This window comes from Desmodus rotundus, chromosome 9 (assembly GCF_022682495.2).
Source record: "Desmodus rotundus isolate HL8 chromosome 9, HLdesRot8A.1, whole genome shotgun sequence".
NCBI lineage: Eukaryota > Metazoa > Chordata > Mammalia > Chiroptera > Phyllostomidae > Desmodus > Desmodus rotundus.
In genome coordinates, this window is record NC_071395.1 from 56637923 (window position 1) to 56884684 (window position 246762).

The 246762-nt window shown below is 48.2% G+C and overlaps 8 protein-coding genes, 1 non-coding gene and 2 pseudogenes across 21 annotated transcripts; 6 read left to right on the forward strand and 5 right to left on the reverse strand.

Annotated features, from left to right (window-relative positions):
• The first annotated feature begins 88568 nt into the window (after positions 1–88568).
• Positions 88569–117271, forward strand: CERS4 (ceramide synthase 4). Of its 3 annotated transcripts, none has more exons than XM_053911342.2 (12): positions 88569–88737; positions 88909–89237; positions 110023–110196; positions 112098–112215; positions 112951–113069; positions 113151–113208; positions 113578–113628; positions 113966–114058; positions 114250–114378; positions 114785–114891; positions 116545–116701; positions 116792–117271. In XM_053911342.2, exons 3-12 carry the CDS (start codon positions 110024–110026, stop codon positions 116966–116968), a joined length of 1182 nt encoding a protein of 393 aa, XP_053767317.1. In that variant the 5' UTR covers positions 88569–88737; positions 88909–89237; position 110023; the 3' UTR covers positions 116969–117271. The 3 variants fall into 3 exon arrangements, with proteins under 3 accessions (XP_053767317.1, XP_053767319.1, XP_053767318.1); XM_053911344.2 differs by having other exon boundaries at positions 88909–89171; XM_053911343.2 differs by lacking the exon at positions 88909–89237 and having other exon boundaries at positions 88570–88737.
• Positions 117272–121876: 4605 nt separating this feature from the next.
• LOC112305279 (U6 spliceosomal RNA) lies at positions 121877–121978 on the forward strand. The gene has a single exon (XR_002974808.1). It is a non-coding gene; the product is annotated as a U6 spliceosomal RNA (small nuclear RNA).
• Positions 121979–132197: 10219 nt separating this feature from the next.
• LOC123479744 (four and a half LIM domains protein 1 pseudogene) lies at positions 132198–144882 on the reverse strand (annotated as a pseudogene).
• Positions 144883–145443: 561 nt separating this feature from the next.
• On the reverse strand, positions 145444–151757 carry CD320 (CD320 molecule). The gene is made up of 6 exons (XM_045195708.2): positions 150093–151757; positions 149858–149993; positions 146976–147101; positions 146467–146685; positions 146007–146153; positions 145444–145879 (listed from the first exon to the last, which is right to left on the reverse strand). Exons 2-6 carry the CDS (start codon positions 149958–149960, stop codon positions 145764–145766), a joined length of 711 nt encoding a protein of 236 aa, XP_045051643.2. The 5' UTR covers positions 149961–149993; positions 150093–151757; the 3' UTR covers positions 145444–145763.
• A 506-nt stretch (positions 151758–152263) lies between these two features.
• On the reverse strand, positions 152264–155961 carry NDUFA7 (NADH:ubiquinone oxidoreductase subunit A7). Its single transcript, XM_024560866.2, has 4 exons — positions 155819–155961; positions 155352–155401; positions 153155–153304; positions 152264–152470 (listed from the first exon to the last, which is right to left on the reverse strand). Exons 1-4 carry the CDS (start codon positions 155867–155869, stop codon positions 152380–152382), a joined length of 342 nt encoding a protein of 113 aa, XP_024416634.1. The 5' UTR covers positions 155870–155961; the 3' UTR covers positions 152264–152379.
• RPS28 (ribosomal protein S28) lies at positions 155954–157066 on the forward strand. The gene is made up of 4 exons (XM_024560867.3): positions 155954–156066; positions 156154–156201; positions 156666–156799; positions 156987–157066. Exons 1-3 carry the CDS (start codon positions 156028–156030, stop codon positions 156786–156788), a joined length of 210 nt encoding a protein of 69 aa, XP_024416635.1. The 5' UTR covers positions 155954–156027; the 3' UTR covers positions 156789–156799; positions 156987–157066.
• A 136-nt stretch (positions 157067–157202) lies between these two features.
• KANK3 (KN motif and ankyrin repeat domains 3) lies at positions 157203–167825 on the reverse strand. 7 transcript variants are annotated; one of them, XM_045195706.3, is made up of 11 exons: positions 167768–167825; positions 164371–164432; positions 162329–163567; positions 162150–162249; positions 161750–161947; positions 161563–161647; positions 160794–161010; positions 158562–158701; positions 158242–158442; positions 158062–158160; positions 157203–157426 (listed from the first exon to the last, which is right to left on the reverse strand). In XM_045195706.3, the coding sequence occupies exons 2-11, from the start codon at positions 164402–164404 to the stop codon at positions 157349–157351; spliced, it is 2391 nt and encodes a 796-aa protein (XP_045051641.2). In that variant the 5' UTR covers positions 164405–164432; positions 167768–167825; the 3' UTR covers positions 157203–157348. The 7 variants fall into 7 exon arrangements, with proteins under 7 accessions (XP_045051641.2, XP_053766847.1, XP_053766846.1 ...); XM_053910872.2 differs by having other exon boundaries at positions 157203–157450; XM_053910871.2 differs by having other exon boundaries at positions 157203–157450; positions 160794–161013.
• A 19503-nt stretch (positions 167826–187328) lies between these two features.
• Positions 187329–189080, reverse strand: LOC112304989 (small ribosomal subunit protein uS15m-like; annotated as a pseudogene).
• Positions 189081–197360: 8280 nt separating this feature from the next.
• Positions 197361–202856, forward strand: ANGPTL4 (angiopoietin like 4). The gene is made up of 7 exons (XM_024560957.4): positions 197361–197926; positions 198140–198250; positions 198353–198470; positions 200639–200752; positions 201055–201150; positions 201237–201518; positions 202206–202856. Exons 1-7 carry the CDS (start codon positions 197591–197593, stop codon positions 202385–202387), a joined length of 1239 nt encoding a protein of 412 aa, XP_024416725.1. The 5' UTR covers positions 197361–197590; the 3' UTR covers positions 202388–202856.
• Positions 202857–209158: 6302 nt separating this feature from the next.
• Positions 209159–225450, forward strand: RAB11B (RAB11B, member RAS oncogene family). Its single transcript, XM_024560762.4, has 5 exons — positions 209159–209337; positions 216989–217184; positions 218037–218230; positions 218550–218630; positions 219219–225450. The coding sequence occupies exons 1-5, from the start codon at positions 209298–209300 to the stop codon at positions 219362–219364; spliced, it is 657 nt and encodes a 218-aa protein (XP_024416530.1). The 5' UTR covers positions 209159–209297; the 3' UTR covers positions 219365–225450.
• Positions 225451–226860: 1410 nt separating this feature from the next.
• MARCHF2 (membrane associated ring-CH-type finger 2) lies at positions 226861–243427 on the forward strand. Of its 5 annotated transcripts, none has more exons than XM_053930603.1 (5): positions 226861–227017; positions 231142–231369; positions 238932–239127; positions 240502–240711; positions 242470–243403. In XM_053930603.1, the coding sequence occupies exons 2-5, from the start codon at positions 231188–231190 to the stop codon at positions 242626–242628; spliced, it is 747 nt and encodes a 248-aa protein (XP_053786578.1). In that variant the 5' UTR covers positions 226861–227017; positions 231142–231187; the 3' UTR covers positions 242629–243403. The 5 variants fall into 5 exon arrangements, with proteins under 5 accessions (XP_053786578.1, XP_053786583.1, XP_053786579.1 ...); XM_053930604.1 differs by lacking the exon at positions 226861–227017 and adding an exon at positions 227049–227362 and having other exon boundaries at positions 242470–243409; XM_053930607.1 differs by lacking the exon at positions 226861–227017 and adding an exon at positions 227049–227304 and having other exon boundaries at positions 242470–243409.
• The last annotated feature ends 3335 nt before the right edge of the window (positions 243428–246762 follow it).

Below are 246762 nucleotides of genomic sequence, written 5' to 3' on the forward strand. Positions count from 1 at the left end.
TTTATGCAATTATTGGTTGATTCTTGTATGTGCCCTCACCAGGGGTTCAACCTGCAAACTTGGTGTCTTGGGACAATGCTCTAACCAACTGAGCTAGCCAGCCAGGGCCTGATCCCATTACCATCAGGAAAAAATATGACCTGAGCCCATGAGTTAATTATATCATCACCAAGAGTATAGCAAACATGTGCTTCCTAATGTAATACAACAGGAAGCAAGAGACCCATGAATAAAGTATTCTTGTGTCAAAAAAACAATATAATCAGATCCACATTAAACTGGAGCTGGAGCTGCCATCCCAAAGGGGATGCAAAGCTGCCTTGCAAGTCTTATGCCTCAAACCTTGGAAGGTGAAAATAGGGCAAAGTAACCTTTGGGCTGGGCCTGAAGCAATCTTGTGTCCAAAGACCTGTTTGTAAAGACAACAAGAAAGCAAACATGATGACTACTGGCCTGAAAATTAAAAACATTGTTTAGAATTAGCATCACTATGTTAGCTTATCTGCACCTCTACCTTCCATCTACAGAGTGAACTGTGCCGTTTCTTGTTCTCCTAAATACCCCTCGTCTTTGTCTCCTCTTTGGAACACTGTTGGGGCTTCTGCCTGAATCCTAAATACCTTTTCTTTTTTATCTCAAATAAGTGCTTGTTGCTTCTCACTTTGGAAGGCCTTTTATTTCTAGGTTATCCACATTTAAAAAAGAAAAAGTTGATTCTCAATCTGATTAATCCTCTAGTCCAGAAGCAGCAAACATTTTCTGTGAAGGGTAGATATTAAGTTATTTTCAGTTTCATGAGTCAAGCGATGGTCTTGGACATAGCCATTCCCTCTGCACTGCAGTGTGAAGGCAACCACAGACAATAGGTCAACAGATTAGCATGTCTGGGCTCCAATGGAACTTGATGTGTGGACACCAAAATGGGAATTTCATGTAATTTTCATGTGTCATGAAATATTATTCTTCTTTTGATTTTTTCCAACCATTAAAAAATGATTCTTAGTCAGTGGGCTGAACAAAAACAGATGTGGGAATATTAGCAGCCTAGGGATATCACCAAAGTAGCTGAGCAGGGACACCAGATCTCTGTTTATCTACAAAAACAACCAGTGAACTGGCAAAGAAATGACAACCAACGTTTGCAGGACTCTGTGATCTAGTCAAAACTTACTACAATCAGGGGATCCAATATATAGGAAATCCTAAAGAATCCACAAAATAAAAGCTATTAGAGCTAATAAATGAGGCCAACATAATTGCAGAATATGAGAGCAACACAAAAAGATCACTTGTATTTCTATATACTACCAATAAATTCAACCAAAGAGGTGAAAGACTTATACGCTGAAAAGTACAAAACATTACTGAAAAAGATTAGAGAAGAGCTACATAAATGGACAGACACCTTGTGTACCAGATTGGAAGACTTATTGCTGAGTTGGCAGTACTTTCCAAAGCGATTTAAAGATTCAGTGCCATTGCCCTAAAAGTCCAAATGACTTCTTTTTTTTTTTTTTTTTTTGAGAAATGGAAAAGCTGATCCTACAATTCATATGAAAATGCAAGGGATGCCAAATAGCCAAAACAATGTAGGGAAAAAGAAAAACAAAGTTATAGGACTTACACTTTCCAATTTCAAAATTTACAAAGCCACAGTAAGCAAAACAGTGGGGTACTGGCATAAGGACAGACCTATAAATCAATGGGAAAAAAATTAGAGTTCAGAAACAAACTCATATTCCTATAGTCAACTGATCTCCAACAAGTCAATTCAATGGGAAAAGAAGAGTCTCTTCAACAAATGGCCCTGGGACAACTGGATTTCCACATGCAAAAGAATGACATTGTACCCCTACCTCACACCACATCGTACCATATACAAAAATCAACTCAACATAGGTAGAACTAAATGTAAGAGCTAAAACAACAAAACCCTTAAAAGAAAACACAGGGGTAAACCTTAAAGACCTTGTATTTAGCAATGCATTTTTAGATATGACTCCAAAAGCAGAAGCTAAGAAAAACAAACAAACACAAACCAGATAAATTGGACTTCATCAAAATTAAAAACCTGCATGAATCAAAGGACACTATTAAGAAAGTGAAAAGACAAACAGAATGGGAGAAATCATTTGTAAATCATATATCTGACAAAAGTCTTACATCCAGAATACATATATAAAACACTCAGAAATCAACACCAAAAGCAAACAACCCTATTTAAAAATGGGCGAAAGCCCTGACCAGTGTGGCTCAGTTGGTTGGGCATCATTTTGCAAAGTGAAAGGCCACCGGTTTGATTCCTGATCAGGGTACATGCCTGGGCTGCGGATTTGGTCCCTAGTCGGGCTCCATATGAGAGGCAACCAATTGATGTTTTTCTCTCAGTTCGATGTTCCTCTCCTCTCGTTCATCCTCTCTTCCCCTCCCTCTAAAAATAAATAAATAAAATATTTTTAAAAATAAAATAAAATAATAAAAATGGGCATTATTCAATGCTTGAATAAACATTTCACCAAAAGATATGCAAATGGCTAGTAGGCATATAAAAATGTTCAACTTCATTAGTCATTAGGGAACTGCAAATAAAAGCTACAATGAGATACCACTTTGTACCCACTAGGATGATATAACTGTAAACAATGGAAAATAAGTGTGGACCAGGATATGGAGAAACTGGAACCTTTGTGTGTTGCTGGTGGGAATGTAAAATGGTTCAGTCACAGCAGAACACAATTTGGCAGTTCCTCAAAAAGTCAAACATAAAATGAGCACCCTGGCTGGGTATCTCAGTTAGTTACAGCATTGTCCCGATATGCCAAGCTTTCAGGTTCAATTTCTGGTCAAGGCACATACAAGAAACAACCAATGAGTGCATAATAAGTGGAACAGCAAATCATTTCTCTCTCTCTCCCTCCCTTTCTCTAAAAATCAATAAATTTAAAACAATTAAAAATTTTTTTAAACCCCATTCAATTAGCATATGACCCAGTGATTCCAGGAGTGAGACAAACTATTTGATGAGAATTGACAATGGAATTTGCTCAGTGAAAAAATGACCAGGACTTCCTTGTTCAAAACAAAAAAATTTCAAGATAGCGACAGCAGAGTATTAAAACAAGCTGGGGGCGCTTCAGAGTACAGAGCCCTGGTGTCTAACTGCTGGGAAGGGCTGCAAGGACTGCAGCCTTCAATTGCACAAACTGGCCCTACAAGGTTACACGTCCAAGGTCAACATTCATGTTAAAGTCTCCCCACCCTGAGACAGTCAAGAAACTCAGCACACCACATTTGTTGATGGTGATTTTCTTTTTCCCTCGATATTCTACGGAATAGGGGAGTGATGAAATATTTTTCAAGCATTTTGGGTTCTGATTTGGGGTTGACAGCTCCCACCACCACGTACAGAGGAAATCAGTCTTTTGATCTTAAATCTCTCCCTTCACCATTTCTTTGAGTTTCCAAACAGTGCTGCCCAGAACAAAAGGTATGCTGTCCTTGAGTGCTACCATTGGTGTCTGGCTGGGTGCACATGCTCAGTTAATATTGCTGAAAGAAAAAAAAAAGAATGGATTGCTGGATTGATGGATGGATGGATGAATGAATGACTGAATGAATGAATGAATTTGGTACACTGCATAGAATGAGTTCAGGCTCAAAAATCAGAATATCTGGGCTCAAAGCCAGTTTCTATCATTCATTAGGTGGCACCTCTCGACAAGTCCCTTAACCTCCTGAGCCCAGGTTGCTACTTCTGAGAAAGGGGAGCTTCAGAGAAACAGCTACTTCATGGGGCTGTTGGGATGGGCAAGTGAATAACAACTACAGATGCTCACAACAGTGGCGAGGCACCATCGCCGGCACCTCTACACTGCTGGTAGTTACTATGATGCTCAAATGAGAGTAAGGTGAGTGAAGCGATGCTTGAAGGACAGGTGGGGCTGTTACTTCTGTCTTTGCCTTCTCACTGTGAGCTCTCCGCCTCCGGCAGTTTTTTCCCAGAGGGAGAAGAGCAGCACTGCTATGGGAAAGCCAGGTCGTTTCTGAGTGGGAAGAACCCCAGAGGCTGGGCCACTGGGAGCAAGAGGCAGCAGAGCAGAGCACAGATGGGTGTTCTGGGGCAGCCTGTCCACCCTGCCACTGGGCTCCAGCAGCAAGGCAGGTGAGCAGGCTCTCAGGGCATCTCAGGCACCAGTGCCTGAGGAGGAGGTGAGGCTATACGTGAAAGTAAGGTAGGCAGGGAGGGCACAGGCTCACCCTCACAGATGGGGGGGGCCATCCTGGAGGTGGTAGCCAGGGGGGCTCTTGCACTGAAAGCTGCAGAATGCATTGACACAGTTGCTTCCCCAGCAGAGCCCTGGCAGGTCCTGGCACTCATCAATATTTGTCAGGAAGTGAGAAGGCCGAGCTTGGAAGCTAAACCCAAGCAGAGGACTCGGGGATGCCCATGCCCTGGGCTGGGGACCCCAGGGCCCAGGAGGAGCCTGTCCTGGTTCTTCAGGACTACCTGGGAGCTGTTAGATACTGGAGACCACACCCAGACCCTGTGGGTCAATGTCACCCTGAATTCATCCCCTTTTCTGTCATCTGATAGTCCATCCATCCATCATGAGGACTTCCCAATGGACTTTGCCAATCTCATCATGCCCTGTGCATAGAAGGATGGATGGATGCATGCAGAATCAGTGGGTGGGTAGACAGAGTGGAAGAGTAGTGGATGAGTGAATGAGCAAGTGGGTCAATGGACAAGAAGGTAGAGTAAACAGATGGGTGGGTGAGTTGACAGGTGTGTAGATGAATGAATAGATGGATAGGTAGGTGAGCGGGTGGATGAATATATGGATGAATGCATATAAATGTACAGATGGATGAATAGAAGGAAGGATGAAGGATGCATGAGGAATGGATGGCCAGATCAACAGGTGAAAGAAGAGATGGCTGAAAGAAAAGACAAAAATTCACCAGAAACTAAAAGCACTGTTTGGTCCCACTGTTGGGCCTCCAGGCAGGACAACCTGGGTCCCCTCCCAACACTGCCCACCCTTTGCTCTGGTGAGGCAGTGATGAAAGAAAGGTAAATCAGTGGTGCGCGATGGATGAAATGCTAAGACCTCACCTTCCAGGATAACAGTGATGGGGTTGGGCCAGAAGCCCTCGCCACCCGGGCATAAGGTCCTATATTCAGCTGCAAGGAAAACAGGCTCTTGTGAGGGGCTGAGGGGGAGGGCACTCTGGCAAAACCCAGGGAGGGGAGGATCGCTAAGACAGGCTCAAGAGGATATCCTGCATCCCTTTACCACACCAACTGCCTCCAACTTTTTACCTCCCCAGCTACTCAGGCCTAGGCAACACTGGCCAGTCCTGGGGGGACCCAGCACTTGTGTGTGTGTGTGTGTGTGTGTAAACACATATCCACATTCAACATGTCAGCAGATGGATAGTGTGGTAGTAGCTGGGGGTGGGGAGTGGGGATTCCTTCTGATCTCAAACCAGACCCCAGCGTGATCTCGTTTCTCCCACAAAAAGACCCTGAACATTCTTTCTCCCTCTCCCTCTCTCACACACAGTCCCCACCCCCTGAATATTAGGTAGGTAGGTAGACAGGTGACTCCCTGTTTCACACTGGAGGCCTTTGCACATTCTGTTCCCCTGTATCTCACACCCTTCTCTCTACTCTGTCTGCAAAACTCCTACTCATTCTCCAAACTTTACTCAAGCCTCTTGCCTTGAGAAACCTTCCCTTACCCCCTTCCTCTCTAGGCTTCCCCTTGAGCCATCATTGTACCTCAAACGGACCCTTACAATGGTTCTATTCTCAGTCCCAGGACCAAGTTCATGGGTGGCGGACACTGTACTGCCACTGTGGCTTATCATTTTCTGGGTCCCCAGTCCCAAAGAACCCCAACACAGAGAAACCCTCAATGTTTGGAGGTAGTAGCCTAATCAACGTTTGCTGACTGTCTGAACCCATGAGTGAATATAAACATACAGAGAAGAATATGCAGGAAGACACCTTGGAGAGAGACCCAGATAATGATCTGCTGAGAATACTCTGTGTAACTCAGGCTCAGCCCCTCCCTTTCTGGTTCCTAGCATCCCTCACTTAGCAGAGATGACTCCCTAATCCCCAGGAAGACCAGGACTGGAGCTAAGCCTCTGTGACTCAGGCCACAGAGCTTTCCTGCCCCCACCCTTTGGGACTCACTGGTATTGGCCATAGGACACAGCTCACAGGGGCTGCCCCAGGCTCGGCCCAGCGAGCAACAGCAGGACGCAAGGAGGATGGCAACCCCGATCTCAGCACTGCAGGAAATACCACTGCCCCCTCAGTAGTGCACATCAAGAAAACAGTTTCCGAGTTGGGTGTCTGAACAGGCAGAAGGGATGGTTAGCAGGTACAGAGGAGAGATGGTGTGTGTGTGTGCAACTGTGTTCATGTGTTTCTCTGCATTGTGCATGTGTGTGTCAGATGTGTATTTCTGAACAAAAAAAAAATCATGGGATGGATGAGCACAGAATCAAAGATATTTTACTATCTGGCCCCTAACTAAAAATGTTTGCTGACCCTGTTTTGTTTAAATCCTCACCTGAGGATACGTTTATTGATTTTAGAGAGAGAGGAAGGGGGAGAAAGCGAGAGAGAAACATTGATGTGACAGAGAAACATGAATTAATTGCCTCTCCTGAGTGTCCTGACCTGGAATCAAACCAGCAACCTTTCTGATGCACAGAACAATGCTTCAACCAACTGAGCCACCCAGCCAGGGTTTTAAACACACAGCTGGGAGGCTACCTGGACAGCTTGGTGGAGGGAGCTCACCTTCATTCATTCACTTACGCATTTATTCAGGGGGTGACAGATGACAATGAAGGTCAATGGGAACAGGAGACAATCAGACAAGGCCTACCCCAGGAAGTTCTAGAAGAGATCTGAGGGCAGTGAGGGAGTGAGCCATGCCCCCTAAGCCTCCTGCATCCCCCACCCACAGCCACGCTGGCCCCACACCCGTGCAGTTGCTGCCACCATGTTCCCGCTCGTATCCCTTATCACAGACGCCACAGAACATTCCAGGCAGGTTTTCACAGCTCCCAAACACACAGAGGTTGCCCAGCATGCACTCATCTACAACTGTGGGGTCAGCCCGCCCGGCCTGGGGGGAACCGCTGCTATGTCCCAGCCCCAGTGGCCCAGGCTTCACCCTGGCAGGCACAGTGGTCCTCCGAGGGGCTGAAGCCCACCTCGCACTCGCAGCAGCAGGGGTGTTGACGCACTGCCCATCCTCACAGCAGCCTGCATCCTCTGCACACTCATCCCTGTCTGTAGGCCCCAGAGGCAGAGGGCTGGGGCTCAGCTAGCCAGGACCCATGCAGAGTGGGCAGATGGCCCTGGTGATTCAGACTCCAACTGGGTAGGCAGGTGACCAACCCAGGGTTGGGGAGCAAGTGCATAGGGGACTGATCCCTGGGATTCCAGCTAAGGGGCAGACAGGGGACCTGCACACACAGGATCCAGGGTGGAGGGTCACTGGGAAGTGAGCAGGTGTTCTTGCTCCCCATTTCCAGAAGGCTCCATGCATTCAGAGCGGGGGGTAGGAAAACTGCCCTAAGTAACTGGGTTTGGCCTGTAGCCCCCCTTGCTGGAGGCACATCTCTAGCACCTACTGAGTCATGGGGGTCCATGTGAGTCAGGAAACCAACTGACTATGGCGGTCACCTCAGAATCCAGCCCCATGGCTGCCCTCTTGGGTCCCTCCTGCCCTCCCCCCTCCCCAGAACTCACCTTCACAGGAGAAGCTGTTCCCAGTGAAGCCCAGGCAGCAGGCACAGCAGTAGGAGCCGGGGGTATTGAGGCAGTCAGCGCCCAGGCCACACAGGTGCTCCTGGAGGGCACACTCGTCTAGGTCTGCAGGACACAGGCCCCCGGCCCACAGTGTGTGCACTGGGGGGCTGCCAGGGCAGACCATACAGCCTCAGCCCTGACCAGACCCCAGAGGCACCCTGAGCCCTGCCCCCACCTCACTCAGTTGTCCTGCCCAGACTGCACTGCTCCAGGCACTTACCACAGCATTCAAAGCTGTCCCCCACCCAGCCAGGCTACACCTACAGCTGAAACTGCCCAGAAGGTTGAGGCAGGAGGTGTGGCTATCACAGCTGCATCGTCCCAGCTCACATTTGTCTACATCTAAGAGGAGAGGGACCCAGTTACAGGGGGGGCAGGACCAGTAGAGGGACCAAGCACCCCCACAAGGCGAGGGCCTCATAGAAACAGGGCTTCAGGTGCAGAGTGGGGAGACCCAGTGTGGGGGGTGGGGAAAGGGTCAGGACCCCTTAGGACATGGCTGAGCTAGGTGGGTATGTCCACCTTCCCCCAGAGCCAAGAGGAAAACCCCCAAACCTGACAGGCATGACTCCCTGCTGCCCTTATAATCTAAAATGGCAGCATGAGAGACTTAAGGTAGACATGAAGAGTGTCCTACACCTGAAACGAATATAATATTGTATATCAACTATAATTAAAAAATGAATTAAAAAAAAACTGGGGGTGTGGGGCTGGGTGGAGGTGGGAAAAGCGAGCACAATAAAAGAGGAGTAAAGGTCCTAAAGTACATGTCCCTTCTAACCCAGGATGCCCTTCTAAACCAGCAATTCTCTCACCTCCACATTCTCTGTAGCGCTCAGACACCACCTAAGCGAGCTCCTATTTACTGGACTTTTCTTCCCACTGCCTCCCATTTTTACTCACATAAGTAGAAAGGCTTATGTCAATACCAAGTCTCTGAGAAGGTCAGGTCATCCTGACCTGACCTTAAAGATAAGGTCATCCTCAGCCAACTCACAGTTATTAACGGCCACACATAAAACAAAAACGAGAGCAAACTAGGCAAACAACTAGAACATAAGGGTTGTCATTAAGGGAGTGGGAGGGGGAGAGGGGGGGAAAGGTACAGAGAATAAGTAGCATAGATGATAGGTGGAAAATAGACAGGGGGAGGGTAAGAATAGTGTAGGAAATGTAGAAGCCAAAGAACTTATAAGTATGACCCATGGACATGAACTATAGTGGGGGAATGTGGGAGGGAGGGGGTGGGCAGGATGGAGTGGAGTGAGGGGGGAAATGAGACAACTGTAATAGCATAATCAATAAATATATTTTTAAAAAAAAGAAAAAAAAAAAGATAAGGTCATCCTGGATGACGGTGGACCCAATGACTGGCGTCCTTTGAAAGGAGGGAAATTTGGAGACAAAGAGAACACCACGTGATGACAGACACAGAGATTGGAGTGATGCATTTACAAGCCAAGGGATGCAAAGGACTGATGGCCACCACCAGAAGCCAGGAGAGGCATGGGACAGATTCTTCCTCTGAGCCCCTATGAAGGAACCAACCCTGCCGACACCTTGACTTCAGACTTCAGAGGCCCCCAGAACTGTCATTCTGGAGAAGGAAGATTCTGGAGGTCCTCAGGCCCCAGGTTTGCAGTAATTGGCTACGGCAGCCTACCCAGTTCAAATAATAGCTTTTGAAGAGCCCAAAGGCTGACTCCTGTACTCCTGAAAATCATCCTATTGTGTGCTTTGAGAAGGGCTGCTATGGGCGCTTGGGGCTCTGGGGCTCCCCTCACTGAGCTGTTTGTTAAGGGGGGTCCCAGGGGCACTCGACTGGGTCCTCCTGCTCCTGCTTGAGCTGGAGCTCCCAGCAGAAATCTCTAAGAATGAGGTCTGTCACACTCTACATCAAGGGACAGGGCAGCCCCCACACCCCCTCAGTTGGCCTCTTGGAGCCCCTCCACCTGCATGCTGACACCCACTCACTGAGAAGCCTGTGGCCCCCTCCCTGACAACATAGCCCAGCTGGCAGTGGCAGACAAAGGAACCCTTTGTGTTCTCACAGTCCCCGTGGAGGCAGATGTGGGGGTTCAGGTCACACTCATTCATGTCTGCAGGGTGATGGGGAAGGAAGCAGATGAGCACAGAGAGGGTGCATCTGCGTTGCCAAGGGTCCTGCCACACAGACACCCTGTGTCGAGGCTCCCTTGGCTGGTCTCTGGGGGTGGGGACCTCCCACCGATTCCAGCGGGCATGTATTTGATGCTGCTGTGTTATATCAGAGTTTTACTGAGCACAGTGGACATGTACTTCCAAAAGGATTTTATAGCCAAATACATTTAGAGAACACAGAGTTAAACAAAGCTAACCAGGTTTGCTCCTGCAGGCCTTCTCAGAGCCTTATGCCAACAAGGATCTGCAGGAAAGGTATGACGTAGGCAGCATTCCCTACATTTCTTTGGTTACAAGGCCCTTTCCTTAAGTGCTTTCTAAAGACTCGTCATCTGGAACCCTCTAAGCTGCAATGGGCTGCACATATCCTCTTGGGAAGCAATTACATTTTTAATTCCTGGAAATTCCCTACTTGGTCCTCAGCTCTGTCCCAGTGGGGCACCAGTGCACATCACCCCCAGCCTAGTAACCTGCAGCCAGAAGAAAAGTGATTGGGGCTCAAAGAACACAATCCTGAGTGTCTTTCCATCTTGCTCCCCAGTCCTCTGCATAAAACCCGTCAGCCAGCCCCAAATGTAAAATATGGCTCTTGGAACAGGGCGTGAACTTCTGATATGTGCCCAGTACACAGTGAATGTTCAACAAACAATACTTCAAAGGAACAAGGTTTGGGGGCTCTGCTGTTATGAATAACCATCCCACAGGTTTTGGCACTGGCTCAGGGCACAGAGAGCCACCAGCAGACTGCCACGCACTGCTGAAAAACCTGCTCGCCCTTGCTGGTGTGACAGGGGTGCAGCCTGGTCTCTATCTTGCCCACCTCATAGAAAGCCTGCTGTGTAAGTTCTGACACTGCCTCCTCCACCCATTGTCCTGGATCCTCACCAACACACGTCCTCACATCCAGCATGGCCATGAAGCTGTCATAGCACAAACAGTGGTGACCCCCGGGGACGTCGGTGCACTGGCTGCCATCACAGATGTCCAGATTCCCTTCACACTCATCCATGTCTGGGGCAGCAGGATAGGGGCTGGGCTGCAGGCAGGCTGAGATGGAGGTGGAGCTCCAGGGACCCTCCCCCAGGGTCAGGGCCTGTGCCTTGTCTAACTGGCTTTGCCTTGGCTCCCCCATCCCAGGCAGTGGGGGTGGAGGTGCTGCACAGGCCCACCTGCACACACCCTCCCATCTGGCATCCGCAAGAAGCCATGTCCACAGCCGCACCAGTAGCCGCCCTCGGTGTTAACGCAGCTCACAGCACACCCTCCGTTGCCAGCAAGGCATTCATTGATGTCTGCGGGGCGTTGGGCAGAGGGGGAGGGACAGGGCCAGGGAAGAGGGTCAAGCACGGAGCTGAACGGGGCTGGGGCTGAGGACAGGGGGTTGAGGTTGGGACCAGGTGCTGGAGGGTGACGTCCATGTGAGGCTGGTGGATGCAGTCTCACCCATGCAGTCCTGGTGGTCAGGTGTGTTCTGGAAGCTGGCATGGCAGGAGCACTGGAAGGCGCTGATGACATTGACGTGCTGGCCGTGGGGACACAGGCCATAAGTCAGGGAGCACTCACCCACGTCTGTTGGGGTAGCAATGGCTGCCTGGGACCCAGCATGTACAGACGGGCGAGGAGCCCTCTCTGTCATCTGCACAGCCCTGAGACACACAGACACACATGCATGCTGACAAGCTCATGCTATAGGCAGCCACACACAAACACCCACCCTTATACAAACACACCCACACCCACAGATATACACACCTACATGCTATTCTCACACAGGCTCACACACAAACACACCTTTACATGCAAACATAATCATCCTCAGTAGACACACAACCAGATACACACATCCACATGCACATTCATGCAGATGCACAAACACACCTCACACCCACTCACAGGCAATTGCCCTTGTGTAAAAATAGATACACTTATGTAGATTCAAAACCACACCTGTATGTACTCACATACAAACATACAGCTCTTATATAGGCGTATTCACTTATACACAGATGCATTTGCAAGGTCCCACACTTACACACAAATCCACACTCCCTCTATCTCACACCCAGTCAGCCACACTTTACACTACACAGACACACACCGACTGAACTAGCACACTTGCTTTTCTACTTTCGCATCCACAGACATATATGTGAATACACACTCCCACTGCCTCATGCATGCAACCACTCAAAGACGTACTGGGACACTTGTGCACACTAACGCAGAACACACACTCATAGATACACATACACACTCCCAATATCCCACTGGCACAGCTCCCACTTGCTCGCCTAGGCACTCGCCTGGTGAGCATGCACCCTCACATGCAGCGCCCTGGCCAACAGTACAAGTCCGGGAGGGCACTGACAGGTGTAGCTCACGTCTGTTGTTGGAGCAGGTACCTCCCCAGCACAGCAGTGGGTTCCGCGCACACTCATCCACGTCTGGGCCCAAGGAAGGAGACGGCAGGTGTAAAGATGCAGACACGGGAGGGTATGACGTGGCTCTCCGAGCTTCTCCCTGTGCCCCAACCCGGCGCCCTGTCACCCCGGCTGAAGCCAGGAGAGCCTGGAGGCATTGGGCCCCGATGACCCAGGGAGAGGAGCTTGAGCAGGAGGAGCAGCAACAGTCACATGGGTTGGGAAGCTGGAGGCTTTGAGAGGCGCCCCCTAGTGGACACAGAAGGAAAGTAAGGCCCAGCCCGCTGGGCTGCAGCAGTGCAGGGAGCACGTGGCCGCCCCCTCACTCGCCTCCCCTGCACCCCAGTCTGACATGCACCTCCTATCCCTCAGGCACACCCAGGGCCTTTGCACATGCTGCTTTTTCCCCAGGCCTCTCTTCTAGACCCTCTTCACTTTGTTTACTTCTACTCTCTCAGCCACAACCTCAAGCCTGCAGAGTGGGATACCCACAGGTCCATGCTCCCACTGCACCATGTGGAGGTTCTGCTTTGCTCTGAGGGTTTGCTTTATTAACGCCTGTCTCTTAATTAAATCATGAGCCCAAGAAAACAGCTCTCTGCTGCCAAATTTTCTGCAGTTCCCAGGGAGAAGAAGCATGTGAAAAAGTGAAGGGAGGACTTCCCGCCAAGATGGAGGTGTAGGTAGGCACACTGCACCTCCTCGCACAACCAAAAGAAGGACAACAACAATTTAAAAACAAAAAACAACCAGAACTGACAGAAAATTGAACCGCACAAAAGTCCGACAACCAAGGAGATAAAAAAAGAAACATTCATCCAGACCGGTAGGAGGGGTGGAGATGGGCAGCCAGGCAGAGAGGACTCACAGCAAGGCACCGCTGGCGGACCCAGCGAGGTGGCAGATTGTGGAGCGGGGTGGGCAAAGCTGCAGCTGGCTGGCAAGGCAGCAACTGGTGGACTGGTAGACCGCCCAACCCAGAGTTCCAGCGCGGGGAAATAAAGCCTCAAACCTCTGATTGAAAACACCTGAGGGGCTTGAGGCAGCAGTGGGAGAAACTCCCAGCCTCACAGGAGAGTTCGTTGGAGAGACCCACAGGATCCTAGAATGTACACGAACCCACCCACTCGGGAAGCAGCACCAGAGGGACCCAATTTGATTGTGGGGAGTGGAGGGAGTGACTGAAATCCAGCAGAAAGTGGAGCGAGCGCCATTGCTTCCTATCGGACCCCTCCCTCAAATACAGCATCACAGCGCAGCAACTAGCGTTACCCGGCTCTGGTGAATACCTAAGGCTCCACCCTTTCACGTAACAGGCACACAAAAACAAAACAAAACAAAAAAATGGCCCAAATGAAAGAACAGATCAAAGCTCCAGGAAACATACAACTAAGCATCAAAGAGATAGCCAACCTATCAGATGCACAGTTCAAAACACTGGTAATCAGGAAGCTCACAGAATTGGTTGAATTTGGTCACAAATCAGATGAAAAAATGAAGGCTATGCTAAGAGAAACAAAGGAAAATGCACAGGGAACCAATAGTGATGCGGAGGAAACTGGGACTCAAGTCAACGGTGTGGACCAGAAGGAAGAAAGAAACATCCAATCAGAAAAGAATGAAGCAACAAGAATTCAAAAAAATGAGGAGAGGCTTAGGAACTTCTAGGACACCTTTAAACGTTCCAACATCCGAATTATAGGGGTGCCAGAAGGAGAAGAGGAAGAGCAAGAAATTGAAAACTTATTTGAATAATGAAGGAGAACTTTGCTAATCTGGCAAAGGAAAGAGACTTCCAGGAAGTCCAGGAAGCTCAGAGAGTCCCAAAGAAGCTGGACCCAAGGAGGAACACACCAAGGCACATCATGATTACATTAGCTAAGATTAAAGATAAAGAGAGAATCTTAGAAGCAGCAAGAGAAAAGGACACAGTTACCTACAAAGGACTTCCCATAAGACTGTCAGCTGATTTCTCCAAAGAGACCTTACAGGCAAGAAGGGAGTGGCAAGAAGTATTCCAAGTCATGAAAGGCAAGGACCTACATCCAAGATTGCTCTATCCAGCAAAGCTATCATTTAGAATGGAAGGGAAGATAAAGTGCTTCTCAGATAAGGTCAACTTCAAGGAGTTCATCATCACCAAGCCCTTATTATATGAAATGTTAAAGGGATTTATCTAAGAAAAAGAAGATAAAAAATATGAACAGTAAAAATGACAAATTCATACTTATTAACAACCACACCTAAAACAAAAACAAAAGCAAAGCAAACAACTAGAACAGGAACAGAACCACAGGAATGGAGATCACATGGAGGGTTACCAACAGGGGAGTGGGAGGGGGAGAGAGGGGAAAAGGTACAGAGAATGAGTGGCTTAAATGGTAGGTAAAAATAGACAGGGGGAGGGTAAGAATAGTATAGGAAATGTAGAAGCCAAAGAACTTACGTGTATGACCCATGGACATGAACTATAGGGGGGCAATGTGGGAGGGAGGGGGTGTGCAGGATGGAGTGGAGTGAAGGGGGGGAGATAGGACAACTGTAATAGCATAATCAATAAAATATATGTTTTAAAAAAGCCTTTGGGAGTGAAAAGAGGGACAAAGACAGCGGGCCAGAGAGGTTAATGGACAGAAGAGGTATAGATAGAGGCTAGAGGGCCAGAGGGGCATAGAGGTGAAAGTTAGAGGGTCAGAGGGGCTTGAGGAGTGGGGGAGAGAAAAGGCCCAGATAGGGGACCAGACAGCTAAAGGGCAGAGGTGGAGGGCCAGCAGGGCTTGCTGGCTAAGGTCCAGAGAGCACAGAGCCTAATGGGTAGGGAGCTGTAACACCAGAAGGAATGGAATCCAGGGTCCAAAATAGACAGGACATAGAGATCAGAGGGCTAGAGGAGCCCGAGGGCTAGCAGAGAGCAAGGGGCTTGCCTCCTACCTGTCCTGTGCCCTCCAGCCCCCTCAGACCCTGGCTTAACCAGACAGCGGGTGCCATCCAGGCTGCTGATGAAACCACGGGGACAGGTGCACATGTAGCTTCCAGCTGTGTTGGCACAGGCACCCCCGTAACAGAGGCCTGGCACACTGAGACACTGATTCACATCTGTGCAGACAGATACCAGTCAGAGTTTGGCCCCCGCCAGCCCTGGGCTCCTCCTCCACCCAGGGGAGACTGAGCGGCCCAAAGCACAGTGTAGGCTTCCCTCCCTGTCACCCACCTTTGCACCTTGCACTGTTCTCACTGACCTGGTGTCCAGGTGGGCAGCAACACTCAAAGGAGCCCACAGTGTTGATGTGGCTGCCCCCTCAGCACAGGCCAGGGAAACCTTGGCACTTACCCACATTGGTAAGATGAGAGGTCCGACAGAGGAAGGAACCAACTGCACGGGTTCTCACTCAGCCCTGGCCCACAAGCCCTCCTTCCCTACTTGCTAACCCACTACTCACCTTGGCAGGCCCCTGTATGGATATTGGGAATGAAGCCACAGTGGCAGGGGTGCAGCTGTGCTGGGCAGAGCTCACACCGAAGGTCCCAGGTGTGGCCCACAGTGGCACAGCAGAGCACCTTCATGCAGATGAGGACTGTCAACTGGTGCTGGCACCCCTTGGGGTCCACTTGGCCAAAGCAAGGCCCTGTCCAGTAGTCTGTAGGACATGGAGGTTGGCAGCTGGCCTCAGGCTGCCCCCAACCCAGAGCTTTCTGCATGTCCATCCCGCAGCCCCAGCTCAGGCTTCTGTTTCTCTCATCTGGGCCACTGCAGCAGCCACCTTTCCCCTTCCCAGCCTCCCTCCATCAACACACCAGGCTTTTTTTTTTAGTTTATTTATTGATTTTTTTTTAAGAGACAGAAAGGAAAGAAGAGAAACATCAATTTGTTCTCAACTTGTGCCACTTATTTATGTATTCATTGGTGTTTTTTTTAAATCCTCACCAGAGGAAATGCTTATTGATTTTAGAAAGGGGGGAAGGGAGGGACAGAGAGAGGGAGAGAAACATTGATGTGAGAGAGAAACATCGATCACTTGCCTCTCATAAGCACCCCATCTCGGGACCAAACCCACAACTTAGGTGTGTGCCCTGACTGGAAATCAAACCTGTGACCTTTCGTTTTATGGGATGATGCTCCAACCGAGCCACACAGGCCAGGGCCCTTGGTGGCTTTTTGTATGTGTCCTGACCCCGAAACCTTGGCATATCAGGACGACGCTCTAACCAAGCAACCAGGCCAGGGCACACCAGACTTTTTCCTGACCACGTCTTCAATCGCACTGTTCCCCTTACTTATCTGATGAGTTACTATTCACCCTTCAAAACACTTTCTCCCCATAGCATTCCCCAACCGACCTCCAAGAGAGAGGCCAGGGCCTCTAAGCCCACAAAGCTTGGGCATGTCTGGAGACCCCCAACAACGCACGCACCCTCCCTCCAGGCCTGGGCGGGGACCCATGGAGGTCTAGCTAGAGGGCCTGTCTTGTCCCTGAGCAAGTCTGGCCTTGCCAAACCTCCCAGACTTTGGGAGGGGTCCAGATGCTCTGGACCCCAATACCACATCCCTGCCCACTGCATCCAGGTCAAGGTGGTCCCCTCATTCCCCCACCACTGTGCACAGGCCTAGGTGGGACTTCTTGGCCCCGTCCTCCACATGGTTCCAATCAAGTAGCTGGCACTGGATCAAGAGAAGCCCTCCCAGAAGAAGCCACAACCAGCCCTTGCCCAGGCTGGAGGAGCTTCACAGAAACCCCTGCTGGTCCTGACTCCCTAGACCAAAACACCATTCCCAAGGTCTCAGCTGACTCACCTACAAGTAGGAACCCCACTTGCCCTTGCCAGGTGCACATCCCTGCCTCTCTCTGGGGCCCTCACTGTCTACCACCCATCCCAGACCTCTCCCCTCTCCCCATCCCCACTGAATTCCAATTCCATTTCTGGTCAAATCCAGTTCCCAAAAGCCCACCCTCAAACCCAGGTGACCCCTCAGCCCCTCCAGTTTCCGAATCATAACTACACCCTCTCCAACTCAGCTTCCGCCAGAGGCACCTCCTCCCCCAAGAGCAACGCCGTTCCACAGTGAGGTCAGTTTGATTGCCCTGCTCATCTTTGCTGTCCTGGGTTCCTTGGCCACACTGGGCACTCTGATGGCTCCTGCATCTGAAAAACTCAGCCTACATACCCCCAAAGCAAGCCCCTCCTGTTCACTTACTCCTCAGCCTCCCATGGGCTCTATTTTTAATCTGTGTCCTTAAATTGCCCTCCCTTCTCTTCCTGCAGGACCTCAACTGTCTACTTGGTTGCAGTACCTTCCCCCACCAGTTTTCAGAGCAGACGTGGGATTTGTGTTTCCCTCCATCCCTCCTCTTACCCCCATGTTCAACTTCTAACAAAACATCCCTATTTCCATTGTCTTAGTTTTGGCAACAGCCTCCCAACAGATGCAGCTACCCACCTTGTCCCAAGGGATCATTCGCTTGTCCATCTTGTGAATGCCAACTTGTTCCTTCTTCCAGGAAGCCCTCCCTGACTCCCTTCCACAGAATAGAGAGTTTCTCTGCCTTTCACAGCAGCAGGGGAGGAAGGATGGAGGCTAGCTGGACCCTCCCAGGCCCTAGCCATGTCTCAGAGGCTGCCAGGAAGCCTCCTTCCCTCCCCCCAGGCCTAGCTTGGTATCTCTCTCACACTGAGGCCCCATGAAGCCGTATACACAGATGCAGTGGTTCAGACCAATGCAGCGGCCCCCATTATGACAGCCATGGTCGCAGATGGCTAAGGAGGGAGAAGGGAGAGTGGCTTGAGGTTCCCCAGTGGCAGAGGGAGCTGGGCCCTGGGCAAGCCCGTCCAGACCCAGGAATTCCCATGATCTGGCCCAGACCCAAGGATAAGACTGTAACAATGAGGGTGTCCAATTCCTGGCCCCAAAAGAATGATCATGGGCAGTGGTCAGGTGACAGCAAAGCCCCCCTCTGGGACCCCTGGCCCAGGCATGCATGCAGGGTACTCACGCTGCCCACACACAGTGCCCATGTAGCCCCTCTGACACAGGCAGGACTCCCCTCGGCAGCTGCCCCCATTCAAACAATTCACACTGCACCCTGACCCTAAGGATGGGGAAAAGGGATGCACATGCAGGGCGGCATGCCGAGGACTTAGCATGCCCAACTGTCTCTGGTCCTCTAGCAAAAGCAGCTGGGGCTCCCAGAGGCCTCCAGGAGCTTCTAACCTCCTCCCACGTCCCAGGGGCTACAGCTGCTCACCTTGGCTAACCCCACAGCTAGGGGCCAGCCTCCCGTCCACACAGGCACACAGGTTGGGTCGGTAGCAGATGGCCTCCCCACAGGTGTGCCTGCAGACAGCTGGCAGGGCAGAGAGGGTGAGAGTTGTGGCCAGGACCCAAACCCTGTGCCATCCTCACCCTGTTGGTGCCAGACTCCGGGGCTCTGCTGGAGCCACCAAAGAGGTGCTCTTTGGGCCAGAACCACTGAGCAGCAAGAAGAGAGGTGGAGGTGCTGGAGTGGGGGTGAGGGGTGCTCTCACAGGGAGTGGAGTCCAATTCTAGAAACTGGGGGACAGACTGGGGAAAGATAGAGGACAGAGTGAAAGACACAGAGAAACACAAGGAGATAAGAGAGAGACAGAGACAGAGAGAAAGAGAGAGATAGATGTAGAGACTGAGAGAGAGAGACAGATAGATTGAGAAAGAAACAGAGATTGAGGAAGAAAAAGACAGACAGACAGACAGACAGAGAGGTGGGCGTGGAGACAGAGAGAAAGAGAAACGGAGACCGAGGGAGACAGGCAAAGAGAAACAGGCAGACAGACGCGGGGTGGTTGTAAAGCCACGCATGTGCACTGGGCACTGTGGCTTAGGAGGAGCCTGGGGACATTGCCAAGCGCCATTTCTTGGGTTTAACCCAAGAAATGTATGGCAGGTTCGGCCATACACCCTCAGCCAAGACCACCTGTACACAGGACTGGACTTGCCAGTAGATAGGAGAGCTGCGCCAGGGTCCCCTGCCTGCCCCTCCACCTCCGCACAGCAGCGGCACTCACGCATGATACACTGGTTCCTGCTAGGCAGCGTCCCCCGGCCAGCGCAGCAGTAGGCGTGGAAGTGGGAACCACACACATTTGGCCTTGGGGAGCACACGGCATGGCTAGTGAATCCCTGCTCGGCTGGATGTACCCTGGGCCTGGTTCTCTCCCACCCAAGGACAGCCCAACCCAGCCCCCACACCCTAGGGCCTCCCAGAATCCTGGGCACCACGCGCCCCTGCAAGATGCCTGGGCTGCCACGCCTATGCACACAACCGGGATCTGCAAGCTTCACAGCCACATCCCAGTGGCCCTGGACACCCACCACACACAACAGGGCCACCCATGCCAGCAGGAGTGGAGCCAGGGGCCCCCAGGCCATGATGAGGGCAGCAGCTCCTCTCCTGGCCAAGCACAGACACTCCAGAACTGCGACGTGTCCCTCAAAGGCTGCGGACAGGAACCAGAGTCAACCTCAGCAGAAGCCCTTGGCCGTGGGGCACCCAGGAGAACCAGGAGCAGTGGGACAGCTGCCTGGAGCCCACAGGAGCCCAACCCTGGGAGGAGTCCAACCCTGACCCAGAAGCAGGTGAAGAGTCACAAAAGGCATCTGCAGGAGGCCTGACAGCTCAGAGAGAGAGAGAGCCGGGAGAAGGGTGTGGGGCAGGGAGTTTTCAGTGAGAGCAGAGGCAAGAAGGGCATGGAGTTGAGTGACAGGGATGAGACAGGGGCCAGTGGGCCATTGTTGCAAGAGTGTTGAGCTGTGTGATAGAACTTCAACGTGTAGGTCAAGGAGGATGGAGAGCCCATGAAGGGCTTTCAGGGGGAGGAACAAGGGCAGAGATGGGCATTCGATGGAGCGTGCTAGGGCTGTAGGGGCCCCTGAGAAAGGGTGTGGGAGAGGAGGCTGGGCAGGTGTCTCTTAGAAGGAGGGCAGAGGAAAGGACCTCAAAAATAATGAGGAGGTGGAACAGGAGCTTAAGGGAGGTGGTAGTCATGGAGGAGACTCTGAGAATTCTGGCTGGGAGGGCCACAGGGGCTGAGAAGTGTTGGTAGTAAGTCTATGGGAGGCAGCTGACCTTCTGAGCAGAAGTGAGGGGCAGAAGTGGGGACTTCCTAGTGTAGAGCACACCCATCCACCCAGCAGGGAAGGGTCAGCTTTTGTGCCCACTTCACAGATGAGCAAACTAAGGTCATCATACAGTTAGTGAGGGACTGAACAGGGGGTGAAGCTCAGGCAGAAGGGAGGGAGGGAAACAGATCAGGGGCACCCCCCTCCCCAAGCGGTGGCTGGCTCTCTCCAGATCCTGAAACAATGGGAAAGATAGGAGGACAGGTCCACTCCTGGTGGAGGCAATGAGTAGGCAAAGGTTTGGAGGACTGAACCTGACTGCTTGCGGGAAAGAAGCCAGATCAGGTGGCCTTGGGGGAGGGGTGTTTTCAGGTCCCACTTTCGGGACCAGAGAAGAGAATGGACCTGGGTGGTGAATGGTTCGAAGTATGCTGGGTGCCCTTGAGCCAGTGGTTGCCCCTCTCTGGGCTTTGGGATGACGCAAGAGCCCAACCAGGTGGACTCAAGGTCCTAGGGAAGAGAAAGCACCTTTTCAACTTTGGCCCGGAGGAGGAGCAGAGTCGCCCAGCTGGGGGGCAGGGGCGCTTCCTCTTGCTTGCAAGCTGTCCGGCCGACGCGCAACTCCAAGGATGCCTTCTCCAGGCAGCCTGCGCCGCCTCCCTCCCCGTCCGGGGTTCCGGCCTGGCCTGACCCGGGTCCGACATCAAATGAATGAGCCGGGATGGCGCTCGAGGCCTGAGCAGGTAGCTGGGCACCGGGAAGCGTGGAGGGGGCGAACGTCCTCGAAGCTTTAGGGCAGCATTCTCTAGAGGGCAGGGCCGAGGAAGCAGACCAGGTGCTGCCACCACGCTCTGCTCATCCCTCACCAGACGATCTGGGTCCGACGTGCACCCCGTGAAGTGTCCCTCCCGCCCGTACGGGTCCCCGAAACCCGTGCGAAGCTTGGAGAGGGGAAGGGGTTGGGCCCCAGCTTTCCGGCTGCAAACAAAGAAATCCCCTCCCCCTCCCTCTCCCCCTCCCCGCCCCAGCCCCCTCCTTCAGCCCCAGCTTCTTCCATCTTGGCTCTCAAGCCCCCAAAACCGCCGCGTGGCTCGCGCTACCCCTATCTGTGAGCCGGCATGCCTGGCGACTGGCACTGAGAACAGACGTGCGGAACTCCGTGAGCCGGGGACCCGGAGCAGGACCACGAAGCCGAGAGGCCGACCCCACTGAGTTCCCAGAGCTGCCACTCTGGGGAAGTTGGGGGGCGGGCGGCTGCTATCCGGTCTGAGGGAGGGGCTGGAGCTAGTGGATGGTCTCGCGCTCCGGGGTAAACTATGAGGAGCTGGAAAAATGCGAAGTAGCACAGAGCCAGGGTGGTGTCTGAAACGTGGGGTGGGGGCTTCCAGACGCGTGGAGCCAGGCGCTGTGGGGACCAGGTTTTCAGAGGGAAGTTGAGTTGGCGGTGGCCCTGTGGTTGCGCTCCGATTTGGGGCAGCCTGTTAGAGAGCCAAACCTAGAGGTCCCTGGTCTCACCCAGGATGCCCTTCCAGGGCCTCCCAAGCCACCTCCTCCTCCCTCCGGCTAGGATAATTCCAAGGGTGACCTTGGAAACTCACCTGGCGCCTGGAACTTGTATTTAAAATCCAAGGGCCCCTAGAAAATGTAGGCAAAACATTAGCAACGGTACGTTTCCTGGAGAAAAGTTCCACATTTTTGTATCTGACTTTCAAAATGAAGGGTTCAAGAATCCAAAAGGAGTTTCTGTACCTCAGTTTCTTCACCTGTCAAAAGGGCCAGACTTCAGAATTTCCGCTTTCTATCTGGAGTCTACATCCTAAACAAAAATGTCCAGCTTTCCTCACCACTTTCCCACCTTTGAGGTCTGATACCACCAGAGACCCTTAACATGGAGACTGGTCAGAAGCTGCTTGTTGGACCTAGAGCTATTATTCCACTCCTGGAATTCCTATGCATCTGGGAAAGCCCAGTTCAAAAATCCCTTCCTCACCCCCAAATTGTTAATTTACCCTATTGTTAGCTAGGACAAAGGTCTCAAGGTCTGGACCATTCTTACTAAATGCTATTCTTGTTAAATGTTAAAATGTAGCAGAGTATATTGCATGCAAGCTATAAACAGAATGAGCTTGACAAGAATCCAACCCAGTAAGTGTAGCCCACTGAAATCAATGTGTAATTGACCAAATTGTGTATATAATCAATGGCTAAGCCTCCCTTTAAGGAGACAGAGCTTTGACAATGAATCCCCTGTCTCTTTTACTTGCTCAAGTAAATAAAACTACCTTGCAAGCAACCTCCACTTGTTTTGGAAAACGGTGACCCCTTTGAATTCCGTAACTGTTGAATTCCCAAAGCTGATTGGCTGGTCATGCCTCCATCATAGCACTGCTGGAATGTACTAAATAAACAGCAAGTAACAATTTGAGCTAATATTTATTGGGTGCTGTGTGCCACACTTGATGCTAAGTATTTTGTACACATTATTTCATTCAGTCACCAAAAAACCTTATGAGGGAGATACTCTTATATTTCACAATGTAGGTTGCAGGAGACAGAGCTGGGCTCTGACTATCCTGGGCCAGAGAGAAGGGATGGGGGGCATTCTACTTGGGGTCTGGAGCCTGAAAAGCTCAGTAGAAGAAAGGAAATCAGAAAAGAGGGAAGCACAGGTGGAGGAAAGGGCACAGGTAAAGGCCCTGGGAGGAGAAAGTGAAGCATGCAGGAACTGAGTGAGGCTGGAGCTTTAGGGGAGGGGAGGAAGGGGAGGCTGGAGAACCCTGGAGCCTTCAGTAGGTGTCCCCGACCTCTGAAGGGAGCCGTGGTGGGCTCCCAGGAAGGGGAGTCACCCCAGGGGTTGCCCTGTGGGGTCTGGGTCTGGGCAGCAGGAAGGGCCCCAGGGCTGGGCTGGGGAGCATGAGGCAGAGGGAACTTCAGGGCACCCTGGCCAAGGGAGGGGCCTGGAGCCCAGGAGAAGGTTCAGAAGTGGAAGGTGGGCTAGGGAAGGAATCCCAGGATCAAGTTCCACAGTGGTGATAGAAGTGTGGCATTCCAGTGTGGGAGGGCCCAGGAGCTGTTTTAGATGGGCCAGTTTCCAGGGACAGACATCTGTCACCCCTTCCCAGGCTCCTTCGCCAAGATCTAGCCTGGTCTGTCTTTCAGCCAACAAGTGTCCCCCACCACGGGTACTGGGATGGGCACCAGGCATCACAGAAGCAGCCCAGTATATGTGCAGAAGGTGGGGAGGGACAGTCCCCATACCAGGGACATAGCCTGACCAATGCTGAGGAAAACTGGTGGATCAGGCAGTGGTTTGGTTCTAGAAGTCTCCCTACCTGCTCCCTAGACGCAGGTAGAGAAGGTGTCCATAGGGCGTGGCACTCATGGAAGTCCCTGCACACAGAGGTTCTCAATGACAGGAGGGAGTGAGTGCTTGTCATTATACCCCCACTGCTGCCCCACTGTCTTGCCTTCCAATGGCACCACTGCAGGGTTGCTTCCATTGCTGCCCGTCCCTGAGTGTTACCTGTGTGGTGTCTCCATACACCGCCTGTCTGGAAGGAGCAGCTAGACTCTCACCCCCCAGTATCCCAGTGCCATCCAGAGCTGTCACAGGGCACAGCATGCCACACAGTCTCCCTGTCAATATTATATCATCACCTAGTTACTATTACAGGGTCACCAGTCACTGTCACCCACTGCTGTGACCCTTTCATTGCCACCTATTAATGGGACACCTTGCTGGATCCTCCACTGTCCTTGACATTCATGTGATCTTCTGTCACCTTTATACCTTCACCTTGTTGCTGTGACCTTGTCACAGGTTACTGACTGTATGTCATCCAAAGCATCAGCACTTTCCCCTCACTGTCCATTGTTACCACATCGCCATCTCCCTGCCAACATCACACCAATCCAGAGAATGCTTTTTAATTAGTGGCATCTGTTGCTGTCACACTGGCTCCTCATTGTCACCTGTTGCTGTCACACTGGCTCTCCATTACCTATTCATTGTCACCTGTCTCTGTCACATTGCCACACCACACCGTTCATGTCTCCCTAAGTACCCCCACACTGCTATCACTGTTAAGGTCATTGCAAATGAACAAATGAACGTCTGAGTCATCCCAGCTTCACTCTTTCTCCCAACAAACCACCCTCCTCTGACTTTTCTGTGACTGTCCCCCTGCACACAGGACTCTGACAGTGTGTGTTTTGAGCCAGGAGACTCTCAATGTCCATTAATGCAGGCCTGAGGGTAGGCAGAGCATGTCTAGGAGCACAGGGTCAGGGCTGGGGACAAAAAGACGTGGGGTGGGGAGAATGACTGCAGCCTGTGGGGGCAGGGGGGGCAAGGGTGCTCCGGGCCTGCCTAGGCTCATGGCAGGGGACAGAGCTCCTTTTGTCTGAGCACAGGAAGAAACTGAACTCTGCTCAGAGGAGGCACGTGGGCAGGGAGTTTGGCCAGATGCCTGAGGAGGAGGCTGGTGGTGGCAGGTCCTAGAGGTCCCAAGAAGTCCCGAGAAGGTCAGGCCCGGTGTGGGAGGGGCAAAGAGAGCAGCTGGACCTTGAGGGCTTCCCTCTCCGGTTTTCCAGGGATGACAGCGATTCACAGAGTGTTCACTGTGTGCCAGGCTGGACACTCCCAACAGATCCCCATTGCAGGCTCTGTGATCTCCCCATTTCACACGTGGGGGAAACTGAGGCATGGAACCCCCATGTCACTCATCCCAGCCCACAGCCGGTAAAGAGCACCAGCAGATCAGAACCCAGGTCATAAAGGTTCAGACCTGTCTCCGGGAAGGGGGAGGTTGCAGAGGCTGGCATCCCTTTGATACATATACATGTATCATTTTTCTTTAACAGTAACCACAGATGTCAGCACTGATATACATTGTATTTTCCTTGCTTTCTTTTGTCTTTGTCAAAATTTCCTTTGTATGGAGAGGACTTGTTCGTTCTTCTTTCAGTTTGTGGAGGACTCCGTTGGTGAGCTGAACTGTAGTTCATTCCCCTAGCACCTTTTTGTGTCCAGACAGTACTGCAGGAACAGCCCAGTCCTGGTGGTCATGCTAAACATCAGCGTCTTTGGAACTCAGGGTTTATAAAAATATTTTTTAAATTTATTTTTAGAGAGGGGAAGGGAAGGAGAAAGAGAGGGAGAGAAACATCAATGTGTGGTTGCCTCTCTCACGCTCAGTACTGGGGACCTGGCCTGCAGACAGGGCATGCGCCCTGTCTGGGAATCGGGCCAGCAACCCTTTGGTTCTCAGGCTGGCACTCAACCCACTGAGCCACACCAGCCAGGACAGAAATAGTTTTGTTATGGAAAATGTGAAATATGAGGAGAGGTAAAGAGAGTGTATAGAGAGTGTGGTGAGAACCAAGATGGTGGCGTAGACAGACACACTGCGCCTCCTCCCACAACCAGAACTGATAGAAAATCGAACGGCAAGGAAGTCCCACACCAAGGAGATAAGAAATAAACGTTCATCCAGACTGGTAGGAGGGGCAGAGACGGGCAGCCGGGGTGGAGAGGACTTGCGTTGCCATGTGGGGACCGAGACTGGCGGAGTGCGGGACGAAGGGCGCTAGTCTGACCACTAGCAGACCCTGCGACCCTACATTCGCACACAGATAAACCGAGAGGGCCGGACTCAGAGTGGCGGAGAACGGGGCAGGCAGAGCGGCAGGTAGCACCCCGCAGCCCCACATTCGCGCACAGATAAACCGGACAAATGGCGGGGATCAAAGCAGACTGCATAACCCAGGGCTCCAGCGCGGGTAAATAAAACCTCAAACCTCTGAGTGAAAACACTTGTGGGCATTGGGGCGGCAGCAGGAGAAACTCCCAGCCTCACAGGGGAGGTCGTTGGAGAGACCCACAGGGGCCTAGGGCGTGCACAAGCCCACCCACTCCGGAACCAGCACCAGAGGGGCCCAATTTGATTGTGGGTAGCAGAGAGAGTGATTGAAATCTGGCAGAGAGTGGAGCGGATGCCATTGCTCCCTCTTGGCCCCTCCCCCATGTACAGCCTCACAGCACAGCGACCAGCATTACCCCGCCCCCAGTGAACACCTAAGGCTCTGCCCCTTTAAGTAATAGAAGCACCAAGACCAAAAAAAATGGCCCAAATGACAGAACACTTCAAAGCTCCAGAAATAATTCAACTAAGCAGCGAACAGATAACCAACCTATCAGATGCACAGTGCAAAACACTGGTAATCGGAGAACCAAGATGGCGGCGTAGGTAGACATACTGCGCCTCCTCGCACAACCAGAACTGACAGAGAATCGAACAGCAAGGGGGACCAACACCAAGGAAATAGAAAATAAACATTCATCCAGACTGGTAGGAGGGGCGGAGACGGGCACCGGGGTGGAGAGGACTCGCGTGGCTGTGGCGGGACTGAGACTGGCGGAGTGTGGGACAAATGGCGCAGGCAGTCTGAGCACTAGCAGACCCTGCGGCCCCACATTTGCACAGATAAACCCAGAGGGCTGGACTCAGAGTGGCAGAGAACAGGGCAGGCAGAGCAGCGGGTAGCACCCCACAGCCCCACATTCGCCCACAGGTAAACCAGACGAATGGCGGGGAGCGAAGCAGACCACGAAACCCAGGGCTCCAGCACGTGGAAATAAAGCCTCAAACCTCTCATTGAAAGCGCCCCTGGGGGTTGGGGCGGCAGAAGGAGAGACTCCCAGCCTCATAGGAGAGGTTGTTGGAGAGACCCACAGGGGCCTAGGGTGTGCACAGGCCCACTTACTTGGGAACCAGCACCAGAGTGGCCCAGTTTGATTGTAGGTAGCGGAGTGAAAGATTGAAAGCCGGAGGAGAGTGAGGCGGGCGCCATTGCTCCCACTCGGCCCCTCCCCCACGTACAGCGTCACAGAGCTGCGACCAGCATTACCCCGCCCTGGGGAACACCTAAGGCTCCGCCCCTTAAATTAACAGACGCGCCAAGACAAACAAACAAACAAACAAACAAAAAAATGGCCCAAATGACAGAACACTTCAAAGCTCCAGAAAAAATACAACTAAGCGACGAAGAGATAGCCAACCTATCGGATGCACAGTTCAAAGCGCTGGTTATCAATATGCTCACAGACTTGGTTGAATCTATTCGAAAAACAGATGAAAAAATGAAGCCTATGCTAAGAGAAACAAAGGAAAATGTACAGGGAACCAATAGTGATGAGAAGGAAACTGGGACTCAAATCAATGGTGTGGACCAGAAGGAAGAAAGAAACATCCAACCAGAAAAGAATGAAGCAACAAGAACTTGGAAAAATGAGGAGAGGCTTAGGAACCTCCAGGACATCTTGAAACGTTCCAACATCCGAATTATAGGGGTGCCAGAAGGAGAAGAGGAAGAACAAAAAATTGAAAACTTATTTGAACAAATAATGAAGGAGAACTTCCCTAATCTGGCCAAGGAAATAGACTTCCAGGAAGTCCAGGAAGCTCAGAGAGTCCCAAAGAAGCTGGACCCAAGGAGGAACACACCAAGGCACATCATAATTACATTACCCAAGATTAAACGCAAGGACCTACATCCAAGATTACTGTATCCAGCAAAGCTATCACTTAGAATGGAAGGGAAGATAAAGTGCTTCTCAGATAAGGTCAAGTTAAAGAAGTTCATCATCACCAAGCCCTTATTATATGAAATGTTAAAGGGAGTTACCTAAGAAAAAGAAGATCAAAAATAGGAACAGTAAAAATGACAGCAAACTCACAGTTATTAACGGCCACACATAAAACAAAAATGAGAGCAAACTAGGCAAACAACTAGAACATGAGGGTTGTCACTAAGGGAGTGGGAGGGGGAGAGGGGGGGAAAGGTACAGAGAATAAGTAGCATAGATGATAGGTGGAAAATAGACAGGGGGAGGGTAAGAATAGTGTAGGAAATGTAGAAGCCAAAGAACTTATAAGTATGACCTATGGACATGAACTATAGGGGGGGAATGTGGGAGGGAGGGGGGTGGGCAGGATGGAGTGGAATGGGGGGGAAATGGGACAACTGTAATAGCATAATCAATAAATATATTTAAAAAAACCCAAAACACTGGTAATCAAGAAGCTCACAGAATTGGTTAAATTTGCTCGAAAACTAGATGAAAAAATGAAGGCTATGCTAAGAGAGACAAAGGAAAATGTACAGGAAACCAATAGTGAGGCAACGGAAACTGGGACTCAAATCAATGGTGTGGACCAGAAGGAAGAAAGAAACATCCAACCAGAAAAGAATGAAGCAACAAGAATTCAAAAAAATGAGGAGAGGCTTAGGAACCTCCAGCACATCTTTAAACGATCCAACATCCAAATTATAGGGGTGCCAGAAGAAGAGGAAGAACAAAAAATTGAAAACCTATTTAAACAAATAATGAAGGAGAACTTCCCTAATCTGGCCAAGGAAATAGACTTCCAGGAAGTCCAGGAAGCTCAGAGAGTCCCAAAGAAGCTGGACCCAAGGAGGAACACACCAAGGCACATCATAATTACATTACCCAAGATTAAACGCAAGGACCTACATCCAAGATTACTGTATCCAGCAAAGCTATCACTTAGAATGGAAGGGAAGATAAAGTGCTTCTCAGATAAGGTCAAGTTAAAGAAGTTCATCATCACCAAGCCCTTATTATATGAAATGTTAAAGGGAGTTACCTAAGAAAAAGAAGATCAAAAATAGGAACAGTAAAAATGACAGCAAACTCACAGTTATTAACGGCCACACATAAAACAAAAATGAGAGCAAACTAGGCAAACAACTAGAACATGAGGGTTGTCACTAAGGGAGTGGGAGGGGGAGAGGGGGGGAAAGGTACAGAGAATAAGTAGCATAGATGATAGGTGGAAAATAGACAGGGGGAGGGTAAGAATAGTGTAGGAAATGTAGAAGCCAAAGAACTTATAAGTATGACCTATGGACATGAACTATAGGGGGGGAATGTGGGAGGGAGGGGGGTGGGCAGGATGGAGTGGAATGGGGGGGAAATGGGACAACTGTAATAGCATAATCAATAAATATATTTAAAAAAACCCAAAACACTGGTAATCAAGAAGCTCACAGAATTGGTTAAATTTGCTCGAAAACTAGATGAAAAAATGAAGGCTATGCTAAGAGAGACAAAGGAAAATGTACAGGAAACCAATAGTGAGGCAACGGAAACTGGGACTCAAATCAATGGTGTGGACCAGAAGGAAGAAAGAAACATCCAACCAGAAAAGAATGAAGCAACAAGAATTCAAAAAAATGAGGAGAGGCTTAGGAACCTCCAGCACATCTTTAAACGATCCAACATCCAAATTATAGGGGTGCCAGAAGAAGAGGAAGAACAAAAAATTGAAAACCTATTTAAACAAATAATGAAGGAGAACTTCCCTAATCTGGCCAAGGAAATAGACTTCCAGGAAGTCCAGGAAGCTCAGAGAGTCCCAAAGAAGCTGGACCCAAGGAGGAACACACCAAGGCACATCATAATTACATTACCCAAGATTAAACGCAAGGACCTACATCCAAGATTACTGTATCCAGCAAAGCTATCACTTAGAATGGAAGGGAAGATAAAGTGCTTCTCAGATAAGGTCAAGTTAAAGAAGTTCATCATCACCAAGCCCTTATTATATGAAATGTTAAAGGGAGTTACCCAAGAAAAAGAAGATCAAAAATAGGAACAGTAAAAATGACAGCAAACTCACAGTTATTAACGGCCACACATAAAACAAAAATGAGAGCAAACTAGGCAAACAACTAGAACATGAGGGTTGTCACTAAGGGAGTGGGAGGGGGAGAGGGGGGGAAAGGTACAGAGAATAAGTAGCATAGATGATAGGTGGAAAATAGACAGGGGGAGGGTAAGAATAGTGTAGGAAATGTAGAAGCCAAAGAACTTATAAGTATGACCTATGGACATGAACTATAGGGGGGGAATGTGGGAGGGAGGGGGGTGGGCAGGATGGAGTGGAATGGGGGGGAAATGGGACAACTGTAATAGCATAATCAATAAATATATTTAAAAAAACCCAAAACACTGGTAATCAAGAAGCTCACAGAATTGGTTAAATTTGCTCGAAAACTAGATGAAAAAATGAAGGCTATGCTAAGAGAGACAAAGGAAAATGTACAGGAAACCAATAGTGAGGCAACGGAAACTGGGACTCAAATCAATGGTGTGGACCAGAAGGAAGAAAGAAACATCCAACCAGAAAAGAATGAAGCAACAAGAATTCAAAAAAATGAGGAGAGGCTTAGGAACCTCCAGCACATCTTTAAACGATCCAACATCCAAATTATAGGGGTGCCAGAAGAAGAGGAAGAACAAAAAATTGAAAACCTATTTAAACAAATAATGAAGGAGAACTTCCCTAATCTGGCAAAGGAAATAAACTTCCAGGAAGTCCAGGAAGCTCAGAGAGTCCCAAAGAAGCTGGACCCAAGGAGGAACACACCAAGGCACATCATAATTACATTACCCAGGATTAAAAATAAGGAGAGAATCTTACAAACAGCAAGAGAAAAGGACACAGTTACCTACAAAGGGGTTCCCATAAGACTGTCAGCTGATTTCTCCAAAGAGACCTTACAGGCAAGAAGGGACTGGCAAGAAGTATTCCAAGTCATGAAAGGCAAGGACCTACATCCAAGATTGCTCTATCCAGCAAAGCTATCATTTCGAATGGAAGGGAAGATAAAGTACTTCCCAGATAAGGTCAAGTTAAAGGAGTTCATCATCACGAAGCCATTATTATATGAAATGTTAAAGGGACTTATCTAAGAAAAAGAAGATAAAAAATATGAACAGTAAGAATGACAGCAAACTCACAGTTATTAACAACCACACCTAAAACCAAAACAAAAGCAAACAACTAGAACAGGAACAGAACCACAGAAATGGAGCTCACATGGAGGGTTGTCAACAGGGGAGTGGGAGGCAGAGAGGGGGGGAAGGTACAGAGAATAAGTAGCATAAATGGTAGGTGGAAAATAGACAGGGGGAGGGTAAGAATAGTGTAGGAAATGTAGAAGCCAAAGAACTTATAAGTATGACCCATGGACATGAACTATAGGGGGGAATGTGGGAGGGAGGGGGTGTGCAGGATGGAGTGGTGTGAGTGGGGGAAATGGGACAACTGTAATAGCATAATCAATAAATATATTTAAAAAAAAAAAGAGAGAGTGTGGTGAACCTCCATGGATCCCTCTTCAGCTTCATAATTACTAATGCACTTTCTCTCCCATCACCTTACCGTACCTGCCCCCCCCATCCCCGCTGCAACCCCAACCTGCAGCCTTTCTGCCAAATGTAAATGGACAAAGTGACCACTCTCAACAGGGTCAGCCACCAGGGAGCACACACCCAGGATGCACCAAGAACAGCTGTCCCAGGTGACTCTTGTGAAGCCAGAGTGACAGGGAGGATGGGAACAGCACTTTTGCAAGAGCGTGGCAAGGAGCTCTGGAGAGAGCAGCAAGAGTCATCTGGGGGCTGCCAATGTGGCTTAGCCTCACATGGTCAAGCTGCCACTCAGTCCAGGAGACAAAAGGATGGTCACTGCGGAGACAAAACTGCGGGCCAGGTCGAAGAAATGCTGCACTTCAAAGATACTTGGAAGTCAAAGGCAGGAGCCTCCAAATAGGGATGCCTTCCCAACACTCCCGGACAGAAAGAGCCATGTGACCACAATGGGCCATCATTTCCTCAGCTAAAGACAGACTTGTGCTTCTAAAGGAAGGGGCCCCAGACTCTCAGCTGCCCCCCAACCACATCCCTGAGCACATCCAGAAGGTCATGAATTGGGGGGTCAAGAGGAAGTTCTGGGAGAGTGAGTACTAGAAGCCAGAGGGCAGCAGAGGACCAGTGTACACTTTTGAGAGGCAAAAAGCTGTGATGGCACGAGGTGCCACTGCTCACCCACTAGGATGACTATGAAGAAGGAGGAGGCGGAGGAGGAGAAATAATAACCAGTTTGATGAGGAAGAGGAGAAACTGGAACCCTAGGTATTGCTGGTGGGAATGTGAAATGGCACAGCTGTTGCGGAAAACAGTATGTTCCCCCAAAAGTTCAACATAGAATTTATCATATGATTTTGTAATCCTACTTCTGGGTACAGATCCCAAAGAAGGGAAATCATATTTGCAAGCCTATGTTCATGCATCATTATTCACAATGGTTAAAAGGTAGAGGCAACCCAAGTGTCTATCAACACCTGAATGGATAAACACAATGTGGTCCATCCATACAATGGAATGTTATTCAGCCTTAAAGAGGACATTATGAGTGAAGTAAACCAGTCACAAAAGGACAACTACTGTATGATTCCCCTTACATGAGGTCCCTAGAGGAGCTAGACCCACAGAGATACAGTAGAGGGTGGGAGCCAGGGGCTGGGGGAGGGGGAGGGGAAGCTAGTGTTCAATGGGGACAGTGTCAGTTCAGGAAGATGAGAAAGTTCTGGAGATGGACGATGGGGATGGTTGCACAGCACTGAGAATGTACTTAATGCCACTAAAATTTACACTTAAAAATTATTAAGTAATCATTTCACAATGTATATGTGTATCAAATCATTGCACTGTACATTTTAAATATATGCAGTTATGTTTGTCAATCATTCCTTGATAAAGTTGGGGGGAAAATTTTTTTAATTTAGTAATTTTTTTGTTATTTAAGATGGTACACTTTGTTATGTGTATTTTTAAATTTTATTTTAATTTATTTTTAGAGAGAGGTGAAAAGAGGGAGAAAGAAAGGGAGAGAAACATTGATCAGTCACCTCTCAAATGTGCCCTGGCGGGAAGCTGAACCCACAACCCAGGCACCTGCCCTGACCAGGAATTGAACCCGCAACATTTAGCTTTCAGGGACAAAGCCCAACCAAGCCACACCAGTCAGGGCTGTTATGTGTATTTTACTACATTTTTTCAAACTGTGGAGATGACAGTCTTACCTCTGGACCGGTCCAAGGCCGGTCTGTGGGTGGCATCCATCCCTACCTGCGGCCTCTGTCACTGGCGGGTCACCTGGACAGGTCTTTTTCCTCATCATTGTTCCCCAGGACAGCCACAGACATGACCTCATGCCCGATTCATTGAGTTCCCAGACTTCTTGGGTTTTGTTTTCTCTCTTGATGGAGAGAAAAGTCTGGATACTTACGCAGCTGTGGGGCACATAGCTGCTGGGTGATGTTTCCCTTTACAGGTCAGGTGTTTCCTGCATGTCTGACAGTTCCGGCATATTTCCAAAGTCCTCATCCTTTCTCCGTTGCTGGGAGACAGCTAGAGTGGTAGTGCTGGTTGTGTCCGGAGCACAGAATTCTGAACGCCAAGGCAGCTGTCACATGGCATCTGCCACATATTTGGCCTGCTGGCCTGCTGGGACCATCCCCTCAGGTTGGAGTGTATGAGTTTCCTGTAGCTATTGTAATAAATGACCACACACTTGATGGCTGAAATATTTGTGCCCCGACCAGTGTGGCTCAGTGAGTTGGCTGTCATCCTACAAAGGAAATGTCACCAGATCGATTCCTGGTCAGGGCACATGCCGGGCTTGTGGGCCTGGTCTGGGGGTAGGGTGCATGCAAGGCAGCCAGCGATGGATGTTTCTTTCTCATGTTAATGTTTCTCTCCCCTTCTTTTGCCCTCCCTTCTCCTCTCTCTAAAAACTAAACAAATAAAATCTTTAAAAAAAATAGCATTTGTGATCTGGCAGTTCTCATGGGCAGAAATATGTCTCACTGGACCAACATCAAGGTGTCAGCAGGGCTGTGTTTCTTCTGGAAGCTCCAGGGAGAATCCATCCCCTGCCTTTGCCAGCTTTAGAGGCTCCTCCTGCCTTCCTTGGCTCTTGGCTCCTTCCTCAACCTCCAAAGACAGCAGCGTACCATCTTCCTATCCTTCCCTGGCCCTCCTGCCGCCTTCTCCTAAGGACCCTCGTGATAGCACTGGGGTCCCAGGTAATCCAGGGTCATCTCATCATCATCTCCAGACCCTTGACTTAACACACCTGCAAATATGTGTGGATGTTAAGTCCTGTCACAGGTGCCAGGGGTGGGGTGTGGGCACCTCTGGGACAGGTGTACACTACTTAGCCTACCATGGTGAGTTTCCTTGATGGAGCAGAAACCTCACCATCTACTCCAGAGGGATGAGCAAGATGTGGGGCTCAAGCTGTGCCTTTCAAACTCCAGACCTCAATTTCCTCACCTTCCAAATACGAAATAAACCCTGTCTTCTGGTCATTTTCCTGGGAAATGAGGTGGAAGCAGGCTGACCAAAATGTACTGTGACCACAATGTAGCCCAAGACACAGATGCTCAGTGACCTGGCCCTGAAGCCATTACCCAGTTCTGCAATAAGCATTATTGATCACCTACTGGGCACCAGGCACTGGGGATAGGAAAGTCAGCAGACAAAGACCTGAGACCTGCTCTCCTGCAGTGTGTCAGTCTAGGGTCTGTTCCTTCAACCGACACTGAGTGCCTACTGTGTACCAGGCACTACTCTAGGTGCAGGTGGGGGGGTGGGGGGGCACAGCAGCGAAGAAGGCAGATAGCCACTGAACCCCATTCTAGTGATGGTAAGTGCCATGGAAGAGAGGTGCCTGGTGCCCAGGGCCTGAGGTCAGCGGATGCTTCTCCAAAGTGATGACACTTATCCTGAGATTGGCCTGGTGAGGAGTTAAACTCAGCATGTGCAAAGGCCCTGAGCATGCTGAGTGATTGGAATACAAGGACCGAAGGGAGAGAGGAGTGAGAAGTGACGCTGGTCAGTCTGGTAAATGTCTCAATATTTTAAGATCAAGAGGGAACCATCAAGGGGGTAATTGCAAGTGGGTTCTGCAAAGACTGGGACCACTAGGCCAGGCATGGATTAGTACTGCTGGGGGAGGAAGGACCTGGCCCCTCCCCCAGCCCTGCCATCACACCCATCTCTCTGGGACTGCAGTATCTGCCCAGCCTGTCTCCCTATGGCCCCATCCATCCCCCAGCTGCTGTCAGAGTTTCCACTTGCTGCTTTCTCCCATGCCCTTCAAACCTTGAGCATGACATTTTTTCAGTCAACACCTATTAGGCACCTATTGTGTGCCAGGTGCTTTACATTCACTATCATGTTGAGTTCCCCTCATAACCCCACAACTAAGGCCTATGGTCAGGTGTAGAGACTGAGGCCCAAGGATACAGTAGGTGAAGTGAACTGTTGCACCCAGAAGCTCAAGCCTCACTAACTCTTAGAATACATGTGTGTGCCAGGGAATATCTTAGGTCCTCAGAGAACACTCAGTGAATCAGTGGATGAATGACTGAATGAACGGATGGTAGGCAAGTCCAGTGTGGCTGGGGGAAGGAGTGAAAATCGCCTTTGGAGAGGTGAGCAGGACTCAGATGGAGAAAAGCCTTGAAAGCCAAACCTGGAAGTGTGGGCATGACCTGGCAGCAACTGGGAGCCATGGAAGGTTCTCGACAGAAAGCCACAGAATCTGATTTATGTCAGTCAGACCAAGTTGCCAAAAGGGAGTCAATGAGTTTGCCGCTAGGGGCACTCAAGTCTTCCTAAAGCTTGTCTTCAGAACTGCACTGTGCAGAGTGGCCACTGGCCACAGGTGGCAGTTGAGCATTTAAAATGTAGCCAGTCCAAACTGAGATACAAGTGTAAAGTACATACTGGATTCCAAAGACTTTGTAAGAGAAAAGGAATGTAACATGACAAAATGATTTGGGGCACATTAGGCTAAATAAATTATTAAAATTTCATCGTTTCACTCTGGGTGGGTAGCTCAGCTGGTTAGATCATTGTCCCGATTACACCAAGGCGGTGGGTTCAATCCCCAGTCAGGGCACATACAAGAATCAACCAATGAATGCATAAATAAGCAAAACAGCAAATTAATGTTTCTCTCTCCTTTCCCCTATCTCTCTAAAATTAATAGATAATTTTTTTCACCTGTTTCTTTTTACATTTTTGCAATGTGGTGAAGATTGTATACATGGATTACATATATTTCTATGGGGCAGTGCTGGCTTAGAGAAAAGTTACTATTTTCGACTATGGTGAGGGGGCAAACTAACATGTTTTTCTCTTACTTCCTCTTAGATTAATCATCCTTCATAGATATTCTCCATGCTCATGAGCACGAGTGCATGCACATAAATAAACAGTGCAGAAATGGAGAGTTGGGCTCATTGTTTCATAAGTGTGGAATTGTATGGGATATGTGTTTTTTACCAATGATATTGTATGGAAACTGCTCAGACTATCTACTAAGGTCCCAATTCACTCTTTTTTTTTTCTTTTTAAAAAATTTTATTGATTAGAATGACATTGGTTAATAAAACTATGTAGGTTTCAGCTATACACTTCTATAATATATAAGAAATCTTTTTTAGCCCTGGCTGGTGTGGCTCAGTGGATTGAACTCCAGCCTGTGAACCATGGGTCACTGGTTCGATTCCCAGTCAGGGTACATGCCTAGGTAGTGGGCCAGGTCCCCAGTAGGGGGCATGCAAGAGGCAATCACTTATTGATGTTTCTCTCCCTCTCTTTCTTCCTCCCTTCCCTTTTCTCAAAAATATATATATATATATTTTTAAAAAGAAATCTTTTAAATTATATTTTATTGTTCATGCTATTACAGTTGTCCAATTTTTCCCCCCTTCCCCCTCTACCCAGACCCCCCCACACACACTTCCTCAAGTCAATCCCCACACCACCGTCCACGTCCAGTGTTCATGCCTATATATTCTTTGGCTACTGTATTCCCTATGCTGTACTTCACATCCCCATGACTATTCTGTACAAACCAAATTGTACTTAATTTGGTTCTGTACAAACCAAAGGTGTACTTTCACCTTTTTTGCCCACCTCCTGACCCCCCTCCCATCTAGCAACCATCAGAACGTTCTCTGTGTCTATGATTCTGTTTCTGTTCTGCTTATTTTGTTTTTTAAAATTCAATTGTTAATAGGTTATTGTTCACATTTTTTATCTTACTCTTAAAAGAGACCCTTTAACATTTCATATAGTATTTCCTTGGTGATGACGAATTCCTTTAGCTTTTTCTTGTCTGGGAAGCTCTTTTAACTGTCTTTCAATTCTAAATGATAACTTTGCTGGATAGAGCAATCTCGGTCATAAGTTCTTGCTTTTCATGGCTTTGAATATGTCTTCCCAGCCAGTCCATTCTAGCCTACAAAGTTTCTTTTGAGAAATCAGTCTTATGGGAGCTCCCCTCTAGGTAACTAACTGCTTTTCTCTTGCTACTTTTAAAATTATCTCTTTCTCTTTAACCTTTTCCATTTTTAATTATGATGTGCCTTGGTGTGGGCCTCTTTTTGAGTTCATCTTGTTTGAGACTCTGTGCTTCCTGGACTTGTATGTCTATTTTCTTCACCAAGTTAGGGAAGTTTTCTGTCATCATTTTTTCAAATAAGTTTTCAATTTCTTGCTCTCTCTCTTCTCCTTCCAGCACCCCCATGGTGCTAATGTTGGTACACTTGAAGTTGTCCCAGAGACTTCTTACACTATCCTCATTTGGGAGGGTGGGGATTCTTTTTTTCTTGTTGTTCTGATTGGGTATGTTTTTCTTCCTTACATTCTAAATCAATGATTTGATTTTCGGCTTCATCCACTCTACTGTTGATTCCCTGTAAATTGTTCTTCGTTTCAGTTAGTGTATCCTTCATTTCTGACTGGTCCTTTTTTATGGTTTCCATACTCTTTTTTAATGCTCTTGAGGTTGTCACTAAGTTCATTGAGCATCTTTATAAGCAGCGTTTTGAACTCTGCATCTAGTAGATTTGTTGTATCCATTTTGTTTAATTCTTTTCCTAGAGTTTTGTTCTGTTCTTTCATTTGGGCCATATTTCTTTGTCTCCTCATTCTAGCAGCCTCCCTGTGTTTGTTTCTATGTATTAGGAAGAGTTGCTATGTCTCCCTGGCTTGGAAGAGTGTCCTAATGTAGGCATTATTAATAATATTATTAATTATTATTAATAATTAGTGGGTACTGTTTCTGTTAGGAATGATTAAAAAGTTCTGGAAATAATGTCAACTATAAAATTTTTTTCTTTAAGTTCTGGAATTAGTGATGATGGCTGCATGACAATGTGAATAGATTGAATGCCTCTGAATTATACACTTCAAATTATTAAAATGGTAAATTATATGTTATATATTTTTTAAGCATTTCTATCTGAATTTTATTTCCTCAGGCATTAATGATTAGAAAAATATCAATTGTTTTTTATAGAACACTCTTCTTAGCTCACATATTATACTGTTATCTTTTTTTTGATATATTTATTGATTATGCTACTACAGTTGTCCCATTCCCCCCCGCCACTCCACTCCTTCCTGCCCACCCCCTCCCTCCCACATTCCCCCCTATAGTTCATGTCCATGAGTCATACTTATAAGTTCTTTGGCTTCTACATTTCCTACACTATTCTTACCCTCCCCCTGTCTATTTTCCACCTATCATTTATGCTACTTATTCTCTGTACCTTTCCCCTCTCTCTCCCCCTCCCAATCCCCTATTGATAACCCTCCATGTGATCTCCATTTCTGTGGTTCTGTTTCTGTTCTAGTTGTTTGCTTAGTTTTCTTTTGTTTTGGTTTTAGGTGTGGTCGTTAATAACTGTCAGTTTGCTGTCATTTTTACTGTTCATATTTTTGATCTTCTTTTTCTTAGATAAGTCCCTTTAACATTTCATATAATAATGGCTTCGTGATGATGAACTCCTTTAACTTGACTTTATCTGAGAAGCGCTTTATCTTCCCTTTCATTCTAAATGATAGCTTTGCTGGATACAGTAATCTTGGATGTAGGCCCTTGCCTTTCATGATTTGGAATACTTCTTGCCAGCCCCATCTTGCCTGTAGGGTCTCTTTGGAGAAATCAGCTGACAGTCTTATGGGAACCCCTTTGTAGGTAACTGTGTCCTTTTCTCTTGCTGCTTCTAAGATTCTCTCCTTCTGTTTCATCTTGGGTAAGGTAATTATGATGTGCCTTGGTGTGTTCCTCCTTGGGTCCAGCTTCTTTGGGACTCTCTGAGCTTCCTGGACTTCCTGGAAGTCTATTTCCTTGGCCAGATTAGGGAAGTTCTCCTTCATTATTTGTTCAAATAAGTTTTCAATTTTTTGTTCTTCCTCCTCTCCTTCTGGCACCCCTATAATTCGGATGTTGGAACGTTTCAAGATGTCCTGGAGGTTCCTAAGCCTCTCCTCATTTTTCCGAGTTCTTGTTTCTTCATTCTTTTCTGGTTGGATGTTTCTTTCTTCCTTCTGGTCCACACCGTTGATTTGAGTCCCAGTTTCCTTCGCATCACTATTGGTTCCCTGTACATTTTCCTTTGTTTCTCTTGGCATAGGCTTCATTTTCTCATCTGGTTTTCGAACAGATTCAACCAATTCTGTGAGCGTCTTGATAACCAGTGTTTTGAACTGTGCATCTGATAGGCTGGCTATCTCTTCCTCGCTTAGTTGTATTTTTTCTGGAGCTTTGAAGTGTCCTGTCATTTGGGCCTTTTTTTTTTTTTTTGTCTTGGCGTGTCTGTTACTTAAAGGGGCGGAGCCTTAGGTGTTCACGGGTCGGGTAGCGCTGGTTGCTGTGCTGCGCTGTGAGGCTGTACGTTGGGGAGGGGCTGAGAGGGAGCAATGGCACCCGCTCCACTCTCCACCAGATTTTAGTCACTCCCTCTGCTACCCACAATCAAATCTGGCCCCTCTGGTGCTGGTTCCCGAGTGGGTGGGCTTGTGCACATTCTAGGCCCCTGTGGGTCTCTCCAACGACCTCTCCTGCGAGGCTGGGAGTCTCTCCTGCTGCCGCCCCAACCCCCACGGGTGCCTTCAATCAGAGGTCTGAGGCGCTTTCAATCAGAGGTCTGAGGCTTTATTTCCCCGCGCTGGAGCCCTGGGTTATGCAGTCTGCTTTGCTCCCCGCCGTTCGTCCCGGTTTCTCTGTGCGCGAATGTGGGGCCGCAGGGTCTGCTAGTGGTCAGACTGCCTGCCCCGTTCGTCCCACACTCCACCAGTCACGGTCCCGCCAAAGCAACGCAAGTCCTCTCTGCCCCGGTGCCTGTCTCCGCCCCTCCTACTGGTCTGGATGTATGTTTCTTTTTTATCTACTTGGTGTCGGACTTCCTTGCCGTTCTATTTTCTGTCAGTTCTGGTTGTGAGAGGTGTGTCTACCTACGCCGCCATCTTGGTTCTCTGTTATATATTTTTAGCAAACAGAAAAGAAAGGATCATAGACCTAGTTTCCTTTAAAAGCAAACTATAAAGCTTCTAGAAGGAAACATAGGAGAAAATCTAGATGGTCTTGGGTTTGGTAATGGGTTTTTAGATACATCAAAAGCATATTCCATGAAATAAAAAATTTGGTGTTGAACTTTAGTAAAATTAAGCACTTCTGCTCTGCAAAAGATGCTGTCGAGGGAATGGAAAGTCAAGTCACAGAGTGGAAGACAATATTTACAAACCACGTATCTAAAAAAGGATTTGTATCTAAAACAGATGTTTCCAGGGTGAAGTGTTCAAACCCTGTCAGAGAGCACATTCCCACCAGCCATGCATAACTGTCCTTTTCCCCACAGCCTCACCAGCAATGAGTATTATCACTTTTTAAAATTTTGACCAGTTTGAGAAGGTGGTATCTCATAGTTACCTCAGTTTGTATTTCCTGACCCCCCAGCTCATTTGATCATCCTTTCATATGGTTTTGGTGACTTGGATTTACTTTTCTGTGTACTGCTTATTCACATTCTTCTTCCCCCCTCTTTTATTTTTTCTTGGATTGTCTTTTCCTTAATTGTACATGCTCTTTGCCATTTAAATTATTGACTTCAAAATTTTGTGGTATCTTGGGTCACTCAGAGCTTCCAGTCTTGCTTAGAAAAGTCTCTTTTGTCCTCGGACTGTATGTGTAGTCACTTAGATTTCCTCTTCCCCTGTTCCACCCATCCCTTCACCTCCATCCCCTCTGGCAACCATCAGTTTGTCCTCTGTATCCATGAGTTTGTTTCTGCTTTGTTTTGCTTGTTTATTTGTTCTGTTTTTTAGATTCCACATATAAGTGAAATATGGTATTTGTCTTTCTCTGCCTGACGTTTTCATTTAACATAATAAGTCCATCCATGTTATCAAAAATTGCAAGATTTAAATTTTTTATGGCTGAGCAATATTCCATTGTATATACTTATCTCTTTTTTATTTTAAAAACAGCATTCTGTTCATGTGTGATTGATCTAATCAATATACTCTATCTTTTGCTATTTCTCTGAAGATAATTGTGGAGTTATGTTGCTTTCTCTTTTTTTTCTTGCATTGTTTTGTTTTCCTGAATTTGTTGGATTTTTTCTCCCCTACGTTTATTCTGATCTCTGCCTTTCATTTGGGAGGTTTCCTCAAAGCTTATATTTAAATGTGTGGTATCAGGTCTGAGAAGATTGAGGGGGTGTCATGTCAGTGGGCAGTTTCATTGAAGATGAACATCCCTGGGGTTGGGATCTCCTGGAATATTTGGTTTCTCCAGAGAAGACACCCAGTCCCCTGAGGTAGAGGCATGGGGGAGGACCCTGGGCTTTCTGGGGACCCAGTAGGGAAGGGGCTAGCAATCTCCCTCCCCAGGATAGAAGATTTCAGTCCAACCTTTTTTTTTCTTTTCTTTTTTTTTTATGGCCTACTTCTTTCACTTAATTTCCCAATGTTGCTTAACATTCCTCATAATCATAATTTTTTTCTGTTCTCCGTTGAATACACCTTTTTTTCAACATGGTGTTTCTTTCTCCCTCCCCGTGCCTCGTAACTCCCAGGTAGGAGCTAATTTCAACAGAGAATCAACTTCCTGCCCATTAGGAAATCCCTACACATTATTTCTTCCAATGCTGCTTCTTTTCCTCAGTAGTCTTTATGGATAATAGCTAGTCATTGAGCACCTACTAAGTAACAAGCTCCATTCTAGATACTGGCAAAATAGCACTGAGCAAATCAGACAATTCATGTCACTTGGAGCTTGCTCCTTCCAGTTCCTTTTGGAACATTCTCTATTGACATTCTAGTTCCTTCTGGAATGTTCTCTAATGGAATACCTAAATTTATCCTTCATGTCCCTTAAATTTTTTTCTCCCATAGTTCCCATCTCTCATTAACTAGCTTTACCTATAATTGGTTCTTTTTCTAATCACCTGTTTTTGTTTCATGATAGTACACATTTTTCCACGTCAATAAATGTAAACCTATCTCATCTTTTATTTTTTACGTGATCATATGGATTTCCATTACATGATTGTAGCATTATATACTTAAGCCATATTCTATTATTGGACATTTAGGCTTCTTCTGATTTCTTTTTATTTTTATAATGTATATATAGTATATAACTATGTATGTGTAGATATTACATATAACTATATATAGCTATATAACTACATTGCAGACATATGTAATATTAATATATAGCTATATATAATATCTTACTATATTGTATGCATATAACATAATATGCTTATATTATTATATAATTTATATACTATATTCTATATTTTATGTATATATATTTATAAATAAAATTGTTAAAACTTTGATTAAGTCTTTAGTTATTTTCTTTTTTTTTAAGATTTTATTTATTTATTCTTAGAGGAGAAGGGAGGGAGAAAGAGAGGGAGAGAAACATCAATGTGTGGCTGCCCCTTGCGCCACCCAGCCCACAACTCAGGCACGTGACCCGACCAGGAATCGAACCAGCAACCCCCCGGCTCACAGGCCCACACTCAACCACTGAGCCACACCAGCCAGGGTTAATTATTTTCTTAGGATTTAATCCTAAAAGTAGAATTTCAGGGTCAAGAACCATTTATTATACTTTTTGGGGGGTTCAAACCCCACCTTTTATTTATTTTTTAAATTAAATTTATTGGAGTGATATTGATTAGTAGGATTATATAGATTTAAAGTGTACATTTCTATGATACATTATATCTATATTGCACTGTTTGCCCACCACCCAAAGTCAAACCATCTTTTGTCACCATATATTAGGCCCTCTCTACTCCCCACCCCCTTATTACTTTGGATACCATTTGTCAATTGTCTTCCAGAAACATTTATTTCCAAATGAGCAAAGTGACCACTCCCCTGGCCTCTTGAAGTCAAATACCATCTTGGGGAGATAAATTAATGAAAAATCACACGCAGCAGCCATGAGAACAGCCCAGGAGCTAGAGACTGTCTGTGGCCCTGGAAAGGAAGGAAGGTGCCTCGACAATTGGCCTGGAAATCTGCCATAGCCTACTGAGGTTGCTGACATGCAGGAGCAGGGCCACAAGGAGCCATCGTCCTGGAACCCAGAAAAGAGCAAAGAACTTTGACTGGAATAGGGGCCCGGCCATGGCCTGCCTTGGAATCTGTTCCAGTGGACTCTGCCCCTTCTTGCACTGTTCACAGACCAGATTCCCGGTTCCCCTCTGGGGCTGGGGCTTTGATTAGGGTGCAGTAGCAGGGCCCTGTGTCTGGGACAGGGGCAGGCTGGAGGAAATGCCTGCCCCATCTCTCTGTAGCTCTAGGCTCTCAGGTTCAAACTCTCTGAGTCTTGAACTCCCATCTGGAAAATAGAAATCATGGTAACTCCTGTCTCCTAGGGTCCCTAGAGGGATTTGAGGTCACACTGAAGCGTGGGACCTCATACAATAACAGCCACAATCATGAACTAAGAGTTAAGAGTCAGAACATGAGACTCCTGTCCAGGTGCTGTCTCCCTTCTTCACAAAGAGTGTCCAGTTCCCACCACTGCCTCACACACCCTGCCATGACTGTTATCATCCCCATTTTTTACAAGAGCAAACTCTGAGCGTTCAAAGAGGTTGAATAACACACCCAAGGCTGCACACTAGGCAGAGCTGGGATTTGAACCCTGCCCTGTTACCACATGGTCTACGGCTCTGATGCCTATGGCCTCCTGCCTCTTGTGACAGGACAGTAAGAAGCTAGAAAAATTCCTGGGCAAGTGGAATGGGAGAACTGAGACAAGAAAATTAAACAAAGCCAAACAGTTTGAGCAACTTACAGCCAACGGATGAATTGCAAGGCCTTATCTACCCTAACTAAGGACACTTAAGAGTGAATGGTTTATACCTCTCCTCCCTGACCAGAGAATACACAGCTTAAATCTCCCTGGTCTGGGAGACAGCCGACAGAGACCTAGTTAATGTCATTTGTGCCAACTGAAACCAAGGACAGGTGAAGTCAGGGGAACAAATAGCAAAAATCCCATTAAAAGCTGGATAAATCCAAGATAAAAATAAAACAGTAAAGCAGACCGAAGAATAATCCCACCTCCCCATACACTCATTTTGATGCATCAGCATATTAAAAAGGCACCTTGAAAGTTTATGTATATTCTGCTGAAACCCTCCCCTAAGATACTCACCCACAGAAGAAAGATAAAAAGCCCTCACGACAAAGACCCAGTGTGGGCTCACTCTAGGGCACGCACATGCCCCTTCCTAGGCATGAACTCTTTACTTCCTCCTACACTCTAAGGGTCCCCAGGAGACTTCCAGCCAGGGGAGCAGTGGGCAGTAGCAGCTCAACCCAGGCTTACTCCTTATCCTGTCTCCAGGGCCCCTTTTCTCTGACTTCCTGGTGAGCTTACAGCAGCCCCACCTTGGCTCACTCCTTTCGTACAAGGTTCCTAGGGAGCCAAAGTAGAGCCCTGCCTAGGCTCTCTCCTGTTGCTTCTTCTACCCTAAGTCCCTTTGCCTCACTGTCCGCAGCCTTAATAAACGTACTCTCAAAACCACCTGGACTCGAGTTGCAAAATCTTTCCTGCATAACGTCAAGGACCCACACACTTCAGCCATCCTGAGATAGACCCCCACCCCTGGGGCTAGATTCCCTAGTCCTGTAACAATGGGAGAAGTACCACTTTTGGCAATTTACACAAAGGCATCCTACGTCATAGCAAGGGGGGGTCCTGCCCCTTTGGGAGAGCTTAAATACTTTGTAACTACAGTTAACCCTTGAACAACACAGACATTAGAGGCGCCAACCTCCCCCTGTAGTTGAAAATCTGCACATAACCTTTGAATCCCTCAAAACCTAAGTACTAATAGCCTACTGTGGACAGGAAGGCTTACCAATAACATAAACAGTCAATAAACACATATTTCACATGTTCTATGTACTATATACTGTATCTTATAATAAAGTAAGGTGGAGAAAACAAAATGTTATTAAGAAAATCATACTAGTAGTCTGCAAGATTTTTTCAGATTGTCCCAAATCTCCACAACCCTTTTCAATATACTTATTGAAAAAAACCCACATGTAAGTGGCCCTGCACCATTCAGGGCTGTTGTCCGAGGGCCAGCTATGCTTATAGATATGACCATGAGCTGCTGCTATGTTGACACCTCCACAGGCCCTGCTGACGTCCACTGTGGGCCCTTACATGTCGGTCTCGGGACATTTCTCTGTTCCCAGAGGTCAGTCTTTCCCCACTCCAGCCCCACCATGCCCACCTGCTCACCTGTGCCTGTGTTTTGTAGTTCAGGGGCAGTTTCCTGGCGAAAATGCTCTTTAATTTGCCCTGGAAGAGAGAAGGCAAGGACAGGAGAGGGGACTTTGCAAGTAACAATGCCCTTCACAGCCTGAACCCTGCCCCAGCCCTGCCCTCTGACCAGGTCACCTTACACCTCCTCTTGGGAAATGCCATCTGCTTTCTTCATTCCTTCACCCTGTTCACAGCTGATTCTCCATGAGACACTGAGGTATCTCTGTCATGGAGAATCTGTGCCCAGAGATAAGAGCCTCTGTGATCTGGGTGCCAGCTGAGTGGCATTGGATCTTGCAAGTCAGCCTCAGCCAACACCACTGATGGGAGATAATGTCATTGGCAAATATTGACTGAGGCTTCCACAGGTGAAGCTGGCAGCAGGGCATGAAGATGCAATTTTATTTTCATTAAAAAAAAAGAAATCTTTTTTAAAAAAAATATTTTATTTATTTATTTTTAGAGAGAGGGGAAGGGAAGGAGAGCGGGAGAGAAAAATCAATGTGTGGTTGCCTCTTGCACACTCCCTACTGACCTGGCCCACAACCCAGGTATCGAACCAGTCTGGGAATCGAACCAGTGACCCTTTGGTTCTCAGGCCAGCACTCAACCCACTAAGCCACACCAGCCGGGGCAAAAAAATGAAATCTTTATTGTATATTTTTCCCATTGCCATTTAATCCCCTTATACCCTCCTCCCCACCCCCACAATCACCACACTATTTTCCATGTCCATGAGTCCTTTTCCCTTTTGCTCAATCCCTCTACTCCCTCACCTGCCCCATGGCTGTCATCTGCTCTCCATCTATGAGCCTGTCCCCATTTGCCTTGTGAGTTCACTTTGTTCATTAGATTCCACATATGAGTGAAATCATATGGTATTTGTCTTTCTCTGACTGGCTTATTTTACTTAGTGTAATGTTCTCCAGGTCCACCCGTGCTGTCACAAAGGGTAAAACTTTCTTCTTTTTCTTAAAGATTTTATCTATTGATTTTTAGAGAGAAGGGAAGGAAGGGAGAAGGAGAGAAACATTGATTTGCAAGAGATATATTGATCGGTTGCCTCTCACACACCCCCAGTTGGGGACCTGGCCCACAACCCAGGCATGTGCCCTGACTGGGAATCAAACCAGCGAACTTTCAGTTTGCAGGCCGGCACTCAGTCCACTGAGCCACATCAGCCAGGGCAAAACTATTTTTCTTTCTTACTGCTAAGTAGTATTCCATTGTGTAAATATCCCGTAGTTGTTTTATCCACTCATCTACTGATGAACACTTGGGCTGCTTCTATATCTTGGCAATTGTAAATAACGCTGCAATGAACATAAAGGTGTATGTGTTCTTTCAAATTAGTGTTTTGGGTTCTTTTGGATATATTCCCAGAAGTGGTATCACTGGGTCAAAAGGAAGCTACATTTTTAAATTTTTGAGGTACCTCCATACTTTCCACAGTGGATGAACCAGTCTGCATCCCCCAACAGTGCATGAGGGTTCCCTTTTCTCCACACCCTCACCAGCATTGTTGTTTGTTGATTTATTAATGATGGCCATTCTGACAGGTCTGAGATGATATCTCATTGGGGTTTTAATTTGCATTTCTCTGATGATTAGTGATGTTGAGCATCTTTTCATATACCTATTGGCCATCTGTATGTCCCCTTTGGAGAAGTGTCTATTCAGGCCCTTTGCCCATTTTTAATTGAGTTTGTTTGTTTTTTGGTGTTGAGTTTTGTAAGTCCTTTATAAATTTTGGATATTAACCCCTTATCAGATGTATCAGCAAATACATTCTGGAAGACACAATTTTTAAGTGTCCAGTTCAGGGACATTAAGTACATTCACAGTGCTGTGCAACCATCCCCACCATGAATCTCCAGAACTTCATCTTCCCGAACTGGAACCCCACCCCCACTAAACACTAATTCCCCCTCCCCCTTCTCCAGCCCCTGGCTCCCACCAAATACTTTCTGTCTCTTAATCTGACTCCTCCAGGAACCTCATTAAGTCCAATCACACAGTATCTATCTTTTAGTGTCTATTTTATTTCACTGAGCATAATGTCCCCAAGGTTCAACCATGTCAGCATCTCCTTCTTTTTGAAGGCTGAATAATCTTCCATCATATGGATGGACCACTGTTGGGGGGCTCCACCCTCAGGGCCCCCCCCCCCCGCCACAGTCCACCACAGATGAGAATAAGTCTACCAAGACATATCTGCTTGGGGAGGAAAGGTTGCCGATCGCTCAAAGGAGAAGGGCCGGGAACCTGTTCCTGAATAGGCTTTGATTGGGTTTAACTTGCATAGGAATACAGGGCCTATATACGTAAAGCTCATCAATCATTGTCAGGCAGAAATGATCAAATAATAGATAACATTCGAAGAACTCTGAGGGCTTATTCTGAGTCAGGGTCAGATAGTTAAAGGGCCATAAAACTTTGGGGAACAAGCTGATTTCATGCATGGACCCTTATCATTTAAATTGAGGGTATTAGCAAAGTAGGTTTCATAGGATTTTATGCATTCTTTCTTAGGCCTGATTGACCTAGGGAACCCACCCTTTTCAGCACAGGGCCACATCCACTTCCAGCATTGTTTCAGGCTTAAGTCAGGGAGGGGAAGTAAGGCAGCCAAGAGATTAGGAGACTTCTTGCATACAGAATGAGGACTCAGGCTATGTCTAAGTCAAGGGGCGAGGGTCTATCACCCCCTTTTTCTATAGCCCCCCAAGTGCTTCCCTGAGGGCCCCTTTGTGACCATGCCTGTCTTAGGTCATCCTTCCTTTGAGGAATCTTACCCGTCATTGGCTAACCGGTCATCTGCCCAGGGCCAAGCAGGATGAGGTGAAAGGGGGCAGAGGCAGAGCCCCTGCCAGGGAAGATAAGCTTTGTCTCCTAAGTGGCTTATGGTCCCAAGGTCTTTTTACTCAACCCTAGCCACAAGGGGTTACAGTTTCTGAAACCAGGCAGGGTGGTTCCCAACAGACCGCATTGTATTTATCCATTCATTAATAAACAGACACTTGGGTTGCTTCTATCTTTAGACAATCCTGAATAATGGTGCAGTGAACATGGGTGTACAAACATCTCTTTTTAAATTGAATTTATCAGGGTAACATTGGTTAATAAAATTATATAGGTTTCAGGTGTAAAATTCTACGATATATCATCTGTATACTGTATTTTGTGTTCACCATCCAAAGTCAAGTCTCCTTCCATCACCATTTATCCCCCATTTACCTTCTACCTCCTTCCCTTCCCTCTGATAATCACCATACTGTTGTCTGTGTCTATGAGTTGGGTTTGCTTGGTTTTTTTCTTAATCCCTTTGCCTTCTCAACCTGCCCTCACTCCTCCCCTCTGACTGTTGCCAGTCTGTTCTCTGTATCTATGAGCCTGTTTCTATTTTGTTTCTTATTTGATTTTTTCATTAGATTATACATATAAGTGAAATCATATAGTACTTGTTTTTCTCTGACTGGCTTATTTCACTTAGCATATAAGCCTTTTACTTTATAATAAACTTTTTATTTTTGAATGATTTTAGGTGTACAGAAAAGTTGCAAAGATAGTATAGAGTTCCTGAATTCTCTCCTCGTAGTTTCAACTAAATGTTAACATTTTACAAAACCATCCCTTGTTTTTGAAATATATGGTGGATGTTGGATAGCTTTCCAAATCAGCCAACAGAGATGTTCTGTCTCAGAAATTGACTGCTCAGATTTAATTCCTGGCTCTGTCCCTTCTCTCTCTGTGACTCTGTTAGTGTAGGTAACTAGCAAAGGGAATCAGACATTATTAAGCGTAATAAACTGGGGAGCATTAGCCTGCTTGCTTTTCCAGGAAGTGACAGCTTCACACACTCCCCAGGGAACCACCTTCCCATTCTCACAGATGACTGGGAGAAGTGATAGAGTAATAAAGGGGGAGGTGAGCACATGACCAGTAGGAGCCAAGATGGTGACCACAGAGGCCTTTCAGTCTAGCCTGGGAAAGGATCAGTTTAAATAAAAGACACAACCTTGGAAGATCTAGAAGATATTGGTAGATTGGTTGGGGGAGGTTAATTGGTTATTTTGAAAAAGCTCCTGGTCCTTCTCAAGCCTGAGGTACTATAATGCCAGGAAACACAGCCCTTCTTTCTCTTGCCCAGTAACATGTGCACCCAGGCAGGTCCAGCAGACATGTGGGCCCATGATGGACCACACGGGTTCCAAAGGACTGAGCTTGAATATGAAACAGAAACTGTGGACACTGGCATTTGTTTTGGCCTCACTGAAGACAGGGTTGGATTTTTTCCATGGAATAACAGATGGAGATGGGACACTGGGAGCCCAGGGACAGCCTTCTGTTTCCACACAAATAAATCTTGCCACACCACAGTTTCCCATGTGTGGGTCCATAAAATACTTTTCTCATGATCCTGTGAAAGAGCCCTACTTCCACCAGGAACAGCTCCAGGCAGGTCATTTAACCCATCAATGCTGACTCAGTTCCCTTCCTCACCCTAAAATGGGGAGAATTACAACACATACTTCCTACATCTAAATGTGATGAGTGTTTCAATCCACATAAAGGAGAAAGCCTACCACAGCACAGTGCTTTCACGAGAGCATCCTGACATGACTTCTTCCCCATGACAGCCATACATTTTGTGGAGGTGTTACAGAACCAAAGTGGGGGTTCTGTTGCCTGCCACCACTGATAGGCAAACTCTAGAGGCAGAGGCTGGTGAGAAAGGAAAGAGGTTTTTATTCAGATACTGCATGATCTGGGAGAATGGCAGACTCTTGTCTCAAAGCCCATTCCCTCCAGGAAACCCGGAGAAAGCCCAGCTGTCCCCAGCCAGACCAAAACCAAAGGCATCATCCAGGGTTCCTTCTCCCATTTAAAGTAGCATCCTTTGGGATCCACAGGCAGCTGCTGAATGGTCATCCAGGTAGATCAGCTTGTTCCCAGCTGCTTTCTGGCTTCAGGCTCCTTACTGGAACCCATGTGTGGGGCAGGCACCACCATGGGCCATGCACTTCTAGGGTCACAAGGTCCCATGAACAAACTGGCCAGTGCGTTCACCAGGTGGGCAAGAGAGCATCCCTTCCTTCCTCTGGGTTTATATTAGTTTAGGGTGTGGGATGGACCAGGTGCTTTCTCAGAATGCCCAATTAACTTCCCAATCATCTGCACATCCCAGGTAGGTCCACCAATGCCTTCTTTTCCATGGACTAGACTGACAGTCCTCTTTGTTCCAGCATCTTCCCCTGCCACCATTCTGACCTCTATGGTGTGGCTGCCTTCCCTGGTACCACCCCCAATCGGGTACCAGAATGGGGTAGGAGGGGTTTTCCCCTATCCAATTATCTTGCTAGCCTTGCACACGCTCAGTGTAATACTTCCTCCTGTCACCATCTTTCCCGGGGGTAGCAGAGACTCTCATGGTGCTCTTTTAACTGTGTACCTGCCATGCCATAGTTCCCACATGCAGTGAGTTGCCCATACTCAATGCCCACTGACAGGATAAAGGGACCCTGGAAACCCCACCCAGCCTCTCAGGCAGTGCCAAGGATGGCCCTAGAGGGAGGGCCAGGGGATCTGCCACCAGAAGCAGGCTGCTCTGAGCTGGGGGCAGAGAAGAGGCCCCTCTTTTGCCCACCTTCAGCCTGCTCCCTGCAGTCCAGAAAGGAGTCTATTTGTTTTGAGGGGCCACTGATTTTATTTAACTGGCCCATGATGGACAGACATTTAGGTTTTGCTACCACAAATAATGCAGCTGAGAATCACATCACATGAATTTCCTTGCATGTGCAAGTTCATCTACGAGATGTGTCTTCCCAAAATTGTATGGCTGAAACAAAGGGAATACCCATTTTACAGTCACACAGGGTTGGCCTCTTGCAAGGCTGTTTCCAGGGCTGGACCACACTTGCAATGACTGTGTGTGGTCTCAAACTTTGATCTTTGCCCATCCAATACCAGAAGGATAAGGAGGGGAATTGACCTTGAGGTAGACAGAGGAGGAGGCACTAGCCTGGGGACAAGTGAGGGTCAGTGTACAGGGGAAGCAGGTGGCCTGCATGTGTGGTGCCTAAGACCACCACCATCATTATTAGGCAAGGAATGAGTGAATCATCCCATAAGCCAGTGAGTTCAGCTCACAAAGGGCTTTGTGTCTCCAGCAAAGATGTGTGAACTCTCTTCAAGGATGTAGGGAAGCCTTGGGACTCTAAGCAGGGATGTTCAATCCCATCCTGCCTGTCTCAGAGCTCTCTCTCTGGCTGCTGGTGACAGGTGAGGATGGGGATAGGGATAGGCACCATGCAGGAAGCTGATTCAAAACTGCAAACTGATGTTGAGTGTCTGGATCCCCAGGGACTGTGTGTTCTCTGGGGCAGGGACTGTGTCTGTCCTAGCCACTGCAGTGGCCCCACAAATGTGACCTAAGGGTTAGTGAATGGAGGGGCTGATAAGCGACAAAATGAATGAAAGCATGCAACACTGGGGGTGGTGCAAGGAGGGGGCTTTTGAGAATTATTAAAGAGGTAACACCATCAGAGCTGGATGGTCAACAGGCTACAGGGGATGAGGGGGGAAGGTGGCAACAGAGATAATACCAAGTCACATGTGGATGGGGGGACGAACTGGCGATCAAGTCTGAGAACACGTCTAGGAAGAGCAGGTGGGCATAGGCTCCCTGAGAAGCCCATGCTACAGATGGAGAGGAGTGGGAGACAGGAGACACAGGATGGATGGGATGGCTCAGGACCAGGGGACTGCCATAGGGGATAGGTGCATCAGTATATGGGACAAGACAAGCAGAGTGCCCAGGCAAAAGACTGTATTAATCCTGCCTTTTGAAGTTGTGTATTTTCTGATGCTTTGCCATCCTGGGACCTTGCTGATCCTGGAGACAGTGCCCTGCCCAGAGTTAGCTAATTCCTAGAGATAGCAAACAGCTCCCTCGGGAGTGTCCCTCTCCTCTGCAAACCAGCCAGTGCAACAGCTCACAACCACAACCACCTCATTTATCAAGCTCTGCACCTGGGTCAATAATGCCTCTGCCCTGCTCACCCCAGGGCCAAGTACTAGGGCAACCTCTGTTCCCCAGAGGTTGTTGAAATTATTCAAAGCCAGTCCTATACTTGGTCCTGTCCTGTCTTGCCTTTCTCATGGAAAATAAAATCAATGCTCTCACCCACTTTTTCCCCCTCATCCCTCCACCTCCTGTCTCATCCTGGTGCTTCCTCTTGTGGCCAGGTGTAGTGAAAGCCTCCTACTTCTGCTTCTAGGGGACTGAACATAAACGTCTTCCTTCCTGACAGTCATTTCTGTGTCCACGTGTCTTGTCATGTTTGGTTCAAGCAAATTCCGGTACATTTGAAGATGAGAGGATTTCCAGCAACACAGATAGATGGTCAACAGGGCCAGATGCCACAGGAGGTTAGGGCAGCCAAGAGTGCTTTGTGGCTGCAGGAATAGAGGGTTCCCCACTGAGATAGATAGGTTGATGGTGGTGTGTGGAGAGCCTGTGTCATCTCTGCCTGGGAAATGAGCCCAAGGTTAATGCTGACAGGAAGGAAACTGTGGACAGCTGAAGGGTACTAGTTTGGAGAAGCATATTGGTTTTGGGTCTGCAGTGGAAGAAATGCTGACAGACTGTGGGAGCATGGTGAGATTTTGGGGGGATACTGGGGTGAGCAAAAGGGAGAGGAGCTGGTTAGGCAGAGGACTGGGGGCTCAGCTGACTCACACTGTGCCCCTTGGAGCAGGCATGGGACAGTTGGCAGCATCAGGCAAGGTGTGGCTAGAAGGGATGGGCAGAAGGGTCAAACGTGGTGGGCAAACAGGGGTCAAAGGTGGACGGGAAAGAGGGGTCATGGGGACACCTGAGATTGGATGGGGAGAGAAGGGTGTGGAGATGGGAGAGCGAAAGCACAAGGGTTGTGGACAGAGAGATAATGACGACCACGATGATGATGATGGTGGTGGTGGTGGCAGTGGCAGTTGTCACGGCAGCTAATGTTTACCAAAGCCCTCTTCTGTGCCAAACCATAAATTTATAATGTCACACAGAACAGCTGCATAATTTGCGGGGCCATTGTAAAAAAAAAAAAAAAAAAAAAAGGAAATACAAAGCTTTTCCTTTTTTTCCCTCATCTCTTTCTCTCAACTGGTATTTTCCGTTTCCTGTGTCGTCATGTAATTCTTTTTTTTTTTTTTTTTTTTTTAAATTTATTTATTGTTATTTAATTACAGTTGTATGCCTTTTCCCCCATCCCTTCACCCCACCCCAGGTGAACCCACTTCCCTCCCCCCTCTCCACCCTCCCCCTTGGATTTGTTCATGTGTCCTTTATAGTAGTTCCTGTAATCCCCTCTACCCACTGTCCCCGCCCCCACCCCCCACCCCCGCCCTTGCTATTGTTACATTGTTCTTAACTTCAATGTCTCTGGTTATATTTTGTTTGCTTTTTCCTTCTATTGCTTATGTTCCAGTTAAAGGTGAGATCATATGGTATTTGTCCCTCACTTCCTGGCTTATTTCACTTAGCATAATGCTCTCCAGTTTCATCCATGCTGTTGCAAAGGGTATAAGCTCCTTCTTTCTCTCTGCTGCGTAGAATTCCATTGTGTAAATATACCATAGTTTTTGGATCCACTCGTTTGCTGATGGGCACTTCGGTTGCTTCCAGTATTTGGCTATTGTAAATTGTGCTGCTATGAACATTGGGGTGCACAGATTCTTTTGGATTGGTGTTTCAGTGTTCTTAGGGTATAATCCCAGCAGCGGAATTACTGGGTCAAAGGGCAGTTCCATTTTTAGTTTTCTGAGGAAATTCCATATTGTTTTCCACAGTGGCCTCACCAGTCTGCATTCCCACCAACAGTGCACGAGGGTTCCCTTTTCTCCGCATCCTCTCCAACATTTGTTTGTGGATTTGTTTATGTTGGCCATTCTGACTGGTGTGAGATGATACCTCATTGTGGTTTTAATTTGCATCTCTCTGATGGCTAGTGATGCTGAGCATCTTTTCATATGTCTCTGGGCCTTCTGTATGTCTTCCTTGGAGAAGTGTCTGTTCAAGTCCTTTGCCCATTTTTTAATTGGGTTGTTTGTCTTCCTGGAGTGGAGTCGTGTGAGTTCTTTATATATTTTGGAGATCAGGCCCTTGTCTGAGGTATCATTGGCAAATATGCTTTCCCATATTGTTGGTTCTCTTTGTAATTTGGTGCTGTTTTCTTTAGCCATGCAGAAGCTTTTTATTTTGATGAGGTCCCATTTGTTTATTCTTTCCTTTATGTCCCTTGCTTTAGGGGATGTGTCTGTGAGGATGTTGCTGCGTGGAATGTCTGAGATTTTCCTGCCAATGTTTTCCTCAAGGACTTTTATGGTGTTACGGCTTATATTTAAGTCTTTTATCCATCTTGAGTTTATTTTCGTGTATGGCGTAAGTTGGTGATCGAGTTTCATTTTTTTGCACGTAGCTGTCCAGATCTCCCAACACCATCTGTTGAAGAGACTGTTTTTGCTCCATTTTATGCTCCTGCCTCCTTTGTCAAATATTAATTGATCGTATAGATTTGAGTTTATTTCTGGGCTCTCTATTCTGTTCCATTGGTCTATGAGCCTGTTTTTATGCCAGTACCAGGCTGTTTTGATTACCGTGGCCTTGTAATACAGTTTGATATCAGGTATTGTGATACCTCCTGCTTTGTCCTTCTTTCTCAAAATTGCTGCTGCTATTCGAGGTCGTTTATGGTTCCATATGAATTTCTGCAATGTTTGTTCTATATCTGTGAAATATGTCATGGGTACTCTAATAGGGATTGCATTGAATCTATAAATTGCTTTGGGTAGTATGGCCATTTTGATGATGTTAATTCTTCCAATCCATGAACATGGTACATGCTTCCATTTGTTTGTATCTTCCTTAATTTCTTTCTTCAGTGTTGTGTAGTTTTCTGAGTACAGGTCTTTTACCTCCTTGGTTAGGTTTATTCCTAGGTACTTTATTTTTCTTGTTGCTATATCGAATGGGATTTTTTTCCTGATTTGTGTTTCTGCAGTTTCGTTGTTGGTGTACAGGAATGCCTTTGATTTCTGGGTATTGACTCTGTATCCAGCTATTTTGCCAAATTCATTTATTAGGTCGAGTAGTTTTTGAGTGGAGTCTATAGGGTTTTCCATGTACACTATCATGTCGTCTGCAAACAGTGACAGTTTCATTTCCTCCTTTCCAATTTGGATGCCTTTTATTGCTTTTTCTTGTCTGATTGCTGTGGCTAGGACTTCCAATACTATGTTGAATAGGAGTGGTGAGAGAGGGCATCCTTGTCTTGTTCCTGATCTTAGTGGGAAAGCTCTAAGTTTTTGTCCATTGAATGTGATGTTGGCTGTAGGTCTCTCATATATGGCCTTAATTATGTTGAGGACTGCTCCCTTTATTCCCACTTTGCTGAGTGTTTTTATCAGAAATGGGTGCTGTATCTTATCGAATGCTTTTTCCGCATCTATTGATATGATCATGTGATTTTTGTCTTTGCTGTTGTTGATGTGATGTATTATGTTTATTGATTTGCGAATATTGTACCATCCTTGCATCCCTGGGATGAATCCCACTTGGTCATGGTGGATGATCTTTTTAATATATTGCTGGATGCGGTTTGCTAATATTTTGTTGAGAATTTTAGCGTCTATGTTCATCAGCGATATTGGCCTGAAGTTTTCTTTCTTCATTGTGTCTTTATCTGGTTTTGGGATTAGGATGATGTTGGCTTCATAAAAAGAGTTTGGGAGTCTTCCATCAGTTTGGATTTTTTCGAATAGTCTGTGAAGGATAGGGGTTAGTTCTTCCTTAAATGCTTTGTAGAAATCTCCTGTGAAACCATCTGGTCCAGGGCTTTTGTGTGATGGGAGTTTCTTGATGACTGCTTCAATTTCCTTTGCTGATATTGGTCTGTTCAGGTTTTCTGCTTCTTCTTCAGTCAGTTTTGGAAGATTATATTTTTCTAGAAATGTGTCCATTTCATCTAGGTTTTCAAATTTCTTAGCATATAGGTCTTCATAGTAATTTCTTACGATCCTTTGTATTTCTGTGGTATCAGTTGTAATCTCTCCACTTTCATTTCTAATTCTGTTTATTTGGATCCTCTCTCTTTTCTTCTTGATAAGCCTACTTAAAGGCTTGTCGATTTTGTTTATCTTTTCAAAGAACCAGCTTCTGGATTCATTGATCCTTACAATTGTGCTTTTAGTCTCTATGTCATTTAGTTCTGCTCTGATCTTGGTTATTTCCTTCCTTCTGCTTGCTCTGGGCTGTCTTTGTTGTTGTTCCTCCAGTTCTTGTAGGCGTAGGGTTAGGTTGTTTGTGTGAACTGTTTCTAACTTCTTAAGGTAGGCCTGTATTGCTATGAACTTCCCTCTCAGGACTGCCTTTGCTGTGTCCCATAGGTTTTGGGTTGTTGTGAGTTCGTTTTCATTTGTTTCCAGGAAGTTTTTGATTTCTTCCCTAATCTCGTTCTTGACCCATTCATTGTTTAATAGCATGCTATTCAGTCTCCATGATTTTGAGTGTTTTGGGTTTTTACCCTTGGGGTTGGTTTCTAGTTTCAGACCCTTGTGGTCAGAGAAGATGCTTGATATGATTTCAATTTTCTTGAATTTGTTGAGGGTTGCTTTGTGTCCTATCATGTGGTCTATCTTTGAAAAAGTTCCATGGACACTTGAAAAGAATGTGTATTTTGCTTCTTTGGGATGAAAAGCTCTGTATATATCAGTTAAGTCCGTTTCCTCTAGGGTATTGTTAAGTGACACAATATCTTTGTTAATCTTTTGTTTGGAAGACCTGTCCATTTTTGATAGTGGGGTGTTAAAATCCCCTACTATAATTGTGTTGCTGTCAATATCTTTCTTGAAATCCTCCAAGATTTTCTTTATGTATTTGGGTGCTCCTATGTTGGGTGCATATATATTTATAATGTTTATGTCTTCTTGGTGGATTCTTCCTTTGAGTATTATGAAGTGACCTTCTGGGTCTCTCTTTATGGCCCTTCTTTGGAAGTCTATTTTGTCTGATATGAGTATTGCTACCCCTGCTTTTTTTTCCTGTCCGTTTGCTTGGAAAATTTGTTTCCAGCCCTTCACTTTCAGTCTGTGTAAGTCTTTTGTCCTGAGATGGGTTTCTTGTAGGCAGCATATGTGTGGGTCATGTTTTCTTATCCATTCAGCTGTTCTATGTCTTTTGATTGGAGCATTTAATCCATTTACATTTAAGGTTATTATCGATAGGTAGTTATTCATTGCCATTATTTCCTACCTGTGTTCCTCTGTCTTTCTCTTTTCCTTCCTTTCCTTAAAGCAGTCCCTTTAGCATCTCTTGCAGAGCTGGTTTGGTGGAGCTGTATTCTTTTAGACTTCTTTTGTCTGGGAAGCTCTTTATTTGGTCTTCTATCTTGATTGAGAGCCTTGCTGGGTAAAGTAGTCTTGGTTGGAGGCCTCTGGTTCTCATTACTTGGAATATTTTCTGCCATTCTCTTCTGGCTTGGAGCGTTTCCATTGAGAAGTCAGTTGCTAACCTTATTGGGGCTCCCTTGTATGTTACTTCCTTTTTCTCCCTTGCTGCCTTTAAGATCCTCTCTTTGTCTTGGAAATTTGCCATTTTAATTATGATGTGTCTTGCAGTGGGTCTCTTTGGGTTCCTCTTGTTTGGGACTCTCTGTGATTCCTGGATTTGGGTGACTTTTTCTCTCCTCAGATTAGGGAAATTTTCCATCATTACTTTTTCAAACAGGTTTTCTATCCCTTGCTCTTCTTCTTCTCCTTCTGGTATTCCTATTATACGGATATTGTTACGTTTCATGTTGTCCTGCATTTCCCTTATTGCCTCTTCATTCTTTCTGAGCCTCTTTTCCTTTTCTTGCTCCTTCTGGGTGTTTTTTTCTACTTTATCCTCCAGCTCGCTGATCCGATCCTCTGCTTCATCAAGTCTGCTTTTAATTCCTTCTACGGTGTTCTTCAATTCAGAAATTGTATTCTTCATTTCCTCTTGGCTCTTGTTGATATTTTCTATTTCCTTTTTCATGTTGATATAGTTTGCAGTGAGTTCATTGTAGTTTCCTTGTAGTTTCTGGTAGTTCTCTTTGAGCTCAGAGAGCTCAGTGAGCTTCCTGATGACCATTGCTTTGAACTCAGTATCTGATAGTTGACTTGCCTCTTTTTCGGTTAGTATTCTTTCTGAGACTTCCTCCTTTCCTTTCATTTGGGAATTGTTTCTTTGTCTTCCCATTGTTTGTGAGGCTCTTCTTGTTGGCCTCTGCTTCTTAAATTGCTTTGTTCTGAATCCCTGGGTTTATGATATGAACTTCTATGGTAGAATGCCAATGGGATTCGGTGGTGCTGTCTCCTTACTCTCCTGTGCTCACTGGTCTTGAGCTGACGTTTATGTGTTTAACACGGTCTAACTCTAGTCTTTTCAGCACTCCAGGTTTTGTTGTCGCACCTGTGGGAAAAATAGAAAGGGGGGGAGAAAGAAAAGGAAAAAACAAACAAACAAACAAACAAACAAACAAAAACCAAAGATGGGAAGGAGGGAAAAAGGAAATAGGAAAGGAGGAAAGGAAGGAAGGAGGGAAGAAGGATTAAAGAAAGATCGGAGGCAAGATAAGAAGGAATTTTAACAAAAATTAAAACATAGAAATAGATAAAAGAAGGCAGGAAGAAGACATAAAAATGGTAAAGGATGGGAGGAAGAAGGAATGAAAGAAAAAAAAGAGAGAGAGAGGAAGAAGGAGTTCAGGGGGAAAGGAAAAGGAAAAAAAAAAAAAAAAGAGGGGGGAAAAAAAAAAATCTTCTGTTGGCTTTAAACCGTTCAGGTTATTTCTGCTGTTGTCCTGTCTGTGCAAAGGGAGGGGGTGGTTGGAAGGATTGGTTTCACTTTTCTTCCTTCCTGGGTCACACTCTTCACTGTTTTGTAGGTGTGGTCCCCGGCAGGCAATCAGGCCGTTGATCAGCCAATCCAGCAGCTTTGTTCTTGGGACTCTCGAGTGGCCGCTCCAGCCGCTTTGGCTCCGGACGCGTGCACGCGCAGCAGGGGAATCCAGCCGCTTAGGGTTTGTGACGTTATTTGGGCTCTGAGCGCGCAGCCGGCCGACCAATCGAGCCGCCCAGGCTAGGGAGGCTGGCGCGCTGCAAGCTGCTGGTGCAACCGCCTTGGTGTTACGACTCTTGCCAGCCCCTTTGTGCTTGGGAAGTGCGCATCCAGCCGGCCCTACGCTTGGTGAGCGCGCAGCCCGCGCCGAGCCAGAGGCTCTACGCTTGGGGGCCCGATCCAGCCGCCCGGGGCTTGAGACTCTCGGGTGGGCGGGGCCGCCCTGGGACCGAATCACGCGGTACTCGGTTCCGAGGTTTTGGGTCTGTGGGTGGAGCAGCTAGTCTCTGCTCCAAAAGATCTCGGAGGTTTCAGGTGTGGGCGCCCCTCCGGGGTTTCATGTATGGGCCCCGTTCGCTAATCTGCGCGCGCGCGACCGCGCGCAACCGGACCTCAGGTGAGCGCCGGTGCAGCTTATCCCGCGTTCCGCGTTCGCAGTCCAGGGGCGGAGTGGGGAGGGGCGCCAGGGGCCGCGGCCACCACCGAGAGTTCTCTAACTAGCCCCTGAGTGTCTCTATTTTCTTTTTCTTTTTGAGAAATTCCTCCTTTTCAAGCCCCCCTGGTCCAATCAAGCACCTGGCTGCTCACAGCGCAGCCTGGCCCTCTCCCAGGACTCCTGCAGCAGCCCCTGCGCCAGGGCTGGCGCCTCTGCAGCCCTTGTACCGCGCGGTCCCGGTTCCCGGGGACCTTATTGTCCTTGAGCACTCTTCTTACCGTCAGATCTTTCAGTGTCCTCTATCTTTGGTCTCTAATCTTCGTATATGCTGGAGTACTGTTGGCTGTTCGCTCTGCTCCTCAGATCAGCTAGGTATTTCCCTGGCGCTGAGGGGAAGTGGATTCCGCTCCCACCTATGTTGCCGCCATCTTCCCCCTTCTCGTCGTCATGTAATTCTAAGTAACGAGGACTTAAAATGTTAAATTCTTAGCATCAATTTTACAATTCATCTTTATATTGTCCAATAACAGTTTTCAATGCAAACATAAGAGCATTTAACTTTCTGGTGAAATCCCCTAACATACACAGTTTGGGTTTCATTGCTCGTGCATGCACATGTGTCTTGTTCTTACCAGAACAGTGGAAATGCAGCACAAAACTTTTGCTTTGATACAAGCACATGTGACCAACACTCTCTACTTTCAGCTTGTTGGTGAGTGAGGAAGGGCTGAAAGGAAAGAGAAGTGTGGGTTGTCATTTCTCACTCCTACTTCTGTGTGGTCTCCTGCATAAGTAGTTGGCTAATACAGGACAGTAACATGAGTGAAAAAAAGATATCAGGGTTTCCTGATCTTTGTTTTTTAGAACACATCTGCTTTCTTTCAGAGTTAGAAGCAAGCTCTGGTTTGTGTGGCAAGTGTGGCTCCTCAAGGCTGTCAGGGTCTTACTCCATTCCAGACAAAGCACCAGGCACTGTACACTCACTCTGAGTCTCACTGGACCTTCATGCATTACAGCTGCACTGACAGTTTGTGCTAGTGGGGCATCATGCTCACTGAACGCAGGTCTTCTCTCATGTGCCTGCTCCATTGTCCCATCAGACTTAACTTACAAAGCACAAGTTGCAAGGTAAAACGATCAAGACTTTCCTGCCGAAGGCATTCTGCCCAGTGAGATAAGTCAGAGCAGGACGAACACTCTATGATCTCACTTGTATGTGGAATCTAAAATAGATAAAATCAAAAACAGAGTAGAATGGCAGTTGCCAGGGGCTGAGGGCTTGGGAAATGAGGAGACATTGGCCAAAGGGTACAAACTTCCAGTTAAAAGATTAACAGGATTGAGGATCTGATGTGCAGCATGGTGGTTGTAGCTAACAATAATGTATGAATGCCTGAATGTTGCTAAGAGGATAGATCTTCAATGTTCTCACCACAAAAAGGAAATGATAACTATGAGATGGGCTGAAGGGGGTAGCTGATGCTCTGGTGGTCATCATTTTGCAATTTATAAATGTATCAAATCAACACACTACATACCTTAAATTTACATGGTTGTATGTCAGTTTTATGTCAATAAAACTGTGGGGGGGGGAGAATTTCTGGGTGACAACTGCAGAGTTAAGACAAGTGCAGGGCCCTTCTGAGTGCTGGGCTCTGGGCAAATGCACAGGTCGAAGGCAGACAAAGCTAGGCCTGGCGCAGTATTTTACTGATGGCAAAACAAGGGAGCAACTTGCCCAAGCATGCCCAACTGGGAATTAGCAAAACCACCAACACCTCTCTCTCATTATTGCACTATTGAACTGCATCTTAGATTTTGGAATGAAGTTCTGTTGTCCCATCCTGTGCATCCTGGCCCCGCTGATAAATCCAATAACCATAGCTCATTCTACTACCACTTGCACTTCCTTTTTGTAAGTCACCTGGTTGGAATTTGTGGAGAGAGAGTGAATGTTGGGATAACCTAGAAGGTTGACTCACATGTGATTTTTTTTCCTGGCAGTTTTTCATAATTAAAGAGAAAATCTTAATGGTATATGAGTAATCTTACTTAAAAAGAAAAAACATGAAGAACTACCAAAAAAAGACTTCTTTGGCTAAGTAGTGACTGGGTTCCATGGCTGGATTCTTTTTTTTTTTTAATCCTCATATAAGGAATTTTTTTTTCCATTGCTTTTAGAGAGAGAGTGACGCTGGCATCGGCAAGTAGTGTCTGCAGTGTTGTGGCTGAGACAAGACAAATTCACAGACTACCGAGTCCTGTGGAGGAAAAGGGACGGCAAGTTTACTCTCTCAAGGGGAGAACGCCCCGACCCTTGCCTTGACAGGCTTTTATTAGCTGAATTTGCATAGGAATACAGGGCATATATGGCAAGCTCATCAATCATTGTCAGGCAGTAATAATCAAGTAGGTAACATTCAAAGAACTCCGAGGGCTTGAGTGAGGGTCAGATAGCTAAAGGACCACAAAACTTTGGGGAAACAAACTTATTTCATACTTGGACTCTTATCATTTAAATTGAGGGTATTAGCAAAGTAGGTTTCATAGGATTTTATGCATTCTTTCTTAGGCCTGATTGACCTAGGGAACCCACCCTTTTCAGCACAAGGCCACATCCACTTCCAGCATTGTTTCAGGCTTAGGTTGAGCAGGGGAAGTAAGGCAGCCAAGAGATTAGGAGTCTAAGTCAAGGGGCGAGGGTCCATCACCCCCTTTTTCTATAGCCCCCCAAGTGCTTCCTTGAGGGCCCCTTTGTGACCATGCCTGTCTTAGGTCATCCCTCCTTTGAGGAATCTTACCCGTCATTGGCTAACCGGTCATCAAGCAGGATGAGGTGAAAGGGGGCAGAGGCAGAGCCCCTGCCAGGGAAGATAAGCTTTGTCTCCTAAGTGGCTTATGGTCCCAAGGTCTTTTTACTCAGCCTTAGCCACCAGGGATTATAGCTTCTGAAACCAGGCAGGGAGGTTGCCAACAAGAGAGGAATGGGGAGAGGGAAACATTGATGTGAGAGACAAACATCAATCGGTTGCCTTCCATAGGCACCCCAACTGGGGATTGAACCTGTAATCCAGGCATATGCCCCAACTGGGAATTGAACCTGCAACATCTCAGTGTATGGGACGATGCTTTAACCAACTGAGCTACACCACTCAGAGCCCATGGCTGGGTTCTATGGTTGGGTTTTGTGATGAATGTCATGGCTTAGTTCCATGATTGGGTTCTGTGGCTGAGCTCCACAGCTGGGTTCTGGGGCTGTGTTCTATGGCTGAATTCCACAGCTGGGTCTGTGTCTTGGTTCTCTGGCTCTGTTCTGTGGCTGAGTTCTGTTGCTGGGTTCCACAGTTGGATTCCCTGGCAGGGTTCTGTGGCTGGGTTCCAGGTTGGGCTCTATGGCTGGGTTCCATAGCTGTGTTCTGTGGCTGGGGTCTGTGGCTGGGTTCCCCAATTGGGTTCTGTGGCTCTGTTCTGTGGCTGTGATCCACAGTTGTGTTCTGTGGTTGTGTTCCACAACTGGGTCCTGTGGCTCTGTTCTGTAGCTGGGTTCCACAGTTGGGTCCTGTGGCTTTGTTCTGTGGCTATGTTCTATGGCTGAGTTCTAAAGCTGGGTTCTGTGCAATAAATCAATGAAAGCACCCACATGCTGGATCATATTTGAATACAGTTAAAAGCCTCTCTTAAGGTGAATGCCTTCACTTCAATGAGGACTCAGGTGCCCTGAGTTTGAGACTGGAGAAGAGGGAATGGCACAGATATCCAGAGAGGTTACCTGGGGTAGAGGTTAGACCAGGATGCCAACTGGTTTTGTTAGTGATCTGGGTACAAAGTGCAGTGTGTTTTGTTGTTCTACCCTCAACCCTGTTTTTCCTCAAATATTTTTGTTATTAAAGGTAATATTTTATTTATATTTAAGATATTTATTGTAATTAACATTCTACTATAATTTAAATTTTATTTATATTATAATGTTTATCAGCATATGAATAATGTTATTTTTAATTTTTACTTTTAAGTATATTTTATTGATTATGCTATTTCAGTTGTCCCATTTTTTCTCCCCTTTATTCCCCTCCACCCTGCACCCCGCACCCACCAGCATTCCACCCCCTGTAGTTCTTGTCCATGGGTCATACATAGTAAGTTCTTTGGCTTCTCCATTTCCTCTGCTGGCTTACCCTCCCCCTCTCTATTTCGTACCTACCATTTATGCTTCTTATTCCCCATACATTTTCCCCCATCCTCCCCCAACCCCTTCCCCACTGATAAAACTCCATGTGATCTCCATTTCTGTGATTCTGTTCCTATTATGGTTATTTGTTTAGTTTATTTTTTTTAGGTTCATTTGTTGATAGTTGTGAATTTATTGTCATTTTACTGTTTATAGTTTTGATCATTTTCTTTTTCTTAGGTAAGTCCCTTTAACATTTCATATAATAAGGGCTTGGTGATGATGAACTCCTTTAACTTGACCTTATCTGGGAAGCACTTTATCTGCCCTTCCATTTTAAAGGATAACTTTGCTGGGCAGAGTAATCTTGGATGTAGGTCCTTGCCTTTCATGACTTCAAATACTTCTTTCCAGTCCCTTCTTGCCTGCAAGGTTTCTTTTGAGAAATCAGCTGACAACCATATGGGAACTCCTTTGTAGGTAACTGTGTCTTTTTCTCTTGCTGCTTTTAAGTTTCTCCCCTTATATTTAATCTTGGGTAAAGTAATTATGATGTGCTTTGGTGTGTGTTTCCTTGGGTTCAACTTCTTTGGGACTCTCTGGGCTTTCTGGAAGTCTATTTCCTTTCTCAGATTGGGGAAATACTGCTTCATTATTTTTTTCTTTTTTAAAAAAATTTTTAAAGATTTTTTTCCTAAATTTTTAGACAGAGGGGGAAGGAGGGCGAAAGAAGGAGAGAAACATCAATGTGTGGTTGTCTTTCATGTGCCCCCACTGGGGACCTGGCCTGCAACCCAGGCATGTGCCCCAACTGTGAATTGAACTGGCGACCCTTTGGTTCATATTCTGGCACTCAATCCACTGAGCCACACCAGCCAGGGCTGCTTCATTATTTTTTCAAATAATTTTTCAATTTCTTGCTCTCCCTCTTCTCCTTCTGGCACCCCTATGATTCGGGTGTTGAAATGTTTAAAGTTGTCCCAGAGGTTCCTAAGCCTCTCCTCATTTTTTTGAATTCTTGTTTCTTCATTCTGTTCCAGTTGAATGTATCTTTCTTCCTTCTGCTCCAAATCATTGATTTGAGTTCGTTTCCTTCCCTTCACTGTTGGTTACCTGTATATTTTTCTTTATTTCACTTTGCATAGCCTTCACTTTTTCCTCTATTTTGCCACCATACTCAACCATTTCTCTGAGCACCCTGAGTACCATTGTTTTGAACTCTGCATCTGATAGGTTGGCTATCTCTTCATCACTTTGTTCTGTTTTTGGAGTTTTGATCTCTTCTTTCGTTTGGTCCATATTTCTTTGTCTTGGAGCTCTTGTTACGTTATAAGGGGCGTAGCCTTAAGTATTCCCCAGTGCGGTGCAACCCATGTCACTCGCTCTGTTATAGCACTGTATATAGCAGGGGTGGGTGCGGGGAATAATGATGCTTGCTCAACTGTCAGCAGGCTTTCAGCCACTTCCCCTGATACCCAAAGCAACTTGGGCCCTTCTGGTGCTAATTCCCAGGTGGGTGGGTTTGTGTCTGTTCTAGGTGCCTGTGGGTCTCTCCAACGAACTCTCCTGTGAGGCCAGGAGTTTCTCCTGCCACCTCAACCCCCAAAGGTTTTTACAGCCAGAGGTTTTGAGGCTCTCTTTTCCCCTGCTGGGATCCTGGTTGCAGGGTCTGTCTTGCTCCCCAGTTATTCCTCCCAGCTTACCCAACTCAAATGTGGGAGCGGCCTATTTGCCACCTCGCCTGCCCAGTCCTCCAGCCACCACCTTGCTGTGTGTCCTCTCTGCCCCAGCTGCTTGTCTCTACCCCTCCTACCAGTCTGAATGAATGTTTCTTCTTTAACTCCTAAGTTGTTGGACTTCCATACAGTTCAATTTTCTGGCAGTTCTGGTTATTTCTTGTTTTTAAATTTGCTGTTCTTCTTTTGGTTGTACAATGAGGCAAAGTGTATCTACCTCCATCTTGACTGGAAGTCAATCTCCTATTATTTTTAGAGTGTGAGTTTTCAGAACACAGGATTGCTCAGGAGCATTGGAATGTTTCCATAGAAGCAGCTGGTGTGCTGAGCACCTACTCTGTGCCAGGTACTGTTGGAGACATAGTACTGAACAACCCAAATGGTGACCCCCCTCATGGAGAGGACACTGCAGTGGGGATAGAGCACATGGTATTCTGCAAAAACAGCTGTAACACTATCCCCTGTCCCACTGTCCCTTCTTCAGTGTGAATTTGACACTCCTGCTCAAGTGCTGGGGTCTAGACCCAGGCAGACCTTTGTGTCCACCGCCTTAACCAATAGGGTTATGTGACATAATGCTATAATAGGTGGAAGTGACATAATGCTATAAGAATAGGCCATAAGTGGTGTGAGGGTCCTTCCTGGCTCCCTCTTGGACCATGCCTCATTAGAACCAGCCATCATCATGGGAGGAAGACCAAACCACATGGAGAAACCACATGCAGGTGTTGCAGTTGACAGCCCCAGCTGAGCTCCCAGTGGACAGAATCACCTGCTAGACAGGGGAGCCTGGAAAGCATTTCAGGCCAGGTCTCTGATCGATATTTCTCTCCCTCTTTCTCCCTCCCTTTCTCTGTCTCTAAAAATCAGTAAATAAAATCTTAAAGAAGAAACTAATGAACAGCAAGGAGGCCAGTTGGAGTAGAGAGAGCAAAGGAGTGGGGAGCAGGGAGCTGATGGGGCCTTGCTGGCTGAGGTCATGAGAGTCGCAGTCTGTGTTTTGTGCTGGGAGGCCGCAGGAGGGTTTTGAGCAGCAGCAGGATGATCCACAATCGCTCTCTCACAGGGTGGGGTGGCAGGTGGAGCTGCTTTAGCAGGCCCTTAGCGCTTTGTTTTCATGGCCCCTACTTCCATTTCAACAAAGTAGTCATATTTCAAACTGCATTGGCATAAAAGTGACTATAATCCAGGCTTGATTCATGATGACATATCAATTACATTTTATTCATTTTTTTCCTTCCAATCTTAAAAGAAATTAAATTCAAAACATTTTCATGGGCCCCTAAAAGTATTGTGGGCCCTGAGCACAGTGCCTGAAGGATGAGTCAGCCAGCAGAGACATTCAGGTGATGCCAGGGCAGTGATGCCAGGGCATGTGCCCTTGGGGAACCCGCAGCAGGACATAGAACTGGGCCTGGTGGGCAGTCAGCCAACAGATCTGCCCCAGTCACACTCTCAGGGGAGCCCCACAATGAATGGACAAATGAAATGATCCAGGCTCAACCTCATGGGGTGAAGCAGACTACCCTCCATCACAACACTGCTGGGAAAGGTTCCAGGGGAATGGGAAGCCCCAACCTCTGTGATGCTCGGAGAGCGGAGAGACCATTGCTGACCCCTGGACTGTCAACCCCAGGAAGGAGGGACTTTCTCATGCCATTCCAGGCTGAATCCCCAGCAGGGCCCCTTGCACAGGACAGCTGCTCAGTAAATATCTATTCATGCATACTCTGACCAGGTGGGTCAGTTGGTGGGAGTGTCGTCCCATAGGCTGAAAGGTTGCGGGTTTGATTCTCAGTCCGGGCACATGCCCAGGTTATGGGTCTGATCTTTGGTCAGGGCAAAGACGTATACTAGAAGGCAACGAAGTGATGTTTCTCTGTCACATCAATGATTCCCGTGCCCGCCCCCCCCCCCCCACTTTCTTTCTCTGTGAAAGCAATGGGGAAAAATGTCCTTGGGTTAGAATTAAAATATACATATGTCTATGTCTATGTCTATCTCTATTTATCTGTTGATGCACTAAATGAATGGACTTGTTGTTACCAAACAGCAGGTGGGGTCCCTCTCCCTGCCGCCACCCTCTAGGCAAAATCCCAGAGGCAAAGGTTTGGGGATAAAGAAAAGGAGTCTTTATTCAAAAGCTTCACAATTTTGAAATAACAGTTTCCACATGAATTTGTCACTTAAGCCCAAGAATTAAGGTACAACTCTTTAACACCTGAGTTCTCTGATCATTCCCCCTGTTAGTTTTAATTATCTTATTTCTATAGGGTTAGTTTACAAACTAAAACAACATAAGCTACAAAAGCTACACAATTTTGGAAGAATGGCAGGATTTTGCCTCACAGCCCGTCCCCTCTAGAACACCCAAAGACGAATAACCCTGCCACCCTCTGCCAGGCCAGTCTGACTCTAAGCTGCACTCAGATTTCCTTCCTACCCAAAATATTGCCTAGTGGGAAACGCAAGCAGCTGCAGCACGATGATCCAGGCATCCTCCAGGAAAAGAGAGCCAGAGAGAGCCAGAGAGCACTTCTTTTATTTCAAATCTTCTCGCCCATAATTCCATGCGTTCTGGAGGTGCTCAACTTCTCAGCCAATCCCGTCCTAGATTATTTACCTGTTGCCTCGGTGAACTCCTGTGGCCAATCCTGACTTCTCCCCAGTGTTCTGATAACATCTCTCTGTATCATTACTGCTTCCTGTTCAGGGCCTTGGACAAAGCTGATGAGAGGGGACAGACTGGTGAGGGGACAACAGACATGTTAGTGATTATAGGTCAGGGCAGTGGGATTCCAGACTTGGGGGAAGCCATCTTCCACTGGGGTCTCTGTAAGGGTGAAGCCCTGGCAATGGCAGCCCCACTGAACAGGTAACTGCTTGGTGGGTCCTGACACTTTCCTCTGCCCAGAAAAATTCTGGATTCCTCTCTGTGGTTGTCTGGGAGTATTGACCACTGCCAGATCTGCCTCAGTTTCCCTCTGGGAAGTCAGAGACGCAACAGTGGAAGGAAGGCATAAAGCAGGGGGCTCTCGGGCACCTCCCTCTGGAAGTTTAGCACCTGCAGGGACTGGCCGAGGCTGTCCAACATCTCTTGAAGTGGTTCAAGGTGAGAAGACTGCCATTGGGACCTACTGACATGACAAAGAGGAGGCAGGATCCTGTCGGAGTTGAAACAGCCCTTGGGAGTTAGGTGTTTAAGTTTGAATCACATCTCTAGTCCTTTATTAGCTTCATGACACTGGGCAACTTAGAGAGCCCTTCTGAGCCTCCTCATCTGTAAAATAGGGGAAATCATAGTACATACTTCCAGCGAGGAGTGTATAAATTAAATGGGACCCTTAGCTTGGGGTCTTGCATGATCCAGGGCTGACTCCGTAAATAGTCTAGAAAATAAAAGCAGGGATAGAAAGCAACAGCTGACCTGAACCAAACAACATAAAAAGGTGTCCTTAACTGCCAGACTCTGACGAAAGATACTCTGGGAGAGAGGTGGGTGGAGGGGCACAAATCAACTGGCAAGTTCACGGAGAAGAATAAAGAGGCGAAGTTAATAGAGGCAAGATAAAAAGGAGAAAGGAGGTCTTACTGGACATGAGAACACATTCTGGAGCTAGAATAATTATTACTCTAGCACTGAGATTGGATACAGAATTTGTAGACCCAAAATCATGTGTGTGCTCGTACATGTGATCTTGTGTAATGAAGATGGTGTCACAGATCAGCAAATGGTGATAAGACAATTAGTTAACTACTTGGGAGTAGGAAAAGATCCTTTTCTCATACTACATTAGAACCCTTTGCGATTGAATTTGGCTATTTACAAAAAAAAAAAAAAAATCTAACAGTGACTGAAACAGGGAGGGAGAAGTTTTGCTATTGCTCATATAACATTGAATCTGGAAATAAAGAGCCTGGGGCAGAGGCTCCACGCTCCCTCCTGGACCTAGTGACATTCCATCTTTATGCATCACCATCCTTAGCCAAGTGGCTTCTGTCCTTGTGGCCTCAATATGGCTGCTGTACTTCCAGGCATCATGATAGTGTTCCAGGCCCCAAGAAAGGGGAAGGATTTTGTGTTAAAAAAAAAATAAATAAAGCAGGGATGGCAGAGTTTCTCCTTCTAATCAGGGAAACAATAGCTTTCAGAAGCCCTACCATCACTTATATCTCATTAGCCACAAATGGATCACATAGCCACTTCTAGCTACAAGAGAATCTGGAGACATTTGTGATTTAAATGGAGCAGATTGCTGCCCCAGACAAAAATCAATGTTCTTAGTAATGAAGAAGGAAAATGAGTATCAGGCAGGCAGCCAAGCATCTTTGCAAAAATACCTGCAAACAAATTTCAGGGGTGGTAGCCAGCCTCCAAGATGGCCCCTGCAATCCTCACCTCCTGGTATTCAAGTCCCCTCCCCTGTGAGGTGGGCTGACTTGTGTGACTAGTGGAATTCTGTAGACAGGCTGTGACCTCTGTGGTGAGGTCAGAAATGGCACTGCAACTTCTGCCTTGATCATGTGCAGGGATTGGCAAGTGTTTTCTGTAAAGAACTAGATAGTAAATATTTTATGCTTCCCAGGGCAGCCATACAATTTGTGCTTCAACGGCTTGACTTGCTGTTTGCAGTGCAAAAGCAGTCACAGGCAACTGGTGAAAAATGGACATGTCTTTCAGTCAGAGTTTCTAAACATAGGCCATGGGCCACATTTGACCCACAGGCTGGGGTTTTCAGCAACTGCATTTTGAGGTAACTTATTACTCAGCAATAGCCAACGAATACAAGGTGACCTGAAGAGGTAAATATCTAAAAATCAAACTACACACCTCCATGTGACTAGAAGGAAATAGAAGTAAATGGATTTCAAATCTTTGAGATTTCAAAGTTCTTTCTAAGCTTACTTAAGAATAGTGGGAGAAATGGGAAAGAAATGTAACTGGGTCATCTCTCTTTAAAACTTAGAGCTAGTATGAATTGATTTCTGTGAACACTGCAACCAAGAGATAGAAAAGCCCATGAATGGAGAAGTCACAAATATCCAGGTGAGAAAAGCAGACCCATAGTGCTGATCCATCTGGGAAAGATGTTCGGCCTCATGGATACTCAAAGATACTAATTGCTAATTTAAAATGAGATGTCTTTTTGTCTAATAGTGACTTTTTTTAAATTACAAAATTTTGCTTTGGCTTGCTGCTTTCAGGATAAATCCCAGCCTTCTGGAGAGCATTGGCACCATGTGCCAAGAATCATAAAATGCTTATCTTTTGCAAGCCAGTATTTCCACTTCTGATAATTCATTCTGAAGAAATACGAGAAGTAGCAAATATGTATACATAACGATAGTCATGATAGCATTATCTTAATATTCAGTTAGCACAAGTTAAGTGCAGTACAATAATATGATCAAAACTATTATGTGGTTATTAAAAATGTTTTTAACATTTTGGATGATGTGGAGGTTTTTCTACCGATACAAAAAGATTTTCTTCAACACTATGGAAAGTGTTTTTATGTAATGTTTTTTTTAAAAAAGCTGTATACAGATGGAACCCAGTTTTTTTTCTTAAAAATCCTGCTGCTAGGGAAGAATGAAAAGGGTAAAGGGGGTCAAGGACGTGGTGATGGAAGGAGACTAGACTTCAGGAGTGAGCTCACGATAGAGTACACAGATGTCATACAATACTGTTGTACAGCTGAAATTTAATTAATGTTATTAACCAATGCTACCCCCAAGAAATTTAATTTTAAAAATTAAATTAAGCCCCAGTCAGGTTGCTCAATTGGTTGGAGCATCATCCCAATGTGCCAAGGCTGAGGGTTCAATTCCTGGTCAGAGAGCATGCAGGAGTCAACCAATGGGTGTGCGGATGGGTGGAGCAACAAATCGATGTTTCTCTCTCTCCCTTCCTCTTTCTCTGAAATAAATCAATAAAAAAATTAAAAACAATAAAGGAAGATAAAATTAATTTTTTAAAAAATTATTTATTTATTTTTAGATGAAGGGAAGGAGGAAGAGGGGAGAAACATTAATGTGTGGTTGCCTCTTGCACACCCCCTACTGGGGACCTGGCCTACAACCCAGGCATGTGCCCTAGACTGGGAATCGAACCGGCGACTCAAACACTGAGCCACTCTGTCACTCCAGGATCCTTTCCCCCAGGAAACCCTCCCGTTACTAGGGAGACTCGAATAAGGGGGTTCCACCTCCTCAGTTCTTGTCTCACTCTCAAGAGATGAATTCAGATGAAAGACAAAGAGTACAGTGGAAAAGTGGTAGCGAGTTTATTTATAAAATACAAGCAGGGCCGTGGCTGGTGTAGCTCAGTGGATTGAACGTGGGGCTGTGAACCAAAGCATTGCTGGTTTGATTCCCAGTCGGGGCGCGTGCCTGGATTGCGGGCCAGGTCCCAAGTGGGGGCACACAAGAGGCAACCACACATTGATACTTCTCTCCATCTCTCTCTCCTTCCTTTCCTCTCTCTCTAAAAATAAATAAATCTTTAAAAATAAAATAAAATAAAATACAAGCAGGCACCCAGCTAGTCTGAGTGCCCCGCCTATTGAAGTTTTAGGGGTTTTATGCTTGTAGCCCGCCTCCAGGCTCCCCCTTCTCCTCCTCTCTCTGGACTTTGGAATTAATACATAGTTTCAAGGCTTCCTTTCCCAGCCAGTAGAACCGATACACAGAGAATCTCAAAGGCTCCCCTCCTCCTGCTTATCACATCTCTCTTGTGAGCTTTGGAACACCTGGCAATCTTATCTGACCGGACTCAGGACTGCTGAATCAATGGGTGAGATATGTCTCCCTCCCCCTCCCCACCTAACATTCCCATCCTTGGAGCCACTCCCAGGCTGGTCTGGGCATAGAAAGAACTGAGAAACCCCATGCCTTGGGCCCAGTGGGGGAGGACCCCAAAGTCCTGAGCTTGAACACAGCCTCTCCACTCTCTTGGCAGCCCCTGCCCATGCCCCCAGCCCCACATTCCCAGGCCCCTCCCCAGCTCTGCTAGTCCTGCCCTGGCTCCCTCCTCCCCCCCCCCCCCTCATTTCCAGACAACTCTCACCCTCTTCCTCCCCAGCCTGCAGCAGTTATGAAAGAGGCATTGGGAGGAAGAGAGGTTCCAGGGAGGTGGGGTCAGGCCAGTCCTACCTCCAGCTCACACCCCAAGCAAGAGTGCAGGAGTCTTCATTCAGGGCCCAGCTTTGCCCAGACAATGGACTCAGTCTGTCCACCGTCTGTCCACCTGCCACTGACTCACCACCAATAGAGTAGAAACACTGTCCAGGGTTTAACTCCCAGCTCAGCCACTGGCCAGCTGTATGACCCTGGGCCAGTACCCTAACCTCTCTACATTTCCATGTCCTCACCTGCAAAAGAAAGATAAGAATACCCACCTCACAGGGCTGTTGAGGGATCAGGTGAGTTTATGTAAAATAGAGTCTGACACAAGAGTGCCTGTGACAATTGTCAACGGTTGTGTTTACTAGGCAAAAGGCTAGAATATGCTCTGTGTTTGGTAAGTGGTCAATAAATGCAACAAATGCTGTTTTCCGCTCCCTGCTCCTCCTTTCTGGTCATCTTCCTGCAGCTCCTGCCCCAGGGTGGTCTAGAGGCCAAGTTCAAGGCCTGAATTACCCTTCAGGTACAGTCCTTCAGCCTCGTCTGTCCAGCAAAGCTGCTCTATGAACTCCTCTGCCTGGATGCCAAAGGTGGCCCATGCAGCTGGCATGAGGGAGCAGAGGGGACAGGTCCCAGCTAGATGCCCCCTCGCAGTTAGGCCCAGCCCCCACACGCCCCCTTGCCCTCGCCACAGAGGCTGTCGCCCATGAGCACTGCATCTCCAGTCCAGACAAACTGGGCTTTCAGCACAAGCTTCCCAGAGCCATCTGGACCTCTCCCATCCAACCTAGTACCTTCCCTCCAAATCTGCTGTTGCCCTGGGCTGCCCCCTTGGCTTCCCAGCCAGAGAGGGGCATCATACTAGGTGCACAGTCCAGCCCTGCCTGTAGGACTTCCCTCCCACCTCACTCTCCTTCCTAACTCCACTCTGCCCCTGGTCCTGCCAGCCACCAAGCGCCCTCACTGTGAAAACAAGGCTCGTGTCCTTCCATGCTTGCCAGGCACCTCTGGCACTGTGGCCCCGTGACCCTGCAGGCTGCAAATCAGAGGGTGACACTGTCCACAAAAACCTGATTGTGGTTCCATGATGTCTGCACCTGGGTCCTGCAGGCCTGAGGATGGACAGTCCCCTTCAGGTTATGTTGGGCTCCTTCTCCCCTAGTGCCCTGATCCACACCCACCTGCCCCCTTCAACTGAGGGACATTCTGTCCTGGAGAAGCTCACCCCTACCGCCTGCCCACACCCTGAACATTCTGTCCCCCACACGCCCCCATCACTCATCCTCCACATTGACTTGGAATGACAAAGGGGTCTCCTCATGACCCTCCAAAACACAGGCACCAAAAACCCAGAGGAGGAAATGAAAGGATTGGTTGGAGGGAACTATATCTTTCAAAAAGTGTCCAAATTATGACAAAGAATTCATTCTACTTTATAGTGAACAAGATGGGGGCTATAACTTAAATTACAGGCTGATAATTCTTGGGGGGAACAAGGAATTAATTCACTGAGGGTGTAGGGGAACTCACTTTAGGTGCAACCTGGCTCCAGCACCAAAGGCACCTGGGAAATGTTGGACTCTTTTTACCTCTCTGCAGCCTCAGGCTTAACTGACACCCAGACAACTGCCCAAAGGTAAACGTCAGGCCCGCAAGACGGAGGTTAATGCAAGTCCAGAGTGTGGTCCCTGCCCAATGCTGCCTGATACTTTAGGGACGCACCACTCTTTCTGGTGGGCGCTGTGACTGCCCACCGCAGAGCTCTGCTGTTAACCCCTATAATAAGGGCCCCCGTCTGGGAGGGGCGTGGATTTTTCTGGGCCGCCACCACCGGGAGCAGCTGCCTCATCACATGTGTAAATTTCTCCTATAAAGCTCTTATGAATTTAAATAAGGCTATGTGCCAATTCTTCAGAATCGATCCTGAATTTAGAATTTTGGGGTTCTCGCCCAACAGGTGGTTTTTGGAAGGGGCATTTTGCTCTCACAAATTTGTATATAATAATTCACATGTAATATTTCGATAGGGTTCTGCCACCACAGAGTCATGGGGAGGGGGGAGGAACAGACCCATACACACAATGAAAACAAAAATAAAAATACTTGGAGGGTATTTTGGATTGAATTATGTCCCCCCAAAATATAAGTTGAAGTCCTGAGCCCCAGCATCTGGAAATGAGATCTTATTTGGAAATACAGCTGGTCCTAGATAAAGTTGTATCGGTCTTTTTGTTATAATGTTACGGGAAAACGATCAGTAAGAGCGCCAGGGAGTCTTCTGGATCAGCTAAGATGGTGGCCGGGGAGGTTTTTCTGAGTGCATGAAAAGCTAGCAAGACAATTGGAGAGAGAAAAAAGCTCCCCTCAACCAGATTGGGGGTGGGACCAGGGGAAGGCAGGCACATGCACCATATAAGACAAAATGGTGCAAGGGGAGGTGCTGAACCAAAGAGGCCTGTCAGTCTAGCCTGGGGAAAGAAGGGTTTGGTTGGGGGCAGACCCACCCAAAAGCATGCGAAAGTTTGAGTAGTTGATCGGTCATTTTGAGAAAGTACCTGCTCCATCCCATACCCAAGCTAATATAACCCCAGGGAAACAAGGAATCCATCTCTCTCTCTCTTTCTCTCTCTTTCTCTTTCTCCCTTTCTCTCTTCCTGCACTCTTTCGGTGCACTTGCCTGTTCTCTCCATGCCATGTGGCCTTAGCACCCACGTGGCCCACAGACTCCAGGAGAGAGGCTCACTCTCTCACCCACCTGGTGATGCTCTCCACCATGTGTTCATGTGCTCTCTTTCCTGGGAGCACACGGCCATGTGGCTCCAGCAACTACATGGCCCATAGCTGTGCGGTCTCCACACACAGGCTCCAGGGGGGAGCCTGAAGTGAACAACAGCCGGGAACAAGCTAAGCCACCTCGATGGGAACTAAGACTGCTTAGCAGCCTCCTGCGGGCTCCAAAGGACTGTACTTTAAAATGGAGCGGGAGCTCTGGACATGGGTTTCTGTCTTAGTCTTGCTGAGGATGGTTGGACTCTTTTCCATGGCAGAAAGAGGAGATGGTCTCTGAGAGGGGAGTCCATCGTTCTCCCAGCTCACACAGAACCCAAATAAAACCTCATTCCTTTTGCACCAGCATCTGCTTCGCAAAATTGGCTTTTGTGACAACAGCCAGCCAAACCTCTGGCTTTGTTCTGTTGTAATAACATATGTCATTTTGCTTAAAGTCATAGAACTTACCACATCAAGTGAGAACTTACTGTAGAGTCTTTGCAGGTATAATCAAGTTAAAACGAGTTCATCCTGGAGTAGAATGGGCCCTGAGTGAATGACTGGTGAACTTATAAGAGGAATTTGGACACACGGAGAAGGAAGAAAGCCATATGGATACGGACCTAGGAATTAGAGTAATCAGTCTTACGAGCCAAAGAATATCAAGGAATGCTGGAAGCACCAGAAGTAAGAAAGAGGCAGGAAAGATTCTTCCCTAGAGACTTTGGAGAGAGTGTGGATCTGCCAATGCCTTGATTTTTAACTTGGAACTTTTAGAACTGTGAGAGAATAAATTTCTGTTGTTAAGCTATCCAATTTGTGGTACTTTGTTCTGGTGCCTAGAAAGCACCTGCTCAATCCCACACCATACACAGGTAGTGTTCTGGCTCATCTGATGTTCTGATCACACCTCCTAGAGCAGCCCATCCTGCCTTCACCAGTGGCCACTTGGGAGGTAGCTCAAGACCGGCCCCCCAATCTGGGTGATACAGAGAGATCTGATCAGATCATTGGGGAGGAGTAGGGAGTGGCCATAGGAAAAGGTTGTCCATGCAATGGTAAGCACTCTAGGACCGGATTGGCTGAGAAGCTGAATATGCAGAGCACCTGGAAATCAAGAGAGCTGGCCCTCTCGGGCTCTCTCAGGATCTCTTTTCCTCTAGGACACCTGAAAGATTGTGCTGCAACAGCCTGGGTTTCCCAACGGGCAGTATTTTGGATGGGAAGAAACTCCGGGTGCAGCCTAGGATCAGGCTGACCTGGCAGAGGGTGGCAGGTTTATTCTTCTTTGGATGTTCTAAAGTGGACCAGCTGTGAGGCAGAATCCTTTCTTCCGAAATTGTGTAGCTTTTGTATCTTACGTTGTTTTAGTTTGTAAACTAACCCTATAGAAATAAGATAACTAAAAACAGGGAGAGATGATAGGAGGATCCTGGTGTTAAGATTTTAGCCTTAATAGACAGGCCTAAGTGACTAATTCTTGTGGAAAGCTGTTATTTCAAAATTGTGAAGCTTTTGAATAAAGACTCCATTCCTTTATCACCGAAACTTTGCCTTTGGAATTTTGCCTAGAAGATGGCAGTGGGCAGCAGGACACCAACTTGCTGTTCAGTAACAAGGGCAGGTGCCTGGGGAGGAGTAGGGAGGAGTCATAGGAAAACATTGTCTGGGCAATGGTAAGTAGTCTAGGGCAGGTTTGGCTGAGAAGCTGAATATGCAGAGCACCTGGAAATAAAATGCCTGGGCGGCAGGCCAGGTCCCCAGTTGGGGGTGTGCAAGAGGCCATCAATCAATGTGTCTCTTGCACATTAATGTTTCTCTCCCTCTCTTCCTCCCTTCCCCTCTCCCTAAAAATAAATAAATAAAAATCTTTCAAAACACTTGGCTTGAACACAGTAAATTGGAGAATTGGATGGCATATGAATATTTCTAAAGCTGTTTCCAAAAAATAAAAGACTCATCCCAACCCCTTTCAAAACAAAACCAAGAGATCTGTGTTAAAGAAAAAAAACTCAGGTCCAAAAGGGTATCACTCATGCTAAAAGACTATGACACTCAACCTAGATTCAATGCCAAACCTAACTGCAATTTCAACCCCTCCCAGAAGTGTGATCTTAATCAACTAGTCTGGACTTCGGTGGTCAGCACCAATGAAATCATCTGTCTTCCTCCCAGAGGAATAAGAAACAGCCTAACATTCCCTCATCTCCTTACCCACCACCCCTGCCAAAGATGTCCTGGTCTAAAAATAATTATTTTCTTTTACTAATAGCTCCCTTTCCCCACCCTTCTTCCTGTAAACACTTCCATTTGGTACAAGCCCTGGGAGCAACCCTCTGCTTGCTCAATGAGATGCTGTCACACTCCTGAATCTTTTAATAAAACCAATTAAATCACCACACTTAGCTGAAATTTTGTTTTTAACACCTCTTTATGTATTGATTTCAAAAATCTCCAGAAGTATTAAGTTAAAAAAAAAGGTTCAGGTACCTTGATAAGTTACACATAGAATTACCAGAGGCTCCAGAACAGGCCCCAAATCGAATAATTTGCCCCTACTACAGCAAACCAAGGCTTACGTTAAATTCAGCCTCTCCCAGGAGTGTGACCTTTAACCAGCCGTTCTGAAATTTCCTGATTAACATAACTAACATCATCTGCATGATAAAAGCCCTGTCTTCCCTCCAGCCTAGAAGAGGACCTGGCCTGAACCAGATCAGTTCTTTTCTTTTGCAAATAGATTCCTCCCCTCCCCTCCCTTGGCCATTAAAACCTTTCCATTTTGTTTGCCGAGGGCCTCTCCAGTCCCTAGAATGTGAACCTTCCTGAAGGCTCAATAAAGCCAATTAGATCTCAAAATGTACTCTATTGAATTTCTGTTCTTTAACCTACCCAAAAGAATGGAAAGCAGGGACTCAACCAGGTTGTTCATGTTCTCTGCAGCATGATTTACAGTCACCCAAAGTGAAAGCACTCATGTCCATTGACAGATGATGGATAAATAAAATGTGGTATGTATGTACCACGGAATGTTTAATCAGCTATAAAAAGAATAAAGTTCTCTACCTGGTACAATACAGATGAACCTTGAAAACATTATGGTGAGTGAAGTAAGCTAGACACAAAAAGGATAAGTACTCTCTGATTCTGTTTATAAGAGGTCCCTAGAGGAGTCAAATTCATAGAAACAGGAAGTATATGGTGAGAGCCAAGGGCTCGGGGAGGGGGCGGAGGAGTTAGTGTTTAATGGGGACAGAGTTTCATTTTGGGGAAGATGAGAAGGTTGGAAGCAAAGTTGGAGGAAGATGGTGGTGATGGTTGCACAACAATGTGAATGTAATGCTATTACAGCAGAAACTCAGTTCTTCTTGCCAAGGCAGTAAAGAATTACAGATCAGCAAGTCTATTAGCATGCAAGCAGGGTTTATTGGTGATATGTTCTCAAGGAGGAGAATGGGCCTTGTCGAGGTGTGGGGAGGGGGTGAAATGCAGAGGTTCAGAGCAAAGTAGGGTAAGGGCAGCCAGAGACTCGGATGGCGAGTGCCAAGTGCCGGGGTGGCCTGATGCTGGGTGCCAGAGAGCCAAGAGAACGAGTCCTTTGTTCTGAGGATGTATATAGTTGGCGGGATGGAGGTGGAAAAGTTACATACTGACTGACAGGTAAAGGTGGTGCCAGTTTTGGGTGTGCATAGGGGTTGTGAACATCCAAAGGTGTTAATGGGCTTCTTCCTTTGGGCACTGTGGGCCCTTTCAGCCTTCTAGGCCTTGGGATGGAAGCACAGTTCCAAAGACTCACTTTCCCAGGTAGTAGGGACAATTCATAGAATTTCAAGGACTGCCCTCCTCCTGTGTCAGCCTGGTGTTTCCTTTGGTGTTGGGACACCTGGCAAGATTACCCAACCAGGCCCAGGACTGTGGAATCAGTGGGCAGAGAGACATGTCTCCCTCCTCCTCCCTGCCTTTGTTTGCTATCTATCCTACCTAACAATGCCACTGAACTAGACACTTAAAAATGGTTAAAATGATGAATTTTGTTATTCATATCTTACTTCTATTTTTTAAAAAAGGTGCAAAGAATGTCTAAGGTACAAGTTTTTGTTTTAAAAGAAAGGATTATAATCTCCTGTTTAAAAAATATTTGTTTTTATCTTCAACTGAGGATGTTATTTCCATTGCTTTTTTAGAGAGAGAGGATGGGAGAGAGGAAGGGAAAGAAAGAAACATCCACTGGATGCCTCCTGTACACACCTGAATCAGGACTGGCACCTGGACCAAGGATCTTATGCATCCAGACCACAGATCATACATGTCCAGAATGGGGTAGGGAGAGGTCACACACCCCCGTGCTTGGACCAGAGATTGGACCTGCAACCGTCTGGTTACAGAATGATGCTCCAACCAACACCAGCCAGGGAAGTTATCACCTGTTTTTAAAACCCCTTTAGAATAGGACTCCTTAAACTTCTTCTAATCAATTATAGGAGAGGCTGTGGTTGGTGTCTTAGATGGGGTAGTGGGGAGGTGGCACGGCAGTTCCTGTCCTAGCTGTATCACTCTAGGCAAGTCACTGCACCTCCCAGTACAATGACCAACCACCACAGTTTGCTTGGAACCTTCCTGGTATTAGCCCTGGAAGTCCTATGTCTCAGACACATGGGAGGGTTGGTCACAGTACCTTTTGGACCAGGGTTTTCATTTGCTGAATTGTGCAGATATGGCAGGGGTTCAGTGAGGATTAGGAGAAATGACGACCTCTCCAGATGCTCTCTGGAGTGGTGGGGCATGAAAGGACAAAAAAGTCCCTTGCAGGCCCTCTTTACCAGAGCTAGCACTCTCTCTCTTTCCTTGAGCCTGTTAAGCATAATTAACTGTTGTTTCTCTGAGTCCCTATTTTCGGGACTGGAGAGATTACTAGAAGCATCTCCAGCGCAGGTGCTTTAAACTTACACAAACAGGACATGCCAGACCTGAGGATTTGGACCCTGAACCCAAAGATAACAGCAGAACAAACTGAAGCCTGCACAATCAGCCTGAAACCTTCTGATTTACAACTAATCACTATGACTACCCAGCTGTATTCCCCTCCCGCTTTATCACCCAATAAAAACTTTTGCTGCTTGTGTACCTCTCCACACTAGTGCCTTTCCCTTCTTGGAAAGTGAATAAAACTTTGCTCTCTGCATTTTCTTCTCTTTGTGAATTCTTTCACAGCTCGCAGCACGGCCACCCTAACAGGGCAGAAGGCAGGAATCAATGAATCAGGGCTTCCTGTGAGTGGGAAGTTAGGGATGGGTGGTGAATGGTAGGTACCCAAGAGCTGTTGGGACCCTTTCCCATCACCCATGTCTCACCTGCATGGGGGCCAGGCCAGCCCTGACCTCCCAGGGAACAGAGATGGTAAGGATGAGGGAAAGTAAGGTATGATCATCCCCCACCCTGGTGCCTCCTCCACTCTGGTGCCCCACCCCCCTACCCAATGCAGCAAATGGAAAGAAAGCTGAGGCTGACAGAGAGCAAGAGGTCAGGCAGAACTCAGTTCAAAGGTGCATGCTCCCTATGCTGTGTGGCTTTGGGCAGCTTGCTTCACCACTCTGGACTTGTGTCTTCATATGTGAAATGGGCATTTGAAGGGCACTTGCTTCACAGACAGGGTTGACCATATTCATCTCTGCCAGACTGTCCACACAGTGCCTGGTAGTAAGTTCTCCCTACCCCAGGTTGGTTGGTGGGCATCACTGACTCACACTAGCCTAGGGGAGCTGGGAGAGCCAGATGGTGGGGAAGGGACGCCAGGTGCTGAGCACCTACTCTGGGCAAGTGAGGACACTGAGGCACAGAGCTGGGAAGGTACCTGGCAGGGGTGGGGTAGGAGGGAGATAAGCAGCAGGACCAGAGACAAGGCAGTGCCAGTCCAGGTAGAGTGGGATCCAACACCCACTTGGTAGGGGAAGTTGAAGCTTCATAGGCACTCCCAGAAACAGAGACACACCCTGAGTCAGACAGACTCACAGACACACAGAAATATACAGACAGGAACATAAGGACACCCCAGAGTTAGACATCTCCATAGACAGACACACGTGCACCTAGATACACACCCAGGCAGACTCACAAAGACACACAAAGAAACACAGAGAAACACACAGAGACCTAGATGAACAGAGAGACACACAGACATACAGACACAGACACTCAGCAAGCCCTCTTTCTGAGCCTTTCTCAGACAAACCCTATTTCTTGTCTGGCCTATCTCATCCTCTCTGCCCCTAGTGGATATTTATGAAGCACCCACCTGTGCAGTAGGCCCTGTTTAGGTGTTAGGGTCACAGAGAGATCAAAGCAGATCCCCCTGCCTTGGTGGGGGGTGGACACTCTCCAGGGGGGACTGCCCATGCACAGGCTCAATACTGAACAAGAGGGAGGAGGACTGGGGGATTGGCATGGGGATGGCAGGATGGAGGAGCAGGGAGGCCTTTGACTGAAGACCCAAGGAAGTGAGTGCGGGGAGCTGCGTGGACGTGAGGGGACTGTATGGACATGCAGGAAGAGCATTCCAGGCAGAGGGCACAGCCAGTACAGAGGCCTTTCCACTCCTCATTTCCCCCTCCAGTCACCTCCTCCAGTCCCTACTCAGGCTATTTGGAGGGGAAAGGGTGGGACAGGAATGTGGGGAGAATGGTCCTTCCAGGTATCAGCCCCCCAGCTAGCCTGGTTATCTTCCATTCCACTGATAGGGACACCACAAGGCTCAGAGAGGCTGTATAACACACCTGAGGTCACACAGCACAAATGGGGACCCAGGTCTCTCTGAATTGGGGGTCTCTGTCTTCAGGGAGAGGAGCTCCCCCATGGAAGGCAGGAATTTTTTTTCAATTATGGATGACATTCCATATCATATTAATTTCAGATGTACCCCACAGTGGTTAGACATTTATATAACTTACAAAGTGGTCCCCCAATAAGTCTAGTACCCACCTGGCACCATAAAGAGTTATTACAATATTATTGACATTACATTCCTATGACTAATTTGTAACTACCAATTTGTACTCCTTTTTTAAAAAATATATTTTATTGATTATGCTATTATAGTTGTCCCATTTTTTTCTCCCTTTCATTCCCCTCTGTCCTGTACCCCCACTCCCATTTCCCTATCTTAGTTCATGTCCATGGGTCATACATATAAGTTCTTTGGCTTCTCTACTTCCTCTACTATTTTTAACCCCCCCCCCCCCCCCGTCTATTTTGTATCTACAATTTATACTTCTTATTGCCTGTAACTTTTCCCTCATTCTTCCCCCTCCTCCTCTCTGGCGATAACCCTCCATGTGATCTCCATTTCTGTGATTCTGTTCCTATTCTAGTTGTTTGCTTAGGTTTTTTTTTTTTTAATTTTATTTATTTTTAGAGAGAGGGAAAGGGAGAAAGAGAGAGAGAGAAACATTACTATGTGATTGCCCCTCCTGCACCCCCTACTGGGGACCTGGCCCCCAGCCCAGGCATCTGCCCTGACCAGGAATCAAACCATCGACCCTTTGCTTCGAAGTCTGGCACTCAGTCCACTGAACCACACCAGACAGGGCTGCTTAGTTGTTTTTGTTGTTGTTGTCGTTGTTGTTTTAGGTTCAGTTGTTGATGTGAGTTTGTTGTCATTTTACTGTTCACATTTTTGATCATCTTCTTCTTCTTAGATAAGTCCCTTTAACATTTCATATAATAAGGGCTTGGTGATGGTGAACTCCTTTAATTTGACCTTATCTGGGAAGCATTTTATCTGCCCTTCCATTCTAAATGATAGCTTTGCTGGATAGAGTAATCTTGGGCATAGGTCCTTGCCTTTCATGACTTGGAATACTTCTTTCCAGTCCCTTCTTGCCTGCAAGGTTTCTTCTGAGAAATCAACTGACAGTCTAATGGGCACTCCTTTGTAAGTAATTCTCTGCTTTTCTCTTGTTGCTTTTAAGATTCTCTCCTTATCCTTAATCTTGGCTAATTTAATTATGATGTGTCTTGGTGTCTTCCTCCTTGGGTCCAGTTTCTTTGGGATTCTCTGAGCTTCCTGGAGTTGCATGTCTATTTCCTTTTCCAGGTTGGAGAAGTTTTCCTTCATTAGTTTTCAAATAAGTTATCAACTTCTTGCTCTTTTATCTCCTTCTGGCACCCTTATGATTTGGATGCTGGGACATTTAAAGTTGTCCCAGAGGTTCCTAAGCCTTTCCTCATTTTTTTAAATTCTTGTTTCTTCATTCTTTTCTGGTTGGATGTTTATTTCTTCCTTCTGCTCCAAACCATTGATTTGAGTCCCAGTTTCCTTCCCTTCACTATTGGTTTCTTGTATATTTTCCTTTATTTCACTTTGCATAGCCTTCACTTTTTCCTCTATTTTGCCACCATACTCAACCATTTCTGTGAGCATCCTGACTGCCATTGTTTTGAACTCTGCATCTGATAGGTTGGCTATCTCTTCATCACTTTGTTCTATTCCTGGAGTTTTGATCTGTTCTTTCATTTGGTCCATATTTCTTTGTCTTGGAGCTCTTGCTACTCTGTAAGGGGCAGAGCCTTATGTATTCACCAGGGCAGGGCATCCCACTTTGATTCGATGTGGCACTGTATGTGGGGCAGGGGTCAGAGAGGAAACAGTGCTGCTTGCTGGGCTCTCGGCAGGCTTTCAGTCACTTCTCCCACTACTCACAAGCAAATTGGGCCCTTCTGGTGCTGATTCCCAGGTGGGTGAGTTTGTGTATGTTCTAGGACCCTGTGGGTATCTCTAACAAACTCTCCCAATTTGTACTCCTTAATTCCTTCACCTTTTTCAGCCAGCCCTCCAGCCCCCTATCCATCTGGTAACCATCAAAATGTTCTCTGTATTTAGAGTTTGTTTCTGTTTTGTTTTTTCCTTTATTTTGTTCTTTAGATTCTGAAAGCAGGAATTTTGATTGGCAAAGATGGGCCAGACAGGACAGTCAGGCCCTGGGACAGCAGACAGCTTCCTGGCATGAGGCACTAGAACGAGAGTCACTTAACAGAATGCTGCAGGGCCCAGAGAGGCAGTGACAGACAGGCAGCCATCCAGGACTGACTTCAGTCCCCAACCCTTGGGAACAGGGAGACCCTGGAGACCACCAGAAGGGGTCAGGTCTTCAGTGGTGGTAATTTGGAAATTGAGTCAACATGGGAGTAGGGGGGGGTCTGACACTGCGAGAAGGACTCCTAATGGGGCACTCAGAGTCTGTGTGAGTCTCCTGTAGCTAGAGTAACAAATCATCACAAAGGTTGTAGCTTAACTAACACACAATTATTATCTGATGGTTCTGGAGATCAGAGGTCCAACATGGGTCTCACTGAGCTAGAATCAAGGTGTCTGAAGAGCTATGGTCCTTCTGGAAGCACTGGGGAGAATATTTCTGTGCTTCTTCCTGCTTCTAGAGGCTGCCTGCAGGCCTTGGCTCGCAGTCCCGTCTTCTACCTTCAGAGTCAGCAGTGTAGCATCTTCAGTCTCTGACCCTCCCACCTCCCTGTGATGACACTGGGCCCACCTGGGTAATCCAGGAACATCTTCCCCTCTCCAGATCCTTAACTTAATCAGACCTGCAAAGTTCCTTTTGCCATGTAAGGCCACATAGTCACAGGTCCCAGGGGTTAGGACATGTGGGCACTACTGCATAGCTATTATTCCACCTATCACAGAGCTCAGGGCCAGGATCCAGCTTTCACGCCTGGCTGTATTGGCCCCAGGGTCTGAAAAAGGCCAGTGTGGCAAGGACCAGCAGACTGGCTAGAGCAGAGCAGTAGGGACAAGGAGATCCTTGGGGAGGCACCTGGATCCAGGCCCATCAGCCTCTTCCATCCTACCTCCTTGTCGCTTAAGTCCTGGAGAGGAGGGGAGGAGGCAAGGAGCTCCTTCTCTCTCCCTCAGGTCTGAGTTCTGGGCTTTCCTAGGGCCCTCCCCCAGATGCCCCACACTGAACTGGCTAGCTTAGAAACAGCTCCCACTCCCCATCCCCATTCACCAATCCATGGCCTCCCGTGATTCCCCTGACCCTGGCCATTTTACTTCTGGAAATCCCCCTGGAGTCCCTTCTTTCACTTGTATCTATAACCCTCACCCCTATCAGGCCCCAGCTGCTCCCCCTAACCACTCATTTTCAATCTGACTATGTCTCATTTTACATCTGGTTGTACCTCTCCAGAAAAAGCTTTTGAGGGCTTTTAGTCACTGACCTCACCCTATTGTCCTCTCCTCATCACCTCCAGACCCTAACTGTGCTTAATCCCTACCCATTCATCTCTCTCAAGTCACCCCCTCCCCCAGGAGCATGCTTATGGATGGGGCTGGGAAGGACCAGGAGGACATGCAGAAGCCAAGCAGCAGTCCAACTGTAGACAGTCCAGCCTGTACCCCTTCCCTCAGGCTGACCCCTTCCTGCAGTTTCCCCACTTTGCCCATGCAGTACCTCCCACCTGAAATGTCTCTCTGGCCCTGGGCCACCCCATCCTTTTTGGAGGGCCTCTTCCTCCATTTCACCAAGGATCTGCCACCTGTCTCTATTCCATGAGGAGTCTCCCTGTTACTATTCATACAAATGGCTGCCCTGTTCTGAGTGGCCCCAGGTACAAGGCATGTGCTACAGAACAGTTCCTAGTGACAACAACTGAAACCAGTTACTTTGTTTTCCTTTTCTGATGTGCAAAAGAACTCTTGGAAGAGGGGTAGAGAATGAGTGCACGTGGAGGGTGGGCAGAGGTGGAGATGGGGGGCTCTTTGGAAGGGACTGAGGGATTTGAAGAGAAAAAATAATGGGGTGGGGTGGGAAGTAAGCAGCAAATGCAAGGCCAGAAGTGTAGTTGGAGGGACAGGTTCTTCCACACTTGCGACCAAGGACTCTGTCCTCTCTACCTTCCTGTGTGTGGAAATCAAATGTCAGTGATGTGAAGCAACTTGCCTAGGGGCCCCAAAGTCCAGAAAACCAGGACTTACCCCACCTTCCTGGGATCTGCTTCAGGGAGAGGCTTATTGTTCAAAGATGACGCCAGATCACACGGGTTAGCCAGCACTCTGGAAACCCCACCCCTTCAACTGATGACAGCTGAACCTTGAGTCCCTGGTGTGCCTCATGTGCACAGAAGACCTCTGCCTGATCCGGGATTGTCCTCCATTCACCATTCACCTATGATTTGGGACCCTGTGCACTACTCATCCGGGTCACTTTCTGTTACAGCCACTATGAGAGAGCCCAGCACCTTCCCCTGTTTGCCTCTCCTATGTGGGCACCGCAGCAGAACCTGGGGCTGCGCCATATTCCAAGCTGCCTGACGCCTGCATCCCACCAAACTGCAGACTTTTTTTTTTCAATCTTAAATTTATTGAGACTTGTTTTGTGTCTTAACATGTGGTCTATCCTAGAAAATGTTCCATGTGCACTTGAAAAGAATATATATTCTGCTGTATTGGGGTGAAACGCTCTGAAGATGTCAACTAAATCCATCTGATCTAGTGTGTCATTGAAGGCTGCTGTTTCCTTGTTGACTTTCTGTCAATGGGGTGGTAAAATCCCCTACTATGACTCCAAACTGCACGCCTCCCTGCTGCTTTCCATGCCTCCCAGCCTCCAGAATGGTCTCCAAGGCCCCCAAAGTTGGGATCAGCCTCTGCGCGCCCCTGGCCCCATGAACCACGAACTGGACCGGTATGGCCTGTGAACTGGGACAGGTCCCTAGACCCGGGGTGCAGGAGGTGGCCTTGGAGGTCAGAAGTGGTGTCCCGGCCTCCTCTGCAACCCCCGGCCTACAGAGAAACAGGGCTTCCCAGTAGTGTTGGCAGATGCGCGGGTCTGAACCAGGCCAGAAGAAGGCACTCCGGAGGGAGCGAGGGGTGGGGAACATGTGGAGAGCGCAGGTGAGGTGGGGACCTGATTGAATGCACAATGTACAGTGGCTATGTTCACAGCCAGAGGTTCAGGCAAGATATCTGCGGCTGGATTGCGGGCCGAGCGCGCCTTGGGGCGGGGCCCGGGGCCCCGGGGCGGGTCGGGGCTGAGGTGGGGCCGGGAGCGGGGACTGAATGCGGCCTGTTGCGGGGAGGGAGCCGAGCGCCACCAGACCCGGCTAATCCCAGGACCCTGCCTCCAGCCGCTGCCCCCAGCCCCGCCCTTCCAGGCCCCGCCCCCGCCCCCGCCCCAGCCTGAGCGGAGCTGGGTACTGATTGTGACTACCCGGCGCTCGCTGCGTGTGGTTCTTTTATTGGCGCCCATACCCCCACCTCCGTCGACCTCCGGTGCACTCGGTCACCCGCTCCCCTCAGGTAAGCCAGTCTCCCCGCGCCCAGAACACCGCCGCCGAAACGCCACCCTTGCGGCCAGCTCCCGCCTCTCCTCCGCAGCCATGGCGGCCCCAGCCGGGCCTCCACACGCAGCTGCTCCGTCCCCCATCTCCACGCCCAGGACGTCATCTCTGGCCTTTCCCTCTGGTCCAGGCCCGGGCTGCCTCCTCGAGAGATCCCCGCTCCCCGGAGAGCCCCGGCGCCGTGCGGGAGGCACTGGGGGCATGCCTGGCATTGTGACCCTGGGGAATCCGGCCGTGTGCACGAGGGGAGCGCCACGGGAGTGTCGGCCCGTCACCAGCAAATCCGTACGGAGCGCCTACTGCTGGGTGCCACCGACGTGCCAGACCTGGGGATGCAGCCGGGGCCCCGAACGCAGAGCCCGCAGTAGCGCAGCCTTGACGGCTAGGAACCGCGTAAGCAGAAACAGATCATTCCAGCCCTTACTAAGTGCAGGGAAGACGACGCATCAGGGCAGTGGGGTAAGTTAGGTCAGGGAAGGCTTCTTGGAGAAAATATCATCCGGGTCTGAGTGGCCAGACAGCGAGGGCTTTTTAGGCCCAGAAAACAGCAAGATTCCGAGGCAGGGCCCACAGCCTGGTGGGTTTGCTGAGCAGAAAAGAGGCCAGCGTGGCTGAAGCGAGGGGGGATTGAAGGTGTCGGGAGAGGTTGGCCCGGGCCTCGAAGATGGATGGCTAGGAGTGTGTGGTTTCCGTTCTCAAGCCTGTGGGAACCACAGGAGGCTTAGAACAAAGTGTGAGAGGGAGTCCCATTGGATCTTAAGAGTATCCAGCAGCTGCTATGGGAAGAAGAGATGGGAAAAGGCTGCTGCTTTGGACTCTACTCCCGGGGACGGTGGACACTAGGTGGACTGAGTGTTCACTTTAGTAGAACATCATCTGTGTCTCCTGCTTGCAGCAGTGGGGCATGAAGGAAAGTATCCAGAGGAGATTGCTGGCATGGGCAGCTGGGAGTGTGGAGGGGCCTTTTATGGCCAGGATGGGGAAACTGAGGGAGAAACATGTCTAGGGTGTGGAGCTTGTGGCTGAGTCTGACTTGCAAAATCTGTGAAATGCCACCTGATGGGCAAGCCCAGGCAAGGCCCCAGCTGGAGCCCCCGCTGGCCCCACTGAGGCAGGCTGGATCTGTTGCGTGGGGCCGTTGCAGAATTAGAAATTCTGGAGCACGGGCTGTGGCATCCCCAGCCTCAACTCAAGAGCAGCTGCTGTGAATAAACTGGGAAGTGCCTGGACCCTCACTCACACACCTAGGCCCCACAGGCCTAGCCAGGCTGTAGGGAGGAAGCTATCGGACCTCCTTTGCCTGCCCTCCAAGCTCACCTGCTCCCAGCAAAGATGTCTGGAGGGAAGAGGCAGTGGAAATAAGCTGGGAGCCTTAGTCCTGCAACTGGCCTTTTGGGCCCAGGGAAAGTTTTCTGAGCCTAAGTTTTCTCATCTGTAAAATGGGTGAGCAATTCCTATCACTGGGAGTGTTGATGGGGTCAGAGGAAGCCTTGGCTAGGAAAGGGCCATCCCAGTAGCAGCCTCATGGCTGGCGGGGAGGGGAGGCCTCCAGTGCCAGTGGGGGTTCACAGCCCCATGAGCCTCCATTTCTTGTTCTGAGAAATGGATGTGAGGGTGCATAACTGCACCCTCCTCCAGAAGACCCAGGGCCATCTGTAGATTGGCTGAGTCAGGCTCGCAAAGTGTTTCTGGTTAGCCCAGAGCCTGGCATGGAGTGAACACTGGCACAGGAGCCACTGGGATGACTGTAGTTGGTGGGGGCCAGGCCTGGGTTCACTCCTCTCACCTCCTACTACCCCTAGGACACCCACAGGAAAGCAGATGTGGGAGGGGAAGGCACAGTCCTTTCTTATCTGGGCACTGCAGGCTGCCCACTTTCCGGCTATGGTTGTGGCTGTGGCTGTCTGGATGTTGCAGCTGACCAGGTCCTGCCAGTTTGAGTTGTTCACTGCCCTGAGGTTAGTGACTTCACCTCCTCCTCCTGTGCTTCAGTTTCTTCCCTGCAAAATGGGAATAATAGCAATCATCACCTCAAAGGTGGGCACAGTGCCCAGCTAGTAATAAGCATCCGGTAAAATGGAGGATGCTTGCGGGAGGGAGCCAGAGGAGTGACCTGATTCAGCCTGGGGAGGGGTCAGGAGAGGCTTCTTGGAGGAGGTGGCTGTTGGACTCATTAGTAAGGATGATTAAGAGATAATAGGCAGGGGGGTGGGGGTGGGAAGAAGAAGAGTTAATGGGCAGAGAGACCAGTGAGCTAGGATGTAGAGGGAAGAAACTGCCCTCCACATGGATTTGGGCACATGGAGTGTACCGGCAGGAACCAGCATAGAGGCAGGTGCACTACCGTGGTCCAGATCAGGGTGGGGCTGGAGCAGGGGAAGGCATGGCTGTGTGAGAAGTGGGTGGGTCCTGGGTAGACTTCCAGTTGAATGGGATGCAGAAACTGCTGATTGGGGAGCGTGTTCACTTACAAGTCAGCAACCTGTTTCCAGCATCTGGAAATAGTGGCACCACTGGAGGCCCAGGTGGTGGTGAGGTGAGGCTAGGTGCTGGGCAAGCTTTAGAGAAGCAAGCCTGGAGCTTGGGAGACATACTCACCTTGGGTGTGAGGATGGGGTTTGGAGAGAGGGTGGAAGGAAACCAAGAGTGAGTGACATGCCAGATGCTAGGGGAGCAAGGGCTTCAAAAAGGAGGAATACGTCAGCCAAGTAACTCAACCCCCTGCTTCTGATCCCTCCCTTTGGCTGCCCTTTCTGCCCCCATCTGCCCCCCAAGTCTTTCAGAATGGACTTTTCACGGCCACCCTTGAATCTGCACCTCAAACCCAACCTGGCTCTGACCTCAGTTGAAGGCAAATAGGAGGCCTTTCTCCTCCCTCAATCTTGACTTTGTACCTTTCTTAATAGTGTACCCTCACACCAGTTCCCCACAATGAACCAGCAGGAGTCTGGCTTTCCTCCCACCCCGTCCTGGGCTTTCAAAACTGTATTTTGCCCAGAGGTCCCACAACTGTGTATGGAGGAGGGGTCAGGCCCCTGCCAACCATGCCCTCAGGACCCCCTCTGCCTGGCTCTGTCTCCCTTCCGTCCCTGCCTGTCATTCATTCATTCAGCATATTCTTAGGAAGTGCCTGCTCTGGGAGACAGTGAGGACTAGCAATGAACAAGATAAAATCCACCCCTTCCCCTGGAGCTGATGTTCTGGGAGCAGGGAGCAGGAAGATGATGAGGTGATGAGACCCAAAGAATGAAAAGGACCCGGCCAGACTGGGGGGTGGGCGGGCATCTGGAGGAAGAACATTCAGGCAGAGGATCTGCTCCTGAGGCAGGGCTGGGCCTGGCATGTTGGAGGTAGAGTAAGGGGGCTGGTGTAGCTAGAGCAGAGTGAACAAGGGGGAGAGTAGAAGGAAGGGCAGATGAAGAGACCATGGCTCTCAGGGCCCCTAGCGCAACAGCAGCGGACCCTGGGAGGGTCCTTGCCTCAGGACTGCTTTGTGGTTTGTGGGGGAGGGGAGATTGCTTTGGTACTTTGTCCCCTGTGTGCATTGGTCATTCTGCCTTGAAGTTCTGGAACCCTGAAGGCAAACCAGGCTGGCAGGAGAAGGGAAGACCACCCTTTTCCCCCTGTACTGGGTGGGTGCTCAGCTGACCTGGGAGACCTCCTGGAGGGACTGGAGGGAGTGGAGGAGAGTAGCCAGGGAGAGCACAGTGATGGGGATATGGGGGTGGGGAGCACAGTGGCACTCCAGGCAGGTTGGCCAGGGCACAGAGCTGGGTGTTGTGGCTGGATGCTCTCAGCAAAGTGATAGGAGCCCTAAGGAACACAGGGGCCTGGCTGGGCCTTCAGGACAGGCAGCAAAAACCTAGGCAGGCGTGTTTTGAGGATGGCCCTGCCACCAGCCGACTGTCACTCCCTTTCCAGGTTGAGGAGAAAAGTATTGGACCCCCTCCACATACCCTGTGAGGACAAGGGTCTGGTCACCCTCCACACCCCCACCACTGGCCCAGGTACACCCCAAACCCCTCTGGCTTCAGAGACTTCGGACACTTGGACCCTGGAACCTTAATCAGAGGTGCTGCTGAGCTAGGAACACCCTGTCCTCCCACCCATCACCCTCCAAAATGGGATTGGGTGCACCTATGGGCAACCCCCTTAGGCCCTGGCTCAGCTATGGCCATGATCCTGGTAGGCACCATGGGACCACAGTTGAAGCAAGGGAGTCAGACTAAACTATTTGGAGATGGTAGGAGACAAGGACCTTGAGTGACAGGAGAGAGCAGGCAGCACAGACTCTGGGCATGTCTGCCTCTGGGTCTCATTTCTCCATCTGAGATATTGGTTAGATGTTGGCTGTCACCACCCTGCCCCACCTCTTCCCACTCCCCTGTTTGTTCCAGCCCCAGAGGCCTCGTTTCTGTGCCTCAAACCCCCACACATGGCCCTGCCTCAGGGCCTTTGCACAGGCTGTTCTCTCTGCCTAGAGTGCTCTATCCCCATGGCTTCCCCCCGGCCTCTTTTGCTCAAATATCACCTTGTCAGAGAGGCCTTCCTCTAAAATTGCAGCCTTCATTCCTTGACTCCTGATCTCTTTTCCTTCCTTGTTTTTCTCAACGACCTGACATCATGAAACAAATTAATAAAATACATGGTATTTGCCACCTCCCACTGCCACCCTCATGGAGTTAAGGTTCTGGATAGGGTGGGAATCCTGTGCTAGTGTGTGCCCTGCTAGGATCCCAGTGTGTAGCCCAGCGCCTGGCACACAGTAAGCACCCAATAAATGTTTGTGAAAGGATGACATTCGTCCCAGGTACTTCTGGCTACAGCCTGAGAGGCTTGGCTTGGAAGGGGAGAGAAAGTGTTGGGGAGGGAACAGAGAGTATCAGGCTCTGGAGAAAAGTGAGTTTAGGTTCAAATCCCAGCTCTCCACTTCCTACTCCGTGCCTCAGTTTCCCCAGCTGCAAAATATGCACGGCAGAAATACCTGGCACTAGCTGCTGTAGCTTCCTGGGGGCTTAGCTGGAGACTAGAAGGAGTTGGGGGCAAGTCAGACCCTGAAACAGGACACTTAGCACATCCCCACATATTCTTAGAATTTTCAAGAAATGCATTGAGCCCTGGCCAGTGTGGCTCAATTGGTTGGGCATCATCTTGCAAAGTGAAAGGTCGCCCTGTTCTTGGTTAGAGCACATGTCTGGATTGTTGCAGGTTGCGTACCCCATCGGGGCGCATGTGAAAGGCAACATATCAGTGCTTCTCTCTCACATTGGTGTTTCTCTCCCTCTCTTCCTCCCTTCCCTTCTCTCTAAAAATAAATGAATAAATACAACCTTTAACAAATTTTTTTAATAAAAAAGAAATGCATTGCGTAAGGGGAGTTACTTTACTTTAGGTGGTCGGAGCCTCCATGTATTTTTTGAATCCTTTGGTTTTGGATGTAAAGAAAACTTTTTTCATAGAGAGTTTGCCAAGGCAAATGCCATGACCCTTTAGGCTGTGGGATTGCAGAAGCATTTTCCAAAGAGCCAATTTCTTTTTTGTTTGTTTGTTTAATTTATTGATTTTTTTTAGAGGGAGAGAGAGAGAGACATTGATCTGTTGTTCCACACATTTATGCACTCATTGATCGATTTTCATATGTGCCCTGACCAGGGATTGAACCTGCAACCTAGGTGTATCAGGGCTATGATGCTCTAACCTGGCAAGCCACTTGGCCAGGGCCCAAATGGCTAATTTGTAACAATAAGTCCAGTTTCCCCTCCAAGTGCCAAGTGCCATGTTTTCTCAGGTATTAAGAGCCTCTGGACAGCAGGTTATAAGGCAGTTCTTAGAGAAGGTGCCTGGCTCTCCACGCATGTGCTTCCATAATGCAGTTCTTCTGTCGCCAAAGCAGCGATTCAGGATTTTGAAACCGTCGCCTTTTTCATACCACAAAATTCACATGACTCCGCAGAAATATTGAGATTGGTGGGACAGAATGTGTTTATTCGATCTAAGAGCCTGTTGAAATAATACAGGGAGCAAGACCTCTGCCTTGCAGCCTGAGTTGTTCCTAGATTCGAGGCTGGCTCTGAGGGTTAAGGGTTTCCAGAACATTCTCCAGGGCACAGCAAGCGTATTGATGCAGTGAAGCAGATGCTTGCCATGATTTCTACACTGAGACAGGGGTGAGCAAGGGCTGGAACTGTTCACCTGTTTCAGCCTTGGACCTTATTCATCCAGGACCCGAGTGAGCAGAGCCAACTGAAATTTTAGAAGTAGGTGAAGTCCAAAAAGTAGAGGAGTCACTTGGCCAAGAATGAATGTAGTGTTTTCACTGTGTTTTATGGACACTGTCTGCACAGGACGCTGAAGCTGGCTTTCTCTTTTGGGGGATGGAGGGCAGCCTAAAAATAAATGTACTTAAGGAAGAAAAGTGAGCCTTTTGAAGGAGACTGGCGGGTGTGTCATCGTGCAGGTGGGACAGGGATGGGGAGGCTCAAGGCTGGAGCTCAGTTGTTTCCGGAGGCCTGGGTGTCCATGGCCAGAATCAGGGTCTCAGCATAGCCTTTCTTTCAGCCATCTTTTGGTGGCGAGCTTCTGGGCACCTGTCCCATGCCAGGTGCTGGGAACATGGAGGGGTCAGGCCCCATCACCAGGCTACTGGGGAGGAGACAAATGTTGCCCCAAAAATTTCTGAGAAAAGGGTAGGGTAGGAGAATCCAAGGGAAGGATCCTGACCTAGTGTATGGACACATGGCAGTCTTCCTGGAGAAACTGTCTGGAGAACAGTGTTGAAGAACCAGAGGGGTCTGGCAGGCAGAAAGGGAGGGCATGGCTGGTGGGGGAGAATACGGGGACAGAGGTATGTTCAAAGGCCTGAGGGTATGCCTGGGTGCATGATGGCGAGGTGGGGGGAAGCACTTGTAGGCTTTCAAGCTGAGGGTCTGGTGTGCATGGATGCTGACGGAGGAAGTGGCCAAGGCAAAATCCACAGGCAGGGGGACCAGGGCAGAGGCCACAATAATTGAGATGGAGAGATGAGGCCACAGTGGAGGGAATCAGCAGAGAAGGGGCTCCTTCAACAGTGACTGGGGAGATGGGTGTCATTGCAGGACTTGATGAGTAGCTAGGTGTCCGGGGGTGTGGAGGGGCCTGGGATGACTCCCAGGTTCCCGTCCCCAGACACAGGATGGACAGTAGGGTCTTGGCCAAGAAGCCTCGGGAGAACAAAAGCGTTTCCTGTGGGTGGAGGACAACTTGAATGTGAACGGCAAAAGTACCCACATGGCTTTTTTTTTTTTTCAAATTTCATTTCATTTTTTGGTTATTTTTTATTTCTTTATTTTTAATATATTTATTGATTATGCTATTACAGTTGCCCCATTCCCCCCCCCCCACTCCACTCCACTCCATCCTGCCCACACCCTCCCTCCCACATTCCTCCCCTATAGTTCATGTCCATGGGTCATACTTATAAGTTCTTTGGCTTCTACATTTCCTACACTATTCTTACCCTCCCCCTGTCTATTTTCCACCTATCATTTATGCTACTTATTCTCTGTACCTTTCCCCCCTCTCTGCCTCCCACTCCCCTGTTGATAACCCTCCATGTGAGCTCCATTTCTGTGGTTCTGTTCCTGTTCTAGTTGTTTGCTTTTGTTTTTGTTTTAGGTGTGGTTGTTAATAACTGTGAGTTTGCTGTCATTCTTACTGTTCATATTTTTTATCTTCTTTTTCTTAGATAAGTCCCTTTAACATTTCATATAATAATGGCTTCGTGATGATGAACTCCTTTAACTTGACCTTATCTGAGAAGCACTTTATCTTCCCTTCCATTCTAAATGATAGCTTTGCTGGATAGAGCAATCTTGGATGTAGGTCCTTGCCTTTCATGACTTGGAATACTTCTTGCCAGCCCCTTCTTGCCTGTAAGGTCTTTTTTGAGAAATCAGCTGACAGTCTTATGGGAACTCCTTTGTAGGTAACTGTGTCCTTTTCTCTTGCTGCTTGTAAGATTCTCTCCTTATTTTTAATCTTGGGTAATGTAATTATGGTGTGCCTTGGTGTGTTCCTCCTTGGGTCCCACTTCTTTGGGACTCTCTGAGCTTCCTGGACTTCCTGGAAGTCTATTTCCTTGGCCAGATTAGGGAAGTTCTCCTTCATTATTTGTTCAAATAAGTTTTCAATTTTTTGTTCTTCCTCTTCTTCTGGCACCCCTATAATTAGGATGTTGGATCGTTTAAAGATGTCCTGGAGGTTCCAAAGCCTCTCCTCATTTTTCCAAATTCTTGTTTCTTCATTCTTTTCTGGTGGGATGTTTCTTTCTTCCTTCTGGTCCACACCATTGATTTGAGTCCCAGTTTTCTTCCCATCACTATTGGTTCCCTGTACATTTTCCTTTGACTCTCTTAGCATAGCCTTCATTTTTTCATCTAGTTTTTGACCAAATTCAACCAATTCTGTGAGCTTCTTGATTACCAGTGTTTTGAACTGTGCATCTGATAGGTTGGCTATCTGTTCGCTGCTTAGTTGAATTATTTCTGGAGCATTGAAGTGTTCTGTCATTTGGGCCATTTTTTTTGGTCTTGGCACGCCTGTTACATAAAGGGGCGGAGCCTTAGGTGTTCCCCTGGGCAGGGTAACGCTGGTCGCTGTGCTGTGAGGCTGTACGTGGGGGAGGGGCCGAGAGGGAGCAATGGCACCTGCTCCACTCTCTGCTGGATTTCAGTTACTCCCTCTGCTACCCACAATCAAATTGGGCCCCTCTGGTGCTGGTTCCTGAGTGGGTGGGCTTGTGCACGCCCTAGGCCCCTGTGGGTCTCTCCAATGACCTCTCCTGTGAAGCTGGGAGTTTCTCCTGCTGCCACCCCAACCCCCACGGGTGTTTTCACTCAGAGGTTTGAGGCTTTATTTCGCTGCGCTGGAGCCCTGGGTTATGTGGTCCACTTCACTCCTGCCATTCGTCCCAGTTTATCTGTGCACAAATGTGGGGCCGCAGGGTCTGCTAGTGGTCAGACTGCCTGCCCTGTTTATCCCACACTCCGCCAGTCTCAGTCCCACCACGGCAACGCGAGTCCTCTCCACCCCGGCTGCCCGTTTCCGCCCCTCCTACCGGTCTGGATGATGGTTTATTTTTTTTATCTCCTTGGTGTCGGACTTCCTTGCCGTTCGATTTTCTATCAGTTCTGGTTTTGCAAGGAGGCGCAGTGTGTCTACCTACGCCGCCATCTTGGCTCTCCCCACATAGCTTTTTATTTCAAATGTATTTTTCAGTTTCAGAATTTCCATTTGGTTCATTTTTATAGTTTTTAGAATTTCCACTCGGTTTGTTTTTACAGTTTCTGCTTCTCTGCTGAGGTGTCATATTTGTTCATTCACTAGGACAACATTTTTTTTCACATCCTTGACCATTTTGAAGCATAACAACTGCTTCAAAGCCCTTATCTGCTCATTCTAGCATCCGGTTACCTTGGGGTCAGTCCCCATTGATTTTCTTCGTCCTTGAGTATGGGTCATGCTTTCCTGTTTCTTCATATGTCAAGTAATTTTGGATTGTATTCTGGGCATTGTGAAAGAGATGTTGCAGACTCTGGAATTTGTTGATGCTCTGAAGAGCATTTTTTTTTTTTTTATCGGGCAACTAACCCATCTGGCCTCATACTCCAAAGTCTATTTCCCGATGGTGGTGACAGGTGAAACTTCAGTCTCTCTTTTCGCCTCAGCTGTGCCGGTTGGTGTCTGCCCTGTACATGCATGGTTTGGTGTTTGCACAGAGTTTTTGTGTAGGATCTGGAGCTGCTTTTTTAGACTCTGTTTTTAACACTCTCCATCCATTGTTGGGCGGTTGTGGTCTCTGTGGGCTCTGTCTTCTCACTTTTCAAGCCAGTTTCTATTTCCAGTAAGTAACAATAAAAAATGGGAAATGCATCCCATGTTGTCTCCTTATTCCAGACATAGGCTCCCAACCAGCTTCTCCGTGTTTTGGTCACTCTTGAGCAGTACTGCTCCATAGTCTTCTGAGCATGATGCTCCCTGTGTGCCCTGCCCAGTACAGTAGCCACAGCAGCTATTGAGTGTAGACATGTGCAGCTGAGGAACTGTATTTTAAATTGTATTTAATTGTAATTACATTAAATCTAAATAGCCGCATATTAGGCTAATGCGCAAGTGGCAAACACAGGGCCCATGGCCCAAATCCGGCCCTCTACCTTGTTTTATCCAGCCAGGCACCTTGTTTCTACTTGGCGGCAGTGCCGAGCTCTTGCTTAACTGTTAAGGAGTAGTTACATTTATACAGTCCTAAAATTACATTTGGCCCTTTGAAGACAACTGCGAGGCTGATGTGGCCCCCGGTGAACATGAGTTTGACACCCATGTTCTACAGCATCTCAGAATGTTATAATGAAATTACATCATTCGACGTTATACATTTAGTACATAGTCCAGAGTTGATGGTCATCACGGAGAGGGCTGGTCTGATGTGGCAGCCCCACCGTGCCCAAGACCAGAGTTCTCCTGGTGGGTTTCCATTTCAAAAACTGCGCTGCAGGCCATTAGTGTCTCTCTGCATTTGCTTTCATTTTTTACCTCAGTGATCCTCCCAAGTTAGTGAACATAGCATTTCCTCTTCCCCCTCTTTTGATAATTTTTAAAATTGTGGTAAAATAGATGTGTCAAAAATTGGCAGTGTTTAAGTGCACAACTTGATATTAAGAATGTTCTCATTGCTGCGCAAAGAATCCCCACAACTCCTTTCCTCCTGCAGAACTAAAGTAAAGCTCTTGCCCGTTAAAGGACAGCGTCCCCCACTCCACTCCCAGCCCTTGGCTTCCATTGTGTACTCTGTCCCTCTGGACCTGACTCCTCAGGGGCCTCCCGTAGTGGAGTCCTGTAGTGTTTGTCTTTCTGTGACTGGCTCATTTCACTGAGCAGACTGTCTTCATGGCTTGTACCTAATGTTTCAGCGAATGGAATCCTGAGGTTCCTGATCTCCAAATGTTGGACACCAAGGTTGCTGCCAGTTTTCACTGGAAGGGCGAGAGGGAGGAGTCCTAAGTCCTCTCTCAGCTTGCTTTCTCAGCTCCACAGGGTCTGGCTGTGGCCAGAGAAAAAGCTCTTAAGAAAGGCTGAGGAGGGTGGGAAGGGTAGAGAAAGGAAGCCTCTTAAGTAGAGAATTTAATCTGATCCAGGTTTTGAAAGGCTAGTAGGAACTGGCCCAGTGAAGAGGGTGGAGACGTTTCTGGCAAAAGGCCGATGCGAAGAGCTGGAGGCTGGGCCCCTGGGGAGGCTCTGGGCCTCTTAGGGCTTGCGTGTGGGGTAGGGCTGGGGCTTGAATGCAGCTGTGCAAGGGAGCAGGGCCAGGCAGCCAGGCCATCATACAGCTGATGGGCAGCTGTAGAGCAATGTTGGTTAATTTGGGGGGTGGGAGACAACCAGGGGAATGGGAGGGGTGGCTTTGGTGAGGAAGGGTGGCCAGTGGGCTGGGAATGCCAGGGTACTTGGCTCAGATCACCCAGGCCCCTGAGCCTTCAGTGTGTGGAGGAGGGGGGGGCAACCCTGGGGAAACCTTGGTGTGCAGAAGCAGGCCTGGGAGGCCCCCCCACCAGGGTCCTGTGAGCACTGATCCCTGACAGCCCCTGGGGAGCTTCCAGCCCTGGCTCTCTCCCTTGCTGGCTGAGTAGCCTAAGGTTGTTCCAGGCCCTGTCTGAGGACTCAGCAGTGACGATAACACCTGTGCCTTCATGAGGCATGTGCCTTGTAGAATAAGGCAGATAAGTAAATAAGTAAACAGATCAACTGAGATGACAGGGCTACAGGAATAGAACATGGAGAAGAGATGGACTAGTACAGTGGCTTCTTCGGAAGTGATCTGAGAAGGCTTCTCTGAGGAGGCAACATGAAGGAGGAGGCAGACCTAAACACTGGGCCGTGGGGGAACCGCACGTGCCAGGGTCCTGGGGCAGAAGTGAGCTTGGTGAGTTGGAAGCCCACCAAGTAATCATTGCAATGAATTGAGCTGCTGGGGAGAGGGGATTGTATCTACAGGACAGGAGTGTGTCAAATAGGGACTGAGACGAGGGGGTACCCTGGACTTGGGGCCCTTCCCGGGGTCTTGGCAGGAAGGAGTGCGGTGGTGTCTCCTGGGCTGAGTGCATCTCTGGTCATTAGCAGCCCACAGGGACCCTGTTCAGAGAGGTTCGGAGTGGAGGGGACAGCCAGGGCCCTGTGCAGGGGCAGCTGTGGTTATCAATAAACAGTCCCCATGCAGTACATCATGCACTCTTTGCCGGGTCCTCCAGCTGCAGGGGCCAGGTGACTCTGGGCAGCAGGCCAGGCTCCAAGGGCCAACTTGGTGTGTGTGTGTCCCTGTGTGTCTACCTGTCCCTGTGCTGGATCTGAACATCTGGAGTCTGAATTGATTTCCTATTTCACAACTCAGGCCAGTCCTGTGTTTCTAGCTAGACTGAAAATAAAACAAATGAACCTATATGCACAGCCCCACTCTGCTGAGACCTTACGGGGTTCAGGGGCGTAACAGGGGCTGGTGGACTCCATCAGAGCCTTGGGGTGGGCCAGGGACCCCATGCTTTCCTGCCCTTCCTCATGTCAGCACAAGCCCTAATCTCTCTCTGTCCCCCAGTCTGGGGGTATTTTTAGCCACTAAGAAGGGTTATCAGAGTCTGGCTCCAGGTGACAGGGGCAGGACTGGGAAAGGGCCAAAGAGGCTTCAAGATGCAGCTGGACTGGGAGGCCCAGGGGCAGGCTGGACAGCAGTGATGGGGATGAAAGCTCAGGCTGGTCAAGCTGGCCCAGCCACCCACATGGTCATTCTCCAAATGACCCCTCTGTGGCCTTGGCTGAGCCCAGCCTGAGCTCATTAGCTACAGCTTTCAGGGAAGGTGCCTTTGCAAAGGCCAGGGGCTGTTCTGGGAAGAACCACCCAGAACCTGCCACAGGCCTGCACCCCTCCTTTCCAGAGTGCCCCAGCCCACCCCTCTCCTCTCTACAGCTAACAATAAGTAACTAGACTTTACCTCATGCCCACTCTGCCTGGGTGTTGTTCCAGCCACCCCACGTGGAAGGGCCTGTCGTGGCTCCATTTTACAGATGAGGAGACGGAGGCACCCAGCTGCCAGGTCAGCAGCCGAGGTCGCACGACTGAAAGGGTGAGACAGGAGTCCAGGCGGTTGCAGTAACAGCATGCAGTGTGTGTGGCAGCAGGAGACCTGACTACCCACTTCTTAGATGGAGCAGCTGATGCCCAGGGAGTCAAGGGTCACAGGGAATGGGTGGAGGAACTAGTATCCAAGAGAGAAAAAAGGAAGGCCGAGAAGGTGTGCCACCCTGAGCCCCATTTCCTCCTGTCCCTCAGGAAGAGGATATCTGGTGGGGGGTCAGGGTGGAAGAGAATGTTGGGCCTTGCTGGCCATGGATGCCCATTTACAGCTGTCCCTGAGCCTACCATGTGTGCCAGGCAACTGTCCCACCAAAGGTGGGAGAAGAAATGGAGGGCCGCGGCTGGGAGGATTGGAGCAGGAACTCTGGCCGGTTTGCTGGGCTCTGGACCCTGCTCTCTTCCCAAACCAGCATCTCTTCTTTATTAAGAGGGCAAAGGGAGTGGAGGAAGGACAGACGTCAGGGTTAGAGAGAGGTAGGACTTCAGGGCCAAGACCTCTGCAGTCAGGGTAGGGTATGTCAGTCTGAAGCCCCCTTGGAGGGCTCTCTGGTTTGGGAAGCACTTTTCCAAAGTGACTTGGGGGCCAGACAGGGCTGGGCCTGCTTTAGCTGAGGGGACTTGGGGTGGAGGCTAGTCAAGTATCCTTCCTTCACCCCTCGCCACCTCTAAAAAGCCTGCCTGGCTGGCTCCCAACCCCAGTGAGTGAGGCAGGCCTGGGGAAGGTGTTTTAGGAGGATCCAAGGGTGGGGCAATCCTCCAGGAGGAAGTGACAACTCAACTTGGTTTTAAAGGATGCATAGGAGTTTGCTAGACAGACAAGAAAGGTGAGTAAACCCTGCAAGGGCAGAGACCTTGCCTGCTTTTTCCCCATTTTGTGTCCTTAGCACCCAGCATGGGGCAATAAATATTATTATGTGGGTGTTCCAGGCAGAGCACAGCCTTTTGCAAAGGCTGGGTATGTGAAATGGTGCCATGTGATGAGGGCAGGGCATCAGGCAATGAATGGTGGGCTTTGAGGCAGGGTGCATCAGTAGAGACCTGAGATTATGAGCTGCCATTGTTCTCATGTGTTCTCCCTTGTCCCTGAAGCTCATGGAGACCTGTAAGCACCATGGCTTCAGTGGACCCCCTTTTGGGCACCCTTGGGTGAGGGAAGAACCTGGAGCTGGGATCCAGACTACCAGCCCACTTCCAAATGCACTTAGTTGGGGGTGTCACTCGGATGGTTGGGACAACCACCAAGGAGAAGACTGCAGATGCCCTGCAGTGGAGGTGTGAGGACAGGAAGCCAGGCTGGGCATGTGCCCACATGCCCCAGTGGGTGCATGGGGTCAAGTCAGCCTTGCTTGTGAGTGAAGGTGGTTTCTTAACTAGAGAGGTGAACCCCCCAGGTAAAAGTCCTCACTTGTACCTTTCCATCTGTCTATTCTGTCTGGGCTGCTTGAGCCCTGTGTGTCGAAACTAGCCACTGCTGGCATCCTTGATCCTTGATCATTTGCCAGGCTACTGCCGCCTGGTGCTCTCCCCCCCCCCCGCCCCCCCGCCCCGAGTGTCCAGTGGCAGGGGCCACTGCCAATCACTTATTAACCCTGAATGCAGGATTCCCCAGTGTGGTGGCGGGGGAGGTAGGATGCTCCTTTATCCATGCTCCCCCAATCTCATCCATCCTGACAGAGTTAAACATGAGTCCTGCCCCCACTGCCCCCCACCCCAGCCTGAGGAGCTCCTGCTTCTTCCCTGTGTCCACAGGGACATGTAAGCCACACCCCCAACCCCCTGCTTGTCTTGTTCAACAATGAGCCCAGCTCCTGCCCCCAAAATCCCTCACCCATCCTGGTTCACCCAGTTCCTCAGACTCTAAGAATTTTTCTTTTTTCAGTATTTGACTTGTGATACTGTGATTTATAATAAGAAATACAAATTTTGCCCTTGTCACCTGTCCTGGCACAGAGCTCCTAAAACTGGGAACTGAGAGGGACAGAGGTATCTTGTTACTTTAACAAGGTGACTTTGGAAAGCCCCTTGGTCACCTAAGGATGAGGGCCAGTTGTCAGGGGACCCAACCATGTGTCAGAGGGTTGGAGCTGTCACACCTGCCCAGGACCTCCTGGGCAGAGAGATGGCTAGAAGGTATTTGCACAGTAGCCAATGAATTCACCCATCAGGCCTGTGTAGTGAAGACTCTGGAGAAACCCAATAGGACAGGGCTCAGAGAGCCTTGGGGTTGTGAACATGTTGGGGTTTGAGGAGAGGGTGCCTGGGCCAGGTGTGGGGGCTCTGTGCCCTTCCCTATACAGGCCCCAAGTACGTCTTCCATCAGGCTGTTCCTGACTGAGACCCTTTATAACAAAGCAGTGACCTAGTAAGTAACATTTCTGAGTTCTGTGGGCTGCTCTAGCAAATTCATCAAACCTGAGAAGTAGACAGTGGGAACCTCTGATTTGTAGCCCATCATGGGTCAGAAGCCCAGTGAATTTGCTGTAGGACAGAGCCCTTAACCTGAGGGATCTGACATTGTCTCCAGATGACGTCAGGATTGAGTCGAAGTGTAGGGTGCCCCACTGCTGTCATAAAATTGCCTGCTGCTGTGGCAAGCAAACCCCCATGCTGGACCTCAGATCATAACCATAGCTTTTAAAAATACAAATGGTTCAATTTGCACAGAGTAAAGGGCCCATGTCATAGATGCACAACTCAGTGACTTTTTTCAACCAGAATAGCCTTAACACCTGATCAGGTGACTGAGCCTTCCAGCCCTCTGCATGGCCCCTCCTGGTGGCCAGCCATGTGGCAGGCAGCATAATGCCCCTTTACAATGTCCATGTCCTAATCCTGGGACCTGGGAACAAAGTACCTCACATGGCAAAGGGGGATTGAGTTTGCAGATGGAATTAAGGTTGCTAACAGGCTAAGCCTGAGATGGGAGATGACCCTGGATTACTTGTGAGGCCCAAAGTAATCTCAGGGGTCCTTATAAGAAGGAGGCAGGAGGGTCAGAGAGACATTTAAAAATGTTATGCTCCTGGCCTTGAAGGAAGAGGAAGGGGCCGTGAGCCAAGGAATACAGGCACCTCTAGGAGCTAGAAAAGGCACAAAAACACATTCTCTCCTGGAACTTCCAGAAGGATTGCGGCCCTGCTGACACGTTAATGTTAGCCCTGCAAGATCCTTTTCAGACTTCTGACCCTCAAAACTGTACAAGAATAAATCTATATTGGGGTTTTTTTTGGTAAGTAATATTTCTTTAATATATTTATTGATTATGCTATTACAGTTGTCCCATTTCCCCCCGCCACTCCACTCCATCCTGCCCACCCCCTCCCTCCCACATTCCCCCCTATAGTTCATGTCCATGGGTCATACTTATAAGTTCTTTGGCTTCTACATTTCCTACACTATTCTTACCCTCCCCCTGTCTATTTTCCACCTATCATCTATGCTACTTATTCTCTGTACCTTTCCCCCCCTCTCCCCCTCCCACTCACCTATTGACAACCCTCCATGTGATCTCCATCTCTATGGTCCTGTTCCTGTTCTAGTTGTTTGCCTAGTTTGCTCTTGTTTTTGTTTTAGGTGTCGTTACTAACTGTCAGTTTGCTGTCATTTTTACTGTTCATATTTTTTATCTTCTTTTTCTTAGGTAACCCCCTTTAATATTTCATATAATAAGGGCTTGGTGATGATGAACTTCTTTTAACTTGACCTTATCTGAGAAGCACTTTATCTTCCCTTCCATTCTAAATGATAGCTTAGCTGGATACAGTAATCTTGGATGTAGGTCCTTGCCTTTCATGACTTGGAATACTTCTTGCCAGCCCCTTCTTTCTTGCCTGTAAGGTCTCTTTGGAGAAATCAGCTGACAGTCTTATGGGAAGTCCTTTGTAGGTAACTATCTCCTTTTCTCTTGCTGCTGCTAAGATTCTCTCCTTATTTTTAATCTTGGGTAATGTAATTATGGTGTGCCTTGGTGTGTTCCTGCTTGGGTCCAGCTTCTTTGGGACTCTCTGAGCTTTCTGGACTTCCTGGAAGTTTATTTCCTTTGCCAGATTAGGGAAGTTCTCCTTCATTATTTGTTCAAATAAGTTTTCAATTTTTTGTTCTTCCTCTTCTCCTTCTGGAACCCCTATAATTCCGATGTTGGAACGTTTCAAGATGTCCTGGAGGTTCCTAAGTCTCCTCATTTTTCCAAATTCTTGTTTCTTCATTCTTTTCTGATTGGATGTTTCTTTCTTCCTTCTGGTCCACACCGTTGATTTGAGTCCCAGTTTCCTTCCCATCACTTTTGGTTCCCTGTACATTTTCCTTTGTTTCTCTTAGCATACGCTTCATTTTTTCATCTGGTTTTCGAACAGATTCAACCAATTCTGTGAGCGTCTTGATAATCAGTGTTTTGAACTGTGCATCTGATAGGTTGGCTATCTCTTCCTCGCTTAGTTGTATTTTTTCTGGAGCTTTGAAGTGTTCTGTCATTTGGGGTTTGTTTGTTTTTTTTGTTTTTGGTTTTTTTTTTTTTTGGTCTTGGCACGTCTGTTACTTTAAAGGGCGGAGCCTTAGGTGTTCCCCGGAGCGGGGTACTGCTGGTCGCTGCGCTGTGACGCTGTACGTGGGGGAGGGGCCAAGAGGGAGCAATGGCGCCCGCTCCACTCTCCACCAGATTTCAGTCTTTCACTCCGCTACCCACAATCAAACTGGGCCCCTCTGGTGCTGGTTCCTGAGTGGGTGGGCTTGTGCACGCCCTAGGCCCCTGTGAGTCTCTCCAACGACCCCTCCCGTGAGGCTGGGAGTCTCTCCTGCTGCCGCCCCAACCCCCACGGGCGTTTTCAATCAGAGGATTGAGGCTTTATTTATCCGAACTGGAGCCCTGGATTGCACGTTCTGCTTCACTCCCCGCCGTTTGTCCGGTTTATCTGTGCGCGAATGTGGGGCCACAGGGTCTGCTAGTGGTCAGACTGCCTGTCCTGTTCGTCCCACACTCCTCCAGTCTTGGTCCCGCCACGGCCACGCGAGTCCTCTCCGCACCGGCTGCCTATCTCCACCCCTCCTACCGGTCTGGATGAATGTTTCTTTTTTATCTCCTTGGTGTCGGACTTCCTTGCCGTTGGATTTTCTGTCAGTTCTGGTTGTGCGAGGAGGCGCAGTGTGTCACCTACGCCGCCATCTTGGTTCTCAATCTATATTGTTTTAAGCCACATAATTCAGCAGTCACAGGAAACCAATATAAGCCTCATAGATTGGTTTTGCCTGGCGTCAAACTTGACATAAATGGAGTTATACATGCCTGCTTCTCTTCTGGCTTCTTTCTTGAGGGATCTCTGTTCAACTTTTGGGGTCTCTGACTCCAAAATGTCTCTGGAAATGTCCACCCACTTACCCCATCTGGACAGGCCACAGCACCGCCTTCTGGTCTCCTCCAGGCCACTTCCTACATGGCATCCCATAGCCCGTGGCTTGCCATCTCACCCAGAATGTAATGAGGAGCTACAGAACCCCCAGACTACACAGGCAGGAGTGTAAAATGGTGCATCCACCTGGAAAACAGTTTGGCAGCTGCTTATAAAGTTAAACACATGACTGTCCCATGACCCAGCAATTCCATTCCTCAGACCGACCCAGGAGACATGCAAACTTCTGTTCACACAAGACTAGGATATGAATGTTTATAACAGCTTTGCTCATGATTACCCCAAACTAGAAGCATCCCAAATGCCCCTCAACAAGTGACTAATAACTGATTGTGTTATATGCCTGCAGTACGTGCAGTTCCATGTTTAAAAGGAAAACCACTATGGCAGATGTAACAACATGGATGGTCTCAAAAACATGATACAGAGGGAAAACAGCAGGCATAAAGATGGAGTCTGCAGTTCCATTTATGTGAAGTTCTGGAACAGATAAAAGAGCTTCCTTCTCATAGGCCCTCTTATTCATCTGAGAGGCACCCTCACCCCAGTGCAAATTAGAAAAAAAAATTGGCACAGCCCTGACCTGTGTGGCTCAGTGGGTTGTGTGTCATCCTGCAAACCAAAAAGTCTGGTTCGATTCCTGGTCAGGGCCCATGCCTGGGTTGCTGGCCAGGTCCCCAGTAGCAGGCGAGTGAGAGGCAACTTATCGATGTTTCTCTTGCACATCAACGTTTCTTTCCCTCTCTTTCATCCTCCCTTCCCCTCTCTGAAAATAAATAAATAAAATATTTTTTTGAAATTGGCACAGAGGTGTCCTTTGGACGGCAGAGACAGAGATTGACTGGGAAAGGATACGAGAGATCTTGGTGGAAAAGCAAGAATGTTTGTGGTAGGAGACTGGGTTACACAGGTACATGCATTTGCCAAAACTGGGTGACTCGACACTGAAGATTGATGCATGTTGCTCTAAATAAAATTAACCTTGAAGGAAAAAAAAAACATGAGCAAATATTGAACTCTAGTTATTACTTGCATGCTGAAATATTCAGGGGTAATTTGGCTTGTGTCTGCTGCTGCTTCTGAAAGACATCCAGAAAAATCAGATGGGCTGCTGAGTGGATAGAGAGATGGATGGAAGCATGGGCAGGTGTGTGAGGAAGCAAACAGGGCAAAGTGAATGGTAGAACCTAGCAGTGGGTATGTGGGTGTTCACTGTAAACTCTTTTTTCTGTTGGGGCAATCACCTAACTCTTTCTCACAGCCCACAGGCCCTGCCTGACCTGCCCTGCCTGGTGCCCTTCCTGCTTTCACCTCCCCATCCTCTCCCTTGCTCACTCTGCTCCCGTCACACAGGCCTCTTTACTGATCCTCCAGCACTCTAAGCTGAGTCCTGTCTCGGGGCCTTTGCACATGCTGCTGCTTTCTCTGGAAAGCCCCTCTGTACCACCACTATCTTCCTCCACATAAACTCAGGCCTTCCTCATCTTTAGGTCTCAGCTCAGATGGTTTCTCCTCAGGGAGACCTCCCTTGGGCACCTCATTTAAAGTCAATGCCACCCTGTTTATTTTCCACTAGTCCTCATCACACTGTGTTATTTCATTTATTATGAATCTATTTATTTGCATATCGGTTGCCTCTCCTGCTGACCTGGGAGCTCCCTGGAGACAGGAATGTGTCTGCTTTGTTCCTGGCTGTGCCCTCAGCACCCAGCCCAGGTTGGCGTATACAAGTCACTCAGAGAACACTTTATGGGTGGGTGGGTGGGTGGATTGATGGGCCAAACAAATGGATGGATGGGTAGATGGACTAATTTGTATATGGATGGATAGACAGATGGATGGGTGGATGGACAGGTGAATGGAAGGGTGGGTGGGTGAACTAAACTAACAGGTAGATATAAAGATGGATGGATGGATGGACAGACAAATGAACAATGAGTGAACAAACATTCCAAGTGGGGATTGGTGTGAGGCTCTGGACACTTGTCTTAAAATCTTGAGGAAGGGAGAAGCTGTGTGGGCCACTCAGGATGGCTGGGCTCTGCAGACAGGGCTGGTCCCTGGCAGCTCTTGGTGGAAAGCTGGCTCACCTCAGTTACTGCTCTGTTATCCCAAGAGTTCGGTCCTGCTGTTGGTTCTCCTACGCAGCTGCTGCCTGCCCGTTGTCTGGGATAGTGAGCAAAGCAGCTGATACTCAAACCTCCTGGGGAGTCCACCTGGGGAGGGGTGTCTAGGGAGGGAATTACAGATTTCCTTAAATTCTTCATCTTTGGGCTGTATCCGAGGCACCTTCCCACAATGGCAGGAAACCTTCCTGGACATTTGAGAACTCAAGGTCATGACCCTATCCAGCCTCCCCCTTGACTTCTAGCCATCATTTTCTTGTCTGACTAATAATTGTGCAGAATAATAACTACTGTCATAAGCTGTGCTGTTAAGGGTTAACAGGCACCAGGCTGAGCTGAGAAGTGGATATGCACTGTCCCTGGTTTGTAGATGATCTTGAGGTTCAGAGAGATCAAGTCATTTGCCTAAAGACACACAGCCCAAGTTGAGCCTTAACCCCCACTGTAATAAACTCCAGGTTGCTGGGCATCAGGGGAACGAGGGCCAGGCAATGGGCCCTCCAGTGTCACCCAGCCTGCAGGCTGAGCTCACCCTTAACTGGACCATCTGTCCACAGGATGTGGTCCAGTCTGAACGAGTGGCTGTGGCAGGACAGGTTCTGGCTACCACCTAATAGCTCTTGGGCTGACCTGGAGGACCGGGATGGCCTGGTCTATGCCCACCCCCAGGACATGCTGGCAGCCCTGCCCCTGGCACTGGCCCTGGTGGTCGTGCGCTTCACCTTTGAGAGGTGAGTGTCCCTTGTGGCTGGTGTTGCAGTGCTGGCCTATGCTGCAGCTTTTGTGTGGTTTTGTCCTAGCTTTGAACCAAATTGCCCCCTCCTCCACCCCGCCCCCAGCTGCTGCCACTCACACTCCTCTGGGCTCTGAGGGCTGGTTTATAGGAACACTGGCTGCAGCTCTGGTCTGGCTATGCAGCCTCTTCAGAACACAGGTGGGGACCTGGAGGGTATGTGCCCACTTTGCTGGCCAAGGACAGGTAGGCAGGGGCCAGTCAGTCAGTGAGCAGAGAAACTCCTGCCCCACCACCCCTCCACTCCCACTCCCCCCACCACCTTCCCTGAGAGGCTGCTCCTTCTATCACCTTCCCTCCTACCACCCTTTGTAGCTAAGGAAGGAGCACAGGCCCTCTAGCCTCCTCTGTGGGGCCCTCTCCACTCAGCCTCAGCCTCAGCCTCCTGCAGCCTGGCACCAGCCCTGAGTATATGCCACCTATCCCCCTGGCAACCCCCAGTTGCTAAACCCTGTGGATTTCCAGGCCTTTCTCAGGTGACCCAGATGCTGATCAGAACTGGGTTTCTCCCTTTCCCTGGGTGTTGTTCTCCTGGGCGTTGGCTTCTCTCCTGGGGTCCCTCCCCTGTATCCCAGGGAGCCCCACCCTTTCCCCTCTGACCAGAGCTGTGGTCAGAGCTCCTAGACCTACCTTGCCAGGCCCCTATCCTCCCAGCCTCCCCACTGTCCGTCCCCCCCCCCCCCCCCCCCCCCCCCCCGCCAAATGTTTCCTGTGATGCTGAGGGCCCCTTCCCTTTCTCCACACACACTTCCTCCTCCACTCCTCACACCCATTCCTGGTTTGCCATCTTTGCTGCCACCTGGCCTTTGCACACACTCCTTTGTAGCCCCTTTAAGACTGAGTTCCAGGGAAGTCTGTCCTGCCTCCTCCCCCCACAGAGCCCTTAACCCCTCCAGCCATTTGGGTCTCCCCTTGACCACAGGGACATGGAAGCAGTCTGCATCTTGCTTTGTTTGTGTCTCCCACTCCTAAGGAGCTCCCTGGTGTTGGCTCCCTGGACATGGGGGATGCAGGGGATGTCCCCTGACATTTATTTAACAGGCACCCTTTGAGCACTTATCTGTGCCAGCCACTGCTCACAGTAGCTAAGTGTCTTCACCCACTTTGTGCTATTATCTCCCCTATCTTACAGAAGAGGAAATGGAGGCACAGAGAGGTCAAATGACCTGCTCGGTGTCACACAGTGCATAGGCCAGCAGGGTCTGAGACTTTGCCTGAGGGATTCTGAGAGGCCCCATTGGCCAGGCCCTGATGGGTGGGTCTGCTTTCCCACAGGGTGGGGAGTAGGGGTCCAGGCCTGCCCAGGTTCACTACTGGAGCCCAGAGCAAGATTTGCATGTTTAACTGATGGCCCCAACTGAGGTGGGAGTGTTACCCCAAAGGCATCAGGTGGAAGGATGGAGATGAAATTCCCCTGGCGTTGGGAGCTCCCTTGTGGGCAATGTGGTGATTGATCGGAGTCCAGCTCCTCCAGATGTCCCCCCTGAGAGGGTGAGGCTGGGAGAGGGGAGACCTGAGTGGGAGCCCCAGCATGGTCAGGGCCAGACCAGGATCCTAGGCCACCAGGGCATAGGCAGTGAGGGGACTCTGGCCACTAGTTTGGGATTAGATTGAATGACAGTGATTTGGTACCCCAAAAGTTGACCTTCACGCCCCCATTCTGCAGGCCAGCCTAGCCCAGCTGCCTTTCTTACACTCAGTCTAATGCTAATGCAGCAGCCAGGCTCTCCTCCAGGGTCCCAGGACATGACCTGGCCCTGCCCAGCCTCAGTGTCACCACCTGTAGCATGTATGTCCCTCCTCATATGGACTGATGAGCCCTGTGTCCCCTGCACCCAGACGCATCGGCCTGCCCCTAAGCCGGTGGCTGGGTGTGCGGGATAGAGCCAGGAGGCCAGTGCAACCCAACGCCACACTGGAGAAACACTTCCTGGTGGAAGGACGGAGACTCACTGAGGTGAGGGCCCTACCACCCTCCTTCATCCCCATCTGCCCACATGGCTGCTGTGTGGATAGGGCCTGGGGGTGGCATCCGACCCACTTGTTGGGGACAGAGAAAGCTCAGGGCACCTATGTTCCCCCATGACCAGACCCCAATCAGTGAGCCCAGCTGACCAATGGGCAGCTCCTGGGCCTGGAGAGGGTCTGGGGAGCTGGTGTCTCTCCTGCCCTGGGGAAGAATATTCAGATACTCTGGGGGTTCTGCAGTCTTATGCTCCTCCCTCAGGCCCCATCCGTGGTATATTGCCTGGTGGGCAGGGTCTGGCCTGGGTCCTCAGGAAGAGGAAGGGAGAGGTCTTCCTACCCTGGGCGCAGGGGGCAGCTCCTGCAGAATACAGAGCCTTGTGATCCCTGTCTCTTAGCCCCTCTGCAGGCATGCATGGGGAACAAGGTGTCAATTGCCTACCTGGAGCAGGGGTGAGACTGCACTGTTCTGGAGGGATGCAGGGAAACCTCTATGGGGAGCTGTTCCCGGCCCCCATCAGTCATCAGTCTGTCCTGTGAGCAGGGCTGGGTTTTCATTAAGGCCTGACTGTTTGGGGGTCTCTACCCCATACCTCCCTACTTCCCTATCTTCACAGGTAGAGAGCCCCACAGGTGAGGTCTGGGGCTAAGGGGATGGGTCCCACCTGTCCTGGGATGGGAGTGGGAAGCCACCTCTGTGACGCTGGTCCTCATCCCCCCTCCCCAGCCTCAGATGGTTATCCTGGCCACCCAGTGTGGCCTCACACTGAGGCAGACCCAACGCTGGTTCCGAAGACGGTGGAACCAGGACCAGCCTTGCTTGACCAAGAAGTTCTGTGAGGCCAGGTCAGCCCCTGGTGGGGTTGGGGAGGGAGGAGGGGTGTGCTATGTCAGCAGCTGCCTCATGGGCTTCCTCCCTGTCTGCAGCTGGAGGTTTGTCTTCTATCTGTTCTCCTTCTTTGGTGGCCTTTTGGTCCTCTACCACGTGAGTGTTCTTGACTGCTCCCTGGCCCTCCACCTGCCCCACAAGCACCCGCTATGTGCCAGGCCCAGCTTGGGGTTGGAGGTGGGGAGGTGTGTGGGCAAAGGGGAAGGAAGCATGTGCACAGAGAAGGGAGCGAGAACTGGGCAAAGTCCTGGGGTAGCCTGTTGGGACCTCCTGTGGGTGGGGCTGGGGTTAGGTAGTGAGTGAGCTCCTTGTCTGCAGTGAGAACAGAGATGTAACCAGGGGGGATGCAGCAGAGCTGAGTGACAGCAGTATCAAGGGCCAGGGGAGCCCCAAGGAGGCCCTGGGCCCAGGGTGGAGGGCTGGGGTCTGACCTTCAGGCAGCCTCAGATGTCTGTGTCCTCATAGGAGTCATGGCTGTGGAGGCCAGCAATGTGCTGGGACAATTACCCAAATCAGGTGAGTGACAGGGGATGCCTGGAGCTGGAGGGGGGATTGAGGTGGTCAGAGTTCATATGGCCAAAGGCAGCAGGGCCAGACCTGGACATAACACTGTAATCCCCTCCAAGTCCTGCTGTCTGTTTCAGCCTCCCCTGGAGAATGGAGAGGGGCCAGGAGTCAGGAAATTTGGAGCAGGAGTAGACACAAAGCCACTACCCTTGATTACCCCCTGGGATAGGGAGCTCACACCTTATTGGCTCACTGGGATTCCAGTGTCCTGGTTTTGAGCACACTGAGGAGGGCCCTGAGGGAGTTTCCACCCCTCAGTTAACCCTGCGTCACTGCCCTGCCACAGACCCTGAAGCCGGCCCTGTACTACTGGTACCTCCTGGAGCTGAGTTTCTACATTTCCCTGCTGATCACTCTGCCCTTCGACATCAGGCGCAAGGTGAGGCCCCGCCAAGAGTCCAGCTGGGGAAATGATGCGCTGTGGAGTCAGGGTCCAGTTCCAGTTGGGGAGGGATGGCCTCACCGACACCTGGAGATCCCCAGGCACAAAGCGTGGTGCCAACCAAGCCCCTGAGAGGGCCCCTCCGGCTACCCGGCTGTGTGCCTGCAGTGACCCACTGTCTCTCGCAGGATTTCAAGGAGCAGGTAGTGCACCACCTCGTGACCATCACCCTCATCACCTTCTCCTACAGCACGAACCTGCTGCGCATTGGCTCTCTAGTGCTGCTACTGCATGACTCTGCGGACTACCTGCTGGAGGTGGGCCCAGCCCCCTTCTCAGAGGTCTTATCCTGCCTCTCAGGGCCCCTGGAGAAGAGGCCCTGCCCCTCTCAGGCTTCTAGTAAAGTGAGGCTCCCCCCACTCAGGTTTCCAGGGAGAGCAGACTTCACCCTAGTCAGTCTTCCCAGCAGATGAGTCCCAGCCCCTCTCTGTCTTTCTGAGAGGTGAGGCCCTGCCCCCTGCGATTTCTGGAAAATGAGACTCCGCCCTTCCAGGGAATTGAAGCTTCTCAGAGACCCACTTTGTACCTTTGTAGGCAGTTTCCGGAGATAAGGCTCTGCCCCATGGTGCCTTTTCCTGGGGAAGAGGCCCTGCTCCTTCCCACCTGGTCCCCCACTGCCACCACCACCCACCCAAATCCTTCCCTCTCTGCTGTCTTCCCCAGGCCTGTAAGATGTTCAACTATGCACAACAGTGGCGCGTGTGCAACTCACTCTTCATCGTCTTCTCCTTGGTCTTCTTCTACACTCGCCTTGTGCTCTTCCCCACCCAGTGAGTCAGCCTTCCAGTAGGCATTGGGCAGATGGGTGGGCACAGCTGGATCCAGGCCAGTCTCACCCTCAGTTCCAGACCCAGGGAGCAGAGGGTGTTGGTTGTGAGACTTTCAGGAGGAGGCACAGTAGGGTGTTATGTTCCCAACCCAGGGCATATCATGAGCCCAGAGGTGAAAGGGACAGAAAATGGCTCAGTCCTCATTCTCCTGTGTGCCTGGAACATGGAATGGATGGCAGGGCTGGTGGCCAGCTCACTGAGCCTTTGCCCAGTGTATTTATTAGCTGAGCCTCACCCAGCAAAGGGAGCAATATGATCTCTGCTCACGTGGAGCTGACACTGGGGGATTAAATAAATAAGGCAAATAAGTAGAATATAGAGCACACGATGGAGTGGTAATCATGTTAACGAGAAAATAGGTCCAGGAAGTGTGTGAGTAATTTGAATTACAGGGACAGCCAAGAAAGGCGTCTCTGATAGTGTTCATGCAGAGACTGGAGTGAGGTGAGGAGGGGGCAGTGCTGATCAGAGAAGAGGCTTCCAGGCAGTGGGAACAGCACAAGCAAAAGCCCTGAGCCTGGACTGTTCCTGGTTTGTTGGAAGAACAGCAAGACCATATGGCAGGAGCAGAGTGAGCTAGGAAAACAAAGGGGACCAGACAAGTTGTGTAGGGCCTGGAGGACTTGGGTTTTCATCCCAAACTAAGTGGAGGATTCTGAGTCCAAGAGGGAGGGGACCTGATTTGGGTGCTCGTCCGCACCCTCTGGTGGCTACAGAGAGAACAGCTGGTGAGAGGCCCCACCCCCCAGCCAGGAGCTGGGGGACCAGGACAGAGGCCACTGTGCTGGTCCAAGTGAGCTGTGATGGGACTGGGCCAGTGAAGGTGACAGAAGTGGGTGGACTCGGGAAACACTCAAGTCGTGATGTCATTTTGAGCTCAGAGTTGTTCCTTGAGGATCAGGAGCTCAGCTTTGAGTGTGTTGGGTTTGAGGGGCCTGCAGGCTACCAAGAAAAGTCACAGAGGATACAGTGGGCACACCAGCATGGAGAGATGTGAATGTTCGGTGTTTGCAGCCACGAGACCATACAGGTCATGCAGGGACCAGGTGTGGACAGAAATGTGTGCCAGTCAGGGGGAGGCTGCAGGGGAGGCAAGAGGGAGTGCCCATGACCTGAGGAGGCGGGAGTGTGGGCCCCTAAAGGCACACAAGGGAAGGGCCTCAGGGAGGAGGGAGGACCATCTGGGCGCCTGCTGCCTGAGCCAAGCAGGTCACTGGTGACCTTACAGCTGATTTGGGTGAGAGTGGCTGGGGGAAAGCCTGCTGAATGACAGGGGAAAGGCAGCCTGAGAAGAGAAGGAAAAATGTGAAAGGAACACCCAGGGGAACAACTGGAATACTAAGTGCCCTGTTGGGGTTCATGGTTGTGCACGATTAGTAAGCTGTGTGATCTTGCTTAACATGTAACCAAGTGAGGGGGGCACTTAAATGCCCAGCTGAAGAGCATAGGTATTACTCTGGGGACAACAGGGAACCACCAGAAGTCCTGGAGCAGGGAAGGCCACACACGTTAGAGCTTCCTAGGACTGGGGGCTAGAGCTGCTGGTGAAGCCCACCTCTCCCTCCTGCCTGCCCGCCCACCCACCTGCCTCAGGATCCTCTATACCACATACTACGAGTCCATCGCCAACTCGGCCCCCTTCTTCGGCTATTACTTCTTCAACTTGCTTCTGGTGATGTTGCAACTGCTGCATGTGTTCTGGTCTTGCCTCATCCTTCGTATGATCCACAGCTTCACAAAGAAAGGCCAGGTAGGGCCAGGCAAGGGTGGGCTCCCATGCGCTGTCCAGGAGACCCGGCCCAGCCCCACCCCAGCCTTGTACCTGCGCTCTATTTCCCAGATGGAGAAGGACATTCGTAGTGACATGGAGGAGTCAGACTCAAGTGAAGGGGAAGAAGCCCAGGAGCATCTGGAGCTCAAGAATGGGGCAGCTCGGGGACCTGGGGTGGCCTCTACTGATGGCCCTCGGAGCCGGGCAGCTGGGCGGCTGGCCAATGGGCACATGTTGGCCACATAGCTAACCAAGGATTGACTGTGCTCCTCCCAGTGCCTTGGATTTGTGGGGTGGCTGCACTGGTGGCTCTTGGGCCAGCTCTGTGGAGACAGGGAGGGCCCCACCCCAGGGTGGGGGAAGGGCTCATGACCTGTCTCCAGCCCCTTCCTTCTGCATACCCTTGCTCCCCTTGGAGCACTAGACAGAGCTGGGCAGTGGGCAGCAGCAGGGTGCTGCAGCCCACCAGAGGCACCACGAGGCTGCAGTCCGGGGACTGTGAAGAGCCCCAGTGTGAAAGGAGTCCAATAAAACTTGAATGGAGCCAAATCCTCTGCCTGAATTTGTGTCCTTCTCATAGCTCCTCGGAGGCCCCAAGGAAGCCAGGACTCTGTTTACATACCCACTGACAGGGACACTCACTGCCACCCCAAGACACACGCTTGGTCCTAGGGTACCCAGATAGCAAGCAGTCCTTAGAGATTCCCCCAGGCAAGTTCCTGAGTCACAGCCAATGGCTTAGCCAAGCCACCCCCTCCCACCTCAGGGCAGCCTTCAGCCAGCTACTCACAGACCCAGATTACACATGACTTTGCCTGTGGTCACAGGGGCTGGAGGCCAAGCAGAAGGGCAAAAGGGAGGCTCATGCCTAGCCTTGCAGCCCTTTCTCAGTGCTCTCTGGGCCTCCCTGGAGAGAGGGAGATAAGGCCCACAAGTGGGGACTCCCATGGCTTCCCAAGGGTAAGCCTGGGTAAGGTCACTTTCTGTTCTAGAGCTCTGCAGGAAGGTGTCCCTTCCCCAGCTGAGACAGGCTGAGGGACAGTGTCCCATACACCAGAAATCACAGCCACAAGGCCCCATGCAGGGCCAGAACATCCTGCTTTCAGGAGAATGACAGAAAGGTGAGTTGCAGAAAAAAAGAAGTAGGAGATGGCAGAGGAAGGGCACTGTGTAGGGATAAGGGGGAGGGCAACTGTTTTAGAGATAGAGGACAGATCATTGAGAAAGGAAAAAACAGGATCAAAGAGTAGCAGATCTGAGAAGAAATGGTGAGGAGAAATAGCAGTGAAAGAAGGAAAGGAGGTCAGGGGGGACAGGAGAGGCAAGAGAAGATAGCTAATCAAGACTAGACTGAGGGCCCTGCCTGATGTGGCTCAGTGGATTGAGTGCCAGCCTGCAAACCAAAAGGTTGCTGGTTCAGTTCCCCATTGGGGCACATGCCTAGGTTGCAGGTTCTGTGCAACTGATCAGTGTTTCTCTCCCTCTCTACCCCTCTCTAAAATAAATATTTTTCAAAAGAGAGAAAAATGTTTGAGAAACTGGAAAGAGGGACTAGAAAGGGGAGAGGGAAGAACAGATAGCAGCAGAGAGGTGAGTGGCAGATGGCACAGGAACAAGAAGCAAACAGGAAAAAAGAAAGAAGGGAAGGAAAGAAGCACTGAAGAGAAAACAGCAAAGAGCAGACCCAGAGCTTTGAGAGAAGATGAGGTGTTAGAAGGACTTGTGAGAAGGTGGAAGGACCACGAGGAAGAAAGTGGGAGAGAAGATTGAGAAATGGCAAAAGAGACAGAAGAGAGAAAAAAGAGGCATAAAAGGGTTATCAAATAGAAATGTAAAGGAGTAAATATTGAAAGAGAAAAGCAGATCCGGAGATAAGGGAGACGTGGGATGAACAGGTTGCTCAGAGGGAAAGATTCAATTGGCCTTGAAACAAATCAAAAAGATGCTCGACATTGCCCTGGCTGGTGTGGCTCAGTTGGTTGGAGCATCCCACAGTAAGAGAAAGGCTGCAGTCTGATCCTGGGGCTAGGCGAGGGGCACGTACAACCCCTCTCCACCCCCACCCTCATACAGACCTTGCAATCACTTGTCTGAGCAAGTATGGGAGGCAACCAATGATGCTTCTCTCTCCCATCAATGTTTCTCTCTCGTCCTTCCACGTTCTGTAAAAGCAATCGAAAAAAAAAAAAATGTCCTCTGGCCCTGGCTGTTGTGGCTCAATGATTGAGTGCCCATCTGTGAACTAAAGGGTAACCGGTTAGATTCCCAGTCAGGGTTGTGGGCCAGGTCCCCAGTAGGGGGCGCGTGAGAGGCAACCACACACAGATGTCTCTCCCTCTCTTTCTCCCTTCCCCGCTCTAAAAATAAATAAATAAATAAATAAATCTTTTTTAAATGTCCTTTGGTGAGGGTAAAAAAAAATAAACAATTTAAAGATGTTCAACATTAAAAAAGTGCAAACTAAAGCGACAATGAAATTTCGTTTCTTGCCAGCTATCCTGACAAAAGTGACAGTGACAGTGCCCTCTGGTGGTGAGATTTGCAGGGACCATGAAGCTGCTCTGGCACACCCCAAGGAGGGGAACTGGGCAGTACCCTGGGAAGACAAATGCATTTCCTCTTTATCCCTGAAGAAACGTCTAGATCTCCCAGGTATGCCTACAAATCAATAAGAAAAGAATAACCAACCTAAAAATAAAATGAGAAAAAAGACACAATGCATATTTGTAGAAGAGAAGACATGGCCAATAAACACACGAAGATATGCTTGCTCATCTCATTCATAATCAGGAAAATGCCAAGCAAGACTCAGACACCATTTTAGACCCATTCAATTGGCAAAAATTAAGAAATTGGACAAAGCCAGTGTTGGAGAAGATGGGGGTCAATAAGAATCACAGACATTACTGGGGAGAGTGGACGCCAGCACAATTACTTGGAAAGCCATTCAGCATCATGTAAAATTGTTGGCTGTTTTCTACAGTTCAAAAGCAACTCAAACAAAATAATGTATTGTTTAGGCGTAAATGTCTAGTAGAACTATTAGTATCCTTCCTTATCCAAGATCCCCAGCAGATGCCTAAAACCACAGATTGTACCAAATCATATATATGTATTATTATTTTTTAAGATTTTATTTGTTTTTAGAGAGAGGGAAGGAGGGGGAAAGGAAGAGAAACAAACATTGATCAGCTGCCTCTCTCACGCCCCCAACCAGGGACCTAGCCTGCAACCTAGGCATGTGCCCTGACCAGGAATTAAACCAGTGACCTTTCAGTTTGCAGGACGATGCCCAGCCTACTGAGCCACAACAGTTGAGGTGTACTATGCTGTTTATTTTTGGAATTTTTCATTTAATATTTTTGTGCCAGAGTTGACCACAGGTACCTAAGGCCACAGAGAGCAAAACCTCAGGTAAGTGGATACTACCGTATTTCTTTAATAAAATATAAACAAAATTCAAAATACTGTTACATTACCTTTGATCTGGGGAAGGATGGGAATGGGATTCAGGTTGGTATAAATTACTATCACTGTCCTAGCTTTTGAAGTTGTGAGGTATGGTGACAGATATATTATTAAATACAATTTAAAAGGGATATGTATCAAGAACCATATGACTGCACTTATGGAATAATATAAAACTGAAAGCAACAGCTCAGTTGGTTGGAGCATCGTCCTGTAAACCAAAAGGTCACGGGTTCGGTTCACGGTCAGGGCACATGCCTGGGTTGCAAGTTCAGTCCCTGGTTGGGGTTTATCCGAGACACAGCCAATTAATGTTTCTCTCTCACATCTACCTTTCTTTCCCTCCCTCCCCCTCTTAAGTTCAGTAAGCATGTCCTCAGATGAAGATGAATATATATATATTTATATATTTGAGTGTATGGTGACAGAAGGAGACTTGACTTTGAGTGGTGGACACAATTCAACATACAGATAATGTATCATAGAATTGTACACTTGAAACCTATATAATTTTATTAACCAATGTCACCTCAATAAATTTAATTTTTAAAAAGTTAAAGGAGGGGATATGTGAAAAGACAAAGTATTTGCAAGCCATTTATCTGAAAAGGGCCTAATATGCAGAGTATGTAAAGAACTCTTACAACTCAACAACTGAAAAAAAACAAAACCCAATTAAAGGATGGGCAAAGGACTTGAATTGTTTCTCCAAAGAAGATATACAAATAGCTAACAAGCACATTAAAAGATGTTCAACAAATCAGTCCTGGCCAGTGTAGCTCCCAGTCAGGGCACATGCCTGGGTTGTGGGCCAGGTCCCCAGTGGGGGCCACATGAGAGACAATCACAGATTGACGTTTCTCTCCCTCTCTTCCTCCCCTCCCTTCCCCTCTCTCTATAAATAGAAATCTTTACCACTGTTGGTGAAGATGTGGAACAATTTGCCCTGGCTACTCAGTGGATTGAGCAACAAGGGCCTATAAACCAAGGGTTGACCAAGGGTCTCTGGTTTGATTCCCAGTCAGGGCACATGCCTGGGTTGTGGGCCAGGTCCCTAGTAGGAGGCACATGAGAGGCAACCACACATTGATGTTTCCCTCTCTCCTTCCCTTCCTTTCTCTCTAAAAATAAATAAATAAATATACTTTTAAAAAACTTCTGAAGAAAAGATGTGGAACAACTGGCACAACACTCATACATTGTTGGTATTATAAAATGGTTAATCATTGTGGAACACAATTTGGCAATTCCTCAAAAAGTTAAACTGAGTTACCATATGATCCAGTTGAAAACAAGGGACTCATACAAAATCTTGTACGAGAATGTTCACAGCAGCCCTATTTACAATAGCCAAAAGATGGAAACCACTCAAACATCTATGAACAGGTGAATGGATAAATTGTTGTTCATCCATACAATGGAATATTACTCAGCCTTAAGAAAGAAATATACATGCTACAACATGGATAAACCTCAAAAACATTACACGAAGTGAAAGAAGCCAGACAAAAAAAAGGTCACACCTTTTACGATTCTTTTTAAATAAAATATCCAGAATAGCTAAACCTATAAAAACAGAATAGAGATTGATAGTTGCTGGGGGCAAGGAGGAGAGGTGGGGAGAAAAAGAATAACTGTTTAATGGGTAGATTTTTTTTTTGGAGTGAACCTTAATAAAGAACTCCCATGCTCACTTTGGCAGCACATATACTAAAATTGGGATACAGAGAAGATTAGCATGGTCTGCACAAACATGACACGCAAATTTGTAAAACATTCCATTAAAAAAATTCCCAAATATCAGTAAGAAAAAGAGCTACCCAGAAGTAAAGGGGCAAACAGGATATGAATAGGCAAGTCACAGGAGTGTATGGACCCTAAGAAAGAAGATGCCTGCTAAAAAGGTCACTCAGTGGTGACCTGGGCTCAAACTAAAAACAAACAAAAACCAGAGCCTAGCAGCCATTTCTGCTTCTACACAGGGGCCTCTCATGCAAACCATTTCAGGGAGAAGCCTGCACTGAACTGCCTGCTTGCACTATTTCTGCCCTCTGAGCTAGCCCTTATAAAACAGTTCCTGGAATCCTACTTCAACCAATGGAACTGAGGCTTTCCCCATCCAATCTGAGCTGGGCAACTATAAATCCTGATCAGCTTCTTCAGCAACCAATCAGAGTGGCTCCATTTTGACCAATCAGGGCAGTGTCTTTTGGACCAATCAAACTTCGGTGATTTGGAGTATTTATTTACATGAAGATGGACCAATCAAGGACCATAGGCAGGGACTTCCTCTGGCTTGGGGAGTGCACTTTCCCTTTCCACCAAAGACTGAGTTTCTCTGGCTGAGCAAAAACACTGAAAAACGTCTCACCACAGCAGACTAGTATAGGCCAGAGCAGACTGGCACAGAGCAGAGCAGGGAAGAGCTGTTTAGCTGGAGAGGGGCAAGGCTACCGGCCACCTGACCCCAGGACTGGTTTACAGCTGTGCTGTATCACGATTGAGCGGTTTTCCCCTGAATAAAGTTTCCTTCTTCACCACACCCCAAACTGGGGATTCCAGTTGGCATTGAATTGGCCAACAGGTTGACAATGGAATTTTTAAAACGTGGTTAAATACAATGGAATTATTCAGTCTTAAAAAGGAAGGAAATTCTGATGCATGCTATGACATAGATAAACTTTGAGGACATTGTGCTAAATGAAATAAGCCGGACACAAAAAGACAAACACTGTGTGATTCCACTTATATGAGGTCCCTAGAGGTGTCAACTTTGTAGAGAAAGAAAATAGAATGGTGGGTGCCAGGAGCTAGACAAAGGAGAAATGGAGAGTTACTTAATGGGTACAGAGCTTCAGTTTTGCAAGATGAAAAGAGTTCTAAAGATTGACCACACAACAATGTGAATATACTTAATGATCTTGAAATGTACACTTAAAAATAGTTAAGATGGTAATTTTTATGTTATGCTACAATTTTTAAAAACACAGGAAAAGTCAGTAAATTAGGAATAGAGGAAAACTTACTCAACTTGATAAAGAACAATTTACCCAAAAGTCTCTACAACTAGCATCATACTTAATGGTGAGAAACTCAAAGCTCTCCCACTAGATCAGGAACAAGCAAGGGTGTCCCCTCTCACCACTCCTTTTGAACCCCTACTGGAAGGTCTAGCTAATGCAGTAAGACAGGAAAAGGAAAGGGATACAGATTGGGAAGGAAGAAGTAATACTTTGTTCATATATGATATGATCACCTATGTAGAAATTTTTTTTAATCCACTAAAAACATCTCTGAAACTAAGCCATTATAGCAATGTTGCAAGACACAAGGTTAATATACAAAAGTCAGTCACTTTCCTATGTACCATCAATTAAAAAGTGGAATTTGAAATTAAAACACAATACCATTTACATAAGCCTCCCCCCCAATTAAATACTTTGGTATAAATCTAACAAAACATGTAGTTCTATAGGAGGAAAACTACAAACTCTAATGAAAGAAATCAAAGAACTAAAATGGAGAAATATTCCATGTTCGTGGATAGGAAGAGTTAATACTGATAAGATGTTAATTTTTCCCAACTTGATCTACAGCTATAATGCAATTCCAATCAAAATCCCAGAAACTTATTTGGTGGATATTAACAAATTGATCCTCAAGTTTATAAGGAGAGGCAAAGACCCAAAATAGATAACACTATGTTAAAGAACAAGAAAAAGTTGGACTCACACTACCTAAGTTCAAGACTCACTATAAAGCTACAGTAATCAAGACAGTGTGGTAGAGGCACATGCACAGACAAAGAGATCAATGAAATAGAGCTCCAAGAAACAGACCCACACAATTCCAGTCAACTGATCTTTGACAAAGGATCAAAGGCAACACAATGGGGGAAAATAATCTTTTCAACAAATAGTACTGGAACAACTGCACATTCACAAGCAAAAAAAAAAAAAAAAGTATCTAGATACAGACTTTACACCCTTCACAAATTAACTCAAAATGGACCAACAGACCTAAATGTAAAATGCAAAACTTTGTAACTCCAAAAAGATAACAGAGGAAAAAATCTATGGACTTGAGTTTGGCAATGACTTTTTAGATGTAACACCAAAGGCATGATCCAAGAAAGAAAGAATTGATAAGCTGGACTTAACTAAAATAAAAAAATTCTGCTCTGTGAAAGACATTACCCAGAGAGAAAGAAAGAAGACAGTTTCAGACTGGGAGAAAAATTTGCAAAAGACATCTGATAAAGGATGTTATCTGAACTCTTAAAACTCAACAATAAGAAAACAAACAACCCAATTAGTAAATGGATCTGCTCCGGCAGGTATGGCTCAATGGATTGAGTGCTGGCCTGAAAACCAAAAGGTCGCCAGTTCAATTCCCAGTCAGGGCACATGCCTGTGTTGTGGGCCAGGTCCCTGATTGGGGGCATGGGAGAGGCAACTGATTGACAACCGACTGATGTATCTCTCACACATCAATGTTTCTCTCCTTCTCTTTTTCCCTCCCTTTCCCTCTCTCTAAAAATAAATAAATAAAGTCTTAAAACAAAAAGGAAAGAAAATGGACCAAAGATCATTAAAGAAGATATGCAGATTGCAAACAAGCATATAAAAACATGTGCCATCACACATCATATGCCATCAAGGAAATCAATGTTAATTGAAACCGCAACGAGTCCTGGCCAGGTAGCTTGGTGGGTTGGAGCATCCTCCCAACGGGTTCAACACCTGGTCTGGACACATGTAAGAGGCACCCAGTGGATGAATGGATGGGTGGAACAGTAAACCAATGTTTGTCTCTCTCAAATCAATAAATTAAAAAAAAATTTTAACTCAGTGAGATATCACTACACACCTATCAGAATGGCCCAAAATCTAGAATACTGACAATACCAAATGCTGGCAAGACTGTGGAGCAGCAGGAACTGTCAGTCAAATGCATAATGGCACAGCCTCTTTGGGAGCTAGTTTGGCAATTTCTTACAGACTAAACTCATACTCATACCATACAATCTAGCAACTGTGCTCCTTGGTACTTACCCAAAGGAGTAGAAAACTTATCACTAGAAAAGATCCTACATAGAACATTTATGACAACTTTACTCATAATTTTTAAAACTTGGAAACCACCAAGATGTTCAGTGGGTGAATGGATAAACAAACTGATACACCCAGAGAATGGAATGTCCTTATTCATTGAAAAAAAAGAAATGAGCTATCTAGTCATGAAAAGACACAAAGGAAAGTGAAACGCATATTACTTAGTGAAAGAAGCCAATCTAAAAAGCCTACCTAATGAATGGTTTCCACTGTACGGAATTCTGGAAAAGGCAAAACTATGGAGATAATAAAAAGATCCATGATTTACAGGAGTTGGATAGAGCAAGAGATTTTGAGGGCAGTGAAACTACTCTGTGTGATACTGTAATGATAGATATGTGTCACGCTGAAACTGAAGAAGTCAGCCTTCGTGCTGCCTGTCACTACCAGAACCAATAAGTAGAAACAAGGATTGAATCTTTATGGGTGCTTTATTCAGGTGGCTAGTGATTTGAGAAGACAGTATGCATCCTCAAAATCATCTTAAGACTTCTGGCCAAGATGGAGGTGTAGGTAGATACACTTTGCCAGCTCGTACAACCAAAAGAAGGGCAACAGAAATTTAAAAACAAAAAATAACCAGAACTGCCAGAAAATCAAATTGTACGGAAGTCTGAGAACCAAGGATTTAAAGAAGAAACATTCATCCAGACCAGTAGGAAGGATGGAGATGGGCAGCTGGGGCAGAGAGGACACGTGGAAAGGAGGCAGCTGAAGGCCTGGGTGGGTAAGGCAGCACCTGGTGGTCTCACATTTGCATGCACATAACTGGGAAGAACAGCTGGGGAGTGAGACAGACCACACAATCCAAGGTTCCAGCATGAGGAAATAAAGCCTCAAAATCTCTGATGGTAAAAACCTGTGGGGACTGCAGCTGGAGAAATACCCAACTTCACAGGACAGTTCGTTGGAGAGACCCACAGGGTCAGAGAATGTAACAAACCCACCCACCTGGGAATCAGCAACAGAAGGGCCCAATTTGCTTGTGGGTAGTTGGGGGAGTGGCTGAAAGCCTGTCAAGAGCCAAGCAAGCCACATTGTTCCCTCTCTGACCCCTCCCCCACATAAAGCACTATAACGCAGCAACGTGGGTTGCCCTACCCTGGTGAATACCTAAGGCTCTGCCCCTTACATCATAACAGCTGAGCCAAGACAAAAAAATATGGCCCTAATGAAAGAAAAAATCAAAGCTCCAAAAATAGAACTAAGCAATGAAGAGATAGCCAACCTATCAGATGCAGAGTTCAAAACACTGGTAATCAGGATGCTCACAGAAATGGTTGAGTATGGTTGCAAAATGGAGGGAAAAGTGAAGGCTATGCAAAAAACCAACAGTGAAGGGAAGGAAACCGGGACTCAAATCAACAGTTTGGAGCAGAAGGAAGAAATACACATTCAACCAGAACAGAATGAAGAAACAAGAATTCAAAAAAATGAGGAACCTCTAGGTCATCTTTAAATATTCCAACATCTGAATCATAGGGGTGCCAGAAGGAGAAGAGGAAGGGCAAGAAATGGAAAACTTATTTGAAAAAATAATGAAGGAGAACTTCCCCAATCTGGCAAAGGAAATAGACTTCCAGGAAGTCCAGAAAGCCTGGGGAGTCCAAAAGAAACTGGACCCAAGAAAGCACGCACCTAGGCACATCACAATTGCATTACCCAAGATTAAAGATAAGGAAAGAATCTTAAAAGCAGCAAGAGAAAAGGAGACAGTTACCTACAAAGGAGTTCCCCATAAGGCTATCAGCTGATTTCTCAGAACAAACTTTGCAGGCAAGACGGGGCTGGAAAGAAGTATTTGAAGTCATAAAAAGCGGACCTACATCCAAGATTACTCTGTCCAGCAAAGTTATCATTTAGAATGAAAGGGCAGATAAAGTGCTTCCCAGATAAGGTGAAGTTAAAGGAATTCATCATCACCAAGCCCTTATTATATGAAATGTTAAAGGGACTTGTCTAAGAAAAAGAAGATGATCAAAAATATGAACAGTAAAACGACAAACAAAAACAAACTAAGCAAACAACTAGAATAGGAAGAGAATCACAGAAATGAGATCACCTGGAAGGTGAAAATGGGAGGGGAAAATGGGGGAAAAGGCACAGGGAATAAGAAGCATAAATGGTAGACACAAAATAGACAGGGTGAGGTTAAGAACAGTATAGGAAATGGAGAAGCCAAAGAACTTACATGCAAAACCCATGGACATGAACTAAGGGTGGGGTGGGGGAGGGGATATGGGTGGGAAGTGGGGTGAGGGCAGAGGGGGAAAAAGGTGGGGGAATGGGACAACTGTAATAGCATTATCAATAAATACATATTTTTATAAAACCACCTTAAAATCTCATCTCAAGCTGACATTTTTTATAGGGAGAAGTATAGGGTAGATAAGGGGTTTGGGAAAAAAACCCGTTAATCAGATTGTTGGGACCAGTTCTGCCTGGTTTCAGAAGCTGTAACCCTGCTGACAGGCAAAAAGGCCCCAGGGCTAGGGGACCTTGGGACCATGAGCCACTAATGAGACAAAACTTGGATCCTCCAGACAGGGGCACAGCCTCTGTCCCCTTTACTTCACCCTTCTTGGTCCCTGGAGGATGGCTGGATAGTCAATGACAGATAAGATTCTTCAAGGAAAGAACAACCTAAGAGAGGCACAGTTGTGAAGGGGCCATCAGGGAAGGCCTTAGGGGATTGTGGAGGAGGGACAAAAGATGCTTACTCCTCAGCTTCATCATAGCCTGAGTCCTCATTCTCTCTGTAAAAAGCCTCCTAATCTCTTGGCTGCCTTGCTTCCCCTGCCTGATAGAGGCCTGAAACAATGGTGAAGAGCCCTGTGCCAGAACCAGTGGTTCCGGGCAGTAGGGTGCATTGGCGATCAGGCCTAAGAAAGAACGCATTAAATTCTGTGAAACCTGCTTTGCTAAGAATGTCCTCAATTTAAATGTTAAGGGCCCAAGCACAAAATAAGTTTGTTTCCCAAGGTTTTATAGCTGATTGGTGTCACCCTGTCCACCAGACCCTGACTCAAACGGACCCTGTGATCCCAGAAATGTTATCTGTAAACCATACCTCCTTTCTTTGATATGCATCCCTATGCAAGCTAAACTCAATAAAAACCTATTGAGAGAGAGGCTCAAGACCTCTCCCCTCTGAGACTGGTCAGCCTTTTCTCTCCAAGCAGGTCATGTCTTGGTAGATTTATTCTCATCTTAGGTGACAGGGAGAGCTCTGCTGGACAAAGCTCCCCACATCAGATAAGAGTTGCAGTCCTGTTGTGATTTTCCTAGTACTTCTTTATCTGTCAATCAACAATTCTTTATCTGCATTCCCTCCCCGAAACAAAACAGCTCACATACCATCTCCATCCCTAACAGACCCCCTGGGGCACAAAGGTTGAACTGCTTGTCAACCTCCAGGAGTCAGGTGGTCACGCACTCCAGTTCCTGGAATAAGTTTTCCACATGTATTAATCACTTAAGCCTATCAACTATAGCTAAGCATACATTTTTTAACTCTTGACTTCCCCTATCAATGTTACATTTGTGCAAACCCACAGGATGTCCAACAACAAGAGTGAGCCAGTGAAATCTATGCTCTCTGTGTGATGTGATGTGTCCATGTAGGTTCATCTATTGCTGGGGAGGCTGTGCACGTTGTTGGGGCTGGGGAAACACCAGGACTCTCTGTACCTTCTACTAAATTTGCTGTGAACCTAAAATTGCTCTAGAAAATAAAATCTATTTAACATTTTATTATTTTTTTAAAGATTTGTTTATTTTTAGAGAGAGGGGAAGGGAAGGAGGAGGAGAGCGAGAAAAACATCAATGTGTGGTTGCCTCTCATACACCCCCCCACTGGGGTCCCAGCCTGCAACCCAGGCACATGCCCCGACTGGGAATCGAACCAGCAACCCTTTGGTTTGCAGTCCCACACTCAATCCATTGAGCCATACCAGCCAGGGCCTATTTAACATTTTTTAAAAAATATATTTATTGATTATGCTATTACAGTTGTCCCATTCCCCCATCCCTCACTCCACTCCATCCTACCCACCCCCTCCCTCCCACATTCCCCCCCTATAGTTCATGCCCATGGGTCATACTTATAAGTTCTTTGGCTTCTACATTTCCTACACTATTCTTACCCTCCCCCTGTCTATTTTCCACCTATCACCTATGCTACTTATTCTCTGTACCTTTCCCCCCCTCTCCCCCTCCCACTCCCCTGTTGACAACCCTCCATGTGATCTCCATCTCTATGGTCCTGTTCCTGTTCTAGTTGTTTGCCTAGTTTGCTCTCGTTTTTGTTTTATGTGTGGTCGTTAATAACTGTGAGTTTGCTGTCATTTTTACTGTTCATATTTTTTGTCTTCTTTTTCTTTAACATTTCATATAATAAGGGCTTGGTGATGATGAACTTCTTTAACTTGACCTTATCTGAGAAGCACTTTATCTTCCCTTCCATTCTAAATGATAGCTTTGCTGGATACAGTAATCTTGGATGTAGGTCCTTGCGTTTAATCTTGGGTAATGTAATTATGATGTGCCTTGGTGTGTCCCTCCTTAGGTCCAGCTTCTTTGGGACTCTCTGAGCTTCCTGGACTTCCTGGAAGTCTATTTCCTTTGCCAGATGAGGGAAGTTCTCCTTCATTATTTGTTCAAATAAGTTTTCAATTTTTTGTTCCTCCTCTTCTCCTTCTGGCACCCCTATAATTGGGATGTTGGAACGTTTCAAGATGTCCTGGAGGTTCCTAAGCCTCTCCTCATTTTTCCGAATTCTTGTTTCTTCATTCTTTTCTGGTGGGATGTTTCTTTCTTCCTTCTGGTCCACACCATTGATTTGAGTCCCAGTTTCCTTCGCATCACTATTGGTTCCCTGTACATTTTCCTTTGTTTCTCTTGGCATAGCCTTCATTTTTTCATCTGGTTTTCGAACAAATTCAACCAATTCTGTGAGCGTCTTGATAACCAGTGTTTTGAACTGTGCATCTGATAGGTTGGCTATCTCTTCCTCGCTTAGTTGTATTTTTTCTGGAGCTTTGAAGTGTTCTTTCATTTGGGCATTTTTTTTTTTTTTTTGGTCTTGGCAGGTCTGTTACTCTAAAGGGCGGAGCCTTAGGTGTTCCCCGGAGCGGGGTAGCGCTGGTGGCTGCGCTGTGACGCTGTACGTGGGGGAGGGGCCAAGAGGGAGCAATGGCGCCCGCTCCACTCTCCTCCGGATTTCAATCTTTCACTCCGCTACCCACAATCAAACTGGGCCCCTCTGGTGCTGGTTCCCGAGTGGGTGGGCTTGTGCATACTCTAGGCACCTGTGGGTCTCTCCAACAACCTCCCCTGTGAGGCTGGGAGTCTCTCCTGCTGCTGCCCCAACCCCCACAGGCGTTTTCAATCAGAGGTCTGAGGCTTTATTTCCCCCCGCTGGAGCCCTGGGTTGCGAGGTCTGCTTCACTCCCCGCCGTTCATCCCGGTTTATCTGTGCACGAATGTGGGGCCGCAGGGCCTGCTAGTGGTCAGACTGCCTGCCCCGTTTGTCCCACACTCCGCCAGTCTCAGTCCTGCCACGGCCACACAAGTCCTCTCCGCCCTGGTGCCCATCTCCACCCCTCCTACCGGTCTGGATGAATGTTTATTTTTTATTTCCTTGGTGTCGGACTTCCTTGCCGTTCGATTTTCTGTCAGTTCTGGTTGTGCGAGGAGGTGCAGTGTGTCTACCTACACCGCCATCTTGGTTCTCCCCTATTTAACATTTTAAAAAGAGAGCTTCTCTAGTAATTAAGAAAATGTCCACTGATACAGTCACAAAATTTATATTCTAACCATAAGGTTAGGAAAAAAATTTAAGTTTGATAACATCAAAAGTTAATGAGATTGTGGGGAAAATGGTATTCTCCTGGAGGCATGGATACAAGTTGTTTTGGAAGACAATAGACACTAAGAAGAAAAAAAGAAAGGAAAAACCACACTGACCCCACACACCAGCACAGCCTGAGGATGCAGAGGCGTGACTTAGTGGGAAAAAAAGGGTAAATTAGCCAAATTAGCCAAAAAGCCAGTAACATGCAAATGTACTAATAAAATGCACATGTTTCAATACTACATATCACTATGAATGACAGTCATATTATCAACATGAATAGATAACAAAAACATTATTGAGTAAAAAAATTTTTAATGAGATAGAAAGAATGGGGGAATATACCAATCCTTAAAGGACAAAACCTACAGGATTTAACAATCAAGTTTTGTCAGCATCTCAAGTAGAAGATAATTCCCATCTTATCCAGGTTGACTCCAAGAATAGGAAAAAAAAAAAAAAAGGAATGAGAGGGGGAGAACACCCAACTTCTTTGAAGAGGATAGACAGTATCTAACCTACAAACCAAAACCAGACAGGGCTACAACATGGATGAGCCTGAAAAGAAGCCAGACACACAAGGCCACACAGTGTAGGACTCTGTTTATAGGAAATGTCTGGAACAGGAAAATCCACAGGCAGGAAGCTGGTTAAGGGTTACCAGGGCTGGAGGAGGTGGAGGAAGCCGGTAATAGGAACAATGCTTAATGAGTCTGGGGGTTTCCTTTAGGAGTGAAGAAATGTTTTGGAATGAGCGGGCGGTGGTAGTTGCATAGCACTGTGAATGTACTAAATGGCACTGAATCATTCCCTTTCAAATGGTTCATTTCATTATGTAAATTTCACCTCAACGAAAACAAAACCAGTTAACCGAACATGGAGCTAGATAGGAAAATTCAGGCCAATTTGCAAAAATTTCCATGGAAGCAAAAGTCCCAAATCCTGCAGCATTCAGGGATTCTGTCACAACCAAGTATGACTTGACCAGAAATGCACAGAGGAGTCAACCTCAGAAAATCAGGGCAATTTATGTCTGTGCGCTGATGGGCTTGCTGCTGACACAGGCACTTGTTTTCACCTCAAGAGTATGTGTGTGTTTTATGCAGTCAGACCTGGGAGGGGCTCATACACACACAGCAGGCGCAGCCACTCAGAACCCTGGCAGTCTGCAAGCAGAACACTGACCACACAGGAAGGAGCTTTGGAAAATACTAGCACATTTCTCACAGGTGCAAAGAAATGAAGACAGGTATAGGAATTCACCTTTACAAACAGATTCAGCCTAGAACAATACACATGCCATAGTCACCCACTTAAAATGTAAGAGTCAATGGTTTTTAGTATATTCACAGATAAGTACAATGGTCACCATGATCGACGTTAGAGGGTTTCCATCACCACAAAGAGAAACCCACCCATACCCTTTAGCTATTACCTTGTATTCTGCTACTTTCCCAGGACCTAAGCAACCACTAATCTTTCTCTTTCTACAAATGTACATTCTGGACATTTTATACACATGAAATCATATAGTACTGACCTTTGCTTCTTTCATTTAGCATAATGTTTTCAAGTCTCACCCACATTGTAGCAGGTATCAGACCATCTCTCCTTTTTATGGCTGATTAATATTTTTAGTGTATGGATGGACCATATTTTGTGTATTCATTCATCCCATTGAAGGACCTTCGGGTTGGTTCTACCCTTTGGCCATTACAATTGTGCTGCCCTGAATGTTTGTGTGCAACAAATATATATTTTTTAAGATTTTATTTCTTTATTTTTAGAGAGAGGGGAAGGGAGAGAGAAAGAGAGGGAGAGAAACATCACTGTACAAGAGAAACATTGATCAGTTACCTCTCACATGCCCCCAACTGGAGACTTGGCCTGCAGCAACCCAGGCTTGTGCCCTGACTGGGAATCAAACCAGGGACCTTTCAGTTTGCGGGACGATGACCAACCCACTAAGCCATACCAGCCTGGGCACAACAAATACATTTCGAAGAAATAAAGAATCTTTCATAACCCAAAGAACTGCATAAAAGTGGAAATTCCCCACTGTGACAAAACAGTAGAAGAAAGTCCCTTTTTTCCAAGTTTTAAAAAATTTATATGCTGCTTTATTTCTGTAAGGATACACTGAAACATTAGATGATACTAGCTAATGAAAAAATGTAGAAATGGGGCATCCACTTCTCTAACCACAGCCACAAGACTGTTAACATGTATTGTCATTACATGTTCACTTTCAGATTGTCTCATTGTACCATGTAAATAAGAAAGGGGCTAGAAATCAGTAAGTAGGTAATCCTGCCTCTCAGTAAGCACTACCTACCTGGACATCTGTTTGTGAGGACGATAACCACCCTGCTCCCCCAGATGCAGCTAAGCTCTTGAGGACCAGTCCTAGCAACCACAAGAGAAGGGGTGCTGCTGGGCCTCTTTAACACAGGGACAAAGAGCAGACAACTATAACAGGGGTGTCCAACCCGTGGCCTGCTGGCCACATGCAGCCCAGGATGGCTGTGAATGTGTACCAACACAAAATCATAAAATTACTTAAAAGATGAGTTTTTTGTGTGATTACGTGTCACAATGCCACGTAAAATAAAAATATGTATGCTTGCGGTATTTGTACATGCACGGCTTCATGGTGTGTGGCTTCCAGTGTGTTATCATCCAAGCGCAGGCAGTAGGCCTGACACCATCAGACGTTACATGTGCTCTCGGTGACTTAGTGAGGCAGTAATTATCAATATTTCAACCTACCATTGCAATGTTATGGATTTAATGTTATTTAGAAGTCAGGTAAGCATTATTTAATTATTAAAGGTATTTCCACACCTCAGCGGCACCTCACACATCACGCACAGCACCTTACTATCAGTGGTCCCCCTCGCCCTACATCGGCAGCCTACAGGGCTGTGGAAGGGCCCAAACCTTGCTTTCTATTTTCCTGTCAATTCGTTTTCATAATAAAAGTAAATAAAGTCCCTTACCTATTATTGTTTTTTTAATTCCAGCATGGTTTCTACAATATCTCAAAAGGAAAAAAGAACTCCAAAAAAGAAAAATTACGGATGAAAGAAGATTGTTCAATGAAAAGTGGACAGATGAGCACTTTTTTGTCAAGGCAAATAGTAAGGCAGTCTGCTTAATTTGTAGGGAATTTGTGCAAATTTTCAAAGACCATGATTTGAAAAGGCATTATATGCAAAAACATGCTGCCAAATTCACTGTGTATGAAGGATTGTGTCATAAGGACAAAATAGCAGAACTGAAAAAAGTCTGTCTTCTCAACAAAAATTTTTTCAAAAGTTACAACTCAGGTGGATTCTACTGTAAAAGCTAGTTATGTGGCAGCATATTTAATAGCAAAAAACAATCAAAATCATTTACTGATGGTGAGTTTATGAAACAATGTATAGAAAGTGTGGCAGATATCATTTGCTCTGAGAAGAAGGGGGGTATTTCTAAAATCAGCTTGTCTTACAAGACTACAGCCAGGTGAATTGAAGAAATTGGAAAATCTATCAAAAGAAGTTTGGAGAGTATAGCTGCTGATTTTAAATTTTATGCTTTGGTGATGGTTGATAGCACTGATGCTACAGATACGGCTCAACTTGCCATTTTTATTAGACTTATTGATGACGACTATGATGTCACTGAAGAAATGACTTCTTTAGTGCCATTAAAAGACACAACTGAATCAAGAGATTTATATGAAGCAATAAAAAATATGTTGAAGCGATTTTCTTTGTCCATTGCCAGCATATCTGGTACAGTTACTGATGGTGCCTAGCAATGATAAAGGAAAAAGAGAGACTGGTAAAAGTAACAGAAGACAGTGCAATTGCCACCCCCAAACTCATGTTTGATGAAGTATCATTGCATAGTACACCATGAAAATTTATGCACAAAATCTTTAAAAATGGATAACGTCATGCAAATCATCATCAAGACTATGAATTTCATAAGACCCAGGGGACTGAATCATAGCCAGTTCCAGGAACTCCTTAAAAGTACTGAGGCTGACTATGGCAACATCATTTACTTTTCAGAAGATGGCTAAGTCCAGGCCAAATGTTGAAAAGATTCTATGATTTGTGACATGCTATCAAGTTGCTTATGGTATCAAAAAACAAATTTGTGCTAGAATTGACAATGAAAACTGGCTCATAGATTTAGCATTTTCAGTGGATGTAACTGCTCATTTAAATGAGTTAAACATGCGTCTTCACAAACACAAGGTGAAAACCAACTTATCAACAATACCTTGTTTCAAACCACAGCAGCATTCCAAATGAAACTGAAACTATGGCAAGCTCAAATGAAGGCAAACAATTTTATTCATTTGGACATGTTAGCTAAACACAGTCCTGTGAAGAGCGAAAAATATGCAGCCTTGCCTTTTGATTTGATACAAGAATTTGAAAACAGATTTCAAGATTTCTGGGAAAATAATCAGTATTTTGCTACATATGCGAGTCCATTTTCAGTCGACATAAATATGTTATCCGCTAATTTTCAAATGGAATGCACAGAGGTGCAATCTGACATTCAACTTAAAAAATTTGATTGTGTCTCTACTGGACTTTTATAGGTCCTATCTTCCCGGAGACAAATATCCCTTGCTTCACAGTCACACCTTATTCAGGTCATCACTATTTGGCAACACCTACATTTGCCAGCAACTATTTTCAAGAATAAAACATGTTAAGAGTAAAATTAGAACCAAAATATCTGATGAGCAAGCACCTTGAGAACTGAGAACTGCAACTACTCCTATCAAACCAGATACTGGTGTGCTATTTTCTCAAATACAATGTCAAACATCCCACTAGTTTGATGTTGCCTTCTTTTCTTTTATGTTTATAATTTTTTTAAAAATTAAAAAAATCAGTGACGTTTTATTACTTAGATATGTACATTTTCTATGTTAGTGATCACAAACGTGGGACGTGCTCAACAATTTTAAAAGATTATGAAAAGGGCTGCTGCATAGTTAGGGTTATGATGTGAGGATTTTATTGCTTATCTGTAGTGGCGGATATCACAAAAATTATGCACAGACCTTTTTTCGCTCATCAGCATTTGTTAGTGTTTGTGTATTTAATGTGTGGCCCAAGACAACTCTTCTTCTTCCAGTGTGGCCCAGAGATGCCAAAAGGTTGGACACTCCTGAACTACAATGTTTGTTACAAGGGATTCAACTAGCCACATCCATGCCAGTCACAGCCCTGGTGCCTGCTCAGCTACCCCTCCAGAGTTCTATGGTTACTTTTGTGGGATGATGTCAGAACCCAAGGAACCTGTGAGGGGGCTAAAATATTGCCATGCAAAGTCTCCACCCATAAACTATGCTGCTATTGATTAAAACAAAATATTAGTAATTAAAAAAAGAAATGACAGCTGGGTTAGTTTTAAGCTTCCAGAAGTATTCACAGTGACAATATTTATCTGAAACAGACTCGTTCTCTCAGATCTGCCTGCACTTTCCAAGTCACCTGCGTGTTCTGTGCTTGAAAGTAGGGAGGTTCAGAAAACACAGCTAAGTTCAAATGTTAATTTTCTCTGAAATTTGTATTAGTCGATTGAAAGCGCCAAAGAACAGAAGGGAGGTTTTGATGAGGGAAGTCAGACCATGCATTTTGGTAAGTTCTCCTGTACACAGAACAGGGCGAGCAGCAAGTTGGAGCAGTCACTGCAACTCTGTGTTGGGTGATGACAGTGGGGCCCAGTTGAGTCCCAAAGGGCATCTCAGTGGGCACTCTATCTCTTAGGCTTCTTGCTTACATCACTAAGCAGCTATCAGTAAATGGTTAGCACTTTTCTGCTCTACGGTGAACATGCAGTAAAGTCAATCTATCTAAATGTTCACATTTTAACTGCAACGATCACAAAATTAACTTTGCTGCGGAGTTGCTTTTTGCTAAATCCTAGTACAATCGCTATGCACCCTTATTTGAGTAATACTGTAAAATGGCAGAAAGACAGAAGGGCTGTGGCTGGGCAACTCAGTTGGTTAGAGTGTCGTCCTGATACGCCAATGTTAGGGGTTCCATCCCTGGTTGGAGTACATTTGGGAGGCGAGGCAACTGATCAATGTTTCCCTCTCACATTAATGTTTCCCTCTCCCTCTCTCTTCCACACTCTCTAAAATCAATAAATATATCCTCAGGTGAGGATCAAAAAGATAAAAAAAGACAGAAGGAACAACTTTGAAGAGGTGAAAGGCCACTCTTTCCCTAAGGATGGTGCAGGGCAGAGGGTGAGAACATGAAGAACAAGACTCAATCCCATTTTACAGGACAGAAGCCCTGTCATTTTACAGCTTTCTGGCACAGTCAGGGCAGTAGACTCATGCCTGATGGAAAACAAAGCGCTTCTTGGCAGGTGCATAGAGCATTTTTTGCAGTGGAAGCAGTAGCTGTGCCAAGATTGTCCTTCATGGGCCACCACCAACCAGTGATGGGGTTCTTGCACCCAGCACACTGCTTGGCAAAAAGTCTTGGAGCCATCCACACAGTAACACTGGTCCTCCACAGCAGTGACACCTGCCCGACAGCTTCTCAGAGTAGGTGACACACACAAAGCACTCTGCATGCCGGGGCTGATCCCAGTACATGATTCTTCCCAATGTGTTGACTTTTCACCCAATGCTTGGCAAATCTGGCCTCATGGCAAGTCACACAGAGGAAGTCCTCCCCTTTAAGAAAGAAGCTTCCAGTCTAGGTGACTTGCCTGCAGTTGCTGCAGGTGAAGGTGTCTTTGTGCCAGATGGCCCCCTTGTACTACCCATCTGATCTCCTGCCACAATGGGCTTGAAGCAGCCTTTGCACTCCAGAGAGTCCTCCCACATGGCACACTTGTTGCCCAGAATCTTGTTGGACTGAGACACAAAGGTCTCGTGGGGCAAGGGGTGCTGGCACTTGGCACAGCGGGAGCAGGTGTCATGCCAGTAGCAGTTCCTACAGTGCACCAGCTTGGAGTCAGCACCAAAGGGCTCATGGCATCCACATAGTTATTGGCGCAGAACTTGTCAAAGCACGCAAGGCAGCAGCAGTGGCCATCCTTCTCCGCATACCTCTTCCCCTACAGGCTGTCCCTGTGGTGGTGGCAGTCAAACTTCTCAGCCATGGGGCCCACCTTGTACCTAGAAGAATCTCACACTGGATGTGTGGACAATGGGATGTGTTGGCAAGGGCTGGATATAGTCGTCAGTAACTTCAATGTGCTGCCTGGGGACGTTGGCAGCGCAGGGGTGTGGGCGGCAGCTGCTGCCTGCACTGACATCCAGGCATGGTGGCGGCAGACTGCCCAGGTATATTTTTTTCCACAGAGGAAGAATGAACCAGTTCCCAGTTCTGTAAGAATACAAACTAGCATATTGTTTCAGAATAAAATGCACCTATGCACTGCTGCTATTAAACCAAGTTAGTGTAAAACACTAACTTATTTAAGCCAGAAGCTTTCAATTCAATAAATCATTTTTTTTTTCTCCCCAGGCATGTGCCCTGACCAGAATCCAACTGGCGACCTTTCAGTTTGCAGGAGGACGCCCAACTGACTGAGCCACACCAGCCAGGGCTCAATAAATTGCTTCTTTAAAAAGGGATTTTCTTTAAAAAAAAAGAAAAGAAAAGAAAGAAAGAAAAAGGCGGGGGGATTTTCTTATTGTAGAAAGACACTTTAAAACCTAAGACAGTGCATGGCCATCTCTGCTCAAAACCTAAAGGTACACAGCTTCCTACATACCCTGTGTCCACCCCCATCTCTGACATCAGATCTCACAGCCACCCCGACCCCACTCCCTCCAGACTTCCTAGTTCTGGATCACATGTCTGCCTCAGGCCCTTAGTAGTTGCTATTCCCTCCTCCTAGAATGTTTGCTCACCTGCATACCTGTACAGCTCACCCACCTTCCTTCTTTCAGGTCTCTACCCAAATGTCTCCCGAACTCGAGGCCTCTTTTGACTACCTAATATAAGAAGAGTGACTCATCCTTGCCCCAACCCAGCATGCTCTTCCCTCCTACCCTGTTCTGAGTCCCCCAAATTTAGCACCACCTGACTGGTTATGAGCCAGGTGTTTGTCCCCTTGCCCCTCCACATCACGGGGGAAAGGCCTCTGCTTTCTTCAAGGCACCTGTCTCCAGCACATACAGCTTCATGGTTGTTCTCCTTCACAAATTAACTTACAAGGGCACTGCAATCCCAAAGGCCCAGCTTGATCTGTGAAATGCAACAAACCCATGAAAAGATTCCTGTACTGCTAGAGGTGGGGGTTGCATATTATAAATATGCAAATACCACTAAACTGTCATTTTAAAATAATTGATTTTCTGTTATGTGAATTCCACTTAAAAAAGAATACAGTGTAATACTGCACACTTATTAGAATAACTAAAATTACAAAGACTGCCCTGACCATTGTAGCTCAGTTGGTTGGGTTCCGTCCCACAAACTGAGAGGTCGCTGGTTTGATTTCCGATCAGGGCAAATGCCTGGGTTGCGAGTTCAGCCCTCAGTCGGGGCACACACAGGAGAACACGTGGATGTTTCCCTCCTTTTCTCCCTCCGTTCCCCCCTCTCTAAAAATAAATAAATAAATAAATAATCTTAAATTAAAAACAAAATCATGAAGTCTGACCCCAGCAGGCGACGGCTGGCTGTGTGAGAATGAGAACATATAGAATGCTGGGAGAGGGCAAGAGCACAGCCACTTTGGAAAGCGTTTTGAAAGTTCTTTAAAATTAAATACATACCTCCTATATGAGGCAACCATTCCACCCCTGGGAAGTCGCCCAAAAGAAATAAAAGCATATGAACAGACTTACACATAAATGTTCATAGCAGCTCTATCTGTGATAATCAAAAACTGGGAATAACGCAAATATCCATCAACAAACTGGGTAAATGGACTGTGGGCTAGCTGTACAAGGGATTACAGCTCAGCAATGAAAATGCATTACCTTTTAAGGTAGGCAACACTGTGGATATGTCTTAAAATAATTGTGTCAGGTAAAAATCGCCAGACAAAAAAGGGTATGTATTATATGATTCTAGAAAAGCAAAGAGTCTGTAGTATCAGATGCTAATCAGTGGTTAACTGGGTAAGGGGGGAATGGAATAAAATGAAATGAGGAAACTCTGGGGGAAAACCTTGGAAATGTGAGCTCAGTGACAGATGCCAGACACAAGGCTGCATAGTACGTGACTCCACTTCTGTGAACTGTCCAGAACGGGCAACTCCACAGAGATGGGATATGGATTAGTGCTTGTGGGGAGGGGGGTGGAGAAGGGTAGTGACTGCTGATGCGGACAGCGTTTCCTTTCGGGGAGATGAAGATGCCTTGGAACTAGATGGAGGTGGGGGTTGTACACATGGCGTGTGTACTAAATGCCAGTGAACTGTATACTTTAAAATGGTTAATGTTATGTTCTGTGAATTTTCCTTGATAAAAAAATGAAAGAATGGTGAGAGTTGGACAGGATAAATACATACGCTGCCCACCCCCAACTTTAACACTACAGTCCCTGGCTAATTCCACCCCAGCCCCTCTGGGCCAGCTTCTCTGACCCACCGGAATTTCACCAAGTCATGGCACCTGCACCCGCCCTGTCGACATCCTCCTCCTAGTAAGCCCCCAAACAAGTCTCCCTTTTACACCTGGATCCTCCCTGTAAGTGACTCACTGGGCTTGCTGCACAGGACAGAATGGGTGGCTGACAGAATGAGCACTGCTTGAGGGAACAAAGAGCTGACACCTGGCGTCCACACCGGGGGCAGACTGTGTGACTGCACTGGCATGCAGATGACAAAGCTATAACTGAGAAAGCAAAGCTACCTGCCAACAGTTCATCAGCTAGCTCAGTGGCATGGGAGCCCCTACCCCGGGTCTGCCCCTTTGTGGCAGCTGGTCTGCAAGGAGGGTCCCATGCACTGGGTCCCCCAGTATTCATACCCCCCACCCCTGCACACAGGTCCGGGCTAACGTGGGACTCCACCGAACCAACAGAATGCAGCAGAAATGATGCTGACCCAGTTCCTGGAGGGCCTGAGCTTTAGAAGGTCCGGCAGTTTTAGCTCTGCCCTTAGGGGAGCCATGAGTTACAATGGAAGGAAAGTGGCCATCCCATTCAGGTGACCACATAGAAAGGCTCTCTGGAGAGGCCACACGGAAAGGGGAAAGGCCCATCATCCCAGTTGTCCCTTGAAGGCACCAAACATGACAGAGACATTCTGGACGGCAGTGTCCAACTAGCCCAACCCCCAGAGGACAGCAGCCAACATCAGGTGGAACAAAAGAGCCAGTAGCCACACCAGCATAAGAAAAGACACATAGATCAGTGGAATAGAATAGAGAGCCCAGAAATACACCCACACCTCTGTGGTCAATTGACTGAAGATACCAATAAGTGGTGTTGGAAAAACAACAGATAATATGTAAAAAATTGAAACTAGACCACTTTCTTACACCATACACAAGAATAAACTCAAAATGGATTAAAGACTTAAATGTAAGACCTGGAATCATAAAACTCCTAAAAGATAGTAAACTCTCTAACACCGCTCTTAGTAATATTTTTTTGGGGGGGGGATATGTGTCCTCTGGCAATGAAAACAAAAGAAAAAAAATAAACAAATGGGACTAACGCCAAACTAAAACATTTTTGCACAGCAAGGAAACCATCAACAAAATGAAAGGTAATATACTGAATGAGAGAAGATATTCACCAATGATACATCCAATAAAGGGTTAATGTCCAAAATATATAAAAAACTCATACAACCTAACACCAAAAAATCAAGCAATCTGATTTAAAAATGGGCCCTGGCTGGTATGGCTCAGTGGATTGAGTGCAGGCCTACAAACCAAGGGGTTGTCAGTTTGATTCCCAGGCTGGGCACATGCCTGGGTTGTGAGCCAGATCTCCAGTGGGGGATGTGCAGGAGGCAAGCACACATTCATGTTTCTCTCCCTCTCTTTCTCCTTCCCTCCCCCTCTCTAAAACAAACAAACAAACAAAAACCAAGCAGAGGACCTGAATATATTTCAAGGTCCTTTATGTCCAAGGAAGACATAAAGATGGCCAATAGACATATGAAAAGATGCTCGACATCACTTATTATCAGGAAAATACAAATTAAAACCACAATGAGATACCACCTCACATCTGTCAGAATGGCTGTCACCCATAAATCAACAAACAACAAGTGTTGGCAAGGTTGTGGAGAAAAGGGAACCTTCATGCACTGTTGGTGGGAATGCAGACTGGTGCAGCCACTGTGGAAAACACTGTGAAGGGTCCTCAAAAAATAAAAAATAGATCTGCCTATGACTCAGCAATTCCACTTCTGGGTATTTATCTGAGGAAAACAAAAACACCAATTTAAAAAGATATATGCCCTATGTTCACTGCAGCATTTGTATACAATAGCCAAGATATGGAAGTAACCCAGGTGCCCATTGAAGACGAGTGGGTAAAAAGCTGTGGTACATTTACACAATGGAGCATTACTTGGCCATAAGAAGGAATGAAGCTTTGCCATTTGTGAGAACATGGATGATACTATGCTCAGTGAAATAAGTCAGGCAGAAAAAGACAAATACCATATGATTTCACCTATATGTGGAATCTAAAAAAAACAAGCACAAACAAAACAAAAACAAACTCAGAGATAGAACAAACTGAGGGTTACCAGATAGGAAGGGGGTTTGGGACTAGGTGGAAAAGGGGAAAGAGATTAAGAAGTAAAAATTGCAGTTACAAAGTAATCACAGGGATGTAAGTACAGCATAGGGAACACAGTCAATAATATTGCAATAATTATGTATGGTATCAGATGGGTACCAGACTTATGGTGGGGATCACTTCATAAGTTATATAAATATCTGACTACTCTGCACACCTGAAACTAATATTGAATGTCAACTGTAAGTGAAAAAAAATAAAATGATAGTAACATTAAAGAAAGGGGGATAGCCACCAGCCAGCCCGGAGAACTAGGACAGTATATTGATGATTGTTGGGAGCTTCTGGGTGTGCGGTGATTGGCTCCTCCGATAACTGAGAACCCATGACACCCCAGAAATATCCAAATCCTAGGCCTCTGCTTAGGTGGTGTGTGACATCTGCAGCTAGCCTCATAGCCCCTGGTCCACTGTAGCTAACCATGCCCAGGCAAAGGAGGAAAACCCAAACACCTAGAAACAAGAAAACCCTGCTCTCTGAGATAACTCCTTCCTGTCAGCTGTTAGAAGCCCACCATGCCTCTTTGGCAGGATGTCTTGGCCAGCTCAGAGTGCACCCAGAGGGTAGAGAGGGAAGGCCTGTACCCCAGAAGGTGGGACACCCCCTGCTCCACTGTCAGTCAAGTCCCCTATCCTGGCTGCAGCCCACCTCCCAAACCTCCCTCCCTCTGCCCCACAGATAACTTAGCCCCCAGCACATTGTCCCAGGCCCAGACTCCCAAACCCTCTTCAAACAGCTTCCCCCATGGGGAGCAGGGTCCCAAAATTAAACTTTACCACCTCTAGGAAGCCCTCCTGGTGCCCCCCACCTGCTCTTTCCCCTCCTAGTATTATGTATCAGGGATAAGCTCCCTGCCGGCCAGGCCTGGGAGCCCCAAGACCCTTCGTGGGACGCTGGGTGTCCCCCAGCACTGGACTGCGTGCTAGCGGATGACAGATATCCAGTCCACCTCCAAGAATGTCAGTGAGGTCGCTGTCCCACAAGGAGGCTCCCAGGGCCCTGGCCAACCCATTCAGTGAGGAGGAGGAAATGGAGGGGCACAGCAGAGCCTCACCTTCTCACCCAGAAGTCAGGGTATATACGAGTACATTAACTGTATTTTCCGTATTCTTGATGCTCTGGCAGCTGATGTCTTCCTAACCAGGGAGGGACAGTCCATAGGGGTTAGCTACTTCCTAAAGATAAAAAACAAATCACTTTTCATGGGCAAACCAGCCAATCCAGAGCCACTATCCTTGTGCCCTGATCACCTGAGGGGCCAGGTGCTAACTAGGGACAATTGGTGTAAGCCTGACAATAAGCTTTTTGCTTGCTGAAGCATCCATTTCAAAAGACATTCCTCTTTTAATTTTATTTACTTTTAGAGAGAGGGGGAGGAAGAGAGGGAAAAAAACATCAGTGTGTGGTTGCCTCTCATGTGCCCCCCACTGGGGACCTGGCCTGCAACCCAGGCATGTGCCCTGACTGGGAATCGAACTGGCGACCCTTTGGTTCCAGGCCGGCACTCAGTCTATTGAGCCACACCAGAGAGGGCCATTACTCTTGAACAAACACAATGCCAGTCTAATGCTGTAGCTACTGGGCAAGACAACCAGATAAGGAATCAGGCTGCTCTCACACATAAAAGACCCTCTTTCAGAAAGCACCGGGTGACTAGATAACCCATAATTTGTGTGACCTTGCTTCTCCCTTCCCACACCCTAATTCCTGCTCTTATGCTTTAAATTCATCAATAGAGAACCCAGACAACCCTAGATGACTCACCCTCAATCCCCAGGTCCGTGGGTGCGCCCCACGGCCAGTTTAACCACGCCCTGTGGTCCAGAGCCTGCCATGTTAACTCCAGGACCCGTGAGTAATAAAAGTCTTGTTCCTTGAAGTCCCTGATGGCTGCTGAGGTGCATCCTGGGATCACACTCAGAACCACCAAGCTGGTGCAGCACTAAGCCTGGCTCTGGTCAGGAAATGCCTGTGGGCAGCAGGAGTAACAAGGACCTGGGTGAGTGTCTCCAGCCCTCCTAGCTGAGGGTGTCCCTGCCAACAGGCTGACACTTACACAACAGACGGTGCCCACACCAAGCCCACTGAAACTGTCTGCACTAGCAACCCACGCCCGCTCACCCTGCTGTGTCTACTCCTTCTGGTGGAAACCACAATCGACGCTCTGGCCATTGTTCCTCCCCCACCCTCTGCCTGCAGACTGCCCGAGAGCTTCCTCGAGTGGCGCCCACTCCTTGTGAGGTGCAAGGTGCCTTTTCAATGGCAGTCTTCCCTGAGCTGTTGCCCTCAACATGCCTGACGGCCACACTGGGCAGGGAGCTCCCCCGAACTCCAGAAGGCAACGGCCAAGCTCTGCTCTCCTTGGAGAACCTGTGAGTAATGCAGACCCCTCTGCTGCCTCTGCTCAGGGTCCCAGGAAGCAGGGTGGCTGACGGGGCGCCCAGGGCTGGGTGCTACACGCAGAGGAGGCTGTGGCCCAGAGCCCAGGCTGCCCCAGCAGAGACAGAGGCCCAGAGGCAGGCAGAGTTACATGAAATAACTTTAATCACCACCCGCAGATAGGGTGGGGCAGCGGCAGTGTCCAAACAAGGGCCACCCCCACCCTGGAGTGGCCAGGGGACAACCCCTTGGTTCCAGCTGGCACATGTTCTCTATCCAGGCCCCCCACATTCAGGGGGAGGGTCAGGCACCTCCAATCTCCAGGATCACCTCTTCAGGAGCTCAGGTCTGCAGTGCTGTGTGGCCAGAAGAACACATGTCTGAGGGCTGCTGTGTCAGCAGCCACATGTGTGTCCCCACAGCTGCCACACTCAGGGCCCCGGCGATGTGACAACAAGAGCTCATCCTCAGAAGGGTGAAGTCTTCCTCTCTAACATCAGCTTCAGTGGGCTTAGGAGCCCCTTAGCACAGAGCTGGGACAGCACAAACAGGGCGGCGGCCACCAGACCCACACTGAGCACCACTGTGGGAGACAGAGAGATGGGAATGGGTGAGGGAGTGGGAGGAGCCCCACTCCCAATGCATAGGGACTGGGGTCTGCAGCCTGTCCCCTCCCCAGGGAGTGGGAGTGGGGAGCCTGTTCATCATACCGGCAGCTGCGAGAACCCCGTAGGCACTTCGACTTCTGGACTGGACTGAGTCCTGGACCCTGCCAAAGGTGGTATTCCTGAGATAAGTGACACTCCCTGGGGTCACAGGGGTCCCCACAGACGTGCTTTCCTGGAGGGTCTCAGTTCCTGCAATAAGTTCAGGCATTCATTAGCTTAGGAGGGGACACCCAGGGCACAGGAGTTGGGGGGGGCAGGAGATGAACAGGCTTTCAGGTGCCTAAGGGGGACCTTGAGGCTCATCTTCCATCCCAGATGGGGTGAAGTTGGTGAGCACAGACACCGGAAGTGACCTCTCATTGCCCCCAAGGGAATGCAGACAAGAGCAGACACACATGTCCACATTCCAAGCCTGGTCACACACCGGAAGGTGTCAGACATCCTTATCTAACAACCAGCCCTCCCCACCATTACTGCTATGATGAAGTCCCTGGGCTCGTACCACAGCCAAGCTCATCGCTGGAGTCAACACAGTCTGGGTGGCCATCACACAACCACGTGGGTGGGATGCAGGTGCCGCCCAGTGGGCAGCGGAGCTCCCCTGCCCGGCATGGCTGGCTGCTGCAGTTGGGGAGGTTCTTGCAGCCATCAATGCTGTCACAGGAGCAGGGGCTGTCCATGGGTGGCGGGCAATGCCTGTCTTGGCTGCATGGCTTCCCATCTGGAGTGCAGGGTGAGTCAGGTCCCAAATGCCCCCATGACAGGTCCCAGGTACTCCCCACACCCCACTCCCTTGCAAGCCTCCCATTCCAAGACCACACTAACTCCACCTGCATATAAAGCCACCTCCTCTGAGGTGGTGATGCCAGAGACACAGACTTCCCTCCTTACAAGCCCCGTCCACCCTCAGGCCCTGCCCCACGGTGCCCTCTGAAAGCCACATCCCTTCCACAAGCACTGCCTCCCATGGCCCCACCCTTGCAAGTTCCACCCCAGAAAGTGGCCACTCACTGCACTCCTCCTCATCGCTGCCATCGGGGCAGTCCCAGTCACCATCGCACTGCCAGGTGAGGGGCATGCAGTAGCCTGTGATGCGGCACTGGAAGTGGGTGGGCGGGCATGAACCTGGGCTGGGACCTGTGAGATGTACACAAGTGAGGGCTGGGAGGCCCGAGTCTGGATCCTCTCCAGAAGTTCAGTGGTCACAGGCAAGGTCCCAGGGTGCTGGAACTACAGTGGTGGCCACCCTTCGCTGAGGACCTACTAAGTGTGGGGCTTAGAGTCAGAGTTCACAGTCTCACCATGCAGCCTACTGGGCAGATTCTACTGTCATTCCCAGTCCACAGAAAACACTACAGAGAAGTAAGGCCAGAGGCAGCAGGACCACTGGTTGACTCAGGGTTCGAACCCACATCTCACTGATCCCAGAATCATCACCAGGCTCCAAATGGCCACATGGTCTCCCCAGGAGTCTCTCCTAGCTTCACGGTTAAACAGGCTTGGGGAGGGGCCTTCTCTGAACCTGCACAGGATCAGGACCATGGTCAGGATCAGCAGGACCCATTACATTCCACCTACTTAACAAAGGGGAAACCGAGGCCCTGGGTAAAGGACCTGCTTCATCACAAAGCTTTGTTGACTGAGCTCCCAAATTACTCCCAGATCTGACCACTGCCCTGAATGTGCCACCTCCTCACCAGGTCCCCATCCCTATCTCCATTCGAATACTGGGACCTCTCAGAGTCACATCATTTGTCACCCACTCTCACCTGCCCTCTGCTCAAAGCCGGCTCCTGATCCCCCAAACCCCCCACAATAAAATCCTACCTCCTCCACGTGACCTGCAAGGCCTAGCCCAGCCCTGAACCCTTCCTGGAACCTCATCTCCCCCCCCACATTCTCCTCCTTGCCAAGCTTCCTCTGTTCTGGCTGCCTCCCTACTTCTCCAAGGGCTGGGCTTGTTCCAGACCAGGCCTTTGTCAGTGCTGCTCCCTGACACTCTTCTCCCTTCTGTTCCCAGGGATTTCCTCCTCAGATCTCAATCTATTTCCTGGGAGGGGCCTCATGCCCCTCTCAGAGACCCCTGAGGCTCTGCTTCCCACTTATATATAACAATGATAACTGATACAGAATAGACTGGACACTCAATGTGTCAGGACCATGACCCTGTGACTGAAAGTCCAGGGTGGTGCCTGACAATAAATGGACACAGATCACACTGGGATAAGATCTAAGCCTTCCTGGACACCCCCCACAGCGAGGCTCAGACTGTATGCTGATCTGGAGCACAGAAGGAACTGGAACCTGAGGCAGCAGGCAGGAATTTGAGGGGCAGAGCAAGGGAGTGATTTTTAGGCTTCCTCTTGGGTGCAGCAAGACAGGTAGCCAACACCTGGTTTGGCCCCAGCCTAGTCCCATTCCATTTGGTGCTGGTCCGCTTGCCCCTTCCACTTTAACTCACAGGGGCCTGAGCCTCCAAAAACCCCATTCTCCACAGCTGGCCCCTCCTCAGACCCCCAGGCCCAGCTGCAGCTATAGGCCACACAGTCCTTGAGCTCAGTAGAGCCCAGAAGAGCTGTAGACAACCTGGAGCCGGCTTCCTTCCCTGACCATAGGGGAATAGCAGCCTCAAGGCTTGGCTTGCTTCCCAGGCCTAGCCAGTCTTGGCCTGGATGAGGAGTGACCTCTCTCCCTGGCCTGCTGGAGTGTGTGTCCCTATGTAAAGTGGGCAGCAGAGTTGATCCCGCCTGGTAAATCCGGGGGTGCCAGACAGCTGAAGTAACTAGTGACTTCCTCTCTCGGCCTGTTTTCTCATCTGTAAATGGGGCAGTTAGGAGTCCTTACCTCAGGATCCTGAGGAGACTGCTTTTGTACAGAGTCTGTTACTTGGTTAACATGAGTCCTGCCTTCCTTGAAGGAACACTTAACCTGAAAAAGGCAGGGACTGGCGCGCTCTCCCTCTCAGGAGCACACCCGCTCCTTTCCCTTCCATCACTTCTTCCCCACAGGTGCCTTACCTTCCCTTTTTTTTCTCTTAAGCTCCAAGAGCCCCTCTTGTGTTTCTGTAACTTGTTTGCTGAGCCTACGCAGCCCAGTTGGCTCCCTTCCACTACCTCTGTAATCTTCTAAATAAACTTTCCTTTATAATTAAGAAGAAAGAAAAAGAAAAGAGAGAAAGAAAGAAAGGAAAGGAAAGGGAGAAAGAAAGAAAAGGAAAGGACTTTGGGGTGAGGTAGGGGACCAGATAAGAGGGGAACCCACGGAGGAGCGAGTTAAGTGAGTGAACCTGAGCTCACACCTAAAAGTCAGGAGCACTTGTGCGCACAGGGGGGCCACTCTAACCCTCCCAGCTGCCTCTGGTAACCTCAGAGACAGCCGCCGACATCACAGAGGCCAGGGGCCACGAGAAGGGAGCCCTTTCTAAGGGCGAAGGAGCTTGTAAATGCAGATTTGGAAGGAGGTAGGGGGGATGGCTGCACAGGAAACAGCCACATGACCTCAGCTCAGGCAGGAGGGTTTGGAAGGCAGGCTGCTGCGGGAGGTACCAGGTACCAGATGACCGACCCTGCAGTGTTGGAGGTCGGACAACCAGAGCCTGCAGAGACCCTTCCGGCCCATGGTGGGCTGAAGGGCGGCTTGGAGGTGAACACAACAACAAAGCAGAGCAAGTGCGGGGTGTGAGCAAGGCCAAGCAGGGTAGTTAAAGGCAGGCAGTGGATTCCTCCATTGGTGAAGGCTTGCACAGCCCTCCGGCTAAGGAGTCAACAGCCACATGCGGGAGAAGTGTCCGCGACAGACTAGCTGCGCAGAGAATGGGGAGGCGGTGCCGGCGCATGGGGATGAAGCCAGGCTCCCCGCAGGGCGGACGCGTGGGCTGCGTAGACCTTACTCACCTAGGGGTTGGGTCGGTGCAGCCTCCAGGCCCAGCCCCAAGCCGAGCAGCAGCTGCAGCACCAGGCCCAGAACCGTGGTCTGCCGGCGTCCTCTCAGCGCCATCCAGCCACTCAATGCGCCTCCCTAGCCCAGCGCCTGCGGAGCGCAGTCCCAACCGCGCGTTAATCCAGCGCGCACGCTGGCGTACAGGCCGGGGGCGGGGCCGGGGCGGGGAGGGCTTGCGGGTAAGCCTACCGTAAATGCCAGAATAGGAGATCCGTGATTTGAGGTTCTTCCTCTTTTTCCAGTGACACGGTGTAGCGAAAGGTAAGGAGGAAGGAGAATGGAAACAAACTTGTCGGTGTCTGCTTACATTTAATGTTCTCTGTGCACCCTGCAGCAAATGTACTGCCTAATTATTTAACACGGCAGCCACTCCCCCCAGGCACGTCCCATCCCCGCCTTCCCACTGCTTCTTTTCTGCACCCTACACAATATGTATTTTATTAATTGTTCTGGTCTAGTGTCGGATTCTCCACTGAAATGACACGCCCAGGAGGGTAAGAATGCTGTTTTTGTGTCTGCAGTGCCTAGGACAGTAGTAGGCTCTTAATATAGACGTCCAATTCTTGGCTTCCATCCTCGGTCCTGTCCCTGACACCTGGATGCGCTCACCCACGCTTGCTGCCTCCCTTAGTCCACATGTACCCCCCCTCAATAGGGAAGTATTAGTCTTCACTTTGGGAACAAGATATGTGAAGACAACCCTTGGTGTTCCCCCCTCTCACACTCATCCAGGAAGCATGTAAAATAACAAACCAGCAGGCTTTTTAGCCAATTTGGCTGCTGAGTTTTCTTGAAAATATTTACCTACAGTTCTACCTTCAGAAGCAGCACATGCAACTGCCAGCAAGACCCCGTGGAGCCAAGTCACTGTCTTTCAGCGTTAGAATGGATGTGGAAGTATTCACCACCCCCCAAATTTCCTGGGAAACTACACTAAAGCATACAGGTTTTTGCAGAAGGGGCTCTACTTGCAGGTGGATGGCACACTCCACTATCTGAAAATGTTGGAGGTTATAGCTGCTTTTGGAGTATTATATTTTCTGAAAATAATCTCCCAGTTTACCAGGCGACATGGAGTAAGAAGCAAAAGTGCAGAGGCAGGTGGGAAGGGTGCAAATAGGACTATAGGGTGGGGGTAGGGGGAACCCAGCTTTAGAGACTCAGCATCTTGGTAAGGGAACAGCTGGTGTCCAGGGAGAAAAGCTAAATCTGTTCCTCGACTCTCCACGCCTCAGTTCTACTGTGGAAGTCTGACAGAAGCACTGACCTCAAGCACTGAAGGAGCTGAGATCCTGGATAGAAGCATTCAGAACAGCACCTGGCACACAGAAGAGCTCAGGTGTCAGCCCTTTCCTCTATTCCCTCGCAGAACTTCAAGTCTGGGTCATAAACTATTCTGAAACCTTCAATGGCTCACCCAGGGTCTTATGAAGCCCTCTAGGGTTGCCCTCCTTGTGGTTTCCACACACCCTGCTCAACCTTCCGTATCTTCCTGAATTGATTCATTTGCCCCAGTCAGAACCCCAACTCCTCCAGGAAGTCTCCCAGGGGCTTGAGCCTATGGAGCTCTCTTCCTCTGATGAGCTTTGAGCTTTTAGTATTTGAAATGCCCACTCTGGGATACTTACACCTCCTGCCTGGGGCTATGACCTTTTCTTGCCCTGCCTTGCTCCCCACTTCCCTCTCCTGGCACACAGCTGATCTCCCCCTACTAAAGGCTGCGGATTCTCTCATGGGGCAGCCACGACACACATCCCCACTGGAGGTCACTTACTTTTGGCTTTCACTCTCTTGCTCATTCCTCCAAGTCACAGGCCCTTTCCTTTCCTTTCCTTTCCTTGGCTGACACTGCCTCACCACCCCTCCCCCACACCCCAGGTCCTTCAGGCCCTGAGCATAAAGGTTTCTGGCTCAGGGAGGCCTCTCCTTACCCACCCTAGGTGAGCCTTACTGGTGAGCCACCTTGCTGTCCTCTTGCCTTCCCTGCTGAGCTGCAGGGTGGTCAAAGTCAGACAGGAGCCACAGTGGGAGGGTACTGGCCAATGTCCATATGAGCAACGGTTGGAAAAGCTCTTGAGAGAGAGAAGTGAGCAGTGTGTTTGGCCTCACTGTCCTTCACAGTCAGAGACTCCCAAACCTCCTGGACCCCAACCCATCACTCTCAGGGATAGACTCAGGCCCTTGGGCAAGGGACGGAGACATCTCTGGGCCTCCTGCACATGTCATCCATCTCTGTGACACGTTACCCGGGAACCCAAGAACCACTCACTACCCCTCTCTGACCCTGGAGCGCTTGGCACCAACTTCGCCTCAAAATCCAAGTAAACCCAGTGTCGCCATAGAAGTAAAAATATAAGTGATACTGGAGAGCACAATATATTTGTCGTAAGTTAGGTCACATTCTCCCGGGAGGGGAGACAAGGAGGGGAAGCACTCAGGTGGCTCTGAGGGCACAGCCAGGTGGTCCAGAGCAGTGTCACAGGTAAGGCTGGTCTTGGGACAGCTCCCACCTTTGTAGGGGAGGAGCTGGTGTCACTGCCTTCTTCTCAGTGGCTGCCACAGCTGAGCTGAAAGAGGAATAAAATCTTACCATTTGCAACATTGATGGGCCCAGAAGGTGTTATGCTCGGTGAAATATTATGCTCAGAGAAAGATAAGTACCTTATGATCTCACTTATATGTGGAATCTAAACAAACAAAAAGCAAAAAACCCAACAAGTTTACAGATACAGAGAACAGACTGGTGGTTGCCAGGGGTGGAGAGTGGTAGGTAGACAAAAGGGGTTAAAAGGTACGAATTTATATTTATAAAATAAATAAGCCCTGAGGATGTAATATACAGATTGGTGACTACAGTTAGTAATACTGAATTGTGTATTTGAAAGTTGCTGAGAGAGTAGATGTTAAAGAGTTCTTATCAAGAAAAAGTAATGAACATTAACTAGACTTACTGTGGTGATCACTCTGCAATATATAGATATCAAGTCATTAAGTTGTACACCTGAAACTAATGTAATGTTTTATGTCAATTATACCTCAATTTTTAAAGAAAGAATACAAACTTACAAAACAACAGTGCCTAGGATTTTCCCAGGCCCTAATTCTGCACTCAGCTAGGTGGGGAGCAAATGAGTTTGCAGATGAAAGAAAAGCCTCTGTCCCTACCACAGCTGATGCTCAACAAATGGGACCTTGAAAAGAAGAAGCAAGAGAAAAGCCTGTCTGCAGGAGTGGGGGTATGGTGTCCTCACCTCTCTGCTGGCTTGCCTGACTCCAGGGCCTTCTGTGAGGACATGACAACCGAGGGTGGCGTGGCTTCCCGGCGGCCATCACGAGTGCAGTAGTAATTGTTGGAGAGCTTGTGGCTGGGGCCCACAGGAAGTCTGGGAGGAGGCTGAGTTCTGAGGGAAAGGGCATGGGCATTAAAGCAAAAGCTGTACATGTTCTCACTGCCTGGCTGAGAAAGGCCAGTCACCTGAGTCACTGTGACAGACTGCAGACCAGGAGTATCCCTTGGTTTGGAGGGACATGCGTAGAGGGTCCAGAGCCTAGAAGCAGGTGGCAGCCCAAGCTTTGGATGTGAACCTACTGAACGGTGATGTCTGGGCCTGCCCCACTGCAGGTCCCCTACCTGCCCCAAATGCGGTGGGTAGGGAGGACGACCTTTTGTGAAACCCATGGAAGGGGCAGGCCCAGACTGAACACCTGGGCCTGTTCCCACCCCACCATGACCCAGAGCTTGGCAACTGGCCTCACTTCTACCTGCAGATGCTCAGGAAATGAAGAAGCCAGGCTCTGCCCACCACCTATCCAGTAGTCAGTCAGTAAATGCTTAGGCAACACGCACCATAGTTCATTCTGCAGGGATTCCTCCCCAAAGGCCGACTACAGAACTCCTGGGTTTCCTGTTATCTCAGGAACTCTCTGGAGAACCCTGGGATCAAGGCTTGTTACTCAAAGAACACTCTGTACCCTAAACCTCCCAGGCCTCTGTATTTCCTGCTACCTCATGGTGGCTGCAGCCAGAGAGGGAGTGAACAGAGCTCTGTCCTGGCCTACGGTAAACCCTGGGTGAATTTAAGAAAACAAACTTTATATCTGATAATATTTTTGCCAGGATTTAAGTTTTTCTTAAAACAAGTGATAGTCATATACTTTTAAAAAAAGAAATAGAGATAAAAATGAATAAAAAATTTAACATTCCAAGCAATATCCTGTGTGGAAGTTATAATTCACTTAACCCCTGGAGTGCAGAGATGACCTCTGTAGGAATGGCCACAGCTTTCAGCAAGTAGCACAGAAAAGGTATAAAGAACCAGTGTCGAGCTTTTGCGAAGTGAGATATAATAACCAGTGAGGTTTATGCCAAGCGTAATTGTTGCTAATTTGGAGAGAAAAAACAACAAAACCCAGCACCCAACAGAAAGGCCCCAATAATCACTAGCGGGTGCCATTATCCTAAAGCAGCTGAAGTTTACAAAACCCTTTCAATGGGCCTAAACCGTGGATAGAAAAGCAATTAAAAACTTTTGATATTGGGAATTAGTCACACCATGTAAGCATTCACATAAATTTGGCTATTTTAATGCTATTTCTGTTCCTTTCCTGCCAACTCTCCCAGGCCACCTTACCTTTGCCAGGCACTGACTTCGTATATACTGCTATCCCCCTTTCCTCCACCTGTTTCAGCCATGGGGGCCTCCTTCCTACTCCTGGCTCTGCATGGCCTTACAGCTTTGTGATTACTGTTCCCTCTGCCCAGAATGTCTTTTCAATAATTATCCTTTGTCTCCTCATCGTTCAGGTGAATCAAATCTCAATTCCTTAAGAGAATTTTCCTGACCACATGACCAGAGGTAGCCACCCTCCAGATTACTCATTGATTTTGCCTTCAGAGTATTCCAGAAAGTCTTTTGCCCACTGTGTCTTTTTATTTCCCTACTATGTTTGTCTCTCCCAAGGATATGAAGGAATGAGGTCAAGAACTTTGCACTGGTATCCCCAAGGCTGTGGAATGACACGGGCTTGTAAATATCAAGCATTTGGGGACATAAATGAGTGTGAAATCAAGACACTTCAGGGTTCAAGTCCCAGCTGTCACTTTCTAGCTTGAGTGGCTTTAAGGAAATAATTTAGTCTCCACACTTCAATTTTTTTTCATCAGTAGTTTAGAGATGATAACACTAACTGGCAAGGCCGCACTGAACAGTGCAAATCACAATGAAGTTTCCCAAACAGAATTCACACCCAGTCTGGCTGTTTCCAAGAACAGCAGTCTACATCAGAGTCCAGCAAAATTGAAGGCAAATCCGCCTGCGCAGCCTGCCAGAAAGCTGGCGGCAAGATTTTCGCCCAGGTTTCAGGGGTCTAAAAAAGCACGGGTTCTGTTTTTGGTGGAAGAAGGGTTGGACAGGGCGAGGGTTTGAGCAGCGAGCGGGGCCTGCTCACCGCTTGGCGATCTCCTGGTAACGCAGCTGCAGCTTCGCCTGCAAGTCTCGCTGTGGGAGGAGGAAAGGAAAGTCAGCCAACAGGGAACCCCAGGAGAGGAGAGGGACTGACCAGGGTAGAAAAACGAGGGGAAGGAGAGGGACGGGCCTTTAAAGACAGGGATATGGGCCCTGTGAAGAGCAAAGTCGGGGTCCGGGGCCATCAGATCCCAGGCTATAATTAGGTCTGGAACTAGGAAGATGCCAGATCTGGTGCCAGGTTTCCGGCCAAAGCCTGGGGGTGGAGGCGGGTGTGACCCTGGCTGAAGAGGTCAAGAGTTGGGGGTCCCGGCCTGAGCCAGGGGTCCTGGCCAAGAGGGATCTCGGTTCTAAGGCCCTCAGACCCCGGGTGCAGGAGGGAGTAAAAAAGCGGGTCCCGAACGCACGGGGCTCGCAGCCCCATAGCGCGGCCCTTCCAACCCCGCGCACCCCGGAGGCCCAGTTCCGAAGCCTCTGGATAAGCCGAGTAGCGGACGCCATCGCCAGTCTGCGCTGAAGGGCGCCGGCAACGTCACTACTGCGAGGGCTTGGAAAGTGCGTGAGTTGTCTCGCGAGAGCGGGGAGGGCGGGGCTAGGACGTGCTATAAAAGATCGCTTCAGAACACGTGACTTCTCTCCGCCGAACCGCTGCCGCCATCATGGACACGAGTCGTGTGCAACCTATCAAGCTAGCCAGGGTGAAGTGGAATGTTGGTCTTGAGGGCTGGAGTGAGGGGGTAGGGGGAACCAGGTGGGCAGGTCTGACTCCAGCTTCTTTCCTCCAGGTCACCAAGGTGCTGGGCAGGACCGGCTCGCAGGGACAGTGCACGCAGGTGAGCGGGTGGGGGCTCCCTGGGGTCCGAACCGGGTCAGTTGGAACCTGAGAACCGATGTTCCCTTTACCCCCGGGTTCCTGGGGGTCTGAACCCTCACCAAGGCCCTGCTAGCTGGGTCTGAGGTAAAGTTCTTTTTCTTGGTTCAGCCCGGCCCCAATGACCACTGTGCTCCCACGTCCTGCCGGGTATGCTCTCGTCCCCACAGGGCCCGGAGCTGCAGTTTTTTCCCGCTGGTGGCTGACTTTGGCGTTCGAGAACTTTGTTCGCCATGTCTCCGCCCTTTTCAGCTTCCCCACCACCCCCCGGCCCAGTCCTACCTGCTAGCCAGCCTCAGGCCCCTTTTTAAGTATCTCTGAGCCAGCCCCTGTATGCCCTTTAAATCCACATCTCCTGCCCTCCCCGTGGTTGTTATCGGTGGCCGGCCCACACTCCTTTCCGTTCCATCTTCGTGGGCCCCGCAGGTGCGCGTGGAATTCATGGACGACACAAGCCGCTCCATCATCCGCAATGTGAAAGGCCCCGTGCGCGAGGGCGACGTGCTCACCCTCCTGGAGTCAGAGCGAGAGGCTCGGAGGCTGCGTTGAGTTGGCGTCTGGTGAGTGGAGGAACTGAGAGTTGGCCTGTTAGCTGGTGGTAGGGAGGCTTTGCCAAGCCCACGGGTGAGGGGCTCTTGGGAGTGGGGTGGGATGTAGAAATTGGCTGCTGAAACTGGCAAAGCAGGGGAGGGAGTTTGCCTGTTTCTGGGAGTCCTGTCAGCATCTCATGCTTGAATTTGTCTACAGGGTCCTGGATGTCTAGGTGGACGACATGGCCCCTGGGGATGACATTCGACTGTTAATAAAGCGTTTGTATCGTATGTGAATTCAGGTTCTTGTCTGGGTTGTCTCTAAGCTTATAAAACCTTCCAATGGGGCACCTAGGTGGTCAATGACCCTTCTGCATTCTGGAAAACTGGGAGAGAGGGGACAACAAAACTCTTTTTGAGGAGAGGGAACCATGTGTTTGTATGTGCTCCTAAAACAAGATACAGGTTTAGCTAAAAATGTTTTATTAGGCAATAAGGTTGGGCCAGGTCTAACAACTGGACAGCAGACCCTGGCTGCTTCTTCACCCCTCCCCATTCAGGTTCACTGTTTGAGGCCACTCATTGAGTCTGGGGGTCTTCTTCATTGTCACTGCCTCCACTTACACCAGGCACGGCAGTGGGAGAGTCCAGGGATGACTGGTGAGAAGGGGTAGGGGAGTCCTGTCACAATCTCTTGTGGGTTTCTGCTCCCTCAGACTCAAGGATACTTAACAGTGGAGGTCTTGTTCTCTCCACTGTGGTCATTTCTAAGGAAAAACTCCACCCTCCACAGTGGAGCCAGGCTGCCTGGGTTTAATTATGTAGATACTGAGAAGAGCCTGGCACTTGGCCTTCTGAGTGTAAGTCTCTACCTCTTGGAGACAAATTTGAGTGTTCCCCTCTTTGCCTGCTGCTGGCAAACTCATTCAGTCTCCAGTTCTGGAGCACTCCCTTGCAGGGCACCTGCATCCTCTTCCCCCCAACAGGCCTAATGCCAGACTCCCTAATTTCTTGGTTATGAGCCTCCTTGGAGGCAGTAACAGGAGTTCATGGACAGAGAAGCTCTAAAAGCTCTCCTCTCTGATCATGGGTCTTTCCCTCTGCAGGCCTCAGGCTCATGACCTATCAAGTAGAGGAGTGTCCCAGCCACATAGGAGATCCATGGTTCCATGATAACTACTCTACTGCTGCCCTGGGGGTACGGAAAGGGAGACCTTCCTAGAGCATACTTTGTAGCCTCCCCCAATGTACAGCTGTAAAGTTTTGTGGCTTGGCGCAGGAACTGCACTCACCAGCGAACCAGGCTGGCCCGAGCTCAGGTGGGCATGCAGCAGAGCGGCCACCTCATCCTGCTCAGCCTCCAGGGCCATGGCCAGGGCACTGGTGCCCTCCTGAAGGATAATAGGGACAATTAGGTCCCTGAACCAAGGCATGGGTGTCTTGCCACCTCCACTGGCCCTACCGTGGCTCACATTATCCAGGAGAGCAGAGTCACAGCCTGGCTGGGCCAGCAACAACTGGACGGTTTCCAGGTGCCCGTACTCACTGGCGCACATCAGCGCTGTGGCCCCATCCACATCTTGCACGTTGACATCTGCCCCACATGCCAACAGGGCCACCACCATGTCCTGTCGGCCATGGCTGATGGCCAGCATGAGGGCTGTCTGCCCTGACTGAGGAGTAAAGAAGAGGACAGGGCTGGGTGGGCTTTAGGCAAAGGGAGGTCAAAGACAGCTGGCTCCTGAAGTGGAAGTGACCTCTGGGCTTGGAGCCAGGGAGGGTGTCCACCCACCTGGCTGGCCTTAGCATTGACATTGCCCATGCGGAAGAGTCTCTGAACCACAGCCATGTCTTTGTGCCCCACAGAGGTGAGTGCAGCCAACATGAGAGCCGAGTAGCCTGCTTGATTCTGGCAGTCAACCTTGCAGACACCTAGGAGAAAGGAAGGGGATCAGTCAACTGAGAAGCACCCATACCCCTAGCCCAGCCTGGTCCACTCACCTCTCTCCCAGTGTCAGTTTCATGGGCGGTTACCATGGGTCATGAATTGACTGTCCCCTTTGCTTGGCTCTCCTACCAAGAACCACATAGCCCCTCCCTTCCCTCACCTTCAGTGTTCTGCCCAAATCTCAGAAGCCCTCCACTCCCTGCTTCAGACTGGTTTGGGGACTTGGTTTTTGTTGCTGTATCCCCCAGTAGGACCATACCTGGTTCATGACTACTACCTACCAAACCACCATCATTGTTCCCCTAGAGAACTGTGCCCTTTGATCCAAATGCCCTAGTTTCCATGCAGCAGTCAGGCAGATCAAAACAAGTTTGGCCCACCTTTTCTGTGGGCCCCATTGCTCCTGGAATACAGGCCATGGGCCACCATGGTCTCTGAGGCTGTTACCTAACTTCTGTTCCTTTCTCAGGGATTCTCCCCTTCCCCGAACCTGCATTATAGATTGAATATCCTCCAAAATACATTCAGGTCTTAACACCCCCTAGAGTAGATGTGACTATTTGGAAAGTGTCTTTGCAGTTGAGATCGTTATGGTGGACCCTAATCCTCTATGACTGGTGTCCAAGGAGATGGGGAGCAATGCATAATGGTCTCATGAAGTCAAGGATTGTTGGGGTTGGGGGATGGGAGGAACAAGCTGACACCTTGGAGAAGTGGAAGTTGAGAAATGGGGTGATGGGGAGTGAGGTTATGGTGGCAGCATAGTTATTACTGACATCAGGGTTTTTAGGTGATCCTCCAAGTATAAGGTTGATGTAGAGGTCAAGGTGAAGGGAGAGGAGCCAGGAGGTTGGAAAGGTGAAAGAGAAAACAGCCCCTATGTGAGTGCATTGAGGGCTGGGGTCCTTGGGAGAGGGAGGACCAGGTTGACATGACATGAAGCAGGTAGGGCCATAGGGGATACTGGTGATGACTCAACCAAAAGGCCTAAAGGAGGGTCTGGGGAGTTGGCTGAAGGGGGTTCAATATAGGGAGTAAAATGGTCCAATGAGGTTTGGGCCTCTTATGAATGACTACCATGCCTGCCTTGCCATCTGCCACAGCCACTCTCTCCCTTAAGGCAGGGGATGCCCAGGAAATAACTCAAATTCATGCATGGCCTCCTCCCAAGCCCCAGTTCCCTGACCAGCCAAGATCTACAGGGATGGGAAGAATCTCTGTTTAGGGATGGAGGAGAGGACAGGGTACTTGTCTCAGCTGCAGTGAGACATGCATCCCAATGGTGGGCCCCAGAGGTTACTGGACCTGAAGGAGGGCACTCAGAAGGACTCTTGGTGGGCAAATTGGTTTGTCTGCTGTCCACTGTCCCCTCTGCTGAGTCCCATGGGAAAAGCAGCTGTATGTGTGGCCCACTCCAGCACTGTACCTGGTACCTAGTAGGCTCTCAGTACATGCCTGAGGGCTTAGCAACACCTGGAACCATGTATCTACTCCAGAGGCTGGGGATAAATATGTGTGAGATGGAACCAGTAGAGGGCAAGGCACAATGCCAGCCCAGGACGGTAGTTACAGCCCTGACCAGTGACTACCTTCTTCCCTCAAGACTGGAGGGGCAGGTTGATGGACACGAGGGCTCAGGGATGAGGTAAGCTTGAGGGCTCGAGATTCAGGTACGGAAGGAGTGGTGACTATTAACTGACCATCTGCATGCCTGACACTGCTCTACATGTTTTGCCACAGCTGCCCAGGGAGGGAGGCAATGCATCACCATTTCACTGCTGAGGGAGCCAGAGGCTGGTGAGATTAAATAATTCCCCTAGATTTAGGTTGACATAATTGGAAGGCCTGTAATTCCCTCCCCCAGAAAAGTGAGTGAAAGGTCAGGAGCCCAGAGCTTGGAGAAGTCAATCCATGATGGATCCTAAAACCTCCAATAAAGGGCTGGCTGATGATGCTATCTGCTTGGCCAGCCCTCTACATGCTTCTCCGGGTTTTCCCACTTGCGACCTGCCTGGGCCTTCCGTTGTGCCCCTTACCCATTACCTGGTACCCTGCCCACCCCTCCTGCATGCTGACCAGTATCCAGCAGCAAGCTGGAAATGGCCAGGTTCCCATGAGAAACGCTGTAGTGCAGGGCTGTGTTTCCGTTGCCGTCTGCCAGGTTCACCACATGCGCCAGCAGCTCTGGTCCCAGGCGTGCCACAGCGCCCAGGACCTGGGCTACAGGCTCCGCCTGCGAACTTCGTTGGCTGGACACTCGAAACCACTCCATGGCCACCAGGTGCGCTGCGCCCTTCTGAGACAGGGAAACGCAATCAGTCATGGTCCCAGCTGGAGGCAGGGAGGATGATCACTGCTCATCTGAGGAGGGCCGTGGGGACCCATGGGGCGGTACCCCTTTGGAGAAGGGAGTACAATGTGGGTCCCACGCTCACAGGAACAGGATTCTGGGGAAGTGCATATGGGAAATCCTGGAGGAAGGCAGTGAGCGCTTGTCTTTGAGGAGTCAGGGAGAGAGCTTGGAACTTGGATCAATGCTTGGGGTGCAACCCTTTTAGGGAACCAGGATCAAAGCTGTCCTTTTCTCCCAAATAACAATTTATCTGATATGTAATAAAGTTTCTGCATCTCTTACTCCCCCTGCCTCCCCCACCCCAAAATGAGTGCTGTCCTGGGGCGGAGATCCCTTTGGAGAGCCTGGGATTGGTGGAGGCCCCTGGCGGTGGGGGACGGAACTCGGGACCCTCCCCCAACTGTAGGCAACCGAGGCGCTTCCCTAAGGATGTCAGGGGAAGACCCTGGTGGGCCCACGACTTCATCTGTGAAGGGTTCTCCTTGCACTCACTCCATCGAAGGCGACTCCGTGCGGCTGGCTCAGCAGTCGCTGCAGCACAATGCATGCCTCCCTCAATCGTGGGCTCAGTTTGCACCTGCTGAAGAAGTAGGGAGAGACTCAGGAGTGGTGGGAGTGGGGATGCGGAAACTGGAAAGAGAACAACCGTCCCCACTCGGATGTCCCTGGCGCTGCTCACCTGCCCTGCGCACCCGGCAGAGGCTCTACCTCTGAGTCCAACTCAGGGTCCCGGGCAACCCTGCCACTGGGAGGGCCTGGGGTGCCAGAGCCGGATCCCTGGCTGCTGTCATCCCCGGAGCCAAAGGAATTTCTCCTCAGGGGCTCAGCAGCATCATCCTCGCTGTCACTGTCTTCCTCGCTGGATGAGCTCTCGGACCTGGGGGCAGGTTGGGAGGAATCTGCTGAGCCTCCCCTGTGGGCTCGTTCTGGAGCCCTGTGAGATGGGAGTGGCTGGCCCTATTTCTCAGATGAGGAAACAGGTTTGCCAAAACGGTGCTGTGAGAGAGGGGCAAAACTGGTTTTCTAATCTCAATCCATATTCCCTCAGATGCTGCCATGGGGAGGGGGAAAATGCTCACTCTCCGTGGGGGACCCCAACAAACTGCAGGCTTTTGGGTCCAGGGCTGGGTTGGGCGCCAGGGGTACCCGCTCTCCTTCTCATGATGGATTTGAGGATGCCTGCCAGGAATCAGATTAAGGCGTTGAGTTCGAGTCCGGTGACCAGCAAGCCAGGCCTCCGCGAGGGGTCGGGACTCACCAGTGGGCACCATGGCCCTGTCTGCGTCCGTGAGTCCAGGGGAGTTCTGAATCAGAGAAGGGGCCTCTGTGGGAGGATCGGTCTGCGTGGCCTTCTCAACACAATACCATGGGGTCTGGGTGGCAGCCTCGTGCGGCTGAGACCCGACCACTGCTTCCTCCAGCTCTCGCAGCCGGCTCCGCAGGAGCTCGCTCACTCCGCACTGGTGCTCCAGGCTGGTGCGCAGTAGCTCGAGCTCGCGCTCAGCGGCTGCGGGCAGCCCCAGCAACGCCTCGGTCACCCACGAGTCCACCTCAAGGGTTTTGGGGGTTGCCTCCACGCTGGCCTCCCGGGTCTCCGGCACTGCCTGGGCTCCCGCCTCTTGGGTCCCCAGCACGGCCTGAGTTCCAGGATCCCGCGTCTGGGTTGCCCTGTCGGGGCTCCCTACCGCGCCGTCGAAGGCCTGGAGTGCATCCTTGCTGCGCCTCCGAGCTTCCTCGTCGGGGCCGTCCACCCGGGGGCTCGTTCTGGCGTGCAGGCTGTGCTCGGAGGTGGCTAGGCGTTCGGTGAGCCGGCGCAGCTGTGCGAGCTTGTCCCGGCGCGCCTCGACCTCTACATTGGGTTCCCGCTGTCTGCGCACATCCAGCAGCCTCACCTTCTCCGCTCGCAACACACGCACCTGCTCCTGCAGCTCCGGTATCGCTCGCGCCTGGTCCTCCAGCTCCCGCAGACGCTGCAACGCTGAGGCCATTTGCTCACGCACGAGCTGCAGTTGCACTGGGCCTGGCGAGGCCAGGGTGGGGTTGGGGGCGGAGCCTGGAACGGGGCTGCAGTGGCCGGACCGACTCGGACTGCGCTCACGGGTCTGCGCTAGCTCCAACCGCCTGCTAGTCTCCAAGAGTGTGTCCTGGACACGTGGGTTGCGCACCGGCGCGCGAGGAGACAGCGGCGGCAGGAACCACGAGGGTGCACTCGGAGAGAGTGAGCCCGACGCTCCCCCGTCATCACTGACCAGGGACTCAGTGGATGTCCAGACCCCAGGGCTGCTCGCGCCCTCAAGGCCGGCCCCGGGCACCTGGAGATAACGTGCCTGCTGGGCTCCTGGTGCATGACGGGCGAAGGGACCGCGCTCCAGATCCTCCACGTATTTAAGGAAGTCCAGGTCCAAGTGGAAGCCATAGGGCGTCTCCACCGCATAGGGCGAGCTCGGGCTGCGGGCCCCCCGTGTCGGGCCAGAGCATAGGCAAGGGCCGCCCAGGTCTGCGAGTATGACAGGGGTGTGAGGGATGTCAGGCCAGGGGTCCCTGGAACAACTGGATAAATGGAGCGCGTCCCCCACCCCATCACAACACTCTGGCAGGGCTCCACTGCACCAAACTCTGCATACCTGCCATTGCACACTTGAAGTTCAAATGCCTATCTGCACCCAAATAGTCACGCAAGCACGCACTTGTTGAGCTCCTACTATATGCCAAGCACTTTCCTAAACGCTGGGACACAGCAGCAAACAGGACAAACATCCCTGCCCTCTTGTAGGAGACAGATACAATCATTACAAATGGCACTTAGGGCAATAATAAGATGAAGCAGAGAATAACCGGAGGACCCATGACTTTGCTCTAGTTGTCAGTGCACGTTTCCTGCGGAGGGGACTTATAAGTTGATTCCTAAGTGATGAGGGGGAATCAGCTGGGGACAGAAGGTTCCTAAAAGAAAACAGCCCATGCAAAGGCCCTGGGGTGGAGTGAACAGGGTGGGCTAGAGTAACAGGGGTGGTGGTGAGAGTGTCCAGAGCAGAGTGATGGAAGATGGGGGAGAGGAGTAGGAGAGGTGAACTGGGGCCAGAGAGAGGGGGCTCCAGGCCATCCTGAGGAGCTGGATTATATTCCACATGTGATAGGGTAGCACAGGAGGGTTTTAAACAGGGCTCAGACATTACCCAAAGGACTGTTAGAAAGGACCCTCTGGCCACCATGCGAAGGAGGCAACTGCAAGGTTGTGTCCACACACCAGCACCAAGTGTGGATCTGTGCACACACACATATCCCATTTTGTACACTTACCAGACAGGTTCTGATTCAGGGCAAACTTGGCCATGTCTCCTGGAGTAGCCACCAGACACACCCTGAAAAAGGCCCCAGAGTGGGTGAGGGTGGAGTCAGGCCCTGACCCTCCAGCTCTGCCTCTAGGGTCAGCCTGGATTCTGAATGAGTAAACAGACTCCAGAGCTCCTCTCCAGCCACGCCCTTCCCACAGTGCCCTTTCCTCCCTCCTCCTTCTAAAGGCCTTGAAACTTTGGAATGGATGAATATGGGGACACCAGGTGCCAGGCCTCAGCCTGCCAGGCAGGAGGAAGCAGGAAGGGCATCAAAAGAAGAGAGGAAAATGACCAAAAAAACAAGAGTAGCTGGGGGTGGGGGGATGGGTGTCATTCCAGACCTCCTGAATTTTTTGTCAATCCCTGGAGAAAATCAGAAATTAATGGTCAAAGGGATGGATTGTGAACCTTCAGAAGAGGAAGGGCAAGAATTGGAAGCACTTCATGGGCTCATTAAGAACTCATGTGGGCCCTGGCTGGTGTGGCTCAGTGGACTGAGCGCTGGCCTGTGAACTAAAGGATTGCTGGTTTGATTCCCAGGCTAGGACACATGCCTGGATTATGGACCAAGTCCCCAGCTGGTAGCATGAGACAGGCAACCACACATTGTTTCTCTCCCTCTTTTTCTCCCTCCTTTCCCCTCTGTCTAAAACTAAATAAATAAAATCTTTACAAAAAAAAAGAACTCATCTGGTTAGACTCTTCAGATTAAAAAATAAACAACAGCCATGGCTGGGTAGCTCAGTTGGTTAGAGAGTCCCAAGGATAACCTAAGGCTGTAGGTTCGATCCCCTATCAGGGCATATACAAGAATCAACCAATGAATGCATAAATAAGTGGAACAACATATTGATGTTTCTCTCTTTCTCAAGTCAATAGATTTAAAAAGAGAAATAAAAAACAAACAACAAAAATACACAATCACTTGAATTTTTTCCTTAGACAAATGCAAACAAGATGCATATGAATTTTTACCAAGGTCATTTGTGAGACCCTTGTAGGAAAGATGGGAGAATTGTGGGCAAATCAGTGGATACCTGTTCCTGTGGAATGTCTAGTGGAGTGCCACAAGGCTCTGCCCCTGGCTTGTAAGAAGAGTTCATAATGGAACCACAGCACCCAGGTTATCAGAGCTGACACTATACCTGGGGCTGGGGGGAGAGTAACTTTCTGGGTGATGTGATGGATGCTGAGAAACTGAGGAGGATTGGGACACATCTAATAATGTGATATTTAACAAAGACAAATATTGAGTCCAGAACTTTGACTCAGAGAGCACAGGGTGAGAAAGATGTGGCTTTGAAGAGCCCATATGAGAAACCTTCAGGGAAGGGCAAGCTGCCTGTACCAAGTGCCTACCGTATGCCCTGCTTGATTAAATGTAACCCCATGCAATCCTGCAAGGTGGATATTATTCACATTTTCCAGATGGGGACACTGAGACACAAAGCAATTAAGTCAATTGCCTGTGGGAACCACCCTCAGACTGGGATCTGCTCATTTTCTAGGGACCCTTGCCTACCAGACCCAATCTGTATTCTCCCTAACCCACTGCTCATCTGGGCTAAACTAACCAGCTGGCAACCTTCCTGGTCACCCCTTCTGGCCTCTTGCACTCCTGATGACCACCTGTGTGCCTGATACTCACCCACCAATCTGTCCACCTGATTCACTGTGCTCCACTGTTGGAGGCACCCTTCCACTTCCCACCTTTGTCCAGACTGGGTCCCTGACTTCCCCCACCCACTCCAGGCCAAGCAGGTCCCCTTCCAGTCCTGAAGCAGCTGTTTCCTGTCCCTTTACACTGGCTGCAAGGGGCAAGCCAGCAGGGCAGCTGGTCATCACAAGGAATATTAAGTGCCTCTCAGGACTTGTTTTTAGGGAACTGCCAGGGAAGAGCTGGGCAATGGGAAAGGCCTGGGTGGGGGATTAGAAGTCTGGGCCTGCCACAGTTGGGGTCAGCCCCCTCCTCCACTGTCCTCGTAACACCAAAATCCGAGGTGTGGGGAACTCAAAGAACAGCTGTGGGCCATCCTGAAGACCCAAACCAGTGGCAGCAGAGGGACGCAGAGGCTGGGCTGAGAAATGGGTGGATGCTCCAAGAACAGTAAATAATAATGAAAACAACATTTTCATATTTTCTATGGGCCAGCATCAATTCTAGGCAATCTGTGGGTATTAATTAAAAATTTTTTAAATCCCAGCTAAACCCTCTGACAGTAAGAAAGAAGTAGGTTTTCTTACTGTCATTCTCTTTTCCTCCATTATACAGATGGCAAAACAGACAAAGGCAGATTAAATGATCCATCCAAGGTCACATACAGGCAAAGGCAGAATTTGAACCCAGGCCGCTTTGCCACTGTTTCTGCATTGGCCTAGCCATGTGATGGCCTTCTAGAAAGAGTCCTCCCCTCCCTGACCCTCCCAGCCTGCACTCCTGCCTGTCCCCGCGTGTGTCTCTGGTGGCGAGGAGCGTGCTCACACCCTGGTGGTTTCGAGGGCTGCAGCCACACCAGATTGGGGGTGTGGGAGCGTACTTCTGCCCTCGTCTCTTCTCCGCTCCCTACCGGAGCTATCACAGCTAGATCTGGATCCTCAGCTTGAGGCCCCCTCATTAGGCCGTCAGGGCCGACGCCAGACGCCCTCACTCCAGCCCCAGGAACTATTTCGGGACTCGGAGCTGGGATCACGAAATACGAAGACCGCGGGCTTCGGGTCCCGGGGAGGGGACTTGTTCCCTGCGTGGTGGCACCCCCTAACATTGGGGCAGAACTCTCACACCCCTGAAGTGGGGGTGGAGCTGATGATGGTGTGAGGGGGAGATACTCAAGTCAGCACCCACCACCCCCTCACCGTCCCCCACGGACGGTCTCGTAGAGACAGAGAGGTTTCCTACAGGAAACACCGCAGGGCGGTTCCATCCGCTGTCCATTGTCTGAGGGCCCGGTGGCCGGCCGTCCCTCCCCCAACACCGTTTCCGTGTCACTCCACACACACCCAGATCCAGCGCAAGGGGCACGACTCGGGTCCTCCAGCTGCCCGGGAGGGACACGCGGGGAGAGGGACACGCGGGGAAAGGGTCTCGGAATCGGTTGGGGAACTAGAGGACGAATAAGTCCCCATTTGGCTCCTGAAGGGCGGGAGGAGGGCAATCTCACGAACCCAGAGCCCCCCCACTCCGCTCGCTGCCCACCTGGGGCTCTCAGCGTGGAAGGGGTCCCAGCGAGAAGACGCGGTGCCCTCCCCGTCGCAGTGCGCTAAGCCCGCAGAGGGGCTGAAGGTGCAGCGCCCCCTCCCGGGGCGTCCCCTGACTCCCCCCACCCCCGTGTTCCGTAACGGTGCCCCACAAGCTGGCGATTTACCTGATGCCGCAACCCCTGCGGTGCCCGCACCCGAGCCCGCCCCTCGACGCTCAAGTACGGGTTATCAATGCTTTGACCCTAACTGACGGTCACTCTAGCCAACCAACGCCCGCCATCCTCTTAACTGCCCAATAACGAGGCGGAGTGGGCGGGCGCTGCGAGTGTAAGGCGTGTTTGGGGGCGGAACCTGGAATGAAGGTTCCTGGGGGCGGATAGGTCAGAGAGCTGCTGGGGAGAGCAGCTTGGTGCGGGGCTCAGGACCCTGGAATTGATCCATTGGCTGTCAGAGAGCCATGGGAAGCCTCTGAGCAGTAGAGTCACGGGGGTATTTGTGCGTTTGAAAGAACCTTTGGGTAGAAGCTGGAAGGACTGATGTTCAGATCCCAGAATCTGGGTGAGGTGCCAGAACCCTGGATATTTCCCACCGCAGGGACTTTGCACATGCTGTCCCACCTTCCTGAACTGTCTTCCCTGCACATGTCCCTCCCACTAGTGTCAGAACCATAACAACAGGGAACTGATTTATTTTGGTCACTGCTTTATCCAGTACCCCTGGCACACAGTAAGTGCTCAATAAATGTTTGTTGAACTTGTGATTTAAAATTACGTTTAACACTTTAACCCACTTGGAATATATTATGATCTAAAGTGACTGTACAGATTGTTTTTTTCCTGACTTTTTAGCATTTTTGGTTGTTTTTTTAAATTTTATTTTTAATATATTTTATTGATTATGCTATTACAGTTGTCCCATTCCCCCCCCCTTCATTCCATCCTGCTCACCCCCTCCCTCCCACATTCCTCCCTATAGTTCATGTCCATATAAGTTCTTTGGCTTCTACATTTCCTATACTATTCTTACCCTCCCCCTGTCTATTTTCTACCTATCATTTATGCTACTTACTCTCTGTACCTTTCCCCCCTCTCTTCCTCTCCCACTCCCCTGTTGGTAACCCTCCATGTGATCTCCATTTCTGTGGTTCTGTTCCTGTTCTAGTTGTTTGCTTAGTTTGCTTTTGGTTTTCTTTTAGGTGTGGTTGTTAATAAGTGCGAGTTTGCTGTCATTTTTACTGTTCATATTTTTTATCTTCTTTTTCTCAGATAAATCCCTTTAACATTTCATATAATAATGGCTTGGTGATGATGAACTCCTTTAACTTGACCTTATCTCAGAAGCACTTTATCTTCCCTTCCTTTCTAAATGAAAGCTTTACTGGATAGAATAATCTTGGATGTAGGTCCTTGCCTTTCATGACTTGGAATACTTCTTGCCAGCCCTTTCTTGCCTGTAAGGTCTCTTTGGAGAAATCAGCTGACAGTCTTATGGGAACCCCTTTGTAGGTAACTGTGTCCTTTCTCTTACTGCTTCTAAGATTCTCTCCTTCTCTTTAATCCTGGGTAATGTAATTATGATGTGCCTTGGTGTGTTCCTCCTTGGGTCCAGCTTCTTTGGGACTCTCTGAGCTTCCTGGACTTCCTGGAAGTCTATTTCCTTGGCCAGATTAAGGAAGTTCTCCATTATTTGTTCAAATAAGTTTTCAATGTTTTGCTCTTCCTCTTCTCCTTCTGGTACCTCTATAACTCGGATGTTGGAACGTTTCAAGATGTCCTGGAGGTTCCTAAGCCTCTCCTCATTTTTTTTGAGTTCTTGTTTCTTCATTCTTTTCTGGTTGGATGTTTCTTTCTTCCTTCTGGTCCTCACCATTGATTTGAGTCCCAGTTTCCTTCCCATCACTATTGGTTCCGTGTACATTTTCCTTTGTTTCCCTTAGCATAGCCTTCATTTTTTCATCTGATTTATGACCAAATTCAACCAATTCTGAGAGCTTCCTGATTACCAGTGTTTTGAACTGTGCATCTGATAGGTTGGCTATCTCTTCATTGCTTAGTTGTATGTTTCCTGGAGCTTTGATCTGTTCTTTCATTTGGGCCTTTTTTTTTTTTTTTTGTCTTGGTGCGCCTGCTAGGGGGCGGGGTAACGCTAGTAGCTGCACTTTGATGCTGTATGTGGGGGAGGGGCCAGATAGGGAGCAATGGCGCTTCCTCCACTCTCTGCTGGTTTTCAGTCACTCCCTCCGCTCCCCACAATCAAATTGGGCCCTTCTGGTGCTGATTACCGGGTGGGTGGGTTTCTGTACATTCTAGGACCCTGTGGGTCTCTCCAATGAACTCTCCTGTGAGGCTGGGAGTTTCTCCCACTGTCACCTCAACCCCCACAGGTATTTTCAATCAGTGGTTTGAGGTTTTATTTCCCCGTGCTGGAATTCTGGGTTGGGCGGTCTGTCACCTGGTCCACCAGTTGCTGCCTTGCCAGCCAGCTGCAGCTTTGCCCACCCTGCTCCACAATCTGCCACCTCGCTTGCCGCAAGTCCTCTGCCTGGCTGCCCGTCTCCACCCCTCCTACCGGTCTGGATGAATGTTTCTTCTTTATCTCCTTGGTTGTCGGACTTTTGTGCAGTTCAATTTTCTGTCAGTTCTGGTTGTTTTTTGTTTTTAAATTGTTTTTGTCCTTCTTTTGGCTGTGTGAAGAGGCACAGTGTGTCTACCTACTCCTCCATTTTGGCCGGAAGTCCACTTTTTAGCATTTTTGAACACCTACTGTGTACCTGACACTGTGTAGGTCCCTAAAGGGTTACAATCCCTGCTACCCTGGACTTCAAAGATGAGAAGCAGAGCCAGATTTTCAAGCTAAATTTTATGGTAAGGGGGTAACAGATGGGGGCTGGAGTGTATGAGAGGAGAAGAGAGGGATAAATTCCTGACCTGGAGGATGTGGAGGCAGCCTGCAAGGGTAACACTTAAGGAAGGATGCTCTAAATAGGCGAAAGTACATGTGCAAAGAAAGAGAAGAAGGAAGCTCCCTATATCAGGGATTTGACTTGGTCAATGTGTTGGTGGGAGGGGAGCTGAAGGGACAGATAGAAACGCACATGTGAAGCTCTTAGACTTTGATCAAATGGAGCCCATCCAGAAGCAAGTTATTTATTCCAGATTACTCTGTTTGTCCCAGTGCTAGTCCACTTTAACTGTATCTTTAGAATGTATTTCAATACCTGATACTCCTCTCTTTACAAAATTCCTGAGCTATTTCTATTGTATTTTCTTCTTGCAGACAAACTGTATGTAGAAATTTGTCAAGTTTCCCCATGAAAACTCCATTGGAATTTTTAAGATATTTAAAAATATATTTATTTATTTTTAGAGAGAGGGGAAAGAAGGGAGAAAGAGAGGGAGAGAAACATTGATGTGTAATACAAATGTCAATAGGTTGCCTCTCATTTGCACTCCATCGGGGGAACAAACCCGCAACCTAGGCATGTGCCCTGACTAGGATTCAAACTGGCAACCTTTCACTTTGCAGTACCAACTGAACCACACTGGTCAGGGCTAAATATTTTTTTCAAAGATTTTATTTATTTTTAGGCAGAGGGGAAGGGAGGAAGAAAGAGACAGAGAGAAACATCCATCTGTGGTTGCCTCTTGAGCGCCCCCTACTGGGGACATGGCCCACAACCCAGGCATGTGCCCTTACTGGGAATCAAACTGGTGACTCTTTGGTTTGCAGGCTGGCACTCAATCTACTGAGCCACACCAGCCAGGGCTAAATATTTTTATTGTAAAATAAAATGCACACACACAGAGCCAAACTTAAGAAACCACATAAAATAAATGTATAGCTTAAGGAGTACTGAAGGGAGGTTCTCAACCAGGGTGATTTTGTCCCTTGGGGGACACATGGCTATATCTGGAGACATTTTTGATTCTCATGATGGAGAAGGGAAAGGGATCTAGCAGGTGGAAGCCAAGGATGCTGCACAGAGCAGCCCCCCACTCCCCCAAACAAAGGATTTTCTGGCCTGAATGTCAGTAGTGCTGAGTTTGAAAAAACCAGCTGGGAAATGAACATAATTATAATATAACCCCTACCCAGGTCCACACATCACCAGCTACCTTAGAAGGCCCTCCATGAGCCACATCTGCATCACAGCTGCCTTCTTATGTCACAAAGTAACCACTGCTGTGACTTTTACAATAATCACTCCCTTGCATTCCTGAAAAGTTTATCACCTGAATATGAATCTCTAGACACTGTAGAGAATGCCCATGGCAAAAGAAAAATGATACGTCTCTTCAATCTGTGTTATTCATAGACCCCCTACATCCCTTTCCTTCCCTTATGATGAATCACTTAAATCACTTGCACAACTCAGGCTATTTGTCTTGACGTGTTTCCCACGGTTGCAGTGTCACTGATTGCACACCCATGCCACAGTCTGGTATGATGCTCTATCCTTCCTATGTCCTGCAAATTGTCAATTTCTGCTAGAACTGGGGATAGACTCAGGTTTGATTCCTTTGGTACAACCATGGGTGGTGATGTGTTTTTTCACCAGGAGGCTTATACTCTGTCTCTCCTTGCATAAGGCCAGCAGCCATTGAGGGTTGCAAAACAATGACCTTCCCCCAGCATTTCTTCCCTGTTTATTAGCTAGAATTATTCATTTGCCAGATGCTTCCTTCCCCTTACTTCCTATGTGGTTACCCAGTGAAGTTCCTATAGGAAAGGCAAGACAAGGGCTGGCTTCTTTCGCTTCACATACCACTGTTCAAAATAATGCATGATTCCCCACAATCCTCTAAGGTGATGAACTAGGCTTTGTTGTTAAATCGTTATGAGCTTATGAAGCCCTGGCTGGGTAGCTCAGTAGAGCATTGTCCTGATAACCCAAGGTTGCAGGTTCAATCTCCAGTAGGGCACATCAAAGAATTAGCCAGTGAATGCGTAAATAAGTGGAAGGGTAAATTGATGTCCCTCCCCTCCTCTCTCTCTCAAATCAATTTTTTAAAAAGTCATTATGAGCTTATGGATTGAAACACTTATCCTCACTGCTGGCCAACCTGTCAGGGGGAACCTCTGTAGGTTGAAACTTTTAGAAGTTACCCTGGTTGTTTTTGATAATGATCTTGCTCTCTTGTAAGACCAGATGTTCCAGGTTCATCTTGGACATATTCTGCCCCCAACCTGGCATCAGTCAGAAACTCTGGTTTCTGTTAGTGGGGAATAAAGTAGTTTGGGTGCTAAGAATGCTTATTTGTTATTGTGTCTAGACTTTTTGATTGAGCAGAGCTAAGCAGGGAGATATATATGTCTACTTATATACATATATAGACACACACATATATACACATGTATGTGTATATATATTGGCTTGGACAAAAAGTTTGTGTGATTTTTTTCCATAAAGTAAAAGACACATTTTTCATTTTCACCAATAACTTTATTGATTTGGATATTTTATTGATTTGAGTTGGCTATCTCCCACATGGTATAACATTGAATGTTCTTAATCAATGTCTTGATTTGGTCGCTATCAACTTCAACTTGTCTACCCGACTGTGGAGCATTGTCCAGCGAGAAATCTCCAGCATGAAACTTTGCAAACCATTTTTGACACATTCGATCAGTCACAGCACCTTTTCCATACACTGCACAAATCTTTTTTTGTGTTTCCATTGCATTTTTACCTCTCTTGAAATAATAAAGTATAATATGCCAAAAATGTTGCTTATTTTCTTCCATTTTCAATATTAAAATGACTACACAAAAATTCACCAATTTTGATAAGTTTTTTTTAAATGCACACTGATATGACAGCTGTCACAATACAGTCTAACAAAATTGTTTCAAATGAAGTTAAAGACAACTAAGTGCTACTAGAGCCATCTTAGGGAAAAAACAAAATGAACTTTTTGGCCAACCCAATATACATTTTGCATCATTTAAAAAAATCCTTACTTGTTTGCTGATTTGTGTGTGTGTGTGTGTGAGAGAGAGAGAGAGATGTGAGAGAGAAACATCAACCAGTTGCTTCCCATAAGCACCCCAACTGGGGATTGAACCTACAACGTAGGTATGTGTCCTGACCGGAAATCGAACTCAGAAACTTTCAGTGTGTGGGATGTGTCAGGATGGGTGGGGTAGGACAAAATGGCAGCTGAACTACAACCCAGAAGAGACGGCTGACATCAAACCAGGGAACCACCAATGATAGATTGCTGCTTTGTTCAAGGAGACCAATCCCTAGCCCCCACGAGGGTAGCCAACCAGAATTTGGTGCATAAAACCCCACCATATTCCCTACTTGGGTGCGACTTCCTCGGCCCGCTCTGTGGACCGGGGAACCTTGCCCAGGTGCACAAACCCCAATAAAGCTCTGTACTGCCTAATTTTGTGGCTGATTGGCATTTCTTCCTCGGCAGAGCCTAAGAAAACCTTTCAGGATGATGCTCCAACCAACTGAGCCACTGGCCAGGGCAATTATATTACCTCATTCATGATTATGACATATATGATGATGACATAATATAATAAAATATAATACATAGTATATATGATATAATAAATAATACCTTTATACAATATATTTATTATTATATGCATTCATGCATTTTAATGTTATATAGCTACTTTATGAGCTCATTTTGATATTTCTAATTCAAGTTCAGGATGACATGATTTTTATTCAACCTCTTGGTAGAAAGAATACCATCCTGCCAAAGATGCCCACATGCTCATCTCTGGAACCTATGAAGATGTTACTTTACATGGCAAAAGAGACTTGCAGATGTGATTATGTTAAGGATCTTGAGATGGGGAGGTGATCCTGGATTATCTGGGTGGGCCCAATGTCACTGTAAATAAAGGTCCCCCTAAGCCTTGCTCGGGGGTCAGAGTCAGGGAAGCAGCTATGACTACCAAAATAGTGGTGGGAGTGCTGTGATTGTTGGAAGGGGCGCCACCAGCCCAGGAGTGCCTATGCCTCCAGCAGCTGGAAAAGGCAAGAAAGTGGATCCCTTCCCTGGAGTGTCTGGAAGAATCACAGCCCTGAAGACATCTTGGTTTTAGTCCAATGAGATCCATGTTGTACTTCTGACCTCAGAACTGGAAGAAAATAAATTTTTGTTCTTTTAAGCCACTAAGATTATGGTAATTTGTTACAGCAGCCATAGGAAACTAATATTAATGCTTCTGCTATCTATTTCTCCGTTCTTCCATAAAAATCTTCATTCTCAAGGACACAGAAGATAAAATTAGAATGTCACATAATTACTTACTTGCTTTAATCAAAATTGCTCACACAATAGTCTCAAAATAACATGCCAATACTACCACCCACATGTGACTAATAACACTTTAGAAGTATCTTTTGCATATATCCTCCCAATTCTCTATCCTTTCTCTGATCGTTGTACTGCATCTATACTGTGAGCACATTTTGCCATTCCATACAGGAATCTTTCCCTTTTATCCCCCTTCAGTCTTAGTTTTACAAGCAACTGCATGTTTCATACTCTCTGCCAATCCTATATTCATGTATTTCTAATCACTGTTCTGAGGTAGAATCTTCAAGATCTCATGGAAATTACAGTCCCTTAAGTTAATACATGTTGATAACATTCTGTATCCTTTACATTTAAAAATCAGTTTTGCTGGATACAAAATCCTTGGCTTACATTTTCTTTCCTAGAACATCTCTAAACATGTTACTCCATTTTCTTCTTGTATAAAGCATTGCTCTCAAAAGTCTGAGAATCTGATTTTTTTAAAATACTTTATTTATTTATTTTTTAGAGAGAAGAGAAGGGAAGGAGAAAGAGAGGGAGAGAAACATCAATGTGTGGTTGCCACTCACGTGCCTCCAGCTGGGAACGCACAACCCAGGCATGTGCCCTGATTGGGAATCAAACCAGCCACCCTTTGATTCGCAGGCCCATGCTCAATCCACTGAGCTACACCAGCCAGGGCATAATTTTCTTTTCCTTATAAATCATTCACTCTTTTTTCCTAGATGCCTGAAGGATTATTCTTTTCTTTTACTAAAATATGTGTTGGTGAAGGTGGTTTTGAGTTGAAGCTTTCAGGTTCCATTAAAATTTTTATTGTGATAAGTAAATGTAACATTAAATTGATCATTTTAGCTCTGGCTGATGTGGCTCAGTGGATTGAGTGCTGGCCTGCGAACCCAAAAGTCGCTGGTTCAGTTCCCACTCAGAGCACACGCCTGGGTTGAGGGCCAGGTCCCCAGGTGAGGGTGTATGAGAGGCAACTGATTGATGTATCTCTCACAAACATCAATGTTTCTCTCTTTCTCCCTCCCTTCTCCTCTCTCTAAAAGTAAATAAAATCTTTACATTGATCATTTTAACCATTTTTATTATATTTAACTTTTTGAAAACCTGCCAAACTATTTTCCACAGTGGCTGTGTCATTTTGCATTCCCACCAGCAGTGCACAGGGTTCTAGTGTGATCATCTTTGTCAACACCTATTTTCCATTTGTAAAATTTTTAGAATTTATTTAAGCCAAACTGACCATTAAAAAAAAAATAGCTATCCTAGTGGATGTGAAGTGATCACTCATTGTGGTTTTGATTTGCATTTCCCTGATGACTAGTGATATTGAGTATCTTTTCATATGCTTATTGGCCATTTGTATGTCTTCTTTGGAGAAATGTCTGTTCAAGTCCTTTGCCCATTTTTGATTTAGGCTGTTTGGATTTTTTGTTGTTGAGTTGTAGGAGTTCTTCATATACTCTGAATATTAATCCCCTTTCAAATATATGATTTGCGAAAATTTTCTCCCATTTTGTGTTTGTCTTTTTTGTAATGGGGTATGGGATGAGGGGAATACAGGGGAAAACCCCCACAAACCCTTGGTTGGGAGACGGAGGGAGTAGATAACATTGCTTAAGATACTTTTCATAACAAAAGCAAGATAATAGCTATGCTACTGTCTCAGGACAAGGTGGGTATAACTTTAAGGGTGTATCCTGACTCATGACAAACCCAGGAAAGGTGGTTACCCCTGGATCATGGAGTCACTCTTGCCCTGACTGGGAATGGCAGCTGAATGAATGTAAACTATATAGGAGAACTGGCAAATGTTGCTCATTGTGGGAGGAGTTGGAGGTGATGTCACCCAGGAGGCTCTGGGTCGGGATTTAAACTAAAGGCGGGCAGTCGTGAAGGATTGGGCTGTGAGTTTTGGAAGGGAGTAGGAGCTGTGAGGGAGGTATGATGTAGCAGCCATGTGAGAGAGAGAGAAGTAAGCAAGCAGCTATGTAGTTTGTAGTCAGGTTCCGACCATGCGGCCTGGTGTAGTAAGGATAGAGATATGTTGCTTCTCTGATTGTGCCTGCTCTAGCTGACTCAGAAGCCCCAGGGGACTTCCTTGCAAGATGCTGACTTGCTGCCTTGCAAACCTGGACCCTATTTGGACTCTCGGGACTTACATCTTTCCTGAACTTCACCACAACCCAGTGCACCATGGCACATGTTTTCCTAGAGTATTACATGGAGGCTGATGACAACATACCCCAGGTCTTGAAGGAGAGAGCTGCTGCATGAGGATGGCGACTTTGGTACCTTCCAGAGAGACTGGAGAACTGTTTGCGCAACTGGCTTAAGATAAGAATATGGGGAATTTGGGGGGCTTTTGGCTTATAGTTTGGTGGGGAGCAAGGGAATGCTGGGGCTCATGGGAAAGGAGGGCTCCGAAACATAAGTGCTCTCAGCCCCCACAAGGTTGGAATGTTTAAATAAAAACCTGTTTCTTCCAGCAATTAATTGTTGGCTCAAGTCACCATGTGGACAGGCCCCAGTTTGTTTGGTTACATTTTCACTCTGTTGATAGTGTCTTGTGATGCATGAAAGTTTTTAATGTTGATGAAGTCCAATTTATCCCTTTTTTCTGTTGTAGCCTCTGTTTTTGGTGTCAAATCTAAGAAATCATTGCCAAATCCAATGTCATAAAGATTTCTTTTATGTTTCTTCTAAGAGTTTTATAGTCTTGGGTCTTAAGTTTAGTTCTTTGATCTATTCTGAGTCCATTGAATTTTTTTTTGCAATAAACACACATTAATTTGGCAAGAATTGTCATTAAAAAATAAGATCAGTCATTTCATCCATAAACATGATATATCTGTTAATTAATCCAAGTCTTATGTTAACCTCTTAATAGTTTTCTTCAAACAGGCTACATCCTTCTTCTTAAGGTTATTCTTTTCTGGGGGAAAGATGGCTGCTTTGGTAGACAGAACTCTGTTTCCTGTCTTTTCCTAACTGTCTATTTTGCCATATTTTAATGCTATTGGTATTATTGTGAATTTGTGTTCATTTGTTGTGTACTACCTGTGAACCCTGAGGAAAAAAGACACCTACTAAGAAGGGCTCCTGGTGGCTAACTGCACTCAAATTAAAAAATAAAAAGAAGTAGAGCTTAGCAGCCATTTCTGTACAGGGACCTCTCACACAAACTGCGCTTCATGGAGAAGCCAGCACTGAACTGTCTGCCTCTGCACTAAACTACCTACCTGCACTGTGTTCTGGCCATCTGAGCCAGCCCTTACATAGGAGTTCCTGGAATCCTATTTGAACCAATAAGATTTTCCCCATCCAATCAGAGCTGTGCAGCTCTGAGCAATCAGAGGAGCTCTATTGTGATCAATCAGGACAGTGCCTTTTGTACAGATCAAACTATGAGGAATTGGAGACCTCATTTGCATAAGGATAGACTAATCAGGGGCCAGGACGGGGACTTCTGTCCATATAAGCCAGCCACCCCCCCTCCTTGTTCTGACAGTACACTTTTCCTCTTCTCTGAAGGCTGTCACCCTATCTTAGCTGAAACACTGAAGGTCTCTCCCCAGCCAGACCAAACCAGACCAGGGCACAGCTGTCTGACCAAAAAGGATTCTGGCTTCAGGGCTTCCTCACAGCTACGCTGTATTCACAGCCAGTCCTGTATCACAATTGAGCTGTTTTGCACTGAATAAAGTTTTCTTCTTCACCACACCCCAAATTGGGGGTGCCTGTTGGCATTGAATTGGCGCCAACAAGCATAGGTTGACATATCTTTTCTAGAAAACCAAATGAGGTGACAATGGGGATACAAGAGAGAAGAGGATAGAAGAGGAGCAAGTTGGAGGTGGAAAAGATAGGGCTTCAGCCTGGGTAAAGGTGTAACCAGTCTCAGAAATGAAGGAGAGACCAGTTTGGGGGCAAAGTCATTGTCCTTTCTCAGTTCGAATCCATTCATGTCTTCCACCTGATTAGTGTAAGATCCAAAATACTTATAGTAGGCTACAAGACCCTTCATGATCTTTACCCCCTCTCTCCTCCCTCATTCTGTTCTACCAGGCGCAGTACTGCCTCAGGGCCTTTGCACCTGCTGCTTCAATGGTCTGAATCCTCTTTCCAAATGGCTCCTTCCTCACCTGTTTTGATCTTTATTCAATTGTCACAATGAGGCTGCCCTGGCCCCCCTTTCCCCTTTCTCCACCCAAGACCACCCTTAGCCGGCACTATTTTCTTCTTTAGTGAAACAGGGTGCAGGGGGAGAGTTCCCCAAGACCCCTATAGCCCATGGTTGGGGGATGGGGGAAGGGAGAGCCAATGATACAGCTTTTAAGACACTTTGCATATCTATGGCAAGCTGGTAGCTATATAATAGCTGGTTAATGGCTGTGCTACCATCTTGGGGCAAAAGGTGTGCACGTGACTTTCAGAATGTGTGTGGTGACTGTGGAACAGTTGGGGTTTGTATAGTGCAGGCCCAAGAGGCAGGGAGGCAGTTCCCCATGCATCATTGACTCACTCTTGCCATGACTAAGGATGGCAGCTGAGAGAAGGTAGAAAATATGGGAGACTGACAAATGTAGCTCATTGTGGTAGGAGTTGGAGACGAGGTCACATAGGAAGGCCCGGGTCAACATTTAAAATTAGGGCAGCCAGTTATGATGGGGTGGCCATGTGGTATGAAAGGGTGTAGGACGGCCCCCACCAGCCTGCCATGAGGTCTAGTATGTAAGGAGGTGCCACGTGGTTTGGGATTAACAGCTGGAGGAAGAAAGAGGAGACCCACTGGGAAACCTGCCTGGGAGAACACAGCAGTGAGGCAGGCAGATGGAATTGCAGGGGACCTGCCTAGCCAAGCATGGATTAATGTGAGATACCTGGAATGCTGAACTGTGACTAGGAATGCTGAGCCGCAGACTTCTGTTTTTCTGAGAGAGGGTACCTCTAACTGGTGTATTCTGAAACTGGCCTGGTTTGGCCAAGGGAGGCAGGACTGTGTGTTTGTGTGTTTGTGGGTGTTTTGAAGGAAGTGGGACTTAACGGCCATTATTCTAAATCTGTATAACTTTTAAATAAAGAATTCCTTTCCTGCCCTGGCTGGTGTGGCTCAGTGGCTTGAGCTCCAGCCTGAGAACCAAAGGGGCACCATTACCAGTCTAGGGCACATGCCTGGGTTGCAGGCCAGGTCCCCAGTAGAGGGCTCGTGAGAGGCAACCACACTTTGATGTTTCACTCCCTCTCTTTCTCCCTCCCCCTCTGTCTAAAAATAAATAAATAAATAATCTTAAAAAGAATTCCTTTCCTTTTCACCAAACTCTGGCTTGGGAGTCATGCTTCGGGCAGTGGGCAATTGGACCCCACACCTGTTCCAAAACAGCATAGGCTGCGATTCTGTAACATTAGCACTTACGATTGACTTGTACACATCTGTCTTTTCCTCACTGGAACGTCAGCCTCACATGGGCAAAACTTTTGTCTTTCTTCTTCATTGCTTTGGTCCCCAGAGCCTTGAATGATGTTTGGCACACAAGAGGTGCTCAATAAATACTTGTTCACTGAATGAAGGGAACGAAAGGTGAACTTGAGCTCCATGAAGACCAAGCATTTCCAAGGAGTCCTGTAAGAGCATCCCAACTTAGCCAGCCAGCATGGGCCAGGGAGAAGGAACTGTATTGGGTGGGCGAGGGCAAGAGATGCAATAATCTCAGACTGCTTAAATAACTTTGTTTTTCCCCCCATTCTTAACACTATTCATGGTAGAAAATGTTACCCTTTTCTGTCTCACTCTCTCCTAGGCTGAGGCTTGAGCCAGAGAAGAGAAGGAGGCTCCTGGCCACTCTAAGACTCCATTGGAGACACTTTCAGACCCTTTGCCATTCAAGGGCCTCCTGGAAACTCTGGAGCAGCCCCACCCTGTCTAGAATGCTCGGCTGCCAACACCCCCAGGGTTGTGCCTGCCCCTCCACACTCACTCACACCCTTGACTCTTCTGGCTGCCTGTCCAGGCAGGGACTTCAAAGGGCAGCCTCTCCTTCCATCCCAGTCCCCATCCACATGCTCCATGTTCTTCCCCAGGCTGCAAACCCAGCTGATCTACATCTCGTCAGTTTCACCACCTGAAACAGCTCAGGAATTCAGCTCTGTCTCCACATTTAGTTAGTCCAAGACCCCATCATTCTAGGCTCTCTGCTGCCCTCCTGCCACCCACTTCCCCCAGCTTTGAACAATGTGTATCTATATCCAGGCCGGGGGCTGGGGGAGAGTTGCACATCCTTCTCTTCTCAGCCTGGTTGAAATGTACACGGATGTGTGTTTTATTGTTACTCTTTACATCTCACACTTATATTTAAAGCAGCCTATTGTCTTAACAAGAGAAAAATTCTGAGACATTCTAAATTACAGCAGCCAGAGAGTGAGGAAAGAGACAAGAATAGTTAACCAGTTAATAGCTGGTGACAAAAGAGCTCACATTCCTGAGTGTATGTTAGAACTCTGACTCAACCACTGGGTGTTTATTAGCCAATAGACGCTACTACATCCTCCTGTGTGTGAATTTTCAAAAGTAGTAAATTTCTTTTCCTTACAGACTGTGTTCCCATCATAGAACTGCCCCCACTTCACTTTGTCCTGCCCCTCCTTATCTGTAAGCAAAGCAAATTCTTTCAGAAAAACTTACATCTTTTCTTCCCCAAACATAATGTGTAAAAGATCCCCTGGACTCCAGGACAGTGGACCAGCTTGTCTTCCTTCCCCACCTAGCCCTGCACCTGGTGGATTAAACCAAATGCCTCAGGTCCTTTTTTCGGGCTAACCTGTGGCTCAGTAAACCCTTTCTTTTAGAAACAATTTTGGCTCTGAATGTGTTTTTGTTTGTTTGTTTATTTAACAGTCCTTATCCAGTATTTATCTAAAACAGCTACTAACAATAACCAATCAGGACAATTGATTCAGGCAAGAATCGTCAATGGATGCTGAAACTAGTGGGTGGAATTTTCATGAGGAACAGCTTATTGGGGTAGCTTCTATGTATGTGCCACATATTAAATACAAAGGGGAAAACAATAACTTCATTATTGTTTTGAGGAGAAACAGGCAGGGCTTTAACCAAGTGGTCAAGGTGAAAATTACCAGGAATGGGGCAAATGACTATCTTGCCCTTCCTGATAGAAGGCACAAAGGAAAACACCTTCACAGTGTGGCGTTCCTCCCGAAGATGCGTAACCTGAATCTAACCATGAGGATAAGTCAGACAAAGCCAAACAAAAACCATTCTACAAAATGACTAGCCTATAACCTTCAAAAATGTCAGTGTCATGAAAGACAAAAAAAGGAGAAAGACTGTTCCAGAGGAAAGCAAGTTTAAAAAAAGCACGATGTCCAAACGTGATACGTGATCCTGGATTGGACCAGGGACCAGAAAATAAAAATCGCTATAAAAGACATCACTGAACAACTGATAAAACTTGAATAAGATGTGTAGTTTAGGTAGCAATGTCCCATCAATATTAGATTTTCTGCTTGTAACCCTTGCACTGTGGTTATATAAGCAATGGTCTTCAACTGGGGACAGTGCTGTCATCCAGGGGACAGTTAGCAATGTCTGAAGACACTTCTGGGTGTGTGTGCTGCTGACATCTAGTGGGTACAGGCCAGAGATGCTAAAAATTGTACCATGCACAAGGCAGCCTTCAACAGCAAAGAATTGTCCAGTCCAAATGTCAACAGTGACAGAGTAGAGAAACCCTCTGTAAGAGAAAGTACTTTCCCTCAGGAAATATAAATTGAAGAATTTAAGAATATGAAAGAGTTATGGGGTTGATTCTCAAAAAACAACAATATCTATTGTATCTATCTACAATAATATCTATTGTACCCCCCTCCTTCCATCTGTTTCTCCTTCTCTCTTTCTCTACACACACACACACACACACGTACATCTTCCTCACCTAAATTTGCAAAACCTATTTTTTTTAAAGATTTTATTTATTTATTTTTAGAGAGAGGGGAAGGAAGGGAAAGAGGAAGAGAAACATCAGTGTGTGGTTGCCTCTTGCACAACCCCTGCTGGGGACCTGGCCTACAACCCAGGCATGTACCCTGACTGGGTTCAACCTTTGGTTCTCAGGCTGGCACTCAGTCCACTGAGTCACACCAGCCAGGGCTTCCAAAATCTTAACATGATGCATTTGCTTGTTATTCTCTCTCTTCCTCTCCCTGCACCCATTGGCAGCCTTAATGTTCCAAACACATTAGGCCCGTCCCTGCCTCACAGCCTTCACACTGGCCATTCACTCTGGCCAGGGAGTTCTTCTCCCAGGTATCTGCCTGACTTACCCATTCACATCCTCCACTTCCCTGATCAAACTCCTCCTTCCCCTTCTCCCTCTCCTTCTTCTTTTGAGAGTTTTTATGAGTTTAGATGAGTCACACTGATTATATATGCCAGGAAAGAAGATCTCGAATGCTCCTCAAACTCCCTCTTCTTCTCCTTTTAAAAAATATTTTATTTATTTTTAGACAAAGAGGAAGGCAGGGAAAAAAGAGAGGGAGAGAAACAAGGACATGAGAGAGAAACATTGTTCTGTTGCTTCTCATACACAGGGACCGATCCCACAACACAGGCCCGTGCCCTGACCAGGAATCCAAGGGGTGACCTTTCTCTGAAGAATGCCACCCAACCAACTGAGCCACACCAGCCAGGGCAAACTCTTTCTTCTTAATGACTCTGTTTCTAAACACTCTATTTAAAATTGCGTGCATCCCCCCTTTGGTATCTCCCTTCTTGGATTTATTTTGCTCCCTAGCACTTATCACCACATAGCACGCTGTGTATTGTCTTTACTTGTTTATTCTGTCTACCTCACACAGTAATTGTGTCAGTTCCACTGGGGCAAGGACTTTTGTCCTCAGTGCTTGGAACAGGGCCTGGCACACAGAAGATGCTCAGTAAATGTTTGATGGAGGAATGAATGAAGTGCTATCAAATGAGATGGACTAAAAAAAAAGGAGGAAGGTGGAGGGAGGAGAAGAGGGAGGGAAAGAGGAGGGGTAGAAGGAAGAGGAAGAAAGTAGTTACTCATCATCTCTACAGTTCCCCTTTGGTTTCTCCTCTGAGCCTCTCATCTTCTAGGACAAGTCCTCCAGGCCGCTATGGGTGCCCCGTCGGCGCTCAGGAGGCGCGCAAAAGGGCGCACAGCCACCAGGAGCATCGTCCCTTCCAGCAGCCCAGGACTGCAGGAAAGGAACGCTCCAGAGCGTTCTCAGATGGGCCACGAGAGGGCGCTTCTCCCCGGGCCAAATCCAGGAGCAGCGCCTGAAGTGGGACATCAGTGAAGGAATGGTCCTGAAAAAGTGACATCTTTAGCTTTTTCTTATTGTTACCTTAAATATCTCTAAACGTAGCATATTAGTTATAGAAATTTAAGACACTAAAAAGAGAATAAAAATCTCTTATAAATAAGAGAATATAATCTCTTTAAATAAAAATCGCTGCATTAGCCCTCCTGGGAACTCAATATTAATTTACCTATATATTTTATTTTTATTAAAATTTTTAAAATCTTTTCTTTTAAGATTTTATTTATTTATTTCTTAGAGAGGGAAAGGGAGGGAGAAAGAAAGGGAGAGAAACATCAATGGGTGGTTGCCTCCTGCGCAGCCCCTGCTGGGGACCTGGCCTGCAACCCAGGCATGTGTCCTGACTGGGAATTGAACTGGTGACCCTTTGGTTCACAGGCTGGCAATCAATTCACTGAGCCACACCAGCCAGGGCTAATTTACCTATATATTTTATTTTGATCACCATTTGCTTATTCACAATTTTTAATATTTAAACGTTTTTTTGATTGATTTGAGAGAGGGAGTGGGGGAGAGAGAGATGGAAACATCCACTAGTTGTTCCACACATTTATGCATTTATTGATTAGTTCTTGTATGTGCTCTGACAAGGAATCCAACCTGCAACCTGGTGTTCTGGGAAGACACTCGAAACAACTGAGCTACCCAGCCAAGGCACGATTTTTATTTAAATCTTTTATTTTTGAGGATTTTAAGCAAAAAAAAGTACAGAAATGTACTTAATACCACTCGAAAATTGTTTTTAAAAAAGAAAATTGGTAAAAACAGTAAATTTTATATGATGAATATTTTTCCAGAACAAAAAAAAGTAGATTGTAAAACATGAACAACTGTCAGCTCAATCCTGTGTCATCTCCTCCTGTGTTCCCACTTCCTGGCTAACTGGATTGTTTTAAAACATTTACTTCAAAGCAGCCAGTTCATCATTTGCAAATATTTGAATATGTATGAATTCTAGGGAATAAGGACTATTTATTTTTAAAATTTCCGTGATAACATTACTATACTTTAAAAACTTAAAATCATAAAATGTCCAGGAAGTGTTCAAGTTTATAATTGTCTTATAAATGTTATAATTTGTTTTGTTTTATTATTTTAGCGATGGATTGAATCAGGATCCCACAATGTCCATACATTGCATTTGGTTGAAATGTTTTTAAAATCTCTTTGATCTAAAAATTTTCTCGCTGTTTTTTCAATTTATTTGTTAAAGAAGACAGATTTGTCTTGTTGCGTCTCCCACAGTTTGGATTTTGCTGACCTCACCCCTGTGGTCTCATTTGTCATAGTCCCCTCTTATTCGTGTTCCCTAAAAATTGGTAGATAGCCCTAGGCCCAGGCTGAAAACAAAAACACTGTGAGCCCGGAATGCGAGTCACTGTATAAGTTTAAATTTTCTAGTAAGCACTTTAAAGAGATTTTTTAAAAGATGAAATTGATTTTAATCATTTAATTTTAACCCAACACATCCAAACAATTTGATTATTTCAACATGCAATCAATATTTTAAAAGTTAGGTAGTTTGCATTCTTTTTTTCAGGTCTTCCAAATCTGGTGTATAGTTTACATTCAGAGCACATCTGAATTTGGACTGGCCCCATTTCAAATGTTCAACAGCTACATGTGACTCATAGCTACTATTTTGGACATTTTTTGGAAACTGGACCTTCCAGACATTTTACCTGATTCAGGTTTGATTCTTTTCAGCAAGGCAACGTCATCAGTGGTGATGTGGACTTCCATTCAGGGATGCATAGTTGCCACTCTTTTGTGATGGAAGCATCAACAAATATCTTCACGAATGAACGAATGTGCCCACAGAAACTCTGCCTGAGATTATTCACCCATTTGTGGGCTTCTCACCAGTCTCATTTCTCATAAACACATGTAGAAAGAAAAATTGGAGTGCCAATGGATACATAACTTGAATGCCTGTATTTCTCATTTAACACACCTATATACTTTCCTGGGTCACTAAGCACGTCCTTAAAACAATTTGTGATTTGGAAGTGCAAAGGAAGAGTACTCTATGGCTTTTTCTTAAAGTTGAACCACTTGGGCTATTTCTAGTGTCACTATTAGAAGTCATTGGTTAGGGAGATGGTATACCTGGTTCATTAAAACATTGTAATTTGAATCAAATAATTAAGCATAAAAATAAAGGCATAGTGGTCTGCAAGAAAAAAAAAAGGAGAATCCCTTTATCAGCTTGCAATGAGGAAGAACTTTTTGTGACTTAAAATGCAGAAGCCATAAAAAAAAAAAGAAAAAGGATATGTTTGCTCTTTCTCTTTCACACACATAAAATTTCTGTATGGCAAAAACATTAACAGCAAAGTCAGGGACAAATGACAAACTGGGGGGAAAAGCTTGTGATTCATATCACAAGAATTTAATTTGCCTTATAAAGAGCTTCTGGGATGGTGAGGAGATTAAGCAAAAATTAATGAGAGAGAGAAGAAAACTCAATGCCATGGACAAACTGTGGTGATTGGGGGAAGGGGAGGGGAGGTATAAAAGGATATGGGGAGATAAATGGTGATAGAAGGAGACTTGACTTGTGGTGAACACACAACACAGTGTACAGATGATGTGTGGTGGAATCGTGTACCTGAACCCTGTATATTCTTAACCAGTGTCACCCCAATAAATAAAAGAAAAAGAAAAAAGAGCTTCTTGAAGACAATCACAAAAAGAACAATATACCAATTTTAAAATTTTATTGATTGACTGATTTGAGAGTGAGAGAGAAACATTGACTCATTGTTCCCCTTATTTTGTGCATTCCACGGTTGCTTCTTGCATGTGCCCTGACTGGGGATTGAACCTGCAACCTTGGCATGTCAGGATGATGCTCTAACCAACTGAGCTACTTGGCCAGGGCCATGCCAATTTTTTCAATTGTATTTCAAAGGAAAAACAAATGGCTATTAAACATTTGGGGAAAAAATCTTAGTACTAAGATGAAAATTAAAACTGTGAAATGGCATTTTTCACCTATCAGATTGACAGGAAATCCAGAAGGTTGTTATTGTTGTTGTTATTTATTTTTAACAAAATTTATTGGTTAGTTTTCCATGATTGCCTCTGGTCCAGGTTTAGAAGGGCTCTCTGGGTTCCTCTGACCTTGTTTCTGGGCTGCTGCTGCAGCTCTTAAGGCCCTGTTTTGCTTCTTCAGCTTTTGAGCCTCCTGGGCTATCCAAATACACAGAGCCTTCTTAGTCACCCAGTGGCAGTGCGTTTCTGGGTAGCACAGAAGGAGAAAGGTGTACTCAATCCCCAGCTCCTTGCACGTCTTCTCGAGGACATTACAGTTGGTCTTACAGGGGATTCTGAGCATCTATGGCTCTGGTTAGTGTTCATCAGCAGGTAGCCTGTGGGCTTTGTCCTTCCGATGATTCTGCTAATTCGTCCTAATTGCAAACCTGACAGTCAAGGCAACAATTCGAGCCTGGAGGGAGCTGGTTTCCTCAGGGATACTTTGTTCATCAACTGCCGTTGCTTGATTTTTAGCTTCTATTTCTGGTTGGCCATTTCCAAAGACAAGTGTCTTTTCACGGCATCATCAGCCTTTTCAGTTCCAGGGATGTTCTGGTAATCTTTAAGTGGTGTGGAAGCAGGTGCGTCATCTTGGCTGGGCTGGCCGGTTTTGGATGCCATACCCTTGGGCAACGGAGGGTGAGACCACAAGGAGGTTATAACAGTGGACAACTGTAATGGTAGGAAATTGTTACCCACCCCACCCTTCTACTGACCTTGTTTTTGTAAGTGCGGGCTCTGACTAATATGTAGCTTGTAGATAAACAGCATGTTTGTATAAAAATTCTAGGAACAACTTCAGCAGATATAGACTCAGACCTATAGGCATCCCAGCTCTGGGAGATTTGCTGACCTTCGACTGTGGAACCAGAATGATGTAGAACCAGGAAGATGTGCCCTGACCACCATGGCTCAGTTGGTTGAACGTTGTCCTGCAAAGCAAAAGGTTGCTGGTTCAATTTCCAGTCAAGGCACATGCCTGGGTTGCTGGCCAGTCTCTGGTTAGGGCGCCTGCAAAAGGCAACCGACTGATGTTTCTCTCCCTCTCTTTCTCCCTCCATACCCCTCTGTCTAAAAATAAATAAATAAAATCTTTAAAAAGAAACAAAACAGCATGATATGAAGCCAGGATGACGCACACTGGACCATCACTTGCGTTATCTGAATGGACCATGCCTGTCTGCGCGTAAAGAGCTTTGCAACCTCTCCCTTGATCTCTTTGTTCTGTTCCCCTCTCCCTCCTTATAAAACCCCATGCTTCCACTGAGAGGGGGAGAAGGACTTTGACACGTGAGTCCCCATCTTCCCAGGAGATGGGCTTTGAGATGTGAGTCCCCATCTTCCAGGTTGCTGGCACCTGAAAATAAACCACTTTCCTTTCAGGGCTGTCCAACCTGAGGCCTGAGGACTGAATGCAGCCCAGGATGTCTGTGAATGCGGCCCAACACAAAGTCATAAAATTTACTTAAATCATTATTTGATTTTTTTGTGTGTGATTACCAGTCGCAATGTATTTAATGTGTGGCTCCAGACAACTCTTCTTCTTCCAGTGTGGCCCAGAGATGCCAAAAACTTGGACACCTCTACGCATCATCACCTGCCTGTTAAGTACTGACTTTCGTAGTGGTAGGCAGCTGGATCTGCTTTCAATTACAAGGTGAGGAAAGGCCCCAATGGTTGGAGGAAAGCCAGGCACACCCCCCACCATTGGCCCAAACACTGGGGCCTGGGTCACTGCCTGGGTCCGAATGGAACTTACCCTCCATATCACCATCAGCATGGTGACTTCTGACCCCTGTGGGCAGTGCTGCCATGCTGGTTCCAAAAATCCAGAAGTTTAATAAGATAATTTATTGGCAATGCTGAGGGGAAATAAATGCTGTCATACACTGTTGGTACCAGTGCATATTGGCCCAACTCCAGAGGCAATTTGGTAACATTTATCAAAATTAACAAATATACATCCTTTTTGATGTAATTCTACTTTGGGAAATTCCTCCTACAGGTATAATTGTACAGGTATAAAATGACAACCTGAAAGATTATTTATTGCTATATGGTTTATAGTAGCAAAAGCTTAGGAACAATGCTTGCAAAGAGCCACCTTCTCTCTGTGTCTTCATGTGGTGAAGAGAGACAGAGTCTCTTTTACTAAGGGCACCAGTTCCATCATGTCCACCAGTTCCACCAGTCCCAACCTCACACCCTAATCACTCCCAAAGGCCCCACCTCCAAATACCATCACACTGGAGGGTTAGCGCTTCAATGTCGGAAGGGGGATACAAATATTCAGTCCAACCATGTTTTGTCGATTCTGGAACCTTTGAAAAAAAAACACATTATTCCACTACAGGGCTCTAGCCTTTCAGAAGTACCTGGTATGTCTCCCAGTGCAAGATTCTTGTTAATGCTTTTGGCTTCTTTCTCTCCTGAATTGCACTTCTTCTCTGCTTTTCCATGCCCCTACAACATTGTAGTGGTACTTATTCTTTTATCCTAAATCCCTGGTCTTCACATAGCGGGTTGTATTTGAACAACAAAGTCCCCATCTTTTCTCTTATGAAATGCATGTCTATTGGGATTGTGGGAAGGAGTATGAAACTTAATTAGAAAGAAACAGGGTTGGGTTGGGTTGGGTTGGGTTGGGTTGGGTTGGGTTTTTAAAATCATTGTAAGGGTAACATTTCCCTGACCATTCTAGAACAAAATTTGCCATTTTAAGATATGTAATTTACCTGAGAGAAAAGTGCTCAATTCCTGCTTTTTTCCTTTTCCCGTATTTCCCAGCACATCATGAACTTATAAGTAAACTGAAAAGTAAAAAAAATGTATCCTAATTAAAAAAAAATTCAGTCCATAACAATTTTTTAAAAGATTTTATTTATTTATTTTTAGGGAGAAGGAGAAAGAGAGGGAGAGAAATGTCGACTGGTTGCCTCTTGCACACCCCCAACCATGGACCTGACCCACAACTCAGGCATGTGTTCTGACTGGGAATTGAACCAACGACCTTTTGGTTACAGGCGATGCTCAATTCACCGAGCCACACCAGCCCAGGCTCAGTCCATAACAATTTTTTAAATGACAATGTTTAAATATACAAAAAACCTCAAAAGTGATTATGAATAAACCTGGATAAACATTCTCAAACAAAGTTTGTGTGGACACATGACCAGGGAAGGGAGACTTCTCCAGCTATGCTGTTTAGGCTTTTTGAGTTTGGGGAAACGGAAAGGCACTGTTCGTTCAAAACTAGAGATTCAGTGATTTAGAACTAGAGAGAACTAGGTTCAAATCTTGGCCCTTGAAAGCTGTGGGTCTTCGACTCAGTGTCTGAATGAATCAGAACCTTAGTTTCCTCATTTCAAAAGGGAAAGGAGTGTTCTCCTGTTCAAGGCCAGTTTGAGAAAGACGTGAGATAGAGCCTGTGCATGCCTGATGGTATAAAGGTGAGTGCTAAATAAATGTGCACACAGCCTTATTATTCTTTCCTTAGCACGCTCACACACACACAGGCTCCCCGGCTGGGAGGGCTGGGAGATTGGGTGCAGATAGGCAGGGCGTCTCAGCAGCACTGGCTATTCCACTCCCTTCTGAAGCCTCAACCCAGAGTCTGAGTCATCAGTGCCCTGAGCCTCTGAAGCTTCTGCCCTAGGGCTGACCTGTCCTGGTGACCACAACGTGACCAGAGACTGGCAGAAAAGGTCATGATGAGCTAGCTGCTGGGGTGGTGGGGCCATGGCCTGGAGAGAGGCCCAGCAGCCTCTCTTGGGGTGCCCACATACATAGCCTCAGTCTCTCGCTGGGCTCATTAGGAAGAAACAGACACATGTCCCAGGCTATAGTGCATTTTTCAGGCTCCTCCCCCAAGCTGGGTCACCCATTCCATACCTCTTTGTCTGGATAACCTTGGCACCACTCAGCCTCAGGGCTCCTGCCCCAGGAAGCCTTACCTGATGGCACTGGTCTCTTGTCTGGGCTCTTCCAGCTCCTGTGCTTCCCCCTGATAGCACTGATCATCCATTATTCATGTTAAGTGATTAAAAGAATCACAATTAGGTCAAAAGAGACCAATTTCCAGTTACAAAATAAATAAGTCATGAGGATGTAACATAAAGGTGATTATATACATATTTTTCTATAATAATACTTACTCTATTGCTTATTTGAAATATACTAAAAGAGTAGATCTTAAAAGCTCTCATCACAAGAAAGAAAATTGTGACTATGAGGTGAAGGATGTTAACTTGACTCATTGTGGTGAGCATTTTACAATATATACAAGTATTGCCCTGGCTGGTGTGGCTCAGTTGGTTGGAGCATCATCCCGCAAAACTGAAATGTCTCAGGTTTGATTCCTGGTCAGCGTACACGACTGGGTTTGGTGTTTGGTCCCAGTTGGGGCACACAGGGCAGGCAACTGATCGATGTTTCTGTCTCACATAGATATTTCTCTTCCTTGCTGTCTCCCTCCCTTCCCCTCTCTCCAAAGTCAATGAGCATGTCCTAGAGTGAGGATAAAAAATATATATACATATATACCTACAAGCATTGAACATTATGTTGTATACCTGACACTAATATAATGTTATATGTCAATTATGCTACAACAAAAAATGAAATTTAAACATCACAGTTAATGGTGTTAGTGAGGGGCAAGCCAATGTTGTGTGCCTCCTGATGTCATTTCCAGAGAAGGACACAGCAGCACTGCCAAACATACACAATCAGGAGAAAATATCAGACAACATCAAGGGAAGGACATTCTACAGATAACTGGTGCGTATACTTCAAAAATGTTGATGTCGTGAAGACCAAAGGAGAAGCATGGAACAGTTCCAAGTTACAAGAGACACAACAATGCAAGGCAACAAGAGGCTCTGGATGGGACCTCGCAGGAAAGTGTGGCTGTGAGGGCATGATGGGCACAGATGAAGGAACTGGAGTAGGGACTGTAGGTTAGAGAACTGTATTATATCAGGGTTGAGTTAGGGTTGAGTTTCCTGTTGCTAACTGTACTGTGGTTGTGTAAGAGAATGTCCTTGTTTTTAAGATTTTATTTATTTATTTACTTACTTATTTATAGACAGAGGGGGAAGGGAGGGAGAAAGAAAGGGAGAGAAACATCAATGAATGGTTGCCTCTCATGTGCCCCTCACTGGGGACCTGGCTGGAACCCCAGGCATGTGTCCTGACTGGGAATCGAACCAGCAACCTTTGGTTCGCAGGCCAGTGCTCAATCCACTGAGCCACACAAGCTGGGCAGAATGTCCTTGTTCTTAGTAAAAGGCAAAGTCACACATAATGTCTGCAACATATGATTCAGAAAAAGTAATGTGTGGGTATTACCTTTCTCTCTCTCTGTATTTTATATATGTGTGTGTGTCTTACGTAGGTGCATATGCATTACACATATGCATATATAATATATATATGTGCAAGAGGAGAGATGGCAGAGGGGGGTTGGCTTCTGTGCAAATTTGAACAGGTGAGAGGATTGTAACTCATGGGAGCAGTACTCATTGTCAGCCCCTGGCAAAATTCAAAATAGACCATGATTGGGGCAGGTTTAAGGCCAACTGTAGTCCTAGCCATCCTGGGGAACTATTGTCCTCATACCTCCTCTCTCAAGCCATGGGATCTCTCTATGCCTCAGTTTCCTCTCTTCTTCAAAATGGAGCTTAAAACAGTACTATCCCAACATTAGATGGTCTGTTAAGTGAATGCATGTACATAAAATATTCAAAATAGTGCCAGGCACAGAGTGAGACTACTGAAGTGTTGGCTATTATATTAGCTATCTATTGTGTCAGCTGCATTACAAGTAGGTTAGAAAAACAACACACATTTGTTATTTCATAGTTTTAATGGTTTAGGACTTTGGGAGAGGCTTAGCTGGGTGGTTGTGGCATGGGGTCTCACAAGGTTAGTAACATGTCAGCTGAGGCTGTGTCATCTGAAAGTGTGACTGGGACTGGAGGATGTGCTTTCAAGAGAGCTCTCTTGAGCCCTGGCTGGTGTAATTCAGTGGACTGAGCACCGACCTGCAACCAAAGGGTTGCCGGTTCCATTCCCAGTCAGGTCACATGCCTGGGTTGCAGACCAGGTCCCCAGTACGGAGCATGTGAGAGGCAAGAATACGTTGATGGTTCTCTCCTTCTTTCCCTCCCTCTCCCTCTCTCTAAAAATAAATAAAATCTTAAAAAAGAAAGAGCGAGCTCTCTTGCATGGATGACATGCTGGCTGTTGAGCAGGGACCTCAGTTTCTCACCATGTGGATCTCTCCAAAGGGTTGCTTGAGCATCCCACAGCATGGCAGCTGGCTTCTCCTGGACTGTGTGATCTAATCAAGACAAGGCAGAAGCCACACACACTCCCTAACCTCAGAAGTCACATACACCATCAGTTTAACAATATGCTCTTGATTATATAATAGAGGGGAAATACACAAGGGCATGAATATCAGAAGGCAAGGCTCACTGGACTATTTTGAATAAAGGTAGCATATTATGGCTGCTAAGAACAGAGCTCTGAGTTATCTAGCCTGGTTTCAAACCCTAGCTCTGTCCAGATAATGGTGAGAACTTGGACAAGTATGTGATCTCTCTTTCACTGTGTTGTCATCTATAAAACAGAATAACTACCTACCTAATTTGGAGTTGTTATTAGTATTAAGTGAATACAGAATCATTTTATTTTTTTAATTTTTTTAAATTAATTAATTTATTTTTATTCAATTACAATTGTCTGCATTTTCTCAGAATCACTTTAGAACACAGTATATTTAGTACACAGTAGGTGTTTGCCTCTACTTTTAAAATTTTATTTATTTATTTTTTAGGGAGGGGGAAGGGAGGAAGAGAGGGAGAGAAACACTGATGTGAGAGAGAAACATTGATTAGTTGCCTCTTGTATATGTGCCCCAACAAAAGGGACCGAACCTGCAACTCAGGCATGTGCCCTGACCTGGTATCAAACCAGTGACCTGTTGCTTTGTGGGACAACACCCAACCAATTGAGCCACACCTGTCAGGGTACCACTATGATGCGGTCACCAGCAAGCAGTGTCTGCAGCGTTGTGGCTGAGATGAGACAAATTCACATGGACTACGAGTCCTGTGGAGGAAAAGGGACAGCATGGCCACTCTCTCAAGAGGAGAGCACCCCGATCCTTGCCTCGACAGGCTTTTATTAGCTTAATTTGCATAGGAATACAGGGCATATATGGAAAGCTCATCAATCATTCTCAGGAAGTAATAATCAAATTCAAAGAACTCTGAGGGCTTATTGTGAGTGAGGGTCAGATAGCTAAAGGACCATAAAACTTTGGGGAAACAAACTCATTTCATGCTTGGACCCTTATCATTTAAATTGAGGGTATTAGCAAAGCAGGTTTCACAGGATTTTATGCATTCTTTCTTAGGCCTGATTGCCCTGGGGAACCCACCCTTTTTAGCCCAGGGCGGTACCCACCTCCAGCATTGTTTCAGGCTTAGGTTGAGCAGGGGAAGTAAGGCAGCCAAAAGATTAGGAGAATTCTTGCCGACAGAATGAGGACTCAAGTCATATCAAAGTCAAGGGGCGAGGGTCCATCACCTCCTTTCTCCATAGCCCCCAAGTCCTTCCCTCAGGGCCCCCTCGTGACCATGCCTGTTTTAGGTTGTCCCTCCCTTGAGGAATCTTACCCATTATTGGCTAACCAATCATGCACTGGCGGCCAGGGAGGGTGAAGTAAAGTGGGCAGAAGTGGTGCTCCTGCCAGGGAGATGAGCTTTGTCTCCTTAGTGGCTTAGGGTCTCAAGGTCTCTCACTCAGCCTTAGCCATGGGGGGTTACAATGTCTGAAACCAGGCAAGGCAGTTCCCAACACCACTACTTTTATTTTTTTAAAGATTTTATTTATTTATTTATTTATTTATTTATTTATTGAAAGGCTTTCTTAGGCTCCGCCAAGGAAGAAATGCCAATCAGCCACAAAATTAGGCAGTACAGAGCTTTACTGAGGTTTGCGCACCCAGGCGAGATTCTCCAGTCCACAGAGCAGGCCCAGGAAGTTTCGCGGAAGCAGAGAATATGGCGGGGTTTTATGCACCAAATTCTGATTGGCTCCCCTTGGGGGCTAGGGATTGGTTTCCTGGAACAAAGCCGCAGTCCATCATTGGTGGTTCCCCTCAGGCTCAGGCTGCCAGGCGGATATACCCGCCCATCCTGACATTTATTTATTTATGTATTTATTTATTTATGTATTTATTTATTTATAGACAGAGAGGAAGGGAGGGAGAAAGAGAGGGAGAAACATCAACGTGTGTTTGCCTCTCACAAGCCCCCTACTGGGGCCTGGCCTGCAACCCAGGCATGTGCCCTGACTGGGAATGGAACCAGCGACCCTTTGGTTCACAGGCCGGCGCTCAACCCACTGAGCCACACCAGCCAAGGTGAGAAGATATTCTCGTGTAGCTTGTTCATGGCCCGTGCCTCTAAGAGAGAGCCTTTTGTGTTTTGTGACCTCTGAAACCTGGTAGCAAGGAAGAAGCCCCTGAGAAATGGATTATGAAGAGGTTATCAGGTTGGGAAAGTAAATGATCAATTATCTCAGCACAGGAAGCCAGGGAGGGAAGAACACACTCTGGGATAGCAATGTCTCCCACTCGGATGGAGGCCAGGGGCTTCAGGGTGGGCAGGCTGGCCCTAGGGCAGATGGTGACTGTCTGGGTCTACTCCTTGTGGAGGTTTTCCTCCCTGTCCTTCCCATCTGCCTGTCATTGCTGCTGGGATCTGCATCTCTGGCAGCTGGCCAGGCCAAATGTATGCGTGGTGACCTGCACATCAGCCTGGGGCACGCAGTTTCATTCCAGAGACTGAGCTGGCTCTGAGCCCTGCTGAGTCAACTCTGTACTTCTTGCCAGAGCTGGAAACCAACCTGCCCCGGGTTCTTCCTGGCAGGCAGATTTTTCTGTGCCAACCTCTCTTTCCTGACAGGGTATAGAGGGAGGACTTTAGCAAAAGTTTGTTAAATAAATGCCTACCCTTGTGGAATAGACTTGGTCTAGCCCCACAGCTGCACTCAGTTCTTTCTTTGTCTCAACCTCGCCCATACCCCAGTCTCAGAGTGTGGGGTCTCTCCACCAGCTTGGGAACTCCACATAGGAGAGCAGACAACTGCCAAATGAATGAATGAATGAATGGGCTGGCATTCCTTCCAGGTATCCCCTGTTTCTGTTAGGAGGTTACGCTTTGATACAGGCAAGACTCAGGCACGGCAGGCCCTGGGGGCAGACAGTGTCATTGGGAAGTGAGGCCCTGAGCTGGAGACTTAACAGGACAAACACAGACCCTGCTACCAGGGCACTAGGTTGTGGGGAAGGGGGATGAGGGACATTAAAGAATCCACAGACATTGCCCCAGCTCAGGAGCTCAGTTGGTTAGAACTATGTCCCAGTAAGCCAAGGTTGTGGTTTGATCCCTGGTCAGGGCACATACAAGAAGCAGCCTATGAATGCATAAACAAGTGGAACAACAAGTTGATCTCCGCCCCTTCCCAAATAAAATAAAATAAACCCACAGACACATATGCCATGACGAATTTTTGAGGAAGGAGCCAGGGAACCCAGAGGCTTTTCCCGGTGGGGTGGTGGTGTTGGTGGGGCAGCCTGGTCTTGGGAGGCTCTCCGAGAAACATCATGAGCTCCCCCCTGGCCCTGCGGCATTCAGTGCACCAGGATCCTGTCTCTCACGTCTCTTTCCCGACCTCTTCCCAGCTTTGGACGTAAGGAGGGCACGAAGAATGTAGCCACCAGCCCAACCTTCGCGTAGTGCCCCTTCCCCATTCAAGTGCTGAGAGCCAGGGTGGGTGGGCGGCTCAGAATTCCGACGCTGGAATAAGGACCACGGAGAGAGGGACAGTCAAGTCTGCTACGGTCAGCAGGGAAGCAACGTCAGGGACAGGTAGGGAGGAGTCAGAGTTTTGCCCTTCTAGGGCGCCCCGCACCCATCCTATTATCTACACAGCCCGGAACACACAGAACTCCACCCCGTGCCCAGCCCCCGACACTCCCCGAGCTCCGCCTTCGAAGTTGCCCCTTTCCCTCTGGCAACCGCCTTATAAAAAAGGGCGTCCCAGGGACACGCCAAACCGAGGATTCGAGGCCTGTATCAGACCCTTGTTCCCTGTGGCTTCTGCACCCGCGAGAGCCTCTGCAAGGGTCCCGGCGTCTCTAGACTCCGAGTCAGCCTTGCTGCCCCGTGCTGCTGCGTCTGAGTCCGTATCCCTGCGCCCAGGCCACCCGGAAGGATGGGCTGTACGCCCACGGCCGGAGCAGCCCTGGTGCTGTGCGCTGCCACCGCTGGGCTGCTGAGCACGCAGGGCAGTCCCTTGCCAGCTGAGCCACAGCCGCGCTTCGCGTCCTGGGATGAGGTGAACGTGCTGGCGCACGGGCTCCTCCAGCTCGGCCATGGGCTGCGGGAACATGTGGAGCGCACCCGGGGGCAGCTGGGCGCCCTGGAGCGGCGTCTGGGCGCATGCGGGGCCACCTGTGAGGAGCCAGGGCGACCCGCCGCGCCCCCGCACGTCCCTGTGAGTCCAGTATCCCGTGACGAGGCCGCCCCCGAGACCCTCCGCAACCTGCAGGTACTTGCGACCGGGGGTAGCTGTCCGCGCTGCTATTGCTCTCTCGCGAGTCTGGAACGGTGTGGACGGAAGGAGGGGGGCGCGACCAGGGCACCCTGAGCTGTCTCGTCTAGGCGTCAAAGAATGGAAAGTTGGAAGGACAGATGGATGGGTGAACGGAGAGCTTGGCGGCAGAAGGCCGGGTCCTCATCAGGGTTTGCACATTCTTCCCAGACTCAGCTCAAGGCTCAGAACAGCAGGATCGAGCTACTCTTCCAGAAGGTGGCCCAGCAGCAGCAGCACCTGGAGAAGCAGCATCTGAGAATCCAGAATCTGCAGAGCCAGGTGCCAGATGCTTGCCTCAGGTGGGGAGGCAGGTCAAAGCTGGACCTATGGTCCTGGATGTGAGCCAGTCATATCTGACACTCTCCTCCCGTCCTTCCCCAGATGGGTCTCCTGGCCCCCATGCAGGTGGGCCACAGGATGGCCAGGCCTGCCAGGAGGAAGAGGCTACCCAAGGTGTCCCAGCTTGTTGGCCACGGTCACAATGTAAGCCATCTGCAGAGTGAGTATCCAGCCCTTTGCTGTCCTCTGGCACCTCTCCCCTCCACACACATACCATCCCTGTACCCCTCCTTGTCATGTCCACCTTACTCAGAAGGAAAGAGGTCCTGGCCCTGGGTCCCTGTGGGCTCTGATGAAGGGCTGATGGGGGCACCTCCCTCCACAGCTCTGCCCCTGACCACCCCAGCCTTCTTCCCAATGGGCCAGTGGGTGTTCCCCAAAGCCTTGCTGGCCACTAATAGAGCAAGGGTTGGGAAAGAGGGTCCATGAGGGACTTGAGTGGCAGGATTGTGGGGAAGGGGGTGGTGCAGCTCAGAGACACCTCCATCTAGGTTGGAACTTTCTAGGAGAGCACAGTGGCGGACAAGAGGGTGCCAGCTAGGGAGTCTGGAGTTCTTATTGGGTGAACAGCAAATGCCTGTCTGGGAGAGGGGTTCTGAGGCTTGGAGTGTATATCTAGAAAGTGGAGCAAGGGCAGGGGACCCCTGTGTCCCTGGTCAGACACATTCACTCTTGCATCTCTGACAAATCTAGGGCTGCTGACCTGAACACCTTGTCCCTCACCCCTCTCTTGGCCCCAAAGTGCCTGATTACCCATGTTTCCCAACCCCCACTACCGTAGGGAGCTAACTGTTGCCATCATCTGGAGTTCTGGGTCCTTTTTGGGTGTATGCCTGGAATTGCCCCAGATTTTCAACCACATGTCTGTGTATGTCAACACAGGCTCCAGCTTCCCATGTCTCTGCCCCATCCTAAGTTCATGGCCCCAATCCAGCAGACTTCCCTATGGTCCTCCTGCCCTGTCACTGGGCCTGGCATTGGTATGTCTGCAGCCAACTGGGTAAAAGTTCAGATTCCCCACCCTTCACACCCTCAGGCAGGTTGCTGGCTTCCAGCCCTCTAGTTTTGAGAGCTCCCCCACTCTACCACTCCCCTGCCACTCCTACCAGAAAGGGTCCAGTACACCCTCCCAAACTGCTGTCCTGAGATGGGGGCTTCTGGGATGGGTCAGCAGGTATAGGTCCAGGCTGAGGGATGTGGAGGGGATTGGAGAAGGAAACTCAAGAGTTTGGGGACTCCCAGACTCCAGCTCAGTCCCGCCAACTAGGGGAAAGTTCAAGCTGGAGAGAGAGACAGCTGGTGCTAATGGAAGCCACATTTGTGGTTTGGCTGGGTTTCTGTCCTGATTGGAAGAGAGGAAAGTAGGGGAAAGGGGAGCGGCCCCAGGGGCCGGAAAGTGTCTTCAGTCACTCTGGGCTGGCCCCCACCCCTGCAGTAGTTAGGACACACTCACCCCTTGTCCTGGGCCTCCCCCTAACCCCCAACAGGCGACCTTTTCCCTACATTTTTGCTGGGCTGGTTGTGGGACTTCCCACTAGCTGTAGCCATCCCTCGTTCCTCACCTTCTCCCTCCTTCCCTCCTCCTTTTCTTTCTCCCTCTCTCCTTTACTCCTCAATCACTCAACTCCCCCTCTGATACCTGTGATCCCGCGCAGGACCTCTGTCCCCCCAAGTCCCACCCAGGCCTGATCCAAATCCCCCACTAGACAAAGCAGAGCCTCTCCAGCTCTTGCCCCGCCCAACATCTAACTCCTGCAATCATTCATTCATTGTGTCTTTATTAAACACCTGCTGTGGACTAGGATCAGCCTGAGCCAAGAACATTTCCTGTCCCTGGCCTCACAGAGGCCTCATTCAATGGAGGGAGTGGAGGAGAGATTACCAGATGGCCCCAGTGATGGGAGTGGGATGTCCTTGATGGCCCTTTCTGGGGGTCTGGCCTGGCCTGGGGGTCAGGGATTCCTTCCATAACCTGGGACCTTTAGAATGAGGCAGAAAAAGGCATGAGGGAACAGCATGTCCAAAGGCCCTGTGGCAGGAGAGTGTGGGGGATAAGGAAGGCTGTGTGTCCAGAGGGTGGGGCATGCAGTGGGGCAGGAGGGTGGATAGGTACAAGGACCTGTCCTGGAGCGCCTTGCAGGCAGTGTTGAGGGAGGTCAGGGGAAGCTGTGGAAGACTTTAGGCAAGTGTTCAGGAGGTGTCGTGAACTAAGGATTGCCTCTTTATACCGCTGTTGCCCATTGACCAGACTCTAGGCACACGTGTTTCCTGGGACCGCTCAGGACTGCTCTCTGCTTCAATCTCCCTGCCCCTCTCTTTGCCCTGTAGGGCTGCCCAGGGACTGCCAAGAGCTTTTTGAAGAGGGAGAGCGGCAAAGTGGACTATTCCAGATTCAGCCTCAGGGGTCCCTGCCTTTCCTGGTTAACTGCAAGATGACCACAGGTAGGAAGTGCTGGCCCACCAGGCACTGTTGTCTTTCTGTCAAATGTAGCCCACCTCCCTCACTCCCACTCTCTCCTTCCCTGCTGGGTTCTAAGGACAGAGACCTAGGCTGAGCCTCTGGCTTGCTGGCCAGCCCACAGTACCCCTTCCTTTGACTACCTTCCTCCACTCCTGCTGGGATGGATGAGGGGAACATTGCCCTCCATGGGTTTGGAGGTAGCTTGGGGTTTGGGAGCCAAATGGAGGAGTTGGAGTCCCCTGTGAGAAGGGTCCTCCTGGTGACTTTGTACCTATCTGGGCAGATGGAGGATGGACTGTAATTCAGAGGCGCCAGGATGGCTCTGTGGACTTCAATCAGCCCTGGGAAGCCTACAAGGCTGGCTTTGGAGATCCCCAAGGTGGGTGTTTCCAGTGGCTGGCAGCACAGGGGGGAGAGGGGGCTGTGGAGGTGGGTCCTGTCTCATAATGGCCTTCCCCACTGTAGGAGAGTTCTGGCTGGGACTGGAGAAGGTGCATCTGATCTTGGGGGACCGTGACAGCCACCTGGCTGTGCAGCTGCAGGACTGGGAGGGCAATGCTGAGTCGCTGCAGTTCCCCGTCCGCCTTGGTGGCGAGGACAGTGCCTACAGCTTGCAGCTAACAGCACCTGTGGCCAGCAAGCTGGGTGCCACCACTGTGACACCCAGTGGACTCTCCCTGCCCTTCTCCACTTGGGACCAGGACCATGACCTCCATGGGGACAAGAACTGTGCCAAGAGCCTCTCTGGTAAGTAAGCTCTGTCCCTCCTTGTCTTGCCTACCTTTCTGCTTCCCTGCCCTTCCTTCAACCCCAGTTCACCCAGTCTGTTCTTTTCCTTACTTGCTGTGTGCCTTTGGGTGACTGACTTAGCCTCTCTCAGTTTCAGTTGTCCCATCTTTAAAGTGGGTATAACCACAGTGCCTCCTCCATGTGATTATTGGGAAAATTCAATGAGATGACACTTGTGGGATGGTAGCTGACATGTGGCAAAGTCATGAAGACAAATTCTGTCATGTTCGAATGAAATCAAAGGCAAAGCCCAGGCCCTGTGAATTGAAACATATCAAACTGCCTTTTGGTGGGTCAAAAATAATGGAATAATGGTAATTTCTTATGGTTCAATCTAATATAAATTGATGAGACAGATAACAATCATAGAAAGTCCTTAATGAATGTTTGCCATGTGTCAGGCACAGAGAAATGACTTGCCACGGTCACAGAAGTGAAAGCTGTGGTATTGAGCTTGGGAGCCCAGAGTCCCTGAGGCTTCTCTGTCACAACCTGGGGTTCTTCAGAACACAATTTGACAACCACTGCCAGATTCCTCCCTCCTAAAGCACATAAAGTCCAATGCCTCACCTCATCTCCATCCCAGCCCCAGTGGAGATCCAAGGACCCCGCCTAAACATGCTCCCTTTTTTCTGACCCCCACAGGTGGCTGGTGGTTTGGGTCCTGTGGCCACTCCAACCTTAATGGCCAGTACTTCCACACCATCCCTCGACAGCGGCAGCAACGTAAGAAGGGCATCTTCTGGAAGACATGGCGCGGCCGCTACTACCCACTGCAGGCTACCACCATGCTGATCCAGCCCACAGCAGCTGAAGCAGCCTCGTAGCCTCCTTAATGGGGCCTGGTCCCAGGCTCCTAGAGGAGAGTGACTGACTCTGGCCCAGCATGTGGCCACTCCCTGCCTGGGCAGGGGCTCTGGGCAGGGGCCATCTGGAGCCTTGTGGACAGAGAAGAAGCCTATGACTGGAGAGGCCCCCTTTCCTAGTGTGGAGCTACAGGTGATACTCTCTGAGAAAGATGGAACTGAAGGGCTACCGGGCACAGGCCACAGAAGTGTGGGACCAATGGGCATTAAGGCCTGCTACTTGCCTACCTGAGGAGTTGGAGGGCGCAGAAGGACCTCTCAGGGGCAATCACAACAGCACTGAAATGCAGATTCAGTCATGTTGACTGGCCAGGGGACCAGGGCGCCCTCACCATGCTGTGGTATGTGGGTGCTGTGGGATGAGCCCGTGCCAGTGGTGTCTGGGCGGAGCTCACTGAATTCTTGGAATAAAAGCAACCTCAGAACATTTCGTTCTTTGTCCCTAGGTTTGTTTTAAAAAGTGGACAGTTTCAAAATCCACATAAACATGTTCTCAGGATGGAGGTGAACACTCCCTGGTCTGTAAGCAACACTGGTTATTCCTACCACCTCTGACAACTGATTTCAATTTCCTTTCCTTATTATTTCATGATGTGTATGTCATTTTTATTTTCAAAATTACAAAACAAAGCCCTCCTTCATTCCTCCTGGAAGCAGGGAAAAGAGAAAATTAGAGTGCCCTCCGGACTGTACTCATGCATGCGAGAGTCACCATCAACCTCTCAGTGCCCCACCGTCTAATAAAGATACGTGAGTCACGTGTTAAAGTTCATTTTTTCTAGCAGTCACATTTTTAAAAAAGTAAAGAGTCCTGGCTGTTGTGGCTCAGTGGATTGAGTGCCCACATGCAAACCGAAGGTTCATTTGTTCAATTCCCAGTCTAGGGCACATGCCTGGGTTGCAGGCCAGGTCCCCAGTAAGGGGTGTGTGAGAGACAACTACACATTGATGTTTCTCTCTTTCTCCCTCCCTGCCCCTCTCTAAAAATAAATAAATAAATAAATAAACAAACAAACTTTTTTTTTAAGTAAAAAGAGAAAAACCAGAAAACAAAAAAATATTTTTAAAAGAAAAAGAAACAAGTAAAGTGAAATTTTAAAAAATATTTTTTGAGTTCAACATATCACAAGTATTACCGTTTCAACATGTGATCAACAGGAAAGTTACTATTTTTTTAGAGAGAGGGGAAGGGAGAGAGAAAAAGAAACATCGATTGGTTGCCTCCCATATGCACCCCAGTGGGGGACCAAACCCACAACTTTTCGGTGTACTGGACAATGCCCAATCAACTGAACTACACACTACACAGGTCAGGGCAACATAAAAGTCACTGAGGAGATATTTCACTTTTTTTTTTTTTTTTTACTGAATCGTTGGAATCCGTTGTGTATTCTATGCTTATGGCACATCTGAGTTGGGATCAACCATATGTCAAGGGCTCAATAGTCATAGAGGCCAAGGGCCATCATATAATGTGCACATTGATGGTATTTGGGGTAAATTCACATTTTATGTCACATCTTCATGTTTCCTTTAAATTGACTTGTAAAGATATAAGTTCGACTAATATTTATCAAACACTGACTATGTGCTAAGCCCTGTACTAAGTGCTTGGGCTACGGGAGTGAAAGAAGAGTCCCGGGGGCACCAAGCCCCTCCCATTACAGGTGGGGTGATCTATATTGATGGTCCAACTGAGACACTTTTTGAGAGAGTAGGGGGTTGTGCTATTAATAATTAAGCCAGATTCTCATGCATATTGGGACTGGCTCAGTTTTTAAAAACATAAACACATATCTCCACCACATGTAGAAAACCAGTATCACCTGACATAAATAGATTAGTAAAACCAAAGTCAATGAAAAGAGAACAATTCCAGCTAGAAAACTGATGCATGATGGAAAACACACACGACACATGAATAGTGGTGGACTTTGTGAGGGTGCAATAAGGACCGACCGGGAGGAGGCAGAAGGGAACTTTTGCTGAGTTAGGGTGATGTCCTGAATCTTGATAGAGCTGGGTTACTCCAGTGTATACCTTTGTCTTAGCGATTGTACACTCAAGACTTGTGCATTTCATTGTATGTTAATTTTATCCCAAAAGAAATTACTAAAAGAGCCATAAACAAATACTGAAGTGTAGTTAATGATATTCATGCTGAAGTGTTTTGAGGTGTTTAGAGGTGTTTGAAGTGTTTAGAAAAAACCAGATGCCTTCATTTTCTGTTTTACTTTTAACTTTTTCCAGCTGAACTGAGATATAATTGACATTTAATATTGGGCAACTTTAAGCTGTACAATGTATTGATCTGATACATTTTTATATTGCCAACATGAGGAGCACCATAGCATTAGCTAACTCCCCATCACATCACATAACTGCCGTTTCTTTTTTGTGGTGAGAACATTTGAGATCTACTCTCAGCAACGTTCAAGTATGCGGTATGCTATTATTAACTATAATCACCATGCTATACATTAGATTCCCCCAAATCTTCAACTTTCTTTGAGATACATCAAAAAATAAGATGGAAGATGGATGAATACAGAGATGGATATGTGATAAAACAAAATGCTGTATTAACAGTGGAATCCAGGTGGTGGGGAATATGAGTACAGAGATATTCTCTGTACAATTCTTTCCATTTTTCTAAATGTTTAAACACTTCACAATAAAATGTGAAGAAGAAAATCCTAGCCAAATCCTGTTGCCTTCTGAAAACTCTCAGTCTGAATCCCAGCTCTATTAAAATAAGAGAGATGAGCCCTGGCCAGATGGCTCAGTTGGTTTGAAGTGGTGTCCTGTACACCAAAATGTTGCAAGTTTGATTCCTGGTCAGAGCACATACCTAGATTGTAGGTTCAGTCCCTGGTTGGGGCACATAAAGGAGGCAACCAATTGATGTTTCCCTCTCACATCCATGTTTCTCTTTCTCTCTCTCCTCTCTCTCCCTCCCTCTCTCTCCCCCCCCAATTTCCCCTCTCTCTAAAATCAATAAGCATATCCTTGGGTGAGTATTAAAAAAAAAAGAGAGATGATGACTGGAATTGTTCAAGAGATATGAGCCAGAGAGAGAGTAGGCCTCTTTTCTTGATAGATAAAAAGAATTTTAAGAATTGAAAGAGGGGCCCTGGCTGGTGTGGCTCAGTGGATTGCAAAGGATCACTGGTTCGATTCCCAGTCAGGGTACATACCTGGATTGCGGGCCAGTAGGGGGCACTCGAGAGGCAGCCACACATTGATATTTCTCTCTCCCTCCCTTCCCCTCTCTCTAAAATAAAATATTTAAAAAAAAGAAAAAAGGTCTCAATATGTGGTTCAATGTTATTTAATGCAACACCTACATTATCACAGAGACCATATGAAATAATGTGATCTCTTGTGTCCAGGACACCTGTTTGAGAAAAACACCTTCTGTCTGTGCTCTGAGTACCACCCCAACATAGCTTCCCTGGGGCCGTGGCTGAGTATGGGCCAAGAAGTCCTCAGCAATGTAGGCCAGACCTTCTCCAGGCTCCTTGTTTGGGGGTGTGTTGTACCAGGCAGGCTTGGAGAATCTCCTTTGAGACCACTGTGATTGGAACTAGTAGAAAGTCCCACCTGTGGAGGTGGAGGGAGGGTTGGCCCAACTGTTTGCTTAATTCCCAAGCTCTTCCAAGAGGGTTCACCTCCCCAAACCTGTCACATCTTCTGTAATTATGACCTCCTCCAACACAGCATTTTCTGCCCCTTCACCCCCAGGAAAAACACAAAAAATAACCGCCATGGTTGGGAACCAAACAAGAGCCAGGATGTGAATCAAGACCTGTCCAATTCCAAAGCTGGAGTGCTTAAGCACGTCCATTTCCTGGGCAACTGGGGACAGGCTCTATGTAAGAGACTGTTCTGCATGGCGTAGGCCCAGCTCTCACTCAGAAAGGCCAGTGGGGAGTGAGGTCCAGCACACAGGACCCACACCCATGGATAGGTTCTCCCGTGGGAAATCAGGCCTGCATTGAACAGGCTTGCTTTTGCTAAAACTTACCCCACCCTGAATTGAGGCAGCAAATGTTTATTGCATATCTTTAAAGTAACTTCCTAAAATCTATGCTAAACCTTCCAAGGATGAGTGTAACCAGCTTAACCACTTTTCCCTTTACATTTGCAAATATCCTTCCTTTTTTATGTAATTAGCAACATCTTCTCCTTTGTTTTCTGTAACCACCTAAATCGAACCTGTGCATGGTAAATGAGGATCATCCTCAATGTAATGTGCCCAGAAAAGCAATAAAAGCCTGTCAAGTCAAAGGTTGAGGCACTCTCCTCTGGAGAGAGTGGCCATCCTGTCCCTTTTCCTCCACAGGTCTCGGTAGTCCTCATCTTAGCCACAACACAGGGATCCCGCAGGCCAGTATCCCCATCAGCACTAAAACTCTGTGGCTTCAGTTCCTGCATCTGGAAAATGGGGATGGTTCTGGTAGTGTACCCTCCTACCCCTCCCACCCCTTCCTGTTTTCCTGATGCTTTGAGGATTTCAGGATTTCATGTAACATTGGGTGGAAAGCACTCAGAAAAATGAGTATCTGGCTCACAGTGAGGACCCAATACAAGTATTACCCATCCTTACTAATACTATTATTACTGAGTCATGCTGAGGGGTGGGGCAGGGAGGGGAGCATGATCTGGACAGGAGAAAAGGCTTCATGAGGTGAACATGGTTTTTGAATCAGTCTTTAAAGGATAAAAATTCTACAAAGATGGTGGGTGGATGGCATTCCAGCAAGAGGGCACTGTGAGGGCAAAAGCCTAGTGGCCTGGTTGGGAAGGGTGGGAGGGGTGCAGCATGGAGCAGAAACTGGGTGGTGAACTGGGGTAGGGTAGGAAAGCAGTTTGGCCTAGATGTGCAGGGTTCTAAGCCAGCTGCCCAAGAGCTAGCTGACAAAGGTAGGAGGGTCTGTGCTGGTTTGGCTTCTAGTCTTGCCTTTCCACCTAATCTCATCTCTGGCCCCTGGAACCCTCTCTCCAGCCACAGTGGCCTCCTGGCTGTTCAGACTCATTGGGCTCTCCCTCACTTGCTTTTGCATATGCCTGAAACATTGTTCCCACCATCTCCTCTGTGACCTGAGGACTTAGGGCAAATGCCACCTTCCTCATAATGCCTCTCTGCCTCCCTAGCTAAGGAGCTCCGCCGTCACATAACCCAGGCTATTCCCTTCATTGCATGTCTCCCTTTCTAAAACTATCTTGTGTGTTGTTTACTTGCTTCTTCTTTGTTGGCCCCCACTAAACTGTCAGCTTCATGAGGATTGGGACTTTGTCTTATTCAATGGTGCACCCCCAGCACCTAGTGTGCTGCCTGGCACTTAGTAGATGCTTAGTAAATGCTTATTAAGGGAAAGACTAAAAGATTTTTGAACAGGGGAGTGAGAAGATCTGACTTATGTTTTAAAAGACTTCCTCTGACTGCTTTGGGAAGAACAGCATGTGCATGTGTGAGCAGAGCAGGGAGATTAGGAAGGTTCAGGGAGTGATTATGGGACAAGAATCAGGGTGGTGGCAGTGGAGGAGAAGTGGAGAAGTGGTCAGAATTTAGGAGGAAGGAAGGACATAAAAAGGTAACTGAAAGAAAGGGAGGCTGGGGCAGAGGAGTAAAAGATGAGAAGGAGAGAAAAACTACATGACCTTTGGTGATGGGGTGGGGTGGGTAGAAGGAAGACACAGGAAGAGGGGGAAAGAGGCCAAAGTTGTGATTAGGATGCCTGATGAACATCGCAGGGATGAGGTCCAGGAAGCAATAATTATTATAGTTACATAAAAATAATTATAGTTATAACTAGAACATGAGCTCTGTGTTTACATTATCCATCATATATCAATATTTACCTAGCACTGGGAACACAACAGTGATTACCACAGACAGTTTCTGCCTTCATGGGGCCGATAATTCTGTTGACTTGGAACAGAAACTAAACAGTTTAATGGATCAAGAAAGAAATACATACTTTGAAGTTAGATATAACAAATCATGGAGTGGGATGTGTGTGTTTGTGTGTGTGGAATAAAACAGGGTAAGAAACAGAGAGGAGAGATTATGTTGTAGTCTGTTGCCCAGAAAGGATTTATAAGTATTTGTTACAGTCTGTCACCCAGAAAGCATTTATAAGCATTTGTTAAAGAGTTAATGACAGAAAGTAGATGGTTGATTTAGTACGTGTTTGGGGAAGTGATCCAGATATCCCCAAACGTTTCCATCGAGGTGAGCTTCTTTCTTGTTATACAGAGGAAGGAAACTGAGGCAGAGGGTTAACGTAATGAGTAGCCAATGTAAGGATGAAAACTGCAACTAGAGAGACTAGACCTCTAGGTGTAAAAGACCTCGCGCAGAAGCCTGAGGAAACGGTTAATGGGGACAGAACAGGTGGTCCCAGACAGCACGTATTGACCTATGACGTCATCGGGACGTTATAGCGTAACATCACCTGGACGTAGCTCCATTTTCCTTCCCGGATAGATCCTGTTAGTCAGGCATGGTCTGAATGAAGCCTCTCACTGGCTATTCGTTCCGTCAATCCGTTTAATTCTTCCAGTCTTCCGCCCCGCCTTCCTGCGCTAGTCTTTGATAGGCTGACGTGACCGTCACTTCAGACAGGACCGCATTCCTTCCGCCTTTCTCTGGGAGTCCGAGGGCGAGGAAGGTGGATCCCAGACGCTGCCCACCCCGGGGGGGCTCTGCTTCTGCCTCTGACTGGCTGCTCTGGGTGTCGGTCGCTACGCCAGCCGGCGCTGATTGGCTATACGGCCTCTGCTCTGCGAGGCGCCGGCCCCGCCCCCCTTCGGGTGTTTGTGGTGGGGCTGCGGAGTCGCGGATCCCGCCGGAAGCGCCAGGACAATGGGGACCCGGGACGACGAGTACGACTACCTATTCAAAGGTACGGCCGGTGGGGCACAAATGCGGGAGGGGATGGCGGCGATGCGGCAGACAGGCGGGCCGAAGTTGTGTCCAGGCCCCTGGGTCGAGGCCGGAGTCCGGGGCTAGAGCCCTACTGGGCAACCAGTCGAGAAGGTCTGAGCAGGCTGGTGTCGATCAGTTTTGGCCTGGGTGTGCGACCGTGTGGACCTGGCGGGCCAGAGGGGCCTGAGGTTCCTTGGCTACTCCGGTACAGGGCCCGAGCCCAGAGGGGGTGGGGCCCAGAGCTGTAGGAGCGGCCGTTGGGGGCGGGGCCTCCCGAGGGGGCGGGACCGCCCAAGCGTTTGGGGCCGGGTGGAAAGCTCCTTTGGGGATGTGGACGGCCCCTTGGGGGCGGGGCTAGGGCGTGGTGGGCGGGCTGAAGAAGTGGGCTGGGCAGGTGGGGGCGGTATTTCTCACTGGGTGGGCGTGGTCAGGTTTGGAGGTAGCACCTTTGGGGGCGGGGCCCAGGAAGGGAGCGGTGAATAATGTAGTTTGAGGTGTGGGTTGGGGGACACTGGTTCCGTGGAAGTGCTCCTGGTGTGTGTGTGTGTGTGTCTGTAGGACTAAGTGTGTTGGCCCCGGCGTGGTGGTTAACAGCAACAGTTATTTTTCTTAACTCTTAGAACTCTTTTTTTTTTTTCCCAAGAAGCTATTACTGTTAAATTGTTGATTGATTACACATGATAATGGATGATTCACAAGCTTCAGTCCCATCTTTAATTTTATCTGGTACGATAAAAATGTGGAATGCTTTATGAATTTGCTCGGGGCCATGCTAATCTTCATATTGTTCCAGTTTTAGTATGTGCACTGCCAAAGCGAGCACACACTTAGAACTCTTAAGAACATTACCCAAGTACTTGAACTTTTCTAAGCTCTTTACAAACGTGAATTCATTGAAATCCTCACCAGAGCTCTGTAAGGTCGATATTATTCAGCCTCTCTTGGAAACTGGGGCCCAGGGAGACAAGGACACAGTGAATAAGTGTTAGAGCAGGATTTTGAACCAGGTCAGCTGTGGACTTTACAGCTTAGGGACTATATCTGGGGGAGCTTGCAGCCAGGATCTGGGACTGTTGTCAGACCACCTCCTTCAACACATACATGATGATGGCTCAGGTCTGGGCCAACTTGCTGGAGGATTTTCCCAGCCAGAGGGACAGAGGGCTTTATGAGCCTCAAGTATGGCCTAGGCAGGTGAGGCAGCCATAGCTGGCCTGGGGCCAGCTGGGGAGCTCCTTCACCTAGCCCCAAGCTGGGGAGACTCGCTACATGTCACTGTAGTCCTTCCTCTCTCAGCTTAGCTGGTTTTGGGGTCACAGGCTTCACAGCACCTTCTGTGCCAAGCTGGACTTTGGCCAGGTTCTCTGCTGTCCGTGCTGGGATCCCTGGCTGATAGTGGCTGCTCTTGAGAGTTAACTCCTTGGCCCAAGCGGGGTGCATTTGCTCTGCTGCCTGCTGTGTGAGAGTCTGCCTCCCATGCCAGCTTTTGGAATCTTCCCCTGTTGGGGGAGTCTGGCCATTCCTGGGAATGTAGTCTGTGCCTGGAGGTGGCCTTGGATGACCATCTGGCATCTTGGGGCTAGGGGCCTGGGGACTTTGGGGATGTAGAGAGTGGGTGGAGCACTTCCTACCTGGGTTTTCCATGTGGTGAAAGGCTACTGGGCAGAGGGTGTGCCCATGCAGAGGCCCAGAGTCTGTCCTCACAGCATCATGGGCTCTGGGAGCTGTCTGCAGGCTGATATGTCACTGGCAAGTGAGGCTGTTTGGTCAGCAGGCATCAGGCCATGGCCCTGGTGCTGACTAAACCTTGTGGTTGGTCTCACCTTAGAGGCAGGGGAAGCTCTGTCAGGGCTTTGGGGACTGCTGACAGGTGGTCTGGACTCCAATTCTGCTGCAACTGGTGCCTATCTCTACTCAGTGTGTCTTTAGGCACCTGGATTAGGGCTGGACGCCTGGCTGGATGTGGCATTTCCAGGGCAGGAGGCACTCCCCCAATCACCCCGTCCAAGTTTCTATGATCATTTGCTTGTTATTTTCAAATATGTGCTATTATAAGTAACCCCACTCCAAGTGTTTGCACAACTCATCTTTTGCCCTTTGGGTTATTTCTTTGAAGTATGTTCCCAGAAGTATAGTTACTGGGTCAGGGGCAGTGGGGTGGCTGTGTGCTCTAGTCCACTTCCTGGAAACACTGATCTGTCTTTTGCAGCAGCTGGCATGGGGGAGGGCAACCTTGCCCTGATGACCTTCTCAGGTTGGGTTGGAAGTGAATATCTAACCCACAAGGTCAGGGTTCCCCAAACTGTGGTTATCTGAGACCTCCCCTTTACACTTACACATTATCAGAGGACCTTCCCTATTATCCTTTAATGTTTGTCTTTAAATTCACTCAGGTTTTCATTCCTTTAAATGGGAAAAGGAAACCCTATTTGGCTCTGGCAAATGGGGAAGGGAGGAAGGAGGCCCACAGGCAACCCTCACGTAACTTACCAGAAATACAGCCATAGACAGAAACATAAAAACCCTGCACTACATCCTCCTCAGCCCCTCCTGAGACCCTGTGGCCTGCAGAGAGTCAGGCATGGGCATGAGAGAGGAGTCCAAGACATGACTGCCCTACAAGGGTTGACCAGGGTTAGCTTTCTCCCTGGCCCTACCACCTGGTGCAGGACACCGTTGATTAGAAAAAGGGGAAGCCATCTTCCCACACCCGACCCTGTGCCCAACCTCCCCCAACCTTTGGTCACCTTCCCTTGGCCCTGTCCTGGGCATGGAGGGGCCACACCTGTCACTCTGGGACACACAGGCTGCCCCCTGTCCAGCCCTCCCACCAGTCTTGTTTGTTTTGGCAGCCACATCACATGTTGGCTCCCCTGACCTCTACCGCCAAGGCCAACAGATCTTCCTGGGTGTTTTTCTCACGTGGTATTTATTTTCTTCGCTGCACATTCCCCCTTCCCCGGGAGTGAGGTTGTTTATTTGTACCCAATTATAGATTCTCACATTTATCCTGCTAACATTTATCCTGTTAGCTGTGGGCCATTTGCCCAGCATGCCGATCTGTCCCTGGGGGCTCCCTGACCTCTCCTCTTATAGACTGGGCTGTGGGGTCTCTATGGTCCACCAAGGCCTTCCCAGAGCCCCTCTCTACTCACCTGGCCCATAAGGTTTATGTGGGAAGCTTCCACAGTGGCCCAGGGCCCTCTCTTCTGGGTTTTGTCCACCCCTACCCCATCTGTGAGTCCTTTGGGGAAAGAGGGTGAGGAGAGAGTGGCAGCCAGCCCTGGTGTTTGTCTCTCTCAGCCAAGTGCTCCTGAGGCTGCCTCTTCACTTTGCAACCTGGGCAGGACCCCACCAGGCCCACTGGTCCGGGAACTGAGCACACCATCTTTTCCCATTGCAAATGGTGGCCCTGCCTGTATGCTAGCATCAGACACCTTGTCTCCGTGCTCAAATTTCCCAGGGAATAGCTCTAACAAGATTACCCCCAAGTGCCAGTCCCTGAAGCCTGAGATGATCAGAGTCTGCTTGCTGGTCGGGGATGGGGGGTTGCTGTTCTGCCTGAAGTAGGGGAGCGTGTCCCCCACCTGAATGGCCACTCAGTCTGCCTGAACATCTGAATGTGGGCCCTGGGGGTGCTACACTGTTGTAGGGCAGGCCAGGGCACCCATGCCTTCAAGAGATGCCAGCTCTTTGTCTTTGCTAACTGGGCTTACCTGCCCTGCCAGCCAAGTGGCGTGTCTAGGGAGGCCATTTCCTGACCAGCATTGCCGTCAGCTTCTGTGGAAATGCTGGGGGTCACGTTCTCAAGGTCCCTTTATTTCCCCAAAACAGTAGCTCGTTTGTGCCTTTGACAGTGCCATTCTCATTCCCACAATATACCCAGAGGCAGCCTGGTCATTGCCCTGCTGGCCATCTCTGCACTGGGCACCTGTGCCAGGGAGCACCTGGGCATCCTGGCTTTTCCACCGTTTATCTGGGCAGTGGCTGGTGGCCCTTGTCCTGTTCTTGCCTCCACTGTTCTTGCTGGGTGACCTTGGACTGGAGGACCTGGTCACTGTGTGTTGAGTGTCCCCTACTGTACAAGGGGAATGATAATGACATTTGTCTCTGGGGTGGCTCCAAGAACTAGATATTATAGCCTTTAGGGCTGGGCCAGGGCAGAATCAACTGGGCTAAGGGGACCCTCACTCTGGGACAAGGCGGGTTAGGGAGTGAGGGGGTCGGAGGGCTCAACACAGGGCTCAGAAGGGACTCTTCCTCATTTTTTCTTCCATTCCTGATGGAGAAATGTGAACAAACCTCCCCAGCCTTGGCCAGGTTCCTGTGGCTGCTGTGGGAAGGAGGTGAGGGGTTGGGGTTTTGGATAGTAGGCCCCACAGTCATCCCAGCCTGCCCTGCATGGTCCCGGAGCCCATTTGGGACCCCACCAGCATGGCTGGGAGCCCTTGGCCCTGGACTGCAGGCCCATGGCTGTCCACCTGCTTTCCACCTTTCTCTGAAGTCAACCTGGCAGTCTCTTGTTGGGTACCCACCACGTCAGGAGGGGACACTGGCTCTGTCATCACAGGTCTTGTGGGCCAGGCCACATAGGTTTGGGGAGGGAGGGAGAGGCCTGATGAAGGGCTTTGAAGGATTTTGAAGGATGAGCAGGAGTTTGCTGGCAACTCCAGGGAATTGGGATGCCCCAGGTGGTACAAGAGGAGGAGGCTGAACTCAGATCCTTGAACTCAGCCCTAGACCCACAAAACCTGGGTTCAAATCCTGCCAGATCACTTTTCAGCAGGTAAGCATGGTTGGGAAGTGGGAGTGGGCCTGCCCAGACCCTTGCCCTGCGTCCTTTTGTCCTTCTGCTCATTGTGTGCCTTGGGCTATCGTTCACCTGTCTGCACCTCAGTTTCCTCATCAGCAAAATGGGTTACATGAGGCTTCTGTGGGACTTTCTCAGCACAGATTCATTAGATTTTCTTCTTTTGCCCTGGCTATGTAGCTCGGTTGGTTGGAGTATTGTCCCAATCAGCCAGATTGAGGGTTCAATCTCCAGTCAGGGCACATATAAGAATTAACCACTGAAGGGGGCAGTGGGATGGGTGGAGATGGAAGAGGGTATAGAGGGGATAAATGGTAATGGAAAAAATACAATAAAAAGTAATGTAAAGCCCTGGCTGGTGTGGCTCAGTGGATTGGGCACTGGCCTGCGAATCAAAGGGTCGCCGGTTCACTCCCCAGCCAGGGCACATGCCTGGCTTGCAGGCCAGGTCCCCGTTTGGGCCACATTCGAGAGGCAGCCAACTGACGTTTCTCTCCCTCTCTTCCTCCCTCCCTTCCCCTCTCTCCAAAAATAAATAAATAAAATCTAAAAAAAAAAAAAAGTAATGTAAAAAATTTAAATTACATTACATTACAAAAAAGAACCAACCAGTGAATACATAAATAAGTGGAACAACAAATTGATATTTCTCTTTCCCTTCTTCTCGCTCTCTAAAATGAAATTTTAAATTATTTTTATTAATTTTTGATTTTTATTTATTGATTTTTATTTTACTGATTGGCTGAGTCTTGTACATACCCTGACCAGGGATTGAACCTGCAACCTTGGTTTATCAGGACTACCGTCTAAGCAACTGAGCCAGGCCTAATTTTTTTTCTTGTTCTTGTTATTGGCTCTGAAGCAGCCATCCCAGAGATGATGTTAGGTCCTGGGGGCTGGGTCATTGGCCCCCTTCTTCCCTATTGCCTGAGGATGGTGGCTTGGAGGCTGTACAACCGCTTTATTGGTTTTTTGTTCACTCTGTTCTGTGTGCGGGGCTCTGTGTGCTTGGTCCTGGGGAGAGAGCAGGGAAATGATACTGTCCAAGATCCTGCCCTTGAGGAAGACTGGCAGAAAACAAATAAGTAAAACTAGGCGAGTCTCAGAGGGTGGTGAGAGCTATGGAGGAAAGGCAGGGGATGGGAGTGGGAGTGTTGGAGGGAGTGAGGTTTTAAGAGGACTGCTGGGCGGGCCTTCTCCTTGATCAAGTGCCATCCAAGGTACCACATGGAGGAGAGGAGGGTGGGAACCAGGTCAGTACTTGAGGAACAACATTCCAGGCAAAAGACAGTGTGCACTTGCATATCTATGAGTCCCAGGGAGAAGGCCCATGTGGCCAGAGTGGAGTAAGCATGCAGGAGAGAGAGGGGGTGAGGGCAGGGAAGGGACAAGGGCAGGTCATGCAGGGCCTTGTGGGTCCTGAGGAGAACTTGGGCTTTTACTGCCCAGAGGCAAGATCCCAGGAGGGCTGTGGGCAGAGGAGGCCCTAACTCAGGCCCTGGCTCGGGAGCTCACAGATATCCCCTGGTGGCTGCAGCGAAGAGAACATTCTGTTGGTTGGGGGTGAGAGAAAGCTCAGAGACACCAGGGACTGGCTGGTATAGCAACCCAGGGAGAGATGGAAGCTGCCTGGAGTAGCTAGGGTTGAGGCCACGATGGTGGTAAGAAGTGGGGGGAATCCTGATGTGCACAAATGACATTTTTTATCATGGCTGAGGATGACCAAGCCTGTAACACCCACAGTTCTGAACTGGGCAGATCCACCCTCAGGTGCCAGAACCCAAGGCTCACACTTGGGGGGAGGACCCATGTGGTTTCCAGGTGGGGCGTCTGGTCAGACTGCTGTGTGTTGTTCCTTCTGTGCTGCACATAAACCCATGCATGTGTGCACACACACACATAGACACAATTCCCCTCCAGTGTGCCCTGGGACTGAGGACAGCCCTCCTGAGCCCAGGACCTTCCTAGACAATCTCAAGTGGCCCACTTCTAATGGGATAGACCCACAGGGCCTGCTCTGCCCTGCTCAGGAGGACTCTTGTCCTGTATGGCCCAGCAGAGCAGTCCAACTCTGGGGGTGGGGTGATGGGAGGGCTAGCAGGCTCTGTTCCCTCTCAGCTACAATCCAGAGGGCACATTCCTGTTTTAAAGGGCAAGTGTGTTGAGCAGAATATTGGTTTGCTTGCATCTGCCTTCCATGAGGAAGTAGCAGGATGGGCATGGGGCTTGAGGCTTCTCATTTCCTGTTACTCAAAACTCCAGAGCCAGATCCTTGTTGGTAGGAACCTGGTGGAACAAGTAACAATTGCTTCCCCACCTGTCTTTCTTAGTGGGCTGGGTGCTACCTGAGTTCTGATCCTGCAAGCTCTTGTTTCCTTTCCTCCAGTGGCTCTTGTTCCTGCTTTTCTTTTCATACCTTTAGAAAAGGCAGCCCAGAGAGGTTAAGTGACTTGCCCAAGGTTGCCCAGCCACAGAGCTTACTTGGGCCACAGGGCTGCAGTAGAAGTTTGGGGTTGATGGATCCCAAGCCTCCTGCCTGCTGGGATACCTGGGTCCCTGTGCCTTAGCTGGGGCAGCCCTGCTCTGAAGAACCAAACACAGGCAGGGTGTTGTGCTATCTACAGTAGCTGTGTTTCTAGAATCCTGGAGCTTCGGCACCAAAAAATGTGATACATCAGGTGAGGGGCTCTAGGACAGCTCTGATTCCACTCTGTTATTGGGTGTCATGGTGAATGTGGGTGGCATGTGGTTCTTGGTTGGGGGGGCTGCCCTGCTCTGACCCATGGAGCTTCACCTATACCCCTCCCTGCCTCTATAGTGGTGCTTATTGGGGACTCGGGTGTGGGAAAGAGCAACCTGCTGTCCCGTTTCACCCGCAACGAGTTCAACCTAGAGAGCAAGAGCACCATTGGCGTGGAGTTTGCCACCCGTAGCATCCAAGTGGACGGCAAGACCATCAAGGCCCAGATCTGGGACACTGCTGGCCAGGAGCGCTACCGCGCCATCACCTCTGCGTGAGTGGCGGTGATGGGGAGCTGTGGGAGACCATGGACAAAGGGCCAGTGGACCCCAAAGGACGGGCAGGAGTTGGGCAGGAGGAGAAGAGGAAAACATAGCCCTGAGGTTAGCCCAGAGTGGAGGGACAAGACCTCCAGGAGCTGTGAGACCCTTGGGGAGACCAGCGCCCACTTTTGACTACACTGTGACCTCATATGGGCATGTCCCATGGCCCTGTGGGCCACTGCCATTTTGCTGGGTGCTGGCTGCACAGGGAGGGCTATTATCTGGGCCTGGAGAGGGCCATTCCACTCTGCCCACCCCAAGTCCTGCCTGCTTGGCCTGCCCTGCCTGGCTGCATGCCCTGTATGCCCAGTCTTCCTCTTCCCTCAGCTCCCCATGGCCACATAGCCATCAGGACCTACTTGAGCCACCTTCTCCCAGACCCTTCCAAACCCCCAGGCCGTTCCCCTGTTAGCCACTCGCTGTCCTCTGAACGCCCTCCACTGAAGCCCGCTTACCTCCCCATCTCCTAACCCCTCGTGGTGGCTGTGTCCATCAGTCTCCTTGGTGGACAGGCCATGACAGGCATTGGAGCTTTTGACCAGCAGCAGCCTTTTCCTTGCACAAGTACTGTTTCCTTCTCCTCTTTTGGTGGGTGTCTTCTGATCTCAGGCCCTATTCCTCCTCCTCAGGCCCCCACAGTCCTGAGCTGAATCGGGGCTGCAGAGCCCTCCCTTGAGGCCATGGTGGCTGCTCCTCAGCTGAGCTCTGCATGGGCCCAGGAGCCAGTGCCCACAGAGCCTTGGGGGCTCCCGTGGGGTGCTGGCGGGCAGCTCATTGGTGGGCCCTGTCCTCTGTCCCCATAGGTACTACCGTGGTGCAGTGGGTGCGCTGCTGGTATATGACATTGCCAAGCACCTGACATATGAGAATGTGGAGCGCTGGCTGAAGGAGCTGCGAGACCATGCTGACAGCAACATCGTCATCATGTTGGTGGGCAACAAAAGCGACCTGCGCCATCTGCGGGCCGTGCCCACTGACGAGGCCCGTGCCTTCGCAGGTGAGCGCCTACTGGTCAGAGCGGGTTTCACTTAGGGTCAGGGCCTCCTGCAGGGGCTAGCTCCTGACAGCTAGGCTGTGACTAAGGCCTCAGAAAAGTCCCTGGAAAGCAGGCAGCCCCTCCAGGTCCTTCCCATTTTCCCTGGCTGTGGGCATGGTTGCAGTGCCATCCTTCCCTCCCTGAGGAGTGGACATCACAGTCCTACCCCCTTGACCCCAGCCTTTCATTTTCTGGGCCAGGTAAGCAGATAGCACATAGGGGCTCCAAGAAGGTACAAGGGAGCCCCCCACTCACCTGGGCAATATTCTGTCTGTTCTAGAGAAGAACAACTTGTCCTTCATTGAGACCTCAGCCTTGGACTCCACCAACGTAGAGGAAGCTTTCAAGAACATTCTCACAGGTGGTCCAGGGCCTGGTGGGGGCCACAGGAACCCCAGCAGGCCCACCAAGCGTGGCGTGGGAAGGGCACCAGCCACACTGGTCACATGCTCCATAATGTAGCCCCTGAACCTTCATTCCTTAAGCCTGCCACTCAGTCCAGACAGGAGGACAGACATGGCATGCTCCATGAGGTCCAGCCAGGTCCCGCCTCATTGGCACTTAGGATCCAGAGACCCCCTGGACCCGGCTTCCTGGGATGGCCCCTGCTATGGCTCCACTAGGGAACAGCTGGACAGCAGGCAGGTGGCCTAGGGCCCAGAGTTCCGAGTCTTCTGGGACTTTATTCTGAGGAAGAGGGGGTTTCTGTTCTTTAAGAAGAACCTTGAGCTTGGGAGGGTATCTCTGTGACCAGATGTGGGTTCTGTTCTTGCTGAGTGCACTGGGGGAACCCTTATGTCAGGGGGTGTGAGTAGACTATAGTGGGGGCCTTTGAGAGGGGCACAGCCTTGGGGATACTCCCTGGAGGAGTATCCAGATGAGTACTGCAGGGGACAGTCATCGCAGGTCAGGGCATGCAAGGTGCTCACTTCACGTTCCCCCATTGCAGAGATCTACCGCATCGTATCACAGAAGCAGATTGCAGACCGCGCAGCCCATGATGAGTCCCCTGGCAACAACGTGGTGGACATCAGCGTGCCACCCACTACGGATGGACAGAAACCAAACAAGCTGCAGTGCTGCCAGAACCTGTGACCGCCCCGTGCCTCGTCCAAGCGTGCGTGCACATCCTCGCCCTTCACCTGCCCCTCACCATGATGTTTTCCCTGACCTGACCGGACCCTCTCTATTCCTCTGTGACTCACTCCCACCTTCCCACTGAGCTCCGCATGGTTAGCTGGGGCTTAGGAAGAACAGGAGTCAAGCAGCACCTCCTGTCACTCCCCTCCACCCCCAGGAAAACTTGAAGCTTGGCTGCTGCATCTGTTTTTCTTGGGTCCCAGTGGGCCTCTGGGTGGGGTGAGCAGGGTGGTAGGATGGACAGGGCCAGCCAAAGGCAAGAAGATGGGCATACCGAACAGGCTTCTTCAGCTTCCCACAGCAGACTCCAAGGAGTGGTTACCTCCTTCCCTCTCTGGCCAGTTGTCTTAGCTGGCCCTGCTCCCCATCTAGAACCCCACACTTGGCTGAAGTCTGAAGAACAAGTGACCAGGGGTAGAGGCTTGGGCAGGCAGAAACAGACTCCTGACACCCCACTCGCCATTCATAGCCAGCACTGGCTCACACCTTTGACCTCGGCTTCTCCCATGTGTGCGCGAATTCAGCTCAGCTCCTGCCGGTAGATTTATGCTGGGAGAAGACCTCCCCCTTCCTTTCTGCACGCAGCGCACTCCCCGCCCTTTCCTATGCCCTTCTCTCTGTCTTGTCTCCCTGTCTGGTCAGGAACCTGTTTGCAAGTGAAGCAATATCTTAGTGTTTTGTATATACAACCGCTCTTGTAGCCTCTGGTTTTTTGTTATTATAGAGAAACACAGATTCTTTATACACTTTGTAAGATTGACGCCAAACCCCGGCTCTCAGATCTCTTATTATCCCTGTGGCCCCTGCTCTGTTGCTCCAATGCCTCATTTCTCTGGCCCATTACTAAAATGTGTAACCTGACTTCCTGGACAGAAACCTGCTGCCGTGCCTTTGTCTTCTTTCTCTCCGCCAGGTGGTCACCCCTGAGACAGGGCCCTTGCTGCACACATCCTGCCAGGGGCTGCACTGCCTGGCTCAGCCTGACAGGGAGCTAGATCAGGCCTGAGCCTCTGCCCAGGACCACACAGAGGCCTCCTGAGCTGACCATGGGGGTCCCAGGGTGGGTAGAGTGGAGTGGACCCTCTCTAGGCTATTATACCTGTGGCAGGGAGGCAGGGAAGGCTGGGGGTTTGACGTTAAACTCCCTGGTCCTAGGACTACCAGCTCTAAGACTTGAGGGTGGCTCTCCAAAGGGGATGGGCTGTGCCCACTGCTTTTACTTCCCTGCCCGGGGGGTTGGACTGCTCACTGGTTCCATCTACTCCCCACCTGGCCGCTACCTGGGGTCCCAGCAAGGACTGGAGAGAGGGGTTATCCCAGATGTTGGTGTTTCTAGTCCCTACCTAGCTCTCTCCATCCCATACTGACCTCTGAGGAGATGCTGATGGCAAAGGTGAGGTGGATGACCTAGGGTTCTTCCTCTTTTCCGACTCTCCCCTTGTCCAGGCAGGTAGGACTAGCCTGGGGGCCAGTTCCCAAAGTGGAGGAGACAGAGGTGCGGCCAGCCCCCTCCATGCACTGACCATGTGACCCATTGTATATTTCCTCACCTGAGTGCCTGGCAGCTGTTCTAGAAGCTCCAGGCTCTGGCTAAAACCACTTCTGCCCTTGACCTCTAGAAGAGCCACCAGAGGGGATTCCAGGCTCTGGCTTCCCTGCCTGGAGGAATGGGTAGACCCACACATCCCTCCAAAAGAGCTCTGAATCATAGGGGCTGTTCTGACAGGAGTTGGGGTAAGCCAGGGTTCATGCACCTGGCTGAGGAGCACCCTGGGCTGGGGATCTGGTGGGGTGTGCAACCCAGGGGCCATTTACATGGACCCTGGGTCCCCTGGGTTTGGTAGGGTAGTCTGTGAAGAAAGCAGAGGGTAAATGGCTTCAGGAGAGCTAGGGGAAACACTGAGGCACCTGGAAGGGTTTCAAGCAGTCAAAGATCAAATCTCTCAGGAACCTCAGATTGGCCAGGCCCCTGGCACATACCAGGGAACAAGACTGATGTGACTCTGTCCCCTTGGGTGTGATAGCCCAGTGATGCTATTTCAGTTACTCTAATTTCAGTGGGTTTTTTTTAAATCTCTGGTTTAATAAGCATAGCCGGTTGGCTTTGTGCCAGGCACTGTTCAGGGCTTTTTGTTTTGTTATTTTGGTAAAATTTACCGTATTAACCACTTTTTAAAAGATTTTATTTATTTACTTTTAGAAAGAGGGGAAAGGAGGGAGAACAAGAGGGAGAGAAACATCGATGTGCAAGAGATAATTGTTTGCCTCTTCACATTGCCCCACCCAGGACCTGGCCCACAACCCAAGCCTATGCCCTGACAGGGAATGGAACTTGCAACCTTTCAATTCGCAGGATGGTGCTCAATCCACTGAGCCACACCAGCCAGGGCCACCCCAATAAATTGAATTAAAAAAAAAAATTAAAGTGAGTGGCTCTGGCTGGTGTGACTCAGTGGGTTGAGCACCCGCTTGTAAACCTAAAGGTCACCGGTTTGATTCTCTGTCGGCATACTCCAGGGTTTCGTGCCAGGTCTCCGGCTGGGGGTGTGTGAGAGGCAACCGATTGGTGTTTCTCTCTCACATGCATATTTCTTTCCTTCTAGTTCTCCTTCCCTTCCCCTCTCTCTAAAAGTAAGTAAATAAAATCGTCAAAAAAAGAAGTTAAGGGGGGGGATATGTGAAAAGACAACACGTAATATGGGAGAAAGAATTTGCAATCCATACTCCTGATAGGAATATTTCACTATGCATCTCTAAAATACAAGGACTTTTTTTGGTAACATAACCTCGATACTATTATTACCCCTAAAGAAATGAGCAGTAATTCCTTAATATTGTCACATATCTAGCTAGTGTTCACATCTCCCTTACTGGTTTAAAATTTTTCGATGATTTGTTTGAATCAGTATCCAAACATGTCCACTGGCTCAAGTGGTTGATGTGTCTCTTCAGTCTTTTAACCTATTGATCCTCCTACTTTGATCTCTCTCTCTCTCTTTGGCCTTTTATTTAAGAAGTGGGTCATTTGAATTGTAGTTTCTCAGTCTGAATTTTGATAATGGCTTCCCTATGGTGTCTTTCTTTTTGCTTTTTTTTTTTAAAAAGGATTTTATTTATTTTTAGAGAGAGGGGAAGGGAGGGAGAAAGACAGTGAAAGAAACATTGCTGTGTGATAGGTACATTGATTGGTTGCCTCTCACACGCTTCCAGCTGGGGACCTTGACCCATAGCCCAGGCATGTGCGCTGACTGGGAATTGAACCAGTGACCTTTCAGTTTGCGAGAGGGTACTCAATTCACTGAGCCATGCCAGCCAGGGCTCTTTTTGCTTTTTAGAAATTTGATATAAAATTCCAGTAACATAAAATTCACCGTTTTAACCATTTAAAAATGTACATTCAGTGGTAGTTAGTATATTCAGAATATTGTGCAATCTTCACTATCTAATCCTGACCCTTTTCATCACTCCAAAAAGAAACCCTAGTACCCATTAAGCAGTAACTCCGATTTCCTTTCCCCTAGTCCTTGGCAACCACTTTCTCTCTATATAGACCTATGGTGTCATTTGACATATCCTTTTGTCACCATCATTTCCTGTAAATTAGTAGATCTAGTGGTTGCTCAGATTAAGGATTGAGCACCTCATAGGTGACGTTGCGCACATATATAGGAGGCAGATGTCAGCATGTTTCTCATTTGTGGTGTTAGCAGCTGCTACAAAGTATCACTTAAATTTATAATCTGCTAGGGGCTACAAAGGGGTGATACTCAAATTCTACCCCCTCTTTATTTCTGAAATACATCAATTAAAAAAATTTTCCCCTCATCTTATATGCTTACCCTGAATTACAGATTGTATAGGTCAGCATAAATGCTTAATTATTTTCTTTGTCCATTTTCAAATTCATAATTTTCAGGATTATGGGTTGGCTTCCAAAGCCTTCAAAGGTAACTATTACTAATTTTCATTTAAAATGTATGGATTTAGCCCCTTTCTTGGGGCCAAGCTTTCAACCACTGTGCCCAATTGGAGTGGAATTGGGTAGGGGCAGTACATCTGGGGCTCACTCTTGCCCAGTGTATCTAGGAGTTTGGTTACACACAGGGTAGGTTGGAGGGTGGAAACATGAGTAAATTCACTGAGGATCATGGGGGCCAGGTTTCTCACTGTCAGAGAAGGAAGTTAGAAACATGTAAAGGGGCTGGAATAATTCTTGATGTTGGATTAGAATAGAGGTATTGGTGTGCATTCATGGTTTTAATGATAGAAAGAGAAGTAAATATGTATGTGTACATACATACATATGAATTACAATGAGAGAACCAAGAATTATTAATACCGTGGTAGCAATGAGCACACCTAGCACTCAGATCTTGGTTTCTAAATATCGTTCATACAAAAAGGAACCAGGACTCCTTGGAGAAATGGTTGATTCTAGAGCTGAGGTAGGAAAATTTTCAAGAAAATTCCACTGTAAAACATCTTGCTAAGCCAGTAAGTACGAAAGTGCTGAAAGTTGAAATTAGAAAAATTATTTAGCAACCATTATATGATAGAAGAGACAGGGATGGGTAATATCCCAGTGCTACTCCCTTCTTTCTGCCTTGATTGAGTGTGTGATGGCTGGAGCTACAGCAACTGTCTTGCTACCAAGAGAAAAAGGCCAAGAGATTTCTCAGTCATTGACCCTACCATCATTTGACCAAACCAGTGCCAGCAGCCATCCTCTTCCAGAATTATTTTCTTCTTCTAAAATTTAAATGTGTATTTTTTATTGATTTTAGAGGGGGAGAGAGAGAGAGATTTGTTCCACTTTGCATTCGGTGGTTGATTCTTGCATGTGCCCTAACCAGGGATTGAACCCACAACCTTGGCATATCAGGAGGATGCTCTAACCAACTGAGCTACCCAGTCAGGGCCTTCCTCCAGAATTCTTGTGAGTAAAAATGAAAAACTCTTGTTGAAGCTAACAGCAAAAATTGGCTCATCAATGGATATTAAATCTGATGTGTAAAGGTTTGTTGAGGAACAAGATATTTAATTGGTTTCAAAGTATTTTCCTGTAAACCAGTTATTAACAAGTACAACAAACTAAGTCATGCTGGAGAAGCCTGGTAGACAATTTTAATCAGGTTAGCATAGTCAGGGATGGGAGAAATCAACATTCGCTGTGCCCTGATACATGTATGCACTGAGAACACCATCACTACTGTTTCCTGTCTCAAATATATAAAGTATGAGGAAATATTAGATAAACACCAGTCCATTACTAGCCTGTAATCTTCCAGAGTATCAAGGTCATGAAAGACAAGGCAAGATTGAGGAACTGTTCTAGACTTAAGGAGACTGAATTAGATATAATGTGGTCCTGGGATGGATTCTGGAGCTTTGAAGGACTTTATTGAAACTGAATAACATTTGTAGATTGCATAGTAATAGTAGACCAATATTGATTTCCTGATTTTTAAGGTTCTACTGAGATTATTTGGAAGAGTGTGCTTATACTTAAGAAAAATACACTGAAGTACTAAGGATTGATGAGATACCATGTGTGTACCTGAAACTCAAAGGTCTGAAATGTTAGCAATTAGGCAAAAGGTTTTCAGGAGCTCTGCATTATTCCTGTAACTTTTATGTAAATTTGACATTATTTTAAGATAAAAAATGAAAAACCCAGTACATAGATTTAAACATTTGATGTGTTTTGATCTGCAATCATTGTCCTTATTGGAGGCCAAGTTGTCCAATTTGTGGCCAGTGGAAGCTTCTTCTGGTTGGCCTCCACTGAAACTACATTAGTAGGTAGTCATTGATTCTTTGATAACTTTTGTGCTTTCTGGTGTGTCATGAGGTATCAGCTTTCTCTTATCTATTGTGGAGAGAGAGAGAGGAAGGGAAAGAGAGAAACATCAACTTCTTTTCCACCACCTATGCATCCGTTGGTTGACTCGTGTGTGCCCTGACTGGGAATGGAACCCACAACCCTGGTGTATTGGGATGATGCTCTAACTGATTGAGCTACTTGACCGGGATCCTTAGTTCTTTGGATTAGAAATGGTGTTTAAGGACCACAAGCTTAAGGAATATTCATTGCAGTGAGATTGGTCTTTTGTTTCTGATCACTTTAATTGACAAAAATAAGAAATGTTTGCCTTTTACAAAAATAAAATACTTCCTGATTCTCCCAATTCAAATTCAAGACTACAGGGGTTTTATTTAACATGATCAATCTTACATATATACCCCCTTCACTCCCTCTGAAAATCCCAGTTCTTGACACCAACACAATTACTCCTTTGCTTTATCTCATACTACACATGCAGCATGCTTAGAACAACAGTTTTAATACCACTTCTACCAATATAGTAGTGGTATGCACAGTCAAATTATTGTATTTTAAAGTCACTTGGAGTTTAACTGTTTTGTCACTAACTGGATACACAAGTTCATTAGTTTTACTTTTGTTTTCAGGGATATCTTTAAATTTTGTTTTATAATTATATAAAGTACTTGCATAGTTGTAAAATTAAATATATAAAAATGCTGTGATTTTATTTTTTCATTAAAAATAATGAAATAAGTTAGTATAACACAACAGAACTTAAGCAGTTCAGCTGATTTATACACGAAATAAAGGAGAGACAGGACAAGAAAGGAGTATTGAGCCTTTTTGCATGTACTTGAACTTTTTGCCTAGGATCCCCCCCTCTTTCCTTCTAGTTAACCTCCACTCACACCTTCCTTGTCATTTTAATTGCTTCTTCACCAAAGACATATTTTAGGATATTCCAAATTATTCCATGATATGCGCTCCCTCACTTGCTACAATTTATTGCCATTGTAATTAATAATAACATAATTGGTTGTTTTAAGCCTGTCTCACTCCCTAGATTGAGGTCCATAAGGGCAGCAATTTCTCTTACTCAACATTGTATCCCCAGAGTCTAGCACAGTGCCCGCTCATAATAGGCTCTCTTATTGATGTTTATATTACATCTAGTGAATGAATCTATTGCATGAATGAATGAATGAATGAATGATGTTGGCTTTCGGCCCTTCTACGGTCTCCTAACCTCTCTAAAGCTTCTATATTCTCTCTGTAAAATGTGACCATACGTTGTCTTCGTCCCTCAGGATTGATGGGAAGCGTAAGGGAGGTGATGAACACTCAAATCACTGCCGGGTGTCAAATTCTATAACGGTTTTATTATTAACAAGCACGGGTCCTCGGCAGGTGGCGCCAATAGTCCCGCTCAGGCCGGGCGCCGGGTTGGGGAGGGGCCAATACTGGGAGCAGGACTGGGGGGGGCGGAGCTAGGGCGCGGCAGGGGCGTAGCTAGAAGCTGCGGCGCTGCGTGGCCTGTGAGGCCCAGAATAACCCTGTCGCCTCCGGCCCCGCCTCCCAGGGCGGGGCGTGCACGGTTATTGGCCAGTATGACAGAGGCTGGTTCACCATTGGGCCGTGGCAATGTCGGGTTAGCGGGCGGTGTCCAGAGGCAGGTGCCAGCCGGAGCTGAGCGAGCGGCGCTGACTGGACCGGCCGGGCCGGGACCCGGGCCGGGGCAAGCGGAGGGTCCTGCGCGGCCTCCCGGCCCGGCCGCGGATCAGGTTGGCGTGGGTGGCTTGCTGGGGTCGGAGGACGTCGGTCCGCGGGTCATCTCCGAGTTCGAGGCCCGAGCCTGGTTCCCTGGCGGGGCGGCCGGGTTCCAACCCTCGGCCTTTGCCTTCCCTGAACGAGGGGATCGCAGTTCCTGGGGCGGCCTCTACAGGGCGGCGGGAGGTGTCCGAGCCTCGGTTTCCCCATCTGTGAAAATGGGTCATCCCAGCGCCAACCTAATGGGGCTGATCCAGGAGGTGGCTGATGAAGAGAGCTTTTGGCACACAGTAGGCGGTTAGTAAGTGGCCAATATCCTTCCTCAACCTCCTCCTCAAAGGGGTTCTGCCTGGAAAACAGTAAGTATAGTGAACCCGGCACCGTATAGCAAGGACTTGCTTAGTAGAATGCCTGTCTGTTAATGAGTGCTCGAAACAGTTTGTATTATTTGTTCATTTAGTCCTGAAGGGCTCATAATAGGTGCAAGTACTAGATATGATCCCTGTTATATAGATGAGGAAATCGAGGCTCAGAGAGATCAAGTTTGTGCTTAGGTCTACAGAGCAAGTAAGAGCAGAGCCGGTATTCGAACCTGACCTCCAATGCAGGGCCAGGGAATTACCTACTGAAGGGCACATAGGAGCCTCTCTCTGGTGAGTGAAGGGGAATGAATGCATTTCACAGGCTCTACATTTATCAAAACAAAACGAAGCAACCCCCTCCCCGCAAAAAAACAGTGAGTATTTATTGAGCAGTTACTGTGTGCCATGCTCTGACTGTGCTTTATCTTATCAAACCCAACAGTTCTGTAAGCTGATGATAATTATAATAAGAGGTAATATTTATTGATTTCTTAATATTTATGTAATTTTGAGCTGGGCATACTTTGACTACCATTTTATAGAAGAGAAAACCAAAGCCAGAGACTGAAGCAGCTGGCTTCAGATCACACTGTGGGGAGTTAGGGTCCTCTGACTTCCTTCAGTTTCCTGCCTTCAATAAAAGGAGACTGGGGCAGTTGTGGAAAGGTTGTGGTGCCATAGCATCACCCAGACAGTCCCAGTCAAGGGCAAGCTTCACTTCATTGGAGAAATTGATTGTGGGGGCTCCTTCTCAGGAAGCCCTTCAGCAGACACAGTCCACCAACTTTACAGAGAAGGATGAGGCCCAGAAAAGCCAAGTGACTTGTCCCAGGACACACAGCATCAGTGACAGAGTCAGGACTTAAAAAAAAACCCACATCACCCTGGCTGGTGTTGCTCAGTGGGTTGGGTATTGTTCCACAAACTGAAAGGTCGCTGGTTCGATTCCTGGTTAGGGCACATGCCTGGGTTACCGGCCAGGTTCCTGGTTGGGGGTGCGCAAGAGGCAACCAATTGATGTTTCTCTCTCATATTGATGTTTGTCTCCCTCTTTTTCTCCCTCCCTTACCCTCTCTCTAAAAATAAATAAATAAAATCTTTAAAAAAAAACCCCAAAACAGTTCTTTTGAGTCCCAGACCCCCTCACTGGGCTAATTTTAAATTTTGGCACTGTCTCTTCTTAGCTGTGTGACCTTGGGGAAGTAACGGCCCCTGTCTGAGCCTTAGTCTCAAGTGGGGGTAATTATTGGACTTACCTCACAGGTTTGTTGTGAAAACTCAGTGAAATCCATCTCCAGGGCACTGGGCCAAGTTTGCCCAGCAGCCCCAGAGATGAGTGCAGACTGTCATTCTAACCTTGTGTCTAGCCTTTTTAAAGATTTTATTATTAGAGGGAGGGGAAGGCAGGGAGAAAGAGAGGGAGAGAAACATTGATTGTTTGCCTCTCACATTCACTCCATCTGCCCTGTCTGGGAACCAGGCTGCAACCCAGGCATGTGCCCTGACTGGGAATCAAACCTACAACTTTTCACTCTGTGGGACGACACCCAGCCAAGACACATGGGTCAGGGTGGGGCCTTGTTCTTAAGAACACAGGTCTGTTCTTATAGAGTAGGGGCTGAGAAATTAATGTAGCCACTCTGTGCCAGACATAGGGCCAGGTGCTGGGGACAATAGGGAACAAGTCCAGCTCTGTCCCTCCTTCACAGAGCTCACTGAAGCATGAAGGACAGACATGGTTATACAAGTAGATGAAAAAATAAGAGCATCTTGGACCAGGGCCCATTCTGTGAAGGCAATAATATGGACAATGAAACTTTAGCTGGGATGGTCAGGGAAGGCCTGTCTGGGGAGGTGACCTTTGAAGGGGACACTTAACCGTTTAGAGTTCAGTGAGCTTAATAAAGTGCCAGTATGCAGTAAGTCCTTAAGAGTAATTACTGTTATTTATTTTTTAAAAGGTTTTATTTATTTATTTATTTATTTATTTATTTATTAGAGGGGGGGGAAGGGAGGAAGAAATAGAGGGAGGGAAACACTGATATGTGAGAGAATTGGTTGCTTATCACACCCCCTCAGCCGGGGATCTGGCCCACAACCGAGGCATGTGCCCTGACCAGGAATCAAACGAGTGACCTTTGGGTTCACAGGCCAGTGCTCAGTCTGCTGAGCCACACCAGCCAGGGCAATTGATGTTATTATTTTGGCCATTTGCAGATCTACCTGTGAGTTTTTCCCTCCCCGATAGTAAAAGAAATGGTAGAGCTAATATACAGGAGCTGTGATGATTCTTATAATGCCCAAATCCTCGCAGGAAGCTTAAAGCTGATCCTTGGAGGGGTAGGAGCATTCCCTTGGGTAGGCCACTGGCTCCTCTGCTGACTTCTGGGCTGGAAATTCTGGTTGCAGGCACATAGAAGGGACAGCAGTGTACACAACATGGCAGGCCGGCCATTGTCCCTCAGTGTTATCTCCATCTGGCACCCTTCCTCCTTGCTTCTCCTTCCTCTGGCTGATACTTGTTTATCTGGCCTTACTGTGGAGGCTCAGAAGGGCATGTTGGGCTACACCACTGCTGGTCGAGCTATTCAGAGGTCACCAATTCTTGTGGTCAATCACTTGTGGTCTCTTGAAGTCAAGGTGGGCTGTACCTGCAGTTCTCAAATTTACTCCTGAGCTCCAGTGCTGAGGCAGCAGCTTGAAAGGCAGACTGTCCTGGTGCAAAATGTTAGTCAATAACTTACTCTGCTGTCCCCCGACTCTGTTTCTTTGGGTCTCAGATTTGAACTGGCAGTAGTTGGTTAAAGCCGACTGTGGGTTACACAGTGAGTATTTCTGAGGTCTTGGCTCAAAGCTCCTGAGATGAAGGGTGAGGTAACTTGGGGACAGGCCCTTAGCCTCAGGGCACCTGCACTGACCTCCATAGGCATCGAGAGGGGCACCTAGTAATTTTATGAAATTCTCAGAGGGAAACATGCACAGTTTCTGTCTGGTTCTGGGAAGGATGAGGAGGTTGACAAGGGTTCCTTCTGGCAGGTCAGACCCCAGAGTGGGGTCCCAAACTCTACTCAAGTCACCCATCCAGAGCTGACTTCAATTGCTGCCTGAGGCTCCAGCTATCTGCCATGGCTTCACCTCCAGGCTTACAGCAGCTGCTGTGGTGGGGACAGGGGCTGCCAAGGTCCTCCCCAGCCTGGGCCACTTCCTTTATGGACTGAAGTGTCAGGGAGTTCACAGCTGTACAAGAGGCCATGAATCAGACTGGTCAAGGTCACTCACCATCCTTGTCTGTGGGGCCAGATTGCTAGGTCTGCTCTGCCTCACACAGAAGCAGGCTAACCTGCACTTAGAAGCAGGCTAACCTGTTCTGAGCTCAGTCCTGGGAATTCAGTCCATGGAGAACAGGTCTCCTCATGGTTGGTGGGCATGGTTCTGGCATTGGAAAGCACCAAGAAGAGGGCCTGCCACACAGCAGGTGCTCAGTAATTGTTAGGTGCTGTTACCATATCTGGAAATGTGAATTTGGGGGTAGCCTGCAAGTTTTGAAGGCTGGACAGGGCTGGCTTTTCTTAGGAGACTTAGAGGTATTATAACAAGTCCCTGTTGTATGCTAGGCCTGGGCTGAGCTGTATGTGTGATCTCTTTGAATCTTCACAGCTCCTACAAAGCCCCATCCTACAGACTGGGCAATTGAGGCTGAGATTGCTGAATTCAAACCCTGCTCTGTGTCTAGCCCAGTAGCCTTGCCCCTCATCTCCCTGTTGGCTTCTCCCCAGGCTCCTGGGACCATGGGTCTAGGGCTCTGAAGTCCCTGTGCTCCCTATGGCCATGACGACGGGTGATTGCTGCCATCTGCCTGGCTCCCTGTGTGACTGCTCCAACAGCCCCTCCTTCTCCAAGGTCGTGGAGGCCACAGGCCTCGGGCCACCCCAATACGTGGCGCAGGTGACTTCAAGGGAAGGCCGGCTCCTTTCAACTGTCATCCGGGCCTTGGACACGCCAAGGTGAGTAGTGACTGAGCAGCTATACTTACCACCACTCATTCTCTGGGCCCAGCGATTTCCTCCCAGTCTGGGGTCAGAAATGTAACCATCTGGATGGGTCAGGGAAATGAGCCCAGGCTAGGCAGGTATGATTCTTCAGGAAAAGCCAAAGCTCCAGGTTGTTATGTACAATCAGAAGATAAAATGTGGTGAACAGCTCATGTTTTGGAGAGCCAGTGTGAGGAAGTGGTTAGAAGTGCAGAGGGTGACTCCCAGCGCCTGGGCTGACATGCTGAGGGCAGCCTTCCCTCCCTGTGTGACCTGGGACAAGTTGCCTCACCCCCATATCTCTAAATTGGAGATACAAAGTGCCCACAAGTGGGTTTGCCACCTTGTTGGCATTCCAGAAATGTGTTTAAACCTCGGCGTTGGCCTTCCAGACCAACCTGTGAGCTAAATCTGCCTGGTTCACCAGTTTGTCATCAGTTCCAAGGACAAGAGTTTTAAAACAAACCCCGCACAAATTTAAATCCATCTGAACTCATTAAAATAGCCACCAATTTTTCAAGTTTAATGTATTGTTTCTTTGCTATGACTTAATTCATAAGTTTTTCTCCTAATTTTTTTGTGTTTAAATACACATAATGTTTACCATCATAACCATTTTAAGTGCACAGTTCAGTGGTACTAAGTACATTCACATTGTTGTGCAGCCATCACTGTCATCTGTCCCTATAATCCTCTTCATCTTGTAAACTGAATCTTTGTCCCTGTTAAACAATAAACCCCCTTCTCCTCCCTAACCCCCCAGCCCCTAGCATCCACATCTACTTTCTTTTTTTTTTCAAGATTTTATTTATTTATTTTTTAAAAAGGGGGAGGGAAAAAGAGGGAGAGAAACATCAATGTGAAATCAGTTGCCTCTCCTACACACCCCAATCGTGCCCTGACCAGGGGCCGAATCTGCAACCCAGCCATGTTCCCTGACTTTGAATAGAATTGGCAACCTTTCACTTTGCAGTACAACACCCAAGCTACTGAGGCACACCAGTCTGGGTCCTCTATGACTTCATATGAGTGGCTTCCCACAGTACTTGTCCTTTTCTGTCTGGCTTATTTCACTGAGCATAATGTCCCTGAGGTTCATTCATATTGTGGCAGGTGTCAGAATTAATTCCTAAGTTTTCATTCAAACATAAAAAAGAAGCAGATGGAAGCGTTGCAGGGCTTTGGAAGCAGCTCACTGCCACTTTGCCTGGTGTCACTTCCTCCAGGAAGTCTTGCTGGAGCCCAAATGAGATTGGGGGTTTTCCTTCCAGACTTCTCCAAGACAGTTTTTTTGTTTGTTTGTTTGTTTCCATGCTTTTATTTATTTATTTTACTTTTTTATGTTACATTTTTTTAATTGTCACCCAAGGATATGTTTATTGATTTTAAAGAGAGAGTGAGGGACTGAGAGAGAGAGAAACATTGATATGAGAGAGAGACATCAATCAGCAGCCTCCTATATGCACTCCTACCAGGGATCAACCTGCACAATGGATTGAGTGCTGGCCTGTGAACCAAAGGGTCACTGGTTGGATTCCCAGTCAGGACACATGCCTGGGTTGCAGGCTGGGTCCCCAGTAGGGGGCGTGCAAGAGGCAACCACACATTGGTGTTTCTCTCCCTTTCTTCCTCCCTTCCCCATTTTCTAAAACTAAATAAATAAAATCTTTAAAAAAAAAGAAGAAGAAAAGAAAAAAAAAAACAAAAACCTGCAACCTGAGTATATGCCCTGACCATGGATCTTACCCATAACCTTTTAGTGTGTGGGACAAGGCTCCGATAAGCTGAGCTACTCAGCCAGGGCTATGTTGTCTTTATTTTAAATTATAGTTGACATACAATATTATATTAGTTTCAGGTGTACAACATCATGATTTTTTTTAACATCGTGATTTAACATTTATATACCGTACACAAAGTGATCAGCACAATAAGTCTAGTAACATGGTCATTACAATATTATTGACTATATTCCCTACGCTATACATTATGTCCCCATGACTTATTTTATAACTGGAAGTTTGTATGTCTTTTTCTTTTTTTTTAAGTTTTTATTTATTTATTTTTAGAGGGAAAGGGAGGGAGAAAGAGAGGGAGAGAAATATCAATCTGTGGTTGCCTCTTGTGTACCCCCTACTGGGGACCTGACCTGCAACCCAGGCGTGTGCCCTGACTGGGAATCAATTGGCTACCCTTTGGTTCACAGGTGGGCCTCAGGCTACTGAGCCGCACCAGCCAGGGTGGAAATTGGTACTTCTTAATTCCCTTATCCTTTTTCACCCATCACTTCACCCTAGTCCCCTCTGGCAACCATCAGTTTGTTCTCTATATTTATGAGTTTGTTTCTGTTTTGTTTTGTTTGTTCATTTATTTTGTTCTTTCAATTCCACATATAAGTGAAATCATATGGTATTTGTCTTTCTCTGACTTCATTTAGCATACCCTCTAGGTCTATTCATGTTGTCACAAATGGTAAGATTTCATTTTTTTAATGGCTGAGTAATATTCTATTATGTATATTTACTCTATCTTCTTTATCCATTTGTCTATTTTTGGATATCTAGATTGTTTCCATGTCTTGTCTACTGTAAGTAATGCTGCAATGAACATAGGGGTGCATGTGTCTTTTTTTTAAATTTTTAAAATATATTTATTGATTATGCTATTACAATTGTCCCATTTTCCCCCCTTCACTCCACTCCATCCTGCACACCCCCTCCCTCCCACATTCCCCCGCTATAGTTCATGTCCATGGGTCATACTTATAAGCTCTTTGGCTTCTACATTTCCTATACTATTCTTACCCTCCCCCTGTCTGTTTTCTACCTACCATTTATGCTACTTACTCTCTGTACCTTTCCCCCCTCTCTCCCCCTCCCCCTCCCACTCCCCTGTTGATAACCCTCCATGTGATCTCCATTTCTGTGGTTCTGTTCCTGTTCTAGTTGTTTGCCTAGTTTGCTTTTGTTTTTGTTTTAGGTGTGGTTGTTAATAACTGTGAGTTTGCTGTCATTTTTACCGTTTATATCTTTTTCTTAGATAAATCCCTTTAACATTTCATATAATAAGGGCTTGGTGATGATGAACTCCTTTAACTTGACCTTATCTGAGAAGCACTTTATCTGCCTTTCCATTCTAAATGATAGCTTTGCTGGATAGAGCAATCTTGGATGTAGGTCCTTGCCTTTCATGACTTGGAATACTTCTTGCCAATCAGCTGACAGTCTTATGGGAACTCCTTTGTAGGTAACTGTGTCCTTTTCTCTTGCTGCTTCTAAGATTCTCTCCTTCTGTTTCATCTTGGGTAATGTAATTACGATGTGCCTTGGCGTATTCCTCCTCGGGTCCAGCTTCTTTGGGACTCTCTGAGCTTCCTGGACTTCCTGGAAGTCTATTTCCTTGGCCAGATTAGGGAAGTTCTCCTTCATTATTTGTTCAAATAAGTTTTCCATTTTTTGTCTTCCTCTTCTCCTTCTGGCACCCCTATAATTCCGATGTTGGAACGTTTCAAGATGTCCTGGAGGTTCCTAAGCCTCTCCTCATTTTTTTGAATTCTTGTGTCTTCATTCTTTTCTGGTTGGATGTTTCTTCCTTCTGGTCCACACCATTGATTTGAGTCCCAGTTTCCTTCCCATCACTATTGGTTCCCTGTACATTTTCCTTTGTCTTTCTTACCATAGCCTTCATTTTTTCATCTAATTTGTTACCAAATTCAACCAATTCTGTGAGCTTCCTGATTACCAGTGTTTTGAACTGTGCATCTGATAGGTTGGCTATCTCTTCGTTGCTTAGTTGTATTTTTTCTGGAGCTTTGATCTGTTCTTTCATTTGGGCCACTTTTTTTGTCTTGGCGCGTCTGTTACTTAAAGGGGTGGAGCCTTAAGTGTTCACTGGGGCGAGGTAATGTTTGTAGCTGCACTGTGATGCTGTATGTGAGGGAGGGGTCCGATAGGGAGCAATGGCGCTTGCTCCACTCTCTGGCAGATTTCAGTCACTCCCTCCACTACCCACAATCAAACTGGGCCCCTCTGGTGCTGATTCCCGAGTGGGTGGGCTTGTGCACGCTCTAGGCCCCTGTGGGTCTCTCCAACAAACTCTCCTGTGGGGCTGGGAGTTTCTCCTGCTGATGCCTCAACCCCCACGGGTGTTTTCAGTCAGAGGTTTGAGGCTTTATTTCCCCCGTGCTGGAGCCCTGCGTTGCGTGGTCTGTTTCGCTCTCCAGTTTAGCTACGTGTGAATGTGGGGCCACGGGGTCTGCTAGCTGCCGCACTGCCTGCCCCGTTCCACAATCCGCCACCTCACTGGGTCCACTGCAAGTCCTCTCTGCCCCAGCAGCCCGTCTCCGCCCTTCCTACCGGTCTGGGAGAATGTTTCTTCTTTATCTCCTTGGTTGTCGGACTTCCATACAGTTCGATTTTCTGTCAGTTCTGGTTGTTTTTTGTTTTTAAAATGTTGTCCTTCTTTTGGTTGTGCGAGGAGGCACAGTGTGTCTACCTACGCCTCCATCTTGGTCGGAAGCTCCTTCTGCATGTCTTTTTGAGTTGGTGTTTTTGATTTTATTAGATAAATGCTCAGAAGTAGAATTGCTGCGTCATATGACAACTTGATTTTTAATTTTTTGAGGAATTTCCATATCGTTTTCTTTAGTGGCTACACAAGTTTACAGGGTGTTGGGTTTCAAGTCTGTATTTCAATCAGATCCCTCGAAGGCAAGACTGTGTTCTGGTTGGGAGTAGGGGACACTTGGCAAGCCCAGGGGCCTCCTAGCCAGAGCTGCCTGGGCAGAGGGGTGGGGAGAAAGCTTACTAAAGCTGGGTTTTCCCAACAAGGGGCCTGTGAGGGACACTGAGTGAGTTGAGCCCACCTTGCCCCACCCTTCCTTTTGATACATGGGGAAACTAAGGCCCAGAGGGAGGCAGACCCCTACCTGCCTGTGTCGCTGAGTAGAACTGAGGTTTGAACCCAGGGCTCCTGTGAGAGTGAGGGAGAAGCAGGGAAGAAGCTCATGGGTCCCACCAGCCTCTCCTGAAGCCCTCAGAGACCCAGGCAAGCAATAGGGGGGCAGAGCATCCCCTCTGCTCGCAAGCTGGTGGCCAGGACCGCCATGCCCTTTGAGACCACCAGGCCCTCCTGATTGGCCCTTGAGCCACTCTGACACAGCTTCTCCTCCCCTCTGCCTCTGATGCAACTCAACCCCAACCTGTCCAGGATGAAGGCCAGGGGAGATTGGCTCTTCCTAGAGAGAAAGCTGCTGTTTTTCCAAAGAGCAGTTATCACATAAAAATATGGCCCTCCAGCCTCCTGGCCAGTCTCCCCAGGAGTAAATGAGGGTCCTCCTGCTGCTGCCAGCAGCTAGTGCAGACTGGTAGAGGCTGTGCAAGCAGGTTATCATTTGCCTGCCCACCCCTTCCCTCTGGAACTCCTCCTAGCCAGCCTCTGCCCTCTGAGAACAGCAGGGTGGGCTCAAAGATGTAATACTCAGTGCCTTCATGATAATCAAGCCTTCCATTTTGCTTCAAAGGAGACCCTGATTCCTGAGGGCTCACGGCAAAGTCTAGGTTGGGTAGAAAGTTTTGGACCCTTAAACCTGCAGAGGCCAAAGAGGAAGGCCCAGGTGGTGTCTCCAGGACCCAGGATAATCCACCAAGGCTCAGGCTTGGAGCAAGCATCTGGGGCCCCTCTGGCCCCTGCACCTTTGGCGTTCCTGACCACTAGTCCGTGAGTGGGCCTAGGCCCTTCTGGAAACTTCCCAGAGCATTTCTGTATCCCCAGCCCTTCCACCTGGTCTTCCCCTACTGCCCCACCCCTACCCCCAGTTTTTATCTCCTGTGATGTGACAACATTCTCCCTTCTCCTCTTGTGCTTGGAGCATTCTCAGGACAGTGCACTGGGGTCTGTGCATGTCACACCCACTCCTTACACCATTTCCTTCCCATCTGTATCATGGGCATTATTTTCCTGCCAGAATTTCCTGAGTGAAGCCCACTTCTCTTTCCCCACCATCTGTGGCAGGCAGCATACGTGTTAGTAGCATAGCGGCCAAGGGTACACAGGTCCTGGAGCAAGATTTCCCAGCTTTGCAGATGACTACCTGTGAGAAATTGCATAATTGAGTTTACCCATTGAAGCCCCCGTTTCCCCATCTCTGAAATGGGGCACCTTCCTCCTAGGCTCCCTGTGAGAATGAGACAAATGAATCCAAGATGTTGAATTTCAAATAGCACTCAGTGCATAAGTACTCAATCACAAATCTGTTTTGTTTTGTTTTTCTCTCTGAACTTGCTCCTCCAAAATAGAATTTTCCAGGACAGACCCCAAACTGACATGGCTCTTCCTCAAGGTTCTTGTCACTTCCACTTCCCAAGACTGGGCTCTGGAGCTGGGTTTTTTTTCCCTGTGAACTTGTTGGGGGAGTGGCTAGTATCAGGGTTCAGGTGAGAATGTAGCCAGGAGTGTGAGAAAGCCACACCCTATGCAGGACTGTAGATAGAAGGCAGATATGAGGGGTCAGCTCAGATCTTTGGTTTCTAAGCAGCCTGGGTCTACCCCTCCAGCAGAACTGCTGAGAAAAGAATGGAAAACAGTTTCCAAGGGGAAACCGGTGTTTTCTGGAAAACTGCTCTCTTGCTCCTCCTCCTTCATATGTTCCACAGTCCTCTCTGGGCAGAAATGTCTGGAAAACAATGACTCATGTGCTAGACAGCCTCTGGGCCCACGAAGGCCACACCCCCAGCCTCCCAAGCTACCCCAGGAAGGACCAGAATCCCCAGGGACTGGCTAGGATTGAGACTTCCCTGAAGGGACTCTGTGATGCTTGATATGTCTATTTTTTGAGCCCCACCGGAGGAGCAGGGGAGCTCTTCTCCCTGGGCATATAGGTTTTTCAGGTAGCATGGTCTTTAGGTATGGCTAGGTCCAGCTCCTCTGATCGATCTCCTAAGGAATCTGTCCTTCCCTGTTTCTTCCTTGGCTCTACTTTCCTCTGTTTTTCTGTTTGGCATCCTTCACAGACTCCACATGGAAACCAGGCTGCCACCACCAGAAGCTTCAGATTTACATCAGTCATGCTGCCTGTAGTTTATGGTGGGGCGGGGGGCAGGGAACAAAGAATTTCAGCAATTAATTCCCTATGGCTCTGATTGCATCACACATGACCTGAGTTGGTCCTGTGGCCAACTGTGTGCAGTGTTTTGATTGGTCAGGCCTGAAGTCATCAGGGGTGTCATCAGTTCTGCCCTAGTCCTTGAAGACCAAGAGTTAAGAGCAGGGCCATTGCCCAGGACAACCAGTGTGGTATTGCAGGAAAAGGAGTGGATGTTGGGCAGACAGGTATAAAAGGGTGCTGCAAGAACCCTGGGGAGAGAGTATATCACTCCATCTGTGGGAGTCTGGAAAGGCTTCTCAAAGGAAAGGACATTTGGAGCTGGGTATTGAAGGACAAATAGGAGTTTGCTAAGTGGCTTGTAATCCAGTGAGTAGTGAAGAAGGCATAGGCAGGAAGCCTGATTGCTCATGTGTCTCATCTTTTTGTCCAGCGATGGTCCCTTCTGCCGGATCTGTCATGAGGGAGCAAATGGGGAGAGCTTGCTGTCTCCGTGTGGCTGCACTGGCACACTGGGCACCGTGCACAAGAGCTGTCTGGAGAGATGGCTTTCCTCATCCAACACCAGCTACTGTGAGCTGTGCCACACAGAGTTTGCAGTGGAGAAGCGGCCCCGGCCCCTCACAGAGGTATGCTTAGCAGCCTTGGTTGGAATGGGCAAAGGGGAGGAAGGCAAGCATGGGTCCAGATGAGAAAACTGCCCTGGAGGATCCTGGTGGGCTACAGAAGCAGCTTCTCTATAACGGTGGGCCTTTTTTCTCTTCCCATCCCCTGGCAGAGTCCACTGATGCGGGTGGCGAACTCAGCCTGAAGTTCTAGGCCCGACAAACAGTGTGCCCCTTCCCCGATTTGGTCACTTCAGGTGACCTCTGAGACCTGAGGAACCCAGGAAGGGCAGCCCTGGCAGAGGGCACGGCAAGTGCAAAGGCCCTGAAACCAGAAAGAGCTTAGTGTTTAGAAAGAGCTTAGACAAAGCCCAATGGCTAGCGTGGACTGAATTAAAGGGTGGGGGTGGTAGCCTGGAAGGAGGCGGCTTTGTGGCCCGTGCCTGGGAAGTCAGACTTCAGCCTGAGTGGGATGTGTCAGGACTGAGACAGGGCATTCCCAGGTGTGGCTGGTATCTTCCTGCTCCCTAGGGCCCTGCTGCCTACCTGGATGCCCTTCAGGCTCCTCCCTGCCCAGCTTGGCAGGGGGTGGCTGAAAGCAGCAGGGTGAGACACTGGGCTGCGACGTGGGCTCCTGGGAAGGGCCCTGGCATACCTGGGAGCTGGGCTCTTAGGAGAACAGTGGGAGGGAGAGCTTGCCCTTTCTGGAGCCCCTTCTCCCTCATGCTCCAGCCACATGGGCCTCTTCCCTGCTGTACTTTGTCCAGGTCACACACTCCCAAGTCAGGGCCTTTGCATCTGCTGTTCTTGCCACCTAGAGTGCTGTCTCCCCCATTCTTCACATGGCTCCTTCCACTCACCTGGTCCTCACTGTTACCTCCTCGGCAAGGCCTTCCCCTCCTTGAACACCCACTCCATTTCGTACCTCACCCCACTAGCATTGGTGCTCCAGGAGGGCAGGGACCCTTTCTGTCCTGCTTACCAGAACTTCGTGAGTGAAGCGCCTTTCTTTTGGCCAGTCATCTGTGGCAGGTGGTGTAGCACAGTGGTCAAGGGCACACAGGCCGTGGGGCGAGACTTCCTGGCTTCCGATCCAGCTTTGTGGGAGATTAGCTGGGCGAGTTGGCACAGATGAGTCAGCCCCTCTGTGCCTCTCAGTTCCCCCTTCTGTAAAGTGGGGCACAGATGCCCAGCAAGGCCTGGCTCAGCATAGGCTTAGTAAGTACTTGTAAGAAGGAAGGAGGGGGTGTGGTGCCAGGCAGGAGGCTGGGCCTACAGGGCCCAGTAGTCATGAGGCGCAGGGTCTGGAGGTCTCGCACCCCATCCCTAGGTTGGGGCTAGCAGGAGGGTGGTATGTAGGCCCTCTCAGCAGCTCCCCCCTTTCCTTACCCCCCACAGTGGCTGAAGGACCCGGGGCCTCGGACAGAGAAGCGGACACTGTGCTGTGACATGGTGTGTTTCCTGTTCATCACGCCTCTGGCCACCATCTCGGGCTGGCTGTGCCTGCGCGGGGCCCAGGACCACCTCCGGCTCCACAGCCGGCTTGAGGCCGTGGGGCTCATTGCCCTCACCATCGCCCTCTTCACCATCTATGTCCTCTGGACGCTGGTGAGTGGCTGTCAGCCGGAGGGCAGGTGTCTAGGAGTCTCCAGCTTGGGGCAGCCAGGCCAGGAGTTTGGTCAGTGGCTTGGGGGGGAATCCTTCTCTGTCTCTCCATGTGGCCCTGGGTGAAACTCTAGATTCCGAGCCTAACCATGGTTTAGGGAAGCCTGAGCTGGGGGTGAGCCTTCTGCTCCAAGGAGACCAGGGTACCAGATCATCAGTGCTGAATGTAGGCCCTGTCATCCACGAGACCACCCAGACTGGGCTGGGCTGGGGGGAAAGGGGAACAGGGAGGGAAGGAGGGAGGCAGGGGGGAGGACAGGATGGAGGCACAGAGAGACTAAGACCAAAAGGCAGAGAGAAAGAGCAGGAGAATGAGAGAGACCAAGAGAGGGGAAGATCAAGAGATGAGAGAAAAAGCAGCTGAAAGAGAGAGGGGGAGACTGAGGCGGAGGAGTTGTTACAGGCCTCTGGCAGGCCTTAGAACCCTTGCTTGGAGAGAAAAGGGCCCGCCAATGTCTCACCCCACTGATATAACCACTGTCGTCTACCAGCTGGGGCATTGTCTCCTCAAAAAATATTTTTCATTGCATCTACCAGCATGTGTGCGTGTATGTGTGTGTATTTTTTAAAATGCAAATAGGATGACATAGGTACTGCTTTGCAGTCTGCTTATTTCCTCTTTGCTAGTGTTCTTTAAAAAGAAGAAGGCAGCCAGCCAGCTGTCATTCATTCTATGGCTGTATAATATTGATTTAACTAATCCCTCATGATAGGATCTGAGGTGCTTTCCAATGTTTGTTTTTCTTCCATTTTTTTCGTACTGTTATGAATAGTGCTTTGGGCACCACCCGTGCAAATGTTTTTTGGAATTTTCTTGGTCAAAGAGTATGAACTATTGACATTTACTTAAAAATAATTTCTATAGACTTTATTTATTAGAGTTCTAATATGTTCTTACACACACATAGTCCCCACCCTGACACCCCACTATCAACATGGCACCAGAGGGTACATTTCTTAGAATTAATGAATCTCCATTGATATATCGTTATCACTCAAAATCCATAGATAACATTGGGGTTCATCCTAATGTGTTGTTCATTCTATGGGTTTGGACAAATGTATCATGACATGTATCTATCATTACAGTATCATATTGAGTAGTTTTACTGCCCTAAAAATCCTCCGTGTCCCACCCAGTCATTCCTCTTTCCCCACCCTCAACTGCTGACAACCACTGATTTTTTTTTACTCTCTCCATACTTTTACCTTTTCCAGAATGTCAGAGTTAGAATTACGCAGTTTGTAGCCTTTTCAGATTGGCTTCTTTCACTTAGTAACATGCATTTAAGATTCCTCCATGTCTTTTCACAGCTGGATAGCTCATTTCTTTTTAGTGCTGAATAATATTTCATTATCTGATGTCCCAAAGTTTATCTATTTACCTACACTTTGGTGGCTTCCAAGTTTTGGTAGTTCCATGATCCATTGACATTTAATCCCTTCCAAGAGGCTGTACCACTTCACTCTCACCCTCTGAGAGACTGTCCCCCTTTGCAGGGCCCTGAATGCTGGTGGGGACTTTCCCCAGGAGAGTGAATGGGGTTGTGTGCACAGTCTGTATGAAAAAGACCTGGTGGCTGTCTCTGCTTCTGGAAGCCTGCGCCCGGCCTTGGGCCAGTGCTTCAGGGGCCCAGTTTTTTTCCCTTGGGGTGGCGGTCTGCTGGCTGGCCTTCCCACCCATCCCTGCCCTGCCCACAGGTCTCCTTCCGCTATCATTGCCAGCTGTACTCTGAGTGGAGAAGGACCAACCAGAAAGTTCACCTGAAGATCCGGGACACAGATGGCTCTGAGGCTACCCAGCACTCCCTGCTGGCTGCTGGATTCCTGAAGAAGGTGGCAGAGGAGACACCTGTGTGAAGGCTGGGCTGGCAGGGCTAGAGGCAGCTGATGATGCCTTGGCATTTGGTAGGATGGAAACTGCCTGACCCTTCCTGCATGGCCAGAACGCTTCTTAGACCAGGAGATGCCAAGTGGAGCTGGTTCTGTGATCCCGTGTGAAGATATTTTCAGATTGTCTTGCACACTGTTGTATATGAGGAGGACAGGTGGAAGTGGTCCTGGCTTCACACGGAACAGGCACCCTGATCTTGTTCGGAGTTCCACTTGGCCCCTTGAGGGCCAACAGCCGTGATCATAGGCTAGTTGAGGGCACCCGTGGACGGGAGATTCCGCAAGCTTCTTGCACTTCTCTGCACCTGGCAGGCTCACTTTCCTGGCACCCTTGACTTTATAAAATTGCACCAAGTTTCAAAACCCCAACCCAAATGAATAAAAGGAGCCCTTACTGGATAAAATAGATTTGTCAATTATATTTCAGAACTGGAGACTCAAAGTGAGGGATATGGGACCAAGGGGAGTCAGGGACTACACAGAGGTTAAAACATGCACTGGGCTGGTTTGAGGGATCTATTGCAAAACACAGCAGAGGAAGCCATGTCTGAGTTTTCAAGTGAGGAGCAGGTAGCAGAGTTAAATAATAATGATTTAAAATAAATACACGTAAGAACAGTTTCTACTTTTCATCATCTGTGGGCCAGATGCCATGCTGAGCCCTTTGCACTCATTAATAACTAATGTTCACACTTACCGAGGGTCACCCTGGAGGAGACTCCATTCAGAACCTTCACAGGCTTCTTCCAACTCTCACTAGCATCCCTGCCAGGAGAAATGGATGTTACCTCCCCTTTATAGATGCAAAGACTGAGGCCCAGAGCAGGGAAGCCTCTGTCTAAGGTCTCACAGTTCTAAGAAGCAGAGTTGGGATTGATCATGGGTCTTCATGGCCCCAGGACTGAGCTTCTTGCTTCCCCTTCCAGGAAGACTCAGGAAAGAGGAGAGGGTCATGCTAATAAGAGCAGCCATTTCCTGACCCTTTCTGAGCCCTTTACATTTGAGGGCTCTCTGTATTAGGCCACATTTAATACTCAGAGCAGCCCTGAAGGGTAGGTGCTGGGGTTGTCTGATTAATTCCACTGGCAGGTGAGCAAAATGGGCTCAGAGCAGTGGGTCACTCACCCAAAGTCATTCATTCCTGATGGGCACAGTTCTGTTGTTTTTCCCATGAATCCCTGTCTGGTTCTGTGCCTTACTCATAGAGGAAGAAAAACCCTTTCTGCCCAGACTAGAAGGGCAAGGGGAGACTAGCCTGGCCATAGAGTGGAGGGAACAGCAAAGAGCAAAGGTCTGGAAACTGGAACCTGCATGGCCTGTAGGAGGAGCAGCACAGCAGACCATGTTGCTAGGGCAATGTGACTGAGGGGCAGAGGGGTAGGAGAGGCAGAAAGACAAGCAAGGCTTTGAATGCCTCTGGTGGTCTGCAGAAGCACAAGGTTAGACTCTTCTCACCTCTGCAGCTGCTCATTCTCAGCCTAGGCCTAACACCCACGTCTCCAGGCCATTTTTGGAGTGTGGTGCCCCTGAGGATGATGCAAAGAGGCCCCAGGATATGCCATCATGAAGAGAGAAAGTTGTTTCCTTTGCAGACCTCTTCTAATGCTTTCAATTGCATCCAGGAGAAAGTTGTAGGTTGGTGCTAGGCTGTCTTTAATGACCCTTAACCCTAGCAAAGAGAGAGCAAGCCTTAGGCTCAGAGACTGGCAGAATGCGTGACTAAATTTATACTTTAATAGCATCATCCTCTTATTTATTTTTACAATAAGCTCTTTATAGCAAATTTACAGCATAGGCTGTGATGTAAAGCACAGCTTTTTAATTGAATTTATTGGGGTGACATAATATAGGTTTCAGGTGTACAATTCCACAATACGTAATCTGTATATTGTATGTTCACCCAAAGTCAATTCTCCTTCTATCACCATTTATCTCCCCTTATACCCTCTTCCACCTCACCCCAACACCTGTCTCCCTCTGGTAATCACTATACTGTTCTCTGGGCTTTTTTTTTTTTCTTCTTTCTTAAATCCCTTCACCTTTTTCACCCAATATCCCAAACCCCATAAAGCACAATTTTAAAACATATGCTTTGGAAAAGAAAGTGTGTCAATGAAAGGAAAGTGTGAGAGAAGATGGCAAAACCCAGGAATCTAGGCAGTGTTAGGTCAAGTCACCAGCCTATAGGAGACCCCAGCCTGGAAGAGAGTGTCTCCTTAGCCAGTGCCTGGTTTATTGCTAATCTCCAGTCACACCCACTCAAGGAGAAAGGATTAAAGAGGTTAGAGGTAGCTTTTGTTGTCTTTGATGCTTTGCGCTTGGAATCTTCTTCCTGATTCTCCTCAAAGATTGCTTCGGTCTTTTCCACCATCTTTGAGCACTGCCGGGCAAGGAAATTCAGAGGTTTGTAAGGCCGCTTCTGCTCCAGAGCCTCCTCCAGTGTAGGAGAAATCTAAGGGGGAGGAAGGTAAACTGAGATAGATTCCAGCAGAGCCATGGGAGGGAGAAGGGTTGGTGTGCACAGTGGTTTTTAGTAGAGATTTCAGGAGGGGATAATGGGAGGAGGGACTTGAAAATGGGTGGAAGAAGGGAATCCTGTGAGACAGGTGAGTTTAGGAAGTATGTAGGAATGGAACTGGAAAGGAAGGGGCATAGCCTCCTTGTTAGGCTGGGCTACCAGATGAATTCATTCTCTGTGACTGGAGTTCTTAACCTGGGTCAGAATCACCAGGCTTAACTATGCAACTGAAAGGATGTGGTAGGCGATATATTCTCCCACAGCCTAATGGAACACAATCATTCTTTGAGAGCGATGGGAAAAAAAAGAAAAACCCTAAAACCTCTTGACTTTTGTGAGCCTAGAGTTTGGTGGTTAGATGGGAACTTCTGCAAGATTCAGTGAAGCATTCAAAGTTCCAAAGAAACCAGAGAGATGGGGAGCTGCTGGGGAAGGAGGCCTGAACCTCTGAACGCTACCATAGGCTCTGTTTTTTTCCCTGGGCTCTGCCCCAAGACAGCCTGTAACAGCCCTGAAAACCTGTTTGGAGTCAGGGACAAGCCCTCAGGGCAGAGGGACCTAGGGTTCAGCAGGAAGAAGCCCCAGTTAAAGTTAATGGGATCTCTTGGCCTGCAGCGCATTTTTCCCATCATAAGTGGCTTCTTATTTATTCATTCAAGGAACATCCATGAACACATACTGAGTCCCCAGCTATGCGTTTTGGCTGTGGGTTCAGTGAAAAAGACTTAGGCTACGAACTCTGCACCCAGGAGCTCCCAGCGTGGTGGGCAGACAACGGACAGAGCCTGATTATTATTGGTGCAGGATGATACTTGGAGACAGCGTTTTGCACACCAGTCCTACAGCCTAGCCCTAGATAACGCCTTTTTATTTTGGTAAACACAACTTTCTCTGCCCCTCTGCTCCAGCTGATTAGAGAAAGCTGGAAGTGACTAGGTCTGGGTGGGGCGTGGGGTGATGCCTCCCCTTATTAGACCTCAAGTGCAGGTGGATGATCCAGTTGGTGTCTGTAAATCGAATTTATTGCAGGAATGAATAACAGCTGTCGGTCCGCGCCTGCGCGGGGAGGGCGTGGCCTGGAGCAGGGGCGTGGCGCAGTACGGGAGGGGACCAGGCCGGAGACGGCCGCAGTATGCGAAGGCGTTACTGGTCGCGCCGGGTCACGTGATCGCGCAGGCGCAGCGTCGTGCAGTCCGCTCCCTCACACAAAGCCCAGACGCGAAGAAAATGGCGGCAGGGGTTGAAGCAGCGGCCGAGGTGGCGGCGACAGAGCCCAAAATGGAGGGGGAAAGCGGTGCGCCAGGCGCGCCGAGCGGCAACGGGGCTCCGGGGCCTAAAGGGTGAGTATCTCGCGTCTCCTTGTTCCGGACTGGCATTTTGCTGCGCCAGCGGCGGCTCCGTTAGGTCTGTTGGGTGCTTGTCCCTGGTGCGGCCTCCGTCTAGGACTTCCCCGAGGGAACTGCGGTGGGTGGGGGCAGCCAAGGCCGTGAGGAGTGCAGTTGGGCGGCCCTGGGAGCGCCTCAAAGACTGCTCTTTTGTCCTCGGGCCTCCATTCTCCCGATTCCTCCAAGCCAGGTCCGACC

What these genes read in the sequence shown, in the direction of transcription:
- CERS4 (XM_053911342.2), top strand. Translation starts at nt 110,024, where the DNA reads ATGTGGTCCAGTCTGAACGAGTGGCTGTGGCAGGACAGGTTCTGGCTA. An exon ending in CCTTCGACATCAGGCGCAAG is followed by an intron (nt 114,059 to 114,249) that starts GTGAGGCCCCGC and finishes TGTCTCTCGCAG; the next exon opens with GATTTCAAGGAGCAGGTAGT. An exon ending in CTGCGGACTACCTGCTGGAG is followed by an intron (nt 114,379 to 114,784) that starts GTGGGCCCAGCC and finishes TGTCTTCCCCAG; the next exon opens with GCCTGTAAGATGTTCAACTA.
- CD320 (XM_045195708.2), bottom strand. Translation starts at nt 149,960, where the DNA reads ATGGCGCTGAGAGGACGCCGGCAGACCACGGTTCTGGGCCTGGTGCTG. An exon ending in CAGCGATGAGGAGGAGTGCA is followed by an intron (nt 146,686 to 146,975) that starts GTGAGTGGCCAC and finishes CCTGCACTCCAG; the next exon opens with ATGGGAAGCCATGCAGCCAA. An exon ending in CAGCGATGAGCTTGGCTGTG is followed by an intron (nt 146,154 to 146,466) that starts GTACGAGCCCAG and finishes AACTTATTGCAG; the next exon opens with GAACTGAGACCCTCCAGGAA.
- NDUFA7 (XM_024560866.2), bottom strand. Translation starts at nt 155,869, where the DNA reads ATGGCGTCCGCTACTCGGCTTATCCAGAGGCTTCGGAACTGGGCCTCC. An exon ending in TTCGGAACTGGGCCTCCGGG is followed by an intron (nt 155,402 to 155,818) that starts GTGCGCGGGGTT and finishes CTCCTCCCACAG; the next exon opens with CGAGACTTGCAGGCGAAGCT. An exon ending in TACCAGGAGATCGCCAAGCG is followed by an intron (nt 153,305 to 155,351) that starts GTGAGCAGGCCC and finishes CCTTTCCCTCAG; the next exon opens with AACTCAGCCTCCTCCCAGAC.
- RPS28 (XM_024560867.3), top strand. Translation starts at nt 156,028, where the DNA reads ATGGACACGAGTCGTGTGCAACCTATCAAGCTAGCCAGG. An exon ending in AACCTATCAAGCTAGCCAGG is followed by an intron (nt 156,067 to 156,153) that starts GTGAAGTGGAAT and finishes TCTTTCCTCCAG; the next exon opens with GTCACCAAGGTGCTGGGCAG. An exon ending in CGCAGGGACAGTGCACGCAG is followed by an intron (nt 156,202 to 156,665) that starts GTGAGCGGGTGG and finishes TGGGCCCCGCAG; the next exon opens with GTGCGCGTGGAATTCATGGA.
- KANK3 (XM_045195704.2), bottom strand. Translation starts at nt 164,404, where the DNA reads ATGGCCAAGTTTGCCCTGAATCAGAACCTGTCTG. An exon ending in GTTGGGGTCCCCCACGGAGA is followed by an intron (nt 161,948 to 162,149) that starts GTGAGCATTTTC and finishes ACCTGCCCCCAG; the next exon opens with GTCCGAGAGCTCATCCAGCG. An exon ending in ACGGAGTCGCCTTCGATGGA is followed by an intron (nt 161,014 to 161,562) that starts GTGAGTGCAAGG and finishes TCCCTGTCTCAG; the next exon opens with AAGGGCGCAGCGCACCTGGT.
- ANGPTL4 (XM_024560957.4), top strand. Translation starts at nt 197,591, where the DNA reads ATGGGCTGTACGCCCACGGCCGGAGCAGCCCTGGTGCTGTGCGCTGCC. An exon ending in TCCAGAATCTGCAGAGCCAG is followed by an intron (nt 198,251 to 198,352) that starts GTGCCAGATGCT and finishes GTCCTTCCCCAG; the next exon opens with ATGGGTCTCCTGGCCCCCAT. An exon ending in CTGTGCCAAGAGCCTCTCTG is followed by an intron (nt 201,519 to 202,205) that starts GTAAGTAAGCTC and finishes TGACCCCCACAG; the next exon opens with GTGGCTGGTGGTTTGGGTCC.
- RAB11B (XM_024560762.4), top strand. Translation starts at nt 209,298, where the DNA reads ATGGGGACCCGGGACGACGAGTACGACTACCTATTCAAAG. An exon ending in GTACGACTACCTATTCAAAG is followed by an intron (nt 209,338 to 216,988) that starts GTACGGCCGGTG and finishes CTGCCTCTATAG; the next exon opens with TGGTGCTTATTGGGGACTCG. An exon ending in TACCGCGCCATCACCTCTGC is followed by an intron (nt 217,185 to 218,036) that starts GTGAGTGGCGGT and finishes CTGTCCCCATAG; the next exon opens with GTACTACCGTGGTGCAGTGG.
- MARCHF2 (XM_053930603.1), top strand. Translation starts at nt 231,188, where the DNA reads ATGGCCATGACGACGGGTGATTGCTGCCATCTGCCTGGCTCCCTGTGT. An exon ending in GGCCCCGGCCCCTCACAGAG is followed by an intron (nt 239,128 to 240,501) that starts GTATGCTTAGCA and finishes TACCCCCCACAG; the next exon opens with TGGCTGAAGGACCCGGGGCC. An exon ending in TCTATGTCCTCTGGACGCTG is followed by an intron (nt 240,712 to 242,469) that starts GTGAGTGGCTGT and finishes CCCTGCCCACAG; the next exon opens with GTCTCCTTCCGCTATCATTG.